Here is a 249,393-nt window from a genome sequence, read left to right as displayed (position 1 = left end):
TCATCCCAGAGATTTCCCCTCTTTGCTTTCTCTGGTCCCTTAATCTACCAATGGATTTCATGTGACCCCCTTAGCCTCCTCCTTCGATTGTAATGTATAAAATAAACTGCAAAGCTGCTATTCTCGAGAGCATTTTATTCATCAAGATTTTGCTTCCTGGTAATAGTCATTAGTTTGGCTCAAATAAACTCATGAAAATTCTCTATAGGTTTGGATATTTCTTATGTCTACACTAGCAATGGCCTAATAAAACCTTTCATTGAAGAAAGTTTTCAGCCTGGCCTGTGGTGGTGCAATGGATAGAACGCCAACCTGGAACGAACCCCTGGGCTTGCCCGGTCAAGGCACATACGACAAGCAACCAGTGAACGGCTAGAGTGAAGCAACTACGGCTCGTCCCCACTCCCCTTAAAATCAATAAATAAAATCTTTTAAAAAAATAAAAAAGCTTTAGCCATGAAAATTTTTTGTTCAACACTATACATAGCTGAAGATTCAAAATATCAATATCTTGTGAACCCAAGATTGATATTACTTATCAGTTGATTGATTTGATGACATTGTTAAGGATTACGGTTATTATTTTAATAAACTTTGTTGAGAGAGGCCAAGAGTAAATTTCCCTAAATTGATCAGGGGTGTGTGCTTTAACACTTCTTAAGCTATCACCCAAGAACTTCAACACTTTGAAAAGTTAAAATCATGCCTGAAATCACACATGATAAAAAAAATAGTGTTTAAGAGCTCAAGCAACAGAATTAGTATACTGTTCAAAATTGGGTACCCTCCCCTCTTGGACATGTCAATAGGCCTCTCTCTCCTTCATTTCCTTCTTTGAAAATGGGACTGACTCATGTTGCTGTTGGGAGGATAAGCTGTTGCCACATGTAAACAGGTTTCCACAAGCAACAAACAAGCAAACAATACAATTAAAAAAGAAGAGCCCTGGCCAGATAGCTCAGTTAGTTAGAGCATCGTCCCAAAGCACAGAGGATGCCAGTTCGATCCTCAGGGCACATAACAGGAACAGATCAATGTTCCTGTCTCTTTCTCTCTCTCTTCTTTCCTTTCTTGCTAAAATCAATAAATAAAAAAATTAAAAAACAAAACTTATTTCTAAAATGGGGAGAGAACCTGAACCGACACTTCTCCCAAGAAGACATACAATGGCCAACAGATATATGAAAAATGTTCATCTTCATTAGCTATTAGAGAAATGCAAATCAAAACTACAGTGAGATACCACCTCACACCTGTTAAACTAGCTGTTATCAACAAGACAGGTAATAACAAGTGTGTACGGTGCTTGACACAGTAAGTGGAAGATAAATACTCACAACTGTTATTGTTATTACTTCAGCACTGCAACAAATTTGCAGTCAGGTCCCAGAGCTCCAGCATGCTTTTGTTGTGCCAGCTGACATGAGAAGCTGACCATCTACAGCAGCTCTTTCCAAATAAGAAATATGAAGAATCGGCTATCAAGAGACACATGCATGACTTAATCAGAAGTGACTCTAAATGTGACAGTGGGGAATGAAATACTGATCTCCGGACTTCTAGGCCAGTTTTCTTTCTCCTGCTCCCAAAGAGAAAATGTAGCCCGGTTCGTTGTTTAGGGGAGTTCATCCTCTCCAGGATGGAATTTATTGATAGTTCGGGACAACTCACTGGAATCTTTGGGAGGATTAATAACGCCACAAAAATAAATGCAGATCATCAGGCAATTCAATTAGGATTATCTTCTACTTCCTCAAATAGATGAAATTAATAATTTCATATCCCTACATTTTTTCCCCAGATGTTTCTTAGTTCTAAAAGTGCTCCCTATAGCTAACTATAGGCCAAGTATTACATATGAGAATTTATTGCTGTCACCCTTTTGGTATGGTTTTGAACACACTTTTTTTTCTTCACAAGACATAACTGGCAAAAATACACTCTTAGAATATGTTTGTTTCTTTCCAAGAGAGCTATGATAGCTTAGGCAATAATGTCTTCATTATTATGAGTCACATCAAACTATGTTGTAGTTCATCATTTACTTATGGAATGAGAGTTGACTGTTCTGGAATCAACAAAATGCTTCTTCTTTTTTTTTTTTTTTTTTTTTTTTTTTTGTATTTTTCTGAAGTTGGAAACGGGGAGGCAGTCAGACAGACTCCTGCATGTGCCTGACCAGGATCCACCCGGCACGTCCACCAGGGGGCGATGCTCTGCCCATCTGGGGCGTAGCTCTGCTGCAATCAGAGCCATTCTAGCGCCTGAGGCAGAGGCCACAGAGCCATCCTCAGCGCCCAGGCCAACTTTGCTCCAGTGGAGCCTTGGCTGCGGGAGGGGAAGAGAGAGACAGAGAGGAAGGAGAGGGGGAGGGGTGGAGAAGTAGATGGGCGCTTCTCCTGTGTGCCCTGGCTGGGAATTGAACTCAGGACTCCTGCACGCCAGGCCGATGCTCTACCACTGAGCCAACCGGCCAGGGCCAAAATATTTTATATAGGCAGAATGAGTTGGATGATTGTAAATTATTCAATTTTAGCACAATCTAGGTCTATATTCATTAAAGTAATATTCATAAGCAAGTTAACTCTTTCCAGTATTTCAGGTTGTGTAGTTTTGAAAAATGGTTTAAGTATTTGAATACAGTCAATTCTCATTATTTAGCACAGTATGTTTTATAAAGTTACTGCAAATACTGCATTAGTGAATACTAAAAATTCCTTCTAGGGAAAATACAAGATAGTTTCTACACACTTTTGGTCACAATGTTTTTGACAACCAAAAAATACATAATCCTGTTTTATAGGCATTTCTATCAAAGAGACCTTATTTAGTATGTATTATTGATTTATTACACTGAACTCATGGCTAACACCACTGTAACTCATGCCTTAACTAACAAACTTATTTTTTCCATAAGGCACATCATAAACTTCTTGTGCTTAGGAACAACAGACAGCACTTCAGAACTATACCCGAAGGCTATTTTACACAGCAAAGGGACCCACAGAAAGCACATACACACAAAAAAGTGGCACTATATTTATCATAAGGGTACTTGCTTATAGTCTGGGATCTAAAACAAGAAGGCAGAACCTCACCTGTCTGGACCTCAGCTCAGAACATGTGCATTGGGCAAGTCAGGTTTTCCATGGCTCTGCTCAAGTCCACAAATGACCATGAAAGTGCTACAAGTGGCCCTGGCCGGTTGGCTCAGCGGTAGAGCGTCAGCCTGGCATGCGGGGGACCCGGGTTCGATTCCCGGCCAGGGCACATAGGAGAAGCGCCCATTTGCTTCTCCACCCCCCCTCCTTCCTCTCTGTCTCTCTCTTCCCCTCCCGCAGCCAAGGCTCCATTGGAGCAAGGATGGCCCGGGCGCTGGGGATGGCTCCTTGGCCTCTGCCCCAGGCGCTAGAGTGGCTTTGGTCTCGGCAGAGCGACGCCCTGGAGGGGCAGAGCATCGCCCCCTGGTGGGCAGAGCGTTGCCCCTGGTGGGCGTGCCGGGTGGATCCCGGTCGTGCGCATGCGGGAGTCTGTCTGACTGTCTCTCCCCGTTTCCAGCTTCAGAAAAAAAAAAAAACACAAACAAACAAACAAACAAAAAAATGAAAGTGCTACAAGTGTTACTTTTAGAGTTACAGATAAATTTAGCAAGTAAGCTAATTCACAAATACAGAGTCTGTGAATGATAAGAATCAATTATTAGTTTTTCGTTGGGACACCTTAGTTGTTCATTGATTGCTTTCTCATATGTGCCTTGACCACGGGCCCTCAGCAGACGCTTGCTCAAGCCAGCAACCTTGGGTCCAAGCTGGTGAGCTTAGCTCAGATGAGCCCGCGCTCAAACTGGTGACCTCGGGGTCTCGAACGTGGGTCCTCTGCATCCCAGTCCGATGCTCTATCCACTGCGCCACCACCTGGTCAGGCATGAGAATCAACTGTATTTCAACTTAAGTCTGCAAACAATAAGAAAATGTTTTCTTTGTGGGGGATAAGAAGTTCTTGGAATTTTGCAGCCATTCAAAGATTTGTTTTGTCAGGAAGCATACTGAGGAAGTCGTACGCGTTGAACACTATACCGGGCAATATGGAAGCCAGAGAAAAACAGATTTAACTCTTTATTATCTTAACTGACTGGGAAGCAAGACACACATGTATGAAATGGCTTCAGAACATGTACTAGGGTACATTTAATAAATAGAATATTGTAAAAAGCAATGTACTTTGGTGACGATGAAGACACAGAGACAACACCTGATCTTAGCCAAAAGGGCGAGAAGCAATGATGATGAATGAAGACACAGAGATCGGAGCAATCAGCAGAGTTGAATATTAATTGGAAAAGGCCATGGAGGAGCGTTTTATTCTTATTTTGTTTTGCTTAAAATCAGCTGATATGAAACATGAATGTGATTGCAATTAACATGACTTGTACAGTGTGTGTTTTTAATAAAGGCAGGGGCTGGCTAGCAGATGAGCTGGACTAAGGTATGTGGTCTTACAAGTACCCCTGGGACAGGTGAGGTAGAGAGACCAGTTAGAGTTAACGAGTAATGAATGCGAGGGAGGAGTGCGGGACATATCACTGTTAAAGTGCACAGTACAGGCCGGTGGAGAAAAACAAACTCTAGTCTGTTTTTGTTTTTTTTCCCCCTTATCTGAAGATAAGTAGGGTGACCAGATATCCTGGTTTGCCCGGGCCAGCCCCAAGTTCCCCTTGCTGTGGGTCATTTAACACTGTTAGTTATTTTTAGTGTCTCCTTTCATCTTCAAAAGTATCCTGGGTTTGAACAATAAATTACATGGTCACTCTAAGAGACCTAAAATGAACTGAAAGCCACTCTATGTTGTTGTTTTTTTTAACACAAACATAGTATTTATAAAGGCTAAACCATTAGTAAATGTCAATGCAAATAATAAAATCAGAAAATGAGAAAGAATTGAACTAGAAGTTATAACTTGACTTGGGGAAAGTTCTCCTGTTCAGCTATTGCCTGATGTAGTTTAGTAACTTTTTGAGGTTTATATTATAAAAATAGAAAGTTCATTAAGCACTGGAAACTTGGTTGTTTAGTTAGTTGTTGATGGAGCAGGATATTTGCATGAGCTTACCTTGGCTCTGTCTTCTGACTTAATCACTTTCAAACTCACTCTAAGGAGCTAAGGAAGAACACAGCACTATGGTGCAACATTATATTTCAATGCGCTGGCCTGGTCACAGCACGTTTAAATAGTGCAGAGCAGGGAAGGGCCTGCTCAAATGCAGCTCATCATCTAAACCTCATTGAAATCTTTGAACATTTATTGGATGAAAGACTATAACAACGTACATAATAAGCCATGGGCAGATAAAAATTGCTAATATCTTCTGACTAATGGAAAATACAAGGTAAGGCAAGAGTTTCATAGAGAATGCGGAGGGGTCAGAGAGAAAAGGATCTTAGTTCTCTATTACAGTCTCACATGTTTTTCCCTAACTTTAAAAATATAAAAACAAAATATTTTATTCCCTGAATACTCTGAGGCTATCTGGTTGTTTGGGGGCAGTGGTGCCATGATCCCCAGAGAAATAGGAAGAACATTAGAAAAAATGTACCAGAACTCAGTTCCAATGTGTTTCAACCCTAAAACAATCTTTCCTTTAGTACTATAGATTTCAATTTCATAAAGGTTTTTAAAAAATAAACATTTGTAGATTATGGTTTTCTAGTGCCGATTTTATCAACATATAGCATTCTTACAAAAAGTACAGAAATGTATGAATGAATTTTCACAAAGTAAACACATAACCAACACCCAGATCAGGAAGCAACTTATGACCAGCACCCAGGCCCCTCGTGGCTCCTCACAATCATTAGTCCTTTCCAAAAGCCACATTGATTCTGACCTCCCACACTGTTCATTAGTTTTGAATGGCTTGTTGAAGAAAAACCGTGTTCATACTTTAACCCTATGCCTGGCACAGTGCTGGCATAAATTACTTGTTCACTATCAATGGTTAAGTGAGTGAAAGAAAGCAGATAGGTACCTGACTTTTATAAGACAGCTGACCAAATTAACATAACTAATATTGATATATAAGTGGGAAAGTGGCATTTAATTTGGGCAAGAACTGGGATCTGGGAATGCTAACTTGGAAACAAGTTAGAAACCACTTTTTTGTGTGTGACAGAGACAGACAGGGAGAGAGATGAGAAGCATCCATTCTTCGCTGCGCCTTAGCTGTTCATTGCTTTCTCATATGTGCCTTGACTGGGGGGCTCCAGCAACACAAGTGACCCCTTGCTCAAACCAGCAATCTTGGACTCAAGCCAGTGACCCTGCACTCGAGCAGGCAAGCTCAGGGTTTCAAACCTGGGTCCTCCACATCCCAGTCCAACACTCTATCCACTGTGCCGCCACCTGGTCAGGTGGAGATTAGCTTTGAACAGAAAGGCACACTACAGCTTTATCTTTTAACAGATGTAGACACCATGACTAAATCTAAACCTCCATTGAGTTCTCCTTGGGCCCCTACCAGCTCCACTCACACATGTTCACTGTACCCGTGAGGCCAACTCCAGAGGCTTGTTTCTCCTGCTCACTTCTAAATGGACGCATATCAGAGAAGCCCTCCCTCCTGACCAGTGCCGCCAAGAAATGACTATTTTCAGCCCTTCTCCACCCCATTCTGAGGCCCCATCAGTCAGAGAACAAAATAAGAGTCACCCTCTCCCTAGGCCAAAGCATGTGATCTGAAGCCAGAGCGCTTCCCACCCTCACGAATGAGGTAATGAGGGGCCAAATAAGGTTGCAAATGTCGGCTGCCTGAGAATTGCAGTTTTCCTTAACTGCACTTTTAAAAAGCCGGAGTTAAGAACCAACCAGTGCCAAATCACTGCTTAGCCAGAAAGATCTGTCAATTGTAGAGATAACAACAACAACAAAAATCCATTTTCAGCTTTGAACTGCTGTTCCAGGAAGTAAAAATAAATTATGTTTTCTGAAGGATAAATTCATTATGAATAATATCATTAGGTTGGGAATTTAAATACTGCTTTAAGATACTTCCAGATTTGAAAGGCAGCAAGTCTGGACAACAAAAACAATTTTTCTTAAGAAGATGGTTTCCTCCAGTTCGACGGCCCTGGCCTGGAGGTATGTTGTACTTTATCTGAGGTGAGTCTTCAAAGGCACGGTGCCCGGAAAAGCCCAAGGTGCAGAAACACGCAGTCCGTTTCATCGACATGATGAAAAATAGTCTTCAAAAATAGGAATGTTAAATCCAGAAACAAATCTAATTTGCCTGAAGAGGAATGGGGAGGGAGAGGGGCTCTTTTTCTTCTTTTTACCTTTTCCAGTTATGTTTGATGAAGGCCCCGAAGCAAATAAAATCTTCGCGGCTACTGTTCCCTTTGTGGGGAATTTCCTCCACGTCTGGGGACCTCCGCTCCGCCCTCCGCTCCCAGGCGGTTCGCATTCATTCTCTGAAGCTTCCCCTGTCCGCCCGGCCCTCTCCCGTGTTCTCCATTGGTAGGCGAACTGAATCAATCAACAATAATAAATCAATACGCAAAAGACAATACAATAGAAAAATAGAGAAGAGACTGGAACAGGGGTCCCCAAACTACGGCCCGCGGGCCGCATGCGGCCCCCAAGGCCATTTATCCGGCCCCCACCGCACTTCCGGAAGGGGCACCTCTTTCATTGGTGGTCAGTGAGAGGAGCACATTGGCCATCTCATTAGCCAAAAGCAGGCCCATAGTTCCCATTGAAATACTGGTCAGTTTGTTGATTTAAATTTACTTGTTTTTTATTTTAAATATTGTATTTGTTCCCGTTTTGTTTTTTTACTTTAAAATAAGATATGTGCAGTGTGCATAGGGATTTGTTCATAGTTTTTTTTTATAGTCCGGCCCTCCAATGGTCTGAGGGATAGTGAAGTGGCCCCCTGTGTAAAAAGTTTGGGGACCCCTGGACTGGAAGCTGTGCTCCACAAAAGAAGAAACTTAAATGGCCAAATATACAAATATATATACTCGATCTGTAGTGGTGCAGTGGATAAAGTGTGGGCCTGGGATGCTGTTGGAAACCCTGGGCTTGTCTGGTCAAGGCACAGATGGGAGTCAATGTTTCCTGATCCACCCCTGCCCTTTCTTTCTCTCTTCAATCTCTTAAAAAAAAAAAAAAAAAAAAGCTCAGCCTCATTAGTAATCATGGAAGTGCAGACTAATTAATATCTATGACAAAGATAGTACTACATACTACCAGACTGACAAAAAATTTTAAATCCGGCACACTGGGTTAAGTGTGAATGCAGACAGGAACTCTCATACACAGCTAGAGGGGGTTCAAATTGGCATAACTGCTTTGGAAAACAGCTCTGCACTACTTTGTACATTTAAGCAATCACATACCCTAAGTAAGGCCCATCAATCGCACCCCTAGATGTATAACCTAGAGATCTTACATGTGTGCACCAGGAGACCTCTATTACAATGTATCTTTCTAACAGGCAAATAAATGTCCATTAAAGTAAAATGGATAAATCGTGCAACATCCACATAATATACTGCTCGCAAAAATTAGGGGATATTTTATAGATTCATATTTATTTTGAAATATCCCCTAATTTTTGTGAGCAGTGTAGACTCCTATGCCACAATGAACGTGGATGAACTACAGATATACACATTGTGGACGAATCTTACAAGCAGGTTAAGTGTGAGAAGTAAGAGAAGACTATTCCATTAAAGTATGGTTGCTAAATTTATGTAAAATTTAGAAATGCCCAAACTAAACTATGTTGTTCAGGGAGGCATGCTAGGTGGCAAAACTATAGACAGGAAAGAGAGAAACAGGGCAAGATAGTACAATAGTTAGTTCCCTCCTGAGAAGGAGGGGGGCGGAGAGGAGAAGGCCTCTAGAGTAGTATTCCTGTTCTTGACTTTGAAGTTATTTAGTTATTAAATATTTTTGTTTCATATTATATCTATAGGATTAACATAAATAATACATATTTCATAATAAGAAGGAACCCATTAAAAATATTTTTTCAATTATAGTTGACATTCAATATTATTTTACATTAGTTTCAGGTGTATATATTGCGGTTAGACATTTATATATTTACGAAGTGATTCCCCTGGACCATACATGTTACTATAATATTATTGACCATATATTCCCCTTACTGTACTTTACATCCCCATAACTATTTTGTAATTACCAATTTGTAGTTCCTAATCCCTTCATCTTTTCCATACTGTCCCCTAACTCACTTTCATCTGACAACCATCAGTCTGTTCTCTGTAACTATGAATGTGTTTCTGTTTTGCTTATTTGTTTATTTTGTTCCTTAGATTAAATATGTAAGTGTAATAATATGGTATTTGTCTTTCCTTGTCCACCTTATTTCATTAGCATAATACCCTCTAGGTCCATCCATGTTGTTGCAAATGGTAAGACTTCATTCTTTTTTATGGGCAAATAGTACTCCACTGTATATTTGTTACACCGTTTTATCCAATTGTCTACTGATGGGCCCCTAGGTTTCCATATCTTGGCTATTGTAAGTAACACTGCAATGAACATAAGGGTGCATATATCCCTTTAAATTAGTTATGGATTTCTTGGGAGAAATACCCAGAAGTGGAATTGCTAAGTAATAAGGTAGTTATATTTTTAATTTTGGGGGGAAGTTCCATACTGTTTTCCATAGTGCTTGTACCAATTTACAGTCCCATCAACAGTGCATGAGAGTTTACTCTTCTCCACATTCTCGACAACATTTGTTGTTTTTTGATTTATTAATGACACCCATTCTGGTGTGAGGTGATATCTCATTGTGGTTTTAATTTGCATTTCTCTGATGATTAGTGATGTTGAGCATCTTTTCCTATGTCTATTGGCCATCTATGTGTTCTTTTTGGAGAAATGTCTACCTAGGTTCTCTGCCCTTTTTTTTTCTTTTTTTGAGATAGGCAGGGGGAGAGAGACAGGAACATCCAGCTGCTCCTGTGTGTGCCCTGACCGGGGAATTGAGCCGGCACCCTCTGTGCTCCGGGATGATGCTCCAACCAACCAAGCTATCGGCCCAGGACTTAATTTTTTTATTTATTGATAAAGACAGAGAGAGGAAGGGAGAGAGGGAAGGAGGAAGGGAAACATTTATTTGTTGTCCCACTAAGTTGTGCATTTGTTGGTTGCTTCCTGTGTTATCCCTGATCAGGGATTGAACCTGCAACCTTGTCATTTTGGAGCAATGCTCTTAAGCGACTGGGTTAAGCAGCCAGGGTCTCTGCCAATTTTTTGAATAGGATTGTTTTTTGGTGTTGAGTTGTATGGGTTTTTTATAAATTTTGGATATTAACCCCTAATAGGTACACCATTGCTGAGTATCTTCTCCAATTTAATAGGCTATTGTTTTTGTTTTGTTGATTTCCTTTGCTGTGAAGAAATTTTTAATGTGATATAGTTCCACTTATTTATTTTTTTTGTTTCCCTTGCCAAAGGAGAATTATCAGAAAAATATTACACAAAAAATGTGTTTATTACCTATGTTTTCTTCTAAGATTTTTATGGTTTCAAGCACTACATTTAACTCTTCAATCCATTTTGTTTATTCTTGTATATGGTTTAAGAAGGTGGCCTAATTTGTCTCTTACTAAATAAAACCTTAGTTTCAAAATCTATTTTGTCTAAGTATTGCTACCTCAGCTTTTCTTTCATTTCCATTTGCATAAAATATCTTTTTTCATCTCTTTGTCTCTGTGTGTCTTTTGATCTGAAGTGGGTCTGTTGTAGACAGCAAACAGGGTGGGGCAAAAGTAGGTTTATAGTTGTTTGCATAGAAAATATAGATAATACAATGATTATCCCATGTCTTTTGATTGGAGCATTTAATCCATTTAGATTTAAAATAATTACTGATAGGTACTGTATGTAGTTACACCATTTTATTATTCATATTTATATTATATTCTTCCCTTCTTTAAAAAATTTTTTTCATTGATTTGAGAGACAGAGGAAGAGAGAGGGGAAAGGTAAGAGAAAAAGAGAGAGAAGCATCAACTCATTGTTCCACTTAGTTGTGCACTCATTAATTGCTTCTTGTGACTGGGGATCAAAGCTGTGACCTTGTGCATGGGGATGATGCTTCATTCACTGAGCCACCCAGTCAGGACCTTATTCCTTTTTTTTTTTTCTTTTTAATTTTTTTGTATTTTTCCGAAGTTAGAAGCAGGGAGCAGACAGGCAGACTCCCGCATGGGCCTGACTAGGACCCACCCGGCATGTCCACCAGGGGGCGATGCTCGGCCCCTCTGGGGTGTCGCTCTGTTGTAGCCTGAGCTATTCCAGTGCCTGAGGCAGAGGCCACAGAGCCATCCTCAGCACCGGGGCCAACTTTGCTCCAATGGAGCCTTGGCTGCGGAAGTGGAAGAGAGACAGAGAGGAAGGAGAGGGGGAAGGGTGGAGAAGCAGATGGGTGCTTCTCATGTGTGCCTTGACCAGGAATCAAACCTGGGACTTTTGCACGCCAGGCTGATGCTCTACCGCTGAGCCAACCGGCCAGGGCCTATTCCTTTTCCTAAAGAAGTTCTTTTAGCTTGACCGGTGGTGGTGTAGTGGATGGAATGTCAATCTGGGACACTGAGGTTCCAGATTCAAAGCCCTAAAGTCGCTAGCTTGTGAAAGGGCTCATCTGGCTTGAGTGCAGGCTCACTGGCTAGAGTGCAAGCCCACTGGCTTGAGTGCAGGCTCATTGGCTTGAGTGTGGGATCATTGGCATAATCCCATGAACTCTGGCTTGAGCCCAAGGGTCACTGGCTTGAAGCCCAAGGACACTGACTTGAGCAAGAGGTTAGTGGCTCGGCTGGGACCCCACCCCAGGTCAAGGCACATATGAGAAGCAATCAATAAACAACTTAAAGTGCCACAACTGTGAATTGATGCTTCTAATCTCTCCCTTCTTGTCCCTGATTTGGTGGTGATGAACTCCTTTAGCTTTTTCATGTCTGGAAAGCTCTTAATTCTCTTTTAATTTCAAATGATAGCCTTGCTGGGTAGAGTAGTCTTGGTTGTATGTCGTTGCTTTTCCCTCTGGCTTGCAAAATTTCTGTTGAGAAATCAGCTACAGTCTTATGAGAGCATCCTTGTAGGTAACTTCCTTTTTCTTGCTGCTTTTAAGATTCCTTGTCTTTAACCTTTGCCATTTTAATTATGATGTATCTTGTTGTGGGCCTCATGGGTTCATCTTTGGAAATCTCTGTGCTTTCTGGTTTGTATGTCTATTTCCTTCACCAGGTTAGGTAAGTTTTCAGTCATTTTTTTCAAATAGGTTCTCAGTCCCTTGCTTTCTTTCTTCCCCTTCTGGTATCCTTTGATATAAAAGTTGTACTCTTGATTTTGTCCCAAAGGTCCCTTAAACTATCCTTATTTTTAAAAATTATGTTTTTCTTTTTGCTGTTCTGATTCGGTGTTTCCTGCTACCTTGTCTTCCAAATTCAATTCAATTGCTCTGCTTCATCTATCTTACCTGCTGCTGATTACTTCTAGTGCATTCTTCATTTTCATTATTGTATTCTTCATATCTGACTGGCTATTTTCTTTGTTGGAATTCTAAGTTCTTCAAGCATCCTTAGAACCTGTATGTTGAACTCTGTAACTGATAGATTGCTTGTCTTTGTTTCATTTAGTTATTTTTCAGGAGGTTTCTTGTTTTTTCACTTGGAATATGTTTCTTTGTCTCTTCATTTTGGATGCCTTTCTGAGTTTGCTTTTATGTATTAGAAAGATCTGTTATGTCCCCGAGTCTTGGCAGTATAGCCTCATATACAAGTGTTCTGTGGAGGCTTGTTGTTCAATCTACCTGATCACCTTAGTCAGGTGCTCCAGGAGTATACCTTATGTGGGTTGTGTGTGTCCTCCTGTTGTAGTTAAGTTTTGACTGTTGTTGGCATGGGATTGACTTTTATGCTGATTGGCTGTGAGGGCTGGCCAGTACCAAACAGTACACGCTGCTGTGCAGGAGCTGATCCCTTGAAGCAAGAAGTGCCCCAGTGGACTCTGGTGCCTTGTGAGATCACTCTTTGGAATGGCCACTCATGGTGCTAACTGGGGGTACTCTGTTGTCATATGAAGCTGGCCGTCAGGCATGTTGGTTCTGGGGACTCTTGGGAGGGAGCTTTGGTGCAGGCCAAGGTCAGCAGCTACCTGTGACCAGCCAGGGGCTACCTGGTAGGAGCTACAGAACAATCCATGGTTAGTAGCTGCCTGTTCTGGACCTGGAGGTGTGTGGGAGAGGCCACACTGTGAAGTGTGGTCGGCTGACACCAGTACCGAGCCTGAGGCAGCTCAGTAAAAGACATAGGGCAACCTGATGCCTGCTGTCACCAACTGGCTGCCCATAACACTCAGCCCCTGAAAGAGCCTTGGACTGGACACAAGTTGGGTGGGTGGGTCTCAGGAAGTTACGAGGCTGGAGCAAATGGTGTTCACCAGGTCAATGCAGAAGCCCGTTTGGTGCCAGTGCTGAGCCTGGAACCACACAGCAAAAAGCACAGGGCACACTGATGCCATCTGTCACATACCTGGCGCCTGCAGAACTTTCTTTTTAAGAAAAAGTCTCTGCCTGTTTTAAAATCAGATTTTTTTTCTTTCCTTCCTTCTTTCCAAGTCATGTGAGTTCTTCATATATTTTGTATATTAACCCCTTATCAGGTATATGATTTGCAAATATTTTTTCCCACCTTTACCTAGTCTTTTCATGTTATTGATGTTATCCTTTGCTGGGCAGAAGCTTTGTAATGATGTACTTGCTTATTAACTTTGTTGCCTTTACTTTTGTAGTCATATTCAAAAAATCATCAACAAGACCAATGTGCCTATGTTTTCTCCTAGTTTTATGGTTTCAGGTGTTAGGTTTAAGTTTTAAATCCATTTGGGTTAATTTTTGTGTATTGTGTAAGTTAGTCATGCAGTTTCACTCTTTTGCAAGTGGCTGTCCAATAAAGACTGTCTTTTCTCCATTATATATTATTGGCATCTTTGTCATAAACTAATTAGATATATTGGTATGGGTTTACTTCCAGGCTATTGTTTCATTGATCTATGTCTCTGTTTTTATACCAATGACATACTATTTTGATTTAAAATTTTATTCTTGAGCTGTAAGGGTTTTCTCTCTCTCTTTTCTTCCTCCCTCCCTCCCTCCCTCCCTCCCTCCCTCCCTCCCTCCCTCCCTCCCTCCCTCCCTCCCTCCCTTTTCTTTCTTTCTTATTTTGTGACAAGAGACAGAGGGACAGATAGGGACAGAAAGGAAGGGAGAGAGATGAGAAGTATCATTTCTTCATTGCAGCATCTTAGTTTCTCATTGGTTGCTTTCTCATATGTGCCTTGACGGGGGGGGGGGAGGGTACAGTAGAGCAAGTGACCCCTTGCTCAAGTCAGCAACCTTGGGCTCCAAGGCAGTGACCTTTGGGCTCAAGCCAGCAACCATGGGGTCACCTATGATCCCACACTCAAGCCAGCACTCAAGCTGGTGAGCCCACACTCAAGCCAGCAACCTTGGGGTTTCGAACCTGGGTGCTCTGCATCCCAGTCCAAAGCTCTATCCAATGTGCCACCACCTGGTCAGCCTAAGCATTCTTTACATAGTTATAAGTCCCTTAACAGATATTTGATTTACAAATATTTTCTACCATTCTTCCAGTTGTCATTTTACTTTTTCATTTTTTGAGAGCAGGGAAGATACAGACTCCTGCTTGCGCCCTAGCCAGGATCCACCTGGCAACCCCTGTCTGGGGCCAATACTCTGCCCACGTGGGGTCATGCTCACAACTGAGCTATTTATTTTAGCACCTGAGGCAGAGGCTCCACGGAACCATCCTCAGCACCTGGGCCTGACATGGTCAAATCAACTGAGCCATGGCTGCAGGAGGAGACAGAGAGAGAAGGTGGAGGGTGGAGAAGCAGATGGTCGCTTCTCCTGTGTGCCCTGACTAGGAATACAGCCTGGGACATCCACACACTGAACCAATGTTCTACCACTGAGCCAAACAGCCAGGGCCCATTTCCCTTTGATAGTATATATTGAGGCAAAAAAACAAGTTTCTAATTTTGATGGTCCTATTTTATATCATTTCACTGCTTGTGCTTTTGGTATGATCATTAAGATTTACCCCATGGTTTCTTCTAGTTCATAATTTTTGCTCTTAAATTTAGGTTTTTGATCCATTTTGGGTTTCTGTTTATACATGGTGTGAGGTAAGGGTTCAAGTTAATACTTTTGTATGTGGCTATCTAGTCTCCAGATTGTTTATCAAAAAGATTGTTTTCCTTTTGGTTGGTCTTGACACCATTGTTGGAAAAACAATTGATCTTAGAAGCATGGGTTTATTCCTGAACTCATAATTCTTTTCCATTCATTGATATGCCTATCTTTGTGCCAGTATTACACTGCCTTAATTACCATTGCTTTCTAGTAAGTTGTGAAACTGTGAAGTCCTTTTTCCAGTATCATTTCAGCTAGTCTGTATTGCTTGTAATTCCACATGAATTGTAGAATCAACTTATTACTTTGAACAAAGTCAGCTGGATTCTGATAGACTGTGTTGAATCTGTAGATTAATTTGAAGAGTACTGCAATCTTAATAATGTCAAGTCTTCCAACACATGAATGAAATTTTATTTGCATTTATTTCGATCTTTAATTTCTTTCAATATTTTGTAATTTTCAGAGTACAAGTTTTGTATTTTAAATTTATTCCTGTTATTTTGATGCCATTGTGAGATTTTCTTAATTTTGATTTTGGATTGTTCATTGTAGGTATAGAAATAGAATTGATTTTGTATATTGGTCTTGTATCTGCAACTTCACTACTGTTATTAGTGCTAATGGTTTTTTAAAGGATTAGTTTTCTATATAGAGGATTATGTGATATACTAGCAGAGACAGTCCCACTTCTTCCTTGCCAATCATAAATGACTTTTTTTTCTTGCCTAATTGCCTTGGCTAGAACCTCCAGTATAATGTTAAGTAAAAGGTCTTCTTGTCTTGTTCCTAATTTTAGAAAAAAAGCATCCAGTTTTATCATTAAGTATGATGTTAGTTAGCTCTGAATTTTGACTCACAGGCTGAAGACATGCTCTTCTATTACTAGGGTGTTTTTTTAAAATCATGAATATGAGTTTTGTTAAATGTTTTCTGCATTTATGCACAAAACCATATAAATTTTTTTATTATATTGAACATAATGTATATATTATATCAGTTGATTTTCAGATGTTAACCCATCTAATCTTGCATTCTGGGGATAAATTCTACTTGGTCAGGTTAATTCATTTTATGTCATTGGATTTGTTTTGATAGTATTTTGTTGAGGATATTTTGCATCCATGTTCATAAGAGTTACAGGTCTGTAGTTTTGTTTTTTGTGTGTGTGACAGAGACAGAGAGAAGGACAGATAGGGCAGGAAGGGAGAGAGATGAGAAGCATTAAGTCTTCGCTGTGGCTCCTTAGTTGTTCATTGATTGCTTTTTCATATGTGCCTTGACCAGGAAGTGGGGGGGGGGGCCTTGCTCAAGCCAGGGACGTTTGGGCTCAAGTTAGTGACCATGGGGTCATGTCTATGATCCTATGCTCAATCCAGTGGCTCCACACTCAAGCTGGTGACCTCGGGGCTTTGAACCTGGGTCCTCTGCATCCCAGTCCGATGCTATATCCACTGCGCCAATGCCTGGTCAGGCAGTAGTTTTATTATGATGTCTTTGATTTTGGGTATGAGGGTACTTACTAACCTTGTAAAATGAGATGGAAAAAATTCTCTCGAATATTTTGGAAGTTTGTGAAAAATTATTTAAATATTTGGTAGAATTCAGTGGTAAAGCCTTCTGGGCCTGGGCTTTTCTTTGGGGGTAGTTTTCCTTTTATTATTATTATTAATTCAATATTTTCACTTGTTACAAGTATGTTCAGGTTGTCTATTTCTTTTTTAGTTAGTTCCAGTTGTTTCTTTCTAGCAATTTGTCCATTTCAGCTAAGCTAATTTGTTCATTGTATTCCTTATTGCCAGCAGCAAGGTACCTCTTTCCTTTCTGAATCTGGTATATTCTCCATACTAATATATTTTTTTCTTGGTCAAACTATCTATAGGTCAATTTTCTTGATCTTCTCAAAAAACCAACTTTTGATTTCATTGCTTTTCACCCTTGTATTTCTAGTCTCTATTTTATTTATTCATTTCTACCCTAAACTTTTCTTCCTTCCAAGTTACTTTAGGTTTACTTTTCTTGTTTTCCAGTGTCTTAAGGTGAAAGGTTAGGTTATTGATTTGAGATCTTTCTTAATGTGGTTATTTAGTTATAAGTTTTCCTCTAAGCATTGCTTTAGATGCATTTCATAACTTCTGGTATGTTTGCTTTTTGCTTATCTCAATATATTTTCTTAATTCCTTTTGATTTCCTCTATGACCCACTGATTATCTAGGAGTATATTGTTTAACTTCCACATATTTGTCAGTTTCTCAAAGTTTTTGTTATTTCAAATTTTATTACATTGTGACTAGAAAACTACTTTGTATCATTTGTCCTTTTAACTTTCTGTTTTATGGCCTAGCCTATGATCTATCCTGGAGAATGTTCCATGTGTGCTTAAGAATGTTATTGGGTGAAATGTTCTATATGTTCGCTAAATCTAGTTGGCTTGTGGTGTTCCTTAAGTCTTTGTTGGTCTTATCTATTAGTTGCTCTAGTGTTCTATTATTGAGAATGGGGTTTACCTGATACCAAAACTGAACAGATATTACAAAAAAAGAAAAGAAAATTATAATCCAATATTCCTGATGAACATAGATGCAAAAATCCTCAACAAAAGATTGGCAAACTAAATTCAGCAATACATTAAAAAGATCATATACCGCCTGACCAGGCGGTGGCGCAGTGGATAGAGCATCGGACTGGGATGCGGAAGGACCCAGGTTCGAGACCCTGGGGTTGCCAGCTTGAGCGCGGGCTCATCTGGCTTAAGCAAAAAGCTCACTAGCATGGACCCAAGGTCACTGGCTCGAGCAGGGGGTTACTCAGTTTGCTGAAGGCCCGCAGTCATGGCACATATGAGAAAGCAATCAATGAACAACTACGGTGTCGCAACAAAAAACTGATGATTGATGCTTCTCATCTCTCTCTGTTCCTGTCTGTCTGTCCCTGTCTATCCCTCTATCTGACTCTCTCTCTGTCCCTGTAAAAAAAAAAAAAATCATATACCATGACTGCTTGACCTGTGGTGGTACACTAGATAAAGCATTGACCTGGAATACACAGGTCGCCAAAGTGCTGGACTTGCCTGGTCAAGGTACATATATGACAAGCAATCAATGAATAACTAAAGCGAAGCAGCTATGAGTTGGTACTTCTCACTCTCCTGCCCCTCTCTGTAAAATGAATAAAATATTTTTTAAAAAAGATCATCAAGTGGAATTTATTCCTGTATGCGAAGTTGGTTCAATGTCCACAAATCAATTAACATAATACATCACATACACAAAATGAATAAAAGTCATATGATCATATCGATAGATGTAAAAATCATTTGACAAAATCCAATATCCATTTCTGATAAAAACTCTCAGCAAAATGGTGATAAGAACATACCTCAACACAATAAAGGCCATATACGACAAACCCAAAGCTAACACCATGCCTAATGGAGAAAATCTGAAAAATTTCTCTTTAATATCAGAAACAAGACAAGTCTACTTTTACCACTTTTATTCAACATACTATTGGAAATCCTAGGCATAGCAATCAGACAAGGAAAAAAAGGGCATCTGAATAGAAAAGAAAGAAGTTAAACAGTTATTTGCAGATGATATGATACTAAATAGAATCCTAAAGATTCCACTAAAAAATTAAAGTAAATGAATTCAGTAGTTTACAAAATTAATAGTCAGAAATCAGCTACATTTATACGCTAATAAAAAATTATCAGAAAGAGCAATTTTAAAAATCCTGTTTACAAATGTATCAAAAAGAATAAAATCCCTAAGATTAAACTTAACCAAGGTAGTAAAGGATCTGTACTCAAAAAACTATTCAACACTAAAGAAAATAACTGAAGATACAAATAAATGGAAGGCTATACAGTGCTCCTGGATAGGGATAATTAACATCATTAAAATGACCAGACTACCCACAGCAATCTACATACAGATTCAATGCAATTTCTATCAAAACGCCAATGGAATTTTTCATAGAACTAAAACAAATTATCTTTTTCTTTTCTTTTTTTAAGTGAGAGGAGGGAAGGTAGAGGCAGACTCCCGCATGCGTCCTGACCAGGATCCACACAGTGGGGCTGATGCTCAAATCAACCAAGCTATCCTAAGAATTTCAGGACAACACTGGAACCAACTGAACCACTGGCTGCGAGAGAGGAAGAGAGGAAAAAGGGGGAGTGGAAGGGGAAAAGAAGCAGATGTTTGCTTCTTATGAGTGCCCTGACTGGGGATCAAATCTGGGATGTCCACATGCCAGCCTATCCACTGAGCCAGCTGGTCAGGGCCTAGAACAAATAATCTTAAAATTTATACAAAACTAAAAAAGATCCTGCATAGACACAGCAATCTTAAGAACAAAGTTGAAGGTATCATGTTACCTGATATCAAACTATACAACCAGGCCATAGTAATCAAAACAACACGGTACTGGCATAAGAACTGATACACAGATCAGTGGAACAGACTAGAGTCCAAAAATAAACCTACAGTATATGGTCAATTAATGACAAAAGAAGCAAGAATATACAATGGAGTAAAGAAGTATCTTCAATAAATGGTGTTAGGCAAGTTGGATACACGCAAAAAATGAAAATGGATCACTTTGTAAGTTATATAAAAATTAAAGAAAAAGAAAATGCGGTCTGGTCTCTATGATTGTTGAATTTTCTTCATTTCTGCCCGTTTGTGTTTCATGTATTTTGGTTCTGTTATTAGGTGCATGTTTATAATTTTTATATATCTGAGTGAATCGACTCCTTTATTATAAAAATGTCCCCTCTTTATTTCTAGTAATATATATTTTTAATTTTTCCATTGATTTGAGAGAGAAAGAGAGAGAGAGAGAGAGAGAGAGAGAGAGAGAGAGAGAGAAGCATCAACTCCTCACTGTTCCACTTAGCTGTTCCATTTAAATATGCACTCATTGGCTGCTTCCCATATGTGCCCTGACCAGGGATTGAACCCATGACCTTGGTGTGTGGGATTGACGGCCACTGAACGGCCAGAACCAATAATGTTTTTCTTTTTAAAGTTATGTTGATATGTGCACAGTCCTATTAGTGGTTGTATCTGTACTGAACATGTACAAACATTTTTTCTTGTCATTCACTAAACAAAATGGTATAAGAACTATTTACATAGCACTAACATTGTATTAAGTAGTGTATGTGATCTAGAGATTTAAAATATAGGATAGGATGTGTGTAGGTTATATACAAATACTATACTATTTTATATAAAGGACTTGAGTGATTGTGGATTATGGTGTCAGCAGGGAGTCCTGCAATCAATCCCCCATGGATATCAAGAAATGAATGTATCCTCTTACAGAAGTCAAAATAGGTACTATGTGTTCAACAGGCATGAAAAATAAAACACCTTAAATTAACCTGTATAAAAGTAATTTTTTTTCTTCTTTTCCAAGTGAGAGGAGGGCAGATAGAGAGACAGACTCCCACATGCACCCCGACTGGGATCCACCTGGCCACCCATCTGGGGCTGATGCTCTGTGAATCTGGGGCCGCTGGCAATCGAGCTATTTTTAGTGCCTGAGGCAGAGGCTCTACAGAGCCATCCTCAGTGCCCCTGCTGATGTGCTGGAACCAATCAAGCCATGGCTGTGGGCAGGAGAGAAAGACGGGGAAGGGAAGGGTAAAGAAGCAGATGGTTGCTTCTGTGTGCCCTGACCAGGAATCGAACCCAGGACATCCACATACTGGGCTGATGCTCTACCACTGAGTCAACCGATCAGGTCCTAAAAATAGTTTTATAAATATAATTACATAACCACAAAGGGCAAGAGGTGATTCTGTGAAAATGTTTAGCAGATATAACTGAAAAGTCATTTTAAAAGTATAAAAATGATACAAATTCAAAATTTTTAGTAAAAAATATTATTTGAAAATTATGTACTAAAAATATAATTGAATTAATCCCACCCATTTAAAATAATTGTAAATAACCAAGTCAGAAAGTCAAAAGTATATTGGCCTGACCTGTGGCGGTGCAGAGGACAAAGTGTCCACCTGGAACATTGAGGTCACTGGTTTGAAGCCCTGGGCTTGGCTGGTCAAGGCACATATGGGAGTTGATGCTTCCTACTTTCCCCCACTTCTCTTTTTCATTCTCTCTCTCTCTCTCAAAATGAATAAAATAAAAAATTTAAAAAGTATAATTAAAGAAGATGACACTTATCTTTTTAGCACCAGTATTTAAGAACAGATAAAAACAATTATCACTTAAAAGAAATCCATTTTTTTCTTTAATTCTATTATTGCTACTTTATTTCTTTCTTCAGCAAAACAATTAAATGACCTCCAATTATAAAGACCTATATATAGGTTAACATCTATAGTTTTTACTAAGGTAGTAACTTTTATGGTGCTTTCTGTTAAAAAGTCTATTCAACAGGAAAAAAGACCAACTCTTTATTAATCCCAATGTATATTTTAAAAAGGATTAAAAAACACACACATTTCCTGGGACGCAAAACTGTACCAAAAGTATTTCCTTACAAAGTAACTTCACAGACCAATATGAATGGACTTACACAAAGACATACATATTGACATGTCAGCTCTGATTAATACACAATTCAAAGTGTTTGAAGCAATGTTTTAGAAGGCCCTTATTGCATTAATGTAGAAGTTACAACTTCTTTATCCTTTAAAAATAGTAATAAAAAAATTATAATACAAATGCAGAATTAAGGCTGAGGCTATATAATCTAGTATTAACAGAGGCAAACAAAACTTTTAAAAAATTAATGCTGTGGCATGTTTTTTAAATATACAGGCTAACTTTTTAGAACTTTAAAAATGCTATTGCGGTCACAAGTTCATTCATGGATTTAACATTTTACCATGTATTTTAACATTTGAATTTCCAGATAGCTGTGCTTTTTCTATTTTTATTTTGAATTCTTCATTAAGAGTTTCCTCATATATTTAAAATTAAATACCTAACTTCTGGAAGTTTCCTTAGACACATGAGACAAAAGTTTTGTTAAATAAATTCACACAAAAGTAATAAAATGGTTTGTTTCCAAAAAAAAGGTTTGTTTCAATCATATTGAAAAACATTACATATAACTTTATTTCAGAATTAATATATGCTATGTGCCAGTTTTACAGTCACTGCCATATTTGCTCATTTTCCTCTGATACATCTGCAAGGTAATGACAGCCAAAGGGCATGTCGACTGGAATAATTATAGTAAATCCACATTGTCCAGTGAGAGTCATCAAGTTGGATGGTTGCTTTCAGTCCCATCTGGCAGGCATGAAAATGAATGCCCCAGATTCTTGTACTGTCCCCAGGAATATTCAGTCTGGTAAGTCAACTTCTTGGTCTTCTGAAAAAGAGCTGTAGAAGGCAGGGCATTCTTACTGAGACCAAAGCTCCCCCTCTCTGTCACCTTTCACACATTTGTTTTATTTATAGTCCTGGTCATAACGAGAAAAAGAAAACATAATAAATTATATGTATCAAAGTTTTCCTTTCTCAAACTCCCTCATCAGACCTGCATGGTTAAGTATCCAATAGAACTATGTTCTATTAATTATAATTCTTGGTATAAACAGATTTAATTAAAACAATGTACATAATCACTTCTTTGACATGTATATTAAAAAAAGGTAAGAAAATCTCAAAATAAAAGCAGTAAACATATGTAGAAATGGTAAGTAAGTAATCTTTACATGGTATAATCTCATGGTATAATTAAAACAGGGCACGCAAAGCACACATCATGCAGCCCCAAATCTGAAGATTTTCACTTACTTCCCCTTTTCTTAAGTGAAATTACAATTTTAAAAATTAACAATTATAAGGCTTATTACAAAAATGTTATAAAGATAAGCAAAAGAAAAACATCAAAAAATACCTATTATTCCATTTACATAGGAACATAGTGAATACCTTGGTATATATATTTATGCAGATAATTTTATTTAGGTACATCTAATTATTTTCTAATGATAGTTCCCTAAACTGCTATCTCCAAATAGAAGATGCATATTTTTGATAAAGAGCTAATTTGTGATCTTATGAGCAGAAAGTGGATTAGAAAACTAAAGTCTCTATTACAGAAAATCAGTCTGCCCTAGCTGGTTAGCTCAGCTGGTTACGAGCGTCGTCCTGAAGCGGCAAGGCCGCAGGTATGACCCCTAGTCTGGGCACACAGGAGAAACAACCAAAAGTTCATGACAGTGAAAAAACAAACGCTTCCCCCTCTCACTCCCTCTCCCTTCCTCTCTCTAAAAATCAATAAAAAAATTAAGAAATTAGTCTACTGTGTAGTATCATATATTGCTAAGTATATTTTGTTGACTCTAAATGTTTTTCCACACTTAATATCTCTTAAATTCATCTTTTAATGTCATGAGTTAATCTGCAATGTTTTCTGTAATGTTCATGAAATTGTTTCTCTTATAATTAAGAACATCTTTGAGTTGATAAAATACGATATGTAATCTCTATAAAAGCTTATAATAAATATATAAGTATGCAATATATATATAAATAAAAATAAAAATATATAAACATAAACAAACATTATGTTGCTATGTCCTACTATTAAATTTGTTCCTGATTGTATAGATGAAATATATCACTATTGCAATACTGAGAAACTTTGTTGTTTTTTTTTTCCTTTTTTTTTTTTCTGAAGCTGGAAATGGAGAGGCAGTCAGACTCCCGCATGCGCCTGACCGGGATCCACCCAGCATGCCCACCAGGGGGCGATGCTCTGTCCATTTGGGGCGTCGCTCTGCTGCAACCAGAGCCATTCTAGTGCCTGAGGCAGAGGCCACAGAGCCATCCTCAGCGCCCAGGCCAACTTTGCTCCATTGGAGCCTTGGCTGCGGGAGGGGAAGAGAGAGACAGAGAGGAAGGAGAGGGGGAGGGATGGAGAAGCAGATGGGCACTTCTCCTGCGTGCCCTGGCCGAGAATTGAACCCAGGACTCCTGCACGCCAGGCCGACGCTCTACCACTGAGCCAACTGGCCAGGGCGAAACTTTGTTTTTGAGATAGTGTCAAATTAGTTCAAAATTTATGGAGTATATAGACCAAGACTGTTTATGAGAAAATTAATAATTAAACAGTAATTTAAATTTTATATAGAAACTTAAGAAATTTAAGTTTCAAATGGAAATTTAAAGTGATTTTAAATTTCCTAAGATAAACAAGATGCAAAAGGGGGGGAAGCCATAGGCTAGAATACACCAAATTTTCAATCTAAAACTGCCAACACAAAGCTAAACAACAACAATGGCTGACTTCTTTTGTTTTCTGTGTGCCAACATCTGTGCCAACAACATGTTTCGCCTTTTCATTCTGAAAAGAAATTTCGCTCTTCCATCTTGCCTTGATATTCTAAAGTTTTACTATGAATTATCTTGGTGCCCCTTAGTCAGTCATTGTGCTGGGCATTCAATGTGCCCTTTCTTTCATCCCTGAAAAATTCTCTCCTACATTTTCTCCTTTCTAAGATTCCTACTAGTCTGCACTGGTCCTCTGTGTCTTCTCCTTTGCCTTCACATATTTTTTTTCTAGGAAGTCTTTTTGACTTTCCTCCTTTGAATTTTTAATTTCAGCAACAGTATTTGTAACTACAATCTTGTCCTAGCTGTATATTTCTCCTAATACCCTCTAAGTTTTATGAATAGAGCTCCTTCTGCAATCTCATTAAAAATTATAAATTTTAAAAAGTTTGTAAAATTTATCTTCCAGGGTTGGTTTTGCTTTTTTCCCTGGATTTTCTGTCATATGTGTATGCATAAAGATTCTGGATTGTATGATTACATTAAGAAAGCAAATTATGCTGCTGCATTTCTTCTCCTATTAAAAACAGAACTACCAGGGTCCTCGGGTTATGACACAGTTCCATTCCTACGACAGTGATGTAACCTGAATTTTGGTGTAAGACAAAACACACTCTAGCTTAAGTCACTTACCTATTCTAACACAGTTGCAAAATATAATCTAGAACATAAAAACTCAACTGAGCCACAGGAAAATGAAAAGGACATGAGCGTACTGTACACTGTACTGCATATTCTTTCACCACGTGCAACCCGACTCGTTCACCCACATAGTCCACAAGAACGATGCTAATGGCGTAAATTAAAACATTCATGTCTCAATTTTTTAGTTTTTATAGAAGTGAGTGTTGTAAACTCAAAACATCGTATGTTGAGACTGTCATAACCCAAGGACCCCCTGTATTTTTCCAACAAGTCTCCTTTCTGAGTGAAAAGTTTAAGTGAGACGGGAGACCTGTGTCAAGAAGATTTAAGTGTGTGGCTGGAGAGCCAACTACCAGGTTGCTAGCTCCCTAGATGCTAGCATTAGATAAGCTTCTAGGGCAGTGGTTCTCAAACTTTTTGAAGTTGGGGAGCATTTAAAATCCTACAAATAATTGTGGGCGCACTATATACAAATTTCTGAGAAATGTTGTAATAATTAAGTCAAATATTGAAAAAATATATATAAAATCCAAGCGTGCTTTAATAATAATTAAACTAAATAAATACAAAATTAAATTTATTCTGACATTAAAAAACATTTTTGCTACATTTTTTAAGTTCTGATTTTTAGAATTTGTAAAAAAGAAGGGTTAAAAAAACGACAAAAAAGTTATCTTTATATATATAGATACATTCTTAGTAAGATTTAGTAAATTTGACAGGTTCTGGCACAAATGTGTTAAGTTTTTTCATTCTTGTGTTTCTGAGAAACATGAGCCTGATGTGTCCTAGCGATTTCTTTAATGTTTGGGCATATATTTGAAAGGCAAACTCTCATTTCCTTGTCAATACACTGAAGAATTCCTCTCTTTTTATTCTTATTTGTGTTGAGTGCAGAAAACCCCCACCATACATATCATCTTAACTTTACACCAAAGGATAGAAGAAACTTGCCTCCAGTCTTTCCGGGGAACATGGGGGTAGTGTAAACTATCCAGCACCACAGCTTAACAGTCTTTTGAAACCTAATCAGGCAAGTGAGGTGGGGGGCTGGACAGACTGTCAGCTTACAGACAATTCCCCACACCTCTATCCCCCAAAACTCTAAACTCCAAAATCCTTGTTGGTTTTTTGGTCCCCAACAGGCACATATTTCTCTGAAATACCATAGGGCGCACCTGGAAATCTAGGGTGCACCAGTGCACCCTGGTGCACACTTTGAGAACCACTGCTCTAGGGTGCCACCAAGTATACCTGAAGCCAATATACCAACATTTAATTAACTAATTATCACTGTAATCTAACTTTGTGGGGCAGCTGTAAAGCTTCCAAAATTTTGGTTTGAATATTTGATATACGTATATTCTAGGCTGTGGTTTCCTTTCTTTTATCATCTTGCTCCATCCCCCTTTTGTCTCTGCCACTGTCTCTAGATTATTTCCCAGTCCCTCCTCCTTCAGTATATTCTAGCCTTGTTTCTATCATCCTGCTATCACCAGAAAACTTCAATCCAATGTGAAGGCAGAATGAAGACATTTTCAGACATGGAAGGGCTCCAAGTTTCTTTGTATATACTTTTCTTAAGAAAAATATAAGAGAAAGAAAAACAAGGAATCCAACATATAGTGGATTCAACCCAAGATAGTAGCCAAGGAAGACCCAGGAAGCCTACATAGTTACCAGTCACTAGAGCAGGAGGAAGAATATGTGATCAAGATAAATAGTAAAAGAAAAAAGAAAAAAACCAAGAAACTCCAGGAAAATTAATAACATCTTAGAAATAATATAAATAAAAATTAGATTAAAATTTAGGCCCTGGATGGGTGGTTCAGTGGATAAACCATCAACCTGGTATGCCAGAGGTCGCAGATTTGACCCACAGTTGGGGCACCTGCAGGAGGCAATGAGTGAACAATTAAATGGAATAACTCAGTGAAGCAACAGGTTGATACTTCTCTCTCCTTCCCTCTCTCTCTCAAATTAATTTAAAAAATTAACAAAAAAATTGATATGATTTTAAGAACTGATATAGTACGTAAGATTTACTTGATCCTGATGTTTTGGAACACTGACTGGTGACCTAGAACATTACAGAGAAGGCAAAGGAATTCTAGCCCACAACTTTGTGGTTAACTAGTCTCTACCTTTTAAAAAAGCATGGAGAACTTGGTTGTGGTTGCAAGATAGAACACAACAAACCAATCATGACAGAGAAAAAGTTCTAAAATAATTCAGAATAATTCAATCCAGAAGTCATAATGTGGGCCAGGTAAGACAAATCTCCGTACCAAGGGGTTGGGGGAGCTGTACTGTCTGAAAGTTGATTAGACCTAAGTATATTTAAAAAACGGAGGCAATAACAGATTAAATAATTAACACAAAGGTTGCCTCTAGGAAATGGAATAAGGTGAAGATGCAAAGACTACAAGATTTCATCATTGCAAGTCTTTCTGTCCAATCCAAACCTGTGCCGTCCAATCCGATAGCCACTAGCTACTTGCAATGTAGTTCCTTTTTTTCTTTTAAGATTTATTTATTTATTCATTTTTTAGAGAAGGGGGGAGAGAGAGAAAGAGAAAAGGGAGAGGAAAGAGCAGGAAGCATCAACTCCCCTATGTGCCTTGACCGGGCAAGCCCAGGGTTTTGAACTGATGACTTCAGATTGCAGGTTGACACTTTTACCTACTGCATCAGCAAAGGTCAGGGTGTAGTTAGTCTTAATAGAGATTTTGTTGTCATCAGAATTTTAGACTTTGTATGAAAAAAAGAATTAAAATACCTCAGTAATAATTTTTCATGCTGTTTACATGCTACAATAATATTTTGTATACTAGATTCAATAAAAACTATTACTAATATTAATGTTTCTTTTCTCTTTTTTGTGAAGCAAGTAAAGAATTAATTGGCTACGCCGAGGAAAATTAGAGGAAAGGGGGTCTTGGAGATAGGTTCAGGAAGTTAGCCTGGGATGAGCTGCTGCTGCCCACTGCTGCCCTGGCTGCAAGTCTCCTAGGGTCTGTTTCTTAGTAGAAAGAGAGTGGCAAGAAAAATGCATCTGGCAGGAAAGAGGAAGAGAAGGAGGAGGGGGAAGGAAAAGGTACAGGCGTGCTCCCAGAAGGGAGAGCACAGTTTGTTTCTTTTTAATGTGGCTGCTAGAAAATTTCAAATAACGTATGTGGCTCACATTAACAGTATAACAATCTTTCCCATTTGATTTATATAATGTATGACTTCATAAATGATAGTACTAACAACAAAATGATAACCTAAAAAACCTTAACCCATACCATCTCTGAATTTCCACAAAATCTTAACAAGATCCAAATCAATGACACTGTAGTAGTGCTGTTGTAACTGCAAAGTCTTGCTAATTCAGTGCTGAGGCCACGATGTAGCTTCCAGTATATCTATGTACTTTAGTCTAGAACTGCTCAGCAGCAGGAATTGCTTTACTGGTCTCTTAGAAAACTGGAAAAATACTCCCCATCTTTAATAAAACATTAATTTAAAAATTATGGGACACCTACATAAAAAAGCTGCAATAATTATAACATTTTGTACAGTCTTGTTTTTATATCTTGTCACATATTTTTCCTCCTGCAGTTTTTTAGAGTATATCCAAGACATTAACTGATATTACATCAGTATATATTTTTAATGTTTTAATGTAAATACTATGATGCTGTTATATATAAAATTAATGATTTCTTAATATAGCTAATCTCCAGGTAATATTAAAATTTCTCCAAATTTTTTCAAAGTTGTCATTTTAAAGATTCAAATCCAGATCCAAAAAAGGTCTACATACTACATTTGATTGTTATATATTTCAATCACTTTTATTCTACAACAAACAGTTCATCTTTCTTTTATGTCACTGATTTATTAACAAAAGCAGTCATCTTTCCTGACAACAGGGATCCCCAAACTACGGCCCGCGGGCCACATGCGGCCCCCTGAGGCATTTACCCGGCCCCTGCCGCACTTCTGGAAGGGGCACCTCTTTCATTGGTGGTCAGTGAGAGGAGCATAGTTCCCATTGAAATACTGGTCAGTTTGTTGATTTAAATTTACTTGTTCTTTATTTTAAATATTGTATTTGTTCCCGTTTTGTTTTTTTACTTTAAAATAAGATATGTGCAGTGTGCATAGGGATTTGTTCATAGTTTTTTTTATAGTCCGGCCCTCCAATGGTCTGAGGGATAGTGAACTGGCCTCCTGTGTAAAAAGTTTGGGGACCCCTGCTGTACAACATTCTATTTTTGACATTCTGAATTCAGCTGACTGCTTCCTGGTGGCATCATTTAACTTGTTTCTAACTTCCCCTTATCTCTTGTACACTTGTAAATATAACCCTTCTCAAATCTGTGAGACATTTAAGCTCTAGTGACTTAAGGTATCTATTATATGGAATGAATTAAATTCCTGCCTATATGTCCCACTTTTATTCATCTAACTCTAGCACAAAAATAGCACTCAAATAATTACTGCATACATGTGGAATATGTAGATAGCAAGGGCCTGAAATACCAATTCTAAACACCATAGTCTCAAGGAACTCCTCTAAGGTTAGTATGAGACACATATACAGACAAAGTCTATATTTAAACTTTTTGAAATAATGTACAAGAAACCCTTGTATAATGGTATCCCCTTCTGTGTGATGACCTTGTTAATATCTAAGCTAAAAAGGATAGTTTTCTTTCCACTGAGTTTTTGGTGAGATAGCTAAAGCTGGTTTTTGGTGAGCTATCTAAATGGTATCTGATTCCAAACCAAACATTATAAAAACATTTAAAATAAGTAATGTACCAATGGTTTTGCTTATTCTATACTTATCAAGTTGCTGACCCTATGAAGCAGAATGCTGTGTATTTGAAAGTTAAGCCAAACAACAGAAAAGCAATTTGAATCTTAACATTGACTTTTAACATAATATACAAACAAACTATTAAACTTCCCAAATAACTAGTAAAATCATTTACAAAACTGGAGCATTCTAGAAGAATAATGGTTATGTCTTCCTTCATTATCCATCACTTAGTTCAATTTAAGAAAAAATACTAACTCTGACTTAAGAGGGAAATTGTAAATAAACTTATTTTTTTTTAAACTTGTTATTTTTTTAAAATATAAAGAGACAACAGCTTTGATAAACTAACCAGTGATAAGTCTTAGGTTTTAAGTAGACTCACCTATTTTGTCTTGTAGCTTCTCTTCTCATTCTTTTAGGAGGAATTGGACAATTTGTCATTTCAACCTTGGTCGGATGACGTAATGAATCATTGCACTTACGTGTGGGAGTCATACCTATAAAGGTAGAAGATTAACTTTTAAAACACTGGAACTATAAGCAAGCCAACTTAATTTGTAGAAAAATAATGAGTAATACTCAGAGTGAGTCTTACTACTCCTGAAAGAACAGTTTACAACCATTTGTCAGATGACTTAGAGGTTGAGTGTCTGCTGATTTACGTTCTGTATCATTCGCATTCTTTCTTCTTATGACTGAACCTCTTTAATCATAACTATTAATCTTCATGCAGAGAAAGCAGATGTTAACAAAAAGTAAGCACATACCTAGTTTTTGCTCAATTATTTTCAGATTTTTCTCTCGTTCATCAAGTTCTTGTTTTTTCTTTTTCATTTCAGGAGACTGAAGATACTCTAATTGACCATTAAGGTCTTTGGTCAGACTGTTTAACTTGTCCAGAGCATTACGATACTGTTGGAGAAGATCTGCAAAGAAACCAAAGACATTTCATTAAAACTATATATCAAATTATGGTTTTAGGAAAGAAGAATTAGCAACTGTGGGTATTACATTATAGTAACCTGTGGGAACAACTTTTAAAGTCATAAAACATTCAATGTAAATAAGTGAAATAAAAAAGTACAGCTTAGACCTCAGCACAAGGCTGTTGGCTTGCTAAATCTGAATTTTCTTCAACTGTTTGACTTTAGGTAGACTTTACTAAAAATATTTAGATCTCTTCAAACTTTGTGTTCTACATCAGTGGTTTTCAACTTTTTACATACGGAGACTGGTAGAACAGGAGAATTATTTTGGGGACCTCTACGGCAGAAATCACCCTAAGCATAACCATTCGACTTACCGTATTTCCTCATGTATAAGACACATCCTTTTTCGAAAAATTTGGAGTCTAAAAACTGAGTGTGTCTTATACAGTGGTTGTAGATGTTTTTTATTTGCACCGCTTGAGGAGTTGTATGAATTTTATGGTGAATAAAACTTGAGTTCAATAACTTTATGTAATACTTTTTTTCAAATTTGGGGGCCCAAAATTAAGGTGTGTTTTATACATGGAAGCATCTTATACATGGGGAAATAACAGTAGATCACTGGATCTATAATCTTCATACAACATCAGGGTGGTTAATTCATGGACTGGCATGAAATTTCTGGCAGACTAAGCTGCAGATCAGTGGTTGAAAAACACTGTTCTATATGATTCTAAAGAACTTATTGGCAAAAAAATGGATAAGCATTGATGACTGGGAAAAATTATATTTTTCGCTCCATAAGACGCACCCCCCCCCCCAGAAGTGGAGGAGAAAATGCCCATGTGTCTTATGTAGCAAATGTTCATTTTTTTAGCTGCTGCAGGGCACTGCACTGGTAAACATGTAGAATGAGCGCCAGCTCATTAGCAATGCCTTAGATGGCACTGAAGATGGTATCATATATGATAATAGCAAAGAAAGTGATACCAGTGATTGTGAGCAACTGGGCTTTCTTAAATTCTGACACTAGCAATGATGAGTTCCTGGACAACTAGAAGAGTATTTAAACATTAAAGTCTCTTCTCATGTGTTAATAACAGTGCTAATGTTTGTTAATACTGCTGTTGAGTTTACATTGTTGAAATATTATTGTAGTATATTTTATTAAATATTTTAACACACCATTTGGTTCAGAATTTTTTTTTTTATTTTCCTCCTTAAAACCCTAGGTGTGTCTTATGGTTGAGTGTGTCTTATGGAGCGAAAAATACTGTATATAAAAAAATACTAGAACTTCTGCTTTGACTTGTTTCAAAATAATATACCTAGGGAGAGGAGGAGGGAGGTAAGTTGTGAGAAGGGTAGGTATAAATGATAAAAGTAGCTAGGTGATAGGTCCTTGGAAATTTATTACACTACTTGATTTATTTCCATAATAAAACAAATCAAAATATTCTTGTCCTAGAAACCATAGCACTTAATCTTGTTACTATTTCTAAAAACATTAAGAATGATTTAACTTAGCTTGACCAGGTGGTGGTGTAGTGGATAGAACATTGACCTGGGATGCTGAGGACCCAGGTTCGAAACCCCAAGGTCACCAGCTTGAGTGTGGGCTCATCTGTCTTGAACACAGGGTTGCCAACCTGAATGTGGTATGACAGACATGACCTCAAGGTCATTGACTTGAAGCCTAAGGTTGCTGACTGGAGCAAGGGGTCATTGGCTCAGCTGGTGCCCCCTGGTCAAGGCATGTATGAGAAAAAAAATCAATGAACAACAAAAATGACACAACTATGAGTTGATACTTCTTATGTCTCTCCCTTTCTGTCTGTCCCTCTTTCTCTCTTAAAAAAAAAAAAATAATGGTTTAACTTTAACAACAACAAAAAACCCAATAAAGGTTGAGAAAAAACTGGTGGGTCTACCATCTCACTTTCTTCTTGTCTTTTCATTCCACAAGTTTGCAGGTTTAATTTTTAACATGTGTTATATATTTCCTAATCATTTTCTCTTAACATTATAATAGGCATTTCCCACTTTTTAAACTCAGTTAAAGCATTAAACATTTTTCCTTGAAAAATAGGGCTATAATACTTTTTTTTAATCTGAATTTTAAAAAATCTTGTGTTTTTTTTTTTTGTTTTTAGATTTTATTTATTCATTTTAGAGAGAAGGTACACAGGGAGAGAGAGAGAGGCAGAGAGAGAGAGAGAGAAGGGGGGAGGAGCAGAAAGCATCAACTCCCACATGTGCCTTGACCAGGCAAGCCAGGGGTTTCAAACCAGTGACCTCAGCATTCCAGGTCGATGCTCTACCCACTACGCCACCACAAGTCAGGCCAAAAAATCTTGTGTTTTTTGGATTGTTTATTCAGGCATGTCTCCTAGAATATAAATTACTATTTCAAAGAACATAAGTATTAATAAACAATTAGGTCCTGACTGGTTGTCTCAGTGATAGATAGATCGTGAGCCTGAAGTATGGACGTCCCAGGTTCAATTACTGGTCAGGGCACATAGGAGAAGTGACCATCTGCTTCTCCCCCATTCCCTCTCCCTCTTTTCTCTCATCCCTCAGTCAGTGTCTTGACTGGTTCAAGTGTTGGCCTTGAGCACTGAGGATAACTCAGTTGGTCCAAGTGTGTCAACCTCAGGTGCTAAAAATAGCTCGATTTGAGCATTGGCCCCAGATGGGTGTTGCCAGGTGGATCCCAGTTTGGGCACATGTAGGTTTCTGTCTCACTATCTCCCCTCCTCTCACTTAAAAAAAGAAAATTAGTGCACTGGCCAGGTGGCTCAGCAGTGTACCAGGGTCATGGGTTTGATCCCCAGTCAGGGCACATAGGAGAAACAATCAATGAATATACAACTAAGTTGAATAAGTTGATGCTTCTCTGTATCCCCCACTATATCCCCCTCAAATCAATGAAAAAAAAAGTTTTCCTGATTATATTGTAAAAGTGAAACAGTACACTGTTCACTGAGGCAGAACTAGAAAAATATATAGAAAAAAATATTTTTAAAATGTGTCTTTGCTTTTTAATAAAAGAACTTTATGTATTTACATGTTATTCAAGGTCTTATTTCTAATAATCTATTTTATAACATGTTAATATCTATATTTCCTTTTATTTTTGCTCATTTGCTGTTATTTCATATTAAATACTATAATGCAAAATACTGTGTAGGCAAAATTATTTAGAAGACACTCTTGCTTTTAATTGTGCTAATACGATTTTTTGTGGGAACTGTCTAGTTGAAAATTGTTTTTTCTCTGCAAACATCCCACGATACACATCCTTTGAGGAAGTTCCTCAAAGCTCTGTTCTATTTGATCTTTACTACAGCTGACTGATTCAAGAGGGAAAATCTCTCTCCTAGGAGTTGTAAATCTCAGCTCTGTTAAAATATGTACCCTAGGGTGAAGGTACAAAAAACTCAAGGCTGCTGAATGTCCCAGAGCCGTTCTTGGTTTTGTCTTGGCTTGGCTGTTTTCAGTTTCCATTGATTCTGTAATTTCTTCCAATTTCCGTCTAATACATTCCTGTTTTGCCTCAAGTGGACAAAGCTGACTGCTATTACTTACAACCTAAAGTATTTTACACATACCAGTAAACTTAAACTGTTTCATTTGATTTTTTAAAACTATTTGTCTAATATTTGAGTTTTTTTTTTAATTAGTGAGAGGAAAGGAAACAGAGTCCCACATGCAACCCAACTGGAACCCACTCAGCAAGTCCACTAGGGGGCAATGCTCTGTCTATCTGGGGCCATGCTCACACTGAGCTCTTTTTACTTTTTAGTGCTTGAGGCGGAGGCAATGGAGCCATCCTCAGCACCTGGGGCTAACCTTCTCCAATCAAGCCATGGTTGCAGGAGGGGAAGAGAGAGAGAGAGAGAGGGAGAGAGAGAGAGAGAGAGAAGTGAGAGGGGAGGGGTGGAGAATAAGATGGGCGCTTCTCCTGTGTGTCTTGACTGGGAATCCAACTCGGGTCATCCACATGCTGGGCTAACACTCTACCACTGAACCAATCGGCCAGAGCCATACTTGAGTTCTTATTGAATCATTAGTCTGTATATGGAATGTATCTTTGAAGATATTTATCAAGAAGGATAAGAAGCAACTGTTATATTTTTGAAATCCTTGTATTATCTACCAACCTTGCATATATGTATAAACAACCCAATAAGGCACAGAAATCTTTAATTACAATCTTTTCTTCCCTAAGATCTATCAATAATGCCTTCCTGTTTTACTGACACTCAGATGCCCAGATAAACTGGAAATCCTGTCAATATGGCAGAATTTCACAGGTAATTCTTTTTGTTTGGAAACACTGCCATAAATTGGAGTGCTAGAGTGAAACGGTTGAGGCTTTTTAAATATTGATTCATTGCCCCGAATGAAATTTTTTTCTTGATTTTTTTAAAAGACTTTATTTATTCATTTTAGAGAGGAGAGAGAGAGAGAGAGAGAGAGAGAGAGAGAGAGAGAGAAGGGAAGAGCAGGAAGCATCAACTCCCATATGTGCCTTGACCAGGCAAGCCCAGGGTTTTGTTTTTTTTTGAACCAGCAACCTCAGCGTTCCAGGTCGATGCTTTATCCACTGTGCCACCACAGGTCAGGCTTTTCTGATTTTTTAAGTTTGTTTAGATGGTCATTTATTGTCTACAGAGAAGATTTTTGTAAGCATTCAATGCCGTCATAAACTGAAGTATGATGTTAGTATTGTATATAATTTTAATTTTCGGTATATTATGTTTTGACACTGTAAAAAATACCTTTCTGGCTGGGAGATTGCCCCTCCCAGTTAGCCAATTCTTGGAGATAGCAAAGAGTCCAGCATGCCTTTGATATGCAAACTAATCAATCCAGAGCCAAGCCTCCACTATCTGGTCTGTGCACACCAAGAAGCACTATTCTTCTGACTTATCATCACAGAACCAGGTACCAGGCAATTAGCTAGAGACCAAGCCTAGGACCCAAAGCGCACTGGAATTAATCAAACTAGTCAATCCTAAACTGTTTAACTTGTCATACCTTGTTTTTCTTGCAGAAACCTCAAGAAAAGCAGCGGTCTAAGAACTCTCCTTCCTGTCTTCTGCCAACTGACCATGTTGGTGTTTTCCCACATGGTCCTGCATAGTATGTGGTGCCTCCTGTCTCTAGGACATGAATGTAATAAACTTTGTTTTCTTGAACCTTTCCTGTCTCCTCTTATAGATGCATCTGACTGACCATTGCATAAAAGAATACAAAACAACCTTCTTTCCACTATGTTACCCAACTACTACTTTGAACATTGCTGGCGGCTAAAATAATAACCAAAAACTGGATACCATCCAAATTCCTCACAGTGGAATAAAGAAATAAACTATGGTATATTTACACAATGGAATACAATCCTGTAATGTAAATGAACTACAGTTACACACATAGTATTAAGTAAATAAAGCCAGACACACAAAAGAGTATGCCTTGCATGATTCCATTCAATTAAGTTATGAAAATGAATAAAACCAACATATGCTGTTTTAAGTTAAGAAAGTTATTCTTTGTAGAGGAGGTTGGGAAGTGACAGGAAAAGGGCCTGAGAGACCTTCTGAGGTGCTGATAATGTTCTATTTCTTAATACAGAGGCAGTGTTCATTTTATGAACATTTATCAAGTGGTATGTTTATGAAATACATACATTAACAATAAAATATGGTACATACACAACAGAATATTATTCAGCCTTAAAAAGAAAATGTATTCTGGCAAATAAACCAGCTAACAATGCAGTCACACAAGGATAAATAAGTATGATTCTACTTATATGCCTAGAAGCCCTAGTAGTTGCCAGGGGCACTAGGGGAAAGGAGAATGAGGAGCTGCTGTCTAGTAGGTATGCAGTTTCTGTTTTGCAAAATAAAAAGTTTTGGAGATTGGTAGTATAACAGTATGACTGTACTTAACAGTATTTATTATACTGTGCATTTACTTTCTATTTAATTTTTTAAAATAAAAGTTCTTTCTTAAAATATTTTTTTATTGCTTATTTTGATTTTAGAGAGAGGGAGAGAGTGAGAGAGACAAGAACACTGATCTGTTCCTGAATGTGCCCTGACTGGGGATCAAACTGGCAGCCTCTGTGCTTCAGGACGATGCTCTGACCAACTGACCTACCCTGCCAAGGCGAACTGTGCATTCAATGATGATACATTTTTATATTATGAGTATTTACCATTTCTTATAAAATAGTTAATAACAAACTACTTTTTGCTGAAAAATAGATATCCACCCAGATTAGAACTACTATATATAAAATTAAGAGCAAATAGGCTCTAAGGTAGGGGACCTTCCTGAAAAAGTATAGGTGACTTTGAACAACACAGGGTTATGGGTGCTGACCCACTCTCCACCATGAATACCAAAATCCACAGATGCTCAAGTTCCTTACGTAAAATGATGTAGAACAATGCATACAGTCGTCCCTCTCCACATCCATGAATTCTGCAAATGAAAAATACTGTTTTCCAACTGCAGATGGAAAATATTGTTTTGATTTGCTATTGGTTGGATCCAAGAATGTGAAACCTGGGGATATGAGGACCAACTATATATTTAGTGAAAAAAGTCTACATATAAGTGGACCCATGCATTTCCAACCTGTTGTTTCAAGGGTCACCTATATATGCACTTCAGAGCACAGGTGTAAAAACAATTATATTGGCTGACTAGAAACAAGGTAATGTAGCCTATAGAGGGGAAAATGGAGGCAAGAAGTCACATGTACATAAAAACCCCATTTTATTCATATTTGGTACTGGTTTATTTTTTATATTATAATAGAATATATCAATATACAAGTCCCAGTACACAAGGAATTAAAATCAAATGAGAAATTACTCAAGTACTTATTCAACCTACCTATTTGTTCCCCTAAGACCAGACACTGTTTTGGTACTGGAGCACCAAATACCATTCCCCGAAGTTTGTCCATTGGAGGAGCTTTATTCTGAAGGCCCCCAAACTTTCCGTTACTTCGAATCCGATCTCCATCTCTGGTGAGCAGGGTAGGACAGTGTGTAATTTTAACAACCTATTTTAAGTAAACAGGTATTAGTGAGTCCAAAACATTTCAATTGTTCTAAGAAAGAGGTAATCATTTAAGGGTTCTGAGATTTAGAAATGACATGGTCATGCCAAAATTTTCATAAGTGTTTTAATAAGCTAATGATAAAAAGATGAACTGGGGAAAAACAGAGGCAGGGCAATGATTTAGGATGAAGAATTCTAAAGTGTGAGCCTACATTAGAACAGTGACAACATAAATGGAAAAAAGTAAAACTAACAGCTTGACTGATAAGAGGAAGGAAGAGAGGGACCAGCCTTATACATTAAGTTATAATGTATACATTATAACTTAACATGTAAAAATACCTACTCCAATCTAATATTGAGGGTAATACTTCAGAAACCTGTGCTTCTGAAAGCCATGGCAATATCAAGGCAGTACTCTAACTCAATTTTCTTCTGTTAAATACAAATTTTCCAAATGATCAAAAAATAGCAAAGAGGGAATACTAAATTGAATAAAATACAAACGGAAAACCACAGGGCTGAATCTTCAGAGGACAACACTACAATTTCAACTGTGGGAAGTAAAAAAGCTAGTAATGTGAGAGTTGAGGGAACTAGAATTATTTAGTAAAACCTAAGTCATGGCAAAAAGGTAGTGTTAGTCAAGAATTAAATTCTTCAGAGAAGTGAGAGCATAAAAGAGAGATACTAGATTTAGTATTTCATAATCTTTAAGAGTGTTCTTTCAAAATAGATCTAGAAAATATATATGTATATAAAAAATTAAATGTTCAACTTCAATGGTAATCAGAGAAGCAGAATTCAAATGAAATATTTTTACTACTCAAAATGTGAAACCATGTATACCGCACCACACACCACACTGAATGTCAAGAGAGCTATGGAGAAAGGGTCTTGTACTAATATGCTCTGGGACAGCCCTTCTAAAAGGAAATGTCACAAGTATTAAACAGCTTAACATTCTTCATGAGCTAGTAATTACACTTCTAAAAATTCACTCTAAAAAAATAAATCACAGATGCAAACAATGTGCCCTGAATGAAAAATACAAAATTTATGTTTCAGTAAGTTACATAAATAATGGTGTTTCACATAATAAAATAGAATGCATATATTATAAAATGACTGAAGAACATTATAACAACATGTAAAAATACCTACTCCAATCTAAAATTGAGGGTAAAATAGTCTTTGAATTATGAAAGATTAAACAAAACTTGATATTTAAAAAATGTAAAAGTAGTAGGTCATGTCATAGAAAATCATGACCAGTATTTACTCTTTTAATATAATCCCAGGGGTACTTTGCAGATGTTTCCCCAACGAATTGAATATTTAAAAAAATATTAAATTAGATGCCTACTTGAAGAAACCCTGTTGTGAATTCTTTATTAAACAAACAATAACACCCTACTTTCTTAGTTTTGGTTTAGATTTATGTTTTCTAAAAGTGAACTTTAGTGTACATGAGTACAAACTGTACTAATGTACTATCCATTTATCAGCAACCAGGCAATGTTTTTAAGGTTGTTTGTTTGTTTTTTTGTTTTTTTTAAGTGAGAGGAGGGGAGATAGTGAGGTAGAATCCCAGATATGCCCCTACCAGGATCCACCCAGCAACTTCCATCTGGGGCCTGATTTGGTTGATTTGAGCTATCCTGAGTGCCCCGGGCTGATGCTTGAACCAACCGAGACACTGCCTGTGGGAGGGAAAGAGGGAGAGAGTGGGGAAGAGAAGCAGATGGTCGCTTCTTTTGTGTGTCCTGACCGGGAATCGAACCCTGGACGTTCATATGCCCGGCTGATACTCTATCCACTGAGCAGACCGGCCAGGGCCAGTTTTTAAGGATTTGTACCACTTAAATAATAACAAACACACTTAGATTTACAGACTTGTCTATTTTCTTGTTCACAGAGTGACAATCTAAGTCTTTAGCCTCAGGTAGAAAGGACATTTTAGCTCCCCTTTTACAATTCTGCTGATATTACTTTCATGGACAGTTTTTTAATGCTCAAAGTATCTTTCAATCTAATAATTCTGCTTTACTAAACACTTTATTTGACAAAAGAAGATAACAGCATTTGTAAATTCAATGAGTAAACAACAGTCCGTCACTCTGGGAAATACCTATTCACAACTGCTACAGGAACTAGTAAGGGGTGGAATAAACAAGGGGTTGAACTAGTATAAATGGCATGAAACATTTAGGAAGAGAAAATAGTAACAAAGACTACTGAAACCTAACAATGTTACCAAGGGATTTCATAAAAGCCTTTCTCAGAAGGGCTTTAAAACAATATTTAACCACAGGGATAACATGACTACATTCAAAACTTTGGAAGCAAAGAAATCAGTATGTGCTATACCAATTATGAGGAACATAATTTTACTTGCTTTTGTCACAAACTGCTCCATGATGTTTTATCTGAAGCTATTAACTGCAGTCTTTCATCATTCCTAAAAAGTTTTCATTCATTAATTCTTCAAATATTTCTATGATCCTCTTCTTGGTACTATGCTTAGACTTTGAGATTTTTCTCATTCTGTCCTCCATGACTCTCAACCTTTTTTTCTTACATTCCCTCCTCTCTGAGCTGAAGTCTGGATAATTTTTCTTACCTATTTCCCAATTCACCATTCTCTCTTAAGCTGTTAAACCTGTCCAGTGAGTATTTATTTTATATATATATATATATATATACACACACACACACACATATACATATACATACATACATACATACACACACACATTTTTTTTTTTTTTTCTGAAGCTGGAAACGGGGAGGCAGTCAGACAGACTCCCGCATGCGCCCGACCGGGATCCACCCGGCATGCCCACCAGGGGGTGATGCTCTGACCCTCTGGGGTGTCGCTCTGTTGCGACCAGAGCCATTCTAGCACCTGAGGCAGAGGCCACAGAGCCATCCCCAGCGCCCGGGCCATCTTTGCTACAATGGAGCCTCGGCTGCGGGAGGGGAAGAGAGAGACAGAGAGGAAGGAGAGGGGGAGGGGTGGAGAAGCAGATGGGCACTTCTCCTGTGTGCCCTAGCCAGGAATTGAACCTGGGACTTCCGCACGCCAGGCCAACGCTCTACCACTGAGTCAACCGGCCAGGGCCTATATTTTTTATTTTTAGAAGCTCAATTTTTTTTTTTTTTTTTGAGACAGAGAGGAGTGAAAAGCATGTACTTGTAGTTACTTTACTTTAGTGGTTCACTGATTGCTTCTATAGGTACCTTTACTGGGGGAGTAACCCCTTTCTCAAACCAGTGACTTTGGGCTTCAAGCTGGCAACCTTAAGGTGTAGAACCTGGGACTGCAGAGTTCCAAGTCAACACTCCATTCACTGTACCACTCACTGTCAGGCTGAAGCTCTATTTGATTTTTTAAAAGATTTTATTTATTGATTTTACAGAGAGGAGAGAGGGAAGGAGTGAACAGTATTAACTTATAGTTGCTTCACTTTAATTGTTCATTGGTTGCGTGTCATATGTGCCTTGACTAGGCAGGCCCAGGGCTTTGAACCAGGACCTCAGCATTATAGGTCGATGCTTTATCCTCTGTGCCGCCATTGTCCAGGCAGCTATATTTGATTTCAAGTTGACTTGTTCTTTCCTAATTTTCAACACTTTCATTTCTTGAGCTATATTAAACATATTTTAAAAACTTCTTCTCTTATATTCAATACGGAAATTATTTCAGTTCTAAGATAAAGGTGAATTTCTCCAGAGAGAATATATGCTTCCTCTCATCAGGTATTTACGATCTTCTTGCTGTTTCCAGAGGTACACGGAATTGAAATGGAAGTGGCAGGTATTATTTCTTTGTTTACCCTCACACTAAGGTTTAGCCCTTTGGGGGGGTTCCAGTTTACTAGCAAAGGCCTTCTATCACCACTTAGAGAAACCCACAGAGATATGAGAATTAATACATTATTTTCGTTTAAAGCAACTTTTGGAGTGTTTGTTATGTAGCAATAAGTTACTGAAACATTTATATTACCAAATTGTGCCTTCAGAGATAAGTTGAATTGTATACCTCAAAATTCGTGTGTTGAAGTCCTAACTCCTAGTTCCCCAGGATATGACCTCATTTAAAGATAAGGTCTTTGAAGAAGAAATCCAATTAAAATGAGGTAATTAGGTTGGGCCCTAATCTAATGACTGGAGTCCTTATAAAAAATGAACATAATTATGGGCAGATGTGAACAGAAGAAGGTAACCACCACAAACCTAAGACACAGGCCTGGAAGACATCCTTCCCTAAGAGCCCTCAGAAAGAATGAACCCTGTTCACACCCTGAATTTGGATTTCAAGACTCCAGAACTGAGAGACAATAAATTTCTATTGTTTAAGGTAATGCGATCCTTTGTTACAGCAACCCTAACGACTAATAAACAAGGGCTACATAAAATTACATTCCTATCAACATTTTCTGAGAGTACTCTTTTCCAAAACCACCACCAATAATCAGTTTTGAGTCTTAGATAATTTCATAGCCCCCCACAATGTCTCATTTTAACATGCATGGTGGCCTATTCATATATTTTGCCCAATTTTATGTTGCTTATCAATATGTAGGACTTAAATAGATTTTGACAAGGTTACTTAGTTATCTGCACATATATCATAAAATGAAGTTATTTCTCTTAAGTCTGTAATATATGAAATATTTAAAAACATATTAGAATTAAAGCTACAAATTAAAAATAATTCAAACACATACCTCTTTTCTATACTGATTGGCAGCATCCAAATTATCCAAAATAATGGTGTCTCCTAACAGCATACCAAATACTAAAAAATTCAATAAATAAAAAATTTAAATTATGACATCTTCTTTGGCCATATGAATATATTAAAACACACTGAATATTTTTCTTACAAAGAATGCTAACATAAGAATTTTATTCAATACTCTTATAACTGGAAAAAATTAGAGAATTAAATATTCATAAAACCATCACCTATAAACTAAATAAGAATGTAAGTTCCAAAATTATTAATTTATATTTCTGGTTGACAAATATAACATCTATATAAAATCAAGTCACCATAGTTTCCTTTACCTGTTTCACAATGCTCTATGTTATCTGGAAATGTTAGCAAATCTCGGGCAAAGACTGGATCTCCAATAGGTATAAAATATAATTTTCCATTTCGGTAATGAGGCAGAGGTCTGAAAGAAAAGAAGAAAATTTTAAAGTATTAAAACTAATACTACATTTTAATAAAAAAATGCAAACTAAGAAAAACATGAATATATCACATTATTGTGATGATTTAATCAACCCTCATCTACAAGTAAAACTCCTGAATTATTATTCCCTTAGAAATAAAAAGCCTTTATCATATAAAAATATCTACTTAATTTTATCTGTATTAGTAGCTTCAATTAGTTTGTAAACTCAATATAAACTAACTGTTACTATTTGACAATGACAGAAGAACAGTAACCTCTAAAGCTGGCCCCAAATGAGGATGCCAATAATATGACTGCATCATGGGGACAGGGGCCCTGGAATGGAGTGAAGGGCAGGCCCAAGACTGAGACACAGGTGACACAGGTAACACCCAACATACAGAATGAGCAACTGAAGCTGAGAGATAACAATCGGATTCAAGAGATAGAGGCTGGTTGGGGAGTGGGGCCTTTCCTTTCCATATAATGTACTGGTAATTTTTCAAATCTTGAAGGTGGAAGTGCTGGAGAGTCGAGGCAGCTCTAGGAACTAGTTAACTCAATCCCAATTAGAGGCACAATACCAGGAACAGAGGAGATAACTAGTTCCTAGTGCAAACCTTAGCCCTAAATACCAAATTCCTACTTTTCTTGAATCATGGGTTCTTAATTTGGTCTTCAGGGATTATGGACATAAGATAAGCACTCCTGAAGGAAAAATTATTCTGGCAAAAGTATTATTTACCCTTATCAACACAGTAATTATAATCTGATGGGATTTCCATGTTGCTTAAAATGGATCTTGAATAGTAGCAGAATGAGAGATTTTAGAAGCAGACAGATTTGAGTTCAAATTCCAGTTGTTTTCTTAATTTATTTTTATTACAAAATGAAATGTTAGTTTAATAACACAGTAGACTTTTAATGAGTTACCATTCTCCTTAAAGTCCCTATTTCTATGCAACTGTAGGGCTAGCAAAGCTTTATAAATCTGAGAAAATTCTTGGTCAATATTCTTACACATTCTAATTTTTCTGTTTTATTGCCATTTTCTTCCAGGTCTTTTAAAGTAGATTTTAGAAAATAGTCAAAATAAGATATTTTAAAATTTAGATTAAAGATTCCTAATTGATTTGCATGGTAACTACCTAAAATCATATTTTGAAAAGCAAATGAAGAAATAATTTCTTAAATTAAAGGAATTAAGATTTATATTAAAATAGGATATAACATCCTAACTAGATGGTCTTACATTTCACCTTTGCTACTGGCAGTTACAATAGAGATGCTCTCTACCTAAATGATATCTATTTATTTTCATATTACATAAACAGGACAAAAGACATGCATCTATACCCTTACTCCAAAGGAAGCCATTTCATATTGCTAGCTAATGATAATGAAATCTTTCCATCTTTGCTGAAGCAAAACCCAAAAATGTGCTTTGGGTTTGTGTGTGCATGTGCTATGTGTGTTTCATATATACAAAAAAAAAAAAATTAATTAGCAAATTACACATAGCCAGCATATATAATTGAATACACTGCTACACTGATCTTAATGAACTATACACATTTATAATGAAGATAAAAGAATGTTGACGATTTTAGTCATTTCTCAGTTTGTTTTAGGCATCTTTTAGAGAAAGCATTTTTAAATTCTGAGCTTTAATTAAAAAGATACTTCATAAAAAAATCATTATTTTCACTTTTAGCTAACCTTTTCCAATCTGGGAGAGTCTTCTTATAAATAGAATCAAGGGGCAACACTTGCTGACGACCTTGGGTTTCATCATAGATACGACGTGCAGCTTCAGTGGTCAGGGTGACAACACAATCCATATCACTTGCAAGATGCCAAGAAATAACCATTGCAGCTCTGTCATCTTCAATTTGTGCCAGGTGTGCAATCTATAACCCATTTTAAAAAATCAAGTATAAAGCTCTAAATATATAAAAATTTGATATTAAATATTTTAAAAGTCCAAGTCTAAGGGGCAAAAACATTTTTCTGAAACACATAAATTAATATTATCAAATTGTAAAAGTCTACTGGCTTGAATATTAAATTGTCAATTCTGCTGTTAAATTTTAGAAAAACTATTCCACAGAGTAAAACACCAATAAATTTTGCAAATGAGCAAATAAAAATAAATGGAATAGTACAGCTAATTAATAATGTACATTTTTCACATTTAATATCTCTACTATTGGGAATGTGTTTTAATTAAGTAACCCTAGAATATATTTAAATAACATACACATACAATAAATGGAGTTTTAAGATTCAATAAACATAAGTATAGTTATATACCATACCCTTCTAAGTAGATATTTTACTCCAATATCATGGTATTTCTTTCAGAAAAACTTCTAAATGTCACAAATAAGAATATTTCTTCTGCTTATATGAAAACTTTGGAACTTAGGCTCGATAGCCACTCTTCTATTTACAAACACTTGAGTCATAAGTAGGTATTCTTGTTCAAAGTCCAACAAGGGTGAAATTTTGTGGCCAATTTAAAAAACCTCATTTACTGCACTGTTATGGTCCAATTTACCCTTTATCTTACCTAATCTGGTGGTTAAAAACTTGCCCTAGCAATGAGAAAGTTGTCACTTTTAGAAACATCATAATGCCTAACCATGTACTCCAATTCTCCTGAAGTTAGTGGAAAAATGGTAGGAAAACAGATATGTGGAGAAACTAACACATATAAATGAAGATTAAAAAAATGTTCTAGCAAACAAAGGAAGGATTAGTAGTGACAATCAAATTAATATGACATCATTCTATTTTTGACCATCAGTGCCAGGACAGATAGGTGTCCATTTTGTGATCATAAGTACCCTAATTGTTTTTTTTAATTAAAAAAAATTTTTTTTTGTATTTTCTGAAGCTGGAAACTGGGAGGCAGTCAGACAGACTCCCGCATGCGCCCGACCGGGACCCACCCAGCATGCCCACCAGGGGGCGTCGCTCTGTCGCAACCAGACCCACTCTAGTGTCTGGGGCAGAGGCCAAGGAGCCATCCCCAGCGCCCGGGCCATATTTTGCTCCAATGGAGCCTTGGCTGCTGAAGGGGAAGAGAGAGACAGAAAGGAAGGAGAGGGGGAGGGGTGGAGAAGCAGATGGGTGCCTCTCCTGTGTGCCCTGGCCGGGAATTGAACCTGGGACTTCTGCACGCCAGGCCGACGCTCTACCACTGAGCCAACCGGCCAGGGCCATACCCTAATTTTTTAACTGCAGTAATTAATTTCAAGTGAAGATATGATTGGAGGTCCTCTAGACTCAACACTATACTTTCTCTATAAGCTTTAGGCGATACAAATATACACAGTATTATTTTTTATTTTTCCAAATACCTAACCCTTTCTAAGACATGCAGTCACTCTGTTAAGCTGTGTAGCACACACAATGTTCTATTTATTCAAGCTTTAATTACTTTTCCAATTTTGAGTCTACCCTAGCTATTTTCATGGATGTTGCTAATTCGTCCTCAAGGATAAAAGATTCATGGCCCCGAGGTCCCGGGTTTGAAACTTCGAGGTTGCTGACTATAGTGCAGGCTCGCTGGTTAATTGACAAGATCCAAAGATGGCTATCTCAATGCTCAAGGTCACTGGCTTGAGCAAGAGGTCACTGGCTCAGCTGGAGCCCCCTTGTCAAGGCATGCATGAGAAGCAATCAATGAACAGCTGAAGTGCCCCCTTATCAAGGCATGTATGAGAAGCAATCAATGAACAGCTGAAGTGCCCCAATTATGAGTTGATGCTTCTCATCTCTCTCCTTTCCTGTCATTCTTTCTCTAAAAAAAAAATAAATACATTGTAAACTCCTCTATCTCCTACTATATTACATATTTATTTATTCTAGTTTTAGAATGCCATAAAATTTTTTAAAAAATGAATCAAGGAAGAAGATTAAACATAACTTGAAAAAATTTTCTCTTGCTGGTTAGGACAGGGCTTATACTTCTGCGAGGACAGAGGAAAAACTACATAAATTTCCAAGTTTTCCCCCTGATTTTCAAGACATGTTATGATAAACTTCTGACTGAAAGACTTTTTTTTTTAGATTTTATTTATTCATTTTCATTTTCAGAGAGCAGAAAGAGAGAGAGAGAGAAAGAAAGAGAGAGAAAGAGAAGAGGGGGAAAGCAGGAAGCATCAACTTCCATATGTGTCTTGACCAGGTAAGCCTAGGGTTTTGAACCAGTGACCTCAGCATTCCAGGTCGACACTTTATCCACTGTGCCACCACAGGTCAGGTGAAAGACTTAAAAATACATTTCTTCTGCTAAAATTTATTTTATACTTTGGCAATAATCTTACATATTGAGCAAGAATTTTTATCAAATGCATCACTGGATGTGGGATGGTAGTACCTGAAGTCAGGCTAACTACTATAGGTATCAACATGCACAGAATCATAGGACTGCTTCTTTCTTAAAATTCTATAAATTAATTCAGAGTAATAACAATTAAAAAATTATAAATTAGCATTTGTTTTCCAGCTTATAAACTTTCTTCCTTCCTCCCTCAATTCCTTCCTTCCTTCTTTCCTCTCTCTTTATTTTTATTAAGTGAGAGGTGGGGAGGAAGAGAGACAGACTCCCACATGCGCCCTGCCCAGGATCCACCCGGCAAGCCCCCTCCAGGGCTATGTTCTGCCCATCTGGGGCCACTGCTCCTTTGCTCTTCAATCGAGCTATTTTAGCACCTGAGGTGAGTCCATAGTGTCATCCTCAGCGCCTGGGGCCAATCTGCTCAAACCATTTTGAGCCATGGCTGCGGGAAGGCTAGGAGAAGGAGGAGGAGAGAGAGAGCTTGAGAGAGAAGGGGGAGGGAGAGGGGTGGAGAAGTAGATGGTCACTTCTCTTGTGTGCCCTGACCAGAAATCGAACCGCTGAGCCAATCGGCCAAGGGCCAAATTCACATTTTTAAATTTTCATTTATATTTGGGGTTTTCATATGTAACAGAATTTTGGTAGTAAACATTGCTACACACTTTTAGAGTAAGTATTGTCCCCTATTTTTAGTGTGTAGTTTGCTTGTGAGGTTAGATAACCACTTATAAAGAAACTACCATGGACTTCAGTTAATGTCTAAGTTCTGCTTCTTACTAATTATATATCGAGAAATTATTTAAGTTTTCTGAACTTCGACTTCCCCACGTAACAGTAGAAATACTATAAAAAGTTCACAGGGTAGTTGTAAAAGAATGATGTACAAAGACAATAAAGAACAGTGATAAACAGCACAGACTATGGAGTCAGACTGAGTGGGCTTGAATCTAGGCTCTTCCACTTGCTTGCTATGTAACCTTGAGCAAGTTTTTAAATCTTCAGTTTTTCAGTTTGTTTCCTCAGTTATAAAACAGAGGTAAAAGCAGAAAGCTAGGATACATATTAAATAAAAAAGTTTAACAAGTAAAACACATATTCATTTACCATAAACCTTAACACTATTAAAAACTGTAGATATTAGGGACACCTACAAGAAACACTTTCTATAAAATAGAATGTTCAGGTTGAGTAACAGTTGGATAAAAATGAAAATACAATTCGGACAAAAGGTACAACCAAAAGGGAATAGAAGAAAAGAAAGAATGGCACTCTGGGCAGTAAACATGTATAAAGAGGTCTTTGTTGTTCTTGTTTTTTCTTAAGCTCTAGGAGCACCCCATAATGAACTCTCTAGTAATATTAGACTCAAATTCTGGTCGCTCTCCAGTTGTCTCACTGAAGTCTGAGTCACACAGAAAGGTCTTGGCTACCTTTATAAAGCCGTATGACACGAAATTATCTCTAAGTAGACAAAAAGCCTTGAAATAAGACATGTTAATTTCTACCATAGCTCTCAACAGTTAATAAGAATTATGGAATTAAGTATGCATTTCAGTTTTGAAGTCTATCAAATCTCTATTATGATGAAAGCAAGTAATTTATTGAAAAAAATTAAAAAGTAAAAAGAGAACACATTTTGAACAAAACAAGATAATAAAATGTACTGCCTCTCAAAAAGCTTAAACACATACCTTTCCCAAAACATTTCCACTGCTTTTAGTATAGTTTGGAAGAGTACATGATCGTCTGGGTTTTTTCTTTAGTTCTTCCTGTTCTAGTATCTTTCTTTTCAAAAGTGCTTCAATGTGTGGCATCTGTAATATATAAAGAAAAATTAACTATAAAGCCAATTACTCTTTCACCAGATGTCCATAAATAGAACAAAGAAAAATCAACAACTGGACAACCCAGTAACATAAAGTTACTATGCAAGCATTATTTTAAAGAATATGGTTATAATATTTGTAAAGCTTTTACCTCACTGATTTTTTAACTTAATCAAGAAATATAGGCCCTGGCTGGTTGCCTCAGTGGTAGAACATCAGCCCAATGTGTGGATGTCCAGGGTTCGATTCTTGGTCAGGGCACTCAGGAGAAGCAACCATCTGCTTTTCTACCCCTCCCCCTTCTCTTGCCTTCTCTCTCTCTCTCTCTCTCTCTCTTCCCCTCCCGTAGCCATGGCTCGATTGGTTCAAGTGAGTTGGTTTCAGGTGCTGAAGATGGCTCTCTGCCATCTGCCTCAGATGCTAAAAAAATAGCTCAGATGCCAAGCAACAGAGCAGTGGCCCCAGATGGGCAGAGTATCGCCCCCTAATGGGCTTGCCGGGTGGATCCAGGTCAGGGCATATGCAGTAGTCTGTCTCTCTATCTTTCCTCCTCTCACTAAAATAAAAAAAATAAAAGTAAAAAAATATATACAACTAAATAATAAACTTCTTTTTTATTTTTTTTTTATTTTATTTTTTATTTTTTTTCATTTTTCTGACGCTGGAAACGGAGAGACAGTCAGACAGACTCCCGCATGCGCCCGACCGGGATCCACCCGGCACGCCCACCAGGGGCGGTGCTCTGCCCACCAGGGGGCGATGCTCTGCCCATCCTGGGCGTCGCCATATTGCGACCAGAGCCACTCTAGCGCCTGAGGCAGAGGCCGCAGGGGCCGCAGAGCCATGCCCAGCGCCCGGGCCATCTTTGCTCCAATGGAGCCTTGGCTGCGGGAGGGGAAGAGAGAGACAGAGAGGAAAGCGCGGCGGAGGGGTGGAGAAGCAAATGGGCGCTTCTCCTGTGTGCCCTGGCCGGGAATCGAACCCGGGTCCTCCGCACGCTAGGCCGACGCTCTACTGCTGAGCCAACCGGCCAGGGCAATAATAAACTTCTTTTTGAAACATATATGGGTATGCCAAAAGTTTACAGTTGTATGTGAAACAGTTTATTCTTTTATTATTTACTAATTATTGTATTTTCTATACAAATATAAACCTATTTTATTATTTGCTATTTATTGCATTATTTTCTATACAAATGTAAACCTATTTTTGCCCTACTTGTACATAAAATAATGTAAATTTAAAATATTTTAGTCTTTTGTTTCTTTATCTCATTTTCTTTGCTACCATATATACTGACTATAACAGTCTCTTCAATGCAATTCTCAAGTTGGTGTACAATTAATTCATTTATTGGTGTCATGACATTAGAAATACAAACTTCCATTTGTTTGAAAAGAGCACTCTATTCTTTTGTTAAACCTTTTTAATATCTAGCAAGTGACAAGAATACAATTCACTTATGTCTTAATACCCCAAAACAATAGTGCCCATGAGATTTCTAATGAAGTATGAAAGGTAAAAAGAAAATTATAGACTAGAATTTAATAAAAAAAACTTTCACATATACTTGGAAACTGTACCTGTTGCACTGCAGGAATGTCAATATTATGTGTTTTTAGTTCATTGCGGATCTGGGCCTCTTTTAATTTTGCCCCTTCAACTTGGCCTAAAATTAAAAACAAAAAACCTGTATAATGTGTAATAACTCCCAAAATATAGTTTTCAAAAGTATTTTCAGGGAACCTGGACAGTTAGCTCAGTTAAGAGCGCTGTCCTAATACAAGGTTGTGGATTCAATCCCCAGTGAGGGCACACACAGGAAGCAACAATGAATGCATGACTGAGTGGAACAACAAATGGATGCTTCCTTTTTCCCCTTCCTGTCGCTCTTCCCCATTCCTCTCCATCTTTAAAAAAAAAGGGGGGGCCCTGGCCGGATAGCTCGGTTCGTTGAAGCCTTGTCCCAGAGTATGGAGGGTGCCAGTTCAATTCCCCGGTCAGAGTATATACAGGAGCAGTTTGATGTTCCTGTCTCTCATTCCCTGCCTCTCCCTCCCTCTCTCTCTCAAAAAAAAACAAAAAACAAAACAACCCCCCCAAACCCCCAATTTCTTTTGTTTTCTTTTTAATGACTGATCTAAAGTGAAAAATTATAAGTGACTATTTTAGAAATTCAAAATAAAAATTAAGATTTTAAAATTAAGGCTCTGATCCAATATATAAAAATAAGAAACAAAATTAATGTGGTTAAGAGAGATATATTACAGGCCTTGGCCATTGGCTCAGTGGAAGACCATCGGCCTGGTGTGTTGATGTCCTGGATTTGAGTTACTGTCCGGACACACAGGAGAAGTGACCATCTGTTTCTCCACCCCATCTCTTTCTCTCTCTCTCTCTCTCTCTCTCTCTCTCTCTCTTTCTCTTCCACTCCCATAGCCATTGATCAACTGGTTAAAGCATATTAGCTTTGGGCACTGAGGATGGCTCTGTGGAGTCTCTGCCTCAGGTGTTACTAAAATTAGCACCATGGCCCCAGATGGGGTTGCCAGGTGGATACCACTCAGGGGTGCGTGTGAGAGTCTGTCTCTCTATATCTCCTCCTCTCACTTGGAAAAGAAAAAAAAGAAAAAAAAAAGGAGATGTTACAATGTTATACTAAAAACTCTAAGTAATCTTGGGTAAATTACTTAATCCAAATCCATCTGACTATTTATAACATATATAATTGCATAAAGTTGTTGTAAGAAAAGTAAGATTTTATAAAAATAATTTTTAGTGCTAGAAATGATCTCATTAGTTCCTATAACCTTCTAAATATCCATGACTTTGGACAGATAACACAAAAGTGAATATAGTTTGATGCAGGCAGTTCATATTTGTTGGTTAATGAGTCAAAATTTTAACTATGTAATTAACATGAAATAAAAAAACATAGCCAAAAAAATTTGACAAATGCAAAGAGATGACAGTGCACAATTCACCAAATGCCTTGTCTTAAAAGTATACAAACATTAAAAACTGCAGCCAACATTTCCTAAAATGATTAAAAGTTACACATACAGTATGATATACTTAAGATACTTTAAGTAAAACACAGTTTCATGACTCAAAATAAAAATCACATTATATCCCCCTACCCTAGTGATAGTGTCATCTAATACTCTGCCAGAAGCTGGAGCAAGATATAAACATTATTATGATGTCAAAGCCTTCAACTTCCAGGTTTCTAATTTTTAAAAAATCTCAAATTCTTGTAGGTAAATAGGATATAACTTCATTTGAAATGAAGAAATACATCATCTTAAGTAGATCAAATGACAAATATTGTAAACCATCATCACTACCTTTCTGCAATGTTCTGCAGATTACTGGTAGCCTAGGTAGGTAGATAAGTGTCTGTCTGAACCTCCTGCCTCATTGTTCCTTCACACAAATCTTTATTACCTTTAAATACAAAAGGACTTACACTTAATTTCATCAATAAGCTGTTTGCTGGTTTCAAACACACTTCTATACATTTCAACAGATTGAGATAATTCATCCTTTTGTTTTGCAAATGCTAGCATTTGTTGCTGCTTCTTAACATCTAAAAAAAATTCAGATAATTTATTTCAATTTTTAAATTGTGACTTTTCAAATATATGCCATAATATAACTAGATAACTATCAAGAACAATATTAATAGAAAGCAAATCAGGTTATTTAAAGTACCATAAACGTAATAGTTTAATCCTCTATTTTCCTAGAAACTTACCATTGGAAAACATAAATGGCAGAATATATGATTCTAATGTTTTCGATAAAGCTGGTAGCTTCGGCTCAAATATAATAAAATATTCAGTGCTATCCTTTCCAGGACTATTTTCTGCCAGCACCAGACTCTGAATAAAGAATAAAAAAAGTAACATAAAAAAAAGTTATATGTCAAAGTATAAATGTATTATCTTTCACTGTGCTGTTTCCCAGTGAGTGGTACATTTTAACACTGACTGACCCTTAAGATTCATTAAACACTTTACCTTTTGATATTGGTTTGAAAGCCAAATAATCTTATCAATAAGTGATTATGCAAAAATATATACAATAAAAAATAACAAGAAAAAGTATCTTATCTTTTCTTTCAGACCAGAAATATCAATGGCCACTTATATTTTGACCTGTGAAATCTTCCTGATTCCAAACTTCAGGTTGAAGCAGTGTGCAACAGTTGATGGTGTGGAAGTTATAAAACCAACCACAAAAAAAAGCCCAAAGCTCATTGGTGAGTTTAAGTTACGTCTCTGTTACCATGAAAGTAGACTTCCTAATCCCAGGTGAATAAACAAGAGGTCCTGAAAAGCTAGAAAGATTGTTTTAATTTGTATTTTCTTCATTAATGCACACATAAAAAGTTTCTGATTACTTTAAGACCATAGCACACAACTAGTAATTAATGCAAATATAAATATCTACATCATAATTTTTTTCAGTCTTATAGGAAATAGATGATTTTTAGACTACAATAATATAATTCACAGAGTAGAATTTTTAAAAATCTTAATATAACACTGTAAAACCCACAAGATAAGAAAATTACAAATTATAGCTAACAATTCCTTTTTACAAAGAACATAGAATACAAGCTCATCATTCAACTGAACCCCAATTCCACTTAGTTTCTGAAAGATGCTTTCACTGTATTTACATGAATATAAACACATGTAAAATAAGACATTTTGCATTTAAAATATAGCATATTCTTTATATATCAGCAATTTGTTTTCAGCACTTGATTTGTTGATCAATTTCAGTGAATGTCTAGATAATCAATTTTAAAAATGTATGCATAGAATATACTACACTGTAATATTCTTTCACGGATGTTGGACATTTAGTTTGTTTAAAAATTTTTAGCTATTATTTATAACAGAAAAGAAAAGATCTTTTAATACTTCTTTTGTGTGTTTTCTAGAATACATAATATGACTCATTCAAAGTTTAATATTAGTATTAAATTTCCTTTCAAAAGGCTGTATCTTTCACTTATCCTTTCACAATTACTGTATAATATATCCAGCTCCCCTGGTGTTAGCCTACATTTAGTAATAACCAAGTATTTCTTTCTAAAAAGATGGATTAAAATCAACTACTCATTATTTCTTTATTTTCCTAATTGGTATTGAGGTCATGATTCTTGTTTACTCATCATTTAAATTTCTTCTTTCATTAATAAATGCCTCATGTTCTTGAGTCATTTATTCATCCACTAGATTGTCTTTTTTCTTTGATTTGCAAGTTTTTTTTAAGATTTAAAAAATACGTTTAATATACGAATCCTATATTATATAAACACACATAATATACCATATTTCCCCATGTATAAGACGCTGTCATGTATAAGATGCACCTTAATTATGTAGCCCAAAATTTGAAAAGAAAATGTATTACATAGTTATTAAAATCAAGTTTTATTCATCATAAAATTGATACAACTCCTCATCACTGTCAAAACTCCCACCATTTTCTTGTCCTCATCTGTGTATGGTGACAAATCACTGTGTTCAACAATGAGCACAAAAACAAGCGTGAAAAAGCGGGAAATCCAAGTAAAAAAATCTACAACCACCATGTAAGACATACCCAGTTTTTAGACCCCAAATTTTTTGAAAAAAGGTGAGTTCTATACATGAGGAGTTCTATACACACACACACACACACACATACACACACACACACACACACACACACAACAGACAGCAATACATACTTAAAATTTTCTACCCAATTTATCATCTTTAAAATTTTATTATATAGAACAGATGGAGACCCGGAGCTGAGAAAAGGTGCTCACCCTTGCCTGCAGTGCCAAGGCTTGCCGCCAAGGTGTGGCACAAAACCACACCTGCAGGGGTGGGGCAAAGGCAGAGGCCCACAGAGGCTTGTAGTCCTGGGCACGAGAACATAGCCCCTCCTGATGAGGAGAGGCAGAAACCTCAGAAACAGCCCCAGAGGGCCAGCACCGGCAACATCCATACCCGAACACCTGAGGCAGTGGCAGAAGGGGTGGTGGGCCTGCACACAGACCACACCTAGGGAACACAGAGGCCACATCCATTGGACTACAGTGGCCAAACCCTTCTTATTCACAGAAAAAATGGGAACTCAGAGAAATGCAATCCAAATGAATCAAGAGAAATCCCCAGAAAAGGACTTGAATGAATCAAATATAACCAAATTACCAGATGCAGAGTTTAAAACAATGATTATTAGGATGTTCAAAGATCTGAGAACAACAATAGATAGTCATCATGATCACCTAAATAAAGTAAATATAAAAAAGGACACTGAAATAATAAAAAAGAATCAGTCAGAAATGACAAATACAGTATCAAAAATGAAGACCACAATGGAAGGAATTAAAAGCAGGAAGGATGAAGCTGAGGATGGAATCAGCGAGTTAGAGGACAAGATAAACAAAGGCACGAAAGCAAAGTAGAAAAAAGAAGAGACTCAAAAAGTCTGAGGAAACTCTAAGAGAGCTCTGTGACATGAAGAGAAATAACATCCGCATCATAGGGGTTCCTGAAAAAGAAGAGAAAGAACAAGGAATAGAGACTTTGTTCAATCAAATCTTAGCTGAAAACTTCCCTAAACTGAGGCAGGAAAAAGTTGCACAAGATCAAGAAGCACAGAGAACTCCATTAAAGAGAAAACCAAAGAAATCTATAACAAGACACATCATATCCACCAAGGCTATTGTTTAAAATTGAAAGAGAAATAAAAAGCTTCCCAGACAAAAAAAAACTCAAGGAATTCCCTACAACCAAACCAATGGTGCAAAAAATGCTAAGGGGCCTGTTGTGAACAGATCAAAGGGGAAAAAGAATATAGCAAAAAAGGAATACAGCTTTAAAGAATAAAATGGCAATAAACTACCACATATAGCCCTGGCCGGTTGGCTCAGCAGTAGAGCGTCGGCCTAGCGTGCGGAGGACCCGGGTTCGATTCCCGGCCAGGGCACACAGGAGAAGCGCCCATTTGCTTCTCCACCCCTCCGCCGCGCTTTCCTCTCTGTCTCTCTCTTCCCCTCCCGCAGCCGAGGCTCCATTGGAGCAAAGATGGCCCGGGCGCTGGGGATGGCTCTGTGGCCTCTGCCTCAGGCGCTAGAGTGGCTCTGGTCGCAATATGGCGACGCCCAGGATGGGCAGAGCATCGCCCCCTGGTGGGCAGAGCACCGCCCCTGGTGGGCGTGCCGGGTGGATCCCGGTTGGGCGCATGCGGGAGTCTGTCTGACTGTCTCTCCCTGTTTCCAGCTTCAGAAAAATGAAAAAAAAAAAAAAAATAGAAAAAAAAAATAAATAAACTACCACATATCAATAATAACCTTAAATGTAAATGGATTAAATGATCCAATCAAAGACACAGATAGCTGCGTGGATAGGAAAAGAGGACCCATATATATGCTGTCTATAAGAAACACACCTTAAAACAAAAGATGTGCATAGACTGAAGGTAAAAGGATGGAAAAAAATATTTCATGCAAATGGAAATGAAAAAAGAGCTGGGGTAGCAATACATATATCAGAAAAAATGAACTTTAAAACAAAGGCTATAGTAAGAGATAAAGAAGGTCACTGCATAATGATAAAGGGAGCAATCCAAGAAGAAGATATAACCATTATAAATATCTACGCACCTAATATAGGAGCATCTAAATATATAAAGCAGACTTTGATGCATTTAAAGGGCGAGATCAACAGCAATACTATAATAGTAGGGGATTTCAATATCCCACTAATATCACTCAAGATCCTCAAGAAAGAAAATTCACAAAGAAACAGCAGACTCAAAAACACACTAGATCAACTCGATTTAATAGATATCTATAAAACCTTTCACCCTAAAGCAGAATATACATTCTTTTCAAGTGCTCATGGTACATTCTCTAGGATAGAACACATGTTAGGGCACAAAGGTGGTCTCAACAAATTTAAGAAGACTGAAATCATATAAAGGATTTTCTCTGATCACAATGGCATAAAACTAGAAATCAACCACAACAGAAAAACTAAAAAATACTCAAACACTTGGAAACTAAATAGTATGTTATTAAATAACAAATAGGTTAACGAGATCAAAGAAGAAATGAAAAAATTCCTAGAAATTAATGATAATGAGCATACATCAACTCAAAATTTATGGGACACAGCAAAAATAGTACTAAGAGGGAGGTTCATAGCATTACAGGCATATTTTAAGAAGCTAAAAAAAGCTCAATAAACAGCTTGACTTGGCATCTAAAGAACTAGAAAAAGAGCAGCAAGTAAAGCCCAGAGATAGTAGAAGGAAGGAAATAATAAAGATCAGAGCAGAAATAAATGACATAGAGGCTAAAGAAACAACACAGCGAATTAATGAAACCAATAGCTGGTTCTCTGAAAAGGTAATCAAGATTGATGAACCTTTAACCAGAAACACCAAGAAAAAAAGACAGAGGACTCAAATAAATAAAATTAGAAACGACAGTGGAGAAATAATAGCTGACACAACAGAAATTCAAAATATTGTAAGAAAATACTATGAAGAATTGTATGCCAAAATACTAGACAACCTAGATAAAATGGACAAATTCCTTGAGACATATAATCTTCCAAAAATCAATCTGGAAGAATCAGAAAACCTAAACAGACTGATTACAACAAATGAAATATAAACAGTTATCAAAAAACTCCCAATAAAAAAAAGTCCTGGGCCTGATGGCTTCACAAGTGAATTCTACCAAATATTCAAAGAAGAACTAACTCCTATCCTTCTCAAGCTATTTCAAAAAATTCAAGAGGAAGGAAGACTTCCAAGCTCCTTCTATGAGGCAAATATAATTCTGATTCCAAAACCAGGCAAAGACAACAAAAAGGAAGAAAATTATAGGTCAATATCCCTGATGATTTTAGATGCTAAAATCCTCAACAAAATATTAGCAAACCGGATTCAGCAATATATGAAAGAAATCATACATCATGATCAAGTGGGATTTATGCGGAGGAGGCTAGACTGGTACCATATTTGCAAATCAATCAATGTGATTCATCAAATAAACAAAAGGAGAAAAACCACATGATAATTTCAATAGATGCAGAAAAAGCATTTGATAAAATCCAGCTTCCATTCATGATCAAAATGCTCAGCAAGGCCCTGGCTGGTTGGCTCAGTGGTAGAGCGTTGGCCAGGCATGCAGGAGTCCCGGGTTTGATTCCCAGCCAGAGCACACAGGAGAAGTGCCCATCTGCTTCTCCACCCCTCCCCCTCTCCTTCCTCTCTGTCTCTCCCTTTCCCTCCCGCAGCCAAGGCTCCATTGGAGCAAAGTTGGCCTGGGCGCTGAGGATGGCTCTGTGGCCTCTGCCTCAGGTGCTAGAATGGCTCAAGTTGCAGCAGAGTGATGCCCCAGATGGGCAGAGCATCGCCCCCTGGTGGGCATGCCAGATGGATCCTGGTCGGGCGCATGCAGGAGTCTGTCTGACTGCCTCCCCATTTTCAACTTCAGAAAAATACAAAAAAACAAAAACAAAAAAAACCACACACGTATACTTTACCAATGCATAACAAAATATATGAAATAAAAGAAAAAAGTGTCGCCTGACCAGGCGGTGGCGCAGTGGATAGAGCGTCGGACTGGGATATGGAGGACCCAGGTTCGAGACTCCGAGGTTGTCAGCTTCAGTGCAGGCTCACCAGCTTGGACCCAAGGTCGCTGGCTTGAGCAAGGGGTTTCTCAGTCTGCTGAGGGCCCACGGTCAAGGCACATATGAGAAAGCAATAGATGAACAACTAAGGTGCCACAATGAAAAACTAATAATTGATGCTTCTCATCTCTCTCCGTTCCTGTCTATCTGTTCCTATCTATCCTCTCTCTCTGTCTCTATAAAAAAAAAAAAAAAAAAAAAAAAAAAAAGAAAAAAGTGTCATTTAGTACTGTATTCTTACCTTGGAGACAGATGAGTGCGGCTAATGAGGTGAATGGCAGAGGAGGACGGAGGGAGGAAGGGATGTAGGAACTGTAGACACGTAATCTAAAACTGCACTTTCTTTATACTAAATGTAAACTAAAACTGCATTTTCTTTAAACAAAAATAAAACTGCACTTTCTTTACTTAAAATGAAACCACAAAAACTTAATTGTAAAAAATGTACTTTCTTAACTTTAAACTTAACCTAAGCTTAACATTACCTATTTTTCATTTAATCATCACCTGTTTTTGCCTTTTTGGCTGCACTTTCGGCACTTTCACTTGCAGGACTTTTGAATAAAAATATATCCAAAGAGGTTTGCTTTTGCCTGCCTTTTAAATATGTTACAGAAATGTGACAAACAAGTGTCATTAAAAAGTGCTGAAGCATGACCAGTTGAAACTTTTTCTGGGTGTTTCTTTTCAATGAAACTTGAAAGCTTCTCCCACATTGCCAGCATGTCTTTAATTTCACTTGTAGAAATCACTTCCTCCGACTCTACCTCCTCTTCACTACTAATCTCTTGCAGAAGCTCTGTATGTTGCATCATCTGTAGCTTCTTCAACTCCTCAGTTCAGAGTTCCTTCTCATTTTCTTCGACAAGCTCGTTTACGTCACTCTCATCTACCCACCGACTTTCCGGGGGATACAATCTCCTCCAACGCTTCTACCTCGGTCTCGGTCTCTGGATTAAATCCTTCAAAGTCCCTGTCTGCAACAACATCAGGCCATAACTTTTTCCATGCCGCGTTCAAGGTTCTTCTTATAACCTCTTGCCATGCCAAGTCAATAATACGTAAACGTATCATGATGTTTTAGTGATCTTTTCAAAACTCTTTAAAGCAGCGGTTCTCAACCTGTGGGTTGCGACCCCGGCGGGGGGTTGAACGACCAAAACACAGGGTCGTAATGGCTTTAGGCGACCCTGTGTTTTGGTTGTTCGACCCCCACCGGGGTCGTGACCCACAGGTTGAGAACCGCTGCTTTAAAGGGTTAGATTTGTATTCTCAGTCACCTCAAAGCAGTGGCAAAACAAGTGCTTTGTGTAAAGCTTTTTCAAGTTGGAAATGACCTGCTGATCCATAGGTTGCAAGATTGAAGTCGTGTTGGGTGGAAGGTAGAGGACTTTCACGAATTTGAAATCATGGAGAATGTCATCTTCAAGACCAGGTGGGTGGGCTGGAGCATTTTCAAGGATTAATATTGCTTTCATTGGGAGTTTATTTTCTTGAAGATACTTCTTCACTGCAGGACCAAAGACGAGATTTACCCATTCAATAAAAAACTGCCAGGTAACCCATGCCCTAGCATTGGTGTGCCACATAACCTGCAATTTTTCTTTAAGAATCTTGTGAGTCTTAAAAGTTCGAGGATTTTCAGAATAATACACTAGCAGTGGCTTTACTTTACAGTCACCACTAGCATTTGCACAGAGTGCAAGGGTCCAACGATCCTTCATGGGTTTATGGCCTGGTAGCTTCTTCTCCTCTGTGGTGATGAAAGTCCTCCGGGGCATTTTTTTCCAAAACAATCCTGTTTCGTCACAGTTGAACACTTGTTGGGGGATGTAGCCTTCCTTTGCGATAAGCGCAGCAAAATGTGCGATGTGCTCCTCGGCTGCCTTAACGTCAGCACTTGCAGCTTCACCATGCCTCACCACCAAAGTGAATGCTAGATCTCTTCTTGAACTTTTCAAACCAGCCGTGACTTGCCTTAAATGTATCTTCTGCTGCCTCTTTTGAGGTTGATGGTTCTTTCTTCTTCAAGTCACCGTAAATAATACGTGCCTTTTAGCATATTACAGTCTCCGTCACTGTATCTCCTGCCAGCTCTTTCTCTTTCACCCACAACAGCAGAAGCTTCTCCATTTCTTCATGAATATTTGTCCTTAATCGGGATAGAATTGTAGTTCCTTTTGCTGGATTTGTGCTTTTGATGGCATCCTTTTTTTTAAGGATGGTACAAATTGTACATGTATTGTGGTCATACAGCCTTGCCAGTTCAATCACTCATACACCACTCTCATGTTTTTCTATTATTTCTTGCTTTACTTCTATCGACATCATTCTCACTATTGTCCTTTACACTCACTTCCTTCAGCCTCATGATAGCACACACAAAAAATTAGTAAAAAATGCAAAAATGATGCAAGAACAAGTACAGCGCACGAGATTTGACTTGATTCTGTGGGTAACATGTGAGAAAGAAACGAGATGCTGGTGTTGTGCTGCTGATAATGGACCTGTGTGCCAACAAGTCAATCAGCGGCAGCTTCCCGAATCATGACTCGTATCTTGGAATTTCACTTGGATCTCGAACAAAAATATGGACCAAGTCGCAGTTCTATCTTAAAAAATTCGTATGTTGGTCTGTGCATATCTCAAGGTACCACAGTATATAAAGTTTTAACTCTCAATAGTTAAACTTTTTTTTTTTTTTTTGACAGAGAGAGACAGATAAGGACGGACAGGAAGGGACAAAGATGAGAAGCATCTATTCTTCGTTGTGGCACCTTAGGTATTCAATGATTGCTTTCTCATGTGTGCCTTTGACCAGGGGGCTCCTGCAGACTGAGTAACCTCTTGCTCAAGCCAGCAACCTTGGGCTCAAGCCAGACTTTTGGGCTCAAGCTAGCAACCATGGGGTCATGTCTATGATCCCAAGCTCAAGCCAGCGACCTTGGGCTCAAGCTGATGAGCCCACACTCAAGCCGGCAACCTCGGGGCTTCGAACCTGGGTCCTCCGCATCCCAGTCTGATGTTTTATCCACTGCACTACCACCTGGTCAGGCAATAAACATTTTAAAAAATCTCTTCCTTTAGGTCTTGTTTAAGGATATCTTTCCTATCAAAGTTTTATAGTTCATAATCTGATGTGCAGTTTATCAAGAAAAAGCATACATAGAATAACAAAATGAAGAGAACCCAAGAGTCCAAACTGAATCCATGTAAAGATGGGAATCTGGATATAATAAATAGATAAATGTATAGCAAAATGAAATTTATATATCTGTTACAAAAAATTCTATATCAAGTAGGCAGACAACAGAGAATTTAAATAATACAATCAACAAACCTATATATTCAGATTATAACTTTAAAGAAATCAATACAGGTTCTTTCGAAGCAAATGTGTAACATTTACAAATACTGATAATGTTCTGGGCCAGTGTTTCCTAAGTGTCCCTAGTGATAAGAATCACTTGCTTATTACAAATCAGATTCCAGAGCCCTGCCCTAGACCTACTAAGTCAATAACTAGGTCAGAAGCCAGGACAGATTTGAGCATTTTCTGCTTATTCGGTGCGATATTAGGAGCCTCCAGTGGAAATTCATATGTATGACATGAAGCTTAGTTAGATTCTGCATACAGCTGTAGGAGAATGGCTTACATCAGCATTTCAATCTCAGAAATGTGTCTAGTGGGGCTGGCAATTTGAAAAGCCTACAGGGGAGCCAAGGACACAGGATATAATATAAACAAGAAATAGGCAAAGTGGGTGAGGTGCAGCCTTCTAAAACAAACATTCTTTGCCTGACCTGTGGTGGTGCAGTGGATAAAGCGTTGACCTGGAAATGCTGAGGTTGCCGGTTTGAAACCCTGGGCTTGCCTGGTCAAGGCACATATGGGAGTTGATGCTTCCTGCTCCTCCCCCTTCTCTCTCTCTGTCTCTCTCTCTCTCCTCTCTCTCCCTCTCTCTCTCCTTTCTAAAATGAATAAACAATAAATAAAAAACCTAAAACAAACATTCTTTGAAGTTCAACATGTCTCCTGCCTTCTCTGTTTTTCAATATATGACTTTCATTACCTAATTTTTGTTAGGGTACAAAAAAATTTCACTTTACTTTCCATATAATAAAAATAAAAGAACAAGTATAAATATAAGTATCAGCTGACATTTGTTCTCAATGTTAAGAAATGAAATGGCATAGATACAGCTGACCAGAAAGTCCTACTGCCATAAGGGAATCTTGGCTCAGTATTGCCAAGTCTTTAGAATTCTCCAAATAAATAAAAAAATGTGTATCTTCATGTAAAAATTCCTGAGCTTAAAACATTGGAAACTAATTAAAATGGAAATGCTGTAATAGTCTGTCATTAACAAGTCAACTGACATGTCTACTGTAGGCCCAGTGCAAGCTGACAGGCTCCCTGATTATAAGCCTAATGTTATAAAATAATGTGCACCTGAAACTACTATATCATATTTTAACTATAGCTTTTTTAAAAGTGGTATTAGTATTAGGCCCTGGCTAGTTAGCTCAGTGGTAGAGTGTCGGCCCAGTGTGTAGATGCCTTGGGTTTGATTACTAGTCAGGGCAAACAGGAGAAGAGATCATCTGCTTCTCCACCCCTCCTCCTTCTCTCTCTCTTTTCCCCTCCTATAGCCATGGCTCAGTTGATTTGAGTGCATTGGCCCCAGTCGCTGAGGATGGCTTTGTGGAGCCTTCACCTCAGGTGCTAAAATTAGCTTGGTTGTGAGCATGGCACCTGATGGGCAGAGAGCATCGACCCCGGGCAGAGAGCATCGACCCCAGACAGAGCTTGCTGGTGGTTCCTGGTTGGGGTACATGCGGGAGTGTTTTTCTTATCTCTCCACTCATTTGGAAAAGAAGAAAAAATGAAATAAAATAAATAAAATAAAGTAAAAAGTGGTATAAGCACTGGATTAGAAATAATGGCAAATATTGACAAAAAATACAAAAGGTGACATGTAAAATTTATTGGTACAGAAAGAATTATTAAATAAATGATACCAAAAAGTATAGTTAATGAATCGAAAAACAGTTAAAAATAAAATTCAGACAAATGAAAAATTAAATGCATAAAAATACTAGAGCTAGCACTGTGAGTATTCTTTCCTTCTGCCCCTATATTATTAGCAAAGCCCCAGTAAAAGACAAACTTGGGAAAAAATATTGATATAAAAAGAGCATTAGTATCTTTAATATAATTAAGAAGAAAATGATGAACATTCCAAAAGAAAAAGAATCAAGAGACAATCCAATACAGATCACAAATTCGAAAAATGTTCAATGTTTTTAGTAACAAAGAAAAAAATATTTTTAATATAGAAAACTTGGTTAGAATTTTTAAAACTTCATAACTATTGTTGGTAACATAATAAGAATGGACTTATACTTCTGGTGAGAATATAAACTGAAGAGCAACTGACAATAACTACCAAAATGCCGTATCCAATCAACTTCTAGCAATTTCTTAAGGAGATAATCAGATATATGCAAATGGTATACATAGATGAAAGCTGATGGAAGCACTCTTGATAAAACTACTTTTGGAAAGAAACTCAATTTTCACTTAGGATTGATCAAATAAATTATCAATGCAATGATTTAAGTTGATACTTACAAATAAAGAAACATATCAAAGATATGTTAAATAAGAGATTTTTCTAAAAGCAATGTTCTATTTTATTAATGAAATTTTACCCCTCCATGTGTACCAATCACACACACAAGGTATCATATTCATGCAGTGTTAGGGAATATACAGAAAAGTCTGGATGTTATTACACTTAATTGCTAATCATCATTATCTTTGAAGGCTGATAATATAGTGGTTATTTATGAGTTTTTGCACTGTGTATTTTTTACAAGTAAAACTATTTCCATTTTGGAAAAAATAACAAAGATAAGCTAATTTATTAAAATTTTCTATTATATTTATATATTTTATCTGGGTTATACTTTATTCTGTTTCTATCCACAGAAGGATAGAAACACAAATACATTATCAATCAAGGTAAAAACACAGAAAATCTTATCTACCAAAAAACGTTAACAATTACCGTGATTTCAGCTGAACCTTTCACAAAGGGAAACTCAAGTGTTTTAACTTTCCCAATAAAGAGTGGTGTATCATTATCTTCCTCATTAGAACCTTTGATGGTAGCTATTATAGTGCCAACCAAATCAATTCCAGTCTGATTATTGAATTCATCCTTAAAGTAAACAATGAAAAATAACTAATTAGAAGAACTGTTAAGAAGATTGAACCAAGAGAAGATGTACAAATCAGAAATATGACATATCTATAAAGCCCCAAATATTAAATTATCCTGATCCTTTACTCCAAGCACAGAATTCAATTCTCAGATAAAGTGCTCCACAGGCAGCAAGTAATCTCAGAAACCATGGAAGAACCAGTAGCTTCCAGATAACACAATGGTTTCCTAACTTTGTATATTAAAAGGACTTTCATTTTAAAATTTCACATTGTTATGTACTTTTAGCAGCTAGGGAATAGAAGTTAAGAGTCACTCACTTGTCTATAACAGGATAATAAATAGAAAGGAATTAAGTATCCCACTAGCAAAATTTTCCATAAAGTCCTACTACTCTATTTCACCTGTTTTTGTTAATATTCATGGCAATTCTATTTCTGTTTACAAGTAATCAGAAGCTCTCGCTGAGGAGCAGCTCACTATGATCAGATATCAGAGCAGATCTCTTAAAAATAATTACTTAAATAGCTCCTTTCTTTCCCCTCAGTGAAAATGTGCATGGAGGAATCAATTTATTTTATTCACGAAATAGGAGATTTAAAGGGGCCATATTAGGAGAAGTAAGCAGATTTTTGCAATTTTGAGCCAGTTCCATTTAGCATACCTGGATATATTTTATGTACTATGTCATCCATTCTCTATTTGTATTCAATGATGCTTATATTTCATTCATCTGCACAAAATTTCCCTAAAACCTTAAACTAAATAATCAAAATTTGATTTTATAGTAAGTATTTTGCACCCTAAAATTAGAAATAATATTTGCTATCCTCTGCAATTTTGGAAGTAAATAAACAATACCGTGATAATAAGATGTAAATCTTTGACCAGGGTCCTATTGGCAACTGAGTGAACATTTGAAACAGCTGGTGTTGCTGGCTGACTTTTAGGTACTAACTTCACAGGTTGATTAGGTTGAACGTCAACTATAATCTTTCAAAACAAAAGAAGCATTCCGATTAACAATATATATAGATGGTTTAGAATTCAAGAGAAGAAATGACAGAATATAGTAAATGAAATGTTACTTTTAAAAACGTATTCCCATTAATCTTAAATCAACTTTTGAACCTGGCAAATTGATTCAGTGGTAGAGCATTGGCTTGGTGTGTGGATATCCCAGGTTTGATTCCCGGTCAGGGCACACAGGAGAGGGGCCCATCTGCTTCTCCACCCCTCCACCTCTAGCTTCTTTTTCTCTTTCTCTTTCTCTCTCTCCTCCCCTCCCTTCATACCCTCCTGTAGCCAAGGTTTGATTAGAGCGAGTTGGCTCCGGGTCCTGAGGATGGCTCCATAGCCTCTGCCTCAGGCACTAAAAATGGCTCCAGTTGCAATGGAGCAAGGGCACCAGATGGGCAAAGCATTGCTCCCTACTGAGCTTGCTGGGTAGATCCCAGTTGGGGTGCATATGGGAGTCTGCCTCTGCCTCTCCTTCTCTCACTAAAATTTAAAAAGAAGATAAAAAACAAACCAAAAAAAACTTTTAAAAACTCAGGATAAGCAGTATATCAGAAATTAACTTTTAAATGTTAATTCCCTAAAAACAAGTTCAGAGGCATCTAAAAATTTTAAAATTTAGTATACTACCATTTATTGAATGAAGATGATGTATTTTTAAAACTACATAGACTTAATTATCCAGAATTCTAGTACCTGAAATATTATTAATTGGAAAATTTTCATGCATGGTTAATAGGAGCTACATTACTGTGATATAAAGATAGATGGAAAAAATAACTTCTGCATCAGATCATATTAGCAATTTAAATAATTTTCTATTTTAATATTCCTAAAAAGTACATTATTTATACTATGCATCCAGTAATTCAGTTGCATTCAATAATTCACTTTAAAACAGAACATTTCATTCCTAAATTAAGCAAGAAAATGTAATGCTAACTGTTTTATATAAAGAGAGTAAGCAAACCTGTTCACTGTGAAGAATGTGGGTTTTATCCATCATAAAACCAAACTGGATATAATATAGCCCCACTTTATTGGGAATTGCTTTATCCCTAAAATAGAAAGAGATAAAATTATTCACAATTTTTAAATAAATGGGAAAAGCATTCACAGTATCCTTTTTCTGTTCCTTCCACAAAAAGGAAATGCATAAAAAGAAATCACAACTATTCCATTAGCCTTTGTTCAGCAAATATTTCCCGCAATATTAAACTTAACCCCAGGTCGCTCTTCCTTGGACTTTCTTTCCACAAAACATCCAGAAACCAGGCTCTGGGTGTGACAAAGTTGAAAGCATAGGAAATTAAGGTTGACAAAAAAATGAACACAAGTAAAAATATTGAATTAGATGTGAATTTTGCTTTAATTCTACATAATAAATTTCCAACTCACAGTTTTATATTCCAAACTTATAGGATATCCTGATCTTTTATGTTGTTTTTATTCTAAATATTTAACTTCACAAGGCATTTACTGCGATTTAATTATAAGAAATTTAGAGACCCTGGCTGGTTAGCTCAGTGGTAGAGTGTCAACCAGGTGTGTGGATGTCCTGGGTTCAATCTGTGGTCAGTGCACACAGGAAAAGTGCCCACCTGCTTCTCCACTGCTCCCCCTCTCACTTCTCTCTCTCTTTCTTCTCCTTCCATCCTGCTGCCATGGCTCTATTAGAGTGAGCTGGCCCCAGGAGCTGAGGGTGGCTCCATGGCTTCTGTCTCAGGTGCTAAAAAATGGCTCTGGTTGTAATGGAGCAAGGGCCCCAGATGGGCAGAGTATTAACTGCTAGTGGGCTTGCTGGGTGGATCCTGGTCAGGGCACATGGGGGACGAATTTGTCTCTGCCCCTGTCCTATCACTAAATAAATTAAAAATATATATATAGTGCCTAATAAGAGGTACACTTAACAAGCCTGTTTTAATCACACTTAACCACAATGAAAATAAGGCTCATGATCTGTATGGTGGTTTTTGCATGTTATTTATAGTCTTAAAAACACCTGGCATAATGTAGCAAAAAAAGCAAAGGCTTCCAATATATATATATGAATTGAAATCCCAGTACTGTAACATACATGTTTTCTCTAAGAAAATAATACCTAATAAAGTTACTGTAAGAATTGAACAGAATACTGCTTCTAAATGGCAGACTTACCCATCCTGATGAAGATAACCATATTTAAAGACATTTGCTTAAAGATGTTTGAGAGATAACAAGCAAAAAGTGAAAAATAACTCAGCTGGATAAAAAAATAACATGGAAATCCTGGGAGGTAAGTTTCACATTTAAGGCTGCTTTATTCTTGGAATATATTCTAAGAAACAGAGGTGGACCTAAAGCAGACAGGCTCCCAATGGAAAAGCAACTCAGCTTTGAATCATCTCAACCTCAGAAGCTGGACAGAAATGATAATAGACTGTTAGCGGCACAGAAAACAAACAGAAGTAAATGTAAACCCCATCTAGAGAAAGATAACATCTGAAACTTCAAATTATTTCCATAAATATTCATAAATAAAATGTATGGTAAATAACAAAAACCAAATCACAAAAAGGAAACAACCAGGTACATGAAGAGGCCAAGACTAGAATGAAAACCAACAGAAACAGATAAAACAAATCCAAAGGAATTCCAGACAGACCTTTGCTTACTACTTGGGGTAAAAACACAAGATGCAAATTCCAACAGAGAACTAGATTGTAAGAAAAAAAAAATGAACTAAAAATACCAAACAGAAACTGATAATTCAAAGATGATACTACTGAATAGAGATTAGTTAACTGAAGGCGGGTCAGAAGAAACTATCTAGAATGAAGAGAAACAAAAGAATGGCAAAGACAGTAAGAGAGAGAGAATACTGAGAGAAGGACTAATGTGCATATGTAATCAAGATCTGCCAGAAGGAGAAGACGGGGAGAAGAGAGAAAGAAGAGGGAAAGAGGCAGACACATATTTGAAGAAATAATGGCTTATAGTTTTTTTTGTTTTTTTAAATTATATACATATTTTTTTATTATTTTTTTATTTTATTTTTTTACAGAGACAGAGAGAGAGTCAGAGAGAGGGATAGACAGGGACAGACAGACAGGAACAGAGAGATGAGAAGCATCAATCATTAGTTTTTCGTTGCGTATTGCGACACCTTAGCTGTTCATTGATTGCTTTCTCACATGTGCCTTGACCGTGGGCCTTCAGCAGACCGAGTAACCCCCTGCTTGAGCCAGGGTCCTTGGGTCCAAGCTGGTGAATTTTTGCTCAAACCAGATGATCCCACGCTCAAGCTGGCGACCCCAGGGTCTCAAACCTGGGTCTTCTGCATCCCAGTCAGACGCTCTATCCACTGCGCCACTGCCTGGTCAGGCGGCTTACAGTTTTTTTAAACTGAATAAAGACCACACAATGGAAGACTATGAAAACAAAGTAGGATAAATACGTAAAAAATCCACACACAGGCATGTCATAGTAAAACTTCTGAAAACAAAACTCAAAACAACCAAAGAAGACAAGAAATGATTACTTTTCAAGATAACAAGAATGATAGCTAAGTTTTTTTGTTTTTAATGTGTAATGTGTTTTTAATGTGTAATTTTAATACACATTAAAATTTGATTTGAGAAAGAAAGAGAAAGAGAGGAAGAGAGAGAGAGGGAGAGAGAGACAGGAACATCAATCTGTTTCTGTATGTGCCCTGCCCAGGGATCAAATCGCAACTCTGCACTTCTTTTTTTTTTATTTTTTTATAATTTTTTTTTTTCAGAATGTAGGGTTTTTTTTTTAATTTATTTTATTTATTCATTTTTAGAGAGGAGAGAGAGAGGGAGAAAGAGAGACAGAGAGGGAGAGAGAGACAGAGAGAGAGGAGGGGGGAGGAGCTGGAAGCATCAACTCCCATATGTGCCTTGACCAGGCAAGCCCAGGGTTTCGAACCGGCGACCTCAGCATTTCCAGGTCGACGCTTTATCCTCTGTGCCACCACAGGTCAGGCAACTCTGCACTTCTTGATAATGCTCTTAGCTATCCGGCCAGGGCAACAGCTAACTTTTTAACAGCTGCAATGGGGTAGTGAATGATGGCTTGAAAGTATTGCAAGAAACCGCTAACCTAGAATATCAATTTTAGTATATGTGCTTCTGATATGAAGACCACCTAGAATTTCATATCCAGGAAAAATATCCATTAAGTGTGAGCGGAAAAACTGATTTTCAGGCAAAAATGAGATAATTCATCACCAGAAATACTAAAGGAAGTTCCTCAGATCGAAAATGATCCCAGATAGAAGCTGAGTTGAAGATTAACAGAAAGGATAAATAAGTTAATAAATCTAAATGATCACCAACTATATAAAATAATAATAATGCCTTGATAGGTTTAACATATATAACAACAGAAGCACATAAGGTGGAAGAGGGAAAATGAAGTTTAAGTGTTCTACGATTCATGTATTTTCCAAAAAGGTATAAAAATGCAAACTGTCATTACCCATTGGTATGTCAATTATGCCATGTTGGATCCTCAAAAAATAAAAATCACTTATAGAATACGATTGTATAACTACCAACTTAATAATAGATAGAAAATAACAAAAAAAACCAATAAGTTAAAAATAAAAAGAAATAGTTCAAATAAAAAACAGTAAGATCATTAATTGAAAAGCACGTGTTTTGGTAACTATATGTAAGATCTAAACTTTTCAATTAAAACAGATTATTAAAAAACCAACTAAAATTCATTTAGAATCTCTCATAATATGAAGATACAAAAGTAATGAAAAGGATATTTTATACAAACACTATCACGATCCCTAAGATGGCTTTTGCATGTCACTCATATGGAAAGTTGATATACTGTTATCATAGTAGATTTCAAGACAAAACATTACCAGAGAAAATGATGAATACTTTGTAATGATTCAATATGTGATAATCTAAGTCTGTATGTAAACATAGCCTCAAAATATATAAACTGACAGAATTAAAAGGGAAAACAAACAAATCCACACTTATACTCACTGCTAGAAAAAGCAGACAGAAAAAAAAGATATAGAAAACAAAATGATTAACAAATTTTGAACTAATGAACATAAAAAACACAATTTCAAATGCAGTATATATTTTTTTGTAGTGCACCTGGAATATTTACAAAAACTGTCCATTCTACAAAAACAAATCTCAATTTCAAATGATTGAAATTATAGGCCCTCTCTTAGTGGGATTGCCAGGTGGATCCTGGTTGGGGTGCATGCGGTAGTCTATCTCTGCCTCCCCTCCTCTCACTGAATAAAAAAAAAATAAAGAAATTATAGGCCCTGAAGGGTTTGCTCAGTTGGTTAGAGCATTGTTCCATAACACCAACATTGTGGTTCAATTCCAGTCAGGGAATATATGGGAAGCAAACAATGAATGCACAACAAAATGGAACAACAACCAAAAACTGTTTTCCTCCCTTTCTCTGTCTCTCTAAAATCAACTGATAAAAAAAAACTGGCAAAGAAATTATATAGGATAGGCTCTCTGACTACAGTGAAATTAACCTAAAAATCAGTAACAAAAACAGCATAAGAAATCGCATGTTTAGAATGAATCACTACATTTCTGAAAAACCTGATCTGTGGTGGCGCAGTGGAAAAGGTGCCGACCTGCAATGTTGAGGTTGCCGGTTTGAAACCCTGGGCTTGCCCAGTCAAGGCACATACAAGAATCAACTTCCAACTTCTACAAGTTGATGCTTCCTGCTCCTTCTTCCCTTCCTCTCTCTCTCCTTTCTCCAAAATTAATAAATAGTTTAAAAAACAACCTGTGAATGTTCCTAAAGCCATTCATAGAAGAAAATTTATAGCTCTATATACATGCATAAGTATATAGTATATTTATGTATATATGAAAAGGAACATACTAAATACATATATATGTATTATAGACTGAAAATATACTGCTCACAAAAATTAGGGGTATTTCAAAATGAATATGCGGCAATAAAAAAATCATTTAATTTCTTATTAAACAAGAACATCAGAAAAGCAAACGACAAGTCAAAGAAAGTTGTTCAATTATACAAATGAGATGCAAAACAAACTTTTATTTCATTGGTGAAAATGCACTATACAAAAGGCTGAAAATACAGAGTATCTGCATGATCCCTGATCCCCTAATTTTGTAAGCAGTGTATATTTTATTATGAATATTACAAGTATAACTGATAGTGTGATTTTTTTTGAGGTGAAATTCACATAACATAAAATTAACTGTTGTAGATTGGCATTTAGCACACACACATTGTTGTGTAACTACTACCTCTATGTAGTTTTAAAATATGATTATTTTAAAAACATTAAAATGTTCCTTCAAACTGATGCCTGAGAATTATAAGATTGAATTATAATAAATTACATAAAGATTTTGAAATATGATAAAACAATCCAATTAACACATTTGAATAAATTCATACACTAAAAGATGATTTAATAAACTGAAGAGAAGGCAGTGTGTCCTTTCTAGGATGTCTAAACCAGTCCCATGCAATACCATGAGAATACTTAAAAGACAGAAGGCAATGTTGTTCAAAGTAGTACAGTTCAAGGACAGTTGTTGGTATAAACATTTTGTTACTTGTCAGTCACGAGACAATAAAAGAGTAATTGAGAACATATATAAGTGCACATTCAAAGGACCCGTTTGTTTTTTTAAAATAAACAAAGAACAATGATTTATGACAGACTGAGAATTTTGAAAAAAATAAAAACTGGTCCTCAGTATAGTCTGAAAAAGCACTGAACTAATTAATAGACTGAGCATTTTGATCGTACTGATGATGATTTAAAAAAATTTAAAAGTAGAAGTAATCTTAGAGAAAATTCTGGAAAGATGGCAGGCATAGGAAGTACCAGGACTCTAGACAACTATACTGGCAAAATCTGTATGATATAATTATTATGGAACTCTGGAGGCTATTGAAGACTTGCAACTTACAGCAAGCTGGAAGACTTGCATGGTATATTGAGGTTAATTTTGGTCAATTTCAGCTTTTAGCACAGTAGCAACTATTCATACCCCACCCCCTGCACTAGGACAGGCAACTGTGCATATGTTCCAGGTAAGAATTCTATCTTTCAACTATCAGGTATCTGTACTCTGCTGCCTCTGTTCCTATAGGAACCCCCATGCTGCCAAGTCCTCATCCTCTTGCTGAAGTGATTTCCAGGGAGATTTAAAGGGCCAGTGCCCATTCCTTACCTGCTTCTCCCTTTATTTTTCCCCTTTTTGAGGGAACTAGACATTAAAATACAACTGCATATATGGTAATATTAGAAAGTGACCACACATATTCAGGGAAAGTCTCAGAAAAGACCTAAGAAGACCGTAAGTTTATATGTAAGGGTGATCCTTGGCAGAGAAATAGCCCACAATAAAAAATAAAAAACAATAACAACCTAACAATCAAACCTTAGTTAAGGTATAGAATCTGAATTACAGAACTAACACACTATTAGATTCAAATGTCTAGTTTTTAACAACAAAAAAAATCATAACACTAATAAACAGAAGCATGGGGCAATTCAAAGGAAAAATATAACCCACCAGCAACTGTTACTGAAAGAAAAACTGGTGGCAAATATACTCAACAAGGACTAAAACAATTGTCTTAAAGATGTTCATAGAACTAAAGGGAGATGTGGAGAAGGTAAAAAATACTATGGAAAAAATGAAAATATCAATAGAGAGAGAAAAACCTGAAAAAAAAACCCCAAACAAATTCTGGATCTGTAAATTTCACCGCAGGCATTCAAATATAGATTTGAACAGGTAGGAGAAAAAAGTATCAAATTTGAAGACAATGAGGATTATACAGTCTGAGGAAAAGGAAGAAAAAAAAATCACAGAGAAGTGAACGGAGTCTAAGTGACCTTTGGGGACACCAGGAAATGGACCAACATATGCACTGTGGGAGTTCCAGGAGAAGAGCGAGAGAAAAGGGCAGAGAGAGTATTTGTAGAATGGCTGAAAACTTCTGTTTGGTGAAAGACATCAACATAAATATCCCAAGACACTTGAGGAATTTCAAATAAAATGAACTCTTAAAAACACACACTAAGACACATTAACAAACTTTCAAAAGAGAAAAGAGTAGAAAATCATTACATATAAGGAATCTTCAATAAGATGATTAGATTTCTCATCAGAAAATTTAGAAGCCAGAGGCAGTGAGGCCAATGTATTCAAAATGCTAAAAGACAAAAACTGTCAACCAAGAATCCTATACCCAGCAAAACTGTCCTTCAAAAGTAGGAGAAATTAAGACATTCATAGATAAAAGGTAAGGGAGTTCATTACCACTAGATCTGGCAAGAAAGAAGTGCTCAAGGGAGTCCTGCAAAGTAAGATGAAAAAACGGTAGACAGTAATGTGGAGCCACATAAGGAAATAAAGATCTCAATAAAGAAAAACACCAGACAATTGTAAACACTAGTATTATTGTAACAATGGTTGTAACTGCTTTTTCGTGTGTTCAACATGATTTAAGAAAAAAATAATTAGTCTAAAATCTAAGAGAACATTTCTTTTAGATAAATAAACAAATGAAACCTTAGACACAGTCTACACAAAACTATTTTTCAGATTTCAAGGTAGAGGTCCAGAATACAGAAGCAACATCTCAAAATTATATAGTTAAACAGTAAAAAACTAGTCTAGTCTTATTTTTTACTTTGGAAGATCATAAGTTTAAGATGATGGGATTTGGCCCTGGCTGGTTGGATCAGTGGATAGAACATCAGCTCAGCCTATGGATGTCCTGGGTCAATGCCTGGTCAAGGCACATAAGAGAAGTGACCATCTGCTTCTCTCTCCTACCCTCTCCCCTTTTCCCCTCCTGCAGACAGTGGCTCAAATGGTTGGAGCACCAGCCCAGGAACCTGAGGATAGCTTGGTTGGTCCAAACACATCAGCCTCAGGTGCTAAAAATAGCTTGACTGATTCAAACATCAGCCATAGACAGGGGTTGACAGGATCTGGGTCAGGATGCATGTGGAAGTCCTTCTCACTGTTTCCCCTTCTCTCACTTAAAAGAAAAAAAAGATTATAGAATTCTCCTTATTTGGTAAAGTACTCTAACAACATAATGTAATTCTTCTGATGGCTTGGATAACTTTGAATACCAATATATATATTATAACAGTCTTTCCCCAAACCACTTTACAAAGCTTACAAACAGATAAAACACACATATTCTCAGAAATCTTCCTGGCAAAAAACTAAAAGATACCACTATTTTCTACTCAATCATAAATTATTTTTCTCTAACTGAGCAGGCAAGCATCATCAAGGTTGATTTACTTGTTAACAAAGAATGCATAAAAATATGAAATGATTTGAGAAATACCTGAAGTAGAAGCACCCTTCTTCCTTGTCATTATCTTTTATTTTATTGCAACTAAATATTTCTGCCTAGAAAGGGAAGTAGGAGAGAAAGGAAGAGAGGGAGAAACCACATTTAATATAGTATATTTAGGATGAAAGGTTCTATCACCTTTATTGAATGTGAATACAAATCACACTTGGATTTATAAATACACAGGCACATACCTACAAGTTATCTTTACAATGTATATAAGACACAATAATAAGATTAGTTACAGTGGAAAGACATACATTAATGGGCACATAACAGATCTCGATGGTGGTGACAAAATTTAAGGTAATAGCTGCTTGATGGGACTGATGGCATAAATTAAAGAAGCTAATTTCCTAAACAGATAATTAAAATAACCTATAAATCCTGACATTGTTAAATTGGAACCTTCTGATATAGTTTAAGGTTTAATTTCCATTTGATATTTTAGATTTGCACTGATCAGTATGGTAGCCAATAAGCGGCAACATCTAGTTACTGAGCAGTTGAAATATGGCTGGTTCAAATTCAGATATGATGTAAGCATAAAAATACACCAAATTTCAAAGACTTGGTAAGATAAAAAATGTAAATCCTCAATATACATTTTAAAATAATGTGTTCATATTGAAATGGCAATTTTCAATACATTAGGTTAAAACTACAATAAAACTAACTTCACTTATTTCTTTCTGCACTTTAATGTGGCTACTAGAAAATGTTCAATATCATGTTACTTATATTTCTATTGGACTACACTACTTCAGACTCTCAAACTGTTCTCACCACTCTATCCCCCTTCTCTAACATTTTCTATATTATCTTAGGGATACTAAGCTCTTTGCTTTGTGTCACTGACCTTTACACAAGATAATTTTACAGTTTAAAGTATCTTAAAGTTTTAGAAATATCATAATATAGGTTGCTTTTTTCCAATAGCATCAACACAATTTTGAAACATATGCTAATATATTTTTAAGTCCCAAAGGACAAAGTGGGTTAATTTCTAGTTCTTCAGTACATACACATTGCACACACCTTGCATTTTTACTCAAATTACATTTAATTTTAAGTTAAATATAAGAATTATTTTTAACTTCTAAAATGTTTTCCATGACTCACATTTCCTGGTGGTCGGTTCCCACTGCTGGAGAGATTCCACAATTTCATGGAAATACGTGCTGGATTAATATTTTTAATGATACTACCATCTTCAGAAATCACAGTAATCATAAAATCTGTCATAGTGAACATTAAAAAAATTATTGTCTTTCTAGTTCAATTAATGAATTTGGCTAAATAATTGCACAGCAAGTACTCGTAATAACATCCTTTGGTTCAATATTTTTTATTATGATGCTGATGAAGATGTCACAGGAATCCACTCTTGTTTATATAAATTAGCCTATAGTAAAACTGGTTTTGTTATCTGTCATTTCACTTAAAGTAGCAGAACCTACTGATGATGGTAAGTGAGGACTTCCTGTATAGGCATGCCTCAGAGATATTGCCGGTTTGGTTCCAGGTTACCACAATGAAGCAAGTTACCACACATTTTTTGGTTTCCTGGTCCATATAAAAGTTATGTTTATACTATACTGCAGTCTAGTAAGTGCACAATAGCATTATGTCTAAAAAAACAAATATACATAATTTTAATTAGCCTGTAAGAAAAATGGTGCCTAGAGACTTGCTCAACACAAAGCTGCTACAAACCTTCAATTTGTAAAAAAGCAATATCTGAGAGCAGCTCAATAAAACAAGGTATGCCTGTACATGAAAGCAAAAAACTTGCTTAAATATTAATAAAATTCAGATGACAAAAATACACCACTCTTTAATCAGCATTTCCCAACAATTTGTCTATAAAACTTGCTAATCATGACAGACAACTCTGGTGCTAAATCTTTCCAGAAATCTACAAATACATCTTTGGTGTTAATAGTTCCTTGTCTTATTTTCAGTCTGCCATGCTGTAAATTCTATAATGCAAGACCAAAAAGGTTAGACTGTAGATACTCAGCAACCTATAATTTGGGCAACTGGTCTTAATTCCATATGCTTTATGTATTCCAAGAATACAATGTTTCTTTTCTTTTGATTTTTAAAAGCACACAGTAGCTAAACTATTATTACATATAATATTCATCTTATGTTTATCATCCATAACAGTCATTTGGCATCTGTTGCATTTTTTTAATCATAGGAAATAGGTTTTATTTCCCTAAATTTAAAACTCTCAGTATAAAGGCTATAGCTATACATATATGTAATGTTAATTATTAAAAATTGTTAATTTTTGAATATAAACTTTTTGGTCTGCTTCTTTTAACTATGTATATCTGTGTTTAGGAATTCATCCCTTGAAGAAAAGAGAAGTCCTTAAGAAAATTTTACAGTATAAAGCAAATACCTTGGCACCTGCTACACTACACTAAAATTATTTGCTTACTTGATTATCTCCTACATTAAACTGAACTTAAAAACTGTCATATTCATCATTAGAACTAAGAGCCCAGATAGTGCCTGGACAAGGCAGGTATTTAGTAAGTGGATGTTGCTTGGAAATATCTTTTTTTTTAAAATTTTAATTGAATTTATTAGGTTGACCCTAGTTAATAAAATCATATAAGTTTCAGATGCACAAGAGCTGTATAATATAAGGTCTACCGGAAAGTTCTGTTTGTTTTTGGAATAAAACAAAATACAAACTTTTCTTACCGTCAATAAGCTTTATCAAATAATATAATTGCCATTATTATTAATGATTTCTTGCCAGCGTGAGGGCAATTTGTATATCCCATTTTTGAAAAATGTTTTATCTTTTGATGCGAAAAATTGAACCAGTCTTGTTTGATATCTTCTTCATTTTTGAATTTTTTGCCCTTCAAAAAATTTTGTAAGGACAAAAACAAGTGATAGTCGGTATTATTCCTTCACCAAACACTTTCAATAAATTTCTACATGCTTCTGTAGCATTTCTTCCTTGTAGAAATTCATAAAAATTACAGTGGCGTAAATGAAATTTATCAGTAGTCATGTATACACTATCGCTTCACACATAAGACTAACGTGAATCAACTTTTAGTTAATTTGCTATGTCAGTATGTATACATTAAGTGATAAAAATAGAGAGGCACACATGTGCCAAATAAACATGTGCTTACATGTTGAAACTTGTTGTGATAGAAATGGACAGAACTTTCCGGTAGACCTTATACATCATCTGCACATTGCATTGTATGTTCATGTATTTCCATTCAAATTATGTTAAACAATCCTGGTTCCAACACATGAAATACATTTAGTAGAGCCCTCATAGTTATCGCCATTTAGCAGTTCATACTTATTTTGCAAACTGAGTTACTTTAGTTTATGTATGAACTTTCAGTTCCATCTGTACCATTAAAGGCATGTGGTTTATAGGGGTGAGACTAGACACAGCTTAGTCAAATGTACATTTCTTTTGTCATTTAAAAGGCTATATTACATACTAGCTTTTTAAAATCATGCTAAACATCTAGAATATTTTTAAAAAATAAATAATAAAAATCTATTTACTGGACTGTTTACATAAGATTTTAATTTCTATTGAACAAATGACATGTGAAATCTTTATTAAAGAAAGTTTTGGGATCATGTTTGTGATAAAAATTTACATAGTATTTTAAACTATGTTTCTTGGCATCTGTTAAGCAAATTTTGTATATGAAAGCCAGTACTACTGAGTTTTATATACTCCAATTGTTCAAATACCAGCTATTTAAATAGCCGATTTTTCATAGAATAATTTATTCCACTAATGCAAAAGGTAAATTATCATTACAAATTTATTTTAAAAACTGAATTACTCACCAGTGAAAAGACCCCCTGCTAAAAAGGAAGCATCTTTGTCATATTTAACATTAAGACGAATGGGTTTTTCAGGGTCTGGAAGAATCATTAACTTAATTATGGGTCCTGCTATGGTATTCTTGTTATAGATGGCTTTCACCTGCACAGTATGTTCTCCTCTAACACAGAAAAAAAAAGGGGAGGGGTGGGAAAAAGGTTCAAATTTCATTAGTTATAATCTAAAATTCCTGGGAATTTATACAAAATTTACCTTATTTAGGAAACTACTCCTGCTCATTCTATCACCTGCCTAGTATTAAATAGAGGCCTAGCTTATTACTCTTAACCTCAGCAAGTAACAAGAAAAACTAGTCTCTATAATACAAATAACTATTAAACTCTTGGTTCTTACCTAGGGGCATAAACACTGAACACTCCCAAATTAGCCCTGCCCCTTTCATCTGTTTTATGCTGTTGGTTTGAAGGAGTGAGCTAAAAACAAAAAATAAAATGACAATTAGAAAATTCTAGAGATCAAATTCTTTTCCTCTATTACTATTAAAAATTACAGTTTCATACCCTTCTAAAACCTACAATTTTCTAATTTCACAAACACTGTGTATTCCAAAACTGGGATTTTGGGGGATGATAATGAAACAACAGACATAAATATAAACACACAACACACACACACATCAAGAAATCAAGGTATCATAATACTATGTCCATTTTTACTTCATCTTTCTCTTTTTGTGTACTCAAATGTGCTCCTAAATTTTTGTTGCAGTACTATCTACATAGTGATGACCGTGTTTTCACTTTCAGGTGATTAAGAATCATGGTCCTGAACAGTGGCTCAGTGAAGAGTGTTGGCCCTGTGTATGAATGTCCCAGGTTTGATACCTGGTCAGGGCACACACAAAAGTGCCCGTCTGCTTCTCTTCTTCCCTTCTTTGCCCCTTCTCTCCCTCTTCCCCCCTGCAGCCAGTGGCTCGATTGGTTCAATCACCCCCCGGGCCTGAGAATGACTCAGTTGGTCTGAGCACATCAGCCTCAAGTGCTAAAAATAGCTCAGTTGATTTGAGCATCTACCTAAGATGAGAGTGCCAGTGGATCCTGGTCAGAGCACATGTGAGAGTCTCTCTCACTTAAAATAAAAAAAAGAAAAAGAAAAAGAAAAAAGCATCAGTTGTCATATTTCTTAATCATTGGATAGAAAAGTTTCTCAGCATTTTGCAAATGCTTCTCTAGAAACCAGAGTCATTCTCTTATTTGGAATAGAAAATAATTACTGTTTAACTCTCCTAAAACAAACTTTACGAACAAAAGTGAATTCGTAAATTGTAGTAGCAGTAAATCACACTCCTAAACCTTAACAGTTATTTCTGCTTACTGAAACCTAAAAATTAAATAACTATGGTGGATGAAGACCAAAAACAAAGCAATGCTTGGAGAGGCAAAAATTAGTAGTAAGTGAAATGATGGAATAAAGTCCTATACTTGTACCTGTCACATTACCCTCTGATTCATATCCATTGTCTGTCAACCCATTTTTCTCAAAGCATCCTAAAGCCTTGTTGCTCAACCAGAGAAGCAAATCTATTTCAGGCTGTATAGCAACAGCATCATAACGTTTTGACAAGTGTAAGACCTCTCTCTAACCATGGTTCCTTTACCATGGAAAACAAGTCCATGTAAATCACAAGTCTTGGTACTTTAAACTTCCTTATGTCTTTAAGATCAACTTTTCAGGTGTTGGTAAATCCTTGTTGGGGTTCTGATTAGGTTAATTTCAAGAGTTTTTACATAATTTACATATTATCAACTGTTTTCATCCACTAAAATTATAAAATTCAAGCCTGGCTGAATACTAACTCAGGAACTCTCTGTGATGTTTGATAATAACCTTGCTGGGACAAATTAATTCCCTTCAACCAACAGAAGGATTGTGTCAAAATACAATTTTCCAAGAGACTGGCAACTTCTCAGTTTTCCCCTCACAGTTGGGCCTCCAACTTTGAACCAAGTATGCAAGGTCCTCAGTAGATCCTAAGCAGTTGGCTATCTCAGTACTCATGTAAAAGTATTTAACCTTGGACTTCCTGATATCCAGCACTGTTTGCTCCCAAACATTACAAGGCCATATTCATGCTTGCCCCACCCTACAACATAAGCCAGGATAGGTCAAGCAGCTACGCCCAGGCCATTAGGTAACTCACATGACTTTTTTGCCCACTGTCAGCTTTTTAATTTCCCCAATAATACCTGTTCCTTAACCCACACTGTGGGTCGTTATATCTGCCCTTCAGTTATACCTTGTCAGTATTATCTATTAATCCTAATCTGAAATCCAAATATCATTATGCAATAAACACTCAAACAGTCATAACTGAAGAATGTTGTCCCTTGTTACACTACTTGCAGGATATAAACTTTACATCCTCAAAATAATTATAAAAAATCTTTAAGTTGATTTAAACTAAGCAATAATAAATCTTACATAAGACTGTATTAAAAAAAAGAAATGTGACACATAAAAACAGTTATAAGAATGAAATCCAGAATAAGTGAAAATTCTCTAAGGACATTTAAAACTTACCCTTAAATTGTTAGGTTTTATGATATTTATTTTAATGTGTGGGACAGGTGCTGGATTATCCCACTGATCACAAAGTTGAACAATGAGAGGCTTCTGTAATTCTTTTCCATTAATCACTGGAATAGACTAACACAGATAGAAATATTTTAAGAAGCACTAAAACGTGTTAAACAATATAATTACTATTTGTATATGTATAAAATAATGATAAATTTCATCAATTAAAATAAACTTTTAAAAGTCAATTATATTATCACTAACAATCCTTACAGAAATGATTAATAATTTCATAAAAGGAAAAAAACAGAATTTGACATTTATTGTATTCTAACATATTCCTAGAAGTTATATATTAGAATCACTTCAAAGAAAATAGAAACTTATCTTAGGTTCCTGGATTTAGCATTGGCTATCTACAGTTTAGCTCCTCTCTAAATTTTTAGACCTTTGCCATTCTACATGAAGCAGTAATATAGCTTTGTAGACCTTAAATAAAACTAGTCGGCCCTGGCCGGTTGGCTCAGCGGTAGAGCGTCGGCCTAGCGTGCGGAGGACCCGGGTTCGATTCCCGGCCAGGGCACACAGAAGAAGCGCCCATTTGCTTCTCCACCCTCCGCCGCGCTTTCCTCTCTGTCTCTCTCTTCCCCTCCCGCAGCCAAGGCTTCATTGGAGCAAAGATGGCCCGGGCGCTGGGGATGGCTCTGTGGCCTCTGCCCCAGGTGCTAGAGTGGCTCTGGTCACAACATGGCGACGCCCAGGATGGGCAGAGCATCGCCCCCTGGTGGGCAGAGCGTCGCCCCTGGTGGGCGTGCCGGGTGGATCCCGGTCGGGCGCATGCGGGAGTCTGTCTGACTCTCTCCCTGTTTCCAGCTTCAGAAAAATGAAAAAAAAAATAAATAAATAAAACTAGTCACTGACAATCTACACTGTTCTCATTTGTTTAAAATATTTCTTGCTTTTCCCCTATTTTATAAAAAGCGTGTACAATTCTGTTGACCGACACTGCTCACAAAAATCAGGGGATATTTCAAAATGAATATAAAGCGATAAAAAAAGCATTTGAATTTTTTTTTTTATTAAACAAGAACATCAGAAAAGCAAACAAATTAAAGAAAGTTGTTTAAATATACAAATGAGATGCAGAACCAACTTCTATTTCATTGGTGAAAATGCACTACACCAAAGGCTGAAAGTACTGGAGTATCTGCACATTCCCTGATCTTGAAAGTACACATCCTGCAATTTCCCAGCCCTTGCAGTGCCCCTGCAACATGATTTGACCGAATGCAAAGCCTGGAGAGCCATAGGACGTTTTGAAGCTGGTCAAACCCAAACAACAGTGGCAAAAGAACTTGGACCATCCCAAAGCATGATCAGCAGACTTTGGAATCACTTTCAAGAGACTGGCACAGTACGAAGAAGACAAGGGCAGGGTTGCCCCTCTGCCACAACAGCAAGAGATGACTGCTACTTGACCTTATTGGCAAGAAGGAACAGGTACAGCAACACAACAGAGCTACGGGGAATTTCTTGCTGCCACTAGACGACAGATATGCACCCAGACCATACAAAATTGGCTCATCGTATTGGACTGCATGCCTGGCAACCAACGGTATGCATTCCATTATCTGCTGAATACTGCAGAACACATAAAAGATGGGCTGATGAGCATCATCACTGGACCTGTAATGAGTGGTCAACTGTCCTCTTCTCTGATGTGTCGTGCTTCAGTCTGTAGCTGGACATCAGATTATCCTGCTCTGGCATGAATGAGGAACACGGGAGAATCCACATTTCATGCAAGAAAGGGACTTCTTTGGTGGTGGTGGAATCATGGTGTGGGCTGGCATCAGCATTGGTGGTCGTACTGACCTCCACATTATCAGAAATGAATCACTGACTGCTGTCAGATATCGAGATGAGGTCCTGCACCCTATAGTGCAGGGGTCGGGAACCTATGGCTCGCGAGCCAGATGTAGCTCTTTTGATGGCTGCATCTGGCTCGCAGACAAATCTTTAATAAAAAAAATAATAACGTTAAAAATATAAAACATTCTCATGTATTACAATCCATTCATTTCCTATCACTCATGTTCATGGTTGTGGATGGCTGGAGCCAATCACAGCTGTTCTCCAGGGCAACACCAAATTTTTATTGGATAATGTGTAATGTACACGGGTCGTTGTATGGCTCTCACGAAATTGCATTTTAAAATACGTGGCGTTCATGGCTCTCTCAGCCCAAAAGGTTCCCGACTCCTGCTATAGTGGTACCCTATGCTGGATCAGTTAGAAACAACTTTCTTTTCATGGATGATAATGCCCTATTGTGTACATCTCGTCAACAACACGCTTCAGAAGGCAGGAAAAGAACGCATGGACTGGCCTTCACACTCTCCAGACCTAAATCCCATCGAACATGCTCAGGATGCACTGAGAAGACGTCTGTCAAACTGTCCAGTGCCTCCCACAACACTTCTTGAGCTGAAAGTTGCCCTGGAGCAAGAGTGGCAGAGGATCCCACAAGAACTGCTGGACAATCTATCTGATCCTGTCATGCCCCATTGCTGTCAGTGTGTTCTGGCTGTCTTGGGTGACCATACACCCTACTGGACAGTCAATGTGTGGCACTCTCATGCAGTTTGACATGCTTCTGTTCACCCCCACCAAAGTCACTTGCTACTCAATCACAATAGTTGAATTTGCATCTCATTTTCATAATCAAACTAACTTATTTGCTTTTCTGATGTCCTTGTTTAGTAAAAAAATTAAATGCTTTTTTAAAAATTGCTTTATATTTATTCTTTTGTATTTTTCCTAAGTTAGAAGTGAGGATGAAGTCAGGCAGACTCCCACATGCACCCAACTGGGATCCACCCAGCATGCCCACCAGGGGGTGATGCTCTGCCAATCTGGGCGTTGCTCCATTGTGGTCAGAGCCATTCTAGTGCCTGAGGTGGAGGCCATGGAGCCATCCTCAACGCCAGGGCCAACTTTACTCCAAGCCCTGACCGGGAATGGAACCTGGGACTTCCACATGCCAGGCCAACACTACTGCTGAGCCAACCGGCCAGGGCGCTTCATATTCATTTTGAAATCTCCCCTAATTTTAGTTAGCAATGTATTAATACTGGATATATCAAAGGAAACATTGTCATACACTAGTTTATCTGTATTTTTTAAACTCACAAGTCAAAAAGAATACTCTCAAATTATAGTACGAGTATGTAAACTTTTCTTAGATGATCTGCTCCTTTAGTAGTTTAAATTTCACCTACTACCACGGTAATGAGTTCATTTTCCTCTAGAAAAATGTAAGCTATCATACCAAGAGGTGCCCTTCTACACCATAAGTAAATGTCAGAATCTAAACAATCCAAAATTACTAAATATTAGAATTTTACAAAATTTGTAAAATTTAGTAAAAACTAAACCAAAGTAACAGACTTGACAGGCAGTTGCAGAAATAGTATTTAAGATTTAACAACCTAACTACTTGCATAGGAAGGCATATTTAAGTTTTTATGGGTATAATGACTTGATATCTGATATGTATTTTAGAACTCCAGCAAAAAGACAGTTTTAAGTCAGTAAGAAAGAACATTAAATCACTAACTATTGAAACTGGAATTTCATTATACTATTTTCACTTTTATGCATGTTTGAAATATAACAAGACTTGACTTGTGGGGGTGGATGGACACACAATACAGTGTGCAGATATGTGCTGTAGAATTGGGCACCTAAAGTCGGTATAATAAATAATGTTAACCAGTGTCACCCCAATAAATTCAATTTAAAAAAAGGATTTGAATTATTACACTACTTTAACAAACAAGGATACAATGATGAATTAAATAATGAAGTATTAAGAATCATATTACTTTGTCCTTTTGTTACTGTTAGTATCATTTGTTGTAACTTCAACAATAAAATATATCTTTTGATCCACTGACAAGCTGAAAGAAATAAGCCATGTGATATAAAATTCTTTCAATCAAGGAAGGAAGTTACTTACCTCCTTTAATTCTGGCCAGTCTATCAGGATAAGTTTAGCTGGTGGTCCAGAAACTAGTTGTACTCGAATAAAGTCAGAAAACTCACGCCAAGTAAAACAAAGATCCTTATTTCCAGGAGGACCTGGAATAAATTTGATGCCTCTTACACTTATACTCTGTGTGCTTTCCTAGTGAGGAAAAAAGGACATTGAGTAAAGATAGGGCAATTAAGAAAGTACACAGAGAAAGAACAGGAGTTGTGTTTCTGGGTAATACAATAGCGAATAACTTGCACACTTGTCAATAGTGGCATACCATAAATTTCATTGCCTTGAGAGGAGAAACTGAGTTTACTTTTTGTTAGGGAGAGATTTGAAAACTTGGCTATGCCTTTTTAGCTTACTTCTAATTTCCCTCTTATTTACAGTTGTATGTTCTCCTTTCTGGTCCCCACCTAGCCAAACAGGTGCTTGCACAACACCCTTTGCACTTCTGTAACATTCTTTACCAGGTATCTAGATGGCTTTCTTTTAGCTTTGTGAACATAGGACATCTAATTCAGAAGGGCCTTCTCTGACCACTCTATATAACAGCACACTATTCCTTTACCATGCTTTATTTTTCTTATCACTCATGTCTTATCTACTGCAGATTCTCCACATTACAAGATGATTTCTAAGGTAGGGGCTTTGATTTGTCACTGCATAATCTCTGGTACTTAGACTACCTAATACATTGTATTAATGGGAATCAATAAAACTAGTATGCAATTTTTGCAATGTGATTGAATGAGTTATATCAATTACACACTGGAATTAGCACGCAGTATTTGCAATTTAATACAGACCCTTAATTATTTCATCATATTAAATTTCCACTGAGTACAAATCTATCAGATTTTAAACCTAACAGAGTTACAAATCTATCAGAGTTAAAATTTTATGTCTGAAAACAATTGTTTGTAGAATAGTTTCTGTATAAAGATATTGCAAAATAATCAACATTAATCAATCCTGCAAAACCCCAATGAGCACAGCCAGCAGGAATTTTTCAATATTTGAAAAACAAATTAAATATTCATTAGGAAAATATATTCAAAGTTCAAAATATGTGAAGTCCAATCTAGAATTTCAATTTTAATAGTGAAACAACACCAAAAGTACTTTTGAAGAGATGATTTCTTTTTCATACCATGTTAGAAGTTATTCTGGCTTTACTTCAAATCTCAAAAATAGAATTTGTATATGCCTTTACAGATTGTAGATAAGTACAAGTAGAATTAAATTAAAAATTCTTAAAAGTACTCTCTATGGTCTAATGTTGAAATTATCAAAGAAATGTATTTCAAAATAGCAGTACTTCCTGCATGTAAAGTGAATAAATGAGAATGATTTTAAGAAACAATGACATATAAAAACTACTTTTTATTAAAAAAAAATGAAAAGCTCTTGTCTCTCTGCAGAGACTGGTGGTAGACTCATATAGTTTGAAAGTGAGTCAAATAGTATCAGTTGTAAAATCACAGTAAGAAGGAAGAAAGTCTGTTTGGCTGGAGAGTATTGAGCTTTGGGAGGAGAAAGGTGTGAGATTATGGTGGGTGGAATACTACCAGGTACTTTAGGCCATAATACTAAGGTGATGAAGTCTAAATTTATAATGTCAAATATTACTAAGTTTGATGGATGGCATAGATGAGAAGTGGAATCTGACAATGATTTTGGTTAGGTGGAACAGGGCATAAAAACATGTTGAGTAGGGCAGGGACTACTTGGGAATGTCAAAACAGAATATATATCACTCTTCCAAGGAGTTATACTCTTAAAAAAAGACAAAAATAGGGCAATGAATGGACAGGGATTTAGAGACAAAGGAAGTTTTGGGGTGGTATTTATTTATTTTTTGGGGGGGGGCTATTTTTTAAGATGAAAGATATTGTAGCATGTTTATATGCCAATGGGTATCTAATGTAACTAAAGATGTAGGCTGTCTGACCTGTGGTGGTGCAGTGGATAAAGCATCGACTTGGAATGCTGAAGTCACTAGTCTGAAACTCCAGGCTTTCCTGGTCAAGGCACACACAAGTTGATGCTTCCTCCTCCCCCTTACCCCTTCTGTCTGTCTGTCTCTCATTCTCTCTAAAATTCAATAAATAAAAAAATCCTAAAAAATAACATGTAGGAAGATAGATTATTATTTAGGAGTAATTAGTTAAAGAGTATAAGGAGTCTGCATAAAGTGGTAGGAAGCAGATTGTTCACACAAAACAGCAGGAGCACAGCTATCTTATCTCATTTACACATAGGGTAAAGCTTGATAATTGAAGAACCTGAAAGTCAAAGAGCTAACTTATCTCTGTATAGTGAACAAAATATCATTAAAAGTTCTTCAATAATGCTAAAATAGTATTGTGGAAGCAGTGGTTTTAAAATTAGAAAATGATAGTATATCAGATTAATGGAATAGAAACTCTATAGTTAAGAAAGGCAACAAGGAAGCTGGCTATTCTTATGATTATTCTGCAAGGTAAGAACTGCAATGGAGGCTCTAAAAGGAAGAGTTTTTAAAAGCACTAAATACTCTAAATGGATTCAACTTTACTTGGGCCTTAGAATTCCTCCTTCACACCTACTCTTGCCTAGAAGCTTCCTTAAAGGTCCAACTCCCAACATCTTTTTCTGACAAAGCTGTCTTTGATCTCTCCAAGTAGAATACATCGTGTCTGCTTGTCTTAATCTGAAATAACTGCAACACAATTCTTATTTTTCAAATTAATCTCAATTACAACACAGTTGAAACTTTCACAATTACTTTAATGCAGAGTGTGAGCACTAAGAAATTTTATTTAAATAGCTGCATAAAAACTGCCCTTACACACATATCAAAGTATTTTGGATGAAATAATGTGATATATGGGGTTTGCTTCAAAAAGATACAATAAACATGACCAGGTGGTAGCGCAGTGGATAGAGCATCAGACTGGGATTCAGAGGACCCAGGTTCGTAAACCCAAGGTCACCAGCTCGAGCACAGGCTCATCTGGTTTGAGCAAGGCTCACCAGCTTGGACCCCAGGTCTCTGGCTTGAGCAAGGAGTTACTTGGTCTGCTGAAGGCCCACAGTCAAGGCACATATGAGAAAGCAATCAATGAACAACTATGGTGCCACAACAAAGAATTGATGCTTCTCATCTCTCTCCCTTCCTGTTTGTTGGTCCCTATCTGTCCCTCTCTCTCTCTGTCAAACACACACATACAAAAGGTTGGATAAAATGAAAGTAATGACTGTTAAAGCTGAGTGATGGGAACATGGAAATTACTTATACTATTTACTCCATTTTTCCATATGTTCAAAATTACTAATTATAAAAAGTTTTTGTATTGCCTTTTAAGATTTTCATTGTAAACACTAAAATCAAATTTCTTTTAGTTATTTTAGTTTTCCCATAATTTTGTTATATGTAAACCAATGTCAGAAGCCAACTATTATGAAAAGTAGCCATACCTGAAAAGTAGTTTTCAACTGTGAGCTATCAAGTCCATTACCAGCAATTCCCAAGGCAGATAAAGAACTTGGTGAAAATGCTTGAATCTGATTTCCATACTGATCTGTAACTATTACAACTAAAAGGAAAGTTGAATTTTAAAGTGTTATCTTTTAATAAAAGATACAAATATCTATAAATATACTTATGTACTTCAATAAAATTATGCTTAGATACTTCCTCTTTGTTCTTTTGTATTTTTGTGAAAAATTAATTTCATTCACTTCTCTTATAATCACAACAAAAATGTCAAGAATATACATAAGTACATTTGTATTTATATATTTAAAATAATGCTAATGTTAACCAGATTTTTATCATGAAAATTTGAAGATAATTTAGTACTATGTAATATTCTAGATCAGCTATTTTTAATTAGTTTGCCACAGGAAATTTATAAAACATGGAATACCTATTTTAGGGGTTCAAACCACTTTTCCCTTAAATTGTCAAATTTAAAAATGACAACAGCCTACAGTACAACAATAATCTTCGGATGTGAGTGTCTTGTCTTGAACCATAAATATACAGCTCATATAAGAGAGCTAAGAGTTGCATCTTATTGGTCATATCACATAGTAAGATTACATTTGATTGGTTAATTCTTGGTACTAGAAATCTTTATATACAAATATAGGCACCTCATTTTTTATAAAAGTCACTTTGGAGCTTTGGAGGAAAAAGGTTAGGCAATTACTATTATTATTATTATTATTTTTTAAAAATAAATCAAAATTACACCTATTTTTTTTGGTCAGATAGGCTAAATAGATACATTTTCGGTGTGCCATAGAACTTTAGTAATTAGTGTATGTGTGCTATGAGATGAAAAAGGTAGAAAATTGCTGTTCTGGATATATGAAAATCAAAGGATACATGTATATCCACTGACAGATTTACTTTACACTTTTAATATTAGCTATTATTCTAGCAAAAATCAACAGTTTCCAATGAACTAGTTTTACAAAACTGATTTCACAGTTATGTCAGCCTAGGCAAAAAGAGTGAAATTTTTTCTGGCAATGGATTTTAAAGCAATAATCATATATAAAGCCAAAGCTTTCCTTTCAGATTATGTATGTCAAAACATGAGTATCAAGTATATAATATATAAATATTTTAAAGAAAAAAAGTAGAACATACTAACCTATTTCTCCTTGAAGCTCTTGGTCCATCTGTACTGTTTTTCCTCCTTTTAACTCACACTTTAGATGTTTAGGTTCATCAGGGAGGGGTCTGAAATTGGTTAACAATTTAAAAAGTTTTATTCATTATAGAAAAAAAAAATTACACGAATCATTGTAGAAAATATTAAAGATGTTTCTTTCTTTCCCTTTCCTTTCCTTCCTTATCTTTCTTTTCTTTCTCTCTCTCTCCCTCCCTCTTCCCCTTTTTCTCTATTTCTTCTGAGGAGGGGAGATAGAGAGACAGACTCCTACATGTGCCCCAACTGGGACTCACCCTGTAACACCCATTCGTGACCAATGCTTGAATCAACCCAGCTATCCTCAGTGCCTAAGGCTGGCACTAAGACCAACTAAACTATCCTCAGCACCCAGGGCCAGTGCTCAAACCAACTGAGCAATAATGTGTGCCCCAACCAGGGATTGAACCCAGAACGTCCACATACTGGGCCAATGCTCTATCCACTGAGCAATCGGGCCAGAACCAAAAGTAGTTTTAATATGCTAAAAATACATATATTACTCACTTTCTAAAACTTAAATACAATAATTCCCCTCCAAATGACTCTATAGAACATCACTATTAACCCAAGAGAAAACAGAGAAAAGACAGCATGCAAAGATAGAGAATATTGACCAAAGAAAGAAAAAAATTTTTGAAGGTGAGAGGAGGGGAAATAGTGAGGTAGACTCCAGCATGTCCTGCCACCAGGATCCACCCAACCCCTGTCTGAGGCTAAGGCTCAAATACTGGGCTATATTTAGCACTCGAGGCTGATGCACTCAGAATAACAGAGCCATCCCTCAGTGCCCAGGGCCATGCTCGAAGTAATCAAGCCACTGGCTGTGGGAGGGGAAGAGGGAAATAAGGGGGAGACTGAGGGTGAGAAGCAGATGGTCACTTCTCCTGTGTGCCCTGACCAGGAATTGAACCTAGGACAATCATGTGCCAAGCTGACACTCTACCCACTGAGCCACTGGCCAGGGCCCCACCCCCCAAAATTATGTGTCAAATCATAGTACTTATGCTACATTAAAAGAGAAATTATAACTAAGAAAGAAAAGATGGGTAAGAATAACACATTAAGAGATTTTAATGGTTGGAGAGTAGTACATTTGAAAATTTTCTCTCAATCATTGAGCTATTTTAAGTGTTGGAAATAGTATGGAAACGTGTGGAGGAATTAAACTGAAGGAGGTTATTGGAAAAGAGGTGGTCAAGGAAATGACAGGCTAGGATAACAGATAAGTTGTTTAATATATTTACCTGTTTTCCCCTGTTCTATCAGTTCTATATACTGGGTCTAGTTCAGGGATCTCAAACTCGTTGCCATGTGGCCCGCCCACCAATTTTGTGCGGCCCACAGACTGGCCCGCAGATTAATCCACGAAGTTTGACTAGTCTGCGGGCCACACAAAATTGGTGGGCGGGCCGTATGTGGCCCGCGGGCTGCGAGTTTGAGACCTCTGGTCTAGTTGGACTCAGCTTTGAAAATCATCACTCTGAATTGTTCCTTCTGAACAATAAATACATTGACTGTTTACACTGCATATTTTGTATTCTACATGTCTGTCATTTTACAAGTGTTTTCACTGTTGTTTGCAGTAGAAGGACTTTCCTTTAATTAAAGTTCTGACTCTTACAGATACTAGAGGGCCAGTAAGCAGAGTTATAGTGATATTAAGAACTAATCACTATCTCCAATGAAGTTTTATTCCAAAGCCACCTACCATGTTTTACAGAAATTTTGACATTTTCTACATTAAATCAACTTTAACATGTATACTTTTAAGAAAACTATTTTTGTTGCCGTATGCTAAATTTTGAAATATCTCCGCATATAATATGCCCACAAACCTTACTGTAAATGCACTTTCCAAAGACACATGGTCATCTTGAAATGAAACCTGGCAATAGCGCATATCTTTTACAGATGTTGGTACTTGTACATCAGGAAGCAGACCCTGTAGCAAGTGTTCTTTGTTAATCTCAGGAGTCCAATTAACCTAAGAGAAAAATTACATACTTAAGAATAAGTAAAGCTTAGTCTAATACCCTCCTATACTGCCACTTATTGAATGAAGACTCTTAAAGTTAAATTATAACCCATTCTTTCTCCCTCTGAGGAAAAAGAAAGTCCCTTTATGACCAGAATGATGGTGGGTCACATATTACTATAATAAAAATGTACCAGTATCTTGTCTTTGCTGTTAATGCTGCCATATTTTTCAATGCAATAAAATAAAAATTCTTAAGTCATTTTTTTAGTTTTACCACAAGATTATCACTGGGATCATTACAGTTCAAAAATAATACATAGATCAAATCACATGAAAGGTAATTTTCAATTTTTTAAAAAGAACCTAATATAGGCTTTGAAAGAGATTTGGGTGGACCCTTGTTTAGCAAGATGAGAAAACAGAAATTATGTCCACTGATATCATTACCACTCTAAACGTTTACCTTTTGGCCTTAATCCATTCTTGAGTGCTTGTAGTTCTATTTTAATTTTATATCTCTTGCATTCCATATTTTAATGTTATTGGATCCATATTTTAAAGTTGGTTACCCCACTCTATCCTATTTTGAAACTTGAAGTCTTTTCTACTTAAATTTCTTTTATTGAATTTATTAGGGTGACACATTTAATATAATTCTATAGGTTTCAGGTGCCCAATTCTACAACATATCTCTGTATATCATATTGTGTTCATACTCAGCTTTTAGCCTTTGACAGTTGTGATTCTTAAACTATTGATATTCTAATATCTTCATTCTAGTTTATGCTGTTCTGATTTTTTTTTTAAGTGAGAGGAGGGAGATAGCGAGACAGACTTCTACATGCACTCCAACAGGGATCCATCCGGCAACCCCTACCTGTCTAGGGCCGATGCTCAAATCAACCGAGCTATCCTCAGCGACTAGGGCCAACAATCAAACAAATTGAGCCACTGGTTGTGAGAGGGGGAAAAGAGAGAAAAGGGGGGAGAGGGAGGAGAAGCAGTTAGTTGCTTCTCATTTGTGCCCTGACCATGGATCAAACCTGGGATGTCTGCACACCAGGCCAACACTCTATGCACTGAGTCAACCGGCCAGGGTCCTTTTTTATCTTTTTAAATAATCTTTTATTTTATTTATTTATTTATTTTTAGTGAGAAAGACAAAGAGAGGGACAGATAGTGACAGAGAGGAAGGGAGAGAGATGAGAAGCATCAACTCTTTGTTGCAGCACCTTAGTTGTTGATTGCTTTATCATATATGCCTTGACTGGGGGGCTACAACCAAGCCAGTGACTCCTTGCTCAAGCTAGCAACCATTGGTCATATATATGATCCCATGCTCAAGTTGGTGAGCCTGTGCTCAAGCCAGCGACCTCGAAGTTTCAAATCTGGGTCCTCTGCATCTTAGACTAACACTCTAGCTGCTGTGCCATCGCTTGGTCAGGCTCTCATTTATTCTTTTTTTTTTTTTTCTCTCATTTATTCTTTAATGTAATTTATTCTTCTCAAAATGATGGAAGAAACAAGCAGGAGTTACACAAAAGGCTGTACTATCTCTTCACATAATTCCTAGTTCAGTTTGGGTTGACTCTGAAGAATTCCCTAAACACTATAAAAACCACCTTAAAGACTACACATTTAATAAAATAATAGTATTTAATATCTTTTATTATCAATAAAGAAATGCATGTTTTAAAATCTTTGAAACCTAAGAAATATGCAAGTAGTAGATTTGAGGCAAAATGTTTCAAATATGGGCCACAAGCTCCAAGAATGGCAAAAAGAAAGTTACATACAGAAAGAAGCTCTCTGGTCAATGTATCTTCTTAACCTCAATAAGAAATAGAACATGGTCCTGGCTGGTTGGCTCAGTCAGCCTAGCATATGGATGACCCAGGACTGGTTTCCAGTCAGGGCATAACAGAGAAATGACCATCTGCTTCTCTCTTCCTCCCTCTTCTCCCACAGCCAATGGCTCGAATGGTTTGAACATTGGCCCCAGGCTCTGAGGACAGCTTGATCGGTCCAAGTGTCAGCATTAGGTGCTCAGCTGAGTCAAAAATTGGCCCCAAACAAGGGTTGCCAGGTGGATCCAGGTCGGGTTGCACGATGGAGTCTGTCTATCTCCCCTCCACTCACTTAAAGATAAAAAGAAATAGAGAACTAGAACATGGAACCAGTTTAGAAGTCAGGTTCCTGGTACCACTGTTAAACTACTCACTTTCAAATCTGCTGATACAGATAAAAATGACTTGTGCTTCTCTCTCTTTCAGGATTATTTCTCTCTCAATCCTCCCTTTCTTCATTAGTGAGGGAAAACATAAAACTGGCTGGAGCAAGGGTTATTCCAAATAAGATTTTAGAATAGGTCAGTTAAACCCCTGGTTAAACAATTCTTTTAAAATATCAGATCCTATTTTTGGAAACTCAAGATAACTATGAAATATGACAGTATAAAAAAGTAAGTTTTGTATCCTGCCCCACAACAACTGTCCAAATATTTAGTTAATTGGGATCCCTAACATAAGGGTCCACAAATATTGGCTTTCCAGAGATGAAGGGATGTTTATCTCCACTGCCTTAAAGAAGCCAGAAGTTTTGAAAAATTAATTTCTCACACAAGACTTTAAGTGTTTCTTCCTATGAATGTCAAAGGGAAAAGTACAGTTTATTCTGCTATAATGCTTAGTTTGAAAATGCAAATTTGTTCTAACACAATTAAAATAACAGGAAAAATTTTGAGTATAAAACAAATTTTACTTTAGAATAGTTGAACACAGAAAACTGTACCCAGGTGAACCACCCCATGTAGGAATGTACACGACAACACACCTCAAACACCTACCAACCACCTCAGATAATCATGTGTACTGAGCCACATGTCCACATATAGTGGAGTTTCTACCACTGCATAGTAGATCACAAGTTGCAAACCTTCCTGAACCCACTTTCACAAGTAAACTGACATATATTTATAAGGCTCAAGAACTTCTTAATCATTTAATATGTATTACTGTTTTTGGTACTATTCTATTAGTTTCCTATGTTATTTTTTCAATAGGTGACTGATGAGGTTTGAGTATTATGCTTCTAATTTCCATTTTACGTATAAACCCTTTGATTTTTACTGCACCATTTTACATAGACAATGATTTTTAGAAATTTAAGTATTTCATCATAGCAGAATTGATTATACTTTTAAAGAATTAAGCATAAAAGAAGGATACTACATAATGATAAAGGGGGCAATCCAACAAGATATAAATAACCCTTATAAACATGCACATACCCAATGTGGGAGCACCTAAATATGAAAAGCAAATCTTGATGGATATAAAAAAAAGAAACTGATAGTAATACAGCTATAGTAGGGGATTTTAATACCCTACTGACATCAATAGGTAGATCTTCCAGAAAGAGAAAAAAAGCAACAAAGAAAGAGCAGTCTTAAAAGACACATTAGGATCAGCTGGATTTACTTTATACCTTCAGAGAATTTCACCTCAAAGCAGCAGAATATATATTCTTTTCAAGTACCCATGGTTCATTTTCTAGGACAAACTACATGTTAAGATACAAAACAAGTCTACATAAATATAAGAAGATTGAAATCATATCAAGGATCTTCTCTGACCATAACGGCGTGAAACCAGAAATCAATCACAAGAAAAAAACCAAAAAGCACATAAAGATATGAAGGCTAAATAACATGTTACTAAACAATAAATGGGTTAATAACGAGATCAAGGAAGAAATCAAAAGATACCTTGAAACAAATGAAAACAAGAACACAATGACCCAAAACCTACTGAACACTGCAAAAACAGTCCTAAGAGGGAAATTCATAGCATTACAGGTCTACCTCAAGAAACAAGAAAAATATCAAATGAACAACCTAACTTTACACTTAAAGGAACCTGAAAAACAACAGAGCCGAGCCCAAAGTGAGTAGAAGGAAGGAAATAATAAAGAGCACAACAAAAATAAATGAAATGAAAACTAAAAAAAAAAAAAAAAAAAAAAAAAAAAAAAAAAAAAAAATCAAAAGATCAATGAAACCAAGAGTTGGTTCTTTGAAAAGATAAACAAGATCAACAAAACTTGAATCAGACTCATCAAAAAAAAAAAAGAGGACCCAAAAAAATCAAAACAGAAAAGAGAACAATAGACACCAAAGAAATACAAATAATTGTAAGAAAATATTACAAACAACTATATGACAATAAATCTGGATGAAATAGATAAACTCCTAGAAATATACATTCTTCCAAACTCGAATCAGGAAGAATCAGAGAATATCAATAGACATACAGGGGGTCCTTAGGTCAGGACAGACTTGACATACAAAGTTTCAAACGCTCAATCCCATGGAGAGGAGTGGTCTGTTGAGGATCTCATTCAGCTGGAGAAACAACTGATTGAAGAGAAGAGATAGAAACCCCAGAACCCAAGAGATTTACTACTAAGGGTTTGGCAGAAGGTTTTTCTATGGTAGAGGATGGGTTGGAAAAATTTCAGGTTGAGGACCTTGGCGATGACTGATTCAGCAAGGTATACAAAGCTGTTGGATACCTTGCAATGCTACAGGCAGATTTTGGAAGAGAAGAAGTCATTAACCTTCCAGACTAGCCTGAAACAATTCTTTAAGAACGTCAAGAGGCCTGCAAAAGATCCTATACCTTCTACGTCAGCTGCTTCTCGAGATGAAAACATCTGTGGTAGAGGTAGACTCACCCAGCGTCTCCTGCGTGTTCCTTAGGCAACCCTGATTCACCCGACCCAGTATCTCCAGCACCTTGTGCAGGTTCTCCTGTCTCTCCAGCTTCCTCCTCCCCATAGGACACTCTCTCTCACCTTGCAATGCCCCTCCCACTGTGCAAGCCAACGACAAGAATAAAGGCAAGGAATTTTTTTAAACTAAGTTTTGGTCATTTTTTTCTGTTACTATAGTACAGTGTATAGTACAGTATATTTATGTCCTTTTCCTTTTCCTGTGGCTTAGTTGTGTTTTTATGATCTAGGTTATGATTTTACAACTATCTTAGGATAGGTAAGTGCCTTAGGTTGGATGAGTTTCGACTTACACCAAAAATTGTGTTACGGCTCTGTCATAGGAACGAAACTGTGTCGTAACCCAAGGACCCGACCCCCCTCCCCCCGTATCATGCCAGTGAAACTGAAGTGCTAATCAAAAGACTCTCAACAAACAAAAGTTGTAGAAAGGATGGTAAATTTTACCAAACATTTAAAGAAGAATTAACTACTATTCTCAAACTATTCCAAAAAAATTCAAGAGGACAGAAGACTCACAAGCTCATTTTACAAAGCCAGCATTATCCTAGTTCCAAATCCGGATAAAGATACTACAAAGAAATAGCCTGACCTGTGGTGGTGCAGTGGATAAAGCATCAACCTGGAATGCTGAGGTCACTGGTTTGAAACCCCAGTCTTGCCTGGTGAAGGCATATACAAGAAGCAACTACTGTAAGTTGATGCTTCCTATTCCTTTCCCTTTTCTTTCTATCCTCTCTCTTAAAAAGACAAAAAAGATACTATGAAGACAGGAAATTATAGGCCAGTAACCCTGATGAACATAGCTGCTAAAATCCTCAACAAATATTAGCAAGCCAGATCCAGCAATACATTAAGGAGGTCATACACCACTATCAAATGGGATTTATTCTGGGGATACAAGGTTGGTACAATACCCACAAATCAATAAATGTGATATACCACACAAACAAAATGAAGGCTAAAAAAAAAAAAAAATCACATGATCATACCAATAGATGCAGAAAAAGCATTTGATAAAATTCAGCACCCATTTATGTTAAAAATTCTCAGCAAACTGGGAACAGAGGGAACATACCTCAACACAATAACGGCCATATACGACAAACCCACAGCCAATATACTCAATGGGCAAAAACTACAAGCATTTCCCTTAAGATAAGGAAAAACATAGGGATGTCTCCTATCACCACTCTTATTCAATGTAGTAGTAGAAGTCCTAGCTACAGCAATCAGACAAGAAAAAATAAAAGGCATCCAAATTAAAAAGGAAGAAGTAAAACTATCATTATTTGCAAATGGCATGATACTGTGTATAGAGAACACTAAAGATTCCACCAAAAACCTACTAGATCTAATAAATGAATTCAGTAAAGTAGCAAGACACAGAATATCCAGAAATCAGTAGTATTTTTTGTACCAATAATGATCCATCGGAAAGGGAAACCAAAAAAATAGTACCATTCACAACTGAGTCAAAAAGAATAAAATAACTAGGAATAAATTTAACCAAGGATGTAAAAGACCTGCATTCAGAAAATTATAAGACACTGATGAAAGAAATTGAAAAATATACAAACAAGTATAAGCATATATCATGTTATGGATAGGAAGAACTAATACCATTAAAATTTCCATATTATTCAAAGCAATCTATAGATTCAATGCAATTCCTATCAAGATAACAATGGTGCATTTCACAGAACTAGAATAAATATTCCCCCAAAAATTTTTTTGAGAGAGGAAGGGGTGAGGGAGAGGGTGAAGGGAAGGGGGGGGGGAGAGAGAGAGAGAGAGAGAGAGAGAGAGAAGCATTGTTCCACTTATTTGTGCCATTGACCATTTCTCATTTGTACCCTGACTGCAGCTTGAACTGGTGACCTCAGTGTTGAGCCAGCAACCCTAGGATCGAACCAGCAACCTCAATGCTCTTGGGCTGTTGCTCTATCCACTGCTCCACTGGCCAGGACCCAAAAATTTATATGGAACCACAAAAGACCCCAAATAGCTATAGCAATTTTGAGAAAGAACAAAGTTGGAGGAATTATGCCACCTGAGATCAAACTGTACTACAAGGTCATAATGACCAAAACAGCATGGTTTTGGCATAAAAGTAGACATATACATCAATGGAACAGAACTGAGAGCCCAGAAATAAACCCACACCTATATGATCAATTAACATTTGACAAAGGAGGCAAGAGTATACAATGGAGGAAGACAATCTCTTCAATGAATGGTGTAAAAATCGGATAGGTACATACAAAAAAAAAAAGAAAGAAACTAGAAGACCTTCTTACACCATACATAAGAATAAACTCAAAATGGATTAAAGACTTAAATATTAGACAAAGGCGAATTAGAACTACAATGAGATATCACCTATTCCTGTCAGAATGATGTCCTATTTTATCATCAATAAAATTAAACAACAAGTGCTGATTACGGTGTGAAGAAAATGAAACCCTTGTGCAGTGTTGGTGGGAATGCAGATTGGTACAGCCACTGTGGAAAGCAGTATGAAGTTATCCCAAAAAATTAAAAATTAGCCTGACCAGGCGGTGGCACAGTGGCTAGAGCGTAGGACTGGGATGCCGAGGACCCAGGTTCGAGACCCCGAGGTCACCAGTTTGAGCACGGGCTCATCTGGTTTGAGCAAAAGCTCACCAGCTTGGACCCAAGGTCGCTGGCTTGAGCAAGGGGTTACTCAGTCTGCTGTAGCCCCACAGTCAAGGCACATGTGAGAAAGCAATCACTGAACAACTAAAGTGTCACAAGAAAAACTGATGATTGATGCTTCTCTTCTCTCTCCATTCCTGTCTGTCCCTATCTATCCCTCTATCTGACTCTCTCTCTGTAAAAAAAAATTAAAAATTAAACTGCTTTTTGACCCAGCAATTCTAATTCTGGAATTTATCCTAAGAATCCCAAAACAGTAATTCAAAAGAATATATGCATCCTTATGTTTGATGCAATGTTATTTACAATAACCTAGATCTGGAAACAGCCCAAATGCCCATTAGTAGATGAGTGGATAAAATAAACACTAGGGTATATTTACACAATGGAATATTACTCAGCCATAAGAAAGAAGGAAATCTTACCTTCTGAAACAACGTGAAAGAACCTGGAAAGCATTATGTTAAGTGAAATAAGCCAGTCAGAAAAAGATAAGTACTACATGATTTCACTGATACATAGAATCTAATGAACAGAATGAACAAGCAAAATAGAAATAGACTTTTACATAGAGAGCAGGCTGACAGCTGTTGAGGGGTGGGGAGGTCGGATGAGAAAGATGTAGGGATAGAGCGATAAAGGACAAAAAATAATGGAAAATTCATGGACACAAACAACAGTGTTGATTGCGGGGGACAGCAGGTGGAAGAGGATATAAGGGGGATAAATGGTAATGGATGAAGACTTGACTTGGCGGGGGGTGAACACACACAATATGGTGTAGATGTGTTGTAGAATTGGGCACCTGAAACCTGTATGATTATGTTACCAGTGTCACCCCAATCAAATTCAATTAAAAAATAAACAGAAAAAAAACAAAAAAAAACTAAGCATAGATTTTCCACTGCTCTTTCAATCAACCATTAAGAAGAATGCTAGAGCTATCTACTTTATTTAATACTATAACCATTTTGATTTGGTTCTGTTAAATTAGATGGTTAAGTTTCAATATATACTGTAGATTCACCCTATCTAGATACCAACAATACATTCAAATGACAGCAGGTTTTTGAGACCCACCTAAAGCTACTAAGAACCTTTAGTGCCTGCTGAATAGCCACAGACTGCTTTGCTAAGGTGGTAATCTTGATAGTGGATACAGCTGGTCAGGTAGTGACAACTAAACAAAATGCCAGAGACTAGAATTTCAGTGTCAAAATTATTTGCTACACATGAATTATGCATGTTTCAATCTAGTACACAGAAAAAAAATTCTAATTTAGCCTGAAAATTTAAATAATAGTATTATTTCTCTGTGATAATATTCTTCTTAGAGGCTCCCTACTAAATTTCTTCTTCAGAGTCTTCCAAGCATAAACTAAACAACATTTTAAAAAATAACCAATCTGTTTGAGATACTTACTTTAATTTTCTCTGCTAATGCTGATGTTACATGGATTTCTCTTTCTCCTTCATCATACATTTGAAAAATAAGATTATGCATAACATCGCCTGCTATCCAATTAACCTCATCCTGATGTTTGATCTGGATTGCCTTTTGTCCATCCACACTGAATATCTGTAATCTTGCAACATGGCTACTGGGAAGCAACTTAATAGTTTTCTCCACAGGTGCCACATCTTTACAACTCTAGGAAGAGGAAAACAAATACAGAGTGACATTGTACTTTCTGAAAACAGTTTTTGGCTTTAATGGTGTATGTTTTATTACACTGCTTAAAAATTTATTCCAATGTTATGGAAGATAATCTCACATATTGTTAACATTCACAGGTTTTGTAATTGAGAGTATGACTGAGGAGCTCAGACCAACTAAGCCATCCTAAGCACCTGGGGCCAACACTTGAACCAATGGAGCCACTGGCTGTGGAAGGGGAAGAGGGAGAGAAAGGGGAGAAAAGCAGATGGTCGTTTCTCCTGTGTGCCCTGACTGGGAATCAAGCCCGGGACGTCCATACCCCAGGCTGACGCTCTATCCACTGAGAAAACCAGCCAGGGCCATGGCCACTTTCTTAAAACCAAAAACTAGCATGTTTGGACTTAAAAGAATTCCATTCCACTTATTTGTAAATTTACTTAAAAGTGCTGCATGAATTTGGGGGCTAACATTCATTAATAAAAATAAAGATGTAAGAAATTAAAACCTTTCCATAAAATCAAGGACAAATAACTGCCGTAAAGTTTATTTTATTTAATGATATTAGGTTACACTAGTGCTTTTTCAATTCACTATACATTGGGGCAAGATGGACAAGTTTGCTTATAACTAAATAAGGACTCTACACATCCAGAAGACTGAGTTGGCATATTTATAATTTATTATGGGCACATCAGTTTTCCACAGGTCAGTAAAGATGAGCTGGATTAAGGTGTATAAATTGATTTTAGGCCCAGACTTCTCCCTAAATCCAAATCATTTCTCCTTGAATCTTCTGATCTTTTGCACAGTAGTACACTCAAAATACGTTTGCCATATTATTGAAAAGAGAAAATGCATAACAAATATTTGAAGGTTATCAAATACAACTAGCTTGAAAAGAAAATAATTAGAATATAAGTCAGTCATCTCATTTTAATTAAAAAATAAACAAAAGCTCTCTTTATCCCTTTATGTTATCTGATATATAATTAATAGGAAAACATCAATCAACTGGACTTCGGTTATTCATCATCTACCGTATCAATTATAAAAACATCCATTTAAGTAATTTACTTGTTATCTCATTCAGCAACCTTAGGGGATCAATTGCTTATATCAGGCTGGCTTCATCTTCAGTCATGATGTACACCCAATAAAAAATATCCTACTGGCACATTAATATAGAAATCACTTTACATGAAAATACTAATTAACAACCATTGTTTGTTTTTTTAAATTATATATAAAATTAAGTGCTTATAGTCCTTCAGTAGTAGTTTACTACTACAGTGGAAAAAAACAAGTGTAAATTATAAAAAATAAAATTGACACATAAATGTCACATTTTTATATAAAAAATTAACTTTAGAAATGTGTAAATCAATAATGCTACAATAATGTAAAAGATTTGGTCAAGAAAATTACTAATATTTGATATAAAGTGTTGAATTACTCACTATACCACTCCATGCTGCCTTTTTTTCCCCTTTGGCTAAAAGAACTGTCAATATCTCATTTTTAAGTCAAACAACTTTAGAAAATTTATTGTAAAGCTCTTAAAGAATATTTGCATGAAGACTCAATATAATACCAATGAATAACAACTTACAGGTATTTCAATTTTCGCTTTAAGCATCTGGTCTTTTTTAATGTTCTGAACTTGAATTGCAGATCCTGATAAAATACTCGTTCCAGTACTACTGCAATCCACAGTGTAGAGTGGAAGATTAGGAGCACCTAAAAACTATTAGAAACAAAGAATAATTTAAGACCTCAATAACTCTAACTGATTATTAAACAATTATTTAAATTGTCAAGTACTTCACTACAGCTGTTTCTGACTATAAATTAGAAAATTCTAAGAAGAATTCACTAATATTCCAGGAAATTTCTGAATAAAATGTTAATTTTCTACACTCTTAAGTAAATTTTATCTGTTTTGGAAGATATCTGACTTCCTCAACCATTATTCCTCTTTTCTTTTTACTTTACAAACTATTTGGGTTTTCCTTTCCTTTCCTTTTTGTGGTCTTTTAGTCATCTTCATTTATCCATCCATCCTCAATCCTGAAGGATATTTCCATTATTCTATTCATAAATTAAACATTTCACCTGAAATGAGGTAAATGAACCAAAGAAGGAGAGGGAAGAAATATATTTTATAAGTGAAAGAAGGGGAGATAGACTCCTTCATGCGTCCCGACCAAGATCCACCTAGCAATCCCATCTGGGGCCAAAGCTCTGCTCATTTGCGGCCACTAGCAACTGAGCTGTTTTTAGCACCTGCGGTGGAGGCTTGCTGGAGTTACGCTCAGTGACTCCAATTGGCCCAGGACCAATGCGCTAGAACCAATCGAGCCATGGCTGCAGGAAGGAAAAAGAGACCAAGAGAGAAGGGGAGGGAAGGGAGAAGCAGATGGTGGCCTCTCGTGTATGCTCTGACCAGGAATCAAACCCAGAACTTCCACACGCCAGGAAGATGATCCAACCAGTCAGGGCCAGGGGAGAACTCTTTTAAGTCATAAATCTTTTTTTTTTTTTTTAAGAGAGAATGATAGAGCGAGCAAGGGAAAGAGATGAAAAGCAACAACTCAGTGTGTCATTTTTAGTTGTTCACAAATTACTTTTCATACTTGCCTTGACTGGGGGGGGGGGGGCTCAAGCTGAGCCAGTGACCCCTTGCTAAAGCCAGCAACCTTGAGCTCAAACCAGTGAACTCTCAGCTCACATCAGTTCCTGTGTTCAAGCCAGCAACCCTGTGCTCAGGCTGGCAATCTTGGGGCTTCAAACTTGGAACTTCAGTGTCCCAGGCTGATACTCAATCCACTAAGCCACCACTAGACAGGCTCATAAATTTCTTTATGAAACTTGGCATAGCTGGCATCTTTATTGCCTTAGGAATCCTGAAAACTATTGGCAGTGAGACAGCCCACAAATTTCTCCATGGAATAATCATTAAAGGCCTAGATACTACACAAGGCTTACGATAAAGCAGTTAAAATATGTATTCATTCCCATTACTATTATGGGAATCAAAATAAAATCTACATATTCTTTATCTTACAATAGCTTACCTTACACTGAACAATCAATTTTGGTTGTGCTGTTATATTGCCTGATTCATCCAAAACTTCTACCTGAAATGGGAAAGCTGTTCCATTTTCTATAACTAAAATTTCTGAATCAGGTTTCACTTTCAATCGATGAGGGAGACCTACAAGAAAATTATATAATGAAATACAGATTCAAGTTTCTAAGACTGAAATATTGAAATATCAAAACAAATAATTTTTAACATTTCAGGTATTAATATTTTAAAAATAATGTTGAGAAAGAAAGTTCTAAGCAATATCCATGTTTTAACATTTCTATCCTCCAAATGCATGGAATCTACTATGACCAGAATTGCCTCATTTATATAAAAATGTGTGATGTCTAGGCTTAGTTTTAAGCTATGACAGTGATAACTCATGCTAGAAGTCACCTATACATGAAAATTCTTTAAAAAGACCCTGGGAGAAAAAGTATTTAAGAAAACTAAAAGTTTATTAAACTTTTTTATTTAATTTTATTCAATGACTGATTTCTCAGGCATATGTAACTACACGCCTGTTTTAGATGATAATGTTCAAAGGATTCGTGCATGTAACGAAATAGCCAGATAATTTGTAGACTACCCACTACTTTGCTTGTCATAAGCAAATTACAACACAAGCTTCCTCTACGATTGATAAAAAGAGGGTTACACTTTTGTAGCTAAGATGACTTGATGAGCTCTATAAACATTGGTACTTTAAAATTCAATTTATGCTACATACTGGTAAATACAAGTTTACGAAGAACAGTTACTAGAAACACCTATTTTATTTTATAGTATTATTTAATATTTATTTTTTACTATATGCCAGGCAACATGTTAAGTTTTAATTAAGTACTATTTTCATATAATCCTCACAGTGATCTTAATAAAAAAGGTAACATTATTATCCCCATTTTATAGATAAGGAAACTGAGATCCAGAGAGATTAAGTATCTTACCCAGTTCAAATGGCTAGTGAGTAGGAGACTCAGCTTTAAGGTCTGGTTTGTAACTTGAAACCTGTTGACCACTATCACTATACTGTGCTACTTCCTTCCTTACCACTTTCACTCTTAAATTCCAAAAAAATGTGAGAACTATCTGATTACTTAGAATTTTACTACTCCAATCCATACTTTCAGTTAACTTCTAAAATAAAAGCATTATAAGTGTTTATTAATATGCGATGCTTTTAAAAAAATTATACTTGTACTAATGTGACAATTTTTACATTTCTAACAACTCATGCTTAAGGAAAATCTCTCGAAATTTTGTAAAAATAAATCAAATAGCTACTAAGTTCTTTTTCACTTAAAACCAGTACAAAAAAAAAAACCAGTACGAAAGGTCATATATGGATAAAGATATAATAATCATGTTATTGTTAATACCAGAGCTAAAACTTACATCCCAGGCACCATTCTAGGCATTTTACAAGCATGCAGTTCTCACTTTGAGCACTACTGTGTTAATGAGAACTCATGCACACTGGAACTGTGTCCTCCATTCAGTTACCACAGAACTATGCAAAGTGAGGGTTGCCTATATTATTTTATTTAATCTTCACAGCTCTAAAAATAAATATTCTCATTTTACACATGAAGACACATAAAACAAGTTTACCTAGCTAATAAGTGATTCAAACCCAAAAGGGCTGAGTCTAGAATGTACTCTTTAAATCTCTAAAATAGACAGCCTCTCAAATTAGCCAGAATTTATGCCATGTGTAACTTTAATGCAGCGGTGACCCACAGGTTGATAACTGCTGCTTTAATGTAACTTAATTGTCAAATTAGTATGTCATTATCAAATTAACAACATAAATATGAGAAACTTTTCTTAAAATATAAAATACAGTTAGAAAAGGCAAGGGTCTGATTCAGTTCTAATATAAGCCTAATATGTGCAGCCCTAAAAATAGTTCCCAAATACATTTTCAATATTCAAATTTTTCTCCAAAGGTTATTTTTAGAATTTCACTAAATATTTTTTCTACGTTTTCTTGTTTCTTAACTGGTCATTTCTGTTAGTGCTATGTTTGACATTAATATGTATTCTCAAGACATATCATAATCAAACCAAAAGATAATTTACCTTTATAAGTATCATTATACATTATAAGAATATTATTTAAAAGGTAAATATCAGAAATATTTCTTAAAATAAGATTACCTGGTAGTAACCTAATTTTCAAAATCTGCGATTCTTCTTTTAAATCCGGAAGAGAAACCTTCAGATTAAAATTCTGTTGAAAAAAAATTTAATAAGTCCAAGTCTTAAATATTTAAAGTATTTTATCACTTCAATTCTGATTTATTTTTACTTTTTATTTTCATCATTATAGATATATACTTAGCAATTTTATATTGACTAAAATTATACAGATATATATAAGAGATGCAGGTAAAAAAATTGATATATTGCTTCTTTACAGACAATAGTCTTTTCAGATTTATAAGACATAATCTCTAAATAATGACCAAAATAAAAATGGATATAAAGAATGTAGGGAAAAAGTCAATTGGATAAAATCAAGAATCCAGAAATCTCCAAATGAAACATAGTATTCTGGAATAGATCCTGGAATAGAAAAAATACTAGTGAAAAATCTGAGGAAATGTAAATATAGTCCATATTTTTACAGTACTGTGTCAATGTTCATTTCTTTTTCTTTTTTCCTGAAATGAGAAGCGAGGAGGCAGAGAGACAGACTGCTGCATACATCCAATGAGGATCCACCTGGCAAGCCCACTAGGGAGCAATGTTCTGCCCATCTGGGCCATTGCTCCATTGCAATCAGAGCCATTCTAGCACCTGAGGCAGAGGCCATGGAGCCATCCTCAGCACCAGGGCCAACTTGCTCCCATGGAGCCTTGGCTGCAGGAGGGAAAGAGAGAGATAGAGAGAAAGGAGAGGGGGAAGGGTGGAGAAGCAGATGGGTGTTTCTTCTGTGTGCCCTGGCTGGGAATCAAATCTGGGACTTCCACACACCTGTCCGATGCTCTACCACTGAGCCAACCAGCCAAGGCCAATGTTCATTTCTTAGTGTGGATAAATATAGAATGGTTACATAAGATTGTAATAGAGGAAGAGGGTGAAGAGTATATGTAAACTCTATATACTACCTTTTAACTATTCTGTATATATAAAGTTATTTCAAAAAAAAGTTTTTTAAAATCTAGAAATCTTTTTAGTAAGTTTATCTCGTGAAAATCAAATTTTCCATGAATTCAAGTTCTTACTCCAAAAAAATCTGAATTAAAAAAGATGTAAAAAACTTGATCTTTGATTTGATTATACACTGAAATATAGTATATAGTACTTAAATTCAGTTCTAATTTAAAAATTATTTTGAGAGGGAAAAATTTAAATATATATTGGAGGTAATGATATAATAAAAAAAAGTAAGAATACTTAAGTCAATGGTTCTCAAAGTGTATGCCAGGGCACACTGGTGTGCCCTAGATTCCCAGGTGCGCCCTATAATACCATATTTCCAGAGAAATATGTGCCTGTTGGGGACCAAAAACCAACAGGGTTTTTTGAGTTTAGATTTTTGAGCGAAAGAGAGGTGTGGGGAACTGGCTGTAAGCTGATAGTCTACCCAACCTCCCACCTCACTTGCCTGTTTGGGTTGCAAAAGGCTGTTAAACTGTGGTGCTGGATTGTTTGCACTACCCCCCATGTTCCCTGGAAAGAATAGAGGCAAGTTTCTTCTATCCTTTGTTTGGTGTAAAGTTAAGATATATGTATGGTGAGGTTTTCTGCACTTGGTAAAATTATTGGGTTGCCTTGGAAACGTGATCAGAGACCACTGATTTGCCAATGGCCTCACTTTGCCCTATAAATAAAGCAAGATGTGGGTTTTGAGCATGCTTTGTTCTTGGCAGCAGCAATTACAGGGCCCTCCTGATCCTGTATTTTCTTGATTCTGCACCGTTCCCATTCGGGACCTGGAATTACAAGCTGCACTGGTTCGTGGCATGTGCCCAGATATAAAAATACAGTTACCTATTATACCACTTCATTACGGAAATACCGCTCTTTTTGTTAACACATCATTATTACATTTATTATTAACACATCATTATATTATTTTTAGATAAATACACCCAAATAAAATGGATAGATTTCTCAAAAAGAAGCATGATATTGAAGAATCTGATTCGGAAGTGAGCAAAAGTTAAGTGCAAATAAAATGGGACTTGAAGGCTGGTAGGCAGAATTTAATTTATAGCATTTTCCATCACTTAACACTGAACAATACGATTGGATTAGAAACCCATTCATGGAAGCTTCAAGTGATTTTGGTTTAAAATTAACAGAAGAACTGGCAGCTATATCCACTGATCGTGGATTGATGATTAAACATAAGGAATTGTCTCTTGAAGCCTTTTGGATTTCTACAAAAGAATAATATGTGGCAATATCTAAAAAAGCTTTGAACATTTTACTACAATTTTCAACATCCTATTTATGGAATTAGGATTTTCTACCCTTAACACAAGTAAGAGTAAAAAGAGAGGAATTCTTCAATGTGTTGATGAGAAAATGAGAGTTTGCCATTCAAATATATGCCTAAATATTGAAGAAATTCCTAGGACACATTAGGTTCGTGTATCTCATAAACACACAAATGAAAAAACTTAACATATTCGCACTGGGACCTGCTGAATTTACTAAATCTTAGTAAGAATGTATCTATATATAAAAAAAAAAAACTTTTTTGGCATTCTTTTACTTTTTAACTCCTCTATTTTACAATTTTAAAAAGTGTAACTCAAAAAATTTAACATAAAAATGTTTTTTAATGTCAGAATAAATTTAATTTTGAATTTATTTCATTTAATTACCATAAAAACATGCTTAGACTTTATATTTAATATTTGACTTAATTATTATAACATATTTCTCAGAAATTTGTATATAGTGCGCCTACAATTATTTGTAGAGTTTTAAATATGCCCCAACTTCAAAAAGTTTGAGAACCACTGACTTAAGTTATTAACCACAGTGTTCCCTTTAGTCATATAAAATCTATATACCTAAGTGAAAAATTACCATGGCTTTGGCCAGCTGGCTTAGTGCATAGAGCACTGGACTGGTGTGCATAAGTCCTGGGTTCGATCCCAGGGCACACATAAGAAGCGACCATCTACTTCTCTTCCTCCCCACCCTTCCCCTTCTTTTTCTCTTCCCCTCTTGCAGCCAGTGGCTCTACTGATTTGAGCATCCACTCCAGGCACTGAGTATAGCTTGGTTGATTCAAGCATTGGCCTAAGATGAGAATTGCTGGGTGGATTCCAGTCAGGGCACATGCAACAGTCTGTCTCACTATCTCCTTCCTCTCAATTAAGAAAAGACAAGAGGCCCTGGCCAGTTGGCTCAGCGGTAGAGCATTGGTCTGGTGTGTGCAAGTTCTGGGTTCAATTCCCCGTCAAGGCACACAGGAGAAGCGCCCATCTGCTCTCTACCCTTCCCCATCTCCTTCTTCTCTATCTCTCTCTTCCCCTCCTGCATCCAAGAATCCATTTGAGCAAGGATGGCCCAGGGGTGCTGAGGACGGTTCCATTGCCTCCACCTCAGGTGCTAGAATAGCTCCATCTGCAACAAAGCAACGCCCCAGATGGGCAGAGCATCAGCATCTGGTGGATCCCAGTCTGGTGCACATGGGAGTCTGTCTGCCTCTCCACTTCTAACTTTGGAAAAATACAAAAAATACAAAAAAAGAAAAGAAAAGAATATCTATCTTACTGGAGCTTATTCCTCCCTACATATTTCTCTTTATCCAAATACCAAACCCAATTATGTTTACAGAAATGAGCTAATGGTTTCCATATTATTTGTTTCTGTTCTAAGAATTCAAAAAAGGATGGGAAAAAAAAAAGAAAAAGTGGGTGCTGAAAATACCAGGGGCAACATTTTGTAAAGTATATAATTGTCTAACTACTATGCTGTATACCTGAAACCAATATAAAATATTGAAAGTAAACTGTAATTGAAAAATCAGAAGAAACAATACAGTACTGGATAACTGTACTGAACAATGGCTTTGAATGTGAAAAGATTGAAATAAAGATTAAGGAAGTTAAACGATATTTAATTAATAAATGTTTAACAAACACAACAGTAGCAAGCATGCCAATTTTTCTTAGAGATGTCAATGGTAAAAAGGTGGCATGGCCTTTATTACTTTTTAAGAACTTAACATTACTGTCATCCTGTTACAAAAGTAGGTTATTTAATTTTAAATTTACAATTTCATTTTTATCTTATAATAAACATGTATTATAACATTTATGTACAATGCTTACCTTGCCTTGACAAGAGTTTACAGAGCCCTTAGCTGTTACACCTCGAATTATACAATTTGGTCCCTTGGTTATTTCTTCATATTGTAAAGACAAACCACTGGAAAATAATAAATTATTTTTCAAGTTCTCCTCCAATACTTACAAATAAGCTACAAATATGTTTTGTTTTTTCTTATGCCCTACACAGGTTTACTTCACTTTTTAAATAGTATGTTTTTAAATAGAAATAACTGAATAGAAAAGCAAATTCCTATGATTTCTTTTCTAGAGAAAAATGATCCTACAAATATTGATAAGTGATACCAGTAAGCTAAACACTGCAAATGACAGATGTAATGTAAAATGTAAAAAGTGCATATATGGAATTTACAAGGTAGGACTTAAGTAAATGCTACACTATGCATATAAGCCAAAGGAGAAAATAAATCCAAATCGGCCAGGTTTAAGCATTTTTTTAGACTTTGCCATGGATTCTTCCTAATTTGTCACCCAATGAGATTTTAGAGAATTTTTGGCATCTAGTAAATGGCAAATTTAGATGAAGTCCAAAAAATCAAATACATATAGCTTTGCAATGAGGTAATCTTGTTACAATATATACTGAGATCTCAAATCTACTACCATGGGTGATCTGATTTCTTTCCTTTTTCTTTTAAAAATTTTTTCTATTTATTTGACAGAAAGAGAGAGAGAGAGAAAAGTATCAACTCGTTTAACTTAGTTGTTCCATTTAGTTGTGTACTCATTGATTACTTTTCATGCATGCTCTGATTGGGGGTCAAAACTGTGACCTTTGGTGCTCTGGGATGACACTTTATCCACTGAACCATCCAGCCAGGGCTGACAATCTGATTTCTAAATCACCTTTGAGAGCATGTAAATCCTTAGAGTATATTTTACTATACCAAGGAGTGAGGCGAAAAGTAAAAAGGAAAAGTACATTTTGATGAAGAAAAAGCCTAATTTGTCTGAAGAATAAAATTTAAACATTTACAAATTTTTCTGAGTAAATCATAAAAATTAAACAGCATGCTTTGCTTGAAAAAAGATGTAAAGTGGCATATAAGATAAAACAGAGTCCTTGAGGAAGATGGCACATTAAGGGTACTCATTTACTTTCACTATTTCATAAAAACTCAGTAATATGATAAAGATTTTTTAATTTCCTGTAAAAGACAAAGATACAAAAAAGGGAGGAAAAAGAGACAAGGACAACAAAACTTACTAAAACACAGGATTAACAATAGCAAATGACCTAGAAATTGAAAAATAAATTAACCCTACAATAGCAATGGAAAAACCTGGAAGCCAAGCTATACTACAGAATTCCCAAGAACCACTCAGTACCTGGGGGTACTAGGTACTTCTAGAAGTGGGGTCAAAAGAGAAAGGCAGGCCCTGACCAGCTGGCTCAGTGACTAGTGTGTCAGCCTACCATGTGGACATCCCAGGTTCAATCCCTGGTCAAGGTACATATGAGAAGCAACCATTAGCTTCTCTTCCCTGCCTTCTCTCCATACTCTCTCCCACTCTCACAGTCAGTGGCTCGTGTGGTTCAAGCATCATCCCTGGGTGCTGAGTGAGAATAGCTCAGCTGGTCCAAGCACATCAGCCTCAGGCATTGAGGATAGCTCAGTTTATTTGAACATCAGCCCCAGATGAATGTTGTTGGGTGGATTCTGGTTGGGGAACATGCAGGAGTCTGTCTATCTCTCAACCTCTCACTTAAAAAGAAAAGGCAAAACAAATAAACAGAGCCCTGGCCGGTTGGCTCAGCGGTAGAGCGTCAGCCTGGCGTGCGGGGGACCCGGGTTCGATTCCCGGCCAGGGCACATAGGAGAAGCGCCCATTTGCTTCTCCACCCCCCACCCCCTTCTTCCTCTCTGTCTCTCTCTTCCCCTCCCGCAGCCAAGGCTCCATTGGAGCAAAGATGGCCCGGGCACTGGGGATGGCTCCTTGGCCTCTGCCCCAGGCGCTAGAGTGGCTCTGGTCGCGGCAGAGTGACGCCCCGGAGGGGCAGAGCATCGCCCCCTGGTGGGCAGAGCATCGCCCCTGGTGGGCGTGCCGGGTGGATCCCGGTTGGGCGCATGTGGGAGTCTGTCTGTCTCTCTCCATTTCCAGCTTCAGAAAGAAAAAAAAACAAAAACAAAAACAAATAAACAGACAAATAAGTAAATAAATGTTAAAATCTATATCCCCAGATCTCCCTTCTCTGCCTCTGGCAGATGACTAAAAGTTTATTCTCTGAAAAAGGCTAAGGCAGAGACTTTTTAACCAAGAGAAAGCATGTAAGTCCAAGGAGAGGGTAAAATACTAAAAAAGAATAGAAAGGATAATCCTGTATAAATGCATATAGACACTGAGACCTATTCTCACTCTAGTCTTGTGACTGGATGGGTTAACAACCTGGAGAGCCCAACTACTCCCCAGGCAAAAGAATAAAGATTTTTGAGAGAACAGCCCAACCTAATGAAAAATGAAAACAAAAAACAAAACCTCAAGATTGATGACAGGGTTTCCCTCCAAGAAAAGGTTACAGACACATCACCCCATACTGGATGGAGTTCGGTCAACAGGATTTCCCACCCTCTGAGTCTCCCCCATCTGCACTTTAGTTCTCCACTCAATTATAAGTAGATAACCAATGATTACCAGAAATCTGAAGGAAAGAGATGACAACCAACATAAAGCAACTAACCTGGAGACAACAGAGATTAGCTGTGTAGGCAAAGTTTTGTTCTTTTTTTAAACACCATTAAATTATCAGGGAAAAAAGGTATTACATTCATAAAACAAAAAGAACATCTTCAAAAGAATATTCAGTAAATAGGAAGAACCTTTGAAAATTAATTATGGCAGAAAGGGGAAACTCAAAAAATTATAAACTTGAGAAAAATCTTTCAAAAGAGAAAGCAGAAGAAACAAAAAGATGAAGAAAAACAGAATAATTAGGAAAATCAGAGAACCAGTCTAGAAGATTCAATATTAAATATATAAGGATCCCAGAAATAGAAAAAGTAATGATGGAAGATAGAAAATGAAGTACTTCAAATAATGAAAAGACCTATACAGACAGGTACTGATATAAATTTTTGCTCTGTTAAAAATAAAACGTAGAGCCTGACCAGGCGGTGACTCAGTGAATAGAGCATTGGACTGGGACACAGAGAACCCAGGTTCGAAGCCCCGAGGTTGCTGGCATGAGTGCAGGCTCATCTGGTTTGAGCAAGGCTCACCTGCTTGAGCCCAAGGTCTCTGGCTTGAGCAAGGGATCACTTGCTCTGCGGTACCCCCACCCCCGCCCCGTCAAAGCATATATGAGAAAGCAGTCAATGAACAACTAAGGTGCCACAACGAGGAACTGATACTTCTCATCTCTCTCCCTTCCTATCTGTCCCTCTCTTTGTCTCTCTCTGTTGCTGTAACAAAAACAACAACAGCAAAACAAACAAAATAAATAGAAGGTAGATCATACAAGTGTCCAGAAAGAACACACAGAAACATGAAAAGAAAGATTAACCAAGTTTAAATTTATCAGCAACAATGAAAGCTCAATAACAGAAATGAAATGCTTTTATAATTTTGACAGAAAATTAGTGTCCAATTTTTAATTCAATCAATCAAATGTCAGGGTAGAATAAAGACATTTTCAGACAATAATTTTATCTCAGATGTACCCTTTCCTAGGAAACAAATGAAGGAAAAACTTCAGCAAAAGAAGAGGGACAAGAGATTCTTTTAAAAAAGTGGAAGACTCATAAAAGATTAAATGCCAAATAAAATAAGCCACTTCACAGATTCACAATTCAGAAATGTTTTCTCAGGGACCTCAGAGCCATCTGTAGAAAGTATAATCATCAAAGAAGACAAAAGCCCCTATCGTACAGTTTCCTGGATCTGACTTATAGTCAGCTGATTCTAAAATTCAAACCCTACATCTAGACATAAAGATACTTAGCAATTTATCTTAAAAACATGAACATAATGAGTTGTTTCCACTTATCTATATAAAAGAATAATATCTTCTACTGTCTTTGCAATCTATAATGAATTACCTAAGATGAACATCACATTCTGACTTAATGTTTCTCAATAATAAAATTATTGTCTTTCTCTTCTACATTTGCAAAGAATATATTCTAGGTTGGGAGTAAGCTTTGTTTTTTATTTTATTTCCCCAATACAGAAGACAAAGGGAATCCCCAGGATAAAAGTGAAGGAAGATCACAGAATGAAAATTGTTACTGAGCATTGAAACATCTGGTCTAGACTGGAATACAACACAAGGTCCAAGAAAGATATCTCCAAGAACATGAAACTAATGGATTATCTATGCACTTAAACATCTTAAGACAAGACCAGACAACTGGCAGATGATTTAGGGTTATTAAACTTAGCAAAGAAAAAGCAAAACAACAAAGTTTTGCAACAGAGAAAGTGATTAACATTTACATACACTTGTAATAAAATAAACACTAATTATAGATCAAGCCAGAATATAACTTTATTGAAGAAGAAACAAGTAGGAGGCTTATTTGTAATAGAAGTGGCATCAAACGAATATGTTTTCATCTATCATAGTCAGCAGATAATTCTTAAAACAAACCGAAGATGCAAGAAATAGCAGTAGTCTGACCAGTGGTGGTGCAGGGATAGAGAGTTGACCTGGGACGTTGAGGTCCCCAGTTCAAACCCCTGAGGTTGCCGGCTTGAGGATGCCAGCCTGGGTGTTCCTTGGCTTGAGCACGGGCTTGCTCAGGATCGTCAACATGATCCCTAGGTCACTGGCTTGAGGCCAAAGATCCCTGGCTTAATCCCAAGGTTGCTGGCTTGAACAAGGGGTCATGGGCTCAGTTTGAGCTCCCCAGTCAAGGCACATATCAGAAGCAATCAATGAACAACTTAAGTGAAGCAACTAAGAGCTGATGCTTCTCATCTCTCTCCTCCTTCCATTTCCCTAAGTTGAAAAAAAAAAAAAAAGAGAGAGAGAGAGAAAGAGAGAGAGAGAGAAGAGAAATAGCATTATAAGTTACAGAGGTCCTGGCCAGTTGGTTCAGTGGCAGAACATCAGCCTGGAGTGTGGATGGCCCAGGTTCAATTCCTGGTCAAGGCACACAGAAGAAGTGACCATCTTCTTCTCCACCTGCCCCCCTTCTCTCTCTCTCTCTCTCTTCCTCTCCCCCAGACAAGGCTCAATTAATTTGAGCATGTAGGCCCTGAGTGCTGATGATGGCTCAGTGAAGTTTCCGCCTCAGGTGCTAAAAATAAGGTAGCTCAGTTGAGAGCATGGCCTTAAATGGGTAGAGTACTGGCCCCAGGCAAAGGTTGCCGGGTGGATCCCAGCCAGGGCACATGTGGGAGTCCATCTCTCTATTCACCCTCCTCTCATTTGGAAAAGAAGAAAATTAAAAAAAAAAAAGAAGTTACTAAAAGATTCAAGTGCAAAAGTTAAAAGTGGTTCACTTCTTAACAAGTGGTTTATAGGTGGGATGAAAAGGGCCGATGGAGGAAGTGCTCTTTTTTTTTATAACAAGCCTTATCAAATGATTTGATTCTTTAGGCAATATATATAACTATTTTTTTAAAATGTAAGTAACACTAAAAACAAAACAAACCTCGCCCAAGAAAGCCATTGAGGACAATAGACTACTTTACTGAAGATAAATTCACATTGCTATGTCACCAATTTTTTTAAAAGTCCAAAATTTTAAATATCAATATATGTATATGGCACAAAGACTGCCTTTGTAAAAATATCCTATCAAAAATAAGGTGGAAGTTATAACTGATAACAGGTTAACAATTACAGGTATCAAATAATGCACTAATATTTCCCATTTGTAACTAAATGGATTCTTTTAGTGTTTTTTGTTTTTTTTTTAAATTTTTTTTTTATTTATTCATTTTTAGAGAGGAGAGAGAGGGGGAGAGAGAGAAACAGAGAGAGAAGTGGGGAGGAGCTGGAAGCATCAACTCCCATATGTGCCTTGACCAGGCAAGCCCAGGGTTTCGAACCGGCGACCTCAGCATTTCCAGGTCGACACTTTATCCACTGCGCCACCACAGGTCAAGCTAGTGTTTTATTTTTAAACAAACATGTTTAAGTACACTTAAACCTTGAACAACATGGGCTTGAGTTACTCAGGTTCACTTATATGCAAATATTTTAAAATAAATACTGTAAATATAATTTTATCTTCCTTATAATTTTCTTAACATTTTTTCTTTAGTTTACTTTTTAGAAGAATAGAGTATGTAATACATATGACATACAACATATGTGTTAATGACTATGTTATTAGTGAGGCTTCCAGTTAACAGGTGACTATTACTTCAGTTTGGGGGGATTCAAAAGTTAAATGCAAATTTTTGATTGTACAGCGATTGATGACCCTAATCCCCACATTGTTCAAGAGACAGCTGTATTTTTTTTTTAAGAGACAGCTGTATTAAACTCTTTCATTAATGCTTAATATTCAAATGAATGTGATATGTCAAAAGAAAAATACTTTTTGCAAATTAAGAGAATAAAAGTGAAAAATTCAGTTTTGAATAGTTTTATACCCATACATTGCTTCTCAAAAATTTAACCATGGTATAAATCTAGACATTAAACTAACTACACCCCACTAATCTGTGAGCTTCTAGAAGGCAAATACAATGTCCTTCCTCACTTCCATATGTCCAGTTAAACAAATGCCTGGAATATACATAGTACATGTTCAAATGACTGAAACAGTATATGATTATACTACAAGGGCAAAAAAATACATACAGACAACAAAACAAAGCATACTTAAAAAGTGGGCCCAAAAAACCAAATTTGGCAGCCAATGCTAGAAAGAAATACTTGGCATTCTTGCTCTAAAAACTGATGAAGAATTTCTTCTTAGGCGCCACAAAAAAAAAAAAAAAAAGGCAGAACAATGAAACTCAATTATATCACTGGACACACTGTTAAGTTTCCAAGAGCTATTTCTTTTTTTTTTTTTTTTTTTTTGTATTTTTCTGAAGTTGGAAACGGGGAGGCAGTCAGACAGACTCCTGCATGCGCCCGACCGAGATCCACCCGGCACACCCACCAGGGGGTGATGCTCTGCTGCAACCAGAGCCATTCTAGTGCCTGAGGCAGAGGCCACAGAGCCATCCTCAGCGCCCGGGGCCAACTTTGCTCCAATAGAGTCTTGGCTGCGGGAGGGGAAGAGAGAGACAGAGAGGAAGGAGAGGGGGAGGGGTGGAGAAACAGGTGGGCGCTTCTCCTGTGTGCCCTGGCCGGGAATTGAACCCGGGACTCCTGCACGCCAGGCCGACGCTCTACCGCTGAGCCAACTGGCCAGGGCCCCAAGAGCTATTTCTTTTTTTTTTTTTTTTTTTTTTTTTTGGATTTTCTGAAGCTGGAAACGGGGAGAGACAGTCAGACAGACTCCCGCATGCGCCCGACCGGGATCCACCCGGCACGACCACCAGGGGCCATGCTCTGCCCACCAGGGGGCGATGCTCTGCCCATCCTGGGCGTCGCCATGTTGCGACCAGAGCCACTCCAGCGCCTGGGGCAGAGGCAAAGGAGCCATCCCCAGCGCCCGGGCCATCTTTGCTCCAATGGAGCCTCGGCTGCGGGAGGGGAAGAGAGAGACAGAGAGGAAGGCGCAGCGGAGGGGTGGAGAAGCAAATGGGCGCTTCTCCTGTGTGCCCCGGCCGGGAATCGAACCCGGGTCCTCCGCACGCTAGGCCGACGCTCCACCGCTGAGCCAACCGGCCAGGGCCCAAGAGCTATTTCTTAATATAAGTCAATTACATCACTCTAAAGGACTATTAAGTAAAGTCAAATTATGAGAAAGGTCTCGCATTTGCATGAAAAGCATATACTTCATTGCTATAGATTTTAAAATAAATCAAACTAAATTAGCAGGCTAAAAACCTAGTGGGCAGTATCTCTCAGTTTAAAGGGCTGTAACTTCTAAGCAAATCACAAAATAAAGACATTTTAACTAATATTACCAGGCAACATCATATCATACTTGCCAAAAGAAATGGAGTAAGAAAAACAGAGCTATCAGTTTTACATAAACACCTTTAATAGTACCTCCAGTCAAAACGTAAACTTCAGGGAGTCAATTTATATATGATCCTGCGGTCACAAAAAATAGCTTCAGCTAAAGAAATTCTCCAATATCATAAAAACCACTAAACATTTTAATGATAATACTGAAGGTAACCACATACAAAATACTTAAGCCAAAAAAAACCAAGAGAGTAAATGCTTATTAACAAATATACAAAGTCAAATACGAGTTGCTACTTCAAATTACCTTGCTTCAAGAACTGGCTGAATATCATTTATTAGTGGACTAGTATGACCAAATTCATCCTGAATCACCAGAGGGATATTGAATGGAACTCCAACACGAAAAGGAGGATCCAGAAGACCGAATGAAAACTTCTCCGGCTTACCCTCTTTAAAAACAAAGGTATAAATGAAAAGCAAATTCATTGGTCAGAAAATTCATTGTAGGTCAGAAACAGATCCATTTATAATGGGAAATTAAACTATGATAAAGATGACATTTTCAATCTATGTGAAAATTACATAAATTATATCTATAATCCACTTGGGAAAATAGTAGTTAGATATCTATCTCATACAATACATAAAAGTAAAATTCTGAAAGTAGAGATTATTAGAATATAATAAAGAATATATGTATAACCTTATCACAGGAAAAACTAAGGCAACATATTAAATATATAATAGGTTAAAAAAGATTTACTTGATAAAGTTAAAATATCTTATTAGATATAATAAACACAGTTAAAAGAGAAGTCCTTTATGAGAAAATATTTGGTTTCGGTACTGGCTGGGTTGCTAAGTAAATAGAGCATCCTCTCAGTTGTATTAAGGTCACAGGTCCAATCTCAGGTCACGGCACATACAAGAAGCAACCACTGACTGTACAACTAAATGGAACTAAGTGGAACGAGTTGATGCTTTACCCCCCTCCAAATCTAGGGAAAAAAATTTTTAGAAAAAGAAAAGATTTGTAACACATGTAACACAGGATTAAAATTCAGAAAACATAAAATGTCCTCTAAACCAGCTATTTTCAAAGTGTTGCGTCTAGTCTAACAGTTTCAGCCATCCCTGGGAAATTATTAGAAATACACATCCTAGGGTTCACCTCAAACCTACTTAGTCAGAAACTCTGGGAGTGATGACCAGTAGTCTGTTTTAATGAGACCTCCAGGTAACTCAGATAGAAGCTCTAATTTGAGAACCAAAGCTTTCACTACTGAAATAGCAACAGCAAACGCACAGGCTTTTACGGAGCACATAACAGGTCTAATAAAGGCTTTTAAAGAGATGCACAACCTAATAATTTAAGGCATAATTTAACTGCTAACCAGGGCAGTGGTTCTCAAAGTGTGCGCCAGGGCGCACTGGTGTGCCGTAGATTTCCAGGTGCGCCCTACAGTATCCCAGAGAAATGTGTGCCTGTTGGGGACCAAAAAACCAACAGGGTTTTTGGAGTTTAGATTTTTGGGAACAGAGGTGTGGAGAATTGGCTGTAAACTGTCAGTCTGCCCAACCCCCACCTCACTTGCCTGACTAGGTTGCAAAAGGCTGTTAAGCTGTGGTGCTGGATTGTTTACACTACCCCCTATATTCCTCGGAAAGACTGGAGGCAAGTTTCTTCTATCCTTTGTTTGGTGTAAAGTTAAGATGATATGTATGGTGGGGGTTTTCTGCACTCTAGACAATTAAGAGTAAAAAGAGAGGAATTCTTCAATGTATTTGCAAGGAAGTGAGTTTGCGTTTCAAATACATGCCCAAACACTGAAGAAATCGCTAGGACACATCAGGCTCATGTTTCTTATAAACACAAGGATGAAAAAACTTAACACATTCGCGCCAGGACCTGCTGAATTTACTAAATTTTAGTAAGAATGTATCAATATATATAAAAAAGATAACTTTTTGTCTTTTTTTTAACCCCTTTTTTACAATTCTAAAAAGCATAACAAAAAATGTAACATGTTTTTTAATGTCAGAATAAATTTAATTTTGTTGTATTTATTTCATTTATCATAAAAGCACGCTTGGACTTTATATATTTTTTCTTTAATATTTGACTTATTATATTTCTCAGAAATTTGTATATAGTGCGCCTACAATTATTTGTAGGATTTTGAATGCACCCCAACATCAAAACGTTTGAGAACCACTGAACTAGGGTAAATAAAAATATAGGCTGGTTAGGAAAGATTATAGGGAAACCAGAACACTCAGTCTGTTGGAGAGGGTACTACAACCTTTGGGAAGGCAAACTGACAGTAAATATATCTAAAATGTTAAAGTGCATTCACTTTAGTTTGGCAATTCTATCTCGTGGTATCCACCCTAGAGAAATTCTAGCACAAAGCTGGATAACCGTCCTCCCATATACCAATATATTGTAGTTTATAAGAGCCAAAGAACTGGAAAGCAATTAAAATGTGTATCGACAGAAAACTGCTTAAACTACGGCACCCTGATACTATGGAATGTGTTCCACAGTTGTTAAAAAAAATATATGGAAGATTTAGATGTCCAACAAGTAAAAATCTCAATGGTGGCCCATCTCATTAAAGAAGACAAACTGATCACAAACACTTGCTTATATCACCTCTCTCCAAAACCCCATAATAATGACACTACAGAATTTTTATTTTAATGAGAGAGGGAGAGAGGGGGGGACAGACAGGAAGGGAGAGAGATGAGAAGCATCAACTTGTTGCGGCACTTTAGTTGTTCATTGATTGCTTTCCCATATATGCCTTGATCAGGGGGCTCCATCTGAGCCAGTGACCCCTTGCTCAAGTCAGCAACCTTGGGCTCAAGTCAGTGACCATGGAGTCATGTCTATGATCCCACGCTCAAGTTGCTGACCCTACGTTCAAGCTGCTGAGCCTGTGCTCAAGCTGGTAACCTTGGGGTTTTGAACCTGCGCCCTTAGCATCCCAGGTTGATGCTCTATCACTGCTCCACAGCCTGGTCAGGCAGAAATTTTTTTTTAAAGAAGCCTAAGCCTACAAAAACAGTCAAGAATAAAGACAACAGTAATAGAATATGAAAGATGGAGAATATATAGAAAAGTGTCACTGACTTAGCAGAAAGAACCAAGAAACTGAAATCCTCAATTACAGCAAAGCAAGCAGAGAAGCAATCTAATACATTCTGTAGCACACCTAGAAGTCTCAGGAATAGCTGAATCAAGTTGGATTGAAAGAGAAATAAAAAAAGAAGACCTGAAGTCTATAGAAAAAACAATTCCACAATCCCCACCACTCGAGTTAGCTGCCTTCCTCAGTCCCAGCAACAGACAGGGAAGACTTAAAAGAGTAGGTCTAAGGAGTAAGGAAAACAGCAGAGGTCTAAGGAGTAAGGAAAACAGCAGTGTCAAAATTTACTAAAAATAAGAAAATCAAGTGAAAGATTATATACTAAATGTGAGACTCTGAACAGTCTTCTCCAGCTTGGCTCCCCAAATGCTGGCACCTAGGTGTGTATCCTCCTAGTATGAGAATAGACAGCTCCACTCTGAGGACTGAACAAAAAGAAAAACCTAAATATTTCCACATCATAATCTCCCTAAAATAAAAGCTCTCAAATGTCCTATTCTTTTTTTGTTTTTGTGACAGAGATAAAGAGAGAGACAGAGAGAAAGACAGATAGGGACAGACAGACAAGAAGGGAGAGAGATGAAAAGCATCAATTCTTCGTTGCAGCACCTTAGTTGTTCATTGTTTTCTCATATGTACCGTGACTGTGGGCTCCAGCAGACCTACTGACCCCTTGCTCAAGCCAGCGACTTTGGGTTCAAGCTGATGAGCTGTACTCAAACCAGATGAGCCCGTGCTGAAGCTGGCGACCTCAGGGTTTTGAACCTGGGTCCTCTGAGTCCCAGTCTGATGCTCTATGCACTATGCCACCGCCTGGTCATGCTCAAATGTCCTATTCTTAAATGTGAGAAAAACACCACTCATACAAGAGAGCATTTAATAAGAAAGACCCACAGCAAACATGAAAAAAAAAAAAGTAACATGGAAGAAACATGACGAATAAAGTTTAAAAACTTTAAGAAAATTCATCATTATAGGCTCAGAGAATTAATAAAAATTAGTGAATCCATAAGGTAGGAAGACAGTACACTAAAAGGAAATAAACAGGGAATGAAAAATACATTTTAGAAACTAAAAATAAAATGACAGCTTAAAATAAAACACAACTCAATAGAATGTGTAGAACAGATAGAATCTAGAAAAAACAATTATCAGTACTTCAGTCAAGAGGTCCAACATCTTAATTTCAGATGTTAAGAAAGACAAACAGGAAATCAAAGTAATTCAAGGAAAACTCCTACAATTTAAAATTTCAGATAATGGGACATACAAAAAATAACTAATTCACTAAATATTTGGGTGTTGGAAAAGGATTCACATGCAAAAGTCAAGAATCAGAATAGCTTTAGACTTTACCAGCCACAATGAAAGCTAGAAAACAATGTCTTTAAAATTTAGAAGAAATATAACTGTCAAGAAGAATTTATAGGTCATTTAAGAATAAAGTGCTCATGCAATTGGTTGCACATCTTTTACTAAATTATCAATCTATTCCTCCTTAATTTAAAGTGCCACCTTTGGCATATACTTATGTAATAGTGTTTTGCTTACCTATAACAGAAAATTTAATTGCTTTAGATGGCAGTGGTCTTCCAGCGTAAGTGTCTGCATTACTTTCATTTAACACAACTTGTAATTTCAATGTATAATTCCCCAACTTTTGAATATTTTCTGGGAAAAATTAAGAAGAAATTATAAATCAAGGCAACATAATACTGATATAATTTTTTAACTTTCAGAATAACTTACCCATTTTTTTAAACCAGTAAGGCCATTTACCTCCATGTTGACTAATATGTGAAATAATTTCTTTATTTCCATTTAAAGCTTAATAAAAGAAAACAAAAAGCAATAATTATACTTGTGAAGCTGAATACAGAATATAAATATAAAATATCACAACAGCATCAAATATTTCTTTTTCTGTGGTAATTTAAAAAATACTTTTGAAACTCTTAAAGACCTAAAGCTACCCTATGCAAGGTAACAGCATAATGAAAATTTACGCATTCAGCTCATTAAATTCCCTCATTTCAATTCCTAAAACTTATCTGTAAATACACTTGGATAGGACAATCAAAAGAATGCAGAAATATATTTTGATAATAAAATTCATTTTCTCAGCCCTGGCTGGTAGCTCAGTGGATTGAGCATCAGCCCAGCATATGGACGTTCCAAGTTTAATTCTTGGTCATGGCACACAAAAAAAGTGACCACCTGCTTCTCTCCCCCTCCCTCTCCTTCTCTCCCTCTCCCCCTCCCACAGCCAGTGACTTGATTGGTTAGAGTGTTGGCCTCGGGTGCTGAGGACGGCTTGGTTGGTCTGAGTGCATAAGCCTCAGGCACTAAAAATAGCTAGACTGATTTGGCCCCAGGCAGGGGTTGCCAGGTGAATCCAGGTTGGGGTGCATGCAAGAGTCTGTCTCATTATCTTCCCTCCCCTCACTTAACAAAAACTCAAATTATGCATAACACACTTGAAATCCTTAACATATAAATTCCAATGGGTCTATCAGACTGCTAGGTGATCATTAAATATATAAAGATATTTAAACCTTTACTATACATTTAAGGACACTATTAAGGATCCAAATTAATTTGTAAATACTTACAGTGTAATATAACTTTGAGCTCAACCAGGAGTTTCTTTGAACCACCATGACTTGTTCCTGGAAGCTTTTGCATTGCTTCCCCTTTTTTATTTAGTATTTCAATCCTTAGCGCACCTATTGGTCCAAAATTTAAAGTAAGCAGAGTGTTTTAGTTACACCTAATGAATCTGACAATTCTGATAGGTCTTCAAACTGCATTTTAGAATTGGAAATTAAGACACAAAAAAAGCCTTTCTTCAGTATTAAGGAAAAACAAACCAAAAACATACCAATGGGGGTTCCAGCAGGCCTAATCTCATTAGGCTGCAATTCATCTCCTTCAGGCCAAGTTACTGACAATCTATCGGGGAGCCTAGTAGAAAACCAGCATATTAATGTTTCACAAATGGTGTTAATTATGGTCTTAACTAGAAAAACAGAAGTTAATAGAAATGTTAATATTTATTTCTCATATATTTTGAAAGGTTAAATCTGAAATTCTGTATGACTAATAATTTAAAAGTTTTCTCTCTAACCATCACAGTAGCTACTAAAAAAGTCAGGCAAAAACTCTTGGTACTGAGCCTGAAATTGCCATTTTTTTGTGAATTTTATATTCATTTATAGTACAATTTACCCTTTGGAAATGGAATAAATTCTTAAGAATAAAAGAATTACTAGTGAGAATCAAAATGATTACATCATTAGCTATATGAGTCACAAATTGAGTTTTTTATTCCCATTTCCTTTTACTCCTTTTGTACTAATCTCTACTTCTCAAAATCACTACAATTTTCTTATTCTTTTTAATTTTTAATTTATTGTGTTAACATGGATTCAAGTATTCCACTCAATATAACAGCCTCACCCTACACCCCCGTGTCCTCTACTACACCCCCTTTGCCCTGCTCTCCCAGATTCCCCTCCTCCTCCTTCTGGGATTTGCTGTCCTGTTTATCTGTATCTATGTTATGTATACAGTGTGTCCGTAAACTCATGGTGCACTTTTGACCGGTCACAGGAAAGCAACAAAAGACGATAGAAATGTAAAATCTGCACCAAATAAAAGGAAAACTCTCCCAGCTTCATACCTATTCAGTGCAGTTCGATGTGGGTTCATGGACAGATATTTTAGGGCTCCTTAGGTAGCTATCCCATATAGCCTCTACAGACTCGTCACTGACTGATGGCCTACCAGAACGGGGTTTCTCCACCAAACTGCCGGTTTCCTTCAAATGCTTATCCCACCGAGTAATGTAATTCCTATGTGGTGGTGCTTCGTTATAAATGCGCCAATATTCACGTTACACTTTGGTCACCGATTCAAATTTAGCAAGCCACAAAACACACTGAACTTTCCTCTGTACCATCCATATCTTGGCTGGCATGGTCATGGACTGCTCCGCTGTAAACACGGTGTTATGTCATCATCTGCGCATGTGCACATGCTGCCACATCATCCTACAGAAACTTGGAGGATTTCCTCTTATTTGGTGGAGATTTCACATTTCTATCGTCTTTTGTTGCTTTTCTGTGACCAGTCAAAAGTGCACCATGACTTTACAGATGCACTGTATATGATTTCACTAATCCCTTCACTTTCTCTGATCCCATCCCCTATTTCCCCTTCCCTTGGAGAGCTGTCCCTCTGCTACCTGTGACCCCGCCTCTGCCTCTATTCTGTTCTTCAGTTCACTTTGTTCATTAGATTTCACATATAAGTGAGATCATATATTTGTTTTTCTCTGCCTGACTTATTTCACTTAGCATAATAATCTCCAGGTCAATAATCCATGCCATCGCAAAGTGTAAGATTTTCTTCTTTTTCACAGCTGCGTAGTAATTCATTGTGTATAGTACCACTGCTTTTTAATCCACTTGTCCACTGATGGACAACTTGGGCTGTTTCCATATCTTGGCTATTGCAAACAATGCTGCAATAAACATGGAATGCATATCTTCTTTTGAATCAGTGATTTGGTATTCTTAGGATATATTCCCAAAAGTGGGATAGCTGAGTCGAAAGGCAGTTCCAGTTTTAATTTTTTGAGGAAATGCCATACTGTTCTCTACAGTGGCTGCACAGTCAGCATTCCCACCAGCAGTGCAAAAAGGGTTTCTTTTTCTCCACACTTTCGCCAGCACTTATTGACTTAATAAGCGCCATTCTGACAGGTCTGAGGTGGTATCACATTGTGGTTTTAATCTGCATTTCTCTGATAATTAGTGATGTTGAAAATTTTTTCATATGCCCATTGGCCATCTGTATGCCCTCTTTGGACAAGTGTCTATTCAGTTCTGTTGCCCATTTTTTAATGGATTGTTTACCATCTTGGGATTAAGTTTTAGAAGTTCTTGATAAATTTTGGTTATCAACCCTTATCAGACATATTGGTGAATATGTTCTCCCATTATGTGCATTGTCTTTTTATCTTATTAATGGTGTCTTTTGCTGTGCAAAAGCTTTTTAATTTGATATAGACCCATTAGTTTATTTTGTCCTTTATTTCACTTGCCCATGGAGATAAATCGGCAAAAATATTATGAGAGATATCTGAGAGTTTACTATGTTTTTCCCCAAGATGTTTATGGTTTGGCAACTTACATTTCAGTCTTTTATCCATTTTGAGTTTATTTTTGTGAATGGTGTAAGTTGGTGGTCTAGTTTTATTTTTTTGCATGTACCTGTCCAATTTTACCAACATCATTTATTAAAGAAACTATCTTTACTCCACTGTATGCTCTTACCATATTTTCCAAATATCAACTGACCATATGGTGTGGGTTTGTTTCTGGGTTCGCAATTCTGTTCGATTGATCTGTATGCCTGTTCTTATGCTAGTACCAAGCTGTTTTGATTACTATGGCCTTGTAGTATAACTTAATATCAGGAAGTGTGATACCTCCCACTCTGTTCTTCATTTTCAAGATTGCTGAGGCTATTCATGTTCTTTTTCGGTTCCATGTAAACTTTTTGGAATATTTGTTCTATATCTTTGAAGTATGACATTGGTATTTTAATGGGAATTGCACTAAATTTACAGATTGCTTTGGGTAACATAGACATTTTAATGATGTTTATTCTTCCTATTCATGAACACGGTATATGCTTCCACTTGTATCTTCCTTGATTTTTATTTTTTCAATGTCTATGACTTTCTGAGTACAAGTCTTTTACCTCCTTGGTTAAATTTACTCCCGGGTACTTTATTCTTTTTGTTGCAATAGGGAAGAAGATTGTTTCCTTAATTTCTTTCAGACAGTTTATTGTTGGTGTATAAAAATGCCACTGATTTCTGAATATTAATTTTATAACCTGCCACCTTGCCAAATTCACTTTTCAGGTCTAGTAGTTTTTTAACTGAGATGTTAGGGTTTTCTATGTACAGTATCATGTCATCAGCAAATAATGACTTTTACTTCCTCTTTTCCACTTTGGATGCATTTCTTCTTCTTATCTGATTGCTGTGGCTAGGACTTCCAGAACTATGTTGAATAAGAGTAGTGAAAGGGGGCACCCCTGCCTTGTTCCTAATCTTAAGGGGATTACTTTTAATTTTTGCCCACTGAGTATGATATTGGCTGTTGGTTTGTCATAGATAACCTTTATTATGTTTTATCATGTTGAAGTATGTTCCCTGTATTCCCACTCTCTTGAGAGTTTTGATCATAAATGAGTGCTGGATTTTATCAAATGCTTTTTCTGCATCTATTGATATAACCATGTTATTTTTATCCTTGATTTTATTCATGTGATGAATCACATTTATTGATTTCCAAATATTCTACCAGCCTTGCCTCCCCAGAATAAGTCCCACTTGATCATGATTTGTGACTTTTTAATGTATGGCTGGATCAGTTTCCTAATATTTTGTTGAAAATTTTAGCATCTATGTTCATCAGGGATATTGGCCTATACTTTTCTTTCTTTGTAGTGTCTTTACCTGGATTTGGAATTTGGATTTGCCTCATAAACGAAGCTTAGAAGTCTTCCCTGTTCTTGAATTTTTTGAAATAGCTTGAGAAGGATGGGTGTTAGTTCTTCTTTGAGTATTTGGTAAAAATTTGCCTGTGAAGACATTCAGTCCAGGACTTTTGTTTGCTGAAAGTTTTTTGATAACTGTTTCAATTTCATTTGTTGTAATCTGTTTGTTTAGGTTTTCTGATTCTTACAGACTGAGTTTTGGAAAAATGTATGTTTCTAGGAATTTACCCATTTAACTGAGGTTGACTAATTTTTTGTCATATAGATCTTCATAGTATTTTCTTACAATCCTTTGTAGTTCTGCGATGTCAGTTCTTCTCCATTTTCATTTCTAATTTTATTTGAGTTTTCTCTTTTTTTCTTGATGAGTCTGGTTAAAGGTTCGTCAATCAGGTTTACCATTTCAAAGAACCAGCTCTTGGTTTCATTGACCTTTTGTGTTTTTGGGGTTTTTTTAGCCTATATCATTTATTTCCATTCTGATCCTTATTATTTCCTTCCTTCTACTTCCTCTGGGCTTTATTTATTGTTCTTGTAGATGCAGGGTTGTTTATTTGAGATTTTTCTTGCTTCTTAAGGTATGCCTGTAATACAATTAACTTCCCTCTCAGGACTGCTTTTGCTGTGTCCCATAAGTTTTAAGTTGTTTTATGATTTATTTGTTTCAAGGAAATTTTTTATTTCTTCCTTGATCTCGTTGTTAATCCGTTTATTTAACAACATGCTCTTTAGTCTCCAAGTATTTAAATTTTCAGTTTTTCTATAGTAGTTGTTTCTAGTTTCATGCCATTGTGATCAGAAAATATGCTTGATATGATTTCAATCTTCTTAAATTTGTTGAGACCACCTTTGTGCCCTAACATGTGTTCTATCCTAGAGAATGTACCATGAGCACTTGAAAAGAATGTATATTCTGCTGCTTTGGGGTGAAAGGTTCTGAAGATACTAAATCCCATTGGCCTAGTGTGACATTTAAGGCCACTGTTTCTTTGCTAATTTTCTGTCTGAAGGATCTAACCACAGATGTTGGGGGGGGTATTAAAAACCCCTACTATTATAGTATTGCTGTTGATCTCGCCCTTTAGGTAAATCAAAATCTGCTTTATATATTTAGGTACTCCAATATTAGGCACATAGATATTTACAGTGGTTATATCCTCCTATTGGATTGCTCACTTTATCATTATGTAGTGACCTTCTTTATCTCTTACTGTAGCCTTGTTTTTAAAGTCTATTTTGTCAGATGTAAGTACTACTACCCCAGCTTTTTTTTCATTTCCATTTGCGTGAAATCCTTTTTTCCATCCTTCACTTTCAGTCTATGTGTATCTTTTTGTTCTGAGGTGGGTCTCTTATAGACAGCATATATACGGGTCCTGTTTCCTTATCCATACAGCTACCCTGTCTTTTCATTGTAGCATTTAACCCATTTACAATTAAGGTTATTATTGATATGTACTTATTTATTGCCATTTTATTCTTTAGATCTACAATTCTCTTTTTCTTGATTTTTTTTTCCTTTGCTCTTTTTCCAGCAGGCCCCTTAACATTTCTTGCAGTACTTGCTTGGTTGTAATAAATTCCTTGAGTATTTTTTTGTATGAAAAACTTATTATTTCCCCTTCAATTTTAAATGATAGCCTTGCTGGATAAAGTAGTCTTGCTTGTAGGTTCTTGTTTTGCATCACTTTGAATATTTCTTACCAATCCCTTCTGGCCTCAGATGTTCCTGTTGAGAAAACGGATGTCATCCTTATGGGGGCTCCTCTGTAGGTTATGAACCGCTTTTCTCTTGCAGCTTTTAGTCTTCTTACTTTGGCACTTTAATTATGATGTGTCTTGGTGTAGGCCTCCTTGGGTTCCTCTTTAATGGAACTCTCTGTGCTTCTTGAACTAGTGTAACTTTTTCCTTCATCAATTTAGGAAAATTTTCAGCTATGAGTCTTCAATTTTCTTTTTCTTGAAGGCCAAATAATCTTGGTTTTTCTTTAACATACACTAATCATATTGCTTATAATACTGAAACTTTATATATATTATATATGTTAATTTACTCCTTCTTCTGTAAAACAAATACAGGATTCTGTTTTTTATAACTAGAGCTCTCAATTTCTCCATATTAAGAAGTTTGTCACAATATGTACATCTAGACTACAAATGTCCTATTAGAAGACTTTTAACAACACACTTAAGAATAGTTAAAAGCACTGAGACTGCACTAAGATTCAACCTCTTGATTTTTCTTGTTATTTGTATCTTACATCCTGAAATGTAAATTACCTTGCCATTTCATCTTCTACATATTTTTTTACAGCTTTCTCAGCAACTGTCCTATCCAGTTTTGCAATTGGCACAATTTTTGTTTCATCATACAGTGCTCGAGGTTCCTGAATCAAGAAAATAAATTTATACCAGCTTTTGAAAAAAAACTGAATTTAGCTGTCATAAAAACATTCATATACTTCTTCCAAAGAAATATATTTTACCCTCATTAATATATAAATCATAATAGTTATTTCATTAGATATCATTGTTTATCTCCTTTTTTTTCTGTGATAGAGAGAGGGACAGATGGGGACAGACAGACACACAGGAAGGGAGAGAGATGAGAAGCATCAATTCTTCATTGCAGTACTTTAATTGTTCATTGATTGCTCTCTCATATGTGTTTTGACCAGGGGAGCTACAGCAGAGCAAGTGACCCCTTGTTCAAGCCAGTGACCTTGGGCTTCAAGTCAGCGACCTTGGGCTCAATCAAGCCAGTGACTATGGGGTTATATCTATGATTCCACACTCAAGCCATGGAGCCCGCGCTCAAGCTGGGTGAGCCTGCACTCAAACCAGTGACCTCAGGATTTTGAACCTGGGTCCTCTGCATCCCAGTCCAATACCCTATCCACTGCACCACTGTCTGATCAGGTTGTTTATCTTTATTTTCCATGTTACCTCCTTAGGCCTAATTAAATATCTTTCAAATATTAACAAGAACATGATAAAACCCATTCCAGTTTTGGAAGCATTAATTTTTAAGATAGAATTCTGGCTCCATTGTTTACTAGTTTGTATGCCTAGAATGAAATGTGTACTTTACTAAATTATTGTGATAAGTAGCAATAATATATGTTAAACACTGGGCATACAGATAAGTTCTATAGATTATTAAAGATATCAAATATGAAATATATCCATGCTAACACTATGCAATGGAAAAAATAAATGCAAGGAAAATACTGCACCTTTATTTGTACATTTATGCAAAGTTAAGTGGTACCAAAAGTCTTTCAATAAATATTTTGTATTACTTGCTGTCGTACCATTGCAATTTGAACCTCTCCGCCTGTAGCATATACTTCTCCATCATGATCACCATAAAGAAAAAATTTTTCTATGCTTCCATAAAAGAGAGGAAGTGTCTTGACTGTCTTGACCTAATATTTAAGTGTGAAAAAAGGTTTCAGTGTTAATATTTACTAAGAGAAACAGGTGTACTATAATAATTATTCCACAAACCATTTTATATAAATATTTAAAAATTATTATTTAATAATATATTTTATTGAACATTATAAACAATATATGTATAACATATTATGTATAATATAACATTACAATATGTATGTTATACATATTATAATTAGTATTATTTATTTAATAATATGTAAATAAAATTCCAATGACTAATAATCCAATAAAGTTGTAATTGTGAAGTTCTCCACTTACTCCCATATTTTGTAAAGACAACAGTACCTTCTTCATACAGCAATTTCATGGCCACACATGTGTCTAAAAGATCCATAACTCCTCCAAAGTCAATTTATTATAAATGCCAGAGTAACTCAAACCCTTTCCCCCATAAAATCTGGCTTTCCAACTATGAACAATGACTTACAAAGTCAAAGAAATTATCATTTCCTTCCAATAAATTAGTTCAACACGTGCCTATACTTCTTGAGAAATCTGAGGATAATTTCTATTAATCCAATTCAGACATCCTTGACAAGGACCACAAAAGTTTATAGCCAATCTACCTTTCCAGCCTCTTTTCTAAACTATTTCTCTTCACACACATATAACCCAACTCCACTGCTTGCTGTTTCTCTGAACTTATTAATGTTCTTGTCTGTGCTTATATTACTTCTCTGAGAAAGCATTCTATACAACCATCACATAGAATTTGACAAAGTTGATCACTCCCTCCCTTCTTGTAATTCTTCACTTAACTTCAGGTATACCATATTCTCCTAGTTTCCTTCTATCTTACCAGCTTATCCCTTTTGTTCTCCTTTCTCAGCTCCCCTGTATTCTAATTCCTAAATGTTAGAAAAGCAAGGCTGCAACTACACAAAGTACTTCTAGTGCCTGTATTCAATTCTGATGTTTCAAATATATCATAATGATTCTCACATTAATGGAGAGAATGGACATCCTTCTAACTCTGTAAAAATTTTTATAAACCTGAGCCTCTACCTCTTTAAGGTTGTTTTAAATGTCATTTCTTGCACAAAGAGTTTCATGATTTACTCTCTTCTCCAAGGTCCACCCAAAGTCAGAAAATTCTCTCCTAATTTCTTGCCCAAAGACTTTCATGATTTACTCTCTTCTCCCAGGCCCATCCAAAGTCAGAAAATTCTCTCCTTCTAAAATGTCAAAGCACTCACTATTCATCCCCTTTTCATAGCAGTTATTCCCTTCTCACCTATTATTATTTATGTTTAGGTTATCTCTATTTTTAGGCTGTATTATCCCTAAGGACAAAGCATATCTAATACTATAGATCTCTGCAATTTACACAACATAGTCAATAAACACACTAACTTACAGGAAACAGATACTTAGTAAAATTAGCTAAGAAGTCAAAATTTCATATCACATTAGCAAAAACACTGAAAATCTTCTTTTGCATAAAGTTTATTATAAGAAACAATAAAAACCTTGTTAACTGAGCACCAAAACAAAAAATATAGATTGTTTTTTTTTTTTTAATGCCATGCTAAATTACATAATTAAAGTCACTGGTTTTTTCCTGGCCCCTGAGGAGCAAATCAATATATCCATTTGTAGTTGTTGCTATATTCTAGTACATCTAACAAATGTCATCCCAGTAAATTCAATAAAAATTTTAAAAAATTCTAATACATCTAATTTAGTTTCAAATTCTACTAAAAATTAAATCTAAAAATAAGTTAAACCTACCAGCTGTCCTGCTTTGTATACTTTTCCATCCCATTCTATTGCTGAGTATGTGGCCCAGGGGCCCTGCTTTTTAGAAGGAAGATCAGAACGTGTAATTATTCCTTTAAAAAGTGTAAATTTTATTTGTTTGTCATATTTTTCATGACAGTCCTTGAGCCATAAAGTAAATTCTCTGTCAATTTTCATTCGTTGCTCCTGTAAAATTTTAAAATGTTCTATGAAATAAGGTCAATAAATGTAACCATTGACACTTGTCATTCATTCCATTTTTCCTTCCATAGACCCACTCCAGAAAACCTAATAAAAAACTAAAATATTTTGCTGGATCTTTCTCCCATACAAATTTAGATTTCCAATAAAACCATTACTAAAGAAAGCAAATCTTTATTATTAACCTTGGATAATAGTCAACACCAACAATAAAGTTTTTCTTCCCCGCTCTATATTCTAAGATACATCAAAAAAATGAAGAGCAGCAGCAGCAAAGTAGGAGACCTAGCTGGCTATAAGAAAGAGGTAAATGGAAATCTCACTGTGAATCAGGCACATTCTCAATAGGGCAATAAATATCTCCTTTTATGTATCAAAAACAAATATATACACATATAGTATGTAAACATACCATATATATGGTATATCTATGGTATTAAAATGTCATGAAGAAGAGCAATTAGGAGAAAAAATTGTCCAAAACAGGGTCCTTATAAGAGTAGTAAGAAAAGAAAAAGGTTGAAGAAACCCTAATAAGCAAAACACATTTTTCCTTTTAATTGTGTAACACATTCATATTATCTATTCAAAATAAATGAAATCATAAAATGAAAACTGTTTCCTAATAATACATAAGAAAACATTTTTGCTTATCATTATTCACTCTGCTGAGATAATATACAGATTTATACCCAAACATCAGCTACAATATATTGTATATTGCCTGTCCAGAATGAGCAAGGAAGACATTTTACATATTGCATGCTCTGACAAAAGACAATGCATAAAATTACAAAAGTTCTGTCCTTTTTACATACCTTACTCCATAGCATACTATAGTTATCTCCAAATAAAAATTGGGCAAAATTAGAAATGATTTCAGCTTTCAGTAAAAAATACATGGACTTGGTAAAAACTCAAAAATTGGTAAGTTTCTAAGAAAACTTCCCCTAACCCTTTTCCCAAGTACCAACTCCTTTCTGAATTAGCAAATCACTGTTTTCAGTTTATCAGCTTGACAAGGATATTAAAATTATTAACTGGGAATGGGACGGTCTGTCTACATTTTTATATTACACTTCAATGTATGGCCCGTTTATTAGATAAAATTATTCTATGCTAAAACATATAGAAGTCTGCAGGATTCATTATCAAACAAATTGCCAGATGTATTAGTTAAATCCAAAGATTAAATTATGTATCAAAGGACAATGTTACAAGTGTGACAGTTAATCTAGGAGAGGAGTATGCAGATACTCATCATAATATTCTTTCAACTTTTCTGTGTATTTAAAATATCCCCAAATTAGAAAATACATGATTTTAAAATACAATGTAACAAAAAAAAATTGACGTATTGTAGGTAACTTTTGGAAGAAAAGTCAAATTGTTTAATAAATGGCGGATAATTACTACTAAATGTATCATATCTAAGTACAAGTAAGACTTCTATCTGGTGATAATTCTTTAAAAGTACCTTAATCTTCTGATTCAAAATATTTTATAAACAGCAAAATGAATTTAACATCTTGTAGGAATGACTATAAATATTGTATGTATTTACTGTGCAACATTTTAGGTTTACTATAAAAGCATCTATCTCTTGGCAACTCCACATTGAACTACTAAAGAGTAGTATATCAAGTAAAAGTTTCTGAGGTATTTAGTAAAATAAAAATACAATAGTATGCTAGTTCAACTTAAAAAAAAACAACTATTATCCTTGTTCTACCAATCAATGCATGGATTTTAATACTGCCTGGTCTCAAATCACCTTTTAGCCAAAATTATTTCAGTTTTCCCTCAATTTTACCCTTAAGATTAGATTAAAATTGCATAGTTTCATTATTAATATACAAACATAAGCGTTTGTGTTAGACAAAATTGTTCTTATATGTTCTCATCAAGTGCATATGCTTCTGTAGCTTCTACTTACTATGTCATGGTCTTGATATTAAAATCTAATAAAGAACTACAAATTTTATCCAAATGGTCTAACCAGTTTGAAATTTTTGAGTGATGTGAACACATAAATGCTCATAAGGGAAAATCTATACAAATTCTTTTGATTAAAAAGTATGTAAAATGCCATATAAATTTATACTAATAGTGACTTTTGTTGTACATAAAAATAGAACATCTGCAAATATTCAAAACTTGATATATATAATCATACCTGTCCATTTAAAATCCTTGTAAAAAGGGTGTTCTTGTCTTTCAATTTTAGCTCAAGATCCATAAAAGTCAGTTTATTTGTGCTGACCTGGAATCTGTCATTAGTGAATAATGCACCAGATATTCTATTGTAGCACTCAATTGGTGCAAGCCCTCTCTTCTTAGGAGGAGTACACCAATCAAAGCTTGAACAGAACAAAATATTAGTTAATAAAATGATTTGATTATAAAACTATGTATTTCAGCAAAAATCAGAACTTACTCCTCAACAGTTGTATATGGTATTAGTCGTCCATTCCAAAAACATTCAAAAATAGGCCTTTTTCCTCTTGCTGCTTTTTCAAATATAAAACAATCATCATCATCATCTTCATCTTTTAATTCTAGAGCACAGGAGTAAATAGAGTGAAATGTTTATTACTATAAGTAGCTTTATTCTTAGTTTGTCCTAAGAAAGGTTTATTTCCAAAGTGGTTATACATCACCAATGATGTGTCTCATTTAAAGTCACTAATTACTTATATTTAGGAGCTACACTAGCTACTCAGCTTGCATTCATTAAAACATGTTTATTAAGCAAAAGAATCATACATTAAGAGAGACTATGCCAGCCTGACCAGGTGGTGACGCAGTGGATAGAGTGTCAGACTGGGACACAGAGGACCCAGGTTTGAGACCCCAAGGTTGCCAGCTTGAGCACAGGCTCATCTGGTTTGTGCAAGGCTCACCAGCTTGAGCCCAGGGTCACTGGCTCGAGCAAGGGGTCACTCGATCTGCTGCAGCCCCCCAGTCAAGGCACATATGAAAAAGCAATCAATGAACAACTAAGGTGCTGCAACAAAGAGTTGATGCTTCTCATATCTCTCCCTTTCTGTCTCTTCCTGTCTGTCCGTTCCTATCTGTCCCTCTCTCTGTCACAAAAAAATAAAAAGAGAGAGACTATACCCTACCAGACTTCTTCCCTATGAATATAGAAGCATAAATCCTCTATGTAAAACACAAGTTTCACAATTTTGTCAGAACCAGTACATTCACCTAAAAATTAGCTGGAAAACCTATGGTATCTAATAGCAACAAGTTTGCCTAGTTTGAGCAAATTAATCGGTAATACTATATTTAAGTTTATCTTATATAAACTAAAATTATAATGTTACAAAGCATAAAGCACATAACTGTAGCATTTTTGTTTGTTAGTAATACATTTCCATAAATCCAGATAAATTAAGATCAAACATTATCATTGTGATAAAGCAACCCCTCAGTTTCATCTGCCTTAAGTCATCTTCGCCCAAATAAAGCCTTCTTCCCCCAAAAAACATTCACAAGAATCACCTAAATACAAGTTCCTTTCAATCAGACTAATTCGCTGTTCTTAGAGAACTCTTTTAATCATCATTCAATATATTGGCTCTTATTTTAAGAAATCGTTTCAATAACTTTATCTTTTTGTCTACAAGCATACAAATATTAGAAATGGCAAATTAAACAGCGGCCAGAGATATCACAGGAGGCAGAGTCACGGAGTAGTAATATGCATGAGCACTGAATAAATACTGTGGAGCACAGAGTTACAGCAGTTTTTTATTTAACGCTTATAACACCTCAATGAGGCATTAACTATTATCTCTGCCTCATTCTACAGATAAGGAAAACTGAATTAGGCAGTAGTTTGTTAAATTCACATAATAGAAAGTCTGGCTCCAGAACCCGCAACACTAAGGATATACTGAGGAAGTACTGTGAATGAGAAAAGTTAATACTGTTCATCAATGAATTCAATGAAATCTCAATAATTCCACCAGGATTTTGTTTAAATGAATATACAAAGAGATTCAAAAATGTATGTAGAAGAGGGAAAGATAGAGAAATAAGAATTTTCTCAAAAAAGAATACTGAGGCCCTGGCCGGTTGGCTCAGTGGTAGAGCGTTGGCCTGGTGTACAGGAGTCCCAGGTTTAATTCCCGGCCAGGGCACACAGGAGAAGCGCCCATCTGCTTCTCCATCCCTCCCCCTCTCCTTCCTTTCTGTCTCTCTCTTCCCCTCCCGCAGCCGAGGCTCCATTGGAGCAAAGTTGGCCTGGGCGCTGAGGATGGCTCTGTGGCCTCTGCCTCAGGCGCTAGAATGGCTCTGGTTGCAACAGAGCAACGCCCCAGATGGGCAGAGCATCGCCCCCTGGTGGGCATGCCGGGTGGATCCCAGTTGGGCGCATGTGGGAGACTGACTGCCTCCCCATTTCCAACTTCAGAAAAATACACACACACACACACACAAAAAGAGTACTTGAGTGTCTTGCCCTGCAGATATCAAAATGGAGTATAGAGCTACAAGAGAGTATCACTACTCATGTATAAAATACAAATAGATATATACACATATGGGAACTTAATATTATTATAAAAGTGATTACTTCAGCCTGACCAGGCGGTGGTGCAGTGGATAGAATGTCGGACTGGGATATAGAGAACCCAGGTTCGAGACCCTGAGGTCGCCAGCTTGAGTGCAGGCTCATCTGGTTTGAGCAAAGCTCACCAGCTTGGACCCAAGGTCGCTGGCTTGAGCAAGGGGTTACTCGGTCTGAAGGCCCGTGGTCAAGGCACATTATGAGAGGGCAATCAATAAACTAAGGTGTCGCAATGAAAAACTGATGATTGATGTGTCTCATCTCTCTCCATTCCCGTCTGTCTGTCCCTATCTATCCCTCTCTCTGACTCTATGTAAACAAACAAAAAAAAAGTGATTATTTCAAAAATCATTACATTCAATATAACTGGTGCTACGAAACTGAATGCTCACATGGAAAATATTAAACTAATGCTCTACCTCATCCTACACACAAAAAGGAGATTACAGATGCATTAAAGAGCAAAACATAAAATTTTTAAAAACTACAGGATCCTTTTATAATCTTAAGACTTTATATAATAAGACAAAATCAGTAAGCATAAAAAAAACCTAACTACATAGTTTAAAACTTCTTTATAAATACTTACAAAGATACAAAGATAATGGGAAAACAATCTGGAGAATATATAAAGAATTAGCATGCAGTACATAACTAGAAGTTTATGTCAATAAGAGATCAAAGATAGAAGAATATGTAATGTTTCTTAAAGCTGGTGTTTTATTCATCTAAAAGTGAATATACACTAAAAATCAAGAATTATAAAAATTATAAATACCTAACATGTTACAAAGAGTTGAACAAGAAAAAAGGTTTTAATATTTATCTAACCTTAGTAGCCCAATTAATAATCATTAAAAGAAGTCATTACCCTAAATCAAAACTTCACATTTTGTAGCTAAGACAACAGATTAACATACTTGATGGAAAGCATGGATCATCAGGATAAGTTTCTCTATCATATAAGAAAGGGTGATATCGGATAATCCCTTCCACTACACCGTCTCCTTCAACATGAGCTTTGAACTCAAAACTATCAGTTGCTGTGTTTATATACAATGTCTGCATGTCATCTTGTACTTCCCTTAGGTTGACAATCTTAGGCGCCTTCCCCTTTTCAAACATAGAAATCTAAAACAAAAACAAAGCAAAAATAATTAAATTCTATGGTGGCTTTTATTCTCAGCAAAAACTACTTTTATTTGATTTGTACAAGTAATCATTAAACTTAATGAAATTTTTTATATTAAATAGCTATAAGCAGCATCTCAATAAGAAACATACTACTAAAAAATAGAAAGTAAGCAAAGAAAAGAGCAAAGCAGAGCTGAAGGAGAGTCATGAGTTCAAGAAATTCAAGGTTTCTTGCTAGAGGTAGAAAGTGGGACAATGATGTACATGTGGGCAAGAATACTGAGAATCCAATACTCAAATGTGTTGTGGTTCTAAATCTTATTTTGCCATCATGAGACTTCTGTGAACAAAAGGGAAACTATTTATGTCTCTTTTCCTCTGTGCTTTAAGACATAATATTCAGTAACAACTCACATCTCTATAAAAGACAGAGAAAAAAGAAACTAACTATGGTAAACAAAGCTTACAGAAAAACACATGTAGGAATAACCTCTTTAGCTGGACATCAAATCACCAAAGAACTTGGGTAAAGAGAAGAGAGAAGTTGTTTATTTATTGATTGATTTTTCTTATCCAGAGTCACTTGGAACTGGATCAGATACCTAATAATTCACAATACTTGAAGAAAGAATTTTATCTTACTTCAATATCAATGTTGTTGAAAGCTCCAACTTCTTTTGATGTATGTTTTTCATTTCCTTTTGGGCCATGAATATAGTAATGATAAATATGCCTAAAATACAGAAGAGTAACTTTACACTTTTAATTCACATAAAATTATAGTTTATACATTCTTCTACAAAAAAATATATACATAATTATTATTTGAAGGTATCTAACAGGCACTATACTCACTCAGCATTTTTAAACACAGTATCCCATTTAATGGTAAAACAATCCTGAGATCCAGGTATTATTACACCTTATTTTATACACACAGTATAAAGGTAGAAAGGTAGAAATTTGCATGCAAAGGGTTTATATAATTTACCCAAGGTCACAGAACTTAAAGAGTTTGGGAGAAGGGAGGCTTCAATTCAGGTCTTTGCTATTAGAAGCTCATGTACTTGACATTTCTGAGAAGTATAATTCAAAAAATACTAGAAGGTAAGAGGCTACAATTATTTGTCAGGGATGTCAAGGACTCAAATATCAGAGAGTATATAGGATTGATTGTCTTTAAGCTATCTGTGCAAAGGATAATAACATTCTATAACTCTCATCGCTCCTCTCCTGTAGTACTGAACAATTTTATCTTAATATTTCCCAAATAAACAGATCTAATGCACTCAGCATTATTCTGCTGAAAACTACCACTTCATTTTTAAACCACTACTTTAAGTAAAGGTTAAGACTGACTATGTGTTAGTGATACTGTATTCAGGGCTAAACTATGTTGGATCCATAGTTATTCCTAAAACAGGAATTTACAATATTCCTTCATATGAATACATAAATTTTATTTCTTTTTAAGTGAGAAGAGGGGAGATAGACTCCTGCATGCGCCCTAACTGGGTTCCAATGGCAACCCCTGCATGGGGCTCATGCTCAAATCAACCAGGCTATCCTTAGCACCTCAGGGCCGATGCCCCAAACAAACAAGCCAGTGACTGCGTGAGGGGAGAAGAGAGAAAAGGGAGAGAGGAAGTGGAAGAGAAGCAGATGGTCGCTTCTCCTGTGTGCCCTGACGGAGGATCGAACCCGGGATGTCTGCATGTTGGGCCGATGCTCTCCACTGCAGCCAACCAGCCAGGGCCTGAATTTTAAATAAAAAAAATCAATTTAATTATCCTAGCTACTGTTTAAAATGCTATTGACAAAATAAAATCACTGAACATCTTGAGATCTTTTTTCAGACATCTCAAAAGTGTTAATATTATAACAAAAGATAAGTTACAACCATACATTAAGAGTGCTATAAATAGCTTAGCAACTGTCTGTTTCAAAGAATAGTAAAAGTTGTATATTATTCTTTGGTAGAGTAATTGTCCTAATTATATGTTATGTATGGAGTGTTTACTGAATTGTTTCCTGAATTTGTAATAGTCTAAATCACTAAGTCTTGCAAAAATGAGCACATCTGTAAAAACAAAATTCATGTTTTTGAAAAAGGTATCTTTTCACATTGACCCAAAAGGCTATTGCACTTAATATGAGATTTTCTATTTTACACATAAATATATATTATCATTATTTTCTTTTATGGGATAAAAGATTTGATTTTAACAATACCTTTTTATCCCCATGAATACTGATATTTATTGGTCCTTTAACCCAAAAGTTTTAAATGAACTTTGTATTATTTTTTCTCTAAATGCATGTTTTCTTAGTTGTTTTATAGTTATTTGTATTAAGTAAAGGAACTTGGTGTACATCAGCAATTTTCAACATTTTTCATCTCACGGCACACAGAAACTATTTACTAAAATTCTGTGGCACACCAAAAATTTATTTTTCACAGATCTGATGAAAAAAATAGGTATAATTTTGATTCATTCACACTGGATAACTATTGTTGCGTTGGCTGTTGTCATTTTTTATTTGAGTCTAAGGGAAAAGAGGTCAGTGCCCCTGACTAAATAGTCAGTGTGCCTCTTTGTGGCACATTGGTTGTAAATCACTGGCTTAGATCCATTAAATAAATATTTCTCCAATTTGGACTAATGAAATATATACTCTCTCTCTCAGAGATTTCCTGGAATAGATACACAAAGATTTATTCTCAGCATTACTAAAATGTTGTATAGGCACACAGACTTTTTTTCATATTCACAGACTTGCTGCATTCATTTGATAAACACTTCAGGAGCATCTACTATGTAACACGACACACTGGGTACACAGTAGCACATAAAAAAACGACATTCTTCACTCCATGCTCCCTGGAGCTGTAGCACAAGGGAATGCCCTTGTTAATCAAGCTACCCCAAAGAAAATTATTTGGAGCAACCATGACAGATCGAGCAATTCAGTCTCATACTATTCATAACCAGAACGCTGCAGCCCTGTGTAAACAGTTTCAACTTTCTCGGGAAGCAGCACGGCAGATTGGGAAATCCTAGCAAGGGGTCCTATACTACAATCTGCCTCATTTGGAGTTAACTCTCAAGGACCCCTAGCAGACAACTTTAGCAAATGGATGTTACTCATATACCTTCATATGGCAAACAGTCCTATGTCCACGTTACAGTGGATACCTATTCTGGATTTATAGTAACCACTGTCAGAACAGGAAAGGCTGCTGAGCATGTTATAGCTCATGGTCTGTATGCATTGTTCTATTATTGGATTTCCTAAACTGCTTAAACTGACAATGCTCCTGCATATGGAGCAAAAGCATTTACTGTATTTTGTCAAACCTTTCGAATTATGTGTATTACTTACAATCTTTAAAGTCAAGGTATTATTAAAGTGTACCCAGCAAATATTTTATGGTCAATTTAAAAAAATTTAAAAGGGGGGAGTCATATCCTGGAACTCCTACGTGTCTACCATATCATGCTTTTTACTTAAAAATTTTTAAATTTCTTTTGAATGCTGATGATCAGGAGACGCCAAATCTTTTTTTCCTGCAAACTTCTACCTTCTTTTATTTGATCCAGCTAATAACATTTTTTTCTTTTTCCAAATAGTTCCAGATATACGAAAAGGTTTATATAGGCAGATGGGGATCCTCAAACCCCTCAGCGAGATCTTCTGAGCATGGCTTTTAAGATACAAAGAGACAGAAAAAGCCCAATAGAGATCAGGGGAACTACCAGCTTTTAGGATATGCCCTTAAAAGCTCCAACGCCTCAAAGGGGTCTCATAGGATGCCATCTGGGTCCTGCTTCAATATTGGAAGGAAGGTCATTGAGCTACAGCCTGCCAGACTTATATGCCTCTGCTGTGAGGAAACAGGGACACTGGAAGGTAGGCTTTCCCCTTGCTCCTCTAAGGGAGGGTTCAGTCTCTTCAAGCCCTGCTCCAGCCACCTATGACCTAACCTTGCCCAGAATGCTGGGGTTTGCCGCTGAAGGTGCCCAAGGCCGTCGGCCCCATCTAGGACACTGTGGACGAGCCTAGGGTATTTCTTCCAAGAAGCAGGTAAACTGATCTCATTTGCACAAGGGCCACTTAACTATGTCTTGCGTGAATAGTCAGGTTTTTTATTCTTCCCTTGAAGATCTCTGTTGTGGGTGTTGATAGTCCTATTTTCTGCTGCTTTGTTTAACATATAGTGTTTCCTTTATTCCTCCTACCTCAATGCCTCACTCATATTTCAGGCTGGGACCTACTCCTAATTTAAGAGCTGTCTTTCCCCCTTTTGCCAACTTCTATTATGAATCTACCTTTGCCATCCAGCTTAGTGTATTCCAAGGTCCTCTTTACCACGCCACAGTTGCAGAGCTCCAGGGAAAAGCAACGGGCTTTCATCTCTCCAGGCAGAGGAGAACAGAAGCTCCATTTCCACACATGCTGCAGATGGCTTTTCCAGTCTACCTGAATCATTACCAGCTAGAAGCAGTGGTCATGGGGACTTGGACGTGAGCAGCAAAGTATAGAATTGTGACAACAATTCCAGTGCCATGCAGACTTTTCCTGGATGTGGACTTTTCCTGGACTCCTGCTCCTTGTGACAGCTCCTAACAGACTGAACTGGGGTTGGGTTGCATTTTCAGGGATTTGGAATGGTGATGGTGCCAACTTGGACTTAGTGAACATGTTAAGGACACTACTCTTTTATGGATTCTTGCTGTATTGGCCAAGAGTTTACTTAAAGGCTTTAATCACTGTAAAAAAAAATGGAGGACTGGATAAAGAAGATGTGGCACATATACACCATGGTATACTATTCAGCCATAAGAGATGATGACATCGGATCATTTACAACAAAATGGTGGGATCTTGATAACATTATTCAGAATGAAATAAGTAAATCAGAAAAAAAACAAGAACTGCAGGATTCCATACATTGGTGGGACATAAAAACAAGACTAAAAGACATGGACAAGAGTGTGGTGGTTACGGGGGACGGGGGGAGGGAAGGAGGGAGAGGGGGAGGGGGAGGGTCACGGAGAGAACTAGATAGAAGGTGATGGAGGACAATCTGACCTTAGGTGATGGGTATGCAACATAACTGAATGACAGGATAACCTGGACATGTTTTCTTTGAATATATGTACCCTGATTTATTGATGTCACCCCATTAAAACTAATAAAAATTTTATAAAAACAACAACAAAAAAAACGACATTCCAATGAGGAAAGGCAGACAAACAGTAAGTAAAATAATGGTATGGAAGATTACAACAAGCTCTATAAGAGAAGCACAAAAGGGGAGTGATGGCATTGAATTTGATAAATTCTGGTTTAATCTAAATTTTATCATAGATGTCCAAATGCCAGTGCCTCAAATACTGACCAATATATTATTATTGACCAATACATATTTACAGAATAGGGAACCACTTTAATGCTAACATCAGAGTACTAGTTACTGTATGGAAGGGAAGAAAATGAGACAGGAGCAAAGCAGACAGCTGAGAAGCTTTAATGTACCTGTAATATTTTCACTCTTAAGAAAGATTAAGTAGAAACATGTTTTGAATCAAATATAAATAATTACTTACGCTAATTGTCTTGTCCAAAGATGGAAATAATTTTTCAAGTACTGTATGTGTTCTGATTGTACCCCTGTGATAACCACAGCAGTAAAGCTATCTTTTTCCTTCTCCTCTGAGATAAGATAATGTAGAAATCTTTCATCATCATTTGTAATGTGAACAGAATCAGATGGCTGTAAGAATGAATATAAGTAAAACAGATTACATACACTTTATTTGGAGTTATAGAAATAATATTTTATGTAAATCACTTGGATAGCTTCAAATACAGGCTAAAAATCTTTTGGAGAAAAATGACCCAATACAAATCATCTGAGTGTGTGACAATGCTGTGAGAACAGAAAAACTTTAACACAGATCACTAAACCGGCAAACAAATCGCTAAATCGGCAAACATAAAGGAATATCCTGCCATAATGCTAAACTGATTTTAGAATCATGAAGGAAAAGGTAAAGAAAAATAAATACTGACTTTAAAAGACCTGGAAAAAAGTGAGGACACTTACCCTAGGTTGGAATGAATCCTTGCTTGGGATACCTACCACTAAATTTGGTCAAAACAAATGTCCAGTCCTCCATGTTCAAAAAAAGTAGGATGGCCCTGGCTGGTTGGCTCAGTGGTATAACATCAGCCAGTGTGTGAATATCCTAGTGGTATAATGTCAGCCAGTATACGTCCTGGGTTCAATTCCCGTTCAGGGCACACAGGAAGAGAGACTTCCACCCCTCCCCCTTCCCTTTCTCTCTCTTTCTTTTCTCCTCCTGCAGCCATGGCTCAATTTGTTCAAGTGCATCGGCCCTGGGCACTGAGGATGTCTTCGTGGAGCCTCCACTTCAGGCGATAGAAATAGCTCAGATGCGAGTATGGCACCAGATGGGTAGAGCATCAGCCCCAGATGGGGGTTGCCAGGTGAATTCTGCTCAGGACACATATGGGGAGTCTGTCTATACCCCCCCCCATCACTTGGAAAAATAAGGGAAGAAAAAGAAAAAAGAAGAAAGAAAACTAGGATGCAGCCTGAACTCAGATGGCTTAGTACAAAGACACCTGTGTTTATTAAAAGACGGTAAAATTATTCTGGGCCCCAGTCTACTTTCAGAGTATATCTATAGCTTACAGAGGGAAGTGAGGAGAGAAGACTGGGGTGGGGGTAGGGGCGGTTTGAGGATAAATATTATAAACTTCTCTACTTTTACTATGAGTCCATATATGTAAAAAATTGCATGTTTATACATGTATACACACACAATGTATGCTGCCATATACACAAAAACTTAAAGATACACATTGAACTCTAATGTCTAGGAAAGTGGCTGATTTTCTTTGTAAAATAAGCATGTATGATTACTCTCTTAATAAAAAGTAAAAGCAAAACCATCTCAACTATTCCTAACACTAAATTACTAATACAGTGTGTCCGTAAAGTCATGGTGCACTTTTGACCGATCACAGGAAAGCAACAAAAGATGATAGAAATGTGAAATCTGCACCAAATAAAAGGAAAACCCTCCCAGTTTCTGTAGGATGATGTGGCAGCATGTGCGCATGCACAGATAATGACATAACACTGTGTATACAGCGGAGCAGCCCACGGCCATGCCAGTCGAGATGTGGATGGTACAGAGGAAAATTCAATGTGTTCTGTGGCTTGCTACATTTGAATCCGTGACCAAAGTGCAATGTGAATATCGGCACATTTATAATGAAGCGCCACCACATAGGAATAACATTACTTGGTGGGATAAGCTGTTGAAGGAAACCGGCAGTTTGGTGGAGAAACCCCGTTCTGGTAGGCCATCAGTCAGTGACGAGTCTGTAGAGGCTATACAGGATAGCTACCTAAGGAGCCCTAAAATATCTGTCCATGAACCCACATCGAACTGCACTGAATAGGTATGAAGCTGGGAGAGTTTTCCTTTTATTTGGTGCAGATTTCACATTTCTATCGTCTTTTGTTGCTTTCCTGTGACTGGTCAAAAGTGCACCATGACTTTACGAACACACTGTATTAAAGCTACAATACATAATATACAAGTAACATTTTATACACTATGAGAGTTAGGAGATTAATGATGCAGGTTAATGACCCAAATATTTATCAAGCACCTTCTAAATCCTATCTATGACACAGTCTAGGCATGAAAAGATAGAGTTCAAGATAAATAAAACAGTGCTCTTACACCTTACAAATCCCATCTAGTATGAGATGAGAAACAAATAATTACAAAACCATGTGCCATTTTAAAGATATAAACCAACACCTACAGAGTCACTCAACAGATGACAATATTCCAGACCACTGAAAATATAAAGGATTACAGAGTATAAGGGAAATACTGTAGTTTAGAATATGATGAAAGATGAGACTGAAAACACTGAATCAAGCAGCTGAAATCGGTGGAAAAGAGGGTACATGAAAGGTAGTGAATGCTTAACAAAGATTGCAATTACTAACTGCTTGGTCAAGGAATACTGTTAATTGAAAAGGGTAGTTATGGAGAAGGGAAAGAAAAGGAAAGAGTAAGAAAAGTTTATAGGTAGTGTTTGATTTCAGATGTACGAAAGTGAGTTATTTATGGGAGAAGAACATCTAATTGAAATTGGGAATGAGTTCCTTAGATATGATCAGTTGGTACTCAGCCACCTATTTACACCACCTTTCATTGTCCCCTCCTGGCTCCAGAGGATGGAAAGCCAAAATAGCCTATTTCTCTGACTCCCTTACATTTTGGGTTGTGGGTACAAATTACGCTTCACCAATCAGAAGCACTAACCAATGATTCAGAAGGGAAAAATGAGGCCATTTCTTGAGGTTTCTTGAAGGTCTTCTGTTATCAGGAAATGTACTGAAAAACCATATTACCCAGGTTCCAGCTTTAAGTGTCAGCACTGATATAGTACTGGTTAGGGCCAGAAATTCTGTATTCCAGTGATGGAGCAATCATGACAGCAAGGCCCTTCCAACTACTGGATCACAAATAAGGCAGTGTGTCTCTGAATTTCAGATACAGGGGTGTTCCTCCAGCTACGTGATTTCAGCATACATTGCTGCATTCCTTAAAGGTCAGTTTGGAGTGTCCTGGCATCATTCTGCAAGGCTCAGCCTAAAGTTCTTTCTTTTACCCTTCCAATAATCATGTAAGCATCTAATTCTCTTTATTAAATCTTTTTCTGTTTAAAGTACCTAGAATAGTTTATTTCCGTCACAGGGAGTCCAGCCTGATTCAGTGCTTAAATCATAAGAGAAAAGTCACTTGACAAGAAATAGATTTGAGATCTGTTGGAATTAGGTTGGCAAACACATCGAGAAGAAGGAAGACTGCTGGATACAGATCAAGACCCACCAACCCCACATACACTGTAGTAAGTGCTAACAGGAATATAGGAGGGATCAAAAAAGAGGAGGCTGGAAAGGACAGGTCAGGAAGAAAAAAAGTACATGGACCTATAAGTATTCATGAAATGTTTATGGGATGAACTAGGTAAGCACAAGACAAAGGAAAAGCTGGCAGAAAGGGTGACTGACCTAAGAGACCTCAGTTGTGGCCAAGCATTACATGTGTATACAGTTTGAAAATCATTTAAATTCTCGATTCCTATTTTTTCAAATGTTTTAACATGGCAAATAATATTTCCAATATACTTTTATTTATAGCACTTTGTGTTAATAAGGGAATATGGAAAAGATAGAATACTGTTATTAAATATATTAAGATATATAAATTGTTAAATAAATGCAACAAATTTAAAAATGATAAAGTGGGATAAGCAAAATAAAATTTCCTAGACAGAGGAAAATGTCAAGTTACAGAAAAACTAAAAGTAGCTAATAAACATGAAACCAAAACAATTCAGCTCACTAACAATGAAAAGAAAAAAGTATTTTTAACTATTAATTTGTCAACATTTTGCTGTCCTCCCTCATTCTTTTTAAAAACAAGAAAATGATCAAATGGACACTTCCATATACTGTTTTGGGAGTATATTTGATTTGGGTTCAACCTTTCAGAAAAGTGGTTTTGTAACATATATTGTAAACGTATATAAAGTTCACAGTATGTCACAGCTGTTAAAATTCTAACAACTTATAATAAAAATTACAATTCAGAAAATTTTTTATGCAAAGATATTCATAGCAATGTCTTTATAATTATATAAATTATATTTATATAGACTCAACAGAGTAGTAGTTAAGTTATAGTACATTTAACCCAAGAAGTACTATGAAGCTACTTAAAGTGCATTGTTTATTAAGGATAATTGTTCTTAAATTCAGTTGTAACTATAGCTGGGTCCTGGGAGAGGTGAGTGTATCATAGATCTACTCTGCCCCATTGTAGATCAGTAAAGTGTGTTGTGTACTGACATAATTTATAACATGGAGAAATAATAAAAATGTGAGCTCAAACTGTAAGTAAATGATAAAAAGAGTAAGAAAAATTTCAACTAAACATCAAGTACTGTTTTCAGGCATTTGAAACTATTTTTTACTTCTTTATATTTCCCTGTAAAATTCTTACAATTTGTTTTAGAATCAGAAAAGAATTCTTAAATATCTCAAAATTACTTTAAAATAAAAATTGTAAAATTAAAAATTCTAAAATGTTTCAAATGGAGAAATAAATTGAACGTATACTGTAAGTATCATTCAAATTTATTAACATTCTGCTTATTAAAATGAGAATTTGAAAGCAAATTTATAACACATTTCTCCAAAGCTCTGATTTCCTAAATGTCTATTGTTCTTTCATGTTTTCTACTCTAGCTCTAAGATTATTATACCACAAAGATTTAAAAACTAAAACTCAGGGCGAGGAAAAAAGTTTATAATCCTATGAGTACTTTCCAGGAGGTTTACTCAGCTTTATGGAAAAACTTGATGTCTGAGACTTACAGACTGAGAAAACACATAAATGATCACTTTTGCTATTCACACAATTCAAAAAAAAGAATAAAATAATTTAATTTAAAAATTCCATACTTGCAAATTTTTTAAAGCAACATCTTAAGTAGAATTAGAAAAAAATATTCTTATTCTATCATTCATCCAAAGTAATACATTTACAATGAGTTAAAATATAGTGTACCTTTCTGTTTCTAATATATCCACTGTATATTGATTCTTTATTTTTCTCCTTCTTCTCAAAATCTTCTTTAGAAAGCACAAGCTCATGAACATCTTGGGAATCTGCAGGTTTGCTTATCATCTGTTAAATATTAAAAAGAGTACTTTAAAAATTCCTAAAAGTTAAACTGATTAACACATTTAGACAGAATCAAACTCAAAACATTTTGATTGATTTTCATTTATAAGAAATTTTTACTCACTCTGGCTGATTGTCCAACAAAGAAAACAGCCTGCTTGCCCCCAACACCAAAATAGGAAATATCACTATTTAAACTGCGTGGCACTGGTACTGGTCGAACATATCCTGAATGATCACTAGAATAAAACATTACATTAATGCAGTGATTTTAAACCAGGTACTTAGGCACATAAAGTATCATAGCACTTTTTATTAAGTTTTAATAAAATGATCCCCAAGCCAGATAATACCCTATTGAAAGGTAAAGAACCAGAGCCAGAAATCAAGACATCATCTAGTTCAGTGGTTCTCAAAGTTTATTCACCAGACCAGCTGCATCACTGAATAATCTAAGAAATGCAAACTCTTGAGCCTAATAAGTCAGAAAACCTCTCAGCAAACAAGACTATCTATCTCTCCCTACCTACCTGTCTATCTGTACACCTCTACAACCTTCCCTTCAAAACTGTTTACTGCTGCATAACTCATAAAAATAAAATCTGAGGAATAATGGGAATTATACCAAAGAGATTATTTCCATGTATCATGACAAATAAAGAGATCTGAATGAACCTCCTACTGCACCACACTGGAAAGTAGACATCCCTGTTTTCCCAAAATATACACAAGGTCTCCAGGGACATTATTTGTAGTATCAGAAATAAACAGAATTGGAAATGAGGCTAAAACCACTAGTACACTTAAAGGGAAGATTAGAGAGATGTGGCATAGCTAAAGGAACTAGAGAAAACATAAAGATACAGTGGAATAACTTATCAGTAAGAAAAGAACAAACAGGCCCTGGCCATAGAGCATTGGCCCAGGGGCATTTGGATGTCCTGGGTTTGATTCCTGGTCAGGGTACAAATGAGAAGTGAGCATCTGCTTCTCCACACCTCCCCTTTCTTTCTCTCTCTCTTCCCATCCCACAGCCATGGCTCCATTGGTTTGACAGAGTTGGCCTCAGGCGCTGAGGATGGCTCCGTGGCCTCTGCCCCAGGTGCTGAAAAAATGGCGCTGTTGCTGCGCAATGGAGCAACAACCCTAGATGGGCAGATCATCGCCCCCTAGTGGGCTTGTGGGGTGGATTCCTGCCAGGCCGCTGCAGGAGTCTGTCTCTCTGCCTCCCCTCCTCTTACTAAAAATAAAAATTAAACTAAGAAACAAAGGAATAAAAATATCAAACTGGGTCTAAAAGATATGAACGACTGAAAGAAAATATCACAGTGTAAGTGTAGTTCTAGAAAGCGAAAAGAGAATGGTAACAGCTGCAAATATTCTTTTTTTTTTTTTCTTTTCTTTTTTTTTTTTCATTTTTCTGAAGCTGGAAAAGGGGAGAGACAGTCAGACAGACTCCCTCATGCGCCCGACCGGGATCCACCCGGCACGCCCACCAGGGGCGACGCTCTGCCCACCAGGGGGCGATGCTCTGCCCATCCTGGGCGTCGCCATGTTGCGACCAGAGCCACTCTAGCGCCTGAGGCAGAGGCTACAGAGCCATCCCCAGCGCCCGGGCCATCTCTGCTCCAATGGAGCCTTGGCTGCGGGAGGGGAAGAGAGAGACAGAGAGGAAAGCGCGGCGGAGGGGTGGAGAAGCAAATGGGCGCTTCTCCTGTGTGCCCTGGCCGGGAATCGAACCCGGGTCCTCCGCACGCTAGGCCGACGCTCTACCGCTGAGCCAACCGGCCAGGGCTGCAAATATTCTTGAACCACTAAAAAATATAGCTCTATAGATTCAGACCAAAAGAGCACAAAGAGAACACATAAAAAGAAATCCACAGTACAGCGAACACCAAAAAGCAAAACAGAAGGACTAGAAAACAGGCTGAGATATAAAACAACACCAGTTAGCAGACTTTGAAAGCAATAGTATAACAGTGGTCAGCAAACTCATTAGTCAACAGAGCCAAATATCAGCAGTACAATGATTGAAATTCATTTTGAGAGCCAAATTTTTTAAACTTAAACTATCTAGGTAGGTACATTGTTATTAACTTAATTAGGGTACTCCTAAGCTGGTCTTTGCGCCTGCACATGGTATTTTGTGGAAGAGCCACACTCAGGGGCCAAAGAGCTGCATGTCGCTCGCGAGCCACGGTTTGCCAACCACTGGTATAAGATAGTTGAATATTATCTCCCAAGTGCACAGAGGAAAATATGCCAACCTAGAATTGTGAAATTTACACAAAGAAATTTCTAGATAAATAGCAAGGGCATGTACCATTAAGAGATTTGCTCTAAAGGAATATTTCTACAAGCACAATCTGACATGAAAGGCTATTATAACTTTGTAAGTACAAAGTTAATATTTAAAATGTGATAAATGTTTTTTCTAAATGAGTTGTTAGAAAAAGGAGGGAGATAGTTTAAATTTAAGTCTAAAGTTAAAGATGCATTTTAAAATGTCAAAGACAATCAGAAAAATAAACATACAAATTCTAAAATATTCAAGAGACTAAAGGTAAAACAATTTTAAAAAGTGTCAACAAAAAGATGCAACAAAGAATTTTTTTTAAAAAAGAAAAAAACAAAACAAAAATAATTGGATGAATAAAACTGTTTTTATTGGTATAAAAAGTGTCTCATATATTCATAATCAAAATAGACACAAAGGCAACAATACCCAGCTAAGACAGTTTAATACTGGACCTACCAAGCAATGCTCATTAAAAAATGCCCCCCTCACAACACACAAAGGTACCACCACATGCAAACCCATCTCTAAACATCAGACACCAACACGTCCCCATACAACACGCATACCCTGCCATCACAGAAAAGATCAAGATAGGATAGCCCTGCCGGTGGCTCTGTGGATAGAACGTCAGCATGGTGTGTGAATATCCCGGGTTCAACTTCCAGTCAGGGCACACAGGAGAAGCGACCATCTGATTCTCTCCTCATCCTTCTCTCCCTTCCCTCTCCCCCATCCCTCCTGCAGCCAGTGACTTGACTGGTTCAAGCGTCAGGCCTGGGTGATGAGGATAGCTCGGTTGGTCCCAGTGTCAGCTTTAGATGCTAAAAATCAATCAGTACTGGAGCACTGGCTCCAGACAAGGGTTGCCTGGTAGATCCTGGTCGGGGTGCATGCGGGAGTCTATCTCCCTTCCTTTCACTTAAAAAAAAAGGGGGTAAATGAAAAGCACTGCTATGATATATTTTTACTATGTGTGTAATACAGTATGGTATTACTTGACATAGACTATAAATTAAAGAATTATACTATGTATAAATCTCAAAGTTACCAGTAAAATGACAAAACAAGAATAAACAGCTAATAACCTAACAAAGGAAATAAAATTGAATCACACAAACACACAATACTCGATTAGAAATAAGGCAGGAAACAGGAACAAAAATGACAGGAAAAAATAAAAACCAAGTAATAGGGATGGTAAGTTCATATCCAAACATAACAATATCACATTAAATGTAACTGATCTAAACATCCCAATTATAAGACAGAAACTGTCATATTTTAATACACAACTTTATATGCTATTTAAAATAAACTGTTTAAATACAAAACAATAGGTTAAAAGATTGGAAAAAGACATATTTTAACACTTACAAAAAGAAAACTGGAGTAGCTTTATTAACATCAAAGTTGGTAAAAGACATCACCAGGAATAAAGAAAAAAAGCGGGCCCTGGCTGGTTGGCTCAGCGGTAGAACGTTGGCCTGGCCTGCGGGGGACCCGGGTTCAATTCCCGGCCAGGGCACATAGGAGAGGCGCCCATTTGCTTCTCCACCTCCCCCCTCCTTCCTCTCTGTCTCTCTCTTCCCCTCCCGCAGCCAAGGCTCCACTGGAGCAAAGATGGCCGGGGCGCTGGGGATGGCTCCTTGGCCTCTGTCCCAGGCGCTAAAGTGGCTCTGGTCTCGGAAGAGTGACGCCCCAGAGGGGCAGAGCATCGCCCCCTGGTGGGCAGAGCAACGCCCCTGGTGGGCGTGCCAGGTGGATCCCGGTCGGGTGCAAACAGGAGTCTGTCTGACTCTCTCTCCCCATTTCCAGCTTAAATTAAAAAAAAAAAAAAAAAAAAAAAAAAGAAAGAAAGAAAGAAAAAAAACAGTAAAACAAATACATGGGTGAATGAAATATATAACTGCTCTGCTTCTGAGGTTTTTAAAATTATGTTTGACTGTTGAAATGAAAATAACACAGTCTGATGTGGTTCTCAATGTATCATATATAGAGGCAATAGTTAAGAAAACTAAATTATAAACGGGAGAGTTGAAGGACCTAAATAATTGGGCTAAACTTTCTGCAATTCACTTTAAGTGGTATAATGTCCAAAGTTATATATGTTTACAGTAGCCCCTAGAGAAACCATTTAAAACAAAAGAGACAATTAAAAACACTATAAAGAAAACGGTGTATTAAAATGTGTTCAAGTAAACAAGAAGGCCAGAAAAGAGAAATGAAAACCAAAATGAAGAGAAAAGTTATAACATATGTATGTCCTAATATATTACTAATTGCAGGAATTGTAATGGTACAAATACACTAAATAAAATTGAGAGTAAATTAAAAAATGACCCAACTATATGCTGTATGTAAGAAACTTATTTCAGGCCCTGGCCGGGTTGGCTCAGCGGTAGAGCGTCGGCCTAGCGTGCAGAGGACCCGGGTTCGATTCCCGGCCAGGGCACACAGGAGAAGCGCCCATTTGCTTCTCCACCCCTCCGCCGCGCTTTCCTCTCTGTCTCTCTCTTCCCCTCCCGCAGCCAAGGCTCCATTGGAGCAAAGATGGCCCGGGCGCTGGGGATGGCTCTGTGGCCTCTGCCCCAGGCGCTACAGTGGCTCTGGTCGCAATATGGCGACGCCCAGGATGGGCAGAGCATCGCCCCCTGGTGGGCAGAGCGTCGCCCCTGGTGGGCGTGCCGGGTGGATCCCGGTCGGACGCATGCGGGAGTCTGTCTGACTGTCTCTCCCTGTTTCCAGCTTCAGAAAAATGAAAAAAAAAAAAAAAAAAAAAGAAGAAACTTATTTCAAATATAATGATCTAGTGATACAGTTTAAAATAAAATGCATGGAAAAAAATAGAAGAAACTGGAAGAGAAAAGATATACCATGCAAACATGAATGACAAGAAAGATGGAGTGGTACAAATATCACAAAATATACTTCAGAGCAAGACAATTATCAGAGATAAAAAGTAACATTACATAATGGTAAAAGGGTCAGTTCATAGAGATGTCTTAACAATCCTGTGTACACAAAATACACAAGGCAAAACTTTAGAGAACTAAAAATAAATAAACAAGCATGCAAATAAGTTGGTAACTTCAATACTTCTCTTAGTCACCAACCACACAAAATCAGTATGGATATAAAAGAACTGAACAACATTATCCACCAATTGAATCTAATTGACATTTACAGAACATTCCTTCCAACAACAACAACCAAGAAAATTTATCAAAGTAAATATTTGTTCTTTGAAAAATAATCACATGCCAACAAACTTGAAAATTCCATAAAAAACATACCAGACCCAAATGGTTTCCTAAGTGTGTTTTATCAAATTTCTTAAGTCATAGATGTATAAATAGTCACTTTGGAAAACCAAATTATATTAGGATGTCTAAATGTGTCTTTAAATATTCACAAAAATACTGATAAAGTAGTTTTTTCTGTCAAAAAATTAGAAGCAAATCCTACTGGGAGGTCATTTCTGCAACCTAAAAGTGGCATGGGAAATTGGCCATGAGAAATGCTATTTTTATTTTCCCAAAAGTGGTTCCCTGAGTTGAGAGCCTATCAATTTTTGAGCAACGTGAAAGTCAGAGAGTAGCAATAATCCAACACACATCTGAATTATGGCCACCCAGAAGACCTAACTAATGTAATCTTTCTTTCTCCACTAAATAATTAAATGAACACACAATATTCTAACAATGTTCTAGCTATCTAAATTAACTTTCAGGGGAATGATTACAATAATGCCCAAATCATGTAAAAATTTTCTAGATTTATGTAATGTTTGGATTACACAAGTATATGAATTCGCCAAATCATAGTTATTAGGGTACTTCCAAAATGACAAAGAACGTATGAAAATCTCATTTATAAAAGCAGTGAGAAGACCAAAAATAACTGCCAAAATCAATTTTTCAGAACTCTAAAAATTAACCAAAGTCTTGCAATAATCCAAAGTGTTTTTACTCAAGACACACGGCTGAATCTCAGTAAGAACAGCTAGCTTTGTGGTGTTTTAACATGCCTTATCCCATTCCCCTCTGACAAGCTTCACAGAAGTCTTAAAAACCATAGCCCTGAAATCATGGTGAAAACGAGCAGCTTAGCAATCACTGGAAGCAGTTTGGAGTTCCCCAAAAGCCATTTCTTTCCCCATAGAACTGTCATTACTGGATCTGACAGCACCCTATGAACCTGCACTCCAGCATGTCTTTATATGACCTGAGTCAGAACTTGCTCATTGTGAACAGCTCTTTCCTTGGGTTATTTGTCAAAAACAATCAGTGGCAATAGTTTATCATCACAGATGACTAAAGCAATGAAAATAATTGGTAGAAAAAAAACCTAGCCAAAAACAAGTCAACGCTTGGAAATTAAAGGTTCTTAGTGGTATTTACATTTTATTTTATATTTTATTTTATTTATTTTTCCAAAGTGGAAGCGGGGGACAGCAGACAGACTCCCACATGTGCCTGACAGGGATCCACCTAGCATGCTCACCAGGGGGCAATGCTCGGCCTATCTGGGGTATTGCTCTGCTGCAACCAGAGCCATTCTAGCACCTGAGGCAGAGGTCATGGAGCCAACCTCAGTGCCAGGCCAACTTTGCTCCAATGGAGTCCTGGCTGTGGGAGGGGAAGAAAGAGAGAGAGAGAAAAGAGAGGGGAAAGGGTGGAGAAGCAGATGGGCGCTTCTCCTGTGTGCCCTGGCCAGAAATCGAACCTGGGACTTCTACATGCTGGGTCAACGCTCTACTGCTGAGCCAACTGTCCAGGGCCCTGAGTGGTTTTTAAAGCTCTAACATTTTCATGAGAATAGAGATTATATTCATGGGGGGAAGAGGGGCTGTACACATACAGTCTCAAGAAAGAATTGAGAAGGCTCTAACTCTCATTTCTGGCTGATACTGAGGTTTTATACAAGCAAGAAGTAAATGTTAAGAGAAAGTTGTAAGCTTCCTTCTGGAACACTAAAAACATAGCCCAATAGGCACACAGAACACCTCGGTAAAAAGCTGGGAGACCTACTGGTTGCATACATTTAAGGAAATCATTAGCTAACCACTAAGCTAACAGAGACTACAATGGCAACACAAGATAGACAATTCAGAATTTACATAATTAGTTAGGGAAGTCACTACACAAACAACAACAAAAACAAAAATAAGCAACAACAATCCCTGTGCAAAGAAATAAATCTGATTTCCAGTACTGCCACGTTCTATTATTTAAAATGTCCTCTGTTCAACAAAAAATGAGTGCCACATCAAGAAACATTTAAGTATAGTCTCCACAAAGGAAAATAAAGCAGTCAGTAAACCTTCCTGAGGAAAACACAAGTATTGAACTTATTACACAAAGATTTAAATCAACTACTTAAAATACATTCAAGGAACTAACAAAAATCATGTCTAATAAAGATATGAGAACAGTGTTTCACCAAATAGAGAACATCAATACAAAAGTTATGTAAAAAGAGCCTGACCAGGCGGTGGTGTAGTGGATAGAGAGGTGGACTGGGACGGAAAGGACCCAAGATCAAGACCCCGAGGTTGCCAGCTTGGGCCAGGGCTTATCTGGTTTAAGCAAGGCTTGCCAGCCTGAGCCCAAGGTTGCTGGCTTGAGCAAGGGGTCACTCAGTCTGCTGTAGCGCCCTGGTCAAGGCACACACGAGAAAGCGATCAATGAAAAACTAAGGTGCCGCAATGAAGAATTGATGCTTCTTATCTCTCTCCCTTCCTGTCTGTCTGTCCTTATCTGTCCCTCTCTCTGACTTTCTCTGTCACACACAAAAAATAATAATAAAGAAGTTATATAAAAAGAACTGATTAGAAATTCTGAAACTGAAATGAATAACTGAAATGAAAATAAAAAGATTCAATTAAGTGGCACATGAGCAAATATGAATTGGCAGAAGAATTAGTGAACTTAAAAGACAGGTCAACTGAGATTATAGAATCTGAGGGCCAAATAGAAAAAATAATGAAGAAAAATGAACAGAGCTTCAGACACATATGTGACACCATCAAGCATACCAATATATAGATAACAAGATCAACAGAAGGAGAAGAGAATTTTTGAAGAAATAATGGCCCCAAACACCCCAAATTTTATGAAAACATAATCTACACATCCAAGAACATAATCTACACATCCAAGAAATTCAAGACTAGGATCCACCCAGCAACCCCTGTCTAGGGCCAATGCTCAAATAAACCAGCTATTCTAAGTGCCTGAGGCCAACACTTGGACCAAACAAGCTATCCCCAGCGCCTGGGTCTAATGCTCAGACCAAAAGAGCCACTGGCTGTGAGAGAGGAAGAAAGAAAGAAGCGGGAGAGGGAGATGGTCGCTTCTCATGTTTGTCCTGACCAGGACTTCTGCATACCAGGCCAATGCTCTATCAAATGAGCATACTGGCCAGGGCAAGACAGAATCTTGACTGCAGCTAGAGATAAGTGATTGGTCACACTGAAAGAATGGTCAATAAGATTAACAGCTGATTCTTCATCAGAAACCATGGAGGCAGGAAGCAGTGGGCTAACATACTCCAAGTGCTGACAGAAAAACATAGTCAACCTGGTACTCTTTATCTAGTATAATAAGCCTTCAAAAATGAAAAAGAGATTAAGATATTCACAGATAAACAAAAAGTGAGGGACTCTATCATTAGCTATGTCCTAAAGTAGCTATTAAATAGATCCTTTGGACTAAAATGAAAGAACACTAAAGAGTAATTTGAATACAAGATATAAAAAGTAAAGTAGAGGTAACTATAAATAGATAAACAAAAAAACAGTATAAACCTAGTATTTATAGCTCTTCAATCTGATTTAAAAGACATCTGCATAAAGTAGTTAGTCTAAAACTATTGACAAGGCTATAATGTATAAATGTCATTTACATAAAAATAATACAAAGGATTGTGAGAGTAATGAAGCTTTAAAAAAGTAAAGCTTTTTAAAATACAGACACTAAGCTGGCATTAATCCACACTAAAATGTTAAAAGTGTTAAATATATCCCTAGAAAAAGTTAAAAATGTAGGTTAACTACTTTACTATTGAAAGTATACTGGAGTTGATGTCAAGAGTAATGGTGGTGTGAGAGATAACCTTGTTTTCTACCCTTGATCTCTATCCTTGAAATTCCAACAAACTAAATAGCTATAGCTCGGCACAGTAATCCCAGCTGGGCTTGTAGGCCTGCCTAAAAAAATGCTAGTTTTACAGGACCACTCTTTCCCTAAAGAACAGAGGTGCTCTGTGTTTGGTGCCCTGGTCTGTTGAGACACAGGGAGGATCACCTAGAGGCCTGAGATCACCACTGCTACATTGCTAAAGAGCACACCTAACCCATCACTGCATCTGCAGCCCCATTTCCATCATGGCAAAAGCAGCTTCTGAGTAAGGATGGCCTGGGGATTTTATAGAGCTAAAACTTGTAATACAGCAACATCTACTAGAAAATAATAGAATAACTTTTTTTTTTTGTATTTTTCCGAAGCTGGAAACGGGGAGGCAGTCAGACTGACTCCCACATGTGCCCGACCGGGACCTACCCGGCATGCCCACTAGGGGGCGATGCTCTGCCCATCTGGGGCGTTGCTCTGCTGCAACCAAAGCCATTCTAGCACCTGAGGCAGAGGCTATAGAGCCATCCTCAGTGCCCGGGCCAACCTTGCTCCCATGGAGCCTTGGCTGCAGGAGGGGAAGAGAGAGACAGAGAGGAAGGAGAGGGGGAGGGGTGGAGAAGCAGATGGGAGCTTCTCCTGTGTGCCCTGGCCAGGAATCAAACCCAGGACTTCCTCACGCCAGGCCGACGCTCTACCACTGAGCCAACTGGCCAGGACTAACTTCTCCTTTTTTTTCAATTTTTTATTTGTTGTTTCTTTTTGGGTTTTTTTTATTGCTGTTTTCTTGTTTACATTTGATTATTGTTTTGTTCTTCAGTTTTTTGTGGTTTTCCTCTTATTTTTTAAATTATTTTTATTTTACATATTTTTATTTTTTGTCTTTTTTTCATTTCTTAACAATACCACTCTCAATAGCCATCAAGGTAGAAAAAAACAACAACACCATAACTATCCAAGAAAGAGACACAGTTCAGAAAGAAAATGAACAACCTCCAGAGAGCTATCTCAATCACATGAATTTACTGGAGTTAAACAATAGAGGCAAATCGAGTACTTCACCAAGGAGCTGACACTTCAAAAAAAGATGAAGAATTCAATATTAACTGAGAAATGAGCTAGCAAGTTTAGTGAAAAGAATGGGCCAGACAGAAAAAAGAATCAGTGACATTGAAGACAGGCAACTACAGATGATACAGAGGAAAAAGAGAAACTGAAGAATTTTAAAAAATGAGAGCTCTGTGGGAATTACCTGACTATATCAAAAAGAGAATAGTGAGTATATCAGAAGAAGAAGAGAGGGAGAATGGAATGGAGAGCATATTCAAACAAATAATTGATGAGAGCTTCCCAAGTCTATAGAAAGAATTAGATACTTGAATCCAAGAGGCAAACAAAACACCTAGTTACCTCTACTCAAACAAGTCTTCTACAAGGCACAACATAATAAAACTGTCAAAAATCAATGACAAAGAACCCTTGAAGCAGGTAGGGAAAAGAACATAACATATAAAGAAAGACCCATCAGGTTATCACAGACTTCTCAGCAGAATCTCTACAAGCTAGCAGAGTGGACCCAAAGCACTGAAAGAGAAGAATTACCAGCCAAGAATAATATATCCATCAAACTTATCCTGCAAATATGAAGGAGAAATAAAAACTTTTCTAGATATACAGAAGCTGAGGAAATTTAACACCAGAAAAAAACCCACTGCAGGGGATTATTCTACAAGATACAAAGAACAAAACAAATAAAAAAATCATATAAAAGCTCCAGTAAGATTAAAATATAAATAAGGATAATCTGTGACAACAAAAACATAAAAGGAGAAAGGATAAAGATCTGCAGTAGCAAAAGAGGACGGAGTGCAGAAGCACTCAAAAGGCAAAGAACTCTTGTCTATATAAAAAAATTTTTCTTAGTAACCTAATGATAACCACTCATGAAAAAAAAAAACAATATTGAAACACATAGCTTAAAAAAAAGGAAATGAAATAAAGAAGTATGGAATACCACCAAAGGGGGGAAAAAACTGACAGAAACATAAAAAAACCAAAGGAGACACAGACCTACTAGAAAAAAATAAAGAAATAAAATGGCTATAGGAAATCCTTATGCATCAATAACTACCCTAAATGTAAATAAATGGATTGAACTCACCAATAAAGAGGCACAGAAGAGCAGATTGGATCAAAAAGTAAAACCCAACCATATGCTGCATTCAGAAAACATATCTAAGCTGCAAGGACAAAAGTAGACTCAAAGTGAAAGGTTGAAAAATAATTCTCCAAGCAAATAATACCCAAAAAAAGCAGGAGTAGCTATACGTATATCTGACAATATTGACTTCAAGAAAACAAAGGTAACAAGAGACAAAAATGGACATTTTGTAACGATAAAGAGGAAACTATATAAAGAAGACATAACACTTTCTAATATATATGTACCAAATCAGGGAGCACCAAAATATATAAGACATCTATTAACAGATCTAAAATTGAGAGACCAAAACACAATCATAGTTGGAGATCTCAACACAATTGACATCTTTAGATAGATCATCCAAACATAAAATCAATAAAGAAATATCAGCCCTTGCTCTGGCCAGATAGCTCAGTTGGTTAGAGCATCGTCCCAAAGAACAGAGGTTACTGGTGTGATCCCCCGTCAGGGAACATATTGATGTTCCTGTCTTCCACTTTCTTCCTCTCATGCTAAAATTAACAAATAAAATTATTTTTTAAAAAAGGTATTTTATTAGATAGAAAGAAAGAGAAAAAAAATAAAAGAAAAAAGATCAGCCCTAAATAACACACTAGACTGAATGGATATAATAGACATTTACAGAACATTTCCTCCCAGAACATCAGATTATACATTCTTTTCTAGTGTGCGTGGAACATTCTCAAAGATAGACTGTACATTGGGCCACAAAATCAATAAATTCAAGTTGAAATTATATCAAGCATATTCTCTGACCATAAGGCTCTGAAATTAGAATTCAATTGTAAAACAGAAGTAAAGAAACCCACAAAAAAAGTGAAAATTAAATAATAACAGGATTCAAGGAAGAAATAAAAGCAGAGATCAAAAGATATATACAGATAAATGAGAATGACAACATGACATATCAAAACTTCTGGGATGCAGCGAAAGCAGAAATAAGAGGGACGTTCATATCATTACAGCCTTATATCAAGAAACAAGAGAGGCCCAGGACAGTTAGCTCAGTCAGTTAAGGTGTTATTCTGAAACAATGAGGTAGCACCTTTGATCCCTAGTCAGGGCATACACAGGAAGTAACCAATGAATGTACAGATAAGTGGAATAAAAAAATGAATGCTTCCATTCCCCCTCTCTCTCCCTCCGTCTCTCTAAAAATCAATCAAAAGATAAAATAGCCTGACCAGGCGGTGGCACAGTGGATAGAGCGTTGGACTGGGATGCAGAGGACCCAGGTTCAAGACCCCAAGGTCGCTGGCTCCAGCAAGGGGTTACTTGGTCTGCTGAAGGCCCGCGGTCAAGGCACATATGAGAAAGCAATCAATGAACAACTAAGATGTTGCAATGCGCAATGAAAAACTAATGATTGATGCTTCTCATCTCTCTCCATTCCTGTCTGTCTGTCCCTGTCTATCCCTCTCTCTGTCTCTGTAAAAAAAATAAAAATAAATAAAATTAAGTCCTGGCCAAATAGCTCGGTTGGTTGGAGCATTGTCCCTGAGCACAGAGGTTGACAGTTCAATTTCCAATCAGGGCACAGACAGGAGCAGCTCAATGTCCCTGTCTCTCCCTGACTCTTAAAAAAAAAAAAAAAAAAAGGAGAGAGACCCCAAGTAAACAACATAACATTACGTCTTATAGAACTAGAAAAAGAAGAACAAAGGCAATGCAAAGTCAGAAGAAGAAAGAAATTCGTAAAAAGTAGAGAACTTAATGAAATAGAGAAAAAAAACTATAGAAAAAATAATACAACAAAGAGCTGGTTCTTTGAAAAAAACAATCAGTAATATTGACAAACTCCTCGCTAGACTCCCTAAGAAAAAAAGAGAAAAGGCTCATATAAACAAAATCTAAAATGAAAGAGAAATTACCAGAGATATCAGAGATATACAAAGGATCATACTAAAGTATCATGAAAGACTATATGCCACCAAATTCAACAATCTAAAAGAAATGGATAAGTTCCTAGAACTACACAATCTTCCTAAACTGCATCATAAAGAAGTGCAAAACCTAAACACACCAATAAGCAGTGAGAAAATAGAAAACACTATCAAAAACCTCCCCATAAATAAAAGCCCCGGGTCAAATGGCTACACTAGTGAATTCTACCAAACAAGCAAAGAAAATTTAGTACCCATCCTTTTCAAAGTTTTCCAAAAATTTGAAGAAGAGGCAATACTCCCTAACATATTTTATGGGGCCAACATAACCCAATACCAAAACCTGGTAAGGACAAAACAAAAAAAGAAAACTACAGACCAATATCCCTAAACAAAATATTAGCAAATCGAATACAACAACAACATTAAAAAAATAATACATCACAATCAGTGGGATTCATTCTAGGAGCACAAGGATGGTTCAACATATGAAAATTGATCAATGCAATACCCCACATCTACAAAACAAAGGACAAAAATCTTGTAATCCTATCAATAGATGCAGAAAAGGCATTCTATAAGATACAATAACTATTTATATTTAAAACATTCAATAAAATGGGTATACAAGGGAAGTACCTCAGCATAATAAAGGCCATATATGACAAAACAAACCAGCCAGTAACATAATAAATGGTGAAAAACTGAAAGCTTTTCCTCTAAAATCAGGAATAAAACAAGGCTTCCCAATCTCCCCATTCCTATTCAACATAATGCTGGAAGTCTTAGCCAGAGCAATCAGGCAAGAGAAAATAATAAACATTATCCATAATGGGAAAGAAGAAGTAAAGGTATCACTTTTTGCAGATGACATGATCCAGTATATAGAAAACCCCACAGATTCCACTGAAAATCTATTAGAAACAATAAACAAATACAATAAAGTCTCAGGATACAAAATCAATACACAAAAATCTACTGCTTTCCTATACGCCAATAATAAAATTTGTGAAAAGGAACTGAAAGAAACAATTCCTTTTACAATTGCAACAAAAAATAAAATATCTAGGAATAAACAAAGGATCTGAAGAACCTATATACTGAAAACTACAAAGCATTACTAAAAGAAATTAAAAAGTACACAATAAAATGGAAAAGAATTCCATGTTCATGGATCGGAATAATCAACAGAGTTAAAATGGCCATATTATCCAAAGCAATACACAAATTTAATGCAATCCCCATTAAAATCCCAATGTCATTTTTTAAAGAAATAAAACAACAGCAACAAAAAATCACCAGATTTGTATGGAACCATAAAAGACCATGAATAGTCAAAGCAATACTGAGAACAAAGAATGAAGCTGGAGGTACCTGACTTCAAATTATACAGTATGGTTTTGGCAGATAAACAAACAACACAATGAAACAGAATCATGAGCCCAGAAACTAAACTACACATATATGGACAAATAATCTTTGACAGAGGAGCCAAAAACACAACAATGGGGAAAAGAAAGCCTCTTTGATAAATGGTGCTGAAAAAAATTGAAAAGCCGCATGCAAAAGAATTAAACCTGACTAGTTTGTCCCCTTGCACAAAAATTAATTCAAAATGGATCAAAGACCTAAATATAAGATCTGAAACAATAAATTACATAGAAGAAAACATAGGTACTAAACTTATGGACCTTGGCCAAATTAGAGAACATTTTATGAATCTGACCCCCAAAGGCAAGGGAAGTAAAGGCAAAAATAAATGAATGGTATGATATTAAACTACAAAGATTCTGCACAGTGAAAGAAACCAACAACAAAACAAGCGGCCAACCAATTGGGAATATTCACAAACAATAGCTCTGACAAGGGATTAATTTCCAAAATACAAAAAATTCACAAAGCTCAACAACAAACAAGAAAACAATCCAATTAAAAATGGGGATAGGACCTAAACAGACACTTCTCTCATGAAGACATCAAACAATAAATAGATGTGTTAAAAGATATTAGCCTTTGCTAGCTATTAGAGAAATGCAAATCAAAACTACAATGAGATACCATCTCACACCTGTTAGATTGGCTATTATCAACAAGACAGTTAATAACAAGGGTTGGAGAGGCTGTAGAGAAAAAGAAACACTCATTCACTAATGGTGGGAATGTAAACTGGTACAGCCATTATTAAAGAAAGTATGGGCCCTGGCCGGTTGGCTCAGTGGTAGAGAGTCAGCCTGGCGTGTGGGAGTCCCAGGTTCGATCCCGGCCAGGGCACATAGGAGAAGCGCCCATCTGCTTCTCCACCCCTCCCCCTCTCCTTCCTCTCTGTCTCTCTCTTCCCCTCCCGCAGCCGAGGCTCCATTGGAGCAAAAGATGGCCCGGGCGCTGGGGATGGCTCCTTGGCCTCTGCTCCAGGCGCTAGAGAGGCTCTGATCACGACAGAGCTACAGAGCGATGCCCCAGGTGGGCAGAGCATCGCCCCCTGGTGGGCATGCCGGGTGGATCCCAGTGGGGCGCATGCGGGAGTCTGTCTGACTGCCTCCCCATTTCCAGCTTCAAAAAAATACAAAAAAAAAAAAAAAAAAGAAAGTATGGCAGTTCCTCAAAAAATTAAGAGCAGAGCCACCATGTGACCCAGTAATCCCTCTGGGTATCTACTGAAACACTCAACAACATTGCTACTCAAAGACACATGCACCCCTATGTTCACGTTCACAGCAGCATTATTCACAGTGGCCAAGACATGGGAACAACCAAATTGTCTCCTGATAGGGAGTTGGATAAAGATGTTGTGGTATACACATATATTGATACAATGGAACATAATGAGCCATAAGAACTGATGATATATTGCCATTTATAACAACATAGACAGACCTTGAGAACATTAAACTAAGTAAAATAAGTAAATCAGAAAAGCTAATAACTGTATGATTTCACGCATAGGTGAGATAATAAAACTGAAACTCATAAGCATAGATAAAAGTGAAGTGGTTACCAGGGGAGAAGGGTGAGGAAGAGGGGATTAAAGACAAATACCGGGTTACAAAAGATGATCTGTGTCAATACAACATAATTAACAATTCAAATGCTATAGAAGTGCTTACCTGAATCCTATGTACTCTTATTGAGCAATGTCACCCCATTAAATTTAATTTCTAAATAAAAAAAATACATAAAAAAAGAAAATATAATAATGATTGTCAGGAGTGGGGGAGGAGTTGGAGAGGGAGTAACTACAAAAAGGTACAAGGTGTCTTCTGGAGTGATGAAAATGTTCTGAAATTAGTGATGTACAACTTTGTGACTACACTCATAACCACAAAGTGTACACTTTAATATGGTGTACTTTATGGTATATAAATTATACAACCATAAAAATAAATCCAATGACAAAACACTTAAGACAGATATGAGCATTTCCGTGTATGTAAATTTTACCTCAAAAGAAAAAAAAAACTGCTAGATAATGATATCAATGCTTAAAACATTAGCAGAAAGTTTACTGATATCTGTAATTTATTTGAACTCAATCAAAAATTAAGATGAACTGAAGGTTAGTAGGATAAATGGATGTGTGGTAATTATTAATGTTAACAACTAGGTATGAGTATCTGAGTATTCACGGTAGAATTTCAACTTTTCTGTATGTTTGAAAATGCTCATAAAATGTTGAGGAAAAGAATAATGCTCAGGAAACACTTAGATCCAGGCAGTAACCATTCTATACAACTAGCCTGAATTCTAGGAGGGAAAAATGCCAATTTTGTGAAAGACATAAATGCAAAGCATTACTATAAAGAAAACCAGAGAGATAGGAGAAAGGAAAAAAAATCTAAATATAAACATTATACTAAATATTTTGAGTCCACAGTAATAAATTTCTTGGGTGTGATAATAGTATTATGGTTATTAATGAGAACCTCACTGTGAAGGAGTTACTTCAGGTTACTTTCAAATGACTGCGGAAAAAATGTAAATACAGATGTGCGTTTGTGTGTACAGATAGAAGAAAATAAAACGTGGCAAAATGTTAACTGCTTGAAGAATACATGAGTGCTAGTACTGTCCTTTCAACTTATTTTCTGGCTTAAAATTTTTCAAAATAAAAAGGATAGAGGGGGCCTGGTCAGGTGGGTCAGTAGATAAAGTATCTTCCCAGAGCACTGAGGTCACAGGTTTGATCCCTGGTCAGGGCACATATAAGAAACAATCAATGAGTATACAACTAAATGGAACTAAGTGGAACGAGTTAATACCCGCCCCCTCTCTCAATGGAAAATTTGTTTTTAAAAAGGGGTAGAGAGAAGGGTAGTAGCAAGGTAAGCAAGAGTTCTAAAGAATATTGTCAAATTAGAGCTCTCGTCTCATCTCCCTCTGCTTTCCCCTTCATGTACCATGCTCAAACAACATTGGTCTCCTTTCCACCACTCAAACAAAACAAATCAAAATACCAGGGTCTCTATGTTTGCTGATGTCCCCTCTACTTGGAATACTATTCCCCGGTCTTCATTTGAGTATTTTTTCTTCTTCTTCTTTGTCTTTTTTTCTTTTTGATAACCAATCATTTCTATTTATTTCAAGACATAACACACTTTTTAGATCCGTGGATGAGACTAAGTTACAACCTTATTTAAATAACCACAGGGTATTTTATTTTAGCTATGATGTTATAAAAATCATAAAACCAGAGACTAATAATACATATATCAAAGTTAGATTAAAAAGGTAGGTCATGGCTCTCAATCACTGTCTTGGCATTAAAGATGGTACAAAGCTACATTCTTAGATTACCACCAAGTATCCAAACATTTACAGACATAGGTGTCAAAAAGGCCTTTTCTCTGATTTTAGCAAAGAGAATCCACTTAAAATTTATTCTTTATCCACGGACATGATTTAACTCTAGTACATGGTATTACTATTTCTCCTACTGTAGCAAGTTCTAGTTTTCTCAAAGCCTTTCCCCAACCTTTCTGAAAAGAAAATACCATATTCCAACCTTCAAATTAATGTTATCCTGAAACACAGATACCAGGTAGGCATATTCACATATATACTTGCCATTTTCAGGCTAAGACATGCATTTAGAGCTCTAATAACATTGTTAAAGCAAAAGACAATCCTATCTAATATCAAATGAAACTGTGACCTTTCCAAGCATTGTTTGATATAGAAAACATTGCTTTTGATATACTTTATTCAAATACCATTCTGATCATTCATGGACCAAGAACATTCAACTAATAAACCAAAAAGAAGCAGATGTTAACAATCAGTCTTCAAACATTACAGCCAATGATTCCACACTTGTCTAAGAGTTCACCAACATAAAACTTCCTCCACATCTCAGTGGCCAACAAACCATTCAGTAGAGCTTCCTTAACTGTGAGCTATTTGAAATGACCAGTTTGAGCCCCACTGACTGCCTTTTAAAGCTGTGAATAGCTGTAAGGATCTCAGCAGGGGTTGGAAGAAGCAGCTCAACCTGGGCAAAGTGCCAAACTGTGGCCAGCAGAAGTTTGGAGTAAGTCACAACAGTGTTTACTAGTATAAGGTGCTTCTCTGCAAAGTTATAAATTGGGCCATGGTTCTAGGACAAAAAGTATGCAATCTGTGAGTATTTTCTTCTTTCAAGCCTCAACTCAAATATAATCTCAGAGGCTACTGTCTTCTCTAATAATTCCACCTAAACGAGATGACCAACAGGCTCTACCATATTCAATATTTTCATAATAACAATAATTAATAACTGAAATGATTATATTATAACTTTTTTATGTGTTTACTTCTGATTTTTTTCTCAATAACAGAAACTACATGCCAAAAACACCTGTTCTGTACTTTCAGGATGTTCTTCCTTTTCTTCCATTGTCTGTCTCCTTGTATCCAGTAAAAACTAAACTGGAAGCAGAACAACTGATAAATTTTTCTACAGGAGAAGTAGTTAGGGGAGTAAAGGAGTACATCTGATACTAACAGAAATTAGAGTGGGTCAAGAAACTGTTACCACACTTACAGGCAGTATGAGTACATAATAACATAACAACTAATTGTTTATTGATATAATACCTACAAAGCCAGGACAAAAAACCAGCAACAAGTAGATTTCTATGAAATCAAATAAAATTTCCCTAACATTTGATTAAGTTTAAAAGTTGATGTTGTGATAAAATCTAGAGAAAAGTCAATCATATTCCATTAATACAGTTAAAATCTAACTTTAATAAACTGTAGACTCTTAAGGTTCTGTACAGGTAGCTCTGTTGGTTGTAGTATAATATCAATCTACCAGGGTTGTGGGATGGACTCCCCAGGGTCAGGGTGCATACAGTAATCAACCGAATGAATGCTTGGGTAGGTGGAATGACAAATTGATGTTTTTCTCTCACTCACTTCCTCCCTCTCTCTCTCTCTCTCTCTCTCTAAAACCAGTAAATCAATAAAAATTTAAATGAAATAAAACTGTAGACTCTACTTCTTTCTATTCTTCCACTTTTCTGTCTTTTAGCCCAATCTATCATCTATTCTCCTTTCCCTTCTACCTAATATTTCTATTGCATCCTTCTCTATAGCTATTTTATAAATCCTTGAAGTAGAATGGACTCATGAAAACAGGGAAAAAAAATGGTTGTAGCCTGACCAGTGGTGGCACAGTGAATAGAGCATTGACCTGGGAGGTTCCAGGTTCAAAACCCTGAGATCGTCAGCTTGAGAGTGGGCTCACCAGCTTGAGCATGGGGTTGCCAGCTTAAGCATGGGATCACTGACATGATCCCATAGTAGCTGGTTTAAGCCCAAAGGTTGCTGGCTTGATGCTTCTCATCTTTCTCCCTTCCTGTCTGTCTAGTCTGTCTCTCTTGCTTTCAGGAAGAAAGAAAGAAAAAAAGAAAAGAATGGGTGTAGAAAAGTCTGAGGCCAAGATTGAGAAGTAATAGCTAAAATGATAGCTTAGGCCTGACCTGTGGTGGCGCAGTGGATAAAGCGTCGACCTGGAAATGCTGAGGTCGCCGGTTCGAAACCCTGGGCTTGCCTGGTCAAGGCACATATGGGAGTTGATGCTTCCAGCTCCTCCCCCCTTCTCTCTCTCTGTCTCTCCTCTCTCTCTCTGTCTCTCCCTCTCCTCTCTAAAAAAAAAAAAATATATATATATATATAAAAAATAATAATAATAAAATAAAATGATAGCTTATATTGACTGATTGCTTACCATATGCCAGGCATTCACTTGGTTTTCACAAAACCTTATGAGGAATTATCTGCATTTTACAGATATGTAAGCCAAGACAAAGAAAAGTAAAGTACCTTGATCAACATCATACAATTAATAAGGCTAGAATTCAAACCAGGCCAAATGATTCCAAATATCCTTCACTATATTGCCTCTCACCATGACACTATAAGTCTTTACAAAATTGATGAAAATTCTAAGGGTGCTAAAATTTCAGAAATGAGAAGGCAAATGTATTAACTACATTGGTTTTTAACACATTATTGAAATTAATTCTTAAATTTGGGTGACTTTCCTTGACACAACAAGAGCGAAACAGGATATAAACAAATACTAACTTCTTAATAAGAATGCCACCAGACTCTTCCCAAGTATGTTTCCTAAAGTACACAACATAGATAGCTTAAAATATCAAGTTTTGTGGATCATCACTTACTAGAACTGAGTTAATATTCTAAGGGCCTGAGTCTTTATATCCTTGACAGTTTCTAGTATATTTTGTTTCTTCTATGACACTTTCATTCACCATATTTTTTACAAACACATTCTGATACAAAACTCCTGACTAGATTCTATTCCCTAACAGCTGTGAAAGTTTTGTTAGCATAGAGTCCTAAAAGTACAGCAATAGTGTCACAGAACTACATGCATTAGGCATTTTTAAAATGGTATTACGTGATTTCTAAAAGCCTATTATAAAACCATTCTATTGCTCTACAAGCTACACAACTTTCATCAAACTCAGTAAGAGGGAAAAGCCTCAAAGTACTCAACTTATCAACATAACTCTTACATACTTTAGAAAATGCAAAAACAACTGTTCAATGCAAGGGCACAATATGATTTACATAGTTTTGACTATTTCTAAACTAAGTAGTAATCATAAAAATTCTATAATATAAAAATCTAACTATACTGATAACATCAAAACCTCCAATGTATCATGTATAACTAAGAAATATATGAGTTCTTATCCTTACTAGAATACCCAACGATCCATAAAAAAGTGAGTAAGGTTTTCTAACCTTTCAAAGTCACCTTGCCTTGTAAATTTGGACAACCTATACACTGCCCAGTTGTTAAGTTGTTTTGAGGTCATTCCTCTTCCATTATCTATCACTGCCACGGCAGGTTTTCCTTGTGTTTCATCAAAATGCTATAAAATAAGTAAAAAAGACAGGCAAAATCAAATCAATATTAAAAAAGTGAAAAGTTAAATACAGAAAAAGGGACTCAAAGGGATCACTCATACATTTCTGTTAGAAGTATAAATTAATACAACTTTGTTAAAGGCACTTCAGCTGTATGAATCTAGTCTTAGAATTCTTTATGCCCTGTAGTCCAGAAATTTCATTTCTCAGAATTTAGAAGAATTAATCAGAGATACATACAAAGACCTATAAAGATATTCATCATGGCAGCACAGCTTACAATGGCTAAAATAGAGAATAGAAACTAAATGTTCAATAATACAGTGTGTCCATAAAGTCATGGTGCACTATTGACCGCTCACAAGAAAGCAACAAAATAAAAAGAAAACCCTCCCAGTTTCTGTAGGATGATGTGGCAGCATGTGCACATGCGCAGATGATGATGTAACACCGTGTATACAGCGGAGCAGCCCACGCCATGCCAGTCGAGGTATGGATGATACAGAGGAAAGTTCAGTGTGTTCGTGTGTTCTGTGGCTCGCTAAATTCAAATCCGTGACCAAAGTGCAACGTGAATATTGACACATTTATAACGAAGCGCCACCACATAGGAATAACATTACTCGGTGGGATAAGCAGTTGAAGGAAACCGGCAGTTTGGTGGAGAAACCCCGTTCTGGTAGGCCATCAGTCAGTGACGAGTCTGTAGAGGCTATACGGGATAGCTACCTAAGGAGCCCTAAAACAGTGATTTTCAACCTTTTTTTTTCATGGCACAAACACACACTAATTAGTAAGGTCAGTGCCCCTGACTAAATACAACCATTTTCATCTCATGGCACAAATAAATTAGTTACTAAAGAAGAAGAGGTCAGGGCCCCTTTATCTTTAGTAATTAGTTTATGAGTGCATGAGAAACAAAGGTTGAAAATCACTGCAAAAAAATCTGTGTGTGCACGTGCTCGACAATTACACTTAAGCAAGACTACAGTTCATAAGGTGTTAAAGAAACGTCTCTGTTTTACAGAGTACAAATTGCGGCTGTTGCACGCTATCAAACCGGCAGAGAGACCCACACGATGTGCAAATGCTACAGATATGCTTCATGAGATCGACAATGATGCAAGATTTTTGCAGAAGATTGTGTTTAGCGATGAAGCAACCTTCCATATCTGTGGACATGTTCATCATCATAACGTCCGAATATGGGCTGCTGAACATCCTACGTTGAGTACGAACACAACAGCCCTAAAGTGAACGTGTGGTGTGGCCTAATGCATGATAAGGTGATAGGCCCATTTTTTTTCGCAGAGCAGTCTGTGACGGCAAAGTCCTATGTTGACATGTTGGAATTGTATTCAGTGCCACAATTTCCAGAAGGTGTCATCTTTCAACAGGACGGCGCTCCTCCACACTACGCCACCATTGTCCGTGAGTTTCTGGATAGAACATTCCCCTGGCGGTGGATAAGCAGGGGTTCTGTCAAGCCATGGCCACCATGATCCCCGGATCTGATGCCCTTAGACTTTTATTTTTGGGGTTATGTGAAGCAACATGTGTACATTGATCATATCAACAACATTAATCACTTAAAACAGAGAATCACAGACATTATTCACTCTGTTACACCAGACGTCCTTACCCATGTGTGGCAAGAACTTCACTATCGTTTGGATGTGTGTAGGGCAGCAAATGGAGCCCACAGCAAACTGCACTGAATAGGTATGAAACTGGGAGAGTTTTCCTTTTACTTGGTGCAGATTTCACGTTTCTATTGTCTTTTGTTGCTTTCCTATGACCTGTCAAAAGTGCACCATGACTTTATGGACACACTGTAGTAGGCTAATATATATATTTATATACTTACTGCTCACAAAAATTAGGCGATCAGGGAACATGCAAATACTCCAGTACTTTCAACCTTTTGTATAGTGCATTTTCACCAATGAAATAAATAAGTTTGTTTTGCATCTCATTTGCATAATTGAACAACCTTCTTTGACTTGTTTGCTTTTCTGATGTTTAATAAAAAAAAATCAAACGCGTCGGCCTAGCGTGCGGAGGACCCGGGTTCGATTCCCAGCCAGGGCACACAGGAGAAGCGCCCATTTGCTTCTCCACCCCTCCGCCGCGCTTTCCTCTCTGTCTCTCTCGTCCCCTCCCGCAGCCAAGGCTCCATTGGAGCAAAGATGGCCCGGGCGCTGGGGATGGCTCTGTGGCCTCTGCCCCAGGCGCTAGAGTGGCTCTGGTCGCAACATGGCGACGCCCAGGATGGGCAGAGCATCGCCCCCTGGTGGGCAGAGCGTCGCCCCTGGTGGGCGTGCCGGGTGGATCCCGGTCGGGCGCATGCGGGAGTCTGTCTGACTGTCTCTCCCTGTTTCCAGCTTCAGAAAAATGGAAAAAAAAAAAAAAAAAAAAAAAATCAAACGCTTTTTTATAGCTTGATGTTCATTTTGAAATATCCTCTAATTTTTGTGAGCAGTATATTATAGCCAATAAACCAACCTGCAGCGATTGGATATTATATTTATGATACGGCAATGTTATAATGTACTTACTACTAAGGGAAAGAAGATCCCAAAAAACAAAATGCACACTAACTACCATCATACATATGCATACATCTAACACGAAAATAAAGGGCACATGAAAAAATTTTTAAAATGGACGAGGACATATCAGATAATTACTTCTTTTAATTTATCTTTATTTTCTAATTTTTCTCCAATGAACTTGTACTACTTTTATAACAGGAATAGTTAAATTGCTCAATCGTATGATTTTCTTACCAATTTAATCTGTATCCTTCTAATCCCCGTGTTACGAGACGTAGCAGACAATGAATTGTCAATTAATTCTGCAAGAGCAAATGCTGGAAAAGAATGAGAAAACAGTATTGCTTAAATTTTCCCTCCCAAATATTTCAAATAAAATTTCAAAGTAAACAACTCTGAAGTACCTTAATCCATCACTTTTATTTTTCAAAAAACTAGAATTAAAGTATTATTATCCTGATCTTAATGATGCAATTCATAATTAAAGGCATCATTACCAATCATCAGCAGCAGAAAAAGAAGTTATCAACCAGTACTTGTAGAGCATTATATGGCATAAGTCAGCCATGATTCCTGGTCTCAAAGAGTTTTTAATTTAAAGACTGACATTCGGACATAAGAGACAAAAGACCTTAACCATAAAAATCAAATATGTAATTATATCACGCAGAAGTCAAAAGTAAGCACATATAGATATGGAGGCAAAAATAAAGCAACTTTAAAAGTGACTATAGTAGGCCCTGGCCAGTTGGCTCAGCAGTACAGTATCGGCCTAGCATGTGTGGGTGTCCCACTTTTGATTCCCAGTCAGGGCACACAGGAGAAGCGACCATCTGCTTCTCTACCCCTCCTCCTTCTCTTTCTCTCTTTCTCTATCTCTCTCTCTCTCTCCCCTTCCAACAACCATGGCTTGGTTGGAGCAAGTTGGCCCTAGGTCCACAATGGCGAACCTTTTTATAAAAACCGCCCACTTTTGCAGTGCTGGTCAACCTGGTCCCTCCCGCCCACTAGTGGGCATTCCAGCTTTCATGGTGGGCGTTGTGGAGCAACCAAATGGTGCCACAATTGGCCCACCATGAAAGCTGGAACGCCCACTAGTGGGCGGGAGGGACCAGGTTGACCAGGACCGCAAAAGTGGGCGGTTTTTATAAAATGGTTTGCCATCGTGGCCCTAGGGCTGAGGGTGGCTCCATGGCTTCACCTTAGATGCTAGAACCGTTACTCCGTTACAATGGAGTAACGGTTCCAGATTGGCAAAAGCATTGCCCCATAGGGGACTTGCCACATGCATCCGGGTCAGGGCACATGTGGGAGTCTGCCTCTCTGCCTCCCCGCTTCTCACTTAAGGGAAAAAAAAGTATCTATACAAGCTAATTTAGGTATAGAAATCTTATGACTAATAGCAACTTGTCAAGTGGTACAACGTGTCTGTTTAACTAACACAGAACAGCTATGGATTTCCTACCACACAACCAACTTGATATTCAATTTATCACTGGCTCTGAATTGTTCCAAATATTCTCAAGGTCACTACGCAAACTATTTCCTGTTTTTATTCCCTTAACTAAAAAGAACACTGTAGGAAATGGAAGGGAGAAAAGAGAAATTTGGAAGAAATAAGTGAATAAAATTTAGTACCAGCTTTTATATAAAAGGAGAAAAAAATATACAAGACAGTTTGAGTGCTTGTTCCAGAAGACTGGGTGATTGGTCATATTTCTCATAAAGAGAAAATTTAGAAAGGAGAAAAGAAAAATTCAGTTTTAAAAGTGATAGTCTACAACTACATCAAACTCAATGAGTAAAGGTGTTCCAAAGAGACTGGAACAGATGTTGTGCTTCACTGGGAGAATAAAGATATCAGAAATAAATATTTTTGCTTTCCTAACATAGAATAGTTAAGGCTTGGATCCATAGGTATAAAAAGAAAAGATCAGCATGACCCAAAGAGATGTCCACCACACAGTCAAGAATAACCAGAGTAACACCAAAGACAAAGGAAAGAGAAATAGGGAAAGACCCAGGAATATAATATAAAATCACAAAAATCAAATTAAGAGTTTAAACAGTGAGATTCCCTGCTTATTCATATGATGATAGGAATGGAAACTGCTAAAACCAATATGGAAGGTAATTAATCTGTATCAAAAGTCATAGAGGCCCTGGCCAGTTGGCTCAGCGGTGAAGCATAGGCCTGGTGTGCGGGGGACCCGGGTTTGATTCCCGGCCGGGGCGCATAGGAGAAGCGCCCATTTGCTTCTCCACCCCCACCCCCTCCTTCCTCTCTGTCTCTCTCTTCCCCTCCCGCAGCCAAGGCTCCATTGGAGCAAAGATGGCCTGGGCGCTGGGGATGGCTCCTTGGCCTCTGCCCCGGGCGCTAGAGTGGCTCTGGTTGCGGGAGAGCGACGCCCCAGAGGGGCAGAGCATTGCCCCCTGGTGGGCAGAGCGTCGCCCCTGGTGGGCGTGCCGGGTGGATCCCGGTCGGGCGCATGCGGGAGTCTGCCTGGCTGTCTCTCCCCGTTTCCAGCTTCAGAAAAATGCAAAAAAAAAGAAAAAGAAAAAAATTCATAGAAATGACTTCAGCAGGAGGAGTAGTATCTCATATCTCCATGGAGACCCGAGTTACTGTCCCTCCTCCCCACTTCCTGTTTTCAGCTGTGTCTTGTTGCGCTGATTGGAGCTGGAGAGATTTCTGGAGATGGGTCACACCATCTTTAGGCTTGAACACTTCTACACAAGCCTTGTGTTGTGTAGAAGGATCAATCACTTCCCCAACTACGGCCGCCTCCAGCACTGGATGAGTCAGCTTCTCAGGTCATCCCATGCATTCCTCTGCCTGTCACCATCTGTCTCTCTCTCTCCACTTTCCTTTTGGAAGACAAGCCAACCCTCTCAGCACAAAGCTGTTCTATGGAGTTAACATTCAATGGAGGAAGGTGGGAAATCAAATATAATCACAATAAATATGTAAATTCTTTAGCATCTTAGAAGGTGTTATATGCTATGGAGAAAAGAGCAAGAGATAAAAGAGATAAAAGAGCAGAGAAAAGAGATAAAAACAACAGCAAAGGAACAGAGGAAACACAGTTGCAACTTTAAATAGGGTGAAAGAGGTAAGTTTTGTTAGGAAAGCAACGAATAAAGAAAACCTGAATAAGGCGAGAGAACGAGACAAGAGCTAACTGGTGAAAATGTTCCAGGTAGAGAGGGCTCTAAACTGAGAACAAAGCTGACACCAGAGTGCAGTGAAGCAAGCAACCAGAGTTGGGAAAACAAAGTTAGAGTATAAAGCAGAGCTGCCAAGGCCACATATGTAATTGAAAGAATTTGGCCTTTAATCTTAATGAAAAGGAAGACAGTTTTCTAGGCTGACCTGTGGTGGCACAGTGGATAAAGAAAGCATTGACCTGGAATGCTGCAGTCCCCAGTTCAAAACCCCGGGATTGCCCAGTCAAGGCACATATGAGAAGCAATTACGACAAGTTGATGCTTCCTGCTCCTCCCCTTTCTGTCACTTCTCTAAAATCAATAAATAAAATCTTAAAAAAAAATGTTTTCAGTAGACCACCACAATCTGACTTCTCAATCTTTATGTGAGAAGGCATAAAAAGAGACAGACGAATTAAGAGACTAGTGTACAATTCAATGTTTTTCAACCATTAGCCCATCAGAAATTTTGTGATCTGTGAAAGAGTTAACCACCCTGATATTGTATGAAGATTATAGACCCAATGATTAGAAACTCCTATAATCTTCATACAACATCAGAATGGTTAACTCTCACAGATCAGTGGTTGAAAAACACTGGTAGATAATATGATGGTGCCTAAGACATACTGTTAGCAATAAAAGTGATGAAAAATGGTCATTTCTAGATAAAGACAGAAGATAGTGCCAACTGGATTTTCTGACAGATTGAATGAAATGTATGAGACAAAAAAGAATTAATTTGATTTTTGGCTTAAGCAACTGAAAGGACAGAGCAATGATTGATTTGAATGGAAAAACTATATGTAGTATAGGATTCAGTGAACAGATCAGGGTTCTAATCTTAGTCTAGTAAAGATAGAATAAACAAAAGATGAACAAAATTTGGAATTCAGGACCTAAGTCTGTCATTATTATCAATATTTAATTTTAAAAAATCATCATTTCTCACAATCTCCATTTGAGAGTCATTGCATAAAAATGTTATTTGGAGCTATGAAATTAGATAAGATCACCAAGTGAGGAAATATAAGAAGAAAAGGGACCAAGCACTATACCCTGAAGCACTTCAACATTAAGAAGGTGGGGAGCCTGACCAGGCGGTGGTGCAGTGGATAAAACGTCAGACTGGGATGTGGAGGACCCAGGTTCAAGACCCCAAGGTCGCCTGGGGCGACCAGGCTCATCTGGTTTGAGCAAGGATCACCAGCTTGGACTCAAGGTCGCTGGCTTGAGCAAGGGGTCACTCAGTCTGCTATAGCCCACAGTCAAGGCACATACAAGAAAGTAATCAATGAACAACTAAGGTGTCACAACAAAAAACTGATGATTGATGCTTCTCAACTCTCTCCGTTCCTGTCTGTCTGTCCCTATCTATCACTCTCTCTGACTCTCTGTTTCTGTAAAAAAAAAAATAAATAAATAAATAAATAAATAAACAAAAAGAAGGTGGGGTGATATGTCAAATAAAGCTCAATAATTAAAAAAAAGAAAAGGTAGTAAAAGAGAAGAGGGGAAAAAGCAGCCAGTGGTAGAAAGAAAATAGACTGTGGTCTCTTAAAAGCCAAGTAAAAGTTATGTCAAGAAGAAGAAGTGATAAATTACGTCAAATAACACCTTGAATAAAATGAGAACAGAACATTGATCACTGGATTTAGTCTCTGGTAACCTTAAAAGAGTAAGTACAGGAGAATGAATAGGCGAGAGTGGGAGGAGAGGAACTACTACTAATAAAGACAGTCAACTCTTTTGAGAAGCTTTGCTTCTTAACAGGAGAAAAAACCTGGGCAGTAGCCGGTGGAAGAAGTTTAAGACTACAGAAATAAAAACTCTTTTATGAAATAAAAAAAAAAAAAGTTGGAGATAATAAATTATACTGGTAATGAGATCAAGCTCTGAAGTTCCTTGCTAGGGTTCAAATCCTAACTCCAGTACCTACCAGTAAGGTGGGCCTTTGGAAAATTACTTAAAATCTCTTAGCCCCAGTTCTTCTGAAAAATAAGGTTATTACCTAACATTAGCTTCAACATAGAATCAAGGATGAAATGAAAAAATGCTCATTAAGCACGGTTATGCCTGGCCCTACAGCTGATAGCAATAGCATTACTAACACTTAAGGAAAGGATGTGCACAAAGTTACAAGTATACTGTCACTTGTAATCTTTATTATATGCGGCTTAAGTGTCTGTCGCTGATAGTTTGTTGGTTGCTTGCATAACTGTACTAGCCAATGGGGTGAAGTTGCCATGGCATTCAAATAGTCCCACCTTCTGGCATGCCACCTCACAAATTGAGGTTAAAGATTGGAGCAATTATTATGCTGTTAAGAAATCTTAACACCAGAAGGTGTCTTTGCAATGGTACAAGACTAGAGGTTCTCCAATTGAAAAATAATGTCATAATAGCTAAGTCTTTGGCTCCTCTAAAGGTGAAATACATGTCATTCCAAGAATTGATTTGGCTCCATCTCAAACAGGGTTGCCGTTTCAATTGAGACGTAGACAATTTCCTGTAAAATTTGCCTTTGCTATGACCATCAATAAGTCTCAGGGCCAAACGCCTAAGCGTGTTGGCATTTTTTTACCTGAGCCTGCATTTGGACATGGTCAACTTTATGTTGCCTGTTCAAGAGTTCGTGAAAGAACGGATGTAAAATTAAAAATAATTGATGGTCCTCTGCTAGGCGAGCTTAAAAATGATGGAAAGAGCTACACAAGAAATGTTGTGTACAAAGAGATCTTTGACATGTGAATTAACATTTTATTATTTAAATCACCTTTATTTATTGAGCTAGCAGTGGCTCTTAAGAAATGTACCGCCAGTGGTTTCCTTCATCACACTCTACTTTAAGCAATTAAGCAAGTAGAAGGGGGAAACCCCATGGGGCAGTAAGCAAAGGGGCGTCCTCGCCGCCTGCCCTGGGTAATTCAGTTTGAATTAGCAAACATCTTTGCACAAATCATTTTAATTAAAATTTATAATATCTAGAACAGCGGTCATTTCGTATGACTGCTGGGCTTTCTAGTAATAAAATACTGAAATAGCCTGACCAGCCATGGTGCAGTGGATAAGAGTGTTGACCTGGGACACTGAGGCCCCAAGTTTGAAACCCCAACATCACCAGCTTGAGAGTGGGCTCACCTGACTGGAGTACAGGATCACAAGTTTAAGTGTGGGGTTGCTGGCTTGAGCATGGAATCCCTGACATCATCCCATGGTTGCTGCCTTAAGCCCAATGTTGCTGGACTGAATACGGGCTCACTGCCTCACCTAGAGCCCCCGATCAAGGCACATGTGAGAAGCAATCAATAAAAAACTAAAGTGATACAAGCTGATGCTTCTCACGTCTCAGTCTCTCTTGTTTAAAGAACAACTGAAATAACTTCAATGTCTTTTAATAGAACACTGTTAAGTGTATTGTCATCTAAATAGTTTAACCACTAAAAACAAATATATATTGTCATATATTAAAGATGATTTTATTTTAAACAAAAAGTAGGTTAAAGTAGTATGTATCATATAAAACCACTGAAATAGAACAAATACCAAATGATACAAAAAGATCTGAAGTGACAAATGCCAAAGTGTTAGTGGTGGTTGTATGTGGGTGGTAGAGATATTCATGTTCTTTTTGCTTTTCTATGTTTTCTAATTTCCTATAAGCTATAATACATATACAATAAAAAAATTTTAATTAGAAAATTTATAATGAACATCTAAGTAGTATTAAACACTTTTTAAACAAAAAAGATTATCTAAATCAACTAATTTATAAAGATCACTAGCAAAAACCCCAAAGGTACAATAAGGCCCTGGTTGGCTCAGCAGTAGAGCATTGTCCTGGTGTGCAGAAGTTCTGAGTTCAATTCCCGGTCAGGGCACACAGGAGAAGTGATCATCTGCTTCTCCACACCTCCCTTTCTCCCTTCTTTCTCTCTCTATTTCTCTATCTTCCCCTCCTGCAGCCATGGCTGGAATGATGCTAGCAAGTTAGCCCCAAGCATTGAGGATGGCTCCATGGCCTGGCCTCAATGCACTAAAATAGCTTGGTTGCCAAACAACAGAGCAACAGCCCCAGATGGGCAGAGAATCAACCTCAAATGGGGCTTGCAAGGTGAATCCTGGTCAGGGCACGTGTGGGAGTCTGTTTCTCTGCCCCCCCCCCCGGCCTCTCATTTAATTAAAAAAAAAGAGGTATGATTAAAAACTGGCAAGTGGCAAAGGTGGAAGGAAATAATAAAGAAATGGAGATAAGAATACAAACCACTTACTAGAGCAGTTCAACTACACAAATTGGCAAGGGAAAACAATTATCTTCTCAATTGGGAGAGGTCTATAGGAGGCAAGGAAGAATTATTCAAAGAGGAGGGTAAACATGAGATAGAAAAATGTGTAGATACAAGCTCTCTTATGAGTTCAAAGGGAATGAATTCTATTTCTAGGTTAGTTTTAAAGGTGAAGTAACTTTACTCTGAAGTAAAATGACTTAGGTAGAAAAACAATTATACTGTGATGAAGAGGTTGAAGTAACAAAGCTTACAATGATGTGTCATAGTCTTCTAAAAAAGTAGAATGAGAAAAGTTTTTTAAGTAAAGGAACGGGACAAGTGATCCAGGGATAAAAAAGAGTAATTGTTTAACAAAATTAGTATAAATGAAATACTTACGCAAAGGATTTTGTCCTTCACTTGCATAATATTCATACATGCCACTTTTAACCAGTGTGTCATAATGAGGTAGGAATTCAATTCGTTCTTTTGTAGCTGTTAATAATAACTGACTGACTGACTGTAACAGGTATAGAGTAACTCCATCTTTAACAGTTTCATCTGTAATCAAAAGGTATTATCTTAAGTGCAAAGATAGAATTAGAAACACATGAATTTATAATTTTAAATATGCAAATTACATCTATGAAATATCTTTAAAGATGACACAGGCAAACCCCCAAACAATGGCTCTAGCTATAAATTCAATTGTGTTTTGTTAAGAGTATCAGTTGAGGCCCTGGTCGGTTGGCTCAGCAGTAGAGCGTCGGCCTGGCATGAGGGGGACCCAGGTTCGATTTCCGGCCAGGGCACATAGGAGAAGCGCCCATTTGCTTCTCCACCCCCACCCCCTCCTTCCTCTCTGTCTCTCTCTTCCCCTCCCGCAGCCCAGTCTCCATTGGAGCAAAGATTGCACGGGTGCTGGGGATGGCTTTTTGGCCACTGCATCAGGTGCTAGAGTGGCTCTGGTCGTGGCAGAGCGATGCCTTGGAGGAGCAGAGCATCGCCCCCTGGTGGGCAGAGCGTCACCCCTGGTGGGCGTGCCGGGTGGATCCCGGTCGGGCGCATGCGGGAGTCTGTATGACTGTCTCTCCCCGTTTCCAGCTTCAGAAAAATACAGAGAAAAAAAAAAAAAGAGTATCAGTTGAACAAGCCCAAATAGTTTCACACATCTGAAACACACAATTCTCAGTAAGTTAAATTATCATGTTGATTAGAGTGGTGTCAACATGAAAGGAGAATGGTTAAATTCAAAAGAAATCAGGCAGGTCTCAGAATCCAATTGGGTAAAAGAAAATAAAAAGATAATGGAAGAATTTAAGTTGGTTAGGTGAATTAGCTTCCGGAGGACACACATGGAAGGCCTGTGGCTAGGTGTTGGGCAAAGTCTCACCTTCTGTAGCCATAAATAGTATCAACTATTTTTCTATAATCTTACTTGAAAAATATGATCTCTGCACAAACTGTGAACATAGAGACAATTTCCTCCCCCATCCCAAAAAAGTAACCAAAATAATTAATAGTTTTTAGATGCTTATCTATATAATCAAATAGTTACTGCCTTACAATGTACTAGAACATATTAAACATAAAGTATAAACTTAACATTGCTTACCAAAATTATCACAGGTAATTTCTTTCCTAGTTGTTGTTGTAATAACAAATTTTTCTTCAGGTGAAATGCCAAGTGTCTATCCAAAACAACAGAAATAAAAATCAATTAGTACAGCCTGACCAGGCAAGGGGGCGTTGGATAAAGCATCAGACTGGGACACAGAGGATTGAGGTTTGAAACCCCAAGGTCTACAGCTTGAGCGTGGGCTCATCTGGTTTGAGAACAGCTCACCAGCTTGAATCCAAGGTTGCTGGCTTGAGCAAGGGGTCACTCTCTCTGCTGTAGTCCCCGGGGTCAAAGCATATATGGGAAAGCAATCAATAAACAACTAAGGTGCCGCAATGGAAAATCGATGCTTCTCATTCCTCCCCTTCCTGTCTGTTCCTATCTGTCCCTGTCTCTCTCTCTGTCTCTCACACACACACACACACACACACACACACACAAATCAATAATTACATAAAGAAAATAAATACACCAAATTTACAAAAATATGAAAAAACTGATAGTATATTACAATCTTGTAACAATTACATTTATTTGTCTAAGCATTAATATTTTTTAATTTTTCTTTTCATAATTAAGCACATATCTTAAATTATACACATAAAAAGGTTGTTTCTCTGCTATAATATGCCACGAAGGACCACAAGTGAAATAGGAGGAACATTCTGGAAAGGTTGTAACATCTGCAGGATCCTCCAAGACCAAAGGCATTATTTCAAGTCAATATATATATATAAGTAAACTTATTAACATAACAGTTCATATATATTAAATATTTAAATATGTAAAAACAAAAAATCTTAAAAGAGAGGTTAACATTTTATCACTGAGGTAAAAAGAGCCATGCTGTGCAGGTTATCTGTATTTAAGACTCTTGCCCTGGCCAAGCATAATCAGTTAGAGCAGTGATTTTCAGCCTTTTTTATCTCATGGCACACATAAACTAATTACCAAAATCCCGCAACACATCAAAAAATATATATATTGCTGATCTGACCAAAAATAGGTATAATTTTGATTCATTCACATCAGACAGCTATTGTGTTACCTATTGTCATTTTTTTATTTGACAAACTAAGAAGTCAGTGCCCCTGACTAGTCAGGTACTGCATGTTTTAAAAAATTCTTGAGGCACACCAGTATACCTCTTGTGGCACAGTGGTTGAAAATTGCTAGGTTAGAATATCATCCCTATATGCCAAGGTTGAGGGGGTTGATCCCTGATTAGCATGTATAATAATCATACAAGCATAACTAAGTGGAACAACAAATCAATGTTTCTCTTTCTCCCCCCCTTCCTCTCTCTAAAAATATTTTTAAAAGAGCCTTTTTAATCTCTTATAACCCTTTCCAAAAGAATAACTATAAAAATTTAAGGCAAATTAAATATTCAGAAGGGGGATGCAAGAGGAGACAGAGTTAGCATCCTTAGGAACAAAAGCTTTCATAAATCAAGATGAAGATCAACAAATAGAAAAAAAGATATGAATAATTTAAAAGAAAAATACAAACAAATGAGCAATGAACACATGAAAACTAAAATTTCATGACAAACCAAAAAGTAAAAATTTGCAAAATGAGTTCATGTTTTCATTAAAATTTTACTTATCTTTAAAATTAGAAGACACAGGCTCTTTCCAAAATTAACAGAACAATGTACAAATATACAAATGACTTCTGCTTCAGGTAATGGACTAGTTAATCTAGACTGGTGTTTCCCAACGTGGGGCCCACGCCCCACAGGGGGGCAATTCGATAGTTAAGGGGGGCAATTTGAAAATGGACTCAACACGACTTTAACTCTTTCACCCCGGGCCATTTAAATGCAATGCTAGATATCTGTGCCAAATTTAACAAGAAATGCAATTCTTAAATAATTGCGGTAAATAATTATTAAGAATAATTTCGTTTGACGAGACCAAAATATCAACTGGGTGATTGGCGTCGTCAAGTAAACTTCGTCCTGGGTTCACCGCGGAGCGTGCTCCGCCGTCTGCCGCAGGGAACCCCGAACGTTTTAAAAACTCGCTAAACAATGCAGTTATTCTCACCTAATTGGCCCATCGCAACTTCTGTAGTGTTTCACATCATTCAGTTGGTGTTAATTTGAAATAAGTGTTAGTCAAAACTGTTGTAAAAGCTCCTTGACTTAATAAATATACATATATATATTGTATAGATATAATTGGTAAGTATTTGATTTTATTTTTATCAATATTAAACTATTAAGTACTTGTTGCATCGGGGCTAGAAAGCAATAATATTTTATAAATATTATTGGGGCTATAATAGTGCATGCACGACAATTTTAACTTTAGAAGCATAACTTTCCAGAAAATTTTGTCAAGTGGAAAAAATATAGATACCTTTTGATTTGTGGTGGTAGTGTAGTAAATGTGTTATATACATTTAAATAAATATGAATTTTTAGTATACGTTTACTCTATGTCACATTGAATATATTTTAACACATTTTAATATTAGTTTTTAATTGATCTTATTTTTATTTCTTATAGTCCATAGTAAAATGAGTGGTGCAAGCAAGAAAAAAACTCGTCAATATTCGGAGGAATATTTAAAATTTGGGTTCATACCCACTGTTCATGATGAGCGGATTCCTTTTTGTCTTTTATGCCAGCAATGCTTGACCAATGAATCAATGAAACGAGGTCATCTTGAGGCGCATTTGAAGGCGAAACATAGTGCTCATATTAATTCAGATTTGAGTTACTTTAAAACATTAAAGAAAAATTTTGAAAAAAGAACATTAAAGTCTCTATTTACTGCTCATACTTCAATAATCGTGTTCTTGAGGCTAGTTATCAAATTTCTTTATTCATCGCTAAAACTGGAGAAAATCACACTATAGGAGAGAATTTAATAAAACCGTCAATATCAGCATTTCTTAAAACGGTTCTTGAAAAAGATGACAAAAATGTAAAAGCTATGCCATTCAGTAACAATTCTGTTAGCAGAAGAATAGACAAAATGAGTGAGGATATTGAAAAACAACTTATTGAAAAGCTGAAAACAAGAAAATTCTCCTTGCAAATGGATGAATCAACTTTGAGAGACAGTGAGGCAGTATTGATAACTTACGTAAGATATATTGATAAAGGACATTTTGCTGAAGAAATGTTGTTCTGTAAAAGATTAGAAAGCACCACTACCTCCAAAGATATATATAATAAGCTAAAAAACTACTTAGATGTCAATGATATACCAATGAAAAATATAACATTTTGTGCTGCAGATGGTGCTCCCAATATGATGGGCAAGAAAAATGGCTGCTTAAAATTGATGAAAGATGCAAATCCAGAAATGATTCTTGTGCGTTGTGTTATTCATAGGGAAAACTTGGTAGCTAAAAACATCTCGCCTGTTCTGAATGAAGTATTACATACAGTAATAAAGTGTGTTAATGCTATTAAAGCTAGTGCCAAATGTGAGCGTCTTTTCAAGCTATTTTGTGAAGAACAAAATGAAGACCATGTGAGACTTTTACTTCATACTGAAGTAAGATGGCTATCTAAAGGAAACTGTTTGAAAAGATTTATGGAACTGTTTAATACTCTTAGTGATTTTTTAAGCGACAAACCTGAAATGACGTATCTGTTAACAATAGATGGTAAAGCATTTGTGAGTTATTTAGCCGATATCTTTGAAAAACTAAATATATTAAATAAGCAACTTCAAGGAACAAATAAAACTCTTGTCAATGCAAAAGCAAAGATATTTGGTTTCATTACCAATATTGAGTTATGTCAGAAACATATTAACAACAAAAACTTTAAACAGTTTCATTGGCTCCAAAAATGTGAAGTAACTGATACTGCTTTACTTGTTATTGTCAATCATTTGAATATTCTATCAGCTGATTTAAAAGAAAGATTTTCTGATTTAAAACAAATTGATTTCCCAACATGGATGATGCAGCCAATGTTAGTGGATTTGTCTGATATATCAAATATGCAGTATCAAGAAGAACTCGCAGAATTGCAAAATGATGAGTCAGTTAAAGCTTTATTTAATATCAAAGGAGCAATGGCATGGATTTGTGAGGAAACAGAAATCAAATACCCAAATTCAACCAAATGTGCAAGAAAACTATTGCTACCGTTTCCATCTTCATTTTTAGCTAATGTGGATTTAGTGATGTAAATGATTTACTGGTAAAAAAAAGAAATCGGCTGGATATAACACAACGTGGAGACTTGAGACTAAAGATAACCAAATTGGAACCTAATATAAAATCTCTGTGCAGCAAGCATCAAGCACAAGGATCACACTAAATTAATAAATTAATATAGAAAAATCTGTATTAAAATTATTTGGAATTTAAATTTCTGTTTTTCATTATATGTTTTGAAATTTCACTTACTGTGTTTTGTTAACAATTTCATAGTGCTTTCTTCCTAGAACCTATCATTTATGTTTATTAAGTGAACAAATCAATTTTTTAATGTTAAAAATTATGTATGTTACACAGCGGGGGACATAAAAATTTTAGAAAGGTTAAGGTGGGGCATGGCACAAAAAAGGTTGGGAAACACTGATCTAGACCAACCACACTACAGAAGAACACTAAAAAAAAAATCTAGACTACTGATGCTGAATTCTTCAAAAACCCATAGTAACTACTGAAATTAAGGCACTAACTCCTTATTCTGAACTGACATTAAAAGAAAAGCAGCATTTATCCTGCTTTCTTATACCAACTGTATATCAAGGTAACCAAATAGGTCTAGTTGATGAGACAAAGTCGTTCTTTAAAGCAGTGGTTTTCAACTTTTTTACATTTGGGGACCAGTGACTTAGCCAGCCAGAAACGAAAACATGCAAGGAATAGTTTTATCATTCTTAACAGTGCAACACACGGTACAAGCTGGTAATTGATTTCCAAACTCCCTATGTACAACACACTGAATACTACCTTAGTTTGCCTGAATGCTTTTTATCTATTGCTCATGATTATTGGGGACCGAAAAGCCAACAGGGTTTTTGTGGTTTAGATTTTTGGGGGACAGAGGTGTGAGGAACTGGTTGTAAGCTGACAGTCCAACCCCCCACCTCACTTGCCTGATTAAGTTAAAAGGCTAAGCCCTTCTCCTCACCTCCATGTTAGCTGATACTCATGCTACCCCTCATGTTCCACAGAAAGACTGGAGGCAAGTTTCTTCTATCCTGCTTTGTGTAAAGTAGTTAAGTATGGTGGGGGGTTTCTGCACTTGGTAAAATTCTTGGGTTGCCTTGGAGAAACATGATCAGAGATCTCATTGATTTACTAATGGTCCACTTTGCCCTATAAATAAAGCAAGATGCGGTTTATGAGCATGCTCTGTTTCTGCTATCAGCTTTGCAGAGCCCTCCCGAACCTATTCTTTAATTCTTTAAGCATATTTTCTTAATTCCGCGCCATTCCCACCCAGGACCTGGAATTACTAGTCACGCTGCTTTGCAACACGTGTAAATACTCTGCATGATGCAAAAGGTTGTGTGAACAAGCTTACAAGTTCCAAAGATATCTAAGACAATCTCAATAGTATTTTCATTGATGATACAGGCTGATAAGTGGCAATCACCCTGAGCTTAAGTGAAGTCAACTATGATCATCGATCATCAGGTCTATAATCTTCATACAACACCAGGATGGTTAACTCTTTCATGGACTGACATGAAATTTCTGGTGGACTGCTGGTTGAAAAACACCGCTTTTAAGAATGACAGCTAATAAATACAGGAAGAATGGCAATCATAATATCACCATCAATGGATGAATCATCAGATCAAAACTTTATTATGGAGGGATTCAGCTGAAACCACCTGAATCCCACTAATTCAATTTTAGCATAGCTAAGAGTAGGTGGACTATACATACATTATGTGCCTCCTGATGTGATGTAATATGAAGTCAGAACCACCTATGAAGAATTCTTTACTTCCCCACCCCAAATAAGTTAAACCTAAATCTTGATTACAGCCTTTAAAAAAACTTCTAGTTTATAGGATATATGAAGATAGGACAAGCTAAATTACACCATAAAAGAGCACAGACAAATGTAGAATGAGAATTAAAGAACACCTACTTGAAATCTTCAACAGATCAATGTCAGGAAAATCTAAAAAGAGTTTTGGTCAAATGTTCTAAAATTTAGAAGATTCACAAACATAAAAAACCCAGTTCAATATGAGAACCCTTATTGGGTTCCTGAATTAAACAAGCCAATTATAAAAAGATATTTTGGCCCTGGCCGGTTGGCTCAGTGGTAGAGTGTTGGCCTGGCGTGCAGGAGTCCCGGGTTCGATTCCCGGCCAGGGCACACAGGAGAAGCGCCCATCTGCTTCTCCACCCCTCCCTCTCTCCTTCCTCTCTGGCTCTCTCTTCCCCTCCCGCATTGGAGCAAAGATGGCCCGGGCGCTGGGGATGGCTCCTCAGGCGCTAGAGTGGCTCTGGTTGCAACAGAGCGACGCCCCAGGTGGGCAGAGCATTGCCCCCTGGTGGGCGTGGCAGGTGGATCCCGGTCGGGCGCATGCGGGAGTCTGTCTGACTGCCTCCCTGTTTCCAGCTTCAGAAAAATACAAAAAAAAAAAAAGATATTTTTGAGACAAGATAAACTGAAATATGGACTGGGCTATTAGATAATATTAAAAATGTTAATTTTGATGCTGTGACAATAAAAATGCACGCTGAAGTATATAGAAGTGAACTAATACCTGGAATGTGATAAAAAGAAAAAGACAAAAATTATGCTAGTGTGGTTAAAACGTGGTAATTGTTTAATCTGAGTGATGAGTACATTTGGGTTCATTAAACTATTATTTCTATACATGTTTGAAGCTTTTTATAAGAAAATTTTCTATTTAAAATACATTACAATTGGCCTGTGGAATAGAATAGAGAAGCCTGAACTGAACCCCACACACTGTGTATGCATGGGGAGCTTAGGAAACAGGAAAGATGACATTACAAATTACTGTAGTGTGGAAAAAATAAACTATTCAATAAATGATACTGAGACTAGTTAACTTCATTGTAATAGGTTAAAAAAAAACCATCTCGCAATACACAAAAATATTCCAAGAGAATTAAAGCAGCTGAAAATTAATCCAAAATGATTGAGGAAAAACATGGGAATAATTTCGAGGAAAAAAGGATTTCTGATAATATGCAAAAAGTGAAAGCCAAAAAGGAAAAGAAAACATGAAAATATGCTCATCCTCACTAGTTAGCAGAGAAATGAAGACAGTTTATCATCCACATGAGGCTGTCAAAATTTTTCAGTCCGGATAATAAATATAGGCCTCCGCTTAGGGAAATTGGACCACACATACACATTGCTGAAAGGACTGAAAATTAGCGCAACCATATTAAGAGCAATTTGGTATAATTTAGTAAAATTAAAGATACTCACATCCTATGCAATTTTACCCTAGAGAAATGAAGCTATGGACCTTAACTGAGGGGGGAAAGATTCTATTTGTTTAACAGAAATAAAAATTGTCTTTACAGATTTTTATTAGTTTCTGTGTAATCTCTTTTATTTAGTTCATTACTTTATTTCTACAATGTTCCAACTGTTACATCGTGTTTTTATGCATCCTATAGAACAAACTTTGTTTTTATAATTACTGAAAAACTATGCCAAACTGCATTTTTAAGATCTATGTGCCAAACTGCCTTTTTAAGATCTACGTAATACACCTAAAAAGTTTATATCTAATTATTCCATACAATCTCTCCTTAATTCTATTATTCAATTAAGATATATAAGCTATCTTCTTGTATGCTATTCCTGTAATTCTGCACAAAAATTATTTCTTGAATTCATAATTTTCTTATTTTATAGCTGATATTTGACAAACATAAATTAAATATTTTTATATTATACTTTTATTTGAGATATCATACCCTTCTTTCTCTATATTTTTGGTCTAAAACCTATCTTATTAGACATAAACTAGTTTTCATTTATATAAGTATTTCTACTAATTTGGCCTTGATTACAAATATACTTTCTCTGTCTTTCTGTGTCTAAAAATAGGGTAACATTCTAGTTGGGTTAGACTACTGGTTAGGGTTTTTCATTTTTGTAAAAGCACTTTAATCTCTCCTTTTTCTGGGTTGTTAAAGTATATTGATCTGCCTTTAATTATACAGTAGTAACAAGTAACTGTCCACCATGTATTTAGGTCAGCTTCAAACTATCTGCTGCCTAACTTCTCTCCAAAGCCAATTTTAAGAAATATTTATGAAGAGCTAATTGATAGTTCATACAATCTTCAAATACTTTAAATTTCATCCACGAATTAGGTCAATCAGAAACTATATACTTCAATGCATTGCTCTGAAACTGCCAACTATCCTTTAATGATTTGTGCTTTGGCCTTGTATTCAATGGCTCTACCCTGAATCACCCAGCCCAAGAATACTCATATTGATCTTGAGTGAGAAATTTCTACAAAAATTTAGGCGATAACTGGTTAAAGCAGCTTGTACTATCCTAAACAACACACACTGTACCTTACATTAAAGGACAATGTAAGAAGCAACCTTTCCTACCTGTAAGGACGAGATCCATTTTATCACGCTGGATTTGTGAGAAATCTAGGGAGAAATTCTGCTCAAATCAAAGCTTTGCTACCCTAGCAGTGGAAATGATTTTTAAATGGATATTATGAATTTTCTATCAATTATCTTTCCTTCTTTGTTTTGATGGCTAAGACACTCAAAGTTGATTTCATGGCTCAGCATTGGTGTAAAGGTATATTATTAAATGAACACCCATTTATTAACTCTCCACTGTTACTATTCTATTCTTTCCTACACCTGTCCTTTACTATTTTGCTTTTCATCTTTTGGAATTTTTAACATAATGTACCCTATGTACCAATTTTTTGAAGGAATTAAGAGGTTGATTCATTAACTAAACAGCTATAAACTATTATATCTGCTAACCTCAAGGAGCATACAATATTTTTTAAAAGTATGATAGTATATAACAAGTGCGATAGCAGGGAAACAAGGTATAGCAGAACCATACAAAGGAAAAAGTAGGCACTCAAAACTGGAGTTGAAGAAGAGCGTTTACATACATAGGATTTAATGCCTGGACATAGTTAAGAACTAGCTAAATGAGTCATTTTCTATCATTTTCTAATCTTTGATTCTGCAAGGCCACAAGAGCTTAGGAGAGTTAATAGCTCCTTATCACTGGTCCAAAGGCTTTTTACAGATCTACCCTCTCCTCTTCCTTCCTCTTGATTGTTCCCTTTTTCCACAAGGTAAGTTTTCCCCAAATAACAGTTTAGGATCTGCCTGACCAGGCAGTGGTGCAGTGGATAGAGCATCGGACTGGGATGCAGAGGGCCCAGGTTTGAGACCCCGAGGTTGCCAGCTTGAGCGCGGGCTCATTTGGTTTGAGCAAACCTCACCAGCTTGGACCCAGGGTCGCTGGCTCGAGCAAGGGGTTACTCGGTCTGCTGAGGACCCACGGTCAAGGCACATATGAGAAAGCAATCAATGAACAACTAAGGTGTCGCAACAAAAAACTGGTGATTGATGCTTCTCATCTCTCTCTGTTCCTGTCTGTCTGTCCCTATCGATCCCTTTCTCTCTCTTTCTGTCGCTGAAAAAAAAAAAAACAGTTTAGGATCCATAATACTTTCTAGCACAACAAACATTAATGGTTTAAGGTTTTTTTGGGGTTTTGTTTAATTTAGTGAGAGGAGGGGAGGTAGGAACAGACTCCCACATATAACCATACTAGGATCCACCTGGCAAGCCCACTAGGGGGCGATGCTCTGCCCATCTAGGGCCCTTGCTCCGTTTGCAACCGGAAACATTTTTTAGCGCCTAAGGCGGAGGCCATGGAGCCATCCTCAGCTCCCAGGGCCAATTCACTCTACCAGAGTCTTGGCTGCAGGAGGGGAGGAGAACAGAGAGAAAGAGAGAGAGAAGCAAGAGGGGAAGGGGTGGAGAAGGAGAAGGGTGCTTCTTCTTTGTGCCCTGACCTGGAATCAAACTCAGGAATTGAACCCTAGGGCATCCACACGCCCGGCGGACGCTCTACCACTGAGCAATGGTTTAAGTTTTAATGAAAAACACAAATTTAGTACACTATATTGCCTCCTCCCTAACAAGGAAAAGAAAGGCTTCAGTAGGTAGTGTGGCCATTGTGGCGTGTTAAACAAACAAAAACCACAAGCTTTAGAATCAAACATACCTAGATTATAATCCCAGTTTCACTGCTTATTAACTGTACAACCTTGGGCTTTCATTCAGTAACTTAACTCAGTTTGGGGTCCTTTTGGGGGGGGGTATATAATGGAGACAACATTGTAAGATTAGTTGGTATAATCTGATGATGCTTTAAAAAGTAAATTCCAAAAAAGTTTTAACAAAAAGAAGTTAGGCATCTCTTTTGCTCTTACTGGCTTTTCCCTCTCACTGCTAATCAAAACTAACCTTCATCTGTTCTAGCAAGAAAAAGTGGGAAGAAAATAAAGAAATAGTAAAAAACAAAAAATAATAACCTTTTCCCTTGATTATCAGTTTAAACTGTTTAAGAAATGTAATCAATATGTTTCTTCTCTATAACAATGAACTTCATTTGCAGCAGAGTGGTGTAACAGAAAAGAACATGGATTCTGGGTTTGAATCCTAATATGACTGTACTATCTGTCTGACTTAAATTTAGTCACCATCTCCAAAAGTAAGTTTCTGCTTCTGTAATAAGAGGTTAATAATACTGTGCCTATGTAACAGTTACACTTCTTACGGGGAGAATTTAATTCTAGAGGAAAAGTAAAGTAGTACTTCCTATATGAAAAGCAACTTAAAAATATGAATCAAGAACTTTAACTTAGCCCTGGCAGGTTCTCTTAGTTGCTTAATACTCCAAGGTTGAGTGCTGGATACCTGGTTAGGGCCCATACATGAGTCAATCAATGAATGCCTAAATAAGTGGAACAAAAAAATCAATGTTTCTCTCTAAAATCAACTAATTAAAAAAATTTAAAAACTTTAACTTATATAATTTTATTAATCAATGTCACCCCAATAAATTCAATTTAAAAAACCAAAACTTTAAAAATGTTCCTGTTTTGGCCCTGGCCGGTTGGCTCAGCAGTAGAGCGTCAGCCTGGCGTGCGGGGGACCCGGGTTCAATTCCCAGCCAGGGCACATAGGAGAAATGCCCATTTGCTTCTCCACCCCCCACTTCCTCTCGGTCTCTCTCTTCCCCTCCTGCAGCCAAGGCTCCATTGGAGCAAAGATGGCCGGGGCGCTGGGGATGGCTCCTTGGCCTCTGCCCCAGGCGCTAGAGTGGCTCTGGTCGCGGCAGAGCATCGCCCCCTGGTGGGCAGAGCATTGCCCCCTGGTGGGCGTGCCGGGTCGGGCGCATGCGGGAGTCTATCTGACTCTCTCTCCGTTTCCAGCTTCAGAAAAATACAAAAAAAAAAAAAGTTCCTGTTTCACCTCTAAGAGTCTAGACCAGTGATTTTCAACTTAAAGTGCCACAAAAAATTTTAAAACATGCAATATCTATGTAGTCAGATGCACTGACCTCTTTTCCCTTAGACTGTCAAATAAAAAAATAACAGCCAACACGACAATAGCTGTCCAGTGTGAATGAATCAAAATTATACCTGTTTTTTTTGGGTCAGATTGGCAAAAAGTATAATTTTTGGTGTGCTGCAGAATTTTAGTAATTAGTTCATTTGTGCCATGAAATAAAAAATGTTGAAAATCGCTATTCTTAACTAAAGAAAAATACAGATATGAAAGACTGTATTCAGAGATGTTTATCATGACATTACTTAAAACTGAAAGTAATGTAAATGTCGACCAAAAGAGATTTGGTTACGTAAACAGTGGTACTAAACAAACCATTTCAAACTGGGAAGACTTTCATTAAAATATAAAAAATACTGACAATATTAATTGAAAACACAAACATGCATTACAGTTATTAAAAAATGAGGGTGGTGAGCATGTTATGCATTATACAGACAATGCATTACAGAATTGTACACTTGAAACTTATATAATGTTATTATCCAATGTCACCCCAATAAATTTAACAATATTTTAATGGGAGGGTAAAAATACAAAGAAATAACCCCAAATGCTAACAGTGGTTATAAATTTTACAGTACGTAAAGGTTTACTTTTTCCCTGTGGTTCCATATTTTCTTCATTGTGCTGATATTTTTACAAAATAATAAACATAAAGCTTCCTTTTTGTGAGATGGTTTTAAATACAAAACACTCATAAAAAAATAAACATTCTTTCACTTACTCTTGAAACACATGCGAGTCTGCTATATCAAGGCACAAAATGAACTTCCAAGTTCATACATTTTTGTCGTCAAACATTCATTGTAATTTGGGCGTTTATTATGAGCCAGGCACAATTCTAGACACTGGGAATATAGCTGTGAACAAATCAAAGTCTTTGCGCTCATTGTTGTTTGCTTGATTTCAATCATTTCAGCACAATACAGAGTTCGGACTCTAAAACAGTCCTAAATCATCAGTCCATTCAAATTAAAACACTTCCACACAAACTTCTGTTTTCCTTCGTGGCTAAGAGTCCTTCATAGCCTACCAGGTTCCTCATGTGGTGAACTCAGGGCATGACAATAACCCTTCTTTAAAGCTCGGACAGCACCATCACCATGTCTATAAAACACTTCACAGCTCCAAGTTGTTTTTCTCACACGGTCATTAATTTTTACAGCAAACTAATGTATCTTTTTCTTTGGGGTTCTGTAGCTACCCATGGACACTCTCTTAGTTCTGGAACTCCCTAAGACTAGGGTTCAGAAACTCAGAAACAAACCTCCACCTGCGAGGCTGCCCCGGCCCAGTGCCCCCACGATGGCAGGACCTGCCCGCGCGGGCCTGAAAACGTTCCTGCAGGGCCACGGGGCAGAGATTTAATGAACCCGACGTGTAAATCGACTCCAAGAATTTCACGACTTCAAACCATCGCACACTCCTAACAACCATCCGGTGTAACTCTGTCCTCTTCTTTAAAAAATTAAAGCTCCACACGAAACAGACAAAGTGGAATACTAAGGTCACCACGGGCCAACTGAACCCGAGGTCTTAAACCCTGAGCATCGAGATCCCCGGTAAATGCCGGGGCAGCGGGAGGCCCACGAAGGGGCTCTGCGCTCCGAGGCCCGGGCTAGGGCCGCCCAAGGCTTCCTGCCGCCCGGCCACAGAGATCGCGGGCACCGGGAGAGAGAAGCCGAAGCCGCAGGACCAGGGCCAGGTGACAGGTTTATTGCCCTCGGCGAGAAACTTGGGTTTCTAGTCACCCTCCCATCCCAAACTCTCCCAGCGCATCCCTCCTTCGCCCCGTCGCGTACCTGACACACGGAGGCGCGAAACCCCGCGTAGTCGCAGCGCTCCCCGACCTGCAACACTCGCTCGCTGAGCTCCGAGTCTTTCCCGCGCCGGTCGAACAGGTACACCGTCCCGCAGCCTTCACCCCCGCCGCCCTCTCCATTCCGCACCGAGGGCCCGCCGCCGCCCGCCGCTGCCATATTGGTGGAAAGAAGAAAAAGCCAGCCGCGCCGGCGCGGCCGCGCTCAGGGCCCAAATACAGGCTCCGCGCCGCGCCGCGCCTTCGGCTCCAGTTACTCGGACGGCGCGAGGCCTCAACCCCGGCGAGCCGCAGCTCCTCCCTCCGCGGCGGCGGCCGAACAGCCGCAAGAGCGAGATTCACCCGGGAACCGATTCAAACAAGCTCCTGCACGTACACCACGTCACTTCCGCGGCCAGCCGCTCTGGGGCGGAGGGGACGCGCGGCGCGCTCTTCGTAGGTCCCGGACCCACGCCCGCGGCTGCCCACGCGAGCCTCGCGGCGCGAATGGAAAGCCAGCGGCCGCCCAGGCCTGTGGCGCAGAAGGAAGAAGGGCTGCCGGCGATCCAGAGGGGGCGGGGCGAATCCGGCATGCCACGCGGCCGGGGGCGGGGCTTCCGCTCCGAGGCCCGCCCCTCTCGCCCTCGCGAAGTCTGAGGGAAGCGCGGGTCCTTCGCGGGAGCTTGAGCATTGGGGGGGCGACACTTTGCTGAACCTGTCCCGGTAGCGGCGGGAGGAGGCTTACGGGTGACTATTTTCTCACGGTGGAGAGGGTTCCGGTATCACCCCGCCTCGCTGTGAACCCGACCGAGCCTGCCCGGCTTCGAGCCCCCACTGCTCAGGCTGTCCCCTACGCTGGTCGCGTTAACGCATCAGCGGTAATCAATCAGGCCTGAAGGCCTCACTGGGTGGGACTTACCCCGCCACGAGCACGTGAATCCCCGCGGAAAGAAAACACATGCCTAGAGACCTTGTCTGTCTCATTTCCTAATGATTCGGAGTGGGTTCCAGTGTGAGCCACCTAGAAAAAGCTGGTGGTCCCTGAGAACGTCCGAACCAAGGCTCTGTGGCCAGCGCCGCCTCCTTCAGGTGGCCTAGAGGTCCGGAACAGGGACAGCGTTCAGGTTGCTGGAGTTATCTCCGCAACTGAATCCTCCTATTACACACCTCCCCTCCACCGCCGCTGTCTAATTGCTGAAAGTCGTGAATGAGAGAACACCTATGCTGAAGAGGCATTGGAATTAAATTAGGCAACATTCACAAAATGCTTAACTTATAATACGCTTTCCGTAAAAGCCTTTGTGTTTCATTAAATACCCTCAGTGTGAGCATGTAGTGCCCTAACTCAAAAACAAACAATACTGTCGTTGAAATTGCAGGTTTAGTCATTTATTCCGCAATTCTTAAAAACACTTAATGAATATTTTGTACTTGAGAAGAACATGTATATTCACTAAGCCCAAGGAGTAGCAGTTGGGAGATTTTTCAATTCTCCAAATCAAACTTTTGGATAGTATTTCTTTTTCTGTTTTACTAGGTTTGCCAAAATCTTCATGGTTAATTATATGGATAGACTCATATCGGTAGTGTATGCTAGAAATCTAGATTTGCTTGTTCATATCAAAATGTTCCAGAATATTGGGGTGAGAGTGTGTGTTTCACTAGACAGAAAAAATTACAGAACATACAGGTTGAACAAAAGTGGGAAGCCACGAATTGGAGGGAACATAAATAATAGGACTGGAAGTGGGAAGGATGGAGCAGCAGATGGTGGAAGATAAAACTGGGAAGAGTCAAGTTGTGACCAAATGCCATTTGTGTTCCAGAAGACGTTGTGGGAAGCAGAGATCGAAGTAACCTTCAACTCCTAGGGGATTTGACATCTATGTTTTACCTTTCAAATGCACGTGAATTTTTCATTCTATTCTATCATGTAATGGTGTTTGATTTAAATAACCCAGGAAGAATACAAATTGTTTTTCTAAATCTTATTTTATGGGTAAAGTGAATTGTCCATTTTATTAAATTGGGACTATGATCAGAAGTTTACCATCAAGGCAGCATCTCGTTCCTCTGTAATACCAAATTACACAAAGACGAATACAAACATTGTTCTTGTCTTAAGAAGAAATTTAACTTGCCTGACCAGGTGGTGGCGTAATGGTTAGAGTATGGGAGTGGAACGCAGAGGACCCAGGTTGGAAACCTCGAGGTTGCTGGCTTGAGCGCAGGCTCACCAACTTGAGAGCAGGGTCGCTGGCTTGAGCATGGAATCATGCCATGAGACTAAATTAGGCAGCAGCATGACCCCATGGTCACTGGCTGGAGCCCAAAGGACACTGGCTTGAAGCCCAAGGTTGCTGGCTTGAGTAAGGGGTCACTTTCTCTGCTGTAGCCCCTTGATAAAGGCACATATGAAAAAGCAATCAATGAACAACTAAGGTGCCACAACAAAGAATAGATGCTTCTGTCTCCCTTCCTGTCTGTCCCTATCTGTCCCTCTCGGTCTCTCTGCTTCTGTCACCAAAAATAATAATAATAATAAAGAAGAGATTTAAGAATAATTGCTAAGAGAGATCCAAAATGCTGCTAGAGAAGTATACTACAATATTATGGGCATCTATTGATAGAAACATTGATACCTATCTTCTTGTTGAGAGGTTAAATATGAACTAGTGTTTTGTATGGCAGTATAAGCCTCAGAATCATTTGCTGGTCACTTTTGTTCTCAGAAAGAAACTCCTCAAATGGCTTTTTCAGCAAAGAAAGATGAGTCGGTTCTGTAATTTTCATCACAAAGAGTATGAAATGATCCCATACCAGACTTAGTTATCAATTGACTTAATTTTTATTTTCATTGACCATCTTAATATATTGAATGCAAATATTTTTGTCAAGTTATTTATTGCTGCATTAGACAGTCTCTTGCATAGCTCCCCATTCCTCATCCTGTGATGTGGCCCCTGTGATCTGACATATCACAAAACCATACCAAGAGGTGCTGGGAGCCAGTGAATAATAGCTCCTCAAGTCCATAATTAAAAATGGCTTTCACGAAAACTACAGTGTAAAGAATGGGAAGGAAACAGAATGGAAAAAAGTGAAAAATGTTGAAGAGATAGAGCCTGAAGATTTTGGATTTCAGATAGAGCCTGGAAAATGTATTGGATCAATGCATAGTGAATTGGAAAATAGAATATTTCCTTAAGTGGAAGTTATTTATAGATGTTGGTAGTACTAGTGACATGTAGAAAAGAAAGGCTTTTAGCATAAGTAACTTTTAGCAGAACTTACTTTCTCTAAAACAAAGAGACTTTCAGCAGAACTTAATTTTTCTAAAAGACTCTCTACCCCCGGCCTTGAGGCTGGTTTCCCAGACTGTAGCCTTGGGATAGTTCCACAAAGTTGCAGATGTTCCCAGAATGTTTCTCCCGGAATTAATCCTATATAGATAAGCACTGTAAAAGAGCTTGTTTCACTGCTTTGTTTTACTGCTAGGCTTCCCCTCCTCCCCATTCCCCAATCAGTGTATAACTTTGTCTTTAAAAGCTGACTTCAAACTGTGTTCAGGGCCGTATGATTTGAATGACTTAGGTCTCCGTGCAGTCACCTGCTTTGGATAAGATTCCTTAAAATTTGAACTTTGGTGTAGAGAACGCCTGTATACTCTCGCTGGTTTTGCTACAACACTAGAATACCTGAAGTTTTTAAGTAATTTCTTAATTCTCAAAAACTGGTAAAAAAAAAAAAAAGATGGTACAAAGAAAATGATCTTTATCTGACAGTGAATCTAATGACAGCAAATCACAGAAGAGATACAGTACTGCTGACAAACCAAGACACTTTCACAGCGGTCTTGATCCTGAACAAGTAACTGTTGTCACAGACAGTAGTGGAGAATTAATGTTTCTCATGAAATAGAAAGGTACAGATAAGACAAACTCAGTGATGGCAAAGGGGAAAGCATAAAGTGTTCTCAAATTATAATCGTTTTAACCTGACTAGTGGTGGTGCAGTGGATAGAACATTGACCTGGGACGCTGAGTTCCCAAGTTTGAAACTCCAAGGTCACCAGTTTGAGCGAGAGTTTTTCAGCTTGAGTGCAGTCTCACCAGCTGGAGTGTGAGATTAAGATGATCCCATGGTCTCTGGCTTGAGCAAAGGGTCACTGGTTCAGTTGGATCCCCACTCCACCCACCCCTGTTAACAGAGGCAGATTTAATGGTGTGCGCACTGGGCACACGCCCTGGGCCCGGACTTCTGAAGGGCCCCGCAAACCCCCAACTTTACACTTTTTTCTAATGTAAGGGGCCCAATAATTTCTTCTGCATCTGGGGCCTCAACCGACCTTAATCCACCTCTGCCTGTTAAGGCACCGATGAGAAGCAATCAGTGAACAACTGAAGTGCAGCAACTGCAAGTTGATGCTTCTCATCTCTCTCTTTCTCTCTCTCTCTCTCTCAAAAAAAAATGTACAAATATTGATCGACTTACGACCTATGCAACTTATGACCATTCGACTTTACAACCACAATTGTTAGCCACGACTGCTCCGCGTCTGGCAGCGCAAGTGTTACCCAGCTGGGCATACGACAGTGCGGACCAGCTTCTGGCAGCACTACCATCTCCGCGTGCACCATTTCAACTGTTATGCCAGACTTGGTACAGCAATTTGTGTTTTGTGTCTTGGATATTTTTCATCCAACCCCTCCCAAGATGTCTACCAAGAGGAAATTGTCTCTGCAAATATTAAACCAGTTGTACTGGTAATGCATTATTTTATTTAAACCTGATGAATGTAAAAATAAGAAACAAAATGGTGTAGAGATGATACAAATGGCATAAAATGAACAAAGAAAATTATGATATATAACAATAATGAAAGAAAATTATGATAAAATATGACTTAAAGATTTTTGTAACATCATTTCACAGTACTGTACATATAGCCTACTCAACTTATGACCAAATCGTGTTACGACCGGAACCAATCATGGTCGTAAGTCAAGCACTAGCTGTAATTGTTTTTTATGAAGACAGACAAACTTGGCATTCTTGTCCAGAAGATACTCAATAATATGTATGCATGTGGTCTTATGATTAATTAGTGTGATAAAGAATTACATTCTAATGAAAATCAAGTTTGATATGTTTATTTTGAGTAGCATTCAGGAGATTGTTGGGGGGGTTTTCTATTAAGAGCACTGGCTACATTGAACAAAAAAAGCTTTCTGTTGTTGCTTCATTTATGAGAAAAAAATATTTGTTTTTTTTAATAAATTTTTATTAATGGTAATGGGATGACATTAATAAATCAGGGTACATATATTCAAAGAAAACATGTCTAGGTTATTTTCTCATTAAATTATGTTGCATACCCCTCGCCCAAAGTCAGATTGTCCTCCGCCACCCTCTATCTAGTTCTCTGTGCCCCTCCCCCTCCCCCTAACTCTCTCCCTCCCTCCCTCCCATGTCCTCCCTCCCCCCACCCCTGGTAACCACCACACTCTTGTCCATGTCTCCTAGTCTCGTTTTTATGTTCCACCAATGTATGGAATCATGTAGTTCTTGTTTTTTTCTGATTTACTTATTTCACTCCGTATAATGTTATCAAGATCCCACCATTTTGCTGTAAATGATCTGATGTCATCATTTCTTATGGCTGAGTAGTATTCCATAGTGTATATGTGCCACATCTTCTTTATCCAGTCTTCTATTGAAGGGCTTTTTGGTTGTTTCCATGTCTTGGCCACTGTGAACAGTGCTGCAATGAACATGGGGCTACATGTGTCTTTACGTATCGATGTTTCTGAGGTTTTGGGGTATATACCCAGTAGAGGGATTGCTGGGTCATAAGGTAGTTCTATTTGCAGTTTTTTGAGGAACAACCATACTTTCCTCCATAATGGTTGTACTACTTTACAGTCCCACCAACAGTGGATGAGAGTTCCCTTTTCTCCGCAGCCTCTCCAACATTTGCTATTACCCGTCTTGTTGATAATAGCTAATCTAACAGGGGTGAGGTGGTATCTCATTGTAGTTTTGATTTGCATTTCTCTAATAACTAATGAAGCTGAGCATCTTTTCATATATCTGTTGGCCATTTGTATCTCTTCCTGGGAGAAGTGTCTGTTCATGTCCTCTTCCCATTTTTTTATTGGATTGTTTGTTTGTTTGTTGTTGAGTTTTATGAGTTCTTTGTAAATTTTGGATATTAGGCCCTTATCTGAGCTGTCGTTTGAAAATATCAGTTCCCATTTAGTTGGCTGTCTGTTTATTTTGATATCAGTTTCTCTTGCTGAGCAAAAACTTTTTATTCTGATGTAGTCCCATTCATTTATCTTTGCCTTCACTTCTCTTGCCATTGGAGTCAAGTTCATAAAATGTTCTTTAAAACCCAGGTCCATGATTTTAGTACCTATGTCTTCTTCTATGTACTTTATTGTTTCAGGTCTTATATTTAGGTCTTTGATCCATTTTGAATTAATTTTAGTACATGGGGACAGGCTGTAGTCGAGTTTCATTCTTTTGCATGTGGCTTTCCAGTTTTCCCAACACCATTTGTTGAAGAGGCTTTCTTTTCTCCATTGTGTGTTGTTGGCCCCTTTATCAAAGATTATTTGACCATATATATGTGGTTTTATTTCTGGGCTTTCTATTCTGTTCCATTGGTGTGAGTGTCTATTTTTCTGCCAATACCATGCTGTTTTGATTATCGTGGCCCTATAATATAGTTTAAAGTCAGGTATTGTAATGCCCCCAGCTTCATTCTTTTTCCTTAGGATTGTTTTTGGCTATTCTGGGTTTTTTATAGTTCCATATAAATCTGATGATTTTTTGTTCCATTTCTTTAAAAAATCTCATAGGAATTTTGATGGGAATTGCATTAAATTTATATATTGCTTTGGGTAATATGGCCATTTTAATTATATTTATTCTTCCTATCCAAGAACAAGGAATATTTTTCCATCTCATTGTGTCTTTTTCTATTAAGAAAAAAATATTTGTAACCATAGCATATTACTTGCTCTGCATTAGGAAAAGCTTTTCTAAAAGTTAGAAAATTTTCAGTAATTACTATTCAATCAAAACTTACATTTAACTTAGCCCTGGCCAGTTGGCTCTGTGGTAGAACATTGGCTGGTGTATGGATGTCCCAGCTTTGATTCCTGGTCAAGGTGTACAGGAGCAGCAACCATCTGCTTCTCCACCCACCCCTTCTTTCTCTCCCTCTTCTCCCACAGCCAGAGCTCAAATGGTTCAAGTGCATTAGCCCCAGGCACCGAGGATGGCTGCTCCCTGGAGCCTCTGCCTCAGGCGCTAAAAATAGCTTGGTTGTAAGCATGGCCGTAGATGGGCAGAGCATTGGCCCCAGACAGGGGTTGCTGGGTGGATTCCGGTCGGGGCACATGCAGGAGTCTGTTTCTCTATCTTCCCTCCTCTTACTTGGAAAAGAAAAAACAAACAAAACTTATATTTGACTTATAATGCCAAAGGACCATTCTGGGTTTATTTGTTTTTGTGTGGATACATAGATCAAGGATGGAGCAAAAGTAGGTTTACAGTTGTGAGTACATGAAACTTTATTCTTGAATTATTATTTATTTATTACTGTATTTTTTATATGAACAATTGTAAACATACTTTTGTCCCACCTTGTATACATGTAAGTGGTTGTTATTGGTTGTTTTGTTTTTTTAAAGTCATCAAGCCCTGGCCGGTTAGTTCAGTCAGTTAAGAGCATTGTCCCGAAACGCCAAGACTGCAGGTTTGATCACATGTGCTGGTCATGGGACACATGGGAAGCCAACCAATAAATGTACGACTGAGTGGGACAACAAATGAATGCTCCCCTTCCCTTTCCCCACTTGCTCCCTTCCTCTCTGTGTCTCTCTAAAAATCAATCAAATTTAAAAAAATTAAGCCCTAGCTGGATAGCTCAGGTGGTTGGAGCATCATCCCAAGAGCGCGTAGGGTACATACAGGAGCAGCTTGATGTTCCTGTCTCTCTCTTCTGGCCTCTCTCCAAAAACAAACAAATAAGCCAATAAAGTCACCAAAACAAAATGGAATTTCATAACCATGAGTAAGTTCATAATGTTTGGGGGATGCCATCATTCTGAGCAACCCAAGAAATAAATCACCTCAAGTTAAACTGAAAGTTTTTATTAAGCCATAATCTTTCAAATTAAATAGGTGATTCTGTAATTAATTGCACAATTTAAATATAAATTGGACAATTTAAAGCAGCTTTATCATAATTCTTATCTATATCTATAGTCATGCCCTGGCCGGATAGCTTGCTTAGTTGGAGCACTGTCCCAAGGTGCAGAGGTTGCCAGTTTTGATCCCTGGTCAGGGTACATACAGGAACAGATGTTCCTGTCTCTCTCCTGCTCTCTCCCTTCCTCTTTCTAAAATCAATAAATAAAAATTAAAAAATAATAAAAGAGGAAATATATCTATAGTTATATAAATGTAACAGTTTGATTTTAAAACTTCCTGAAAGGAATAAATTTTATTACTACCAACAACAACCTTACTCAGATGAAGAAACTAAGCAAATACTGGTGTTACCTTTTTTCACATTCAATATTATTTTATATTGTGTCAGCTGTATAGCATAGTGGTTAGACAGTCCTATAATTTACAAAGCATTTCCGTGATATTTCCAGTACCGACTTGGTACCACACATAGTTATAACAATGTTAATGATTATATTCCCAATGCTGTACTTTACATCCCTGTGATTGTTCTGTAACAACCAATCTGTATTTCTCAATCTCTTCACCTTTTCACCCAGTGCCCCAATCTCCCTCTTCTTTGGCAACCAAAAGTCTATTTTCTGTATCAATGAGTCAGTTTCTGTTTTGTTTGCTCATATATATTGGTATTGGTATTTGTCTTTTTCTGACTGACTTCTCTTACCATTAGACCTTTTAGGTCCATCTATGCTGTTGCAAATATTAGGCTTTCATTCTTTTATATGGTCAAGTAACATTTCATTGTATATATGTACCATTTTTCTTTATTTAGTTGTCTATTGATGGTCACTAAGGTTGCTTCCATATCTAACTAGAGTAAATTGTGCTGCAATGAATATGGGGGCACATGTATAAATATTATTTTAAATTAGCATTTGGGGTTTCTTCAACTATATACCTAGAGATGAAATTGCTGGGTCATATGGCAGTTCCATTTTTAATTTTAAAGGACACTCCATATTTGTGTTTTCCATTGTGGTACACAAATCTGCATTCCACCAACAGTACATGAGGTTTCCCTTTTCTACATCTTTACCAATGCTTGTTGTTTGTTGATTTATTAATCAGAGCCATTCTGACAGGTGTGAGGTCATATCTCATTGTGGTTTCACCTTGCATTTTTCTGATGACTTGTGATGTTGAGCATGTTTTCTTATATCTGTTGGCCATCTGTATGTCCTCTTTGGAGAAGTGCTTGTTTAGGTCCTCTGCCACTTCTTTACTTGCATTGTTTGTTTTCTTGGTGTTGAGTTGTATGAATTTATTATAAATTTTGAACATTAACCCTTTAACAGATGTATCATTGCTGAATGATATCTCCCCCATTCATAGGTTGTCTCTGTTTTTTTTATAGCTTCCTTTGCTGTGCAAAAAGTTTTCAGTTTGATATAGTCTCCTTTGATTGTTTTTTTCCCCTTGTCCAAGGACATGTAGCAGAAAAAATATTTCTGTCAGAAATGTCTGGCCTGACCAGGCATTAGTGCAGTGGATAGAGCGTCGAAATGGGATGCGGAGGACCCAGGTTCAAGACCCCAAGGTCGCCAGCTTGAGCGCAGGCTCATCTGGTTTGAGCAAAGCTCACCAGCTTGGACCCAAGGTTGCTGGCTTGAGCAAGGGGTTACTCGGTTCTCTGTAGCTCCACGATCAAGGCACATATGAGAAAGCAATCAATGAACAGCTAAGGTGTCACAACGAAAAACTAATGATTGATGCTTTTCATATCTCTCTGTTCCTGTCTGTTTGTTCCTATCTATCCCTCTCTCTGACTCTCTCTCTGTCTCTGTAGGAAAAAAAAAAAGAAATGTTTGAGAGTTTACTGCCTATATTTTTCCCATGAGTTTTATGGTTTCAAGACTTACATTTAAATATTGAATTGTGCCCTGGCTGGTTGGCTCAGTGGATAGAGCATCGGCCTCGTGTGTGGACGTCCCGGGTTCGATCCTCGGACAGGGCATATATGAGAAGCGACCATCTGCTTCTCTTCCCTTCCCTCTCCTCCTTCTCTTTCTCTTCCTCTCTCCCAGACAGTGGCTTGGTTGGTTTGAATGCCAGCTCTGGGTGCTGAGAATAGCTTGGTTGGTCTGAGCATCAGCCCCCAATGGGGGTTGCCAGGTGGATCCCAGTTGGGGCGGGTGTGAGAATGTGTCTATCTCTCCTCCTCTCACTTAAAAAAACAAAGAAGGGCACTTCAAAGGTTGAACAAAATGGAAGATTTTTATAAGAAGAAGAGTGAGGCAAAGGAACTATTAACAAAAGAAAAGTAAGGATTATTTACTTATTTTTAAACTACATTTCACATTCATTTTTATATTATATTAATTTCAGGTGTACAAAATAATGGTTAGATAATCATATACTTTAAAAAATATTATCACTAATAATTCTAGTACCCACCTGGCACCATACATAGTTATTACAGTATTTCTTATTATCATCCCTGAGCTATATTTTACATCCCGGTGGCATTTTGTCACTACCAATTTGTACTTCTCAATCTCTTCACCTTTTTCACACAGTCCCCAATCCACCTCCTCTCTGGCAACCATCAGTCTGTTTTCTATATCCATAAGTCTGTATCAATTTTGTTTGTTTATTTTGTTCAAAAAATAAAAGATTACTTTGGGGGCCAGATATCTTTCTTTGAAAGGGGGCATATAATGGATATAATGGAGAAACCAGATTACCTCATTGGTGTTGACCAGAAAATTGCAGACTAATTGATTAAGATTATGTTTATGGGAGAGTTTGAAACTGCAATTACATCAGATATTAGAGATCTAGGTTTGGCTATTAAACACTGGCTGACTATATATCTTAACATTTTCCTCTAGTCTGTGGCTGTTATTTTGCCTGTCTTTCTGAGATTTTTTTTTTTAAAGATTTTTGTGGCCCTGGCTGGTTGACTCAGTGATAGAGCATTGGCTCAGCGTGTAGATGTCCTGGGTTTGATTTCTGGTCAGGGCACACAGGAGAAGTGTCCATCTGCTTCTTTACCCCTCCTTCTCTGACTTCTCTCTCTCTTTCTCTCTCTCTCTCTCTCTTTCTCTCTCTCTCTCCTCCTCCTCCCCTCCTGGAGCCAAGGTTAGATTGGATTGAGTTGGCCCAGAGCGCTGAGGATGGCTTCATGGCCTCAACCTCAGGTGCTGAAAAGGCTATGGTTCCAACAGAGCAATGCCCCAGGTGGGCAGAGCATCGCCCCCAGTGGGCTAGCCAGGTGGATCCCAGCTATGGCACATGTGAGAGTCTGTCTCTGCCTCCCCTCCTCTCACTAAAATAAAAAAATAAAAGAAAATATTTTTGTTTATTGATTTAGAGAAAAAGAGGGAGATTGTGGTTTCTTTAGTTATTCATTGATTGGTTTTCATATGTGCCTTGACCAAGACACCAGGCTTGTAATATTTTCTATATGAACAACTAGAAAGCTACTTTTGTCCCACCCTGTAAATTGTAGGTGAACGCTAAGTACTTACTAAACTGGTCTTTGCAATAAAACTATCTGAAGCCCAAATGGACTCTGTCTTCCAGGCTACCACCATTTTGTGCACTAATCCAGAAATAATAGAAAGACCTCAAAGATGTGTATTGCCAACTTGATTATTTTTTGTGTCTTTTATAGCTGCAGTAGAAAAACATTAAATCTGGGGAAATTTACTATTTTATTTAGCATAAGTAAACTCAAATGAGAATATAACACTTTATCTTCATGTTGGTGAATGAATATAGGTGATCATCCCATCTTTCTAGGTTCCTTTCAAATATTTTAATTCCCTCAAGAAATATTTATTGATCAACTATTAGAAACCTGGCCTGTGACAAATGTAGGGACAATTTATTAATTTAGCTGAACCTATAATTATTCTGCATCTACTATGTGCACTGGTATCCTGCAAAGTAAAATTAGTATAGTTGTGAAATGGAAAAGCAAGAAACCTAAGCTCAAGGAGGTTAAAACTGACTTGTAGTCTCTGAAACAATGGTAGAAAATGTTTAATGCCATCTATTCAAAATTTAAAAAAACTCTAAAGATTGTTAGTGACTCTCCAAGTTTATGAAATAGTTTTAGAACAAAGGCTAATCATTTATTTTGAAACACAGGATAATGGTTGCATGTTAACTAGTTATTTTGCCATTATTTTGAAACAGTGGTTGCCACATGGGGTTAGAGAAACTAGGATGAATGCAGGTATTTAAAAAAACACCATAAAATTGTTAAAGAGTTAAGTCTTATAACAATAACGGACATCATATAATTGAAATCATTTTGGCTCTGCCTAGGTATCTCAGTTGGTTAGAACATCATTCCTATACCTCAAGGTTGCTGATTCCATCACTGGTCAAGGCTTATACAAGAATCAACTAATGCATTTGTAAATAAGTAGGACAACAAATCTCTCTTTCTCTCTCTCCCCCATTCTTCTCTCTCTAAAATGAATAAATAATTTTTTTTGAGAGAGAGAGCAAGAGGAAGGGAGACGGGCAGGGAGAGAGAGATGAGAAGCATCAACTCATACTTTTATTACTTTAGTTGTTCATTGATTGCTTCTCATATGTGCTTTGATGGGCTGCTCAAGCCGACCAGTAACCCCTTGCTCAAGCCAGAGACCTTGGGCTCAAGCCAGTGATCCTGGAATCATATTGATGATCCTGCACTCAAGCTGGCAAATCTATGCTCAAGCTAAATGAGCCTGCACTCAAGCCAGTGACCTTGGGACCTCGAACCTGGGACCTCAGCATCCCAGGTTGATGCTCTATCCAGTAGGGCTAAAATTAATGTATTTCTTCTATTATTTTTGATATTTTTCTGAAGTGAGAAGTGGGGAGGCAGAGAGACAAAAATTTTTTTTAAAGTGTTAAAATAATTTTGACACTAGATATAGAATAGTAGTTTGAAATCGAAGTCTGGCCCTGGTCAGTAAGCTCAGTTGGTTAGAGCATCATCCCAAAACGACAAGATTGCGGGTTTGATCCGCAGAGCACACTAGGAAAGCAACCAATGAATGCATGACTGAGTGGAATAACAAATAAATGCTTCCTTTCCCCTTCCCCTTTCTCTCTCTTCTCTCTATGTCTCTAAAAATCAATCAAATTTTTTAAAATTATGCCCTGGCCAGTAGCTCGGTTGGTTGGAGCCTTGTCCCAGAGTGTGGAGGTTGCTGGTTTGATCCCTGGTCAGAGCACATACAGGAAAAACTCAGTTTTCCTCTCTCTCTGTTTCTCTCCCTGCCTTTCTTTAAATAAAATAAATAAATAAATAAATAAAATGAAGTTTGTTTATATATTCATAGAAGTCTAGGAACTTTTCATTTCTGGAACCATTGCCTTGTATGATTATTTCAGAGTTCTAAAAGAGTTGTGTGAGGATATATTTTCTATGTAAATGAATAAAAGTAAAGAACTAAAACTTCAAGTCCTATACTTTCCTGACTTTACACAGAGTATACATATGCATGTGGCAAAACTTTTAAAATACCCAAAACCCTAAAAATAAAATTGAGCCTCTGAACTAGAATTATGTGCTACTTTATCTTGTGACTTCTCCATCTTCTCATACCCCAAATTGAGAAGCATGGTTAATGGCAATCAGAAGCAACAGAAAAATTTTATACATGTGAATGGCATAATTAGATGTGTCCTAAAGATATAACTGTGGCAACAGTTGTTTTTTTGTTTGTTTGTTTGTTTTGTTTTGTTTTGTTTTTACAGAGAAAGAGAGAGTTAGAGAGAGGGATAGATAGGGACAGACAGATGGGAACTGAGAGAGATGAGAAGCATCAATCATCAGTTTTTCGTTGTGACACCTTAGTTGTTCATTGATTGCTTTCTCATATGTGCCTTGACCGCAGGCCTTCAGCAGACTGAGCCAGAGACCTTGGGCCCAAGTTGGTGAGATTTTCCTCAAACCAGATGAGCCCGCGCTCAAGCTGGCGACCTCGGGGTCTTGAACCTGGGTCCTCCGCATCCCAGTCTGATGCTCTATCCACTGTGCCACCTCCTGGTCAGGCTGTGGCAACAGTTTTAAGGAAGGACATCATTTTGTGCAGACACCATTATGTACAGATTACACCTTATTTAGATGATAAAGTGACAGCTATCAGCAATCTATTATCAGTCATTAATTCATCAAAGAGTTTTTTTGTTGCCCATTAGGTGTTGAGGATGCAAATCAGCCTATCTTCATGGGGCTCATAATTTATAGGGAGAGACAGAAACAATTTAGCAATTAAATATATACAGTGTCTGGTGGAACTTAATATGCTGTGGAGAAAAATCTAAAAGAATGGGAGTCAGAGGGCTATAATTTTATATAGTGGTCAAAGAATATTTTCTGATAGGGTAATATTTGACAGAAAGCTGAAGGAAGTAACAGCGCAAGTTGTTAAGAACAATGATTCAAATATTCCTGGAGGGAAAAACAAATGTGAAGTTCCTAAGTTTTTAGCCTAGTTTTTAATGTGATAGAAATAGAGAATGAGAACAGAGAGATAAACAAGGGAGAGAAGGAAAAATGGTAAGGGCTTCATAGATCACTGTGATAAATTTGGCACTCTGTCTGAATGAATTGGAAGACTTTGAGTAGAGGTGTGATGTGGTTTGGCATTTTAAAAGAGAACTACTCTGACTACTCTGTTGAAGATAGACTGTAAGGAGCTAAATGTAAAAATTATCAGACCACTCAGGAGGCCGATTCAATAATCCAGGCAAGATATAATAAGGGCTTGATATAAACTGGTAGTGGTGGAGCTGAGGTCAAGTGGTCAGATTCTGCATATATTTTGAAGGTGAAGCTGACAAATTTGTTAATGGATTGGATGTGGGATGTGTGAAAAAAAGGAGTCAAGGTAATTTCCAAAACTAGTGGTTCCCTGGGAAGCATAGGGCATGTTTGCATATTTTTGACTACCCCGATTCTCAATCTTTTTTTGTGTGTTTGGAGGATTTCTTGTCATATAAATCTGGGTGCCAGACAGACACATTCCCGACAGAATGTGTGACTGCCAATGCCAGAAACTCCTTGTTTCAGTCTCCCAGGCCTCTGAGACGCATTCATGTGACCAACCAGCCATTAATGAGGCAACACTCATAGCATTTAGTAGAGGCAACAGAAGCACTTTTAGCGCAGGGTGTAGTGATGTCCACTCTGCAAGGGGCAGCGGACAGTGATGTCCTCATGGACCAGTTCATGATTTTAGCTATGCTTCTGGCTATGTAGCATTTAAGTGGGGTTTGCAAATCTCCCAGAAAATCTAAATGTTACACAGTCTTCTAGTCAAAGATACTATTTTGCTTTTAAAATAGCCAGAGGTAGTTTCTTTTCTCTGTACCTAAAAACCCTGAATGATATCCTAAGGCAGGGGTTGGGAACCTATGGCTCGCGAGCCAGATGTGGCTCTTTTGATGGCTGCACATGGCTCGCAGACAAATCTTTAATAAAAAAAATAACGTTAAAAATATATAACATTCTCATGTATTACAATCCATTCATTTCCTATCACTTATGTTCATGGTTGCAGGTGGCTGGAGCCAATCACAGCTGTCCTCTGGGAAAACACCAAATTTTTATTGGATAATGCGTAAGGTACATGAATCATTGTATGGCTCTCACGGAATTACATTTTAAAATATGTGGCGTTCATGGCTCTCTCAGACAAAAAGGTTCCTGACCCCTGTCCTAAGGACTGATATTCTTAATGTGAATGTTGTCATAATAATAACTGCCATTCACTGAGCAATTGAAAAATTCACTTTAATTACTTCGGCTAGATGGATATTATTGCTACATTAGAAGTGAGAAACTGAAACATAAAGGAGAAGTCATTTGCCCAAGGTTATATGGCTATTAACTGACAAAACTAGCACTAAAATCCAAATTTATTTGGTTCCAAAGCCTGAACCCTTATATACTATAAATAAGTTCATTTGAGGTTGATATAATATTGTGAATTGAGCCATTTTCCCATTTAATTCAGTTCTCCATATATTTTTTTGTCTATTCACAAGTACTGAATTTCCTTGAAATTCTCTAAAACTGTAAATTTAGTGCTAAAATATTAAGATGTGTCATTGTTTTGAAAACTTATTATAGTCTGGCAAGACCATAAATACAATTAAAAATAAATTCTGGCCCTGGCCAGTTGGCTCAGTGGTAGAGCATAGGCCCAGCATACAGATGTTGTGGGTTCAATTTCTGGCCAGGGCACACAGGAAAAGCACCCATCTACTTCTCCACCCCTCCCCCTCCCCCTCTCACCTCTCTCTCTCTTCTCCCTTCCTGCAGCCAAAGCTTGATTGGAGTGAGTTGGCCCCAGGCACTGAGGATGGCTCCATGGAGGATAACTCCATGGCCTCCACCTCACGCACTAAGAAGAGCTCGGTTGCTGAACAATGGAGCAATGCCCCAGATGGGCAGAGCATTGCTCCATAAGGGGCTGGCCAGGTGCATCCCAGTTGGGGCATATGCGGGAGTCTGTCTCTGCCTCCTCTCCTCTCAATGAAAATAAATAAATAAAAATAAATTCTAATATATGTTAGTATTGCTTGAAATATGAGCAAAGCCACTTTATTTTCTGAATGTTTCAGTTTTAATAGACCTTCTTTTGATCATTACAAGTTGGAGGCAAAGTGCTATATTGGCAAATATACCAGGCTCTTCTTCAGATGGAATCTATTACCATTAAGATTTTATAGTACTCTGGTAGACATTAAGTACCATGAAGATTTGACATACATATTTTTTGTGGTCTTTTAAGTACATTAGATAAAACCTTTATGGTTACCTAAAATAGAGGGCAATGGGTTTGACTATTTGAAACTTACTGCTTGAAAAAAATATTATTTACCAATAAGAGGTGTGGCTAAAAAGAAATGAAACTGATTATCAGAAAGAAACTTGTGGTTTGTGAGCTTCTGAGAAACACTCAGAACACTCAGGAGCATTTTATAATACTTGTATAGCATTGATATGGTGTTAGGGACAAGAAAACAGAACTAGGAATAAAAACAGGTGTTCCCAAGTACCAAACCTAATCCCTAACTAGCTATGCAAATATGGGCAATTCAACAGGTGCTAGGCACAAAGATTAATTTAGCAGAGATGAATAAATCACAGAATCATAAACAACCTTGATGCTTTATTAAAAGTATTCATTCATTTATTCATTAATCCATTCAGCATTGGTTGCCAATCATATATGTCTATCATATGCCAGGTGCTGGGGCTTCAAAGATGAACAAGATAAAGCACGACCCACTTCCCGTCCTCCCAAAGAGCAAGTGGCTCAGGGAATAAAGACCTAACGTGCTGTGGCATTGACGTTCCACTCCTCCCTCCAATAGACTTCTCTCTCCCATTTCCATTGTCCTTCTTTCCTTCTTTACCAGTCACTTCTCTAAACCCTTTGTTTAACTAACTGGGCTCAATTTAGACCTTATTTCCCCAAGTAAGATTTTCATACCCTGGGCTGCCTATCCTTATCCTACAGTTTCTAAACCAGAATGAGCTTTAGAAACACTAAACTCTGAAAATATGATTGTGTTTCTCATTTCACAGATAAAATGAAAATACAAAACTATAAAATGAATAAAACTATATATAATTAAGTTGCATTTCCAGATATTCTAGACCTTGGAAAATCTAATGCAAATGAGCATTGTCTCTTCATGGGAAGAAATATCCAAATACATTTCAATTTTGCATACACATTTATTTGGCTCATCAACTTCTAAAGTCCATCATCATCTCCAGATAATTCTTTAATACTGTTTGTCCCTGAACTAAGAAAGAGGTCAGACCTCTATAGGCCCTGGAGTCACCATAAAGATTTTGTAATCTATCAGGACAACAATGGAAGTAAGGAGTATCAAAGGTTTTTAACCGAGGATGGGACACTTAGATTTACACTTTAAAAAGTTCTCTCTGACTATAACATGGAGATTGGATCACAAATTGGAGACTGTTGAAGAAATCCAATTAGGAGATTATGATTGCCTGACTGGTGGTGACACAGTAGATAGAGCATCATCCTGGGATGCCGAGCAGAAGCGAATTAAGATTGGTTGATGCCCCGGGTGCAGAAGAAAATATTGGGCCACTTAAAAAGAAGAAAGAGATAGGGAAAATAAAAATAAATAAATAATATTAGTACTTTTAATATTAAAATTGCACATATAAAACCAAACTTGGTGTCATTGGAAAAAAGTATAAAGTTGGGGTGTTGCAGGGCCCTTCAGAACTTGGAGCCCTAGGCGCACGCTGGGTGCACCCGCCCTTAAATCCACTTCTGATGCTGAGGACCCAAGCATAAAGCCCTGAGGTTGCAGGCTTTAGTACAGGTTCATCCAGCTTGAGCACAGGCTCCTAGACATGATCCCATGCTCGCTGGCTTCAACAAGGCATCACTGGCTCAGCCAGAGCCCTCGGTCAAGGCATGTATGAGAAACAATAAATGAACAGCTAAAACTAACACAACTATGAGTTGATGATTCTTTCTGTCTCCCTTCCTGTCTGTGTCTGTCTCTCACTCACTTAAAAAAAAAAAGAGATTATGGTTAACTGCTAAAGGGTTCAGTCATTTGGGGATGATAAAAATGTATAAAATTAAATTGTGGTGATGGTTGCACAACTCTGTGACTATACATAAAACCATTGAATTGTACACATTAAATGAGAGTATTCTATGGCATGTGAATTACATCTCAATATTAATGTTTTCAAAATAGCAACAGATTAAAAAATAAAAACTTTCATACCTAAATTAAAAAATGAATGAATAAAAGAGGTCATGGTTGTGTTGTGGCTGATCTGAAAGACTTTTAAAATAAAAAGCTTCCCCCCCAAAAAAAACCCCTCAAGGAATTCATTACAACCAAACCAGTACTGAAAGAAATGTTAAGGGGCCTGCTGGAAAAAGAGCAAAGGAAAAAAAAATTCTAGAAAAAGAGGATTGTAGATCTAAAGAATAAAACGGCAATAAATAAATACATATCAATAATAACCTAATTGTAAATGGATTAAATGCTCCAATTAAAAGACATAGGGTAGCTGCTTGGACAAGAAAACAGGACCCATACATACGCTGTCTACAAGAGACCCACCTCAGAACAAAAGACACACATAAACTGAAAGTGAATGGATGGAAAAAATATTTCATGCTAATGGAAATGAAAAAAAAGCTGGGGTAGCAATACTTATATCTGACAAAATAGACTTTAAAACAAAGGCTATAGTAAGGGATAAAGAAGTAAGGGGTAGCAATACTTATATCTGACAAAATACACTTTAAAGCAAAGGCTATAGTAAGGGATAAAGAAGATCACTACCTAATGATAAAGTGAACAATCCAACAGGAAGATATAACCACTGTAAATACTTATGCGCCTAATATAGGAGCACCTAAATATATAAAGCAGACTTTGATGGACATAAAGGGCAAGATTAACTGCAATGCTATAATAGTAGGGGATTTTAATACCCCACTAACATCAACAGATAGATCCTCCAGACAGAAAATTAACAAAGAAAAAGCGGCCTAAATGTCACACTAGATCAATTGGATTTATTTTATATTTTATTATTATTATTTTTTTATTTATCCAAAGTTAGAAGTGGGGAAGCAGTCAGACAGACTCCCACATGCACCTAACCAGGATCCACCTGGCATGCCCACCATGGGTCAATGCTCGGCCCATTTGGGGCACCGCTCCACTGTGGTCAGAGCACCTAAGGCAGAGGCCATGGAGCCCTCCTCAGTGCCCGGGTCAACTTTGCTCCAATGGAGCCTTGGCTGTGGGAGGGGAAGAGAGAGACAGAGAGGAAGGAGAGGGGGCAGATGGGCACTTCTTCTGTGTGCCCTGACTGGTAATCGAACCCAGGACTTCTACATGTCAAGCTGACATTCTACCACTGAGCCAACCTGGCAGGACCTAGATCAACTGGATTTAATAGATATCTTCAGAGCCTTTCACCCCAAAGCAACAGAATACACATTTTTTTCAAGTGCTCATGGTACATTCTCTAGGATAGACCCCATGTTAGGACACAAAACAGGTCTCAATAAATATAAGAAGATTGAAATCATATCAAGCATATTCTCTGATCACAATGGCATGAAACTAGAAATCAACTACATAGAAAACTGAAAACATTCAAACACTTGGAGGCTAAAAAGCATGTTAAATAACAAATGGGTTAACAATGAGATCAAAAGAGAAATAAAAAATATTCTTGAAACAAATGAAAATGAACATACAAAAACTCAAAATTTGCCTGACCAGGCGGTGGTGCAGTGGATAGAGCCTCGGACTGGGATGCAGAGGACCCGGGTTCAAGACCCCGAGGTCGCCAGCTTGAGTGTGGGCTCATCTGGTTTGAGGAAAAGCCCACCGGCTTGAACCCAAGGTCGCTGGCTCCAGCAAGGGATTATTACTCGGTCTGCTGAAGGCCCACGGTCAAGGCACATATGAGAGGGCAATCAATGAACAACTAAGGCATTGCAACGCGCATGAAAAGCTAATGATTGATGATTCTCATCTCTCTCCGTTCCTGTCTGTCTGTCCCTGTCTATCCCTCTCTCTGACTCACTCTCTGTCTCTGTAAAAAAAAAAAAAAAACCAAAAAAAAAAAAAAAAACCCTCAAAATTTATGGGACACAGTAATAACAGTCTTGAGAAGGAAGTTCATAGCATTACAGGCATAGCTTTAGAAGCAAGAAAAAGCTCAAATAAACAACCCTGCATATAATAGAACTAGAAAAAGAACAACAAATAAAGGCCAGAAGAAGTAGAAGGAAGAAAATAAGAATCGGAGTGGAAATAAATGACATAGAGGCTAAAAAACAATACAAAAGATCAATAAAACCAACAGCTGGTTTCATTGAACAACAGCTGGTTACCTGTTTGAAAAGGTAAACAAGATTGATGAACCTTTAACCAGACTCATCAAGAAAAAAAGAGGACTCAAATAAATAAAATTAGAAATGAAAATGGAGAAGTAATAGCTGACACCACAGAAATACAAAGGATTGTAAGAAAATACTATGAAGATCTATATGACAAAAAATAGGATAACTTAGGTGAAACAAATAAATTTCTAGAAAAATACAATCTTTCGAAACTCAATCTGGAAGAATCAGAAAACCTAAACAGACTGATTACAACAAATAAAATTGAAGCAGTTATCAAAAAACTCTCAGGAAACAAAAGTCTTGGACAGGATGGCTTCACAGGCAAATTTTAACAAATATTCAAAGAAGAACTAACACCCATCCTTCTCAAGCTATTTCAAAAAATTTAAGAGGAAGGAAGACTTCCAAGTTTCGTTTATGAGGCAAGCATTATCTTCATTCCAAATCCAGGTAAAGACACTACAAAGAAAGAAAAGTATAGGCCAATATCCCTGATGAACATAGATGCTAAAATTTTCAGCAAAATATTAGCAAACTGATCCAGCAATACATTAAAAAGTCATACATCATGATCAAGTGGGATTTATTCTGGGGAGGCAAGGCTGGTAGAATATTTGGAAATCAATCAATGTGATTCATCACATAAACAAAAAGAAGGATAAAAATCACATGATTATATCAATAAATGCAGAAAAAGCATTTGATAAAATCCAGCACCCATTTATGATCAAAACCCTCAGACATGAGAATACAGAAAACATTCCTCAACATAATAAAGTCCATCTATGATGGACTGACAGCCAGCATCATACTCAATGGGCAAAAATTAAAAGCAATCCCCTTAAGATAAGGAACAAGGTAGGGGTGCCTTCTTTTACTACTTATTCAACATACTTCTAGAAATCCTAGCCACAGCAATCAGACAAGAGGAAGAAATAAAAGGCATCCAAAGTGGAAAAGAGAAAGTAAAAGTCATTATTTGCTGATGACATGATATTGTACATAGAAAAGCCTAAAGTCTCAGTCAGAAAACTACTAGACCTGATAAATGAATTCGGCAAGGTGGCAGGATATAAAATTAATATTCAGAAATCAGTGGCATTTTTATACACCAACAATAAACTATCTGAAAGAGAAATTAAGCAAACAATCCCCTTCACTATTGCAACAACAAAAAATGAAGTACCTAGGAGTAAATTTAACCAAGGAGGTAAAAGACACGTACTCAGAAAATTATAAGACATTGAAAAAATAAATCAAGGAAGATACAGACAAGTGGAAGCATATACTGTGTTCATGGATCGGAAGAATAAACATCATTTAAAATGTCTACATATCCCAAAGCAATCTATAAATTCAATGCAATTCCTATTAAATACCAATGGCAGCAATCTTGAAAATAAAGAATAAAGTGGGAGGTATCACATTTCCTGATATCAAGTTATACTATAAGCCCACAGTAATCAAAACAGCTTTGTACTGGCATAAGAACGGGCATACAGATTAATGGAACAGAATAGAGAACCCAGAAATAAACCCATGCCTTTATGGTCAATTGATATTTGACAAAGGTGGTAAGAACATACAGTGGAGTGAAGACAGTCTCTTTAATAAATGGTGTTGGTAAAATTTGACAAGTACATGCAAAAAAATGAAACTAGACCACCAACTTACACCATTCATAGAAATAAATTCAAAATGAATAAAAGACTAAATGTAAGTTGTGAAACCATAAACATCTTGGAAGAAAACATAGCCAGTAAACTCTCCTGTATCTCTTGTAACAATATTTTTGCCTATTTATCTCCACTGGCAACTGAAATAAAGGACAAAATAAACTAATGGGACTATATCAAACTAAAAAGCTTTTGTGCAGCAAAAGATACCATTAACAAAATAAAAAGACAACCCACACAATGGGAGAACATATTTACCAATATGTCTGATAAGGGGTTAATAACTAAAATTTAGAAAGAACTTCTAAAACTCAATACCAGGAAGGTAAACAATCCAATTAAAAAATGGGCAACAAGGCCCTGGCCGGTTGGCTCAGTGGTAGAGCGTCGGCCTAGTGTGCAGGAGTCCCGGGTTCAATTCCCAGCCAGGGCACAGGACTGCTTCTCCAACCCTCCCCCTCTCCTTCCTCTCTGTCTCTCTCTTCCACTCCCTCAGCCAAGGCTCCATTGGAGCAAAGTTGGCCTGGGCGCTGGGGATGGCTGTATGGCCTCTGCCTCAGGCACTAGAATGACTCTGGTTGCAACAAAGCGATGCCCCAGATGGGCAGAGCATTGCCCCCTGGTGGGCGTGCCAGGTGGATCCCGGTCGGGCACATGCGGGAGTCTGTCTGACTGCCTTCCCGTTTCCAACTTCAGAAAAATACAAAAAAAAAAAATTAAAAAAAAAAAAGGGCAACAGACTGAATAGACACTTCTCCAAAGAGGGCATACAGATGGCCAATAGGCATATGAAAAAATGTTCAAAGTCACTAATCATCAGAGAAACGCAAATTAAAATCACAATCTGAGGCCCTGGCTGGTTGGCTCAGCGATAAACCGTCGGTCTGGCTTGCGGGGGACCCGGGTTCAATTCCCGGCCAGGGCACATAGGAGAAGTGCCCATTTGCTTCTCCACCCCCCTTCCTCTCTGTCTCTCTCTTCCCCTCCCGCAGCCAAGGCTCCTTTGGAGCAAAGATGGCCCGGGCGCTGGGGATGGCTCCTTGGCCTCTGCCCCAGGCACTGGAGTGGCTCTGGTCACGGCAGAGCGACGCCCCAGAGGGGCAGAGCATCGCCCCCTGGTGGGCAGAGCATGGCCCCTGGTGGGCGTGCCGGGTGGATCCTGGTCGGGCGCATGCGGGAGTCTGTCTGACTGTCTCTCCCCGTTTCCAGCTTCAGAAAAATACAAAAAAAAAAAAAATCACAATCTGATATCTACCACCTTACACCTGTCAGAATGGCGCTCATTAACAAATCAACACACAATAAGTGCTGGTGAGGGTGTGATGAAAAGTGAACCCTCCTGCACTGCTGGTGGGAATGCAGACTTGTGCAGCCACTGTGGAGAACAGTATGGCATTTCCTCAAAAAATTAAAACTGGAACTGCCTTTTGACCCAGCTATCCCACTTTTAGGAATATATCCTAAGAAAACCAAATCACTGATTCAAAAGAAGATATGCACCCCCATGTTTATTGGAGCATTGTTTACAATAGCCAAGATCTGGAAACAGCCTTAGTGTCAGTAGATGAGGGGATTAAAAAGCAGTGGTACATATACCCAATAGAATACTATGTGACCATGAAAAAAAAGGAAATATCTTTTGTGACAGCATGGATGGACTTGGAGATTATTATGCTAAGTGAAATAAGCCAGGCAGAGAAAGACAAATATCATATGATCTCACTTATACGTGGAATCTAATAAACAAAGTGAACTGAGGAATGGAATAGAGGCAGAGGGACAGCTGTCAGAGGGAAGAGGATGAGATCAGAGAAGGTGAAGGAATCAGTGAAATTATATATACATAACACATAGATACAGATAATGACATCAAATCCCAAAGGGAAAGGGGGAGGGAGTTAGGGGGAAGGGGGCAAAATGGATGTAATTGGGGACAAGGGGGTAGGGGTGAGGAAGTTATATTGAGTGGGACACTTGAATCCATGTTAACACATTAAATTAAAATTAATAAAAATAAAAAAAAGACTTCTAGGAGATAAGGGAGTGCGGAGAGGTAGGAATCAAGGATGTCTTCCAAGGTTTGGGTTTCGGCCACTGGGTAACTAATAATCCTTTTATTGATGTGGGGAGAGATATAAGTGATCTTACTGAGTGTAGGGGTTCTGGGAGGTATGATATAAGGAACTGGAAGGGAGCACCCAAAATACGCTTGCGACTGTTGCACGTAGAAAAGAATGGACAAGCTATGTGTTATCAGGACAAGGGTGTCAGACTTCTTTCTGAAGAACCCAGAAAGACTGGCTCACCATATTCAAATTCGAGTATTTAAAATGAAAGAAAGGCAAAATTATCAAGCATACCAAGTTTATATTAGTCTATTCATGATGGGGAAAAAAAAAAACTATCTTCTCACACAACTATCATATTTACGAAAATTACTCATGTCTTCAGACATCAGTATAACAAAAATCAGGGATAACACTGTTTAGAGAGTTCAGGTTTACAGCAACTTTTCCAGGGTTTATTATTCTGGAAGCAGAACCAGTCAGGATGAGCCTACTAATGTCTCAATAAACAGAGTGCAATATCTAAGAGTGCAAAGTAGATTAATTTTGTTCTTAACTGTAGTATGTGATGTGCTTGATCTTAATGGAAGAAGAACCAAGTGTCAGTTTTGCTTCTACAGGAGCTGAGTAACAGAATAAAGCATGCAGAAGGAAGGAAAATTGGCGGGAAAGATGGGATTGACGGTGTGTACGTGGAGGGTTAGGCGTGGCAGGCATGTGAGGCAAAGAGGAAGGACTGAAGGAGAAAGCATGTACTGTTATCAACCTTGTGTGATTACTGAAGTGTGTCAGAGGCACTCAGGCCACACAGCAGGCGGGTCAGTAGATTTTCACCTTTGACCCAGGCTTCAACTAAAATGTTGGTAGGGAGTTATGGTAGTTTTTGGAGAAACTGAAACTAAACACTCAAGGGGGACTCTACTCAGATGGTTACAGAAAGGTATTGCTTGACTCAAAGAAGATCACCTTCTTAAGTTTTAACAGCAGCCCAGCTGGGAAGCTTCAGCCTTCAACTGGTAGCAAATAATGGATAAGGCAATTCAAGGCTTCTCCATAGAGAGTCAGAGCCTACAGGAAGTCACTATTTCCTGCAATAACAGGCTAAAGGCTCCACAGTTGGCAACAGAAGGAGAATTTATACACAGTCTCTGTGGAATAGCTTGACTTTAAAGCTCCAATCTTTTGCTTGGGATTTCTGCTGTTGCCACTACTACCCTTCTCATTAAGACGCTGTCACCTTCATGAACACAGACCCCTTTTTAATTCCTGGCAGCACAGTTGAGATGTTGGTGAGGTGTTCAGACTGTCATATGGATAAGAATAACCTGTGAGTGGTGTTTAAGATACAGATCCCTAAGTTTCATGCCTATATTTTGAACCAATTGAGTTGGGATTAAGAATTTTTATTTTTAACAGCTTCCAGGTGATTCTCATAGAGGCAGTTCAAATACCACATTTTGAGAAACACCGGACCAAGGGGAACAAATAATGTGATGAATAGAACAAAGAATATATAGTGTGATTTACAAAAAATACAGCTGGGTCATTTGCAGTTTATAGCCCTTGCCTTCAAATGGGCAGAGATCATCTTCTCTTAATAATCAGTAATTGCGCAAACATGTCTACCTTATTTCAGAGATAATCCCCGAACAAAGCCCAGAGAGAAACACTAGTTAGTTACCCCATGAACTAAGTTTCTATTTGCTATATAAGTTTCACTTTCTTGAAAGAGAACTACTGCTCATTTTCCCCTTACAGGATCATTGACCTGAATAAATTTAGAATGCAGCATCACTATAAAACAGTAGTCCCCAATATTTTTGGGGCCACAGACTGGTTTAATGTCAGAAAATATTTTCACGGACAGGCCTTTAGGGTGGGACGGATAAATGTATTACATGACCAAGACAAGCGTCAAGAGTGAGTCTTAGATGGATGTAACAGAGGGAACCTGGTCATTTTTTTTTTTTTTTTGTATTTTTCTGAACTTGGAAACGAGGAGGCAGTCAGACTCCCGCATGCGCCTGACCAGGATCCACCTGGCATGCCCACGGGGGGGGGGGGGGGGTAATGCTCCGCCCATCTGGGGCGTTGCTTTGTTACAACCAGAGCCATTCTAGTGCCTGAGGCAGAGGCCATGGAGCCATCCTCAGCGCCCGGGCCAACTTTGCTCCAATGGAGCCTTGGCTGTGGGAGGGGAAGAGAGAGACAGAGAGGAAGGAGAGGGGGAGGGGTGGAGAAGCAGATGGGCGCTTCTCCTGTGTGCCCTGGCCGGGAATCAAACCCAGGACTCCTGCACGCCAGGCAGACACTCTACCACTGAGCCAGCCGGCCAGGGCTGGAATCTGGTCATTTTAAAAAAATAAAACATCCTTCAGACTTAAATATAAGTAAAATGGAAATAATGTAAGTTATTTATTTTTTCTCTGTGAACCGTAACCAAATGGCCCACGGACCGGTACTGGGTCCGCAGTCTGGGGGTTGGGGACCACTGCTATAAGAGATACACAGATACAGCAAGTAGCTCATTTACTTTTTTTTTTTTTTTTTGTATTTTTCTGAAGCTGGAAACAGGGAGAGACAGTCAGACAGACTCCCGCATGCGCCCGACCAGGATCCACCCGGCACGCCCACCAGGGGGCGACGCTCTGCCCACCAGGGGGCGATGCTTTTCCCCTCTGGGGCGTCGCTCTGTTGCAACCAGAGCCACTCTAGCGCCTGGGGCAGAGGCCAAGGAGCCATCCCCAGCACCCGGGCCATCTTTGCTCCAATGGAGCCTCGGCTGCAGGAGGGGAAGAGAGAGACAGAGAGGAAGGGGAGGGGGAGGGGTGGAGAAGCAGATGGGCGCCTCTCCTGTGTGCCCTGGCCGGGAATTGAACCCGGGACTCCTGCACGCCAGGCCGACGCTCTACCACTGAGCCAACTGGCCAGGGCCTCATTTACTTTTGTATAACCATATAAATTATAAAAACCAAGGACAGTTTGCATTTATTACTTTCCTCAAAGTCTATATTATTTAGTTATAAATACTCCCAGCAATAGTTCAAGTTGGCCTTTGCCAAGCCCAGGCCAGTCCCTCTTTAATGACCCTCTTCCAAGTTTAGATGAACAGCACTCCTGTAATGTCCCCCCTTTGCTGTCCTATGGGACTTAGTTCCTAATACTTCTGGAATATGAACTAGAAAAGAAACACTCTCCAAAGGAAACAACCAATTTGCAGAGATAAAACTGCCTAATTCACACTGGATAAATTGCACAAAGAAAACCAAGTGTTTTGTTCCCAATCATACCTATATCAAATGTGGACTTTTTCAAGAGGGGTAGTTGGGGCTCTGGTCAAGTAGCTCAGCTGGTTAGAGCATTGTCCCAATATGCCAAGGTTGCATGCTCAATCCCCAGTCAGGGCACATACAAGAATCAACCAATGAATGCATAAATAAATGAAACAATAAATCGGTCCCTCTCTTTCGCCTTCTTCCTTTCTTCTAAAATCAATAAAAATTAAAAAAATAAGAAAAAGAAAGGTAGTTGGAACAAAATATGCACAAATACTCTCAATTTATATGTTTTTGTTCTTCAGTTTATGAGTAGATATTTCCTGTTTCTACAGCTGTTGGGTGTGTCCCTCCTCCTGTTCCTCTGACCTAAACCTAAAAAAAAGGCTTCTCAAAAAAGAAGTTGAACAGATCACAAGTACACACACACACACACACACACACACACACTCACACAAATACATGATACTTTACAGGTCCCATAAACATTTTAGATTTTTAGATTCACAGTATCTCAACCCCTTTCATTTTAGAGACGTTTTTGCTTTACATTACAAAACCAGGTCTGTCCAACCCTGTTAACTTTTCAGAACAAAGAGAAGTTTGTACTAAATTGTGTGTTGCCTCCAATTTTGCTAGTCTAAGAGAGAAAAAAAATGCTTGCAGCTCTAAGCCGAATTCCTCAAGGTGTTCTAGCTCAAAGCCACCACAACAGGAAGAGGAAGTACACAGTATCTGATAACATAATTCTGTGGTCTCCCCATGTGCCTCGTCTTCTCACGAAGTAGAGTATCCATGAAAGTGCAGGAACAGCTTATGGGTATCCAAGGATAGATTCACCTTAGGTATTTCAACAACTGCTAAGCAGCCACCTAACATCACACAAGCAAGATTCCTCATTTTCCTCTGATTTAGTTGAACTTTTCCTGGACTGTTCTTTTAGAGTTACAACCCCACTAAAGTTTTTCCGTGGCCTTCTAATCAACCAAATTACTTTCTCAAACTAGGACCTTCAATTCCACTCTTAATAATGGCCTGAGAAAGTGCACGCAGCTTTGCTAGTATACAAGCTGTGATGATGTTTTCAACAGGATGTAGACAAGCCAATACAACAATGTTTCTAAGAGAAGTTAATTAACGCTATACTGTATTTGCAAAAGTGACTAACAAGTTTCTATTCTTAGAACCAACCAGCGCAAGCCCAACCAAACACCTTCTTACTGAGACATCCTATAACCAGTTCTTCCTCAATTCAAGTTCATAAACTTTTTTCTATAGTGGCTTTTTCTTTGGTTGGAAGGCTTTAACTGATTTTGTTAGATCTGGGTGACTTATTTAACTCTTAGAGCAACTGTCCCATAGAATTGGAGTCTTCTCTCTTTGTCTTCCCCTTGAAGCTGTATTTTCTCACTTACTTGATGAAGTTCCCTTTCTTTGCCCCAGGATAGAGGTTTCCTTAAGAAAAGATGCCTGTTCTCAGTTCCCAATTACTCAATTAGTTACCTTCTCTTAATTTATAGATTGAGAACATTCACCACAGGGTGATTTTGAATTTGTTGCTATGGACCCTGAGAAAGAAGAGAACGATGAAAAAGGGTTTCTGGTGATTAACTGGGCTCAAAAAAATAAACACACACACCACATTTGTAAGATATTTTTCCCCGCGGAGAAGGAAGGAAGGGGCCAGAGCCACGAAGTGTGGAATAGTAAAAGGCTTTATTGAGTACAGAGCACGCATCCCGCCCAGCGAGGTTCCCTGGCCCCGAGGTAAGGTGGAGGCCAGGGAAGTCACAAGGATTAAACCGCGTGGGAGATATTTAAAGGGTCCCTCTAGGGAAGTCGTGGTGAAATATCACTGGCTGGCAGACGGTCGCTTTTATCCAAAGGGTTCCTGGGAAGTTTCTTTTGGCGCGCTTGGTTGTGGGCGGTCCTAGCCAAAGTTCGCGGGTCTGAGTTCCCCACATGACCATCCCCCATTATCCACCGACCTTACAACATTAACACCCTAGCAGTCATTTCTACACAGGGGCCTCTCATTCAAACTGCACTTCCGGGAAAAGCCTGTACTGAATACCTGCCTCTGCACTACTGCCTGTCTACACAGTGTTCCTGCCAGCTCTTATAAAGGAAGTTTTAGAATCCTATATATTTCAACTAATAGGACTGAGGTTTTCCCCATCCAATTGGAGTTGCACAGCTATATCCCCATCAGCTTCTTAACTGACCAGAGTGGCTCCATTCTGACTAGACAGGACAACACCCTTTTGGACCAATTAAACTGTGACACTGTGAGGATTTGGAATTCTCTTTTGCCTGAGGATGAACCAATCAGGGACTAGGCACAGGAACTTCTGTCTATATATGTCAGCTCCTCTCTGGTTCTGAGGGTGCACTTTCCCTTTCCCCTGAGAGCTTTCTCTTTGCGGGGTGTTTCCTTGTCTGGAGCTGAAATACTGAAGATGTCTAGCTGGAGCAGAGTGGAGCAGACCAGTGCAGGGCAAAGCTGGCTGCCATGGAGCAAAGCAGAACAGATCAGCAAGGAGCAGAGCAGAGCTGTCAAGCCAAAGAGAGGCCTGGCTCTAGGGCAGGGGTCCCCAAACTACGGCCGGCGGGCCGCATGCAGCCCCCTGAGGCCATTTATCCGGCCCCGCCACACTTCCGGAAGGGGCACCTCTTTTATTGGTGGTCAGTGAGAGGAGCATAGTTCCCATTGAAATACTGGTCAGTTTGTTGATTTAAATTTACTTGTTCTTTATTTTAAATATTGTATTTGTTCCCTTTTTGTTTTTTTACTTTAAAATAAGATATGTGCAGTGTGCATAGGAATTTGTTCATAGATTTTTTTTATAGTCCAGCCCTCCAATGGTCTGAGGGACAGTGAACTGGCCCCCTGTGTAAAAAGTTTGGGGACCCCTGCTCTAGGGCCACCTCCTCCCAGGCTGCCTCCCAGCCATGCTGTTTTCACAGCAGTGCTGTATCACAATGGAGCTCTTTTGCACCGAATAAAGTTTCCTTGTTTACCACTCCACAAAATAAGGGTTTCTAATGGTGTTGGATAGGCAGCAACAAATATTGCTTGACAATGCCTTCAATTTCTACTCCTTGCTCACCACCTTCCGTCAGAGGTTGCCTGCTTGATGTGCCACAGCCACTTCAGCCTTGCCCCTCTCGGTGGCCAACTTTATTTCTGACCTGATTCAATCCCACTTCTTTCCTTGCTTACCTACGCATGGGCAACTTCAAATAACCAGCTGTTTCACTTCTCCATATCCTCTTCCAGGATTGGAGGCATGATGGTTTAAGCATGAAAGCTAATCTATAATTCCTTTTCTCTCCAACATACCTAATCTCCTGTTCCCCACTCCAAAGCTGTCAGATACTTAGGAAATTGGTTTTACAACCATTCCATTTTTCTCTCAACATACTTACAAAGTTTTGCACTCTCCATCCTTATGAGTGAAGTGCCTAAGGCAGCGGTTCTCAACCTGTGGGTCGGGACCCGCCGGGATCACGACCCACAGGTTGAGAACCGCTGGCCTAAGGGTCTTCTTTTAAGGGCCTTGGTAACTAGCTTATTCTCTAACTTGTGAAGCACAGATACCACATCTGAGGCCAAAAGATATGCAGGGAGTAATTTTTCCATGCAGAACAGTACTCTGGTTTGTATCTTTTTTAGACATAATAGCCAAAGACTTCCCTAAGGTGCATTCATTTCTGTTAATAAACGGATTAGCTTCTTCAGCACGGACATCCTTCTCTTTTCTGAGGAGTTGAAAGACCTGCCAGTGAGAACTACACATTGCCCCACCCTCCACCACAACGGAGCTGTCACCTCCCTTCATGGGCAAAACAACTCAGGGGCATCCCCTATCTTTATCTTCCCCCTGCAATTGGCTCATGGACTCTCCTGCTTCAGAAGTGCTATCTTTTTCCCCAGAGTTTGGAAGGTCTGAAAGGAATGAACAATCCCCTGTGCTCTTACAGCTAACACAACCCTCTTACAAGACTGGTGGTGAAACTTGTCCTCCACTTACTCAGTTGCTTGATATTAGCCATTTATCATCCCAAATGTAACTGTATCCTCCTTGTTCCGATACACTGCACCCTTGCTCAGTAGATTACACCCTTGGCAACTCCCCTGATCAATATTCAACACTGTCTGCAGTTCCTTTTTCTTTAGTCTTAATACATTTTGCACAGTTACTCAGCTCTTGAGAGAATTCTATAACTTCTATAACTTCCTGGGTATCTTCCTAAATTGCTACACAAACTCCTGTGTCTTCAGGATCTTTTTATTGAATTCAAGTTGTTTCCCTGGGAGATCTCTCTTCCTCCTACTGAATGGTTTGACACCCAAGTGATGCCACACAGAAGAAAAACTCATGAACCCCTATGAAAGTCAGCATGGTATAATAGTTGAGAGTTGAAGTTCTGAAATCAGACTGCCTGAATTCAGCTCTGCCGTTTCCTAATTACTGTTACTATTCAGAACTTTGTAAAATTATTTAAGTTTTCTGTTTCTCAGTCTATGAGAGAACAAGGAAATAAAAAATAAGGAAATTATGGAAACCTTAGTAATGTAATTGATAAGCTAGACCTGATTAATATATCAAATTGTATGTGTTAAAAAGAGAATACATGAGCATTCACAAAAACAATTAAGCCACAAAGAAAAAGCTCAGCAACACCCAAACAGAGTGAAGATAGCATTCTTTGATCACAGTGCAATATATATAATAGAAATGGATAAAGTAAGGGAGACAAAATTCTTTCTGTGTGGAAATTTGAGACTATTTTAATCAAAATTTAGAACAAACAGAAAGTATTAATGAAATTGTAGACAATAAAAATACAATGCATAAAAACTTATGGAGTCGTAGGTGATCCATGTGCTCAGTTTCCTCGACCTCAACGCAAGAAGAAATTGCTGGACTTAAAATTGACAATGACTTTGGCATATGTAAAGCTGGCTTTGCTGGAAATGACAACCTCCAAGCTATGCTTCCATCCATTGTTGGGTGTCCAGGGTGTGGTGGTGGGCAGGGGGACTGAAAGTCCAAAGCAAGTATGGCATCCTGAGCCTGAATGAAGCATGAAGCATGGCATAGTCATGAAGTACCTCATGAAGCATGGCATAGTCATCAACTGGGATGACGCTGGGAAGACCTGGAACCACACTTTCTACAGCAAACTGCATGTGTCCCCTGAAGAGCAGCTAATGCTGTTGACTGAGGCTCCACTGAACCCCAATGTTAACAGAGAAGATGATCATGTTTAAGACTTTCAACACACTAGCCATCTATGTGGCCATCTGGGCCTTGCTGTATTTGCATGCCTCTGGCAGTATCACCTGTTTTATAATGTATGCTAGAGATGGGGTCATTCATACAGTGCCATTTACAAGGGCTATCCTGCTTCATGACATCCTGCATCTGGACCTGGCTGGCCAGGACCCGGTGGACTGCCTCATGAAGATCCTTACAGAACATGCCTATAGCTTCACTACCACAGCCGAATGGGAAATAATGCATGACCTTAAGGAGAAGCTCTGCTATATTGCCTTGAACTTGGAGCAGCAGATGGCTACCACTAAGTCTTTCTCCTTCAGAGCTTACAGTTGCCCAATGGTCAGGTGATCACCATCAGTAATCAGCGGTTCTGGTGTCCAGAGGCACTCATCCAGCCTCCTTCCTGGGTGTGGAGTCCTGTGACATCTACAAGACCATTCTTAACTCTACCAAAAAGTGTGATGTTGACATCTGGAAGGACTTAAATGACAACACGATGATGTCTGATGGGACTAGCATTTACTCTAGCCCAGTGGTCCCCAACGTTTTTTGGGCCATGGACCGGTTTAACGTCAGAAAATATTTTCACGGACCGGCTTTTAGGGTGGGATGGATAAATGCACAAAATAAGATAATGCGGCCTTGGCCGGTTGGCTCAGTGGTAGAGCGTCGGCCTGGAGTGAGGAAGTCCCGGGTTTGATTCCCGGCCAGGGCACACAGGAGAGGCACCCATCTGCTTCTCCACCCCTCCCCCTCTCTTTCCTCTCTGTCTCTCTCTTCCCCTCCCTCAGCCAAGGCTCTATTGGAGCAAAAGATGGCCCGGGCGGGCTCTGGGGATGGCTCCTTGGCCTCTGCCCCAGGCGCTAGAGTGGCTCTGGTCGCGACAGAGCGATGCCCCAGATGGGCAGAGCATCGCCCCCTGGTGGGCGTGCCAGGTGGATCCCGGTCGGGCGCATGCGGGAGTCTGTCTGACTGCCTCCCTGTTTCCAGCTTCAGAAAAATACAAAAAAAAAAAAAAAAAAAAAAAAAAAGATTATGCAACCGGCGTAAAAACTGTGGTATTTTTAAATATAATTGTCGAACTTACGAGACAAGCGTCAAGAGTGAATCTTAGAAGGATGTAACAGAGGGAATCTGGTCATTTTTAAAAAATAAAACATCGTTCAGACTTAAACATAAATAAAACGGAAATAATGTAACTTATTTATTCTTTCTCTGCGGACTGGTACCAAACGGCCCACAAACCGGTACTGGTCCGTGGCCTGGCAGTTGGGGATCACTGCTCTAGCCTGTTTGATAGCATGCAGGAGTTCACAGGCCTGGCCCTCAGCACAGTGAAGGTCAAGATCATTATTTCTCTTAAATGCAAGAATTCAGTGTGAATTGGAGGCGTCATCCTTGCTTTGCTGTCTACCTCTCAGCAGATTTGGATCAGCAAGCAGGAAAATGACAAGTTGAGCCCCTCCTTTGCATGTTGCAAAACTTCTAAATGGACTGTGAGCATATGTGTACCATTTGCTGCATGAGTTAAGTCAGAAGTATATACATATTTGCCCTAGCCTCATGAAACTGGAATAAATATTTAAAAATAAATTTGTCTTTAAAGTTTTTGTCTAAGACAAGCTGGATTGTAGAACCTTTTTGCTAATTTTGATGTTGTATTCAAGTTAATTGTTACATTTGTATATGTTTAACACCCTGTATATATCTTTGATTTAACACTTTGGTAAATATAGTTTGGTCATTTTCTGACTGAGGTGAGAGAACACATATATGGTAGAGAAATTGGCTTGGTGAGACTCTGTGAGACCAACAACTTCTTGATCAATGCAGAGTATTAATGTGTACACGCGGACTATTCCAGGATGTGGTAGTCAACCTGGTCCCTACCGCCCACTAGTGGGCGTTCCAGCTTTCATGGCGGGCGGTAGCGGAGCAACCAAAGTATACATAAAAAGATAGATTTAACAATAGTAATTTGTCTTATAAAGATTTATTCTGCCAAACTTAGCGAAAATCCGACATAAAGTACTTGGTAAATAATTATTATTATATGCTTTAACTTGCTGTAACTCTGCTTTATAAATTTTATAAAGTAAAGTTACTTCCCTACTTTATAAATTATTACTGTGGAACCGGTGGGTTAGAAAATTTTATTGCTAACAGAGATACAAAAGTGGGTGGTAGGTATAAAAAGGTTGACTGCCCCTGTAGAGGCTGGCAGGAGTTCTTGAATCAGCTGTCATTACTGTCAGTCAAACAGTGTGGGGAAGGTCCCAGACTTTGAACCCAGGTTCCTTTGTTATGATGTTTTCCTGCCAGGACTGTGAATTGTTACTTGCCTTGGATTGGAAAATAGTGCACCTTTACACATGTAAATATATTTATTCTTTTAATTTATGTAAAGTATTTGTACACAATTTTAGATTCTTTACGTGGTAACAACAAATTTTGGTTTTTTATTGTCAGGTGAGAGCATTAGGTGCCAGCAACATGTCATTGTTCAAGGAAAATAAAGTGCTTAAAAAAACAACAGAAACTCTTTCAGAATACTGCTAAAGTATACTCCAAAGGAAAATTTGTACTTACATATAAAAAAAAATTAAGATAAGTAAATTAAGAATCTGATGCAAAAAATTAGAGAAAAGCAAAATAAATTGAATAAAAGCAGAAGGAGTTATTTAGTAAAAAAAAAAAAGTAAAAATTAATGTTATAAAACAGAAGGACAGAAATATTATGGTAAGTTAAAAAACTGATTCACTGGCCCTGGCAGGTTGGCTCAGTGGTAGAGCCTAGGCCTGGTGTGCAGGAGTCCCGGGTTCGATTCCCGGCCAGGGCACACAAGAGAACCGCCCATCTGCTTCTCCACGCCTCCCCTCTCCTTCCTCTCTGTCTCTCTCTTCTCTTCTTGCAGCCAAGGCTCCATTAGAGCAAAGTTGGCCCAGGCGCTGGGGATGGCTCTATGGCCTCTGCCTCAGGCACTGGAATGGCTCTGGTTGCAACAGAGCAATGCTCCAGATCGGCAGAGCATTGCTGGTTGGATCCTGGTCAGGTGCATGCGAGAGTCTGTCTGACTGCCTCCCAGTTTCCAACTTCAGAAAAAAAAAACAACCCCAAAAAAGAAACAAACAAAAAAAAACTGTGTTAGGTAGTAAAATGGTGATAATATAATTTACCAAAACGATAAAAAAGATGAAAAACAGAGACTAAAACTGAATGCTGTAGAATAGGTAAAGTGTCAAAGAGCTACACCCACAGAAAGAAAGCAGTACACCCAGGTGGAGAAGTCTACCAAATTTTAAAAGCATGAAATTCTAATACTAATATTATTCCCTGAGAAAAGTTAAAAAGAATGAAACGTCTAACTTCCTTTTCTCAAATGATAACCTGATATCAAAACCTGATAAAAAAATATATCAGACTACAAATATCACTTATGAATATAAGTACAAAATATAAATTTTTTTTTTGAAGTGAGAAGGGTTGGGGTAAGCAGACAGACTCTCGCAAGCGCCTGACCGAGATCCAACTGGCATGCCCACGGGGGTGGGGGTGGGGGTGATGCTCTGCCCCTCTGGGGCATTGCTCCACTGCAATCAGAGCCATTCTAGCGCCTAGGGTGGAGGCCATGGAGCCATCCTCAGTGCCTGGGCCAACTTTGCTCCATTGGAGCCTTGGCTGTGGGAGGGGAAGAGAGAGAGACACAGAGAAAGGACAGAGAGAAGGGTGGAGAAGAAGACAGGTGTTTCTTCTTTGTGCCCTGGCTGGGAATCGAACCCGGGATTTCCACATGCTGGGCTCATGCTCTACTGCTGAGGCAAGTGGCCAGGGCCCAAAAATATAATCTTAAATAAAATTTCACAGAAAACCTAGCAATATATATATATATATATATATATACACAAATAAAAGAAAAAAAAATGAATACATCATAATCAAGTAAGATTTATTCTAGGAATGCAAGGATGTTTATATGTTAGGCAAACAACCATTTGAAAATATTAGGAGAGAATGACAGATTCAATGTCATAGATGCTTAAAAGTCATTTGAAAAATTCAACAACCATTACTAAAAACATAAAGCTTAATAAATAATAAAAAGTCTATACTTTCTTAATATGATACATGTAACTCAGCACAAAAGCTGGTGTTAAGATTAATGAGGGCCCTGGCCGGTTGGCTCAGCGGTAGAGCGTTGGCCTAGCATGCGGAGGACCCGGGTTCGATTCCCGGCCAGGGCACACAGGAGAAGCGCCCATTTGCTTCTCCACCCCTCCGCCGTGCTTTCCTCTCTGTCTCTCTCTTCCCCTCCCACAGCCAAGGCTCCATTAGAGCAAAGATGGCCCGGGCGCTGGGGATGGCTCTGTGGCCTCTGCCTCAGGCGCTAGAGTGGCTCTGGTCGCAACATGGCGACGCCCAGGATGGGCAGAGCATCGCCCCCTGGTGGGCAGAGCGTCGCCCCTGGTGGGCGTGCCGGGTGGATCCCGGTCGGGCGCATGCGGGAGTCTGTCTGACTGTCTCTCCCTGTTTCCAGCTTCAGAAAAATGAAAAAGAAAAAAAAAAAAAGATTAATGAGGAAATACTTCAAGCATCTTTTCTAAAATCAGAAACAAGACAAGTATGGCCACTCTCACAAATAGTTAGTATTGTATTTGATTTACTGGCCAATACAATTAAGCAAAAGGAGGAAATTAGAGATATAATAATTGGGGAAGTGTAAGTAAACTATTACAATTTGTAGGTATTATGACTATATAACTGGAAAACCCAAGAGACTCAACATTAACAACAAAACTACTGAGGAAGAAAAGATTTATATATTAGTTTCAAGTTATATAAGTATACGGAAGTCACTAGCTTTCATTTATGCAAGTTACAACCAAAGAGAAAGTAGTGAGAAAAAGACCCATTTACAATAGCAACAACAATGAAAATACCCAGGCAAGACTTTTATGAAGAAAACTTTAAAAACAGAACAGAATATTTCAACAAATAGAAAAAATACCTTTTTTTTTTTTTTTGTATTTTTCTGAAGCTGGAAACAGGGAGAGACAGTCAGACAGACTCCCGCATGCGCCGGACCAGATCCACCCGGCACGCCCACCAGGGGTAACGCTCTGCCCACCAGGGGGCGATGCTCTGTCCCTCCGGGGCGTCGCTTTGCCGCGACCAGAGCCACTCTAGCACCTGGGGCAGAGGCCAAGGAGCCATCCCTAGCGCCCGGGCCATCTTTGCTCCAATGGAGCCTTGGCTGCGGGAGGGGAAGAGAGAGACAGAGAGGAAGGAGGGGAGGGGGTGGAGAAGCAAATGGGCGCCTCTCCTATGTGCCCTGGCCGGGAATCGAACCCGGGTCCCCCGCATGCCAGGCTGACGCTCTACCGCTGAGCCAACTGGCCAGGACCCCATGTTTTTTGTTTTTGTTTTTTTTTTGGTCAGGGAGACTCAACATCATAAAGAATCTCCATAATTTAATTGTGTTAATCCTAGTCCTTCTAGAAGCAGAAGCCAAGATGGGATTAAACAAGCAAGAATTATATTAAGGGAAAAGGCTATGTGAAAGGAATAGGGAGGCAGTCGAGGAAGGATGGGTGAGCTGAGACCCCAAAGCAATAAAGGGGGAGGGAGAGAAGGTTGGGTGGAAAGTCTGAGCTTTAGAAAAACTGTCAGGGTTCTTGAGAAAAAGTCAGTATGCTCCACATAGTAGGAGATTTGTGAGACCATCTTTGTAGCTGCTACATGTTACTCCTCATGCTACACACATCTACATCTTCACACAGGTTCAGGGAGCAACTACATCTTCACACAGGTTCAGGGAGCAACTCCACGAGAAGAAACATTCTCGTGGATGTTTCTTCCTGAAGAAATGGAGAAGTGAGGTTAGTGGGAAAAACAGCAGTCGCTGATGCTGTGGTTGATCTTGGGGCCATAATTGCTACTCATCCTTTCTCACCTCCAATGTCCATTTAAAATTTGGTCCTTAACTATCACCAAGACTTCCCTGGGGCTGTGATTCAAACCTTTATAACCAAAGAGCCCAAACATGTGATAGTCATTTCTCCTCTCAGTTTGGGGTTGCTGCACTCCAAAACTGTACCATTTGTTCATGGCTAACATGGGGCAAAGGCATGCCAAGATGTGCCCAAAGGAATCACCTGGTTCTGCTACCATTTTGTAAAAGCATCTCTAGCTCTTCCTGATGAGCTGGATCACTTGTCCCTCCCATGAAGGTGGCTCTTTGACTCTCCTGCTGCTCCCTGAACACAAGGTTTCCCAAATATTCTGATGGCACCTGTAACCAATAGTTCAATGAGACTGTTTCTGTGTCCCTTGGCAAGAATGTGTCCACTATAAGAACAGGACCTCTAAACTTGAGGGATGGACAGCACAAAATCCTCAGTAGGTCACTGAGAGTGATGAAAAGTGGAACAATACTTGCCTCTACCCATTGATTCCCACTGCCCTGTAGCCTTCAATCCTCAGCAGGTCACTGGGAGTGATGAAAAGTGGAACAATACTTGCCTCTACCCATTGATTCCCACTACCCTGTAGTCTTCCTATTTGGGACACAACTCCATACAGAGCTCTCAGATTTAATAAGTATGTTACATTCTAAAGGAAGGGCTCTATTCATTTAGAGTGTTTTTATTTTTTAATTATTAAATTATATTTAGAAAATTAACTTTAACAGGGTGACATTGATCAATAAGAGTATATAGGTTTCAGGTAAGCATTTCATTTTTATTTTTTTTTATATTTTTCTAAAGTTGGAAACAGGGAGGCAGTCAGACAGACTCCCACATGCGCCCGACCGGGATCCACCCGGTATGTCCACCAGGGAGCGATGCTCTGCCCATCTGGGGCATTGCTCTGTTGCAACCAGAGCCATTCTAGCGCCTAAGGCAGAGGCCACAGAGCCATCCTCAGCGCCGGGCAAACTTTGCTCCACTGGAGCCTTGGCTGCAGGAGGGGGAGAGAGAGATAGAGAGAAAGGAGAGGGGGTGGGGTGGAGAAGCAGATGGGCGCTTCTCCTGTGTGCCCTGGCCGGAAATCGAACCCGGGACTCCTGCACGCCAGGCTGACACTCTACCACTGAGCCAAGCGGTCAGGGCCTCAGGTAAGCATTTCTATAGCACTTGAACTGTTGATTATGTTGTATACCCATCACCCAAAGTCAAATCATTTTTTGTCACCTTATATTTGTTCCTCTTTACACCCTCCCCCCTCACCCATCCCCTACACCCACATCCCTGTCCCCCTGGTAACCACTTCACCATTATCTATGTCCATGAGTCCCAGTTTTATATCCCACGTATGTGTGAATTCATATAGCTCTTAGCTTTTCCTGATTTACAGTACTTATTTCACAGTGTTTTCTGTAAGTTGCCATTTTAGTTGCACATTTAGAAAGCTGTCTTAGCATTCTAGAAGGCTTCTGGATAGTCCAGTACATAATATGACCAATGGATCCCATGGTCATGGGTTCACCAAAATTTCTTTCACTGATTGGGTGTTATGTGAATGGAATTCCATGCCTGTGAATCAAGAATTCCATAAGACATGGATAGTTGTGCTGATTGAGACTCAATAGGCAGGAAAGGCCAACTCTTACACAGAACAGGTGTCTATCTTGTGAGGATGAAGCACTGGTCCATCCAGGATGGATGGAGCCTCATATAGTCAATTTTCCACCCAGTGGTCAGCTGGTCTCGTCAAAGAGAGGAGTTCAATGTTGGTCTCTGTTGCTAACAAGGTGGATGTTCACAGGGAGCAGTAACAGAATAAAATGTTTTTAAGTGATAGAGGGAGAGATAGACTCCCACATGCAACCTGACTGGGATCTACCTGGCAACCCCTGTCTGAGGCTGATGCTTGAATCAACCAAGCTATCCTCAGCACCTGAGGCTGATGCTTGAATCAGTTGAGTCACTGGCTGTGGGAGGGGAAGAGGGAAAGAAGGAAGTAAGGAGGAGAAGAGAAGCAGATGGTTGCTTCTCATGTGTGCCTTGACTGGGGATCGAACCCAAGATGCCCACCTACTGGACCGATGCTCTAATCACTGAGCCAACTAGCCAGAGCTTGAATTAATTTTGAGAAGTGGGAGTCCCAGTATTGGGCCTACATGGAACTTCCATCACTGACAGCATGGCTATTCTCCTCAGCTGCCCTACACACCAGTTCTGTCTAACTTCAACTGGCCAAGTGGTTTTTTTTTTTAAAGAACATTTTTTTCTAATTTTATTTATTCATATTAGAGAAGAGAGAGAACGGGAGAGAGAGAGAGACAGAGAGAGAAAGGGGAGGAGCAGGAAGCATCAACTCCCATATGTGCCTTGACCAGGCAAGCCCAGGGTTTCAAACCGGTGACCTCAGCATTTCCAGGTCGACGCTTTATCCACTGTGCCACCACAGGTCAGGCTGGCCAAGTGGTTTTGTCAGTGCTTTCTCTGTGTAGATATTTTCTAGTGGGTGCTAATACGTGACGCAAAAATCTTCAATTCTGATGCTCACTCACATATGTTCAACCAATGGCTCCACCCCAGGTAATTTCATCTCCTGTCTTCTAGACTTTGCCTTCTAGGCCTTGATGAGACAACCAAACCAGTGCCACTGGATATATTCTCATCTCAGTCTACAACACCTTCTACACAAAGTGGATAGCCAGATGCACTGCTCACAGTTATTTATACTCATTAAGAAAATCTTCCTTTGTACAGTCTTCTGACTGTGGCTGCAGTGTACCCAATACGTATCTTCCCTTTAGACTTCACATACAAGCTGACTTATCTATAAATCAAGCTTGAGATTTTTCCTCCTTATTCAGCTGGTTATTGGGACCCTCTATGACCCATAGGTGAGAACTGGGGCCGGGGCACTGGTGCAAAGGTAGGTCTTAACTGCCTACTCGGACAGCTTCTTTGTGCCCTCTGGTCCTGCTCAAATTGATCCCACCTGTACCATTTCCATCTTATGATGGACTGCTATTAGGTCTGTGAGCTTTTGACATGCTGTAGGACCTTGGTGGAGACTTAATGACTTTATGACTTCATGTGTCACAATGGGAAGTTCCAGGTGCACAGTCACTTAATGGTCAAGTGTTATGTCTCCACCAAGGCCCTACAGCATGTCAAAAGCTGTTTCTCAAGGATGTGCACCTACCTGCACTGGTGGCATGAGTTTATTCTAGAATCCCAGAGATCTGCCACTTGATTCTCTCACTGAAACTTACATAAGCTCCACCGTATATCTTTTCCAGCACCATAGAGTCGGCAGGATCATATGATTCAAGAAGCAGGGCTGATTGCACCATGGCCTGAACCTGCTGTTCCTGGCCCCATCTAAGCCTTGCTGGTCATTTTATATATAGGCATGAACACTATTTCTGGGTGTGGAATGTGTTATCTCCATAACTCCAAAAAGTCCACCAGGTACTGTATTTCTTTCCTATGGGAGGGAATGCAACATGTAGCAATTTGTCTTTTGCATTAGAAATGATAGGCTGGCATGCCCTTAACAACTGGACCCCTAAAAACTTCAAAGGAGTGGTAGGTTCTTGAAGTATTTTAGGGATTACGTATTTCCACCCTTCTGGAGCATATGTATATTACTAACACCACCAGCATCCTAGCTAGCTCTTAGTTGTCCTATCCAGTCAGAGTGTAATGGATCAGCATGTTGTCTAGGTAGTCCAGATGTAGTATGATAAAAGGCAGGATTAACGTAGCCTGTGACAATACTGTAAATGATTAATGAATATGGTTGTCCATCTCACAATCATGCAAACTGTTCTGATATTTTCAATTGGAATGGTAAAGAATGTAGTTATCAAGCCAATGGCTGTGCGCCACACACCTAAGGTCTAGCTAATGTGCTCTAGCAATGATACCACATCTGGAATAGTAGATGGGATAGGGTCTACCACTGGGTTAAATTTCTGGTAGTCCCCAGTCATTCTTCAGTGTTTATCCCATTTCTAAAGGTGAATAAAATGAACATTAAATAATGCTTCCCACCTCTAAATCTTTTAGTCATTCTTCAACTTTTTAAAAATTTATTAATTTTTTTAGAGAGAGAAAGGAAAGGAGAGAGAGAGAGAGAGAGAGAGAGAGAGAGAGAAACAGCAATTTTTTGTTCCACTTATTTATGCATTTATTGGTTGATTCTTCTATGTGCCTGATCAGGGATGAAACCTGCAACCTTGGCATATTGAGATGACAATCTAACCAACCCGGCCAGGATCTGTCCTTTAGGTCTTTAATGGTAGTAATAATCTCTACCATCCTCAGTATATTATTTTTACTTACTATCTTGACCAACCAGGCAGTTTCAGCAGTTTTTATATAGCTTTCCTCACTCTAATGGCTCTTATTCTACATACTGGGGACCTGATGTGGGGTATATTCCAAATCCCGAGTATTTCAGTGTACTTGGGGGTTGAGGAAATGGACTTTAGGTTGGTCCACAGACCCAATGGGTATGCTATGAGCCAGATCTTAGCCCAGACTTAATCAATTAATTAGTCCTTATAGGCCCCACTCTTATAAAGGAACTGTGGGGGTATGTTTGGTCAATGTTAACTCAGTCCTGTGTCAAAAAGTCCTAGAACTATCTAGTTAGTCCTCTTTCCAAGGTGTAAAAATCACTCAATATGTGGCTGTAGCTCTCTTTGGGGAAGAACTGGGAGATTCATCACATTATTTACTGGCCAAGGGGTCACTAGGTCCTTCCTTCTAAAGGCTCAGTTATCTCTTTAGTCAATGAGTTTCAGATATGAAAATGTCCCAGATCTGGGAACCAAACAAGGGAGGTTTATAGGGGTGACCACCCTGAGCCTCCTGCTTAAACATTCTAGCTCTTTGTTGATTATAGAGTTAAAAACACCCTTGTTAAATTTCTCTATTAAACTAAAACTGCTCTAAAATAGTTTATTGATTTTAAAAAATGTTTTAAAAACCTCTACCTTTGTTGGATGAGCATAATGTCAAGGCATCCATATTTTTTTGGACAATACTATAACAGAGATTGGGAGAGTTAACGTATTTCTGTCATTCCTGTTTGCCCCTAAGGACATCATTTCTATTGACTACCCCACGACTTCTTCAGATTAAGCTCTCTGGACCAATCTTCTGATTTTGCCCATCACTATGGCAGCCTTCTGGCCTTTCCTACTTCAAAGCTCCATTATCCCAATAGATGTTCATAATCTCAACTTTGTGCCTGCCTCTAACCACTGTCATCTTAGTCTGCAGAAGAGCCATGACTGGACCTCTCTTCAGGGTGGTTCCTGATGGCCTTAATTGATGTGATGTACTCAGGGACACAGTGAGCTCTTCTGGCTTTACATTATGTATTTTATTTTAGCACATTCACTTCCCCTCAGCCTTTCTATTTTTTCCTCTGACTCTCTGCCAGGGTAACTCAGGCATTTCCACTTTGCTGAGAGTTAGCTATCATCTTATCCAATCTTCCAGGAGCCATCTTAGCAGTGAATTTGCCCCATGCCCTGGGGTTCTCTCCAAGGTGTTAAATCCCTTATTCAAAAAATGAGTCCCTAAGCCAATGAATTCTTGCATATGACATTTATGTTCCAGCTCACATTATCAATCACCTGTGTTGGACTGGAACTGCAAATATTGGTATAATCTCATGGGTTTTAATATATAGGCACAGATGGAATTATAAATACAGACGTGTGTATGTATACAAATACTTGTACTTTCTAGCTCTCTGTTCTTGGAGATGGTCTGGAAGCATTGGTACTTTCAGAACAATGAACCCACAGAGTGCTTAAATTTTGTTTTCTAAATATTATTGTCTCCTGAAAGAAACTATGCAACCTTGTAGATTTGGCTAATTCCAGGTATGGAGCAAGGAAAGTATAGAATAAGCCTGGAACATCTTACTCTGCAAGAAAGCAAGAAAATGCTCAAAGGATGATGGATAAATGTCAAAAAAGGGCACAGGAGCCAACCGGAAGGGCCTTCACTGGTCAATATGAGACAATTTAAGCATCAAAAAAATAATGATAGTTACAGATTATAACCCCCTTATTAAAAATATAAATAAATAATCAAGAAGGGGAAATTCTTTCTTATTATAGAATACCAATTGATTAATATAGAAGTAGATAATATATTTAAAAGTTAAAAACTACTTTTGGGCACTTAAAATTTTCTAAAACTAAATTTAAAATATCACTTAGTGGAATGTTGAAATCATCTTTTTGGCTAACAATGGTATGAAACTAGAAATCAATTACAAAAATACCTGAAGAACACACAAACACATGAAAGCTAAATAATACACTACTAAACAATGAATTTTAAAGTGAAATTATTTTGGAATTAAAAATTGAAGAGAAAATATTTCTATAGAGGAAAGGCTTAAAATAGTAACATTGAAAGAAAGGATAGCTTGGTTGATTAGAGCGTTGTCCTGAAAGGCAGAGGTTGCCAGTTTGATTCCCATTTGAGGCACATACAAGAACAGATCTATTTTCCTGTCTCTCTCTCTCTCTCTCTAAAAAAAAAAAAAAAATCAATAAAATAAACATTTAAAAAAACAGATTAAAAAAGGAAAGGTAAAGAGATAAAAACAATTGGGGAAAGAATGATTTAATTTTTTTTTTTTTTCATTTTTCTGAAGCTGGAAACGGAGAGACAGACAGACTCCCGCATACGCCCGACCGGGATCCACCCGGCACGCCCACCATGGGGGGGCGCTCTGCCCACCAGGGGGCGATGCTCTGCCCATCCTGGGCGTCGCCATGTTGCGACCAGAGCCACTCTAGCGCCTGAGGCAGAGGCCACAGAGCCATCCCCAGCGGCCGGGCCATCTTTGCTCCATTGGAGCCTTGGCTGCGGGAGGGAAGAGAGAGACAGAGAGGAAAGCGCGGCGGAGAGGTGGAGAAGCAAATGGGTGCTTCTCCTGTGTGCCCTGGCCGGGTATCAAACCCGGGTCCTCTGTACGCTAGGCCGACGCTCGGAGAAAGAATAATTTAATCAAACATAGTTTCAAACATAAGATAAACAATAAATACTGTAATTGATGCCCCTAAATTGAACTGGAAACTATGATAACCCAACTATTCTAGACTTGAAGTTACACGAAGGAAGATTTTAGTTCAATCTAATGTAAAGCCCTTTGGCCAGCAGGATTGCCAACCATATAATGCTTTGAATAACAACTTGGAAGCAGTTTTATCATTAGAAGTATTCAGAAAAAAAAATATTAAAGACAACAAATAATAAACAGAAAAAAAAAAAAGTATTCAGAAAAGGGCTAATTAGCCACCTACAAAAATGCCATGAGAGGTAATCCTCGTTGATTGGTTGAACAGTATATCTAGACTTGACTGATTCTGAGAATTCTTGGAATTTGTAACTGGGATATTATCTGAAAATAGAGTACATCCTTAGGAATTCAGAAGAAAACTTGTAGTGAGGTAAAAAACATTAAGTGAAAAGGGCCCTGTAAGTACACTAATCACTTTTTTAAAAAAAATTTGAGAGAAGGCCTTTATTATTTTAGAAAGAAAGGAGAGAGAGAGAGAGAGAGCTTTCAGTTGTTGTTTCACTTAGTTGTGCAGTCATTGGTCACTTCCCCTATGTGCCCTGACGGGGGATAGAACCAACAACCTTGGTATTTCTGGATGACACTTTAATGGACTGAGCTAACAGGTCAGGGCCTAATCAGTTTTTTTTGTTGAACATGTTTCAAGTTGGGCTTAGGTTATCACTCTGACTTAGTATAATTTCTCTGTCATTTTTTCTTCTTTTTTTTCCAGGTGAGAGGAGGGGAGACAGACTCCCGCATATGCCCTGACTTGGATCCACTCGGCCACCACTATCTGAAGCTGATGCTCTGCCCATCTGGGGCCATGCTTGCAACAGAGCTATTTTTAGTGCCTGAAGCAGAGGCTTCATGGAACCATCCTCAGCACCTGGGGCCAATGTGCTCAAACCAATCAAGCCATGGCTGTGGGAAAGGGGGGGGGGAGAGAGAGAGAGAGAGAAAGAAGAGGGAGGGAGGGAGGGAGGTGGAGAAGCAGATGGTTGCTTCTCCTGTGTGCCCTGACTGGGAATCGAAGCCAGGACATCCACATGCCAAGCCGATGCTCTACCACTGAGCCAACTGGCCATGGCCTTCTGTTATTCTTCTTTTTTTTTTTTTTTTTTGTATTTTTCTTAAGTTGGAAACGGGAGGCAGTCAGACAGACTCCCGCATGTGCCCGACCGGGATCTACCTGGCATGCCTACCAGGGGGCGATGCTCTGCCCAACTGGGGCATTGCTCTGTTGCAACCTGAGCCATTCTAGCACCTGAGGCAGAGGCCATGGAGCCATCCTCAGCACCCGAGCCAACTTTGCTCCAATGGAGCCTTGGCTGCGGGAGGGGAAGAGAGAGACAGAGAGGAAGGAGAGGGGGAGGGGTGGAGAAGCAGATGGGTGCTTCTCCTGTGTGCCCTGGCCGGGAATCGAACCCAGGACTCCTGCACGCCAGGCCGACGCTCTACTACTGAGCCAACCGGCCAGGGCCCCTTCTGTCATTCTTAAACTCACTATTAAATAGTATTACATTATATAGATAATATTTAACTAGTGTTGACTTTTTTCTTAAAGTAATGCATCTCAGATTTTCATGGGCATACAAAAGACTTGAAAATCTTTTTAAAATGAAGATTTGAATTCTAATTTTGATTCAGTCAAAACTAAAATTTCTAGAAAACATAGGTGAAAATCATAGTGATTGTTGACAAAGATTTCTTGAGCTTGGCAAATATTCCTCAAATACTACACAAAATGCAGAAAGTACATTGGGTTTCATCAAAATTTGTTTTTGTGGCCTGACCTGTGGTGGCTCAATGGATAAAGCATCGACCTGGAAATGCTGATGTCGCTGGTTTGAAACCCTGGGCTTGCCTGGTCAAGGCACATATGGGAGTTGATGCTTCTGGCTCCTACCCCCCTTCTCTCTCTCTCTCTCTCTCGGTCTCTCTCTCTCCTCTCTAAAAATGAATAAATAAAATGAAAAAAAAAATTTTTTAAATTGTTTTTGTGGCCCTGGCCAGTTGGCTCAGTGGTAGAGCGTTGGCCTGGCATGCAGGAGTCCTGGGTTCGATTCCTGGCCAGGGCACACAGAATTGCCCATCTGCTTCTCCACCCCTCCCCCTCTCTTTCCTCTTTGTCTCTCTCTTCCCCTCCCGCAGCCAGGGCTCCATTGGAGCAAGGTTGGTCCGGGCGCTGAGGATGGTTCTATGGCCTCTGCCTCAGGCGCTAGAATGGCTCTGGTTGCAACAGAGCAATGCCACAGATGGGCAGAGCATTGCCCCTTGGTGGGCCTGCCGGGTGGATCCTGGTCGGGCACATGCGAGAGTCTGTCTGACTGCCTCCCCATTTCCAACTTCAGAAAAATAAAAAATAAATTTTGTTTTTGCTCTTCAAAAGGCAGTATTAAAGAAATGAAAAGCTCCTGACCAGGCGGTGCACAGTGGATAGAGCGTCGGACTGGGATGGGGAGGACCCAGGTTTGAGACTCCAATGTCGCCAGCTTGAGCACGGGCTCATCTGGTTTGAGCAAAGCTCACCAGCTTGGACCCAAGGTCGCTGGCTTGAGCAAGGGGTTATTTGGTGTGCTGTAGCCCCGCAGTCAAGGCACATATGAGAAAGCAATCAATGAACAACTAAGGTATCACAATGAAAAACTAATGATTGATGCTTCTCATCTCTCTCCGTTCCTGTCTGTCTATCCCTCTCTCTGACTCTCTGTGTCTGTAAAAAAACCCAAAAAAACCAAAAAGCGAAAATGAAAAGGTGAGTTAAAAATATGGGCAGATATTTGAAGAGACACTTCACAATGAAGACACATGGCAGACAAATAAGCACAAGAAGATGCTTAACACCACTGGTCATTAGGGAAATGCAAATACTATCCCAGCGAGATAGAACCACATACACTCAGGATGGGTACAATGAAAAAGATTGATCATACCCAGAGTGGGTAAAGATGAGCAACTGGGACTGTGACACACTGCAGATGGGAACCTATGTTACCATCACTTTAGAAAACATTTTATAAGTTTCATAAAAGTTGAATACGCACCTACCTTATATGAACTAGTCATTCCACTCCTGGCTGTTTACCCAAGAGAAATGAAAGCATATATCCATACAAAGGCTTGTACATGAATGTTCATAAATGACTTTTTTTTTGTTTTATTTTTTCCAGTTTATTTTTTATTTTTTACCTTCTAAATTACAGTTGACATTCAATATCATTTTTTTATTATTAATTTTACTTGGGTTACATCAATAAATCAGGGTGCATATGTTCAAAGAAAACATGTCCAGGTTATCTTATTGATAAATTATGTTGCATACCCATCCCCCAAAGTCAGATTGTCCTCCGTCACCTTCTATCTAGTTTTCTTTGTGTCCCTCCCCCACCCCCTCTTCCTCTCCCCCCCCAACCACCACACTCTTGTCAATGTCTCTTAGTCTCGGTTTTATGTCTCATCTAAGTATGGAATCATGCAGTTCTTGTTTTTTCTGATTTACTTATTTCACTCCGTATAATGTTATCAAGATCCCACCATTTTGTTGTAAATGATCCGATGTCATTATTTCTTATGGCTGAGTAGTATTCCATAGTGTATATGTACCACATCTTCTTTATCCAGTCTTCTATTGAAAGGCTTTTTGGTTGTTTCCATGTCTTGGCCACTGTGAACAAGCTGCAATGAACATGGGGCTGCATGTGTCTTATGTATCAATGTTTCTGAGTTTTGGGGGTATATACCCAGTAGAGGGATTGCTGGGTCATAAGGTAGTTCTATTTTCAGTTTTTTTTTTTTTTTTTTTTTTTTTTTTTACAGGGACAGAGAGAGTCAGAGAGAGGGATAGACAGACAGGAATGGAGAGAGATGAGAAGCATCAATCATCAGTTTTTCCTTGTGATACCTTAGTTGTTCATTGATTGCTTTTTCTTATGTGCCTTGACCGCAGGTCTTACCGAGTAACTCCTTTAACCCCTTGCTCAAGCCAGCGACCTTGGGTCCAACCAAGTTGGTGAGCTTTTTGCTCAAGCCAGATGAGCCTGCGCTCAAGCTGGCGACCTCAGGGTCTCGAACCTGGGTCTTTCCGCATCCCAGTCCAACGCTCTATCCACTGCGCCACCTCCTGGTCAGGCTTATTTTCAGTTTTTTGAGGAACCACCATACTTTCTTCAATAATGGTTGTACTGCTTTACATTCCCACCAACAGTGAATGAGGGTTCCTTTTTCTCCACAGCCTCTCCAACATTTGCTATTACCTGTCATAATGACTTTCTAATAGCCAAAATCTCCAAACAACTTCAATGTCGATCAACAGGAAATTGATAAAGTCCATATATTCACATAATGGGGTACTACTCAGGAATAACAAGAAATCACTGATATACAGTGCAATGTGGATCTCAAAGTGTTTTCAAGGAAGCCATTCAAGTGTACATACTGTATGATTCTACCTACTTACATAAAATTCTAGAAAATACAAACTAATCTATAGTAACAGAAAGATGAGTGTTTGCCTGGGGATGGGTGTGGGGGACTATCAGGTGGGGCAAGAAAAGAACAGCAAAGAGCCACGAGGAAACTTAGTAGTGATAGTTAGTCTATCATTTTTATGGGTGTCTGTGTGCATGAATATATGTCAAAAGTTAGGAAAAGAGTATGTACAGTTCAAATCAATACATTATAATAGTGAAGATTTTGACTCAGTAGATTTGGTGTGAGGCCAAAAGTCTATTAAAAGCACCCAGGTAATGTTGATGCCATTTCCATAACGTTTTGAGTGGCAAAACTTTTGAATAGTCTTTAATTCATATTTAGGCATGTCAT

At 37.9% G+C, this 249,393-nt stretch overlaps 1 protein-coding gene and 1 pseudogene across 1 annotated transcript; one reads left to right on the top strand and one right to left on the bottom strand.

Moving 5' to 3' along the window:
* Positions 1 to 21,677: 21,677 nt before the first annotated feature.
* SMCHD1 (structural maintenance of chromosomes flexible hinge domain containing 1) lies at positions 21,678 to 198,568 on the bottom strand. The gene is made up of 48 exons (XM_066246162.1): positions 198,054 to 198,568; positions 184,671 to 184,746; positions 183,455 to 183,616; positions 175,815 to 175,897; positions 172,900 to 173,030; positions 151,232 to 151,346; positions 150,991 to 151,110; positions 145,909 to 146,075; positions 140,939 to 141,029; positions 140,083 to 140,293; positions 137,024 to 137,144; positions 136,763 to 136,946; positions 134,377 to 134,571; positions 132,498 to 132,611; positions 131,464 to 131,570; positions 125,489 to 125,571; positions 125,220 to 125,333; positions 124,357 to 124,434; positions 124,159 to 124,278; positions 119,760 to 119,904; positions 111,451 to 111,547; positions 107,309 to 107,381; positions 105,132 to 105,271; positions 103,667 to 103,801; positions 101,821 to 102,048; positions 92,785 to 92,933; positions 90,890 to 90,978; positions 89,703 to 89,821; positions 86,223 to 86,390; positions 82,205 to 82,330; positions 80,018 to 80,097; positions 79,627 to 79,784; positions 76,894 to 77,009; positions 75,763 to 75,827; positions 67,355 to 67,442; positions 66,229 to 66,360; positions 65,212 to 65,364; positions 53,173 to 53,299; positions 52,885 to 53,004; positions 50,999 to 51,084; positions 49,281 to 49,403; positions 44,961 to 45,151; positions 43,129 to 43,238; positions 42,786 to 42,856; positions 37,882 to 38,053; positions 30,802 to 30,960; positions 30,417 to 30,531; positions 21,678 to 22,697 (listed from the first exon to the last, which is right to left on the bottom strand). The coding sequence occupies exons 1-48, from the start codon at positions 198,228 to 198,230 to the stop codon at positions 22,673 to 22,675; spliced, it is 6,009 nt and encodes a 2,002-aa protein (XP_066102259.1). The 5' UTR covers positions 198,231 to 198,568; the 3' UTR covers positions 21,678 to 22,672.
* A 32,549-nt stretch (positions 198,569 to 231,117) lies between these two features.
* On the top strand, positions 231,118 to 237,422 carry LOC136315600 (actin, cytoplasmic 2-like; annotated as a pseudogene).
* Positions 237,423 to 249,393: the final 11,971 nt, after the last annotated feature.

The sequence above is a fragment of the Saccopteryx bilineata genome, chromosome 11 (genome assembly GCF_036850765.1).
Source record: "Saccopteryx bilineata isolate mSacBil1 chromosome 11, mSacBil1_pri_phased_curated, whole genome shotgun sequence".
Classification (NCBI taxonomy): Eukaryota; Metazoa; Chordata; class Mammalia; order Chiroptera; family Emballonuridae; genus Saccopteryx; species Saccopteryx bilineata.
The sequence above is the reverse complement of the archived record's forward strand: the minus strand, read 5'-3'. Positions and strand labels throughout refer to the sequence as shown.

Bases quoted from the DNA above. Each gene is read 5' to 3' on its own strand.
- SMCHD1 (XM_066246162.1), bottom strand. From the start codon at position 198,230: ATGGCAGCGGCGGGCGGCGGCGGGCCCTCGGTGCGGAATGGAGAGGGC. The intron at 90,979-92,784 runs GTTTGTGGGCAT...AACCAATTTCAG, and splicing joins GAAAGTGCATTTACAGTAAG to ACCCCTCCCTGATGAACCTA. The intron at 67,443-75,762 runs GTATTTCTCAAA...TTTCTATTTTAG, and splicing joins GAAGGGTGCTTCTACTTCAG to GGATAAAGCAATTCCCAATA.